This window comes from Pristis pectinata, chromosome X (assembly GCF_009764475.1).
Source record: "Pristis pectinata isolate sPriPec2 chromosome X, sPriPec2.1.pri, whole genome shotgun sequence".
NCBI lineage: Eukaryota > Metazoa > Chordata > Chondrichthyes > Rhinopristiformes > Pristidae > Pristis > Pristis pectinata.
Genome location: NC_067450.1, coordinates 2644304 through 2859821, shown reverse-complemented (window position 1 = coordinate 2859821; position 215518 = coordinate 2644304). Strand labels below are relative to the sequence as shown.

The 215518-nt window shown below is 42.9% G+C and overlaps 3 protein-coding genes across 7 annotated transcripts in view; 1 reads left to right on the top strand and 2 right to left on the bottom strand.

The window, feature by feature from the left end:
- Positions 1-43281, bottom strand: part of LOC127566965 (cysteine/serine-rich nuclear protein 2-like) — a 46169-nt gene extending 2888 nt beyond the window's left edge. The window contains exons 1-4 of one of the 2 annotated variants that reach the window (XM_052009528.1): positions 43072-43281; positions 17209-17376; positions 10820-11079; positions 2842-3138 (exon numbers count right to left, since the gene is read on the bottom strand). In XM_052009528.1, the coding sequence (XP_051865488.1) occupies positions 2842-3138; positions 10820-11079; positions 17209-17368 (717 nt within the window). In that variant the 5' untranslated portion in view covers positions 17369-17376; positions 43072-43281. The remainder of the gene's footprint in view (positions 1-2841; positions 3139-10819; positions 11080-17208; positions 17377-43071) is intronic. The other variant, XM_052009529.1, reaches the window with a different exon arrangement.
- Positions 43282-67289: 24008 nt separating this feature from the next.
- Positions 67290-158710, top strand: lima1a (LIM domain and actin binding 1a). 4 transcript variants are annotated; one of them, XM_052009533.1, is made up of 13 exons: positions 67290-67430; positions 67677-67710; positions 111541-111674; positions 114053-114098; positions 121278-121775; positions 129950-130091; positions 141674-141825; positions 145446-145538; positions 148217-148330; positions 150938-151007; positions 151921-152012; positions 154575-154708; positions 155792-158710. In XM_052009533.1, the coding sequence occupies exons 3-13, from the start codon at positions 111556-111558 to the stop codon at positions 156795-156797; spliced, it is 2466 nt and encodes an 821-aa protein (XP_051865493.1). In that variant the 5' UTR covers positions 67290-67430; positions 67677-67710; positions 111541-111555; the 3' UTR covers positions 156798-158710. The 4 variants fall into 4 exon arrangements, with proteins under 4 accessions (XP_051865493.1, XP_051865494.1, XP_051865492.1 ...); XM_052009534.1 differs by having other exon boundaries at positions 129947-130091; positions 154578-154708; XM_052009532.1 differs by having other exon boundaries at positions 129947-130091.
- Positions 158711-166978: 8268 nt separating this feature from the next.
- Positions 166979-212929, bottom strand: LOC127566904 (STE20/SPS1-related proline-alanine-rich protein kinase-like). Its single transcript, XM_052009424.1, has 16 exons — positions 212857-212929; positions 194044-194156; positions 192916-193024; positions 188647-188788; positions 187145-187200; positions 184931-185040; positions 181067-181168; positions 180351-180484; positions 179354-179402; positions 178344-178409; positions 176103-176300; positions 173600-173667; positions 173112-173164; positions 172643-172711; positions 169719-169783; positions 166979-167111 (listed from the first exon to the last, which is right to left on the bottom strand). The coding sequence occupies exons 1-16, from the start codon at positions 212927-212929 to the stop codon at positions 167040-167042; spliced, it is 1479 nt and encodes a 492-aa protein (XP_051865384.1). The 3' UTR covers positions 166979-167039.
- Between the last annotated feature and the right edge of the window lie 2589 nt (positions 212930-215518).

Sequence of the window (215518 nt, the reverse complement as noted above, 5' to 3'; positions counted from 1 at the left end):
TTCCAGATACTTAATCCAGGATGATCTCCTCCAAGCAGGAAGCCTCTCCCATTGGCACAGGAAGCTTGGATGTTACTTGGAGTCCTCTCAAATCTATAATGGCCAGGCAGTCATTTCAATCGGTGCCACAGATGGAAAGTCAGGGCTAATTCTAGGTGCCCATGGATAGGTTACTGCTGGCACTGCTCCAGCTGCCAGCACGACCCATTGTTTGTGGACAGTCTCTTCAGCCAATTGGAATGGTTTGCCCTTCAAAAATGCATTGCAGGGCTATTATGAAGAGCCAGATAGGTTTGTGCCCAAGGACCTGGTTTGAAAGTGAGTCTTGTATGAACATTAAGTTAGAGCAAGCACTTCCTCCCACCTCACACACACTTTCAGCCACAATCAAAGAAGCGATGCTCCCCAGATTTACAGCACCTACACGGTCGCTATAACTGGTTCTAACATTTAATCAGCAAACAAAATCTGTTCACAGGCTTATTATAACATGGTGAATTGAATGAATCAACCCAACCTCTAACCCCCTAGCAAGCTACAAGCTCATTTGCCTGGTGTCTGCACAGAACTAAAAATGCCCTTTTAAAAGCTTTGACAGAACCATGCTTGCTGCAAAAGGCAAAACAAGAGTAGCCAACAGCAGCACCATGATAGGCCAAATGGCCACTTTCTGTGTGATTCAGACCAAATCTCAACAGCATTCAAAGCCGACTGAAGGACCAGAGTTGGCAATTAAAATTCATCATCACCTGCAGTCTGCCACTAGCCACACCTGGTCAAGGCCTGTCTCAATGACAGCAACAACATTTATATATTGCCTTCAACATAGTAGCACATCCTGTGTGGCATCAGAGGAGTATCAGCAAAATTTGACACTGAGCCAAAAAGGAGACATTTGGAGGATCAAAAACTTGGTTGAAGGGAGGTTTAAAAGAATGCCTGAGAGGAGAGGAGCAGAGGGAACTCCAGGCTCAAGCCACCAAAGGCAGAGCAACAGGAATTGGGGGATGATCAAAAGGTCAGAAATGGAGGAGCTCAGAGATTTGAGACAAGGGCTGGAGGAGATTACCAAGATATTGAGGGGCAAAACCATGGTGGGATCTGAAAATAAGAGTGAGAATTGTAAATGAAAAATAAAAATTGCAGATGCTGGAAATTGGAAATAAAAACAAAGTGCTGGAAACACCCAGTAGGTCAGGCAGCATCTGTGGAAAGAGAAACAGTTAAAATTTCAGGTCAAAGTCCCTTCAGAATAATGGAGAATAGCTGGTGATGCTTTATTAAACAAAATAACCTAGAGTGACAAGCAGCATTCTATGTGGGTTCTCTTTTGTGGAGAAAACTAGATTGAGAGGTGACCTAATGGTGTTTTTTTTTAAAACAATGGAAGGTTTTAAGGGTGGATACAAAGAGAACACATCTACTTGTGGAAACTAAAGAGTAGTGAGAATGTAGCACTTGCACCCACAGAGTGATTGAAGTGAATTTAACAAGCATGTGAGTGAGAAGGAATAGAGGGTCACACTGATGGATTTGAATGGTAAATAACCTCAGAGACAGAATGCCAAAGATCTTCAAACTGTGTAAAGAAGTTTCTCCACATCTCAATCCTAAGCAGCCACTCCCTTATCTTTAGACTCTGTCTCCTGGTTTAAGACTCTCCAATGAGATTACCTCTCATTTTTCTGAACTCCAATGAGCTTGCGCCAATCTTACTCACTTTCTCCTCATGGGCAATTCCCCTATCCTAGGAACCAATCCAGTGAATTAATGCTGCTCCAACTCCAAGGCAATTATGTCCGTCCTTTAGATACAGAGACTGCACATACTACTCCACTGTGGTCTCAGCAAAGTCTTGTGCAACCTTGGCAAACTTCCTTGCTCTTCTGGACCCATCCCCTCTTGCAATAAAGGTGAATGCACCATTTGCCTCCTAATCTCTCTCTGCACCTCCATTTACTTCCGACATCTCGTGAACCACCTTAGCCATCAGCTCACTTGGCATGCCGATAAAGCCTAATAATGTTCACTCTTTCTGGGCTCACTGAGGATTAACAAGCCAATGACCTGGACCATGTTAGGGTCAGTGAGGGCCAAAATGGTCACCAGCAGCGAATGTCAAGGGCAGTCGACATCCAGGTTCCCACTGGATGCAATGGCAACTTCGGGCCTCTTTGGATCTCCTGAAGAGGAGAGAATTCAAAATTTGAATCGCTGCAAAGGAGCCCAGAATATGTGACGTTGTTTCCCGCTGGCCAGAATGTCTGGAACCAGTGGCTACAATACGAGGGATAAGGGCCTGGCCATTTAGCTTTGAGAAGAGAAATCCCTTTCAGAAATCTTTGGAATTCTCTCCCCCAGTGGATAATTAGCCACCAAGCACATGCAAGGCAGGATTGAGTGGACACTCAGAATTGAGGGATCCAGCAGGAAAGTGGACAACATTGAGGATCAGCCTGATCTCATCAAGTAATGAATCAGTCTTGAGAGCCTTGCCCTGCTCCGATTTTATATTCTTAATTCTGGAGAAGCCCAGTAATTCCATGGCAGAAATGTAACGCAAGGAAAGACTACAAGTGTTAGTACAACCAAATGGATTTTTATCCTGCTGGTGTTTAGGTGAACATGGGTGTTAAACAACATGCATCGACCAACTCCATCCCACCTACTCAGTTAGGGTTTTACTTTAAATCTGCACTATATTCTTAAGTATTTATAATTTACTCCCACAGCATCAGGCATGTTAAAAGTCACACAAAAGGTTTGCACAAAAGAAAAGCCGATTTGCTCTCCTGGAGTTGCATAAAAGTCATTCCTTTTGGCCAGAAACTTTGACCTTACCTGGCATTTGATTCCTGCTTTGCTACAGGGGCACACCTCGGGATCACAGTAAAACCTACAGTCACACCCGCATTCCTCCCTGGATGAGCGAATGGCCCGTAGCTCGTGCTTTTCCTCCGTATCAATCCTGTTGACGCCCGATGCACGTAACAAAGCTCTTCGCCTTTTTGTGGGTAGTGGTTGTAAAAAGAAATAGTCATCTACCTCAATACTGTCCACATCAATGTCATCATCGGAAACGTCATCAATGGTGAGTACATTGGCCTCCTCCGACTCAACCGTACCGTTCTTGGTCAACTGTTAGGGAAAAGATTAGAGTGGTTTAAGTCCAGACGTCTGTGGTGCAAGTACCAAGACCTACGCAAGAATATAAGTAGCAGGAGGCGGCCAGATAGCCCCTTGATGCTGCTGTGCTATTTACTGAGATCATGGGTGACCTTGTACTTCGCTGCCACCCGATTTCCCCCAATTCCGTCCAAAGGATATGGCAGTTTCGGCCTCGAATGTACTTGACGATTGAGCCCCCACAGCCCTCTTCGGGTGGGAGTGAATCCCAGAGGTTCACAACCTCCTGTGTGAAGGAATTTCCCCTCAATGTAGCTCTAACTGGGCAGTTCCTCAATCCCAACCCCTAGGTCTGGACTCTTCAGAGTGGCACCAACCCTGCTATTTGGCATTATTACACCTTGGTGCAATACCTGCACCATCCCTTTTCTGCCAACTCTGGCTGGTGGCATCCCTGGAGGCTTTGTAACATGGCTCTTTCCTGCAATTGCCCTGCCCTCGCACTCTGATTGGTTGCTTAACACGCCCATTCTCACAGTCATGCCTTCCCAATTGAAAAGTTAGACTCATTAGCCAACATGAAGAGCATTACTGACTGATTTTTTGATGAACATTAAGATTTATTAAAAAAAATATGGCTTAGTTTTTCCCTGGATTGGCCTGGAGACGAATCTTTAATTCTGGACAGTCCAGAATAATCCTTGAGGGTTGCCCCTCTTGTGGACTGCCCAGTGAATTCATAGTGCATGTTATGGTGCCCATTATCAACTAACTGCAGGTGCCCATAAGAACCATGGTGCTTCAAACTGGGTTCTCAGCCACAGGACCCTGGCACGAAAGCTCCTCCCAATAACAGAACTATTTTCAAGGAGAGGGTTTTGACAGCTTTTGGTCTAGTCTGCCGGACAGAACTTGTATCTTTGGTAGAAGGATAACAAAATGGTGGCAGCTGAGTAATCTCCTCGAGCAATGCCGTCCCTCCACAATTTTTGTATCATCACTTGATGTGGGGAAGGGGAAGGCAGGAGGAACATTAATCAACATCACCTAGTGCTCCAGGGATGCCCACATTGCACCGGGAGGGATCTGTGCAAATCAAAGTCTGAGATTATCTCCTCCTCACGCCACAGCCCTAACATTTCCTTTGTTTAGGATAGAAAGCAGGAATGCAAGGCGAGGTTATAATGTTTATTACAAAATGCTTATAAAACAAAACTTTCTCCGAGGAAAAAAAGTACATGAAGGTAGTAAAAGAGGTTTATTCAATGTCTCCATAAAATGTTGAATAACCATTTCAGTGATATCCAGTGAAAAGTGCGCATGAACTTTCAGTCAGGTTGGTAAAGTAGTCACTGTTTTGCCATCGTCAGCCTAATCACTAAACGGGGCCACGGTCTGCAGGAAGAAAACCAATAGAAAAAGACAATTACTCAAACGACGATGCAATGCTGTAACCTTTGACTAAAGACTGTTTTAGTGGACCCCCCAGTTTGTACAAGCAATTCATAATGTAGCGACTAAAGAGCTCAGTCACCCGAGATAGGCTTCTCAAGAGCAGTTAAAATATTGCAATGCCAGGAGCGTGGACTAACACTGTTCACAGTCTTGCTTGTAGGGTCGAGGGGAATATGTGACACGAATTGTGCCAGTAAGCAGCCAAAAAAGAGCATCCATTTTGAAGCAACATCACAAGGTAACAAAGGGCAGTCCATGCCCAGCTGCACTGAACTTACAAACACACCTGCTCAATAGTGAATTGGCAGCGTGCAGTGGGTTAAGTGCAAGTAGCAAGAGCTTGTGTTAAATAATAGAAACAGCTTTTACTGTTTATTCAGTTTGCTTGGGTCTTCATCATGGAGAGACTGTAGTGAGAATGCAAGCTATTTTTCACGGCCCATCAGTTACCATGATGTGTCAATCCATAATTATCCCTTACATCACTCAGATTGTGAACTGAGCATTTATTGAGGCTTTTTAAAAAAAAATAAACACGGGGTTAAACCCACGCAATCTCAACTGAATGGGTCAGTTCCCCATTTCCACTGCTGGGGCAGGGGAGGGATGTGGAGTAGATCCTTTTGACCTGTGGTTTCATTTGAGAATAAAGGATTTGGGAGCTTGAGTCTGCTCAGCCCACACTCCCAGTTTACATTATATAACCCCAATTCCAGCTGCTTTATCTGAGGCCCATTTCTAAGACCAGTATCATGAGCCATTGTCCCTTCCTCGAAAGTATCACCTCCTCTGTTCACTACCAACTATTGAGGTTTACTTCTTCAATGTTCTGGACATCTCCTTGGGTTTTCATTCATTGTCCAGGATCTGGGTGTCACTGGCAAGGCCAGCATTTATTGCCCATCCCCAATTGCCCTTGAGAAGGTAGTGGTGAACCACCTTCTTGAACCACTGCAGTCCTTCTGGTGAAGGTGCTCCCACAGCACTGTTGGGGAGGAAGTTCCAGGACTCAGACCCCGTGACAATGAAGGACCAGCAATACATTTCCCAGTCTGGATGGTATGCAACTTGGAGGGAGAAACCTTCAGATGGTGGTACATCATCTGCTGCCCTCAACCTAGGGATAGTCAGCACGGCCTGTCCCACAAATTTGAGTTTTTTGAGGAACTGACAAAGATGAATGATGAGGGTAGAGCAGTGGATGTCATCTAGAGGGACTTCACTAAAGCATTTGTCAAGGTCTCCCATGGTAGGCTGGTCCAGAAGATTAAGGCACATGGGAAACATGATGAGTTAGTAAATCGGATCCAAAATTGGCTTGGTCATCGAAGTGGTGGTGGGGGGGAGGGGTGTTTTTCTGATTGGACATCTGTGACCAGTGGTGTTCTGCAACGATCAGTGCTAGGACCTCTGTTTATGAATATACATTAATGATTTGGATGAAAAAGTATGTGGTCTGATTAGTAAGTTTGCAGATGACACAAAAATTGGTGGAGTTATGGATAGTGAGGAAGGTTGTCAAAGGATATAGCAGGATATAGATCAGGTGGAAATTTGGGTGGAGAAATGACAGATGGAGTTTAATCTGGACAAGTGGGAGGTGTTGCATTTTGGCAGGTTCAATGTAAGAGGAAAGTATACAGTAAATGGCAGGACCCTTGGGAGCATTGATGTACAGAGGGATCTTGGGTGCAAGTCCATAGCTCCCTGAAACTGGCAAGACAGGTGGATCTGGTGGTAAAGGAGGCATATGCATGCTTGCCTTCACTGGTCAAGGCACTGAGTATAAAAGTTGCAAGTCATGTTGCAGCTGTATAACACTTCGGTTAGGCCACATTTGGAGTATTGTGCACTGTTCTGGTCACCACACTATAAGAAGGATGTGGAAGCTTTGGAGAGGGCACTGAAAGGGTTCACCAGGATGTTGCCTGGATTGAAGTGCATCAGCCATGAGGGTGGACAAACTTGGACTGTTTTTTCTGGAGCATCGGAAGCTGAGGGGCAAACCTGATAGAAGTTTATAAAGTTACGAGAGGCATAGATAGGGTAGTCAGTCTTTTTCCAAGGGTATGAATGTCAAATACGAGAGGATATAGGTTTTAAGGTGAGGGGGGGAAGTTTAAAAGGAGATTTAAGAAACAAGTTTTGATTTTATACAGAGTGGTGGGTGCCTGGAATGCACTGCCAGGAAGGTGGTGGAAGCAGATACAACAGCAATGTTTAAGAAGCATTTAGATAGACACATGAATGGGCAGGGAATGGAGGGATACAGACCACGTGCAGGCAGATGGGATTAGTTTAGATTGGTATCATGGTTGGCACCGACATGGGCTGAAGGGTCTGTTCCTGTGCTGTACCGTTGTACGTTCACATATTTCCATGCACTCAAGGGTAGAGATCATGGCTTGGGAGGTGCTGTCCGAGTAGCCTAGGCCACTTATTGCAATGGATTTTGCAGACAGTACACACTGTAGCCACTGTATAGTGGAGGGAATGAACATTTAGGATGGTGGAAGGGGTACCAGTCAAGTGAGCTGCTTTGTCCTGGCTCAGTCCCAATGCTCTGCTTGGAACTTGCTTAAAGCCAGCACGTCCTGAATTACATACATTCCAAATGTGGCTTCATCAGTGACCCATTCCACCCTGAACTTACTTTAGCAACCAATCAAGTGTCCTTGGGATTTACCCCAGGACTGCACTTGATATCAGATTGCACTTTTAAAAACACAAAGTGGAGCCTGGTCAGGACACATCATGTTTTGACAGGTCTCACTGCTTACAAAATTTATCAGAAACATTAATAACTAAAGCCACAGCAACAAGAGCTGACCCGCCTCTCAGCATGCTGGCAATCCAAGACAGCCTTGAGCATCCTCCCCGAGAGACAATAACAAGGTGTTACAGTGACTTGGCCATGAAACTCCAGATTTGGATGACATTCTTTTATCAGTTCCATCAGAGAGAAAAATAAAGTTGATGACATAGTGATGGGGGAAATACAAATACCAAAGGCATAACATTTGTCTACAAGAACACTCTGTGGAAGATACTGGTTTCTGATGCAATTCGGTTTATTCTGCTCTAGTTTCTAAAACACACATGGCCACTGAGTTTTAATGTGCATTTGTGGAATCTTATTGAAAGCTACTTGCTTGTTATCATTTTATAACCAGAATTGTTTTTCTCCATATGCGTAACTGAAAATCTATATTTTCAGTTATAGATTTCCTTGCATTTCACCCATGCAAGGAAATCTACAAATAAAAATATGCAAGAGTTGTGTTTTTTTAAATTATAAAATCACACAATTATGCTCTGCAGATCTGAGCTCCACAGGTCAAGGCTGTAATAGTGGACTGAGAATGTGCACAAAATGTCCAAATGCTATCCACTCTCCACACCCAAGTGTAAGCACGTAACTGAGGGAGGTTGAATTTATGACATTAAAAGCAACTTTGAGTTCCTTTCACACCCTTTTTTAAACAATACATTTTTTTCTTTTCAAGAACACTGGAAGAACAGAGTGGCACTTCACATCGAACCACAATTATCCCCATAAACCATCCACAGGAGGGGGTGCACTTGCTCCAATTCAACTGCCACTCTTGTTCCTCCTTCAGGTTTGTCGATGTTTTCTGGGGTGAAGGGGTTGTCTTATGAGGAGCAATTGAGCAGATAAGACCTGTGCTCATTGGAATTTAAGAGAATGAAGTGATCTCATTCAAATGTTTCTGCAAGGGTGGATACTGAGAGGATGTTTCCCCTCGCAGAGGAACTCAGAACTAGGGAGGCATAATAAGGGGTCATCCATTTAAGACAGAGACAAGGAGGAACTCTTTGCACAGAGGGTTGTGAATCTTTGGAATTCTCTCCTCTGGATATATTCACTGAATATATTCAAGGGCCAAGAGAGGCAGATTTTTGGACCTTCAGGCAGTCAAGGAAGTGGAGCTGAGGCAGAGATCATTTCAGCCATGATCTTATTTAATGGTGGGGTTGGCTCAAAGGGCTAAGTGGCCTATTCCTGCTCCTATTTCTTAGGTTATTTCTCAGTTAAAGCTGGCTCTCGTCCTCTTAGTTCATCCCAGTGCGTTGCTCCCAGTTTCACCTTGGTGCTCCACTGGACCTTCCTCATCCCTTTTCCACGAGGTGTTAAACAAAGGAGCCTATCCTCCTGTCCCTCGGGTTTACACAAAAGATTCCCATGGCTATTATTCTGAAGAGGATCTGGAAGTTACTTCCCTTGGCTTTCTCCTGTGGGAATGGAGGGAAATTACTACAATTGGAGTCACTCACAGGTCAGGTGGTGAACCAGGACTGAACAGAGTAAAACATCACTAACTCTGCTTGAAAAGCTGTGCAGACATTCAACAACTCCAAGTAATCCTGCAAGACCAAGTTTGCGACGCCTCACAAGGAGCTTCTCATTTGAGCAGCCATTTTTAAAAAAAAGGCACACTGAGCACACACCAAGAAGCAGTGTGAGACTAAGCCATTGCAATGTAACAATGTGTTAATACACCCAGCTCCTCCAATTATTACACAAAGCAATCAACCCAGATGATCATCACCATGTTCCATCTGCTGCATGCAATTGTAACACTCTGTTCAGTACACGAAGCAATACTACTGAATAGAACAGACAGGTCTTCAAACAATTATGGGCAGACAAAGGTGGGGCAGCGGGTGGCCCAGTTCTCAATGAAAAATGTCCAAATAGCCTCCTGTTTAATACTCATTCTGAGCTTGCAGCCTGATTATAATCACAGTACTCAGTGTCCTAAAATCATTTATACTTTACTGGTGAAAATCAACTATGGAATCAGAAGAGGGAGCAAGGTAACAGGGGTCCAGCAACATCTATTCACACCTTCCTCCACCGACTAGGATTGAATACAGCTCCCATCACTTCAAAACTGTACACCGGTCAAATAGTCCTAGAGAAGATGCTGGCAGCATGCAGCAGGCGTCATCAGAAGGCAGGGTTGAGGGCTGTGGTGCCCTTTTTGGGAGCATGTGCAACTCACCCTAGGCTGAATCTCTGAAGTTCATTCCTAGCAAAGGACTGCAGATGAATGTACTCAGCAGACTAACCTGCAATAAGCGATTGAGGGGTCAGTTCATTCATAGCAACACACCTTCCACAAGTAGAATTCTACACACATTTATCCAGCACACTACCATTTGTCCTGTGGATCAGTGGGCAACACTCTCACATCAGAGTCAGGAGATCCTGGGATTCAAGTCCTGTTCCAGAAACTTGAATACAAAAAATAAGGCCGACGCTGCAATGCAGTGCCAAGGGAGTGTCGCCCTGCTGGAAGCACAGTGCTAAGGGAACGCCACTGTTGGGTATTGCACTCTTTTTTGATGAGGTAAAACCATAGCCCAGTGTCTTCATCACCACCTCTCAATGTGGGTATAAAATTTCCTTTGGAACTATTTTGCAGATGACAGAGTCCTGGAGACAATTTTTATCCTTCAATCAGCATTGCTAAAGCAGTTATCAGGCTAGTATTACAAAACTGTGTGGGGGCTTGCTGTACACTGTTTCCTGCATCTTAACTGTGACTGCACTACAAAAATACTTCACTAACAGAAGCTCTGCACATTCCAGTATGGTGGAAAATCCTTTAAAGAAAGCAATTTTTTTCCACCTAACTGATCTGATCACAAAGACCAATTTCAGCCCTACTTCAACCACCAAGCCCGTCATATGTTCCAGTGCCTCATTCTCCAACCAGTAGCATTTTTCATCCTTCAATGCATCAACACATCTAGTGTTTTTCTGATGCAAGCAAAACAGCCGAGGTTTTGCAAAGTAGAGCTGCCAGAACAATGGCACTCTTCATCCGAGGCCATTTCCTTGGCACAGTGCGAGCTGGGACCGTTAATCCCAACTGAGCCCAGCTCTCTCCAAATAGGAAGGCTTGGGCTGGTGGAAATTTAAAGCACTTGCATTCAATTTAAAACCAGTTTGAGCATCAAATATTCACAATGGATGGTGCAGAGGTTTCATGCTACTTGGACATTAATGAGCATCTGCCAAAGGAACCTTCTGAGTCATTTAAGCAAGTCAGAACTGATCCTTATAATGAATCTTTATGTCACTTCAAAAGCAGTAACATGTTACTCCAGCAGAATTTATATTGGAGAAAATGTAGGGAGACAGAGAGAACCTCTCCACAACCCCGACAGCTAAACATTTGGACAAGCCATAAACAGGATAGACCTTTACCTTCATTTTGCGCACATTGAGTTTCTCCTCCTTCAGGTGGTCACGGAGCATTTGCCGGTGAAGATGTTCCTGCTCCTGAGCAAACTCGCACAGCGTGTACCTGCGGATGCAGTTGTGGCGCCTGGCCATACCCAGTGAACTGCCACCCTGGCTGGGCACACTGGTGAAGCCCTGGCGGCGGGTGAAGTAGTAGACTGTGACCTGGTCGAAGCGAACATTCTTGGCCCTCAGCCGCTTCTGCTTCTTCAGGATCGAGGTTGCTGAAACAGAGGGCAGAGAGGTCATCAGTCACTACACTGGGGACACAGTGAGGGAGCAGATGCAGACGTTGTTACAGGAGTGACACTCAAAGGTTATGCGCTGAGATTCACCGGGAGGGCACTTGCTGCAGTTCAATCTGTCCATTTCCGAAGATCCCTTGTTTCCTCCATAACAACAGTGACTATTCAAAAGAAAAAGTACCTCATTGGCCACAAAGCACCTGCAGCCTCAAATTGCACATCTAAGTGGGAAACCTGGGCTAATGGAAATTAAGAGTACTAACACCAACACTTACTGAGCACTATGGCACAGCTGGTAGAGCTACTGCCTCTCAGTGCTGGAAATCCAAGTTTGATACTGACCACCGGGTGCTGTCTGTGTGAAGTTTGCATGTTCTCCCCTGTGACCGCTAGGGTCTCCCCGGGTGCTCTGGTTTCTCCCACATTCCAAAGGCGTACAGGTTAGTAGGTTAATTTAACCACTGTAAATTGTCCCTAGGGTGTGGGTGAGGGGTAGAATTTGGGCAGGGGGGTAGAAAGGAGGAGCTGATAACGTGGAGAGGTAAAAACTGGAATTAATGTAGCATTACTGCAAATATGTGGTTGATGGTCAGCATGGATTCAGTGGGCCAAAGGGCCCATTTCCATACTGCATCAATGTGACTTTCACAGCATCTTACTGCATAGAAGACCATTCAACCCCTTGTGCATTTTCTAGCTTTAAGGATCTATCCAATTGGACACATCCCCTGCTCTTTCTCCATAGCCCTGCAATTTTCCCCTACAATACTAAGTGGGAAAGCCCTCAGCTGCAGAGTCAGAGAGCCAGGTGAGCTTTCAAAGCTTTGCCATGATATCACTCCTGAAGGTTACAGGTGGATTTGACTGCAAGGAGAACCCAGGTGAGTTGTCATTCAGAGCCCAGCACCCTTACAATTCACCTTGGTGGAACAGGAGAAAGGCTTTTTAGTCCAATCATGAACTCAAAGGTCAGTGTCTGAACAGCTATTTCTTCAGGGTCCATCAATCATCTGAAGCATTGGTGGAAGGATTACATCAAAATAAAGCAGCTTGTCCCTTTGTGAGAAACAGACGGCGTCTGGGTGAAAGGAAATCAGCTGTGAAATGTGGTTGAAGTTGAACAGAACCTTTCACTGAGACAGGAAGAACGGGTTTTTGGGAGCAGTTTCCAATTTTCAGGAAACAAACATCACCTCAGCAGTTTTGTAAAGCCCGTTAATTTGATCTCTGCAGATGAATGTTGCTCACGAAGCCCATTGTGAAGACCACTTTGTTCCAGCCCAGCTGGTGAAAAGAATGCAAGCTCTTTGCAAGAGAAGATTTGTCCCCCTGCGCCTTCAATTCAAACATTTCTGTTGCCCCTTCCCGACCCCGAGTCACTCATCTGTGCTGCAAGGTCGCTGCAAATTCTTTGCCACCAGCTTCTGTTTGAGTCAAGTAACGTACAGAGCCTAATGAGAAAGCCCACTGACCTCACAAACACAACACCATGCACTGGCCCTGGATGGAAACTGCCAAGTCTTAAATTTTAAAATAAAAGCTCGATACACACTTAATTTTTGGGGTTAATGCTAAGTAGGCAATATCGCATTGGATGCCTATTATGTGACAGGCTTGATTTTCAGCTTGACAGTGAATGGAATGCAGCTTTGGCAGGAACGTAACAAGCTACAGCCACAAAACTAACAAGATACACCTCAGTGCCATAGCCCCTCTTCCCAACATCCCTATTCCAAAAGCATCTCCTTTTCTGTGCTTAGCGAGGAAAACTCAACCTGGTGAGCAGAAAACCATTATTTCAGGAATGTGACAGTCAAAATTAGTTTATGCCAAAACAGCAAGACCAGTTCCTAGCAAATCAGCAGCACCACAACTCCCCCTCCAACAATTTTCTTTCCTAGATAAACATCAGTGGTCAATTTACTGAGAGACTATTTGAGAGAATGAGGGAAGTGGGGAAGCTGGCAGGAGAAATTTCTTGACACTGAAGACTTGGAGCTTGGAAACAATTGTCACATGGAAAGTCAAGGCAGCAACTGTTGATAGAAAGTTAGATAATTTGAAATAGATGAGGTAAAGGGCAATGGGAAGAAAGCTTAAAATGGTGTAAGCTTATGGTCAGCACAGCTCATAATGGGCTGAAAGGCCTCCTTTGCCATGATAAATGAAGGCTGCCCCAGTTTGGTCAGCTGCTGCCATTGATAAAACACTCAAAAGAAAAACAATATTCACAGGATTGACTAAAAACTAGGCCACAGCATGAACTTCCTGCATTTAATTTTGTAACAGCCAAGCAGCATGTCCCAGTACTTGGAAAATAGTAAACATTCACTTCACTAATTTTCTTATAGCCCTGTATTCCACCCCCCCCCCCCCCATTTCATCTTAAGAAGGCTTAAAAGACAAAATACAGGCAAGAATAAACACAGCCAATGATATTTTGAGACCCCGTTATTTGGCTTCTGTTAATTATTTAACAGAGAGAATAGTTAATCCCAAGGAACGGGCAATTAGCTCCTTGCATATCAGTCCTCACAGGAGAGTCAAACACAGGGGAAGAGCAAGCACTCGCAAGCTTTAAAACCAACATACATCTGTGAAAGGGCCAACAGCCCCTGCTGACTTTTAACATCCTCCTGCAGTGAACAGGGTTGGTATCACACATCCCAATCAGATAGGTTTACAGCAGCCCTACCTGTCAGTTGCCAAGTCGTGCTCACTCCCTCTCTCTGTATGGAAAGAAAGACTTCCACCACGGAGTGATGTGCTTCTATTTTTCCTTATTTGACAATTTTCTTCTTTTTGAAAACTAAGGCAAACATTCCAGCGAGGTCATCAAATAGGCTCAACATTGCAAAAGAACAACCGTTTTTGTTGAAAAACGTTTTTTTGGGAAAAATTGAATAAGTAGAAATTCACAGTCACTAGGGTTTGACTTTATTTTCTATTCCCACAAGCACACACGTGTACACACTCTTGGAAATGCAAAGTGTGGCATCAACATTTAATGCACATTTCCCACCCCCCTCTGAGAGTCCTGCCTCCAGCTTTGGTGCCTCACAGTTACTCAGCCAAGAAACCAGATGGGTTATGAGTGCAAGCAAGCAGGGGGAGGTAACTCAATACCATCCTCACCAGATGCCCATTGCAGTAGGATATCCAACAGCAGTAGGATGCCCTGTTGTAGCATCCAGGGGTCCAGAGTCCATTTAAGACACTGCAGGAATACCAACATTAAAAACGTAAGAAATAGAAGCAGAGCTCTACTCCACTATTTGACTAGATCATGGCTGATCGTCCAGTTCAGGACCTGTTCCCATCTTCTCCCCATACCCCTTGATCCCTTTAGTATCAAGAAATAAATCTACTTGCTTCTTGAACATATTTACTGACTTGCTCCACTGCCTTCTGTGGTAGAGAATTCCACAGGTTCACCAGCCTCTGGGTGGAGAAACTTCTTCTAATCTCAGTTTTAAATGGCATAATTCATATCTTGAAATTGTGACCTTGGCATTGAGAACATCTTCTCCGTATCTAGTCTGGATCATCCTGCTTGAAGGCTTTGCTCTTCTGATATCCTCTCTCATTTTTCTAAACTCCAGTTAATATATGCCGAACTAACCCAATCTCTCTCACGTCAGTCCCGCCATCCCAGAAATCAGTCTGGTGAACCTTCGCTGAACACCCTCCAATATCAAGAACACCCTTCCTCAGCTAAGGAGACAAAAAAAATGCACACACAACTCTAGATGTGGTCTCACTAAGGCCCTGTACTGCTGCATCAAGGCATCCTTGCAAGATGATGAGAGTCCAGGAGCAATCAAGGCCAACATACTATTTGCCTTCCTCACTGTTTGTTACAGCTAAACATTTGATTTCAGCCACCACTGTACAAGGAATCCCAGGTCTCAGTGCACCTTCCCTTTTCTCAATCTATCACCATTCAGATAATAATGTCTTTCTGCTTTTAAGAGCAGAATAGATAACCTCACATTTGTCCACGTAAAGCTGCATCTACCATGCATTTGCCCACTCAGCCAACTTGTCTAAATCACATTGGAGCTTCTTTGCATCGTCCTTATGGCTTGCACTCCACCCCCTCCAGTTGTGTCATCTGCCAACTTAAGCTTTGTTACACTTAGTTCCCTCATCCAAATCATTGATATATTGTGAATACCTGGGACCCATGCACCAATCCCTGTAGCAAAACCATTAACCACTGCCTGTCATCTGTAAAAAGACTCAATCATTCCTACCCGACATTCCCTGTCTTGTCAACCAATTCTCAATCCATGCCAGTATATTACCCACAACCACACCTGCTTTAATTTTGCAATACACTGTGGAACCTTATCAAAAGCCTTCTTTAAGGCCAAATCCATCATATCCACTGGTCTTCCCTTACCTATTGTATTCAAAACATCCTCAAAAAAATCTCTAGTAGATACGTTAAGAATGATTTCCCTTTCATCAACTCATGCTGACTTTGCCCAATACCATCCACGTGTTCTGTTATTGTCTCTTTTATAAGATTGCAGCATTTTCCCCACTACTGATATTAAGCTTAGTGGTCTGCAATTCCCTGTTTTTCCCCTTCCTTTTTTTTTATTATATAGTGGTGTTACATTTGCCACCCTCCCAACCTGTAGGAACAGTTTCGGGGTTCAATGAATGCCAATGCATCCACTCTTTCCAGGGCCGCCTCTTCTAGTATTCTAGGATGTAAATCATCAGGCCCTGGGGATTAGTCAGCCTTTAGCCCCATTCATTTCTCTTGCACTATTTCTTTACTGATTGTGATTTCCCTCGGTTCCTCCCTCTCTAGACCCTTGGCTCTCTAACATATCTGGGAGGATGTTTGTATTCTCCTCTGTGAAGACAGAACCAAAAATGTGTTTAATTGTTCTTCCAGTTCTTTGTTCCCAGTTATAATTTCTGACAGTAGGGGATCTACATTTGTTTTCACTAACCTTCTTTTCTTCCCATATTAGTGAATGACCCGAATGAAGGATGCCATTCCTTGGCCAGGTTGCAGTGAGCAGAGCTTCAAAGTGTTCTGTCCAACAAACTAGGCACTGCTCTGAGAGCTGCATGGCCTTTGAACCCAACCCAATACTGCAAGTGCTGACTCTGGCCTTAGCTTTCAATCATTTGAACATGACAATACATATTCATTAATGTGGGCTGGCACCGTCAAGAAGTACTTCAAGAGCACTTGGGTTTGGGGTAATACATCTGCATGAATAGGGGAGCGGCTAAATAACAGAAAAGACAATCAGGATAAATGGGTCATTTTCAGATTGACAGTCAGTGGAGTGCCACAGGGATTTGTGCTGGGACCTTGACAATTTACCGTCTATATTAATGACTTTGTTAAAGTAGCTAAATTTGCTGACAAAGATAGGTGAGTTAACAAAAAGACAGAGCATGCAAATGGATATAGATAGGTTCAGTGAGTAGGCAGGAAGTTGGTAGATGGAATACAATGTGGGAAAATGTGATCTATCCACTATGGAAGGAAGAATGAAAAACATTATCTAAAGGGAGTAAGATGACAAAATATTGCAGTAGAAAGAGATCTGGGGTCCCTTGTCTATGAAACACAAGTTAGCATGCAGGTACAGTAATTAATTGGGAAGGCTAGTGGAAATATTTGTTATTGCAAGAAATATGGAATATTAAAGTGAGGGGGGTGGAGGGAAAGAGTGGGGCATGGTTGATGCAACTTTACAGGATGCTGGTGACATTGTACCTGGAGCGCTCCACACTGTTTTTGTTTCCATATTTAATGAAGGATGCGCTTGCTTAGAGGCAGTGCAGAGAAGGTTCACTGGATTGATGCTGGGGATAAAGTTCACAAATGAAGAAAGGTTACACAGGTTGGGCCTATACTCACTGTTATATAGAAGAATGAGAGGTGATTTTATTGAAATATGTACAATTCTGTGGGGGACTAACAGGGTGGATGCTGATAGGATGCTTTCTCTGGTGAGGGTATTTAGAACCAGGGAGTTGCCCCTTCCCCCCCACCCCGCCGATACACACTAAGGCTGCAATGCCAAAGTGAGGGGCTTCCCCTTGCCCCTTTCAAGTGCTTTAGACACCTACGGCTCAGCTCCCTAGAGCTGGGAGAGTTGAGGCTGTCACAGCTGTCTGCACTGTCGCTGCTGGAAACATCATCATCCGATTCCTTGGGTGAAGAACACAAGGACGAACCGTCCACCTCTTCAAATTTGCGCTTCAGGCTCCCACTCACTGCCACCTCCATTTCTCACCCTGTTAAAGAAAAGGAGAATGTCACAGCACAGAGCTATTACCACGACAAGGGGATCTATCACCTCCCCTCACTGTATAAGCAACTAAAAGCCATTAGCATGTGGATTACCATCTTCATCACCAGAATTACACAAAATAAAGCTGTGTCTTTATGTCGCAAAAGTGCAGCCAGAGTTTTAATTTAGACAGGCAATTTGCATACAGCAAGTCTCCACAAACTGAAATGTGAAAGCGAACAGATAAACTGTTCACCAATTACCAATAGCCTGTCCTAGTCCAACCACGGAGACACCACGGCCTAGAAAGCTCACCAGCACATCTACTTCCTCAGAAGGCTAAGGAAATTCGGCATGTCCCCTTTGACACCCACCGATTTGTATCGATGCACCATAGAAAGCATCCTATCTGGATGCATCATGGCTTGGTACGGCAACTGCTCTGCCTGTGACCTCAAGAAGCTGCAGAGAGTTGTGGACACAGCTCAACACATCACAGAAACCAGCCTCCCCTCCACGGACTCAGGCTGTACTGCCCACTGCCTCAATAAAGCAGCCAACATAATCAAAGACCCCACCCACCCCAGTCAGTCTCTCTTCTCCCCCCTCCCATCAGCCAGAAGATAAAAAAGGCTGAAAGCACATACCACCAGGCTTAAGGACAACTTCTATCCCACTGTTATAAGACTATACATATAAGACTAATGGTCCCCTAGTACAATAAGACAGACTCTTGACCTCACAATCTACCTCATCGTGGCCCTTGCACCTTATAGTGCAGTGAAGACAGACAATCTCTGCAGCTGTTACACTTTATTCTGCATTGTTATTGTTTTACTTCTATTCACTGTATAATGAATTGATCTGTATGAATGGTATGCAAGACAAGTTTTTCCACTATACCTCAGTATATGTGACAATAATAAACCAATTTACCAATTTTTTATGATTGATGGTCGATGAATAAATTTTGGGCCCCAGATACCAGGGAGAACTCCCTAGCTCTTCCTCAAATTGGTGCTAGGAGGTTCTTTTACATCCACCTGGGGCCAATGGGATTTACAGTCTTGTTTGAACTCTTGGTGCCACCCTTCCCACAGGCCAGTGCTTCCTCAGCAACAGCTTGTCACTTTTGTAATAAATGACACAAAAGAATCACTCCATTTCATTGAAACTCCAATGCCTTCCATCCATTTGCACAAAATTATGAGATATAGATAGGGTAGATGGCCAGTGTCTGTTTCCCATGCTAAGGAGTCTAAAACTAGAGGGCACTGGTTTAATGTGAGAAAGTTTAAAGGAGAGCTGAGAGGTAAATTTTTCACACAGTAGTTGGTGTCTGGAATGAGCTGCCAGAGGGGGTGGTGGAGGCAGGAACAATAACACCATTTAAGAGGCATCTGGACAGGTACTTGAATGAGCAGGGCATGGAGGGATATGGAATTAATGCAGACGAGTGGGATTAGTAGAGGTAGGCATGATGGTCAGCATAGACACAGTGGGCTCAAGGGCCTGTTTATATACTGTAGAACTCTATAACATACTCTGGAGCACTAATCGACTCCAATGAACTCGTGCATCCACAACCCCACTCAATGACTTCCCGCAGAAGGCTGCTCAATGTGAAATCTGAGAATTTACAAATCACTTGCTAATCCTTTGCTCCTGCCAAAACAAATTGGGTAGCATTTTAAAGAGAAAATTCACCAGATGAGTCTTTTACCAGCCCACCCCCCCCCCCCCCCTTCCCATTGTCATGCCTGCTTGGAACACTGACTGTAAATGAGCCCTTAGTACTTCACCTTAGGGCGAAGTCAGACATTTTCTCTCTGCTTCAGCCTTCCAACCACAGCAAAGTAACCCTCACTGGTTCTAGTGAATCTGTTAGAAGGTGTGCTCTCTTCCCCCTGCCCCTCTCCACCCCTCCCAGGTAGAAGGTCATGGGTTCAGAACCCTCAACCACATAATCCAGGGTATATTTGTGTTTAGAATGAGGGAGTGCTGCACACTTAGCTGGGCATAAAGTGTCCCAGGATGCTGCCTGGATTAGAGGGCATGAGCTAGGAGAGGTTGGACAAACTTGGGTTGTTGTCTCTGGAGTGGCAGAGGCTGAAGGGAGATCTAATAGAGGTTTATAAAATTATGTGAGGCATAAACAGAGTAGACAGCCGGTATCTTTTTCCCAGGGTTGAAACATCTCATACCAGAGGGCATGCATTTAAGATGAGAGGGGGTCAGAGTGCGGTGGGTGCCTGGAATGCACTGCTTGGGGTGGTGAAGAAGACAAATACGATAAGGGCATTCAAGTGGCTCCTAGATAGGCACATGAATGTGCAGGAAATGTAAGGATATGGACATTGTGTAGGCAGAAGGGATTAGTTTAGTTGGGCATTTGATTGCTTGTTTAGTTAGTTCGGCATAACATTGTGGGCCGAAGAGCCTGTTCCTGTGCTGTACTGTTCTATGCCCCAAGGGACTATTTCAATGAGAACATACCTCTCCCCAAGTGTCTCAGAAGCCGGTAATTATCCCTTGCTTGGCACCAATGAGCTGGCCATTGCTTCTTGTTGGAACTTGCTGTGCATAAATTGGCTGCTGTTTTCCCTGAATTCATGCATGCCCAGAAGTTATTCCTCACTCAGCCAAACACCCAACAATATTGATGAACCAGTCCCCTATCTCAGTACTATTTGTGCAATTATGTTGTGCAGAAGATAGCTACCAGAACTGTGACAGAAAGTGTAGACAAGCTGGTTTAAAGGAGGCAACACCATGGCCTTCGGCCAATTACAAACACTGGCTTCTTCCAGCAGGAATTCCTGGATAGGAAGCAGCAGCTCCCCAAACCACTCATCACCAGGACCTATCCTCCCAGGTACAACTCTAACCCCAAGGATCTTGGTAGCCATTTTACAGTTCTGGCCTGCCACCCACAACTCAGAGCAGGGAACATCGCTCGGACGTTGCACTGCAGCCCAATTGAGGCATGGATTAAGTTTGTCTACTGCCAATTTAAGAATATGCCAAGGCAGCTGGGCCCCAGTTTTGATTGGCAAAGCCTGGAGGCATTGAAAGACAAAAAAAACAGAACGGAGCTTTTATGACCCTCAGCCACATCTCTCTCTGGAGGAATTTGCTGCGCTGAACAAGAGTATACAATTGCTTTAATATGTTACCTTTTACTTCAACTCCAGGCAGCCAAGTTTTACTTCCTCGATAAGTAAAATGGGAGCAAACTATAAGGCAATCACCTACAGCGGGGATCCCAGTGAACTGGGACAACGCAACACTACTGAAGTTTGGGAGAGAATAAGATTGTTCCTTTGCCTGGAGCAAAGTTCAGCTTGGTCTACACCAATGAAGTCACCAGGACTGGGGCCAATTCCATCACTGGAAAAGCAACCTACATTCCTGTTCACTGATATTTCCCAGTCAGAACATTCCACCCCTTGATTCTGACTGAACCTTAACATGGCTGCAATTTCCCTCCCCAATATTAAACTTCAAGCAGACTACTACCCAGGGACTGGTCCCTGACCTCAGGCCATTACAGCTCAAATTGAATTTATTTCCTCTATTTGCAGGTGTAATAGCTGCAGACTCAGTCATTTGTTTAGTTGTTCTGCCTCGGAGCCACACATAATGATGTTGTTTCCCCGCACAGTTGGAGAAATGTGGGGCATCTTGGATGACGTTGTCCTGGGGATGTCTGTTGTTGGGCTTGCCGGGGCAAATCAGCCTTGCTGTCAAACCGCCATCCTGGGAGGCCTTCAAGATAATGAAAATACTTAGCTACATTCTGGGAGGATGTTCTTCCCCCACCCCCACTGGAGCACCAAGGGACAACATAAAATTTCTTGGAAGACCCTAGCTGGGAAATTTTAGTGCATCCATTAGAATGCAAGGTGCCAACAACCAAAGTTTCAGGTTCAACAGAGCAGGCATTGTTCACCTTAACTGCCCATAATGTGCCGTTTGGTTTTTATTTAGGAAGGATTTGGTCTGGGGATCAGGGGCTCTCGAGAATGGTATTTCCAGTGCTGGTGGGGGTGGGGGAAGAACATCCTCCCAGAATGTAGCTAAGTATTTTCATTATCTTGAAGGCCTCCCAGGATGGCGGTTTGACAGCAAGGCTGATTTGCCCCGGCAAGCCCAACAACAGACGTCCCCAGGACAACGTCATCCAAGATGCCCCACATTGCTCCAACTGTGTGGGGAAACAACATCATTATGTGTGGCTCTGAGGCAGAAAATAGACTGGGGGATCCAAGGGTGACTTGTGGAACCAGGAAGCGTCTGGTCCAAAATTTTCCCCAGAGTAACGCAAGATGACCCAGAAATGGTCGCTGCTGTGTTTCACTCTGGGAGTGGGGAGGCTGGGAGGTGATAAGAGTAGGAATTGCATAACACTTAAAAACAACAGCATTACACAAACAAATATACCAACCTGTTCCTCTGTGCTTCCTGTATTCTTCACCAGTAAATGTTTGCCTATCAGCCAAATGCCAATCTGCCTCCTCTCCTTACTCAAGGCAGCCCTGCACATCTGCTCCAAGCAGATGTTATTCACTTTGTGATGTTGGGAATGAGTGCACCTAGCAACCAGATCACATGCTTCTCCACACCAGGCAGTCGTGATATGCTCTGTGCTTGAAGGCCACTTCAGAGCAGTCACTGCTGAATGCAGCTTTAATGAATGCATTCACAGGTCTGAGGCTGAAAATCGATGAGCATTGTGAAGGAGTGTTGCGTTCCTGGCATGCCAGCTAATTTAAGCAACAGCTAACAACAGAAGGACAAAGACAAGGCAAAAGACAAAAGGCAATGAGGCTGGGCTTTCAGAGCGATGATGGTCTGGAATACGCTGCCGATAGGGGTGGTGGAAGCACAGCCAATCAGGGCACTCAAGAGGGAACAGATAGGCACTTGATGGAAAATAATTGTCCAGGGAAGGAGTGAGGGAAGGGGAATGGGTAACAGTTCAGGATCAATGAGCTGAATGGCCTTCTCCTGTGCCTTTGCAATTCTATGATGCAGTCTACCTGCCAATCTACAATTCCAACCGACTGGAAAAAGGACCTTCTGCAAATCCACTCTAAACCTTCAAGGAGATTTTATTCATGAAACAGATTTTTATGGGGTGTCCTTGTGTCAAGCTGCAAAACCAAAACTCATCCTGGGATCTTATTCAATTCACTTGAACGTACAGGTCCAGTTTGTGCAGTTAACCAGCACAACCACTCCACTATTGTTGGATAAAACCAAGTGCTCTACAAACCGCCACACTTCCAATCGGCAGTTCAGCCACACTACTGAGGAACATGGGCAAACCGCTAGAGCAAGTGCCTCTCTGGTGCCAAATTAAAGCTGCTAAGCAACTGAAGAGTTTAAACAGGCACAAATCCAGTCATTCTGTGTCCTTGCACATCTTGACCTGTCAGTCATTGGTTCATTGCATGTTAAGCTTTATCAAAAAAAATAGCCTGTCACTAGTCAGCCCTCCAACCCAGGCTGACGAGAGCTTCCAGAACCTACCCAGCCCATCTCCAGTGCTGTCTAGGCAAGCAATCCACAAACCACCACCACCCCTCCCCCACAGATTATGGGATCAATCTCCAGTGGAAGGGTTTGTGGACCTATAAATTAGAAGCAATTCCTTGTCCCTAGAGAGGGCCCATGATCTGACCTCCAGCCCAAGGCTTGGCCCACGCTAGGTGGCACTTGCACCAGCCAAACAGGCAGCAGCTACCTGTTGCACAAATGGTAGGTCAAAGCCACACCACCCTCCCCAAACTTCAAACCACGTTATACATTGAAAGACCGCTCAAGATGGCATCACCCACTGCCAGCAGAAGTATCCCAGAGCTCGATCAACATCACCGACTTGTCATTCTGGAAGTGGCACCAATCCAGGATGCAACCCTGTGATCAGATGCCATCTCTTGGACCCATTTTCACCCTAATGGGTCTTTTCCCTCCTAACCAGGATACAGTGGTGACACAGCAGTTAACTGGACTATGGAGGGTTGGTTTAACAATCCAGACACCTGAATTCCAACTCCCCCACGGCACCTGTGCACTTTATATTTTTGTGAATAAATTTACAAAACCAACAAAATGACTTAATTGTTGTAAAGTCCCATCATTAATTCAGTGCCTTTATCCAATCTGACCTATTTACAACTCCAGTCCTACCCACCCCATGTGGCTGATTCTTAAATGCTCTCTGAAAGGGCCTTGGCCTAGCAAGACACCGTTCAATTAGGAATGGGCAACATATAATGGCATTGCCGAGTTCCCAAGCTGAGAGGCCACACCCAATTCTGCATAAAAATATGAATGTAAAGAAAAAGAAATGGCCTCCTCTGCAGAACTTTTTGCCACCCATTTGCACAGTTAGCTCATAACACCATTCCCAAAAACATCCAATGCCATTTTTTCCTAGGATGCAGGAGCTGAGGGCTCTTGTGCAGAAATGTACAAACCACATGGAAAGCACTGAATTTCAACTGCAGCTTGCGCACTTGAAAAGATGGAAAAGCGCAGAGATTTGGAATCACCAGTTCTATTTCAACAGCCAAGTCTGGACATAGATGGATATTCAGCTGAGGTCTCTGATCAAAAAGCAAAGTGGGCTGTGTTTTTATGCATTCATTCAGAGAATCAGTAATTTTTCAAGCTCTCGTACAGAGGGGCAGAGACAAACAAGGAAGAGCCTTTCAATAATACACAAGTGCTCATTTATAATAGCACAATCTAATTGAAATTACTGACTAGAAATGGGTACAGCCATAGTGACCCGCTGTGCTAATTTTAAGAGAAAAATATCTTGGATTCACCCACACAAGATGTCGCTACTTCCCAAAAAAGCATCTCCTTTGGTTCACTCAGCATGGAAGGAAAACACTCACACACTCTTGCTTCTTATCGTTTTACTAACTTACAAAAAAGTTAACATTCAATGTGTGCACACTACACAAACTAGAATGCCGAGATCAGGGGTTCATTTGCAGAAGAGTCAAATGACCGGTCAAGTAATCCAGAGGGCTAGACTATTGAGCTACTCTGGAATATTGGATGTGGTTCAGTGGGCAGCATTCTCATCTCCAAATCAGAAGGCTGTGGGTTTAAGTCTCACTCTGGAGAAAGGAACACAAAAAATATAGGCCAACTCTAGTGTAGCTTCAAGGGAGTACCCTGCCACAGGAGGGCAAGTACCAAGGGAGCATCCCACCATGCCAGCTTTTAGAGAAGAAACAAACTGCTGGAGGAATTCAGCGGGTCAGGCAGCATCTGTGGAGGGAAATGGACAGTCGACATTTCGGGTTGAGACCCTTCATTTGGTCCCAAGATTCATCAGTCCAGATGAAGGGTCTCGACCCTAAATGTTGACTGTCCATTTCCCTCCACAGATGCTGCCTGACCTGCTGAGTTCCTTCAGCACTTTGTTTTCTTTGCTCCAGATTCCAGCATCTGCAGTCTCGTCTCTCCAGCTCTCAGATAAATTGTGTAACTGTGTCCCCATTTCTTCTCTTAAGTGGATATAAAAGAGCAGGGGAGTTCTTCCTAATGTCCTTGCACCAATACTTAGCCCTCAGTCAATATCATTTGAACAGAATATCTGGTCTTTGTCACATTGCTGCTTATGGGATGTTTAAAATGGCTGCCATGTTTCCAGCCATTATCAATCCCTTGAGAGTAGTAAGTTGATAAAGATTTGACCAAAGAGCCCGTCACTCACTTGCTACGTTCCACTGTATATCCCAAGTCCCACTCCCAGTGTGACAGAAGAGCACACATGGATTGACCGACCAAGGGGTATCCAGTCCAGTTCGAGTAGCTTGAGGTTGCTCGCTATAGTTGTAGCCAATGATCAAGCAAAATTCCACCAAGAGCATCTTATGCAGTGAAAATCCACCTGTCTGCACTGAAGGATGGATTTTCCCATTCTCCAAACCAACCCTGCTGACGTGCTGATGGTGCTGGGTCACCTTGAAGCATTCCAGTTCCATTTATTTTTTTCTTTTGACACAAACGTGGCTTGTCAGAGGGCAGCAAAGAGACAGCCACTGGAACAAGACCTTGCTCCGTCGAGTCCGTGGCGGCTGGTGTACAACACCCACCCCACGTTAAAAGAATTCAACACAGGTATCTTCCACTCCTCAGCACTGGAATGGAAGCAAGTCATCCTCAACCATGGATGACTGCCCAAGAAGACATAACTTTGGTGCAGGACTATAGTCATGTCAGGGATAGGCTGAGAAGCATTTTTCCTGAAGGGGATTAAAGAACCAATTGTAATTCCTTAACTGAGCACAGTAATTAAATGGTCCCTTTTGACCCAATTGTACAACAGCTAACCAGAGATATGTTTCTTGATTGTTAATCAAAAAAAACACAGAATGCTGCCAATCCAAAATAAAAGCACAAAAAGGTGGAGACACTCAGAAGGTGAAGCAGTATCTATAGAAAGAGAAATAGTCTTGACAGGGTCAAAGGGCCTTCATCAGAAGTGGAAACGTGAAATGTTAACTGTTTCTCTTTCCACAGATGTGGCCTGATCTTCTGAGTGTCTCTAGTATTCTGTTTTTTTTTTACTTTTTTTCCCTGACATTGCCTTTTTGATGCATGCAGGGCTGTGGAGCATGGTCGGACTGTGGATATGCCTTTCTGGGCGATGCTGGTGATTAGGTGCCTGCTTGTGCATCTGTGTGCGCACACATGTTCCAGCATGTCTTTGCATAAATATTGTTTTTCTGTGGTAAATGCTGATGAGCTGTGGTGATTGCTGGTCTCGATCCAACAGTTAGTGTATGCAAACTACATATTCATAACTATTTTGATAGCTGAGCAACTTTCAGTAAAAAGGTTTTGCTCACTGCCTTTAGTAAAGAAGTGCAACACTGTATTGGGGCACTGATGAAGGGTAGCCCAAATATTCTTCTATTGCACCTTGATAATTCCCCACAATCAACCATGTTGACATTATACAAAATTCACACCCTTTTCTTGTCACTTCTCTGAGGATACAACATCAGTTTCTTGAAGACGTGTAAGTGATAGTCAATTGAAAAGAGCAGAAAGAACAGCTTAGATTCTGCACAAAAGACCAAGCATAGTCTTCAGCTGATGTACAGGTCATACACGAGGAGTTATTGAACCAGGAGATCCAAACTTAAAACAACCCCATTATGAAGTGACCACACAGTTTCTAATCCATGAGATCTGGATGCCACTGGCAAGGCCAGCAATTATTGCCCATCCCTTATTGCCCTTGAGCTGATGGTGGAGAGTGCCTTCTTGACCACTGCAGTCCTTCTGTGAAGGTACTCTTACAATGGCTTTGCAGAGGGAGTTCCAGGATTTCAACTCAGCAACAATGAAAGACTGGATGTATATTTCTAAGTCAGACTTGGAAGGGAACTTGCAGGTGGTGGAGTCCTTGTCCTTCTTGGTGGAAGAAGTCACAAGTTTGGGAGATGCTGTTGGAGTAGTCTAGGCAAGTAACTGCAGTGCATTTTGTAGATGGTACACACTGCAGCCACTGTGCGCTGGTGAAGAGAATGAATATTTAGGGTGGTGAATGGGTTACCAATTAAGCTTGCTGCTATGTCGTGGAGGATGTCAGTCTCCTTAATATAAAATTGTACCCATTCACAATTCAACTCTGAATGCAAAACATCTTCCAATGCTCTCGCCATCCCCAATTGACTTCTATTTTTATTTTACACACTGAAAACAGAGATAAGGTAGAACGCAAATAAGTGAAATCCACAACTGAAATAAAATTACATTTCATGCTGGTTTACTCAAATCCCACTTGGGTTTCACTTAAGTGTGGAATGAAGCCTTTGGCAAGAACAATCAGAACATGCACACAACCCTTTAAGGACTTCAGTGCAGAAACAATTCACTAAAGTGTTTCCAGATTTGCAAAGGAGGAGAGATTGAGTAGGCTGGGACTGTATTCTCTCATGTTTAGAAAGAGAGGAGATCTCAGTGAAACTTAAGATTCTTACAGGGCTCAACAGTCTGAATGCAAGCAGGATGTTTCTCCTGGCTGAGGAGTCTAGGACCAAAGGTCATAAGGAGTAGCCATTTAGACTGAATTGAGGAGAAATTTCTTCATTCAGAGGCTGGTGAACCTTTGGAATTCTACACCCCGGAGAGCTGTGGAGGCTCAGAGTTCATTCAAAACAGATATGGACAAATTTCTGAAAATTCAGGAAATCGAGGGATATGTGGAGAGTCCAGGAAAATGGCACTGAGGTAGAAGATCAGCCATGATCTTCATTAATGGTGGAGCAGGCTCAAAGGGTCAAATGGCCTATTCCAGTTTCTATTAGAAAATTATCTACAACCTGAATGATGAGATACTGGATTAAAAAGAGAGTGAGGCATTGAAGAAAACTTTTTAAAACAAGGCTGCCATTGCCAAAAGCAAACAACAGTAAAGTGCAAGAGCTCCCAGACCACTGACATCCAATTACACACAACTTTATCAAAATACCAATTCCAATGTGCACAATCCTTCAATGTTTTTTCCTTCAATGACATTTGCAATTGGCTTAGATTTGCCTTCAGTGCAACTTCCTCTCGCTTTACCCAGGTGCAATCCCAACCTTCAGTGCTGTCTGTGTGAAGTTTGCATGCTCTCCATGTGACCACGTGGGCTTCCCCCAGGTGCTCTGGTTTCCTCCCACATCCCAAAGACATGCTTGTAGGTTAATTGGCCCTGTAAATTACCCCTTAGTGTCGGCTAATAGCAAAAAGAATCAAAGGGGATTTGATGGGCTGAGAGAGAGTCAAGTTTCAGGATACAGGGAAATAAGGAGAGTAGGAATGCAACTCATGAGATAGTACCCTTTGGAGTTTGCAAGGACCCAATGGGCTGAATGGCCACCTCCAATGTCGTTATAACCAAAAAATATTGAGAGAGATCTCTTTATGAATGGAATGCTTGTCCCGCGAAACAGAACCGCTCCTAGCCATCAACCAGGTACAGCAGATCAGACACTAAACTAGGATACCCATTCACCTGTTCAAGTGGACATTAATGACCCTGTGGTGCTCTTCAACAAAGAGCTCAGAGGTTCCCTTGTGCCCCAAGCTAACTTTCCTCCCTCTCACTACACCTTCAAAAACAGATCACCTGATTTCTTGTCTCCTTCATGGCATATTTAAGCTTTTCATGCAAGTCACCACACATCAAGACAATGCATCAAGTCCTGATTAAATGCCACACAATTCTCATTTCTTAAGGAGATCAATCAACACCAAGGGAACAATTCAGAAAAATACAGTCAAGAGTCATCAAGGAAAATAAGTCAACTCAGCCACAGGTTTAAGTCATAATTATCCTGCACGTGCAAAGAATCAAGGGGCCAAATGTATACAATAAACCAGTTGCTTGCTCGATAGGATTTCATAACTAGAACAGAAAAAACCATGGCCTGCCTTGTTGCAAGCTCTTCCAAATACGCTCAGCAAACAAATGAACATTACCATGGAAACACTTTGCCACAAACCATTTAAAAACACGTCACATGCCTTCCATTCTTGCCGCACTCCAGGTCAGGTCACTGTGTACAATTTACAGACCTTTGGAGGTCCAACAACAATTGCGTTAATCGATTTGGTTGGTGTTTAAATTTTCAGACACTCCCTGACAATTTGGAACATTTATAAATTACACCAATGCCCTTTTGAGAGACTCATTTGCTTTCAGAATGTGACATAAACTGTGGGGAAGGGGAATGTACAGCAATTCTCTCAGAATCTGCCTCGGTTTCTGATTGTCATCCAATGTGGACAGCTTGGACTGGTCAGTGATCTTCACACACGTGCACCCCAGAGGCCTCCGCCCTTCCCAAAGAAATAACTCAGTCAATCCTCTCCAAGGAGGCAGATTATCCTCACGGTGTTCAAAGATTCTCAATGGCACTGTTGATCTGACCACTTGCCCTGTCACTGTCATGGCAACCAACTGGAAATCCAACCATTCATAGCCAAGTGAACCCTTTAGTACAATAATGGACACCAAAAGTCCTTTCAAAGGTAGAACTTAATATCGACTGCAACTGATTTTAGGTCATTTTGTTGCAGGATGAAGGAAGGAAAAACAAAGAGCATATTACAAAAATATTCCCTCCAACTAAAAATCATCCCAGAACCATTATAAAACACATATAGCACTATTTATTTCACCAAATTATGGCAATTATTTTTGGAGCATTTTGTTCAATGCAGCTAGTTTGCTGTCTTGGGACAGCCAGTCTACATCCACCAGGTCCTGTTCACCCATCACCACTCTGCTTGCTGACCCACATTGGCTCCAGGTTAAACACCATCTTGATTTTAAAATTCTCATGTTCATTTTCAGATCTCACCATGGCCTTGCTCCCAACCATCTTTAATCTCCACCAGCCCAACATCCATCCCAAATCTCTGCACTCTTCCAATTCCAACCCCTTGATCATCTTTGTTTTAATTGCTTCTCTACTGGTGGCTGTGCCTTCAGCTGTCTGGGTCCCAAGCTCTAGAAATCCCACCCTAAACTTCTCCGTCCCTCTCTCCTCCTTTACCACACTCTGTAAAACGCTGTAAAATGGTTAGGTCTCCTTTAACAACTGGCCCTCACTTTCACACTTAAAATCACAGCGTGGCAGCTGCAGAATTTAAATTTAGATAATTAAATAATTTGGTATTGCTTGGGGGGGAAAATAAAGTCTCAGCAGCAAAGATCTTGAAACTACCAAGCTGTTGTAAAAAATCCATCTGGCTCACTTGTGTTCTTCAGGAAGGAAATTTGCCATACTTGCCCAGTCTGGACTATATGCAACTCCAGAACCACCAATATGGTTGACTCTTAAATGCACTCTGAAATGGCCCAGCAAGTCACTCAAAACCAAATGCAGCTCACATCTTCTCAAGGGGCAATTAGGGTTAGGAACAGAAAGCAAATTTTAAAAAGACAGTGTATAGAGCTTGCTGTTCACAAGTACATCGACACTTTTCAATGATAAACTTCCTGCTGACCACAATGAAGTATCCTGGATTGAAAGATTTCAGTGCATGTTCTTGTATTCCCTTCTCCTTCTCCCGCCTACAATCATTCTGCTCCTCACAAGACAGTTGCAGGTAATTCAATTACCTGGTGTATACAGCAAATTGGTGAAGGCAAAGAGTTTTCAACCCTGCCATTGTCATTTTGCAGGGATACAAACTGACCAGTGATTAACAGATTATTTTCATCAATTGATCAGATAAGCCAGTACCAGTCATGATTTCCATCCATTTTTCCCTGACAACTTAACCACAGCTAGGTTTCCAAAGTCAATGGGAAAATTCATTAGTTTTGAAAGAAATAAGCAACGTAGAATAATTAGGGTGCACTTGCTAAACCAAATGGAAGTCATTTAGCCCATCAAGTCCATGCCAGCTCATACCAGAGCAATCACATCAGTCCCATTCCCCACTCTTCTCCCATATCCCTGCAAACTATTCCCCAAGTGCTTATTCAGTTCCCATCACCCTTACAGGCAACAAGTTCCAGATCATCAACACTGTCTGTCTGAACAGATTTTCATCTCATCCTTCTTGTATCATCTGTCCTTTGGTCCTTCAACCATCTGTTGCTGGGAACAGCCTCTATTTACCTATCAGTCATGCAATAATGATTTGTATATATATTCCAACCTTAGAGCGCAAAAGCACTGCAAGGACAGTTATCAAACGAAAAAAAATTATTGACACGAAGGCCAATAAAAAGATGATCCTAAGCTTCGAGATTAAGGTTCTAATGTGGAGGGAGACAGAATGGGAGGAGCACAAATGCAGACACTTTGAAAGCTGGAGGAGGCCCAGAAATACAAAGGAGCAAGGCCACAGACAGAGTAGAACACAAGGACAGAAGTTTTAAATAGTCCTTATGTCAGTGGAACAAGACCAAATAGAAGCCTGCACCGAGCCAGCCCACAAAGCTGATAGGTGGCAGACTCTGTGCATCTTAAGACATGGGCAACAGAGCTTTTGGACGAGTTCAAATTCACATTGGGTGGAAGATTTCAAACAGTTAAACCTGGAGATTCCAAAAGCAGGGATGGAGGCTTCAGCAGATAACGTTGTAAGTATGAGGATGAAGGCAATTGGCTCAACATACGAGGCAGTGAGGGATTGGTGAATAGCAGCAGTCAGCTCACTTCCAATGCTAAGGAACAAATGGAATCCCTGGAAGTGGACAGTGCAAGAGAACCTCCATTGATCTTTGTCTTTTACTAGCTGGAAGTGAAGGAGGAGGAAGTAAAAGAAGTGGTAAAGAGTCAGCAGAAAATTACTCTCGGAGAGTCTGCAGCTAAATGTCTCAGCAAACATTGGCAATATTGTGGACAGCGAAGTGCACAGGCCCCTTGGTAAGAGAAGCCAAAGATTACAGAGAGAGAGTCTCTGAAGCTTCAATAATGCTGAGCACATTTAGATAGAAAGTTCACAAGGAAGTAAAAATAAATGAAAATATACTCTGTATCCAGCCGTCTAAGCTGGAGGGGGCAGCACTCAGTTCTCAGGAAAGCCCCAAGTCCCGAAAATGAGCTGCCCACATCAGCATCAGGTGTTTATGGGGTACTGTGTATTTTACCAAGTGTTCAAAATGATTAGGAACCAGACATAGGAGACTAGTAGCCATCCACTTTCAGCTACAGGTACCAAGCTTGGCAGGTGAAGCAAGGCTTTAAATAATGTATGGGCTCAGTAGTGCAATTTGCTTTTACACCTGAAGTCCACATCACTGATCCCTCTCCATTCCAACAAACCTTCGGAGAATGAGACACTGATTCCAGCCAAGCAGAGTGCCACCCCGATCCCTCCAGGTCCCGTAGACAGACAATCGGCACTGGCAGCAGCCCAACAAATTCAGCTCGATGGCAACTCTCATTGACACATCTGGTTCCCTCCCTTGGAAATACACACACAGAAAAAGAGGACTGCCATCCAGACAACGAGCATGTCTGAAAGCAGGTCCAGCAACATAAATTTAAATATCAAGCCTAAGCTCTCCCTCAGTCAAGTGCTGCTCCCTTCACCGTACTCCCTGTAAGCCTGTTGCTGTCACTGTAAACCTCCCTCTCCGCCATAAATAGAAAGTATCCCTTTTCAGTTGTGGTGGCTCATTTAAAACCATAGATCTCTGGGCAGATTGTTGACTGGAGTCTAGTCCACAACAGAGACACAATTACGCTGCATTTAAGGCAGGACCACACTAAGATTCATGACTCAGACTTGCAACAGAAGCTGATGAGGCAGTCATTTGAGGAAACCAAATATCAACCACCAGGAGGCAAGGCAGCATGTTAGTTCAAGGTCAAGGATGTCAAGATCCTAAGAAATCTCTGGAGCAGGGCCAGGAGTGGTTTGGTAGGAAGGAAGAAATTCCCACTATACTGTAAAAGTGAAACATTCAGCCCACTATGCCAATGTCTGGAAGAGCAGTCTATTCTGTCCCACTTCACTGCTCTGCAAAATATTGCCTTTCAGGCTTTAATCTAATTTCGTTCACAGTGCTCACTTTGATCCACAAGCACAGGCTAAACTTAACAGTTCACATGTTAAATTCCAACTGTAACCATCTGCAATCACCTACAACCCAACATGATACCTGGGGTCAGCCCTTCAAAAAAAAAGACCCCCATTCTTCCATTCCCCCACCCCTCTGAAAATAACCAGTTTAAAAGAAAGCACTGCTTACCTGGTTAGTTTACCAGCTTATAAAAGAGAATTTACATGTTGCTATTAATACAAAACAAACTAAATCATTCCACATTTAGCTTGACTTATGCCAGTGTGGATACTGATTTGTGTGTCATGAAGTCAGTTTCCCTTGGAGCCACAGAGCACTGGGGTAACATTTCTCACATTTTATTGCCCATGTATCAACTCTATTCTTCCTGCTGCTTACTAGAAAATAATCCTGCTTTTATCACAAGACTCTGCTGCATTTTGGACCTTGAATTCAGTTTGCTACATTTCATAGAGACTCGGTAAAATAGACTGATTTGCTCTTGGTTATGCCACAAGACCTGCTAAATCCCATACTGTTGAACCCACTGACTGTGGTTCAGATACTCACTGCTATTTAAATATATGCAAGGCATTCCAGAACAGATTTGAGAATATTCCAACTCTTAACACCACTATCAAGAACGCTAAGAGAACCACCTTTGATAATTGGCTGCCTTTATTGCCACCATCTCCTTGGAGGCAGTTTGCATCATCAGTTACAGAACCTGCCATAGAATTCTGTTATGTACAATGCCCTGTAATGGAGTAAGGGCACTTCCTATAAATAGTCCAACTCATTACAGGAAATTTATGGGGATCATAAATAAAATGTAAAATGCATACAATTACAATTTGGTGGTGACAGATATAATAATAAATTAGGTACATAATTTGACTAATTGCTCAGCAATGAATAAACTTTCTACTGGTCATCAAGATGCTGAATTAAATGGTCAATTATGGCACATGCAACAGATTGAGGGAGGGGCTGCACATCTGTATCTTAGTTTTGACATAGCATCAATCAATCCACAGTGTGTAACGGATTACTTTGGTTTCCCTTAACTCTGCTGTACAAGGCAATTATCTCCTTAAATTTTACTTCATTTAAGAGAGTCTTACCAGCGTTGCATCAAGAATCAGCCCATCATTAGCAGGGAGAAGGCAGCTGTAATGCAATTACAGCACTGTAAAAATCATCGCTAAATTATAAGCATCACTGAGTGTGAACATCAAGACCAGATGAGATGCCCCCAAAACACTCTACGCAAAAGATGCATTTCACTGTGTGTTTCGATGTACATGTGACTAATAAAGATATCTTATGAGATGGTTGTCACAATGCAATAAAAGTGCAAATCACATTAATTGCCCAGTGCTGGAGCCCCAACAACATGACAAGATGATAGAAATTCAGATATCATTGAGTTGGTTACTAGGCAATTTTCACACCTAGATTTAAAAAAAACACTTGTAAAAAGAGCTTAGCATTGATTGGCAACAAGAGCTTAACATAGTGAGGCAGTAATAGAGGCTTAAATGAGATAGCTATCATTGGGGAAAAATAGAAAAGGGAATTGTGTACAGGTTTCATTCTCTGAATCATTTTATACTTTTAGCAACTATTCACTAAGTGTAACAATGACATCATTTAACTGGAGAGTCATCTGTTCCTGCCTACATCTATAGCCAGTGCCAGTGACATCAGGCACTGGGGAGAACCATCATTAAGTTGCAGGCATCAGCCACCGCTGGTTTTAACTCAAACAACTAGCTAATCTGAAACCCAAAGTCACTGAGGTGGTCCTCAGGAGTTCCCACTTCAGAAGCATATGTAAGAGGTTTTTAAATTTAAAAAAAATCAAGGTCTCTTGAGCACAACAGATCAGGAACCAATAACTCACCAACCCTACCTTTGACGTCATGAGCCACCAGCATGCAAATATGTGCGTCAAGCTCAAGGGAAGGAGCTAAGAACGAACGAAGATAGTTCATTTGTAACAAAGCTCTCCAGCAACAGAACATTCTAGATCCACTTACATATTATGCATCCTTGTATGAAGAGCCACTTATTCTGTTGACAATCAGACACCCCCACACTTCAGCAAACCTTATGCAGAACAATAATCCTGACAGAGTAGCAATCTGAAATTTATGCAAAAGAATAAGGTTGTGGCTTATATATGGCTATTCAAGACTAGTCAAATGTACTGAAACAGCTGGCATCATCCCAGAACTTTCACTAGCACAGCTAAGATGGCAGAATGGTCTCCTTGTTTGATAGTTCTCTACATGGCTCTAGACATTTTTCTGACTCCAGACTCAGGAGAACTGCATGTCTGCATCCTCTCAGGACAGGAGGAGGCCATTCAGCCCCTTCAGGTTACTCTACCATTCCATTAGAACGTGGTCAATTTGACACTTAGTTCCATCTACCGATCTTGGTTACATCACCTTCAGTGGTCTTATCCAGCACAAAGTCATATCAATGTTTCTGGAAACTTTCAATCAACCTCCAGCTTGAACAACTTCTGCTGGTGGACAGGGAAGAGAAACCAGTTCCAGATATCATCATTACCCTTTCAGTGGACAAGTGCATCCTGTCTCCATTCCTGAATAGCCTAGCTCCAAATTTAACAGTACGGCTACCTTGTTCTGGATTCCCAATCTGAAAACACCTTAAAGGGAAGCAGTGAACAACTTCTTGGAAGGGAAGCTGAGGTAGATTTGTGCCTTCACCTGAATTCAGTGCTCTGTTGTTCACCACTGTTTTTTTTTTAAATCATCACACTTTCATCCAGGGATTGAATGCAATATCTTTTAGAAACCTTATCGAAAAATGATGGTATTTAACAGTTTCAACTGGAGCAATACACAGGACTAAAAACCAGACTATATTTACTGGTGACCACTAATGGCACAACTGCACCAAATCCAAGTAACACCCAAAGTGAATGCAGGAAGCACTTGCTGCAAAATAAGCCTCTTGCAAATTGTTCACCATTCAACTGGACCAGCCTCATAAATACCATACAAGAACAGATCAGGGGATGGGTATCTTGTGGTGAGTGACTCACCTCCTGACGCCCAAAGACTTTCCCACAAGGTACAAGTCAGGTGTGATAGAATACTTGCTTGGATGAGTGCAGCTCCAACAGTTAAGCTTGACACCAGCCTGAACAAAGCAACCTGCTTAATTGGCACTCCTTCCACCAACAGTGCACTGTGGCTGCAGTGGGCACTATCTACAAAATGCACTGTTAGTATTCACCAAGGCTACTTTGACAGCACCTCTCAAATCCATGAGGGACAAAGGCAGCAGGCACACAGGGACTCCGCCATCTGCAGGCTCCCCTCCAAATCACACACCATCCTGACTTGGAAATGTATCATTCCTTCATCGTCACTGGATCCAAATCCTGGAACCCTCCCCAACAGCACTTTGGGAATACCTTCGCCAGAAGGGCTGCAACTGTTCAAGGAGACGGCTCACCACCACCACTTTCCCAAGGGCAAATAAGGGTGGGCAATAAATGCTGGCCTTGCTGGTGACATAATCATCGTGAAAAAAAAAAGAATTTCTGTCAGCAACAAGCACTTTCATACTATACAGACACTGCATTCAACCCCTTCAACACCAGCTCTTTGTTCTGTCCTCATGTTAGCTGCAGGCCAGGGGGTCATGCTCTTGTCTCAGAATCAGAGGCTTCAGGTCCCACTCCAGAGATTCCAGTACCCAAGTACTGCACTGTGTAAGGCGCTGCTTTTCAGAGAAGACGTTAAACCAAGGCCCTGATTTCTCAGGTGGACGTAAATCACATTGTAAATAGAAAATACTGAAAATGTGAAATGAAAATGGAAAATACCACAAATGATTAAATGGCAAATGGGATGACAGCACAAGGGAAAGGGAGGTGGGAATAAAAAACAAAAAATGAATTGTGAGGAGGTGCAAGTGAGAATGGTAAAATCAGTACCTAAGATTGCTGAACTCTGTGTCAAGTCCAGAAGGCTGCAGTCAGATGCGATGCTGTTCCTCAAGCTCACCTTGACTTCATTGGAACAGCAGAGGAGGTCAAGGACTGAGAGGTCGAAGTGAAAATGGGACAAAAAATTAAACCAACAGGCAACTGAAAGCTTGGAGTCACCCTCACAAACCAATTTGAAGAACTTTGCAAAGAGGTCACCCAATCTGCATTTGGTTTGCACAATGTAAAGATGACCACATCATTAGTAGTGAACACAGCACTAAATTGCAAGCTCTGCTTCACCAGGAAAGTGGAAACCTGGACTGGAAGAGGGAGAAGGTAAAAGGGCAGGAGCACCTCTAGCAGTTGTTCAAGAAAGTGCCACGATGAGTTGACATTAGTGGAGATTCAGAACCAGGATATCACAGACAGAGAAAGGGAAGAGCATGACATGTTTGATGGTGGCATTGTGTTGGAGGTGGCAGAAATCACATAGAATGACCCATTAAACACAGAGGCTAGTGATATCAAAGCTGAGTTAAAGGGGAACCTCACTCTTTTTCTAGAAGGGCAGGGAAAGGCTGAGAACAGAAGTGAGGAAAGCAAGAGACTGTTGAAGTTCTGTCAACTATGATGGAGGGCAAATCACCGATGAGGGAAAAGGGAAGATCTATTTGAAGCATCGCTACAGACAGTAACATTGTCAGAACAGATGTGACAGCGATTGATAAACTAGAAGAATGGAATGGAGGAAGCATAGCCAAGGTCGCTGTGGGAGTCAGTAGGTTTACAATCAATATTGCTCAGTAGCCTGTCCCCGGAAATGAGACAGAGGAATTAAGGAAGGAGCATGTGAAGGTGAGGGAGTGGTGGAAGTTGGAAGGAAAGTAGTCAAAATTTGCCACTTTGGGTAAGATCAGGAAATGGCAGCAACATGCTCATCAATGTATTGGGAAAGGTAGTGAGGGAAAGGAACTGAGCAGGAAAAGAGAGCCAGAATCTGTAGGGTTTCCATAGCAACACCTTTAAATGGAAGAAGTGAGTGCAGAAAGAGAAGATGCTCAATATGAGAAGTAGTGAAGTAGGATGGTGGTAGATGGGGACCAGAACTGGTTCAGGAAGAAGCAGCGACAGTCCTAGGGGATATGCAGAGAGGTTGGACATCGATGTAAAAAAAGATTAGAGCGGCATAGAGCAGTGCATGCCTCGGAGGTAGGTGGGAAGAGTCTGGGCAAGAGGAGAGACAGTAAAGATGGGAAAAATGAGTCCTTGGGTTGCGGATGCTGGAGAACAAGCTGAAACAGTGGATCTATCATGGCAATCTGGTGCATGGACCTTTGGGAGGAGGCAGAAGTGGCCTGTACTGGGTCTGCGGTCCAAGAAACCAGAGACCATGGAAAGGAACTGCCATCACCAAATGTCCATCCAGGCTGATAAATTTCTCTCAACACTTTTGCTTCCTCAACTATGGGGAAGCAAGTTCAAATGGCAGGTGCTTGTTGCAGAGCCAACATACTGTGGGAACAGGGAACTCTCATCTCCAAGGGTTTGCAGCCATAGAGCAAGCGGAGAAGAAACAAAAAGGCTGACACGTATCAACTTCATGGTGTTTATTCTGAGCCCTTTGGTTTTAAAGCCAGAAGCTGAAGTCACATTCTCAAGGCTCCATTTGAATGCTTTGCTCGGTTGAGATTGAGAGAACGAGGTCACTTAAGCAACTGACTACAAACTACTTTCCCTGGAATTTCAGGCTAGATTAACTGATTAGGATTGCAAGAAGAGCCCAAGATGGTTGATAATGCAAGGTGGCAAAATCTGAGCTTCACACTCTTGATCCAATTTAGTGCAACCCATCTCTTAAGATAAATTACATTGTGCCAATTTACCCTTATTGATGTAGCATTTCAAGAACCACAAGGGGTCAATGTGACCTTCCTGGACTGGCTTGGAGAGAACATTTCCCCCTGCACCCACCCCTAGAATATTTCACTCTGTTCTTGCTGTTTTCAGACAACCAAATTGACTGGGTGAGAAAAGGGAAGGAGCTCAGATCCATTGGAGCAGCTATGCAATTTTTTTTTCTATACACAAGACCAACAACACAGCCAATGAGTGAAAGGGATCAAGTAGCATCAGGAAATGGATGACTCAAGTTTTAAATCAAAGACACTGAGGGCAGATTTTCTTTAGGCGGGTGAATATCCAAAGGTTACAACTTTCATGAGAAATGGTAACAATCAACTCTTGGATATTGTCATCAGTTTTTATTGTTAAAGAGAAAAAGAGAGAGATGCACTGTTGAATAAATAGTGACAGCACAGGGGCATTTGGGTCAGTCCTGACCCTGGGCAAGAACAACACAGCCAGTCCTTTGCCCAACCTCTCCCCATAGTCCTGCAATTCTTACTCCCTCAAGCACCATTTCAATTCCCTCCAGGAAGCCCCATTCAAATCTGCCTCCACCACCCCATCAAACATCACATTCCAGGCAATTTGGAGAAGCGTTTCCTCAGACTGTCTTTGTTGCTTTCACCAATTACCTTAAATTTGCTTCTCCAACTTTTGAGTTTGAGTGCTCTGAACTCTTGCCTAATTATAAACTCCAATTATCAAACAACATCCCCAACCAGGTGCTGGTTGGTAATGTAGTGGGTTGTCATCATCTGTTGTGTTGGCTGAATTTGTTAAATTAATCAGTCTTTTAAAGTAACAAGTGGGGTTGAGAAATGAAAAAACAGAGCTTCAAGGGACAAGAAGACAACACCCAACACAAGAAAGTTCTGAGTTTTAATCTGGTGCTTTGCTCAAAGAAAATCAGTACAAGCAGGCTGTTATATTGGCACACATTGTCTTCATTCAGTAAATCTTCTTAACTTAGTAGGTCAAGGGTCTCAGATAATTTTTTTTAAAAAGAACACTTCATGGACTTATTTGCCACAGCACTTATGAGAAATATTGACCTGTTGCATTGGATAAGGGTGATTTTTCGTTGTAAATTATTGGAATAAATGGTCCAAAGCTTGTGTGTGAATTTGGCAGGGGTTGGGTTGACACAGTGTGCAGGGAGGCAAGAGAGAGGGTAATCCCTGGCACACTCACTCATGCTTATTGAAGCTTGCACATCTTGCACCACAATCCGTGGACTTCAGCAAAATGGATGCAACCACTGATGACAGTCAGCAGGCTGAACAGTCAGTTAAAGTCTTGCATGCACAATAAACCGAGTCACTGAGAGGAGAGAACAGACAAGAGGTTTTCCTCATCTGTGTGAAAAGGGAAAACAAAACACGCACTTTATTTTTGGTTTGAATACAGTACACTCTAGATGATAAGACAAACCAGACGTTCTGTATGCAAAACCAAGTGGCTGCAGTAAGTGAAATTATTTTTCTCCTGCCTCTCAATGACATTCAATAGTCAAAATAGGCAAAAATGTAGACAAAGTTGTTGAGAATACATTGACCCTTTAAGTTAGCAAGCTACAAAAACTGTTCAACAACCAGACACAGATTTTTGCTTTGCATGCAATCTGGTGAATACAGTACCATCTGCCTTGGTTCCCAGTGTTAGCAAGGTTCTATCTTATTATTTTGGTTTGTTACAGCAAAGCTTCCTTTTCCCTACATTGCTTGTGTTCACCTTTAGGAGGAACACCAATTGTATCAAAGGGTGCCTGATCCATCCTTCTGGGAAGAGGCTGTGTCTCTGCACTCTCTCCATTTCAGTGTGGTCCAGGGAAAAATGTCAGGCCAAAACTGTTGGTATCCACTAGCTGCATGCTACCCTACCAGAGTAGCAACATACTGCTGTTGCCTCACCTCAACACCATCACATCCATTGTTCAAGTGGCAAAAGATTTTTCTCTGTCCATTGCATTCATAAGCAGTTGGAGGGTGCAACCGTGAACAGTTTTTTGCCAGCTGCCAGCACTACCAAGGATATGCAATTCAAAGGGGACTGTTTTCCCTTCATCATCTTCATGGATGAGGTGCCTTTTGTCAATACACTTCTTGAAAACTCCTTTTTTTTGACGAGGTCTTAATTTTTTGTGGCCAGTGACAATTTTTTTTACTTGATAATATGCATGAAGCACCTCAGGACATTTTACTATATACAAAAGGCACCATCTAAATCCAAGTTGTTGTTTCTTTGCAGGCTTCCCATCCACATAAGAACCCTTGATAATGGGCCCCCAAAGAAAACTGGTAATTTCAGCAATAGACAATTTTAAACCCAACCATTTCGTGCATTGCCACCACCCCCCCCCCCCCAGCTTCATTTAGCCCATTTTTGGGGCCATGTCTAATGGCATATGTGCCCCAAACTCTGAAATTCCTTGCCTTGCACTACCACTCTCCTCTCTTCCAAGCTCTTTGACAAAGCTATTGGTCATCTTTCCTAACACATGGTTCAGGATCTTAAGTTTTTTTTGATTACACTCAAGTGAAGCACATTGGGCTGTTTTCCTAAATTAAAGGCACAATTACTATTGATTTGCAACCACTCAACCAACTATAGCTCATTATCCTTCTGATAACAATCACTAATAGAGACTTTAATCAGTAACAAATCCACTCGATACAATTCCACTTGTGCAACGTGTTTGCCAATTATTACAAACAACTGAAGCAAATGATTTGTGGCACTGTTTTGAGAAATGGACAAACATCGAGAAAAGTACAGTAGCATTCCTGACTCTGCCAAAGCCAGTGTGCATCAAGCAAGCAAGGTGCAAACTAGCTTTACTCAGGGAATAAGGACAACGCTGGCAGGCGGAGATTTATTGCCTCCTCTCTAGTTACCCAAAAGGTGATGGTACGCCTCTGCATTGACAAAGTATTTGCAGCGAGGGCACTGCAATCTACAAGCCTGTAGAGAAACTGTCTCTCAGTTTTCAAATTGTCTCCTGACAATCTCACTAAAAAAGGTTATTCATGACCTTGACCTGCAAGGCTACTGATTTTCAATGTTCTGAGGAAATTGCAAGGAATTACATCACAAGGATCAAGAGATTCCAACTTCCATATAACAGAGTGTGCCGTGATCCTGATCGCACAGAATAGCAACTACTTGGCTGAAAAATTTACCACTTTAATGGAAAATTGAAAGCAACAACCACCACCCACCCTCCAACCCAAGTAGCTCCAGTTCTATGCTTTGTAATTAAGAGGCACAAATGCCTAATCTCTCAAAATGGGGTACGGAGCCCTTGCTAAATGGTCCTTCACTTTAGAGATTAAGAAACAACAGTGTTGGAGATGGATCTCTGTTTAATATTGTATCCATTTTATCACTGATAACAGTGTTACAACTGCATGCTGCCCTTGGGCATGAAACCATCATAAACAAGCTTAGAGTTCTTGCACAAAATCTCAAATATTACACTTAGACAATGAAAACTTGTGGACGTTTTAACAATAGCCTTAGTAGGATAATAGATAAAAACTAAGTATTGCCAAATAGGTCTGAGTGGCATTAGAACAGAAGTTATAAAACAAAACCCTAAATGACAATTTTAAAGCAATGTATGGTATACGCCCCATTACATTCCTCCAACTCTTTAAATACATTTTTATCCATAAAACAAGCAGGACCATCTAATTCATGTAGAGACCAATAATCCATTTACAGTACCACGGTTCCTTGATGTTTACATTCCACCAAATTAACTATCGGTGAGTTTATATTAAAGAATGGGATGAGTATCAATTTCAATCAGGGCAGAATAAGAAGGGATTCCTAATATACCGAGAAATATTTAACATACGGAGATATGTAGAGGTTAGAAAAGAACAGCAGATAGTAACCGTATGTTGTATGTTTCACGGTATAGTTTACTAGGTATTAACAGAAGAATGCACGCAGTACGTTACAGTTTAAAAAAAGTCAACTGCAACTATGAACGAATTAGGTTTAAAGACTTGCACAACTAGTGGGTGAAGGGACGATGCCGCTCCAAGAAGGTAAATAAGGTGGTGGCATTAAACACAACATGATTCATCAACTGATCACTGGCTCTGACGAAAATTTACCGGCGACTATCCCGGAAACCGCATCATAAGCGGTGTCAAGGCTTGTTTATAGCCAGCCCGACCATTAAACAGCAAAAATAGCGTTCTGCCATCCTTGTTATGACGGGTTAATAACCATGCACAAACAAAAATGAATTTCCCTACCTTAAGTGTAGATTATAATCGTCAGTTTCTCTCCTATTTAAGTGCTGTACAGGGATTTAAATGGCGCTTGACTGGGCGAGTCCTTTTTTTTCCAGAGCGGTCTTTAGAGAATATATATTCAACCCCTTTTCCAAACAGATCCGTGTTAATGAAACTGTTCTTTTTTTTTGCCGGTGGAGGTGTTTGCGTTTGTTCTGATCAGAGAGAGGTAGGCAGGCGATGGCTTGGAGGTAAGGGTGGGGGGGGGGGGGTGGTATCAGGGGCTTGGTGAAATCTGCTGGTGAAACTGACTTGCCGCAACCCCTCCTCAGAACCGCTACTATGTAGCACCCTGTCTAACAATGGGCACAGCGTTCCTCAGCGCCGCTATTTATTGACGTGACGTCACCCGGATAACCAGAGGGCCTGCGTGAAAGTGCCCAATGTAGTCTGGGAGTTGTGGTCCGCTCTCTTGTCTAGGTCCTAGTTTTTTGTTGGGCACTTTTTCAGGAGCGGAGAAAAAAACATTCGAATAGAAACCGAAAGCTGCAAATGTTGAAAATCCGAAGTAAAAACCGAAAACTCTGCAGATGCTCAGCAGGTCAGGTAACACAAGTGGAGAGAGGAACAGAGTTAACGTTTGAGTCAATGACTTTTCATCAGAACTGGCCATGTCAGCTTCAGCTCGCGTCAGCAGTGAAACCACACTGACGAACATCACGTCAATTTCTGGCCAACCCTGCCGTCAGCACAGGTAAACAATCATTCATTCATGACACGTGGCTGAAGGTATGAAAAGATTGGCGTGGGAATTTGCACACCCTCACGTTCACTGTGAAGCGAAAGTCAATGAGTGTACCTGCATTTTCTGCAACTGTAGGACGATTTCTTGTCATCTGTTAGCTGCCTCAAAATTAAGTCCATGGACAGTAGTGAGGAGACAAGCGATACTCTTCTGACGTCCAGGGAAAATGTTTGCGAGCTTTCCACAACAGTCAAAAGAGTTATCGAAAAAATCGAGGCTGCGCAACTGGCTAGAGCAAAACAGGTAAAAGAATTATCGATGGGAAATGTGATCAGTTTTGAAGGCAGAATAAAAGCAACCGTGTTTTTTCACAACAGTCACCCCAAAGTTAAAAAGATGACATCTGGCTAGGCGTTCTGTACTTTCGTAATGACATTTATTTTTGATGAAACCCCCAGCACTGAAGAGAGGAGCGGAATATCACCCCGCGGTGTTTTTCAGCACATTTGTGCCAGTGTAACATTGTATCCTAAAGCAGAATTCCTTAACAGGGAATAAACATATGACGATAATAGTACCCTAGTACCCCCCACCCCCACCCCGCGGAGCATCTAGACAAAATTTATACCTCACGGGTTAATAATCCAGCAAAGAGCCAACAGCGAAGTAGCACTCGTTACCGTGTCAAAACCACAAAGTGCGAGAATGTGGGTCGATCCACCGTTTTATGCAGTCTCCAACTGCCCAGCGGCTCTTGGACCCCAGTGAGTTAATTCACTGAAGACATCCCGCCTGGGCAATCGCTCTCGAGCCCTCCTAGTTAGCTGCCTGTCTCATAATACATGGGCAGGGATCAGAAAGGCTAACCTTTATCAATCCCCCTCATTTGGCGTTTCTCTGAATTATTCCTGCCTTCACCCTCGCCTCCATCAATGTCCCTGTGTTGGTCCGAAAGCAAGATACAGCAATACTGGAAATCTGAACTTCAAACAGAAAATGCTGGAAATACGACAGCAGATGTGAAGGAACAGAGTTAACATTTCAGGTCAATGATCTTTTATCAGAACTATACACTGTTTCTCTCTTCACAGAGGCTGCCCGACCTGCTAAGTATTTCTAGCATCTATTTTTATTCCCTCTGGCGTCTCCATTACTCACCCCATTTCAACCTAAAAGATAAAATAAAAGCATACCTTCCTGACAAAGGCTTCAGTTCAAACTCACTGAGGAAATTATGAAAAGAACATTTTAAAACTAAATCCCCCTTACTGCAATGCTGTATTAAGCACTATGGAGATATTAACATCGATTCACTTTACTGCAAAGTTTGAGGGAAGGAATTATTGTACTTCAGAGTAGGGGAATTAACTGCAATGACGAGTTTAAGTTAGTCCAGCATGAACGTTGTTTGGCAGCATGATGGATGGACAGAACTTTTCCCACTCTGAACTTGCATAATATAGCACAGAAACAGGCCATTCAGCCCAACTACCCCATGCCAGTGTTTATGCCCCAGCCTCTTCCCGTCTTTCCTCATTTATCAGCACAAGCCTCTGTTCATTAACATTATCATTAAGGACCTTCACCATCTGAGACACACCCTCTTCTCATTACTGCCATCAGGGAGAAGGTACAGGAGCCTGAAGACCCACACTCAACCATTCAGGAATAGCTTCTTCCTCCGCCATCAGATTTCTGAACGATCCATGAACACTACTTCATTATTCATTTCTTTTTGCACGATTTATTTATTTTTGTAATTTATAGAATTTATGTCTTTGCACTGTACTGCTACTGCAGAACAACAAATTTCACATCATACGTCAGTGATAATAAATCTGATTCTCTCTCATATGTTTTTCCAGCCTCCCCATAAGCACATCTCTATGTTTACAACCACTTCCTGTGGTTTGCAAGTTCCACCTTATATCCAGTCATTTCCTTACAACATGGAAGGAGGCTACTTGGCCCGTGAAATCTATGCTGGCTCTGAGCACATTCCCATCAGTCCCATTTCTCCACTTATTTCCCTGTGATCTATTCTCTCTCCCAAGAATAAGCGAGAGTTTATTTTCCAAATTCCCGTTTGGATGTCCTGGTGACTATCTTATAATGATTACCTCTAGTTATACTCTTACCCATAAGTGGAAATATTCTTTCTACATCCACTCCACCAAAACCCTTCATCGTTTTAAAGACTTGTATTAGATCACCTCTCAGCTTTCTTTTCTCAAGAGAAAATAGATCCAATCTGTTCATCCTTGGATGCATGCTCACATTTTTGGGATGATCCTTGTAAATCTTCTCCGAGTCCTTTCCAGTGCCCTTTATCCTTTTTATAAATATGGTGACCAGAAATGTAAGCAATACTGTGGTCTATGATTCAATACAGGTTTAGCATAACTTACTTAGTTTTCAATGCTATACTGATAAAAATAAACCCTAGCACTTGGTTTTAGGATTAGTGGCAGTTTTACAGATTTATCAGTTTTTTTCAATTTCATTTTGATTTATTTTGATTTGTGCACACAATGCAATGATGTTTTAATGAAAATCAGAAGGGAGATTTGAACTTTTACACTGGTATTTACCTTTTAAATTGCTCAGGCTGGAGCTTTGCTTTTCCAGAAACAACAAAGTTCCGGAGAACTGGTAACTTATGAGACTGAGATATGTTGATTCTCCATCTCCTCGAGCAGTCCCTTGGGACCAAGGATGACTCTCTTCCACTTCATTTCCATGGGTTCAGAGGTGGCTGAGAAGGCCACTGTGAAACTTGCAGACAATGCCACAGACAGAGCAAGTGGATGGGTAGTTTGGGAGGTTCTGAGCTTCCTCTGTCATTTTCATTTGTCCTCCATGTGCTCTCCTCTCAATACCATTCCGGATGCTCCTTCTCCATTTTGAGTGGTCATGGTCAGTGGTACCCACAAGTCAGTGGGGAAACATAAGATGCTGGAAGAACTCAGCGGGTCAGGCAGCATCCATGGAGGGAAATGGACAGTCGATATTTTGGGTCAAGACACTTTATCTGGTTGGTGGGGAGGTTGCACTCTTTCAAAGGGGCTTTGAGGACATCCTTGAATCTTTTCCTCTGAAAACTGAGGAATATCTTACTGTAAACAAGCTTGGAATAGAGTGTCTGTCCCTGGAGTCTGGTGTTGGGCACGCAAATGATGTGGGCTGCCCACTTGCATGTAATTAGGATTGTGATGCCAGCCTGAGAGAAGACAGTGACTTTGGTTTGCTTATTCTGTTAATGGATTAAGAGAAAGTTAGTCTCCATTCTATGAATCATGGTGGCACGCAAACCATGATTCTGACCAACAGGTCCACCACAAATCCAAGCTCAGTGCAGATTGGAGTCAAAAAAGATGGTGTCATTGCACCAACCCTCGTCTCAATCTTCATTATCTCAATATTGTGCCTCACGTCCAGCAAGCCTCTCACCGTAGTAAAGCTAGTCAACAGAACAAAAAGGAAACTATTCAACCTACTTTTCCTCTACTCCAGAGTGAGTGAATGGGCATTACACGTAACATCAGTACGACAAGGGTCCTTTACCAAACGTTGCTGTTTCAAGTTCCTGCGCCCCCCCCCCCCCCCCGCCCACCCAACCATAAAATTCAGGTCCACAAGACTCTGGAAAACGTGGACTACTTTCTGTATCTCAAAAATCACCTCTTGGCAAAGGCAGATGTCGATGGGGAAATTCACCATTGTCCTCAGTCCACCAGTGTAGCCTTTGATCATCTGAGGAAGAGTGGTCAAAGATTAAGACCTCAAACTTGGCATAAAGCCCACGGTCTACCGGGCAGCAGTGATCCCCACCCTCCTGTTTGCTTCAGAGACAATGAATTACCTACAACAGGCATCTCGAAACACTAAGAGGTACCACCAAGACTATTGATACTGTATCCAGGACAAAAGCTTAAATTCAGATTCAGATTCCTCTCACTGTCAGTACACATGGAGATTGGGCATCATTGTGTTGGACTGGATTGAAACAATGTGAGGCTTTGCTGTCAAGGCTGCTGTTTATTGCCCACTCCTTATGACACAGGAAAGATGGTGGTGAGTCATCTTCTGAACCTTGATTGATGTCTTCTTGTATCTGTGTGTCTAATTTGCAAATGTGACTACTAAATAAGGCCTACCATATTACTTGTCTGAGGAAATGCGAGTGCAAAAGTACTCAAAGAATTTTGTTTTATTTCGGCAGGGACAAATGATTTGTAAAGTCCTGTGGTAAGTCACTGAGTGGGGAGGATGTATGAGAACATTGGAGCCCAAAATAGCCTAGCCTGCAAATTGATGAATATGTGATGAAATAAAAAGATTAGTTTCTATTGTCACTGAGTACATCTGCAATGAGCTATGACTTTGAACAGGAGGTCCTGGTAGTGGGATTGAGTTGGGATGACGGTGATTGAATGAGATTACCCCCACACAATGTCCTTGGCACTATTGATCCCTCAAACAACAAACAATGTGGTTATTTATTTCATTGCTCTGCAGAACTTCACTGTGTGCAAATTGGTTGCAGCATTTTTCCCCCAATAGTAGGTATGCACAGTACTCATTGAAAAGTCCTGTAGCAGGAAAGAATCTATAGAAATGCAAGTCATTCTTCAATGAAATACAATTAATTTATTTTCCACTTCAAACAGCAGAGACACAGGTAAGAGGAGGGAAGCCTTTACACCCAACAGAGGTTTCCAAATAAAAAGTCCAAGATTCATGAAGCTATTTGCTTGAATATTTACCTCCTTTTGATCTCTCCTTTTAATGTTTACTGACAGGAAGTTGCGGACCGCTTAAAGGACATTCTGGACAAAGTTAATTTTGCACTGAACAGCGCAAGATGTGACCACCACCAAATGCGAAATGTCACTTTTACCTCCGAGAAAAAGGAAAGGGAGTGGTTGATGGACACAATCACTGAGTTTGCAACGGGCACCAGCACCAAAGAGGACATCCTAAAGTTTATTCTACAGTGGCTGTCAGACAGCAGTATGTGATTAATATAAACTCGTCAGTCTCCAGTGGCTTTACACACTGAGGAAACAACTTTAACCTAATCCACTCATTAGGCAACTGACTGGATTGTGTACAATGCTGGTTTTACACTTTGTCCAATTTTCCTCTCTGCTCTACCTGCCTTTGGAGCATTTGTTGGGACATTGTGGAGAGCTTAACTCTATCTAACCCAGTTTTTCTTTTCTTTTTTTACGACAGAGGGAGTTTGATTCCTTATTTAACTTGTTTTTTTTCCCCCCTTTTAATCTGTTTATTTGGCCTTTACATCCAGGACTCCATATTTTGTGTGTTTTGTTTTTTTTTGTTCTAAAAAGAACTTTATTGAAAGTAATAACAAAAAACATCCTCTGTGTCCAAGCTGCACTCCTGCACCTCTGGCATAACCTTGAGGGGCAGGATTTCAGCACAGATGGAACCTCCAGCAGCCTGCTGCCTGGATCTGTGAATGGCCATCTTGGCCAGGACCAGAAGCAGACTGAAGAGGTTCCCTGACTAACTTGCAGCATTCCCTCCCCCCCCCCCCCCCCCCCCCACCACCTCAGACCACAGTTCAGGTGCTTGAGGCCGAAGTGCAACCAGAACTCAAGGAGCAACCCCTCCCGATACTCAAACAGGAATTGCAATCTCAGACATTCCATGTATACTGTATATGGAACACTGACTCCAGCAGGCGACAGAAATTATAAGTGGCCTTGGTATCTATGAACAAGAATAAAAACCAGTTGCATGGCACTACTTTATGCAACACTCTCTACCCCAGGTCCCCAATGTAGAGGAGGAGGAATCACACATAGAGAAACGTGTTTGGATAGCAGACGAGGGTGAGGAAGTGGACAGTTACAACAAAGCCCATTCAGGAAACCCTTTTTGTGTGGTGTGGAATGGCAAGGAGTTCATTTCTGAGAGATAGCTCAAACTGTGTGAGACTGCCTCCCGAGGATCTGGGTCTGATGGGCAATTAAGACGGAGCAGGAGTCAGCTTGGTCAGGATCACCCCACACCCTTTAGATCACTTGACATCCACAGTGACTGGGTCCTTGATGCTTTGACTAAACGTACAGTCACTCCTCCACTGTCCAGTCCATCCCTATATTCCAACCATCCAGAAAGCCAGAGTGCACTCCTTCGCCTATGAGGGAGCATTCTGAATGGATAAAACTACATCCCAGACCCTGACAGGGTCCTGGTAAAAGACAAGCAACTTCTTAGAAGCATGGTTAATGCTTGCCAATGGGAGGTGCATATTGTCCTGAATTCAGTGCCCCTGGATGCTGTCATCAATGCACACCATCTAGGACGATGCTCTGTTTACAGGTGTCCTTACAGCATCTGATGGCAGTGAATCACAACCTGGGTATGGACATTCCCTCCTCCATCAGGAGACTCAGGATCATGACAGAGATCCAGTGTTTCCTCTTTCCCCAGAAGAAATCAATAGCTTCTTCTGAATTTTGGCAGCAAAAGCAGGGGACAAGACCAAAGTGACAAACCAGTACCACAGCACAGAGGTCACCAGTTGGTTTATGACCAGCACTCAAGACCCTGTAGGAGAGCACTTGGAGCAGTCCTGTCCAGTGCCCTAGCCAAGTGGTGACTTTTGCCTCCAGCTCCTGCCAGTTTGTCAGCCGCGTTTCCTTGGCAGGGCCCAGATGGTGCCGCATGCAAATGGTTTCATCTCCTCTGGCAGGGAGTCCACCCTCCAGTGAATACGAGGAATCAGGAATATTTCTCCCAATTGATATGTGGAGGACATGGCTGAAAAGACCCGTTAGTACTCACCCATCTCCTGCAAGTCAACAGGTTTTGTGACCATAAGGAGCTTGTCACTGGCGTAAGCTTAGAGGATGACCTTCAAGCCGAGCCTGCTTAAAGCCAAATTCAACAACCTCTTCCAAAGACGGCACAGAAATGATTCCACGCAGACGAATTAGCCAGATCTGAGGCATCCCTCCCAAAGTGAATGTGCTGTCAAGGACCCGTTAATTATAACTGGACACTCTGCGGTAGCATACAGAAGTCAAACCTGGGTCACAAAATGCAGCCCAAATCTGAACACATACAGAATCCCAAAAAGGTTTTCGTGATCTACCTTGTCAAGGGAAACAAAGGTGACTGACAGAGCAGCCCTCAGGGAAAGGTAGACCAGGTCCTGGACAAAATGGACGTTGTCCTAAATGAACCAGCCCAGGATCAGATAGGACTAATTGGGATAGATCATGTGGTTCAGCATGGACCATAGCTGGGCAGATATGGCCCTGGCATAGTTCTTGTAATTTGTGCTGAGGAAGGGAGACCGGGCACCAGTTTCTTAAAAGGCAGAGGATGCCCCTCTTAGGCACCAGAATGACAACAGCTCTGTGCCACAAGAGGGGCATCATCCAGGCTTTCCCCCCATTCAGTAGGGTTCACGTCCAAGCCTTCCCCATCTTTTTGAAAATGGCACTGACAGACTTCAGGAGCAGCATCAGTTTAAACCACCAGTCAATAGCCAGCTGGACTTTATTGTGTCTAACCCTGGTTTTTCAAGGAAACCCCCAGTGGGGCTGAGGGGTGACTAGTTAGGGGGCATGAGGGTGTCCACCACCTCACTGGTGATGGATTCCAAATTATCTCAGTGCAACACATTGTACCCATCTTTTTCCAGGTGGTCACAACCGGTGGCTGACACACCCATCCCACACCACGTGGTGAGCATCTCATCTGTGCCAACTGGCCCCTACCTCCATCATGGAAATCAAAAAAAAACTGCAGATGCTGGAAATTTGTTAAAAAAAACTAAACAGAAAATGCTGGAAATACTCAGCAGGTAAGGCAGAATCTGTGGAAAGAGAAAGAGAGTTAATCTTTCAGGTCGAAGATGGATCTTTGACCTGAAATCTTAGCTCTGTTTCTCTTCCCACAGATGCAGCCTGACTTCTGAGTATTTCCAGCATTTTCTGTTTGTATTTAACACCTCCATCATGATCCCACTCCCAGAACCGATGGCAGAGCAGTCCTCCTGGGACTCCCCTGGGCTGGAAATCCAGCCAGACCATGTCCTGACAGAGAGAGGGAGTGAGCAAGTGAGATTTCTCTCCTTCCCTGCTACTGTCTGCAGGTATAAAAGAGGCTTAACTATTTACACTATCAATATTTGCAATAGTTCCTGCTGGGTTAAGCAGCTCCTGGGCAGTTTCGAGCCGAGATTGTGATCAGTGCTTCTGACACAGGGCAGAGGGGAGGGCTGTCGACGTGGAAATGAAAACATGGAGGCTAGAACAGCTCTTCTGAATGTGCCCTACCTCTTTGTAGGCGTGACACTGTGCCCCATCCAAGGTCCAAAAGACGTGGTGGCTGTAGTTCTCAGAAACTGGACACTGAATTCCCTCTCTGTTCCTGCTCTGTAATAAAGAGCTGGCAGTAGAAGGAGAAGGCATACCAGAAGCTGCTCTCCTGAAGATCAAGCAGAATTGGAGTGATCTCTGACCTCACTTCCCCCAGATGTTGCAGATGGGGAAAGAGAAGGTTAGGGACAGTGAGATAAATAGAGGTAGGTGGGGAGAGGAATGCCCAAGGTAGATGGCTTCTGCTCTTACAACAATACTTAAAGCTCTTGAGTGGTGAATCTATAGCTGGGGAAGCCATCTTCACCCAGATCAGCAGAAAACTGCCTAGATCTTTCCAGGGTTCAATGATTCAAGGTAAACTTTCTTCAGCCAGGCAGCTCCAGCCAACCTGGGCCAAGCGATTGGGATGGAGAGGGAGTTTACCACAGTTAAAATGGGGAGGGGGGGGGGGGGGAAACAGTGGAAGTCTCCTCATGGAATCCTGCAGCCCCACTCCTGTGATCTGACAGCCGCTTCTACCTCCTCGAACAGTCTTCCTGCATACAGTCACCAACCTTATATAAAAAGACGCTTCCCACACCACCACAAGATTGAAGTCCCTTTACTACCAACAAAAGTAGATGAAAAACAACCTCTCTCTTCCTCCATCTTCTCCCAGATCCGGTCTTCAGTCAACTACACTGCAGCTACTCCACATTGATTGTGAAGCAATGCTGTCCCTGACCCTACCCTGAGGGTGTATGACAGGATAGTACTTGAAGGAGTTTTATTCTGCATCTTATATCTTTTTAATCCATGTAGACACTGCCCTGCACATGTGTGTGATGGGATAGTGTAGAGGGAGCTTTACTCTCTATCTAACTAAGCTCTACCTGTCATGGAAGTTTTGGTCTGTAACCGACCTGTTTTGTTTTCATATTTCATTTTGACTTTCTTTAACTCAAAGATTCCTGACTTTGTGAAAGACTTTACAGAAATGCAAGTCCTTCCTTCAGTATTCAGTTCAGTGTTCTGCCCTGGGTGTGTATGACAGGCAGCATAAAGGGAGCTTTGCTCTGTATCTAACCTGTGCTATCCCTGCCTTCAGAATATATGATATGACAGTGTAGAGGGAGCTTTATTCTGTGTCTCACCCATGCGCCAGGAGTCTGTGACAGGACAGGGTAGAGGGAGCTTTTACTCTGTGTCTAACCTATGCTGTCCCTGCCCTGGGAATATTTAATGGTGGTAAAGGGACTCTTCCTCACCCTCTATGCTATGACCCTCTGATCTATGAGTGCTTGCCAATGATGTTACTCAGTTTTCAAAACATTAAGTGCTTCACTTGCACTGGAACCTTCATCTTGATGGGCTCAAAAGTGAATATTTTGTCCTAAACATGTAGCTATATGCAAAATCCAAATGATTTATTTGAAAAAAATTAAATTAATGTTATTCATGTGATGAGCAGATCAAATTTTAATCGATGAAGAGGAGATGGAGGAGGATGAAGAAGCTGAGAAGATGTCAATAGAATGGATTGAGGAAGTTAACTTGAAAGTGCAAACAAGCCTGGCTTCTTCCCAAACTTGCATAGATCATCTATATACATTATCCAAAGCCCTATTTGGCCTTCAACGTGAGCATTTAAAATCTAAATCAACAGGTAAATTTAGAGAGGTGTTTGGTTTTGTCTTGTATCCCAGTGTCCAAATCTAGTTTTGAGATCTGGGGAAACATTGATTTAGTGTTGGATGTAACAAAATGATCAATGATTTCAATAGTCTTGTAAAATGGAGAGGGTGTTGAAGAGGATCCAGGACAGCAAATTGTCAGCTTTGAGCTTTTTTTAAATTTTAACCTAATGTCTCTTAGAATTCCTGTTTGAAATTACCCTGAGCATGCTAAAAGATTGTCGTTGACAATCTCAGCAAACCAATTCAACCTCCAGACAACAAAACCCAACAATCATCCAAGGTTACGAACTCCCACAAAGTGACTCCAGTGCCTTTTGGTCACGGCTACAATGTTGGAAATTGCCAAGGAGCTGTACGCAAACATGAACAAGCTTCAGCTCATCATAAGATAATGGACCAGGTAGCATTCTTATGCAGCCTGGCATATATTTATATTTTTATGTCTTGCACTGTACTGCTGCCACAAAATAACAAATTTCTCGACATATGTCGGTGATAATAAACCTGATTCTGATTCAGATTCAGAGAACCTTAATTCAGGTGAAGAGCATTTTCATTAGGGCTGCTCCAAGGAGGCTAAATATTTGACTCGTACCAAAAGAGAGCAAGTGACTGAAGAAAAATGGGAAATTGGAATCTTTGGAGACTATGACAGGCATTGTGAATATAGCAAAACCAATAATCTCTCAGTTCATTTTCAAGCCTTTGTTAATTTTGCTGAAAATGATAAAGAGACTAAACACAGATAAAGCAGGACCAACTGTAGGTAGGATTATGCTGAATGACATGATGTTTCAGAAGCTGACTGATTGCCGTCAAGCATGAGGAAAATGCCTTAATGTTCCTTCCTGAGATGTTACAGGAGTAGTAAGGTGCGATGATGAGCATAGAGTGGGCACTGGACAGTCAACACTGATGATAAAATAATAGGAATATTATAATTTTGTTATGAACAACTGTTAGACATCACTTCCTTCACCTTTGTCCTCTGTTTTACTCATTGTTTCGAAGAGAGCTCACATGAAAGTTTTCGGTTGACTAATTGTTTTGAAGAGGGCGAGGAGAGTTCTTGTGAAAGGTTTTGGTTGACTGTTTTTGCAAGAGAACTGTTACCAGGTGCCCAATGTGACTGTTTAAATACAGAAGTGAAATTGGATGTTCCCTTATTTATCCCTAGACAAGCCAAGTGTTATGGTACATTGTTATGTATGATGTAACATTGTCAGATTAATAGTTCCGATTTAAAATTAACAAAACAAAGAATATTATTGGACTTAATGTCAAACTTTGTTATGAATGCATATTCTGATGATCTTAGTTTGATTTATTTTTCTGGAGATTTCCCTGGCAATCAACCTATCTCCTACAACAATTCCAAAATAGTATGGCCTTGGGTGTTACGTTAAGTCGTATGTAGCCTGCACCATTGACTTGATATAAAAGCAGGAAATGCTAGAAGTACACAGCAGGTTTGGAAACACTTGTGGAGGGAGAAACAGATTAACGTTTCAAGTAGAAGACCTTTTACTTAACGTGATGCATGCTGAAAGGCAAGCATGAGAAAATCTGCATCTTTAATAGGTACCTTAACAAGCCCTTAAAAAGAGTAATGTGGTCATAAATGGGGTTCAACTCCATGCAGGCTAATGTGTCAAATTAATATATATTAATGGATAGAGCCACAAAATTAGCTGAGCTCATATTAAAGAAAGGACTTCAAAAACAATTAATACTCAGCATGTGGAGATCATAATTAAGGTAGCATTTAGTGCTCTACCTGGGTGCCTGAAGTTGTAGTGAGCCTTCTTGAACTGTTATACACGCCAATTTGATACAACTGAAAGGCTTGGGAGGTCTGGGACTGTCAGGTTCCTTCCCTCAAACAATATTTTTTCTAAACCAAAACAAAACACTGGTTTTGTGGATTTATTATTTCCAGATATTTTCAAAAGCTGAATTTGAACTCCTTACTTGTCTCGAGAGGATTTGTGTTCATGTTCTACTGGCTCCTTGGTGCATACCTGTAGATCACTTTTAAACCGATAACCAAAAATGAAATGATGCAGAAAGTCTGACATAAAAACAAATAATTCTGGGTGTGTTCTGTAGGCCAAGCAGTATCTGCGCGGGGGAAACATTACCACAATACTACTGTACCTGACTACATTATTATTAAAACCCTACAGAAAACTTTAAAAATGTGCGGCTATTGTGAACAAGCCAGACAAAATTACCTAAAAGTAATATTGATTGTTTTTTTTATTAATAGCAGTCATTGGGGGAAAAAACAGTCGGTATATTCGCTTTGGGGATGAGTTAAATTACACAAACACCTCTTATAACATGTTATACCTGTTATAATGATGTCGCCTTGTGGCTCCTGTTGAGAACCGGCTGCTGTCCTTTTTAAGCGAGGACTGTGGTGGGACGGATGGAGTGGCGAGTTTGTTCCCGATGCGGCCTCGACACTCGGCCCGATCCAGCCCGCTGACTCCCCGAAGCCTCAGTGAACAATCCAACCATTTTTCCCGCTCTTCCAGGCACGCGCCGATCCCGCCGCGCGCGCCCCGTCACACCTGCCTCTCCAGACCGAGCATCCGGAGTCAGAGCGTTGAGAGGTGAAGAGGGCAGCATTGATGGCCCGGGTCAGAAATTTGTCTAATATTGCAGAATTTCCACAAACAAGTCAAGTTAGGGTAGGACCTTATTCATTATTAGCGTCTCCCATGTTCGCAAACTGTACCGTGCGGCCAATTGGTTATTTCTGAAGTACCATTACTGTCTTGTCGTCCAGTGTGGGAGCCACTTTGCACACAAAACAGCAATAAGATTAAGGGCAGTCAAATCCAGTAATGTTTGCAATTGCTTTGGTCGGCGGGATAAATGTTAACTTGGGTACTTTGATTTTTTTTCCCTTGCTTTGACTTTGTATTGTGTCCGGGAATCTTTTTGATGCATCTGAATGGAAAGGTGAGGGTTCCGTTGAATGGTTCACACTCTCCACAGTACTGCAGTCCCTCAGTACTGAGTTGCTCCATCAGCTTATGGTAATCAGTGATAGCACGCAGACTAAAGACTGGGTGCTATCACTGACCAAGCTGACAATGTTAAAAACAGTGCACCCATTGCCATGAGATCACTGACATACAATTTAGATCGAAAGAAAGACTTGTGTTGATATAGCACCTTGGTTAAAAAAGTCATCAGAACGTTTCGGAGCATAATGATGTGCAGAGTGATTGGTTATACACTCTGATTCTTTGCAGAACCCGGCAGCAAAGACACCGCTGGCAAACGGTGGAGGGAGAAAAAGATGGAACCCAAATCACTCATGTATCTCCAGGACATGCAACCAATGAGCACTGCCAAAATGGTGGAACCACACATTGGGAGACAGTTGGAAGCAGCAGTGGAAGAGATTGATGTGATACTAACAGACATCACAAGGTATCTTCCTTGCAAGAAAGTCCAGACAATTGCCTTCAGGTACATCGGAAAATTCATAGGGAATCTTCACAAGGCATTTCTCATTCGGTCACAGGAATATTTTGAGGTGGAAAATGAACTAAGAAAGACCGAGTCATTTGGATCCCAGAGTGCTGAATGTAATCTAGTTACTGAGCTGAAACGTCTTCAAGAACACAGCAGTGCCCTCAAAACTCGTGCAGAATTAGCAGAATATCATTACAAGGAGGTGTCCAGCAAGAACCAGGACCTGGAAAAAAATATCAAATGCTTAAGGTCCAAAATTGAGCAGCTACAAAATGGTGAGGAAGTCACTTGTGAAGAACCTGCTGATTTGCTGGTAAAAACAAAGCAGGTGAACAAAATAAGCAGAAGTATAGCACTGGCGAAAAAGTCGAAGCAAAAGATCATTCCTGCAGAAAGTTTCAGAGTGAAATGTCCCTCCATTGAGGAGTCCAAAAATATCCTTGTCGATGGGCATGATGGAACTGCAGAGCAAAGGGTCGCTTCAGGGGAAAATATTTGCTTTGGAGAACCAGAGGAACAAAAGTTTGCCCTGGAAGTACGCAAGAAGGAAAACGTTCCCTTTGAAGAACCTACAGGGGAGTGTATTCCCATGGAACTATCCATTGGAAGGATAACTCCTACAAGATCGCCCAAATTGGAAACAGTCTTTACTGAAGCAGTGAAGGGGAAGATGTTTAAATACAGCCTGAATGCAGGAAAGAAACAGAGGGCATGGGTTCTGAAAGAAGAAGCATTAAAGACCAAAGCCCAGCAGATGGTTGTGGACTTGCTGACAGATTTTCAAACTGCTGTTCTGTACTCACTGGACCATGGGTTGCGCAGTGGTAAAAATCTTGCACCAGATGATATCCGTAAGGTGCAAGCTCTTCTCAAGTCTGAGGAGTTAAAGAATCTTTATGGAGTGATTGAGAAAACGATAAAAGAAATCTCTATGCAGAAGCTTAAACAAGAACCTAGCGAGCAACCTGTCCAAGATATACAGCCATTGGAGGAAAACCTGGCAGAGAAACCAAAAGAAAGGCAACCTGATTTAATCATTTTTGCTGAACTTCTTGAGGAAGTTTCCCGATTTGGAATTATTCAAGAGATTGCCCTTGATGAATTGAGTGCCCAAGTTCAATATTTCATTGAGGAAGCCAAACAGGACCAAAGCTTGTCACAGGAAGAAACACACTTCCATGAAAAGACCCTGCAAGCCTTGGACACAATTATAACACTGCAGAAAATGTCCTCTCGGGCTGAAATGGATCAGTTAATTAGGATTCGCAAGGTAATCAGTAATCTATACTCCAGCAACAGTGCCCTTGAGCTACATAGAAAGGAAGTAAAACTACAGACTGAATACTGTAAGGGGGAAGGGATTTCTCTCCCTGAAACTCCATCAGCAGCAACAGGAAGAACAATTCAACCCAGGGGAGAAGTCCTCCAGGTTGCTGAAGGCGAGAAAGTAGTGGACACGTCACATATTGTGAACGTGACATACCTCAGGGCAACCTGTAAAACTTTGGACAAAGCAGTGTACGATGGCATCATTTCCAGACAACTGCATGCCATTGCTACACACCTAATACACAAAACACTAACAACTATTCAGCTTCGACTGGCCTATCTGTTCAGAAAGTACATCGCTTTCCGTCGTATCCAAATCTTTAGGTAGACAAATAGTTTTTATTATTTTTGACAATTTATCAGCAGATTAAGAGGGGGCAGGATCAATAAATATCTGCACATATACTGATTTTTGAATGTTTGAAACAGAACAGAAATTAACAAGGTTAATCAGGATTTTGTGAGCTCAATGCCCACTCCAGGTCTTGAGCACATAATCTAGGCCAACAATCCTAGAGCAGTTCTCAGGAAACTGCACTGTCAGAGGTGCCATCCATCAGATAAATTATTGAAACAAGATTAAGATTGGCAGTATTTGATGAAATAAGTCACATTTTTCCTGGCCAACATTCCTCCCTCAACCAACATCACAAAAAAAAGATTAACTGATTGTTCATCTCACAGTTGTTTGTGAGAGTTTGCTGTAAAATATTCTTGTCACTGGGCATGATAGAACCGCAGAACAAAGGACTGTCCGAGGGGAAAATATTCCCTTTGGAAAACCAGAGGGACAAAAGACTGTCCCAGAAGTATCCAAGGTGGACAACATTCCCTTTGGAGAACCTACAAGGGAAAGTATTCCCACAGAACTGTCCGTTAGAAGGCTTCTGTGTTGAACCACATAACAGCAATGAAGTGTTTTTGGGATTTGCCTGGCATACACAATAAGGTGTGCTATGTAGATACATAGTGGTTAAGTTACTGTGGTAGTATTCAAAAACCTGGGCTAATGATCTGAAGCTGTGAGCTTGAGTCCCACCACGTCAACTGGGAATTTAAGTTCAGTTAATTAAATAAATCTACAGTAATGGTGATTATGAAACCAGAGGATTGTTGTAAAGCCCCATCCATCTGATTCACTGATGTCCAATAGCAAAGGAAATCTGCCGTCCTTTCTTTGTCTGGCCAATATGTGACTCCGGACCCAAGTAATGTGGTTAACTCTGAACTGTCCTCTAAAATGGTTCAATAAGCCAATCAGTCCGAGAAGAATTAGGGATGGGCAGTAAATGCTGGCCTTGCAAGCAACACTCGTATCCCAGGAAAAAAAATGTTAATTCTCTTCTGAGAAGTGAGGTCCCGCTAATTTTCTCCCTCTCCCGAAGAAAATGACTTGCACTCAGATGTGGCTTCACTGACACCGGATCTACATCCTTTGCTGTCCCAAAGTCGAACCTAGACCATGATAGCTGGATCTTCCATTGGATATGACAGTAGTTGAAAGGTTTCTTCAGGCACTAAACTAGCACTGACCGGCTAAAGTGTCCATTGGCTATTTGACAATGAATCACGGTCAAAGAAAATTCAATTCTTGCCCACATATCATTGTTTAAGATCAGGAGCAAGAACCTAGTCTGTGTTTTATTCCCTTCTTTGGTTACAGAAGCCATTTGTTTTAACCCTACCAATGCCTAAAATTGAAGGATTAGTCATAAGGCTATATTGGTCTGTATGGTTCTGAAACATGAGTACTGGTAATAAGTCTCTTCTATAAGGAGAAATTAAGTAAGATAGGCTTGTACTCACTGGAGTTTCGAAGAATGAGAGGTGATCTCATTGAGACAAACAAAATTTGAAGAGGCATTGACAGGACAGATGCTGAGAGGATGATTCCTCAGGCTGGAGTATCCAGACCAGGAGGCACAGTCTCAGGAAAAAGGGGTTGGCCATTTACGACTGGTGAGGAGAAATTGAGTAGCTTTGAAGGGCCAGATGCCCATGTCCTACTCCTATGCAGATCAGCAAATGATCAATGGTTCCCAATGTGTGCAGATCTCAGCCAGAGCAGGTCCAGCAGACTGCAACATCAGAAGAGGAACCGAAGCAGGGTATCTGGTTCCCATTGGCACCCGGTGACCCTTGCTCGGGGTTTATGAGTGCATTGTGATAGGATTGCTTTCAGTTCTCACACCTTCCACGGTTGTATCAAAGGCAGTGAGAGTAGAATATAATCTGAATTATTGGCTTCAGGAGGAGATATAAGCCTGGGAAAGGATTTCTGGACTAATGTTGGTGGCATCTCCTGCCAAAAAGTTGTTTTGCATTCATTTTTCAGGATTTGGGTATTGCTGCAAGGCCAGCATTTATTGTCCATCCCTCACAGAACTTGAGTAAGTGGTAGTGAGCCACTTTCCTGAAGACAGGTGACATATTTCCAAGTCTGGATGGTCTGTGACTTGGAGAGGAACCTGTAGATGGTGGTGTTTCCCTGTGTCCACTGCCCTCTGATAGAGGTTTGAGAGGTGTTATTAGGTAGCGCAGCGGTTAGCATAACGCTATTACAGCGCCAACAACTTGGGTTCAATTCTGGCCACTGACTGTAAGGAGTTTGTACGTTCTCCCCATGACTGCGTGGGTTTCCTCCGGGTGCTCCGGTTTCCTCCCACATTCCAAAGATGTACGGGTTAGGAAGTTGTGGGTATGCTATGTTGGCGCTGAAAGTGTGGTAACGCTTACAGGCTGCCCCCAACACATTCTATGCAAAGATGCATTTCACTGTGTGTTTCGATGTACATGTGACTAATAAAGATATCTTATCGTAGAGTATGCTGGGCAAGTGATGGCACTGCTTTTCTTTAGCCAGTTATTCCAGAACAGTCAGTCTTCCATGGAAAAGCTGGGATAGCCAGTCAGGCCCTGTGATTTAAGCCATGAAGGTAGCTGGGAACAGATCAATCAGAACATAGTGGCAGAGAAACACCTAAAGCAAGGGGGGAGGGGGGAAGGGGGGGAGTTCATTTATTCACCTCTTTTATGTAATTATTTCTCTCCTAAGAAAATACTTGAACAGCAGGATATTGGATCTCAACAATAAAGATGAAGAGGTTCCTGAGGATCTGTACAGATTTGCCAGCAGACTCAAAGTACGTCTAATATCCACCATGCAGCACTGGGACACAAGACAGCAACTGATTAACCAGAGTCGCCAAAGGCACTTAAATCAAATGATCAACTTGTTCAATCAGGTAGGTGCAGATCTCTGGATGTACATTTAGAATAAAGACAGGATACTGAAAATACTCAGGTCAGGCTGCATCTGTGGACTGTGGGACAGTGTTTCAGGTCAATAACCTTTCATCACAACTGAGAAAAGTGTAAGATAAACAAGCTTTAAGATACAGAGAAATTCTGATGCAAGGTCATCAACCTGAAACATTTAGCTATCCCGGGGCCTGAGATGGAATAATAATTTGAAAGATATGTATACGTACACGTTTATCCCAAAGCATTAAGGACATGCATATCTGCTTCCCTGCGCATGCCCCTGGTCTCGCCACAGATGCCATCTCACTTGTTGAGTATTTCAAACGTGTTTTGCTCAGATGAGAAAATGTAACCCAGCATATTTGAAAGAACACGATCAAAAAAAATCCATTACCATTGTGCTTGTGTCCTTTTGAAAGCTTAAACACCGCACGGGCCTATTCTTGCTCAGTCCATTTCTGGCCACCAGACCACCAGACACAAAGACGCGGAAGCATTTTGGGCCCCCTGTCCAGCCAACGCTAGTGGTGGCATCCAAGAGATCATGTTGTCCCCATGGTCAAGGCAATGGTACGCCATCCGCTTTGCATAGAATGAGGTAGGAGCTCAGCATTCAAATTTCAGAGAATTTCGGCTGATTAAGCCCAGTATTCCTTGTAGACAAAGGTGAGTCCATTAGGGCACTTTGAGATATCTCTTGGCAATTGTAAATAAAGTGGATCATATGATTATGATATGCTAATTTGATCTGCATACACGATTCGGAAAGGAAGCTGTGATCGCCAGTGGCCGTTCACTCAACACCAACTAGTTTGTTGTCAACGTATAATGAGGTGGTCCAGTGATAAAGGCTACACATAGTGGCCCCAATCTTTTATGCACCCAAACTCAGAATGGCTCATTTCCCTTGTTTTGATTTCCCCATCAACAGTGGCAAAGTACCTTTGTCTGATGTATATAACGATTGCGAGGCAAAAACATTGGAAAGGATAATAGCTTAGAGGGAAATCTAGATCCTGGTGTGGCCCAGTATCACGTGTGATGTGGGAAAAGGTTGGAAGAGTGAAATTAAGGTAGAATATCAGCCACAATGCTGTTAGATGGAGGAGTGGGGTCAAGGGGCCAAATCCTGCCCATTTTACATTCTTTTATCTCTGATCTGGAGTCTAGGTCCCTGATCTGAGCCCAACAAAACCTGATTATATGTATCAGGTAAGCTTTGAAAAAGGTGATAAAATATTTGGTTTTGGGTCAGGGTTTGTATCAGCCATAGTCAGGTTGCATATGATTGGCTATGGGTGGGTTAGGTTTAGATTAGCTAAAGTTGGGTCATGTTTGGATTAGCCGTGGTTGGGTTGGGTTCAGGTCAGGGTTTAATTTTATCCCTAAGTGGTACTTACTCCATTAATAACACCTCCTATGCTTTGTCAGGAACTCCCATCTATGGTCAACAAATATTGTGGATGGAAGTTTTCCAATTGCCAAGAAGGACCCTGCTACCCCGGTTTTGTTTTCAGTGACTCCTAAGTTAGTGACAACGGATGGGTAAGAGTTCCAGTTTGCTGTCTGTTATCTTCTATATTCTGTTCACTGTCTCATACTTTTAAGAGCAAGTCTCAGCGAAGATGCTCAGGTGTAGAGTTAGGGTTGGAGGCACAGTGAACTGTGAGGAGGATAGTAATAAACTTCAAGGAGATATGGAGAGGTTTATGGAATGGATAGATTGGTGGCAATCAACTTTAATACTGAGTAATGCAAAGTGTTACATTTTTGATCAGGAGAATGAGAAGAGGCAACATGACTACAGGATACAATTCTAAAATGGATACAAGAGCAAGAAGGTTTGGGGGTAAACGTGCATATTTTGTTGAAAGTGGCAGGGCAGATTAAGAAAGTGGAAAGCATACAGAATCCTGGGCTTATAAAGAGAGGGAAAGAGTACAAGAGCAAGGAAGCAATGATGAACCTTTGTAAAACACTGGCTCTGCCACAACTCAGCCACAAAGTTTACAAAAGAAACCCGGTTTCTCAGTCCTAAGGCTTGGTGTCTGTTCTGTTAAATGGATTCCAGTTCTGTTAACATCAGGCAATAGACCCATCAGTCACTATGCAGGGAATTCAGCATTTGTTGGGTTGAAAAATACCCAACCCAATAGTGAGTTGGTCCCCAAAGTTGGCCTGTATTACACCTGTTTCACACCAGTTAAGTGGGCACAAATTCCAATTGATCCTCCTGGGTTTCAGCAGGTTAACTGACATTGGGGAATTTAAGTATTAATCTTGGCGTCCCCTCAACCATCGAGTGTCAGCTCAGTCTCGGATGCAGTGGGGCAATTAAACTCACTAAGTTATCATTGATTCTTCCTTAAATCTGGAACCATTTCTTGCTCTTTTTTGATTTGCAAGTATTTTCTATTTGTTTATGGGATGTGGGGGTCACCAGCAATGCCAGCATTTATTGTCCATCCCTAATTGCCCCTGAACCAAGCAGGCTATTAAGAGTCAACCACGTTGGTGGATCTGGAGTCACATACAGACCAGACCAGGTAAGGATGGCAGATTTCCTCCCCAAGACCCAGATGGATTTTTATGACAATCTGATCGTTTTATGGTTACCATCAATAAGACTTATTCCAGATTTTTTAAATTAGTTGAATTTAGCTTCCCCAACTGCCATGGTGGGATTTGAACTTGCGTCTCTAGATCAATGGCCCAGAACTCTGGATGCTAATCCAATAACCTAACCAGTGCGCTACTATACCCAATTTTTAAAACTCCTCCTGCAATTTTGCTTATACGTATTTTCATCAATATTTTCTTCAACAGAAAGAATTCTTTTCGGCAGATGTCGACGAATACCAAAATAAGTATTGTGGGAGAGAGTCTTCACACACCAACAAAGGGCCTTTCTATTCCACTGGAATCATATGTCCCATTGTTCTTGGACAAAAATATGGCCTTTGCCATTGACACACCATCAAACAAGTTTAATTTCCTTCAGCAGAGGTAAAGTTTTTGCTGCAATGACAGTTGGGCTTCCTCATAAGTGTTATGCCTCTGGTTCTATTTTTGTTCTCTGTAATGTTTTCCTTGTTTCAGTAAAATCTAAATAACATCAACAGATCTCAGTTTCTTATTTCAGTTCTTTCACAACCATAACTGGTAACAATTGTAATGTTAGAGTGGTACCTTAGTGTCTTTTCTGTCAATTGCAATCCAGCTTTGTTTACACCAGGCAATGGGTCCCTCATGCACATAAGGAGGGAGCTCATTATCTGTTCCTGGTAATTTTCAGTGTGCTTGAAGAAATATCTCAACCAAGTAATGGGTTGTTCTGCAAATGGTCTCCGTTCCATCATTTCATGTTGGTTAAATAGGCACAAAATCCTACACTAATCCCATTTTATTCTCCCCACATTCTCATCAACTTCCCTCAGATTCTACCACTCATCCACACACTAGAGGCAATTTACAGTGGCCAATTAATCTACCAACCGCATGAGTTTGGGATGTGGGAGAAACCAGAGCACCCAAAGAAAACCTATGTGGTCACAGGGAGAACATGCAAATCCCAAACAGACAGCACACTGGATTGAACCCAGGTTGCCAGAGCTGTGAGGCAGCAGCTCTACTCACTGTGCCACCTCTTCTCAGCTTTACACCTTCAAGAAGGTTTGCAGTCATCAGTGATATCTGCTTCCCTCAGTAGATTACATTGGTAAGCAGCACCACCTTCAGCAGGAAGCTCTCAAATTTGATCCCTGGTCTGCAAGGAGTGAGATGATCTCAGCTGGAGCAATGAGGAGCTCTACAATGATCAAGCACAATGCTGCAGACATGACTCTTGGGAGCTAATCTTTTGTAACTTGCTTCTGAGATGTGGACAATTGCCACTTTGGCACGAGGATATTGAGACTCAACCAATGTACTGTATGTAGAAAAACACGATGATGTTGGAGGAACTCAGCAGGCCAGGCAGCATCTGTGGAGAAAAGCAAGTGGTCAATGTTTCCAGTCAGGACCCTTCTTCAGGACAGGTCCTGACCCAAATTGTTGACCGCCTGCTTTTCTCCACAGATGCTGCCTGGCCTGCTGAGTTCCTCCACCATCATCATGTTTTTCATCTAGATTCCAGCATCTGCCATCCTTTGTTTCTCAATGTATGTTGAATTTGGAGATAGCGACTGATCAGAATTCTGGGATTTAACCAGTCAATATTGTTTCACAGAGTCATACAACATGGAAACAGGCCCTTCAACCCACTGAGTCTGCGCCAACCATCAAGCACCCATTTACTTTTATCGTACACTATTCCCATTTTATTTCAAATTTTGATTCTGCAAAGTAATTAACTCTGGAACAATACAGCCACTTAAAGATTCTCATTGTGGTAGATTGATTTGGTATATTTATTTTGGTTGCAGTTAATATTAATTGCAACCAAAAATCCTGACATTTATTAAAATGATTGATTTTGAGCCTGGAATTGCTGCTTATCTCATTCAGTAGTCAATTGAGCATCTTTTGGTTACATTTAAATATGTTTTTTTCATTTCAAAACTTTTTTTCTGTGTGAATCTTTTCTGAATGCTACCAATGAAGAGTGGTTCCTGGTTTAGTGAGGGGTCTCTGTCATTCAATGTGATTCTCCTGTAGACCAGAAATAGTTAAAGGAATAAATTAGAAGCTTTAGACGAGAGTTGAGGAAAAATATTTTCACCTAGATACTCGCGGTGTTCTGGAACTCGGCTGTTTGATAGTGAGATAAAAATCCCTAATCGAATTTAAAATGTACCTGGATGAACACTTGGTATTGTACTGTGCTGCTGTTGCAAAAAGCTAATTTTCATGGCATTTCTATCCAGGGTATGTATGCCTGCGACAATAATAAACTTGAACTTGAACACTTACTGTGCTGTGACCTAGACTGAGATCTGGGTAATGGGATGAAGCTGGATAACTCTTTCGCGGCCGGCGTTGACCTTATGGGTCGGATGGCCTCCTTCAGTGACCCTCAATTTCCACTATTCGATGTGATTTTGCAAGAAAGTGTAGCAATGCGACAACAGCCCAGCAAGCGGCGTATCTACGCTAAACATTGAAATATCCCAGTCCTCTAGGGGGTACTGTTGTCAGGGGTTGACCTCAGGGATCAAACGACAGCGAGCTCGCTGCTACTCCAGCGCCCCCTGCAGGCTCGGAGGACCGGTGGGAGGACTCAAAAACTGACTTCATCCTTTTGACAACTTGAGGTCATTCGCAGAAACTCAAGCGCCCGCTGCAGGCTGGAGGACTCGCAAGGACGACGGATCTTCAACTCAGACGCGCTGAGGTCATTTGTTGGTGCGTGGCTTCAAAACTCGAGGCAGCGCCGTCAGTCTGGGAAATTGGAACAGGGCAGTGGCGGCAGGTGTGTTGGTTGGGTTGTGCGTGAGAGCGATCGTTTGCCGGAACAACTCATTTTTGCTTGACATTTGGAAAACAGTCAGAGGAACAACATCTGAACAGGTGAGGAGGGAAAAAATCTGACAAAAGTGTGTTTTTAGGGAAATATTGGTGTCAAAAACTTGTTGGCCGGACCGAGGCAGTGAAAAGGGTCAAGCCGTTCTCCCTGGGTTTACGGTTAGAAGAGATTTATGCTGTTCTTGTGTGCTTCTCAAGGACTTTACTGATGAATGACTTTTTAAAAATATGAAATTGCGTTTCAGTGTTTCTAAATTTAAGTAACTGATGTTATCTAATTTTTCTCTGCAGTGCTATATTTGCGTGTACGAATCCACTTGTTGAGGTGAGTTCCTCCGTCCCACCACATTGGACTATTCAATCCTTGTAGTCTCAATTAGTACTTCCAGGGTAAGAGTATTTTTTTCTTGAAATGTTACCTTAGGAACAACTTTGGAAGGACTCGATGGGTAATTTCCTAATTAAAAGTAAGATCCAAAACTAATGCTATTGCTTAAGGGCTTGCTGATGTTTATTTTGACTCTATTTTCTACAAATTTTAAACTTTAAAATTGCTCTTCTATAGCTTCATAGAATCGCTGATTATTTGTGATTTATTTTCCCATTTCTCTTGTGTGATCTCTTTTTATCTTGATAGTGCAAAGAGTTGGTAATAACCATTGAGATAAGTTGTCTCCGTGTAGTTGTCTGAATTGTAGTCTATTATTGAAATGTGTTTTAAGAAATTGTTTGAATGTGTTGCATTTTTTTCTTTAATGAAGTGTCCAGCTAAAATCTAGTTAAGAAGTTGGCTGTAGCCTTTTATACTTGTTACTGAGGAAAATGTACACCGAGTTAAATCAGAACTTCAAATGTGTCTTTTTAATTTTAATATTTTTCCCCAGTGGAACACCTATGCATGTCCTGTTTCTACTTTTTGGTAACTAGATGGGGCATCTTGGTGAGTGTTGCTTGGTGTCACTGTTCACTGATCAGGAACTCTTGTACATGTAATTGAGTTTCTACCTTGTGTGCCATTGTGCCTTTCTGTGGGACTGTTCTGTGAGAATGTTCTGGAATGAAATTTTTGCTCCAATTAATAATTCTAGAAGAACCAGTAGAAAGCAGTTGTAGAATTTGTTAAGTAACTTGAAGAAATTAACTTTAAAGAATGTGAATTTTTAATAAAATGGCTTGCTAAATTGAGGAAATAGGATGAAACAGCTTTGCTTATTGATACACTATAGGTTTGATTGGTCTGGGGGGAAAAAACTATTTTAAAGAATGCTGATTAATAAAGATTTAAAAAGGATAGCAAGTTAATGTTCCCATCTGAGGAAATGGCTTGGAAGTCACTGAGTCATATGGTGTAATGGATTGACACCAGATTAGTTGTTCTAAATTAGGTGTCAGAACATCTTATCGAGCTCTGTAACTCCAAACTGGTATTCCCCATACAATGCCATTACCATTTTGTATATAAAAAACACATTGTGTCCTTTTGATTTAATATTGATGAGGGGAAAATCTGGTTGATTTGAATTGAAATATTTACTGTTGACTGCAAATCCCTTCCACTGTTTCCTGGTGAGTCAGTATTATGAATTGTGTACTTAAGGATGTATTGTGCCAGATGTTTGAGTGTGATGCCAAACTGCAATTAAATTTTTTTTATTAAGGTGGGCTTATCCATGAGACTGTATTTAAATGACCTTAGCCAAAGGGTTCAAGTCTCACTTCATGTTGGTTCTAAAATGCTTGACTGAGGGGATGCTTTATAGTTGGGAATTTCCATCTGTTTAACATTTAAACATGGGTGCCTGTCTATCTATTCAGATTGGGTTGGCACGGGGAGGAAAGACCCCACAATCTCTGGTTAATGACCAATGGAGTCCTGGAGTCCCCTTTTCCAGTACTTCCACATAAATTGGTCTGCCTTGCTACTGTGGTTTTGCAAACAACTACTTTAGCTTTCAGAACAATGAGTGCATTTTAAGCACCTTGGATGTAAGGAGCAATTAAAATGAAAGCTGGTCACTCCTTTAGATTGGACAAGGGAATGAATACTGTGCCACCCGGTGTTTCACCCACTGTAAAGTTGTCAGCTGAGGGCAGAATTGGATTTAACTAAGATTTTTCTATCTCCCCTCGTCAAAAAGCCAGCAGGCACTTTATTGTCTAGACAATGTGATGAGAAACTGCAGTATGAATCACCATCTATTGGGAGAAGAGAGTGGTAGTTATGATTATATGCAAAAGAAACATAATGGTCTAAGTAATGGTTAGTGTGACAGCGCAGCAAACTATGCTCCAAAATAGTTATGTTACTGCACATTTAAGGTTTGATTTGTTGATCTGCCAAAGATTGTTTCATAGTATTGAAAAGTTGTGTTTTTTTCTGTTATTCAACAGCTGCTGTTCTCATTTTCCAGTTGTGCAACAAAGCTGTAAAAAAAACACCAGCTTGCCTTTCTTGTTTTTGAAAGACTGAAGTTCTTAATCTAAGGGACTTTCCCCTTCAACCTGTCATGCAATTGTGCATTTTTCCACATTTATGTCTCTGACTTGGCAATTATTTGGGAAGTGAGAGGAATAATTTTCTTAGATTGTCCATGGTAGACAATGAAGCATGTGAAGCGTTTTTTGGCACAGAAGCTGTAATGAGATGTAATTTAGAAACCAGATTGGGGTGGGTGGAAACCACAGAAATTAAATCACTGGGTTCTCACCACCTTCCTGTATTCCCAGAATGTTTTATTGCATTAACTCACCTACAATTATCTCCCTTATTTGATTTCAATTCCTTTGAAATGACTCCAGCTCGATATCGCAGTCATCTAGGGAGCGCTGCCCCCTTCACTGGTGTTGACACTCTTGTTTCTTGATGGTTGCAGTCTCATGCTCCACTCTTGAGACTGGAGCACAAGAACCAGACTGGGGTTTTTTCAGTCCACCACCATTGTTGTGTTGCTGCAGATGCCTTTTTTTTTGAATGAAGCATTATAACTTGGGGTCCCTGTGGCTGCAATCTTGGGTGGATGTTCAAAATCTCATTGTGCTATTGGAAGAATTGCGGAGGAGTTCTTTCCCCAGTATCCTGGACATCGGGTAACCTATTGTAGTAATACATAAACACTTGCTGTTTTGTTTTTGAATATTGCTGTGTTTGCTTGCAGAGATGATTACACTTCAAAAGTGGTTGTAGAGTGCTTTGGAACATCCTGAGAGTGTGCAAGGTGTTTTTTGTCTATCAGATGGCAATGGTGGGCCAATATCGTTTTCCTGAGGGGAAAAGTGCCAAGTGTCAGATGTTCATAACTCTATATCTGGCAGAGCAATGCCACAAGAGATTAGCTGATATGCGTCATTCATAACGCATGCACCTTCGGCCTTCCTCCATCCACCCACCACCTCCGCTTTTCTCATTAGTCTTTTGAGGTATGCAAAGTGACCTGACTTGAGGACATTTCCCTCCCTCCTGCCCCAGCCTCTAGCAAGAGCCATGTGTTGGAGTTCCTGATGTGGGGCATTTAGTACTTATCCTCCTTTGCCTCACCTAGAGGTGACTTTACCCAGTGTGAAACGACATGTCAGTCTCGTGTGCCTTAATGCTTGTCCCAACTTCAACTGGCTGTATTTGGAAAGCACCTGAGGGTCTGGTAATGTGGAAACTACAGCAAATCAAACAGCAGGAAAACCAAGATGTAATTTTGTGCTTTTCGTTGTCACTATTTTCCCTTCTTTGCTGGGAGCTGTGTATTTTGTTGCTCTTTACAGAAATGAATGAGCTGCCCACCTTGGGGGTTGTGGGGCAGAAACCATGGCTACCTGTGTAAGCCAGCTCCTTGAAAGGGTGTTAGAGTCCTCTTGAGGCATAAGAAGGACCTTGTTACAGTATTGCTGCAGTTGGTGGCAGTGCAATAAAAGAAAATATCATCAGAATTGCCAGCTCATAAAACTGTGCAGAGGCTCAGAGTTCCTGGAATTCCCCCTGTTTGGTTATCAGTTCCTGAGTGTACTGCATTTATTCAGGTTTCAAGTTCTCAATACCAGGAATGTCTTGATGGGTGGGACCCACAATAGCTGCAACTGTGTTCTTGTAAATTCTTTGACTTTAATTCAAAAGGTGATAAGATTTTAAGAAATGCGAAATGTGGGAGTGGTACTAATACAGATTTGAAAGATTAGTATTGTGTAATGTTTGCTTCCTCACTTGCTCATTCCTATCTTGGTTGAACATTTACTTGCGAGATTACCCTGGTGAGTCACTCATGGGAGTGATTAAGTGTACCTTTTCAACCGAGGATTTGGGAAGAGGTTGGTGAGTTTTTGATTCCTGAATAATTAAGTTTGTACTCCTAACTGCAAGTGCATAAATTGATTTTGTAGCTGTTGCATACCATAAATATTGATGTGCCTTGGAAACAGCTTACTTGAGATACATTTTTCTACTGAAGTTGATAGGTACCTAAAGTGTTGATTTTTTTTTCACAATCTTGGTATGGTACTTGCGTTTTAAAGAGAATCTTTTTGATTGATTGCTTTCACTTTGGGGCATTGATTAAATCCTCCCAAGTTTGATGGGATAGTCCAGTTCTTGCCTCAGGCCATGGTGCCTGTGTTGGCACGTTGAAAGAGCTCTCCAATTCGTCCCACTGTCACCACTCTGCTAATATCATGTGTATGTCTGCTCTTCTTTAACACAAGGACATGAGGAAAATAGGAGTATGCCCCTCAAGCCTGCCCTGCCATTCAGTATGATCATGGCTGAAATAAACTGGCCTCAACTCTTTTGTGCCAGTTCCCCATAGCCCTCAATTCTCCGATCTTTCAAAAATGTACAGTGGCATGTAAAAGTCTGGGCAACCCTGGTCAAAATTTCTGTTACTGTGAATAGTTAAGTGAGTAGAAGATGAACTGATCTCCAAAAGTCATAAAGTTAAAGATGAAACATTCCTTTCAACATTTAGGCAAGATTAGTGTATTATTTTTGTTTTGTACAATTTTAGAGTGAGAAAAGGAAAGGAGCACCATGCAAAAGTTTGGGCACCCCAAGAGATTTGAGCTCTCAGATAACTTTTACCAAGATCTCAGACCTTCATTAGCTTGTTAGGGCTATGGCTTGTTCACAGTCATCGTTAGGAAAGGCCAGGTGATGCAAATTTCAAAGCTTTATAAATACCCTGACTCCTCAAACTTTGTCTCAACAATCAGCAGCCATGGGCTCCTCTAAGCAGCTGCCTAGCACTCTGAAAATTAAAATAAATGATGCCCACAAAGCAGGAGAAGGCTATAAGTAGATAGCAAAGTGTTTTCAGGCAGCCGTTTCCTCAGTTCGTAATGTAATTAAGAAATGGTAGTTACCAGGAACGGTGGAGGTCAAGTTGAGGTCTGGAAGACCAAGAAAACTTTCTGAGAGAACTGCTCGTAGGATTGCTAGAAAGGCAAATCAAAACCCCCGTTTGACTGCAAAAGACCTTCAGGGAGATTTGGCAGACTCGAGTGGTGGTGCACTGTTCCACTGTGCAGTGACACCTGCACAAATATGACTTTCATGGAAGAGTCATCAGAAGAAAACCTTTCCTGTGTCCTCACCGCAAAATTCAGCGTCAGAAGTTTACAAAGGAACATCTAAACACACCTGATGCATTTTGGAAACAAGTCCTGTGGACTGATGAAGTTAAAATAGAACTTTTTGGCTGCAATGAGCAAAGGGTATGTTTGGAGAAAAAAGGGTGTGGAATTTCATGAAAAGAACACCTCTCCAACTGTTAAGCACGGGGGTGGATCGATCATGCTTTGGGCTTATGTTGCAGCCAGTGGCACGGGGAACATTTCACGGGTAGAGGGAAGAATGAATTCAATTAAATACCAGCAAATTCTGGAAGCAAACATCACACCGTCTGTTTTTAAAAAAAAAGCCAAAGATGCGAAGAGGATTGCTTTCACAACAGGATAACGATCCTAAGCACACCTCAAAATCCACAATGGACTACCTCAAGAGGCACAAGCTGAAGGTTTTGCCATGGCCCTCACAGTCCCCTGACCTAAACATCATTGAAAATCTGTGGATAGACCTTAAAAGAGCAGTGCATGCAAGATGGCCCAAGAATCTCATAGAACTAGAAGCCTTTTGCAAGGAAGAATGGGTGAAAATCCCCCAAACAAGAATTGAAAGACCCTTAGCTGGCTACAGAAAGCGTTTACAAGCTGTGATTCTTGCCAAAGGGGGTGTTACTAAGTAGCGACCATGCAGGGTGCCCAAACATTTGCTTCGGGCCCTTTTCCTTGTTTGTTATTTTGAAATTGTAAAAGATGGAAACAAAAAAAGTAATCTTGCTTAAAATATGAAAGAAATGTTTCATCTTTAACTTTATGCCTTTTGGAAATCAGGTCATCTTTTGCTCGCTTAGCTATTCACAGTAACAGAAATTTTGACCAGGGGTGCCCAAACTTTTGAATGCCACTGTATCTACCTCCATCTCAGATACGCAAGGCAGTTTATTACACGTGATAACTTGCAGTCTTTTTGTTATTTCAGTGTAATTATTGGCTAACATTGTTGGCAATGGGTTTGTTCATTGACACTGAATAAACAGTCATACAGCAGACAGTTAAAGAACAGAGTAAACTATTTACAACATCTTCTCTACAAAAGCAGAGTTTTTTTCCCCAAAATATGGAGGAAATTTGCATACATGTGCATAAAATCAATTTTAGTCACTGAAACCAAGTTGATTGACAAGGGGATTGTCCATTTATCTCAACTCTGGCCAGAGTATGCAACCTCTTATTTTTAAAAAGAGCAAATCTCACTTCCTTCTCCCCATCCTTCCCTGATTTTTGCCAGTGGTCTTAGAATTTGACCTCTGGTTGTTAACCATCCTCCTATTGGAGTGAACATCACCAATAGCCTGTCCTGGTCCACCACATAGACACCACAACCAAGAAAGCTCACCAGTGCCTCTGCTTCCTCAGGAGGCTAAAGAAATTTGACATGTCCCCTTTAATACTCTCTAACTTTTATCAACGCACCATAGAAACCATCCTATCTGGATGCATCATGGCTTGGTACAGCAACTGCTCTGCCCTTGATTGCAAGAAACTGCAGAGAGTTGTGGACACAGCTCAGCACATCACGGAAACCAGCCTCCCCTCCATGGACTCTGACTCTGTCTATACTTCTCGCTGCCTCGGTAAAGCAGCCCACGTAATTGAAAACCCCACCCACCCTGGACATTCTCTCTCTTCCTCACCCCCCCCCCCCCCCCCCCCCCAAAATCGGGCAGAAGATACAAAAGCCTGAAAGCGCGTACCACCAGGCTCAAGGATAGCTTCTTTCCCGCTGTTATAAAACTATTGAATGATCCCCTAATAGAATAAGATGGACTCTTGACCTCAATCTACTTTATGACCTTGCACCTTATGGTCTACTTGTATTGCACTTTCTCTGTAGCTGTGACACTTCACTCTGCATTCTGTATTGTTTTACCTTGTACTATATCAATGCACTGTGTAATGAATTGATCTGTACGAATGGTATGCAAGACAAGTTTTTTTTTACTGTACTTTGGTACAAGTGACAATAATAAACCAATTCCAATTTTCTATTTTCATCAGAATCACTTGCTGTTTGTGTGGGGAAAAATATGACAGCAGCTTACAAACACATGTATTGATATTGTGTAGGGACTTGGGATCTCTATATCCTTTAATGTGTTGTGCTTTGGAAATCCTGGCCTTGCCACCGATATCCACATCATAAGAATGACTAATAAAATCAAGTTGTAAACGTTCCTTCTACAAAACTCATTCAAATCGCCAAAGGCTACTCTACCTTTAACCACACCATATGCTCTTAGCAGTGTTTGAAGGGGGCCTGTTGGTTTAAATTACTGTGCTGTTCTGCTACTTCTGGGAGATTGATCAACTCTGACAGATGCCCACTAGAATCCTGTTCTGCTTTCACCCTCTGTCCCCAGTGTGAAGCCAGAGAGCATTGGGCCATAAGTCTAGAGGTGCTTGAGCATTTTATAGAAGGAGATAAGTCTGCCTTGTGTCACCTTTCAACCAAGTTCTTGGGTAGTGTCCTCTGTCAATGCAGCCTACCTCCACCCCTACCGAATTAGCATCTTATATTTCCCAAACTAGTTGTCCTTTTGCCACCTTCTGAATGGAACTTTTGCTGTCAATGTTTACAACATTCCAGCAATCAAATGCAAAAAGGGGGGGGGGGGGGGTGGAGAAGACCTGACTGTTCTGGAAATCTGAAATAAATGCTTAGCAGGTCACTTTTTTTAATGTTCCTTTCAGACCAATTCTGTCACAGTCCTTGAAATTCAAGGCTAGCATAAATGACCTGTAAAGCTTCTCCAGAAGGTTGAATCCACCATGTAACAAGATGCTCTTTACTCAAATGCTTCACAAAACGTGTGAATAATTCGGATTACATTGCATATTCAAGTCTTGTAGTACATGAAATATTCAGCAGTGAAACACAAGCATGATGAAATAATTAAATTGGGCATGCTGGAAAGTTTAGGACTTTTATTTATTAATTGTTCAATTTAGTCACATCTCCTCCAGGTAAGTAGTATTCCGATCTACTCTTTTGGCTCAAGAAGCTTATTGTAAATGCCCAATTCATAAGCTGTCTCTGGTGTAAGTGAATATTATCAACACTGATTAAAGGTGGTGTTTGGGCATGCCCAGAGGTGTAATGCTGTTTGGTCTTTAGAGTACACCGATAAAATCTGGTAGTGAGGGTATAATCAATGCAATATGCCACCTAGTCATTATCTAGAAGCTTGGTAAATATCCTGAGCTACCAGAAAATACATGATATCTAAATTTTGTTCCATGCAATATTAAAACTGATATTTGAATATTTCTTTCCTCACCTGCCCCGCGTGCACGCTCTTGCTCTCTCGCTCACACACACACACACACACACACACACACACACTTGAAATAGTCTTCCCTTGACCATAATGTGCTTAAAGAGGAGCAAGTATAATCTCAAAAGTGTGGGTTGTATTTAAAATTACAATTTCCTCTTAGTCAGGATCATGAAGAGCCTACCAAGACAAAACCAAAAGGAACTTTCAGTCCTAATGTCTCCAGACCAAATAGAAAACCGATGTCTACCTATGGGTTTAAGAAAATGATAATCCAACCAGATGGAAATTTGAATTAGCTGCTGCTCCAGAATTGGTCCTTGTAAAGAAATGACCATATCTGTGATGTGCTAATACAAAGAAATGGTGAGTTTCTCTTTGCAAAACCTATTGCAACTGAAGTGAAGGAGGAGTTACTGCAGATTGCACTGTCTCAAAATTTAAGCATCCATTTTAAGTGTTGTGTTTCGGTGAAACCATTGATACAAGTCATTGTACTTGGAGAGCTCTACCCTCCTGTTGAATGGAATTACTATACAAATTTATTGCTCTTGCAGGTGTTAAATGTTAATCTTTTATTTATTCAACATAGACGTGGTCAGTGGAAGTTTCTAATGGGACTGTGTCAAACACTGCATAGCGTGTTGATGCATTGAAAAGTGAGGTGATGGAGAACCAAGTTAATTTCCTTGTGTGAAGAATAATCATATACAATAGTTAGTTGCAAGGGATCCAAACTTGCTGAGAGTGCATGTTGCGTAAGAGTTGACATTCTCTGCATAGCTAGTTGGTTTCTGTTAATGCAAAGGTCAGAGCCAGCACTTGTCACCATGGTCGTTTGTAGTAAATAATTTTCTTTTTTAAAACACAAACTTCAATTGATGTGTGAATGTTTCAAGTTCAATAATGGTTTTAAATTTATACGGGTCCATTTAAATAAGGGATAGATTATTGCTGAAGTGCAGGTAGCACTAAAATTCCCTGTATTTATGTTATAGATGAAATGTGAATATTGCATGGAGTCATGGTCGTGCAGCACAGAAACGGGTCCTTCAGCCCACTGTGTCCAGGCTGACCATCGTATTTATCTATACTAGTCCCACTTACCTGCATTTGGTTCATGCACTTCAACTGCATGGAATATTTTACTCATTATTAGCAATAGCTCTCATTCTGGACCTAGGGGGACAAATTCAAAACTTGAATTGCAGATTGATGCCCATCTTCCCTTTCCCTACCTTCCTGCCCCATCCTGCCACTAACTACATATTTGGTAAGCATGATGTTGCAGCCCTTGTGTCAGCAGTCTTAATAATTTAAGATGGTACATGTGAGACTTGAGCATCAGGTGAAGGAGGAAGAAAGTGGATGGGAGTATTGAGCAGGATGCCTACTTGGTGAAGTCACTTCAGAGATAGCAGGCTTTTCTGTTTGATCTGGTCACTAACAGCATTGAGTACTTCTATATCTAATTTGTGTAGCTTAACTTTCTATAACAGACTTTATTCTTTGGAGAGGAAGGAGGGGTGAACAGGCAACTCCGTCTCCTTGGCTGATCGATTCTGCCTTCTCACTTTGTTCATGCTTTTCTGTAGAGAAATAGGATCATCTCAAATGTTCTTTTACTGTTTGAGTAGCCTTGCTACCCGAGCAATTACATTTGTTTTTTTTAAATGTATAGGGCACAAGCTGGCATAAAACACCACAGAGTTCTTGACTATTGCCTGGTGCTTGTTCCATTTCAATACTGTAGCCTTGGAAACCACCTGCATTCTACTTGATGACAATAAATGAGATTTTTATATTTTTTGTTCTAGTTCTGCTAAATGGATGTTTGCCTGAAAATTTAACTCAGTTTTTCTTCCCCCAGGTACATCCTGACCTACGGTGTATTTCTAGCATTTTTGTTTTTGTCAGATTTCCAGCAGCTGCAGATTTTCATTTGCTTTTTGAGGCTTTTAATCAAAGCATACAATGAGACTGTCTTTTGCCTACCCCCTATTTTTACATGTATGAACCCTGAAGAATTCATCCCAGTCTCTCACTCTTAATGCTTTGTTCATACAAAGACTCAAAATTGATAAAGGTGTGCCTGAAAGGGGGAAAGTCTTGAATGGAAATTTGTAAATAGCATGGATAGCAAAATTTGCGCAGCTACTCAAACATAAATTTTGTTACCTGAAAGCAAATTGCATTTTTAGCCTACACCTTGAAGTTTCCTAATTTGTTCCATGCTCCCTATAACTTGGCATGAAAACTCTGAACTTGCATAGTTTCTCTTTCATAATGTCGGCTAAGTTGCTGAAATCGTCCTCCACACTTTTTTTGTTATCTCCATGAGTGCAGTCCTGGTCAGCTTTCTGTAAGTTTGAGGTCATCTAAAATTGCTTGCCACCCTGTATCTTGCACAAAATCCCACCTGCTCTTCATCCTCATGCTTGCTGACCTACACTGGCTCTTGGTTAAGCGATTAAAAATTCTCAGCCTTGCTTTCAAATCACACCATAGTTCTTTTTCCTTGTCCTCCCCTATCCCTGTCTTTGTGGATACCTACCTTAGATCTTTGTGTTCCTCCAATTCTACCCTCTTGATAAACTAGTTCTAATCATTCTATCATCAGAGGCCATGCATTTAACTGTTTGGACCCTAACCTCTGAAATTCCTTCTGTGAACCTTGTGCACATTCTGCTTTTTCATGTGTGCACTTCTCCCCTAATGTGCTTTTTATAATCTACCTCTCTAACCAAACCTTTGGTTACCTGTCCTCAAATCACAGAAAGATACAGCACAGAAGTAGGTCATTTATCCCACTGATTCTGGACTGATTGTCAACCACCCATTTACGCTTATCCTACATTAACCCCTTTTTTTGTATTCTCCCCACATTGTCATCAACTTCCCCCAGATTCCACCACTTGACTACATGCTAGGGGCAATTTAATGGCCAATTAACCTACCAACCATGTCTTTGGAATGTGGGAAGAAACCCACACAGTCACAGAAAGACTGTGTAAACTCCACACAAACAGCACCTGAGATCAACATTGAACCCTGGTCTCTGGTGCTGTGAGGCAGTGGCTTTACTAGCTGTGCCACTGTCTAGTATCCTTTTTACTGGTCCAGTGAAGTTCCTTGAGATTCTTTTGTTTTAAAGGTCTGATCTCAATCCTTTTGGGATTGTATCTCCTAGTTCTGCCCTCCTCTCAAGTCTGAATCAATTTTTGTCTAGGCTTAAATGTAAAGCTCAGTGCTTGGGTTTACAAAGGTTCCTTTGCTGTGGAACGGTACTCCAGCAGTTGAACAACATGTTGAAAAGGAAAGAAGATTATCCAAAACATTTAATTGCAGATTCTTGGCTGTTTTATTTAAAATTGTTTGTATAGTTGCACTGTTTGGTGTTCACAGTCCAAGGAAAGCAACATGAATCTCTTTTAAAGTTTAGAGGTAGAGGCTTACCTTATGTAACATGCTGTTGCTGTTTTTGTTCTTGCCTATTAATATAGAGGGAAGGTTTTAATCTGGGTTTGTAGCTGGGTGTGGATTGCAACAAATGAAAATGGTGCCAGCTGCAGAGTTGTGGCTTTTTTTATAAAATGAACTGTTGGCAAAGAATGATGGAAACAAGGAAAATGATGTTGAAAATGACCCAGATTTTGTCTGAGTTACTCCTTCAGAGGGCCAGTTATGCTGTCCTCCAACATAATTGTCCTTGGAGATGTAACTGGGCACAAATTAACATTTCCATAATTCAACCCAATTACCAGATGGAAACCTTTTGGATCTGAGGTTTTTAATGAGTGAGATCTTGTCATGAAGCTTGAATAGCTTTGTTTCTAATTAAAGAAGCATGGAGAGTTCTTTTGAAATGAAAACCATAGCACAATCTGATCGAAGATCAAAGAAATTATTTTCATAGAAGGATTGCTTAATACCTTGGGGGCTTGTGTAATTGTGGTTTGCACCTCCACAGACATGTATACAGTTATTATTGGATGCTGTGAATTTTTTGTTGCTTTCATCTGCATTTGTGTATGTAGTGCTTGGCATTGTGTTTGTGAACATAAATTCCAAGTTTTGCAGAAAACCTGACCCTAAATACAAGGGTTAAAAGCAGTTCCCAAAATGTGACGGTATCTTTCAGAGCCCTGGAATCTGGTTAGATATGATATTCTAAGCACAAAACAAATGAATAAATTGGAATATAAAAATATACAAGGTCTTTCAATTATACTGGAAATAAATAGTATTTGAGGACGAAAATAGGTGTAATTTTTATCAGAAGGTAGAACATCTCCAGCAAGTTTAGTTCTAGTATGTATTCTACAAAGCAAAATATTTTGAATTACAAGCAGTTGCCCACCACAGCAGTTGGCACTACACTCCCTGATGGTCTCTCCCATCTTAAATCCCTGACATTCCACTTGTTTCACTACCAGATAGGCTGCTTCCTTCAAGAAGCACTTCAGGATATTTTTGCTCTTTTCTTTTGTTGGACATTGTCAGAAGAATATTAAAATAGTGACTGACATGTTGATGGAGTGAATCTCACAGGAAGCCATTTTGGTGATGGAATTGGTGTGTGCACACTAATGCAAATCAGAAGTTTGTAGAGTGGGTGGATTGTAACATCAATGAGTAATTCTGATTTGAAGAAGCACTGTCATTTTGAAGCTCAATGCTATAGTTAGTGTCCTTTCTTTACAGAACAGTACATTCAGCTGTAGGGAAGATTTTTTAAATTCTTGCACTGTTGCTGGTGTCTGCAGAAATGTTCAAATGAATGGGAGTGCTAAATGGGTTTGCTGCTTATATTGCAGGTTGGTGTGGGTCAATTGCATATTGTTGTCTTAATACACACGAAATGCTGGAGGAACTCAGCAGGTCGGGCATCATCTATGGAGGGAAATAAACAGTCGATGTTTTGGGTGGAGACCCTTCATTAAGATAGGAAAGGAAGAGGGCAAAAGCCAGAATAAAAAGTGGGGGGAGGGGTTCAAGCTGGCAGGTGAAGGGGGGGAAAGTAGGTGGATGGGGGATGAAAGGGAATGATGCAAGAAGTTGGGAGGTGATGGGTGGAAGAGGCAAAGGACTGGAGAAGAAGGAATCTGATAGGAGAGGACAGTAGACTATGGAATAAAGGGAAGAAGGTGGGGAACCAGAGGGAGGTGATGGGTAGGTCATGAGGGTAGGCAAATAGAAAGAGAAGGGGTGAGGGGGCCACAGGAATGAGGGAAAACAAAGGGGGGGGAAAACAGAGGGGAGTTACCAAAAGTTAGAGAAATCAATGTTGATGCCATCAGGTTGGAGACTATCAAGGCAGAATATGAAGTGTTGCTCCTCCAGCCTGCATCTGGCTCCAAAGTGACAGTAGACATGTCAGTATGGGAGTGGGAAGTGGAATTGAAGTGGATGGTCACCGGGAGATCCTGGCTGTTGTGGCGGACAGAGCGAAGGCGCTTAACCAAGCGGTCACCCAGTCTGCGTTAGGTCTTGCTGATGTAGAGGAGGCTGCACCGGATGCAATAAATGACACCCTCAGATTCACAGGTGAAATGTTGCCTCACCTGGAAGGACTGCCTGGGACGCTGAATGGTGGTGAGGGAGGTGGTGTAGGGGCAGGTGTAGCACTTTGCATGTTGCAGGGATAAGTGCCTGGAGGGTGATTGGTAGGGAGGGACAAGTGGATAAGGGAGTCGCAGAGAGAGCAATCCCTGTGGAAAGAGGAGGGGATGATGTGCCTGGTGGTGGGATCCCATTGAAGGTGGCGGAAGTTGCAGACAATGATGTGTTGGATACGGAGGCTCATGGGGTGGTAGGTGAGCACGAGGGGAACCCTGTCTCTGTTATGTCGAGAGGGAGAGGAGATGGGGTGAGGGCAGATGTGTGGGAAATTGAGGAGATGAAGGTGAGGGTGATCTTAATATCTGTTTTGAGGGTTGTCAATTTTTCTTGATCAAAATGACGGATAGCTTTAAGTATCAGGAGTGATGGTGTTCTTTGTATTAAATTGGAAGATGACTGGCTAGGTTTTGAGTTTTGTTCTACATATTTTTAGCTCCCTCCAGCTAATGGGCATCAAAATTGTGGGCCATATTCAGCACAGGGCAGTTGGCTGAAGGGAAGGCTTAGACATTCTATTGTGCACATTTAGGTATGATAGAATTTCCTCCCATTGCAGAGATTGTAAAAGGGAAAAGTTGAGAGGATTACAGAAGGGAGAGTTCTAATGCGAGTTGTCATGGAGACTGGCAGATGATTCTGGTTTGGGGGGAGTAGATGGAAGCTTAGGTACTTTTTTAGGACATTGCTCCAACCCAATGTCACACAAGCATTTGTACACTGATCCCCACTTGTGCCCCGTGGATTAGTGTGCTCGAGACAGGAGAGACTGCAGATGCTAGAATCTGGAGCAAAAAAAACACTGCTGGAGTACCTCGGTGGGTCAGGTAGCAGCTGTGAAAAACAGTTGACATTACAGGTTGAGACCCTGCATCGACTATCCCTCTGCCTCCACAGATGCTGCCTGACCTGTTGATGAGATCCTCCAGCAGTTTGGTTTTTGTTCCTTTGGACTAGTGTGCCATAATGCATGGAGGTGTAGGTGACAAGTAGTTTTAACCTGTGTTCTTCTGCCCTGACCTGAAAATGGTCCTCCAAAGCCATTTATTTGATTAGCTCTGTTCCAACTGTGAGACTTGCATAAATGGATTTGGGCAATTAAGGATTCCTTCAGCAATGCAAACTTGGTATTTATTTGGATGTATTTATTGTATGTTACCAGTGAGCCTTAAATTATTGTTATAGACCATCCCAGGGTTAAGAATACCCAATTTGTAGACAACCCTTGGATATGAACAAGCTCCCATAATATTATCAAATTCAAAAGTCCGATTGTACATACATGAGTTCGTTTCTACGATGGCTGAACCAGTTTCCCCTCTCTCTCTCCACTTTTAGTAATGGTTCTTTCTTGTCAGTTTTGTGCTTTTGATGCCATTCATTGCATACTGTGGAGGTATTACTATATTGAGTGATTTTTTTTTTTGTGTAAAGATGGACCCTGTTCATTACCCGGAGATGGCCTGTACTGACTTTGTTTTCATAGTGGGAGACGTTTTAAGATTTGAGTACTTCACCAAACTACCCCAGCCTTTTCTGTTGTGTTTGTCTCGAGACCAGTCTCACTCAACTGAGATTGGATTGTCTTTCCTCCACACCACCACTCCCCAACCTCCATTGAAGGCATTGCCTATTTTTCAAAATCTTAGTCACCGAAGGTCTGTCTGAGTGCTGTTATGTCAATATGATACTGCCTCTTAAAAGTTACAGCTTAAGTGAATTTGACATTTGAGACTTAACCACTGTGGAAATATTGCCCCGAAGTCCTGCCTTTCACATTCTTTTACTATCTGAAGTCCCATAACCTGAATAACCAGACGGTGGAGCTTTGTTCTTCAGCATCAAATACTTGAAGGTTTTAAATAATTCTCGATCTCTGTCTGGAAATCTGGGGGAATTCATGCACACGCCCTGCTTTTCTCTGCCCAGCAAACTGAACTTGAAACCAACTCAGGTGAGGTTGGGGTTGACAATTCTTTTTCTCTTTGGTTGCAACTTTACAGTTTGTGCTGGAAACAGTTCTGTGGTCCTGTGGGTCTAATCTAGCTTCATTAGTTGCTAATTAACATTTGCACATACTGCAGTGCTGCCCATCAAGCAGCACCAATTGTATTCAGACCTCCATGCACACCACTCATTTCCAGGAAGCTATCTCTTCACTGGTCATTACTCAGGGAGATATTTGACCAGACTTCAGGAAAATGAGGTCACTAAACATTTTCATATGGCCACAATTGAATTTTGACAACCAAAACTTTGTTACAGATTGAGTAAGAACTGATATCGGTCATTGCTCAGTGGTTAATGCCCTCCTCTGAATAGGAAGGTTTTGGTTTCAAATCCCGCTCCAGAAACTTGAAAACCCAAATCTAATCTGACACCCTAATACAGCACTGAGAGAACAGGGCAATTTTTTGTTTTACTTGCTGCGTAGCCAACCTTTCATCGTGGCTAAAATTTTCCAGTCCTGGCAACATCCTCGTAAATCTCCTCTGCACCCTCTCCAGTAAAGCTGAAAGCAGTTGTATTCAAATCTGGGAGGAGGGAAATTTTTAATGAATGTGTCATTCCCAGCCAGCTCATTTTTTGTACACAGTAATATTGCCTGGAAAAATAGCAACCAAAAATATTGATATTTGTTGCTTTACTGAGGCTTTTTAAAATTCTGGTGCTCTTATAGCTGATGTGAAATTTGTGTTGTCTAAAATGTTAGTGGGCCATTGAGTGTAAATACCAACCTGTGTTTCAAGTGTCAATAAATGATCCCAATTCAGAATTGAGAATTTTCTCCCCATGAATTAGAACGTAGAACAGTACAGTGCAGGAACATGCTCTTTGGCCCATGATGTTGTGCCAAACTAATTAAACGCCAAACTAAACTAATCCTGTCTGTACACAATGTCCATATCCCTCCATTTTCTGAGCCTCTTAAATGCTTCACTGCCACCCCTGGCAGGGCATTCTAGGCACCCTCCACTCTCTGTCTATATATAAATTTTAAAAAAACTTGCCTGTGTGTTTTGATGTACATGTGACTAATAAAGATGTCTTACATCTTGCATCTTAAATGCATGCCCTCTAGTATTGGACATTTTGACTCTGACGGGGGGAAAAAAGATACTAGCTGTCCACTCTATCTCATAATCTTTTAAACTTCTTTCAGATCTCCCCTCAGTTTCCATTGCTCCAGAGAAAACAGCCCAAATTACTTTTGAAGTGCAGTTAAATGTGGCAGCCAGTTTGTAGACACCAAGGTTTCTGGCATTTAAGTATTGTTGGGTGGGTTCTTGGGGTTGAGGTTAATTTGCTTTCATTTTGGTTCTGAGGTGACTGAAGCTTCTCATAAGAGATTTGCAGGCTCTGCCATAGGATTACATTGATGGGCAGGGTGTGTGTGGGTAGTGAGGGATGTGGATGCACTGTCTCTGCATACTTCTGTCATGGACACCTGTGTGGCTCGATGCCTTCCCAGTCGCTGCTCCTCCATCTTGAGCAGTCACAGACCAGAGATTTCTGTGACCATGTGAGGAAGATGTTACAATTTTTCAGGATATCTAAGTGTCCTTGAAGTGTTTCCTCTGTCCTCCTAGAAGTTTCTTGATGTGACAGAATAAGAAATTACAGCTCTGAATGGAGTGTTTGTTTCAGGCCACTGACATCAGGCTGGCACTAGATGCCCAAAACGAGCACTCTACTTCGGGCTCCATGTGTGGCTCACCTTTAAGAATGGTGGAGTGTGATTAGCACCTCTGCTGATGAAGCTGGTCTGGGGGAGGTGACTGTCATTGGTTTGCTTATCTTGCCAAGGGACTTGCAGGATTTTATGTAGACTGCATAAGTGATCTTGATCCTGTGCTTTGAGGTATCAACTGTAGGTTGTCCATGTCTCTGAAGCAGACAGGAGGCTGCGAATTGCTGCTGCTTGGTAGACCACGAGTGTGGTGATGGGTTTGGTATCTTGGTTGTCAGATGATTTTTTTTTTCATCCTCAGTTGGCTGAAAATTCTGTTGGTATAGTGATTAACTTCATCATTGATGTCTGCCTCCACCTGAGAGGTGGCTCTCAAGATGTGCAAAGTGGTATATATCTTCTAGGGTTTCAAAATGGACCTTTATTATTGGAGGATAGTGTTGTGTGCTACAGGCAGCTTGATAGAGGATCTATATCTTGCTTAATGAAAGCCTTGTCCTTTGGTACACTTCAGTGAAGGATCAGCAATGACTTGGAGCTTGGCTTTCAAGTGTGCATGTATAAAATTCAACAATGGAGGTTACAGTGATCTTGGTTCTGAAGTGGGCCAACAACCAAATCCTGTTCAACCTGTTGATTTGTTCCATTCCAGCTAGGAGCTGCTGAAGGCAAGGTATAATATTGCAGTGAGAAAGTTTGAGAAGATGGTTGGTGTGATAACACAGCCTTGCTTGGCTCAATCTGTACTGGGTGTGGCTCTGGTGGGATTGTGGCTTCTATGGTTACATATACAGGACATCCCCCAGAAATGGACGGGTTCCGTTTTTACAGGCATCCATATGTCGATTTTTATCTAAGTCGGAAAATACACAAGAATCACAGTGGTAACCACACCTCAATGGTATTGTAATGAATGGCATTGAAAAGCACAAGACTGATAAGAATGAACAATTACTAAAAGTGGGGAGAGAGGAAACTAATTCTGCTGTTTGTAGGAATGAATGAATGTTCATACATCAGATTTAAATATTATGGGAGCTTGTTCGTATGTAGGGGTGTCCGTAAGTCGGGTGTCCGTAACCCAGGGATGGCCTGTAATGATAACACTGGCCAAGCAGAGTGCAAGTGATTGGGGTACTTTGCTGTGAGACTTGGTAACTGCTCTACTGCAAGTGAGAGTTTGATTTTTTTTTCTGGGTGTAAATGTAACCGTACTTCACTCCAATTTTTTTTTGAAGAAATTATAGCAACTTTTCCCAATGATGGGGTAATTTCTGTTTGCTCTTCTACTTTGAGTAAAATGATTTTGCTGTACATTTAAACAGTTGTATGCTCCACCTCCCCTCCAGCTTATTGACTCATGTTGTGCTTTCAGTGAATTCTCTCATGAATTTCACCATAGATGTTCTGTGCCCTTTGTGAATTGAATGGGTGGCGAATTAATTTTAGTTTGGTGATTGAGGGAGGCATTTTAGCTGGGACCAGAGATTTGTTCTGGTATAAAATTAAAACCTGACCTAAATCCAGTCTAACCATAGACAATTTGATCTGGACTGAGCTTGAATATGTAGTGTTTTTTTTCTTGAAACTTACCTGACTGTAACCATATTTCCATACTTGCTTACACATAAAAGAAAAAGAAGCCATTTTGTCCTATTAAGTCTATGCCAGCTCACAGAGCAATCCCATCCCCTGCTAATTTCCCTGTAACCTGTTCTCCCCACATTCCCATCAACTCCCCCAGATTCTGCCACCCACCTACATACTAAGAATCCAATTAACCTACCTACCTGCACATCTTTAGGCTGTAGCAGGAAACCACAACTCCCAAAGGAAACCCACATGTGCAAATGCCACACAGACGGTGCTGGAGGTCAGGATCGGACCTGGGCCACTGGAACTGAGAGCAGCATTACAAGCTGCAGCACTGCCTCTCAGATATTGTAATGTTACAATCTCAAATGTGTTATCGACCTTTTTGAGGGTGCAACACAAATATTGAATTAGAACATAAGATGTGGTAATACGAAATGGATCATTATGACCTGCATGAAGTACTGAGCAGGGCCAGCTCAGCTCAGTACTTCCTGACCTGAACCAGACCATTTTATCAGAACATATCCGAAGAGTTGGGTTCTGTTGGGCTGTAGTTGGGACATTTGTTTCTGGTTGGATGGTGCTGCAGAATCTTTGACATCCATCCAAAGGATGGCTCAATTAAACTCTTGCCTAAAGGATGGCACATCTGACTGTACACCAGTCCCTTAGCCTGAATTAAGTACTCCAGTGGACAATGCAATGTGTTCTAGCAACTTTTTGGTCCAAAGCTGAGAGATCCATTAGCTGAGCTAAATTGCACAATAATTATGGCTGAATTGTTGAACTCCTAACTCCCAACAACTTTTTATTATATGATGCATGCAATATAAATGTAATGTCTCAAAGTGCTTCACAGGGCCATTACCAAACACAACTGGTAACACAGTTGAAGATATTTGCAGGGAAGGAGCAAAAGCCAAATCAAAGGAATAGGTTTTAAAGAGCTGCTCAAAGTAGAAAGGAGTTGGGGGGATGTAAGGAATTCCAGCTGTTGGGGCCAAGGCAGCTGCTAGTGGTAGAGTGAAGGACATCAGGTAGGTACAAGAGGTCAGAGTGGAAAGAGCATGAAGATGTGGAAAGCTTGTGGAGCTGGAGCTGGTTCTGCATGGAATGGCCCTGCGATTGACTCTGCAATGGATTCCTTCCCAATGCTTCTTAACTTTAAAATTCTCATTCTAGTTTTCAAATCCTGTTTTGCATTCCTAATGAATGAAAGGATCTTGGTGCAAGTTAGGATATGGCAAACCAAGATTTGGATGGACTTGGGGATGGGGTTTGTCAGTGGTGGAAAAGAAGCCAGGAGGGCATTGGCAAGTCGAGGGCAGTCAAAGATACGGCTGAGTATCTTTGGAGGCAAATGAGTGGAGGCAGGGTGGATTTGATCAATATTACAGAGTTGGTGGTCATGGAAAGGATGTGGTCAGAGTGTGTATTTTTTGTGGTGGTAGTTATGTTGTAATTGTTTAATCTTGTATAAGTGAAAATGTCCATAACCATTCTATAACAGCAAAACTTTTCTATTCTTGCTTTCATAATTCCACTTCCTTCAGGTATGGGCAATGCTATCTCTGTTTGTTTTAAAGTTTATCCTTCCTTTCAAATTCAAATTTCCAACTGCAAAGCTGTGATATTTTGGGTTTGGGAGGGGCACAATGTGAGATTGATTACTAAATGTGCAATAGTTGTTTTATTCCAATGGTGATTGGAATGAGTCTGTTAAAGCAAACCTGTATGAAATTCATTTAATTCATTCTTTTGTAAATGTTTAATCCGTTGTTTCAACAGCTTGAATGTTCTGTATCTCTAATTTGTGTGTGAAGCGAATGAGCCAACGCATGCTTATCCAGTCTATCACCCATGCTCGATTCTTGCAGCTGCAGATGTTTTTGACAGGCCTGCAGGTCCAATTGCATCCTGGATGCCACATCTCCAGGTGGAGCAGTCTGTCAGCTGTGACTGTGCCTTAATGTTGGATCCCGAAGCACTGTACCTTGGACCACCCTGATAATCTTCTGACACTTTACAAAAGCCCTTTGAACTGCTTATAAATGTTTCTGTTCAGGGATGTTTTAAAAACAGTAAAATGATTTAAATAATTAACTTTTAATTGCTAGAAGTGAATTAAGACTAGTAAGATTAAAAGGGGGGGGGGGTGGAACTGAAACCGCTTACCTGTTATTGCCTTTATAAATTAACAGGACAAGCTACCTACATCAGCAAAGTGCATCTGGCTCCTCTGCTCAGGACACTGAAGCACGTGATCCATTATGGGGTAGTCAGCCAACTAAATATACACTTCAATCAAAGCAGTTAATGGGGTCTACTACCCATCATGGGTTTTCTTTCTAAAAGAGATGTAATCCAATCATTAGCCTTGATTTTGCTGCACTCTGTTCTGCTTGATCTGCAGTCTGACTTTAGTGGGATGCCATTTCTCTTACTTGACATGTTTTTATCACGATATTGCATCCAGGGCTAGGTTGGGTCAGTTAATAGAACAATCACTTATCTAGTTGATGATTTTAGTCTGTTGTTTAACTGAAATATTGTGTCCCATATCTTGGGTGTGGGATGAATGCAAAAAGTTTAGAGTTTTTATGAATAACTGAATAATCAGCAAAATGCTTTGGATGCTGGGCATCAGAAATAAGAACAGAAAATGCAGGAAATATTTGGCAAGTGGGGGTTTTATTTTATTTTTGGCCTGATTTGAAGTGCAGAGAATATCCAACCTTTTCTGATTTTATCATAAGCACTTAACATTGGTCTCTGGTTCAGAATAAGCCATCTAACAGCCTTGATTTTGACTTCAGCTGTCAAGGTATTCTGATTTTGAATGAGTGCCTGCGTACTGAATAAACAAGTACACAATATATCCTTGAGTTGCCAATGTTGTTTCTATAGACTATTGCTCACACTTAATATACCCTCTCATTTAAGTATGAGTTGATCTGCAAAGTGGTTTAAAATGTTGTGTTTGGGCATTGTAGATGTTTGATGTATCTGAACTTCAATCTGAGAGTTGTATATTTTTTCAAAAGCCTTCAGAGCTTTGGGGTGAGTATTTAGTTTTGTTTTGGACTGAAGTTCTGTGAGATCTATTTGACAAATTCTGAATGCTTCTAAGTTCTGTATTTAAAGCACTTCTGGCAGACTATAAATGCCAAAACAATGATTCCTTTAAAATAAGCTTTCCTGCAACAAGTTAGTATAACTTATCGAACCAAGCAGGCACATTATCTGTTGGTAACATAGCCAGATTATTTGGTTATAAATAGCTGCAAAGTAACTCTATAGCTCACAAACAAGGCTCTGTGTCCTGCTATGGGGAAAAAAAATTCAATGCTTTTTTGATGAAAAACATGATGATGCTGGAAGAACTCAGCAGGCTAGGCAACATCTATGGAGAAAAGCAGGCCGTCAACACTTTGGATCAGGAACCACCTTCAGGACTGAAGGTAGGAAAAGGAGAAGCCCAATATATAGGTGGGAAAAGCAGAGCAGTGATAGGTGGACAAGAGGGGAGGTGGGATGGGCACAGGGTGGTGATGGGTAGATGCAGGTAAGAGATAGTGATAGGCAGGTGCTGGGGAAGAGGGGAGAGCAATTCCACCAGGGGATGGGTTAAAGGTAAGAAGAAAGGGGGAGGGAAGGTAGGAAAAAAAAATGGGCTAGGAAATGGAAGAAGCATGGGGGAGGTGTTGTGGGGAAGTTGGGTGGGGATTCTCTAAAGTGGGAGAATTCAATATTCATGCCATTTGGCTGCAAGGTTCCAAGACGGAAAATGAGGTGCTGTTCCTCCAGTTTGTGCTTGGAATTCTCCTGGCAGTGGAGGAGGCCGAGGACTGTCCTATCAGTGATAGTGTGGGAGGAGGAGTTGAAATGACTGGCAACGGGGAGATACAGAGTGCGGGTGTTCTGCAATTGGCCTTCCCAATGTAGAGGAGGCCACACTTGGACAATGAATACAGTAGATGATATTAAGGGAGGTGCAGGTGAATTTCTGTCTTGCCTGAAAGAACTTTGGGTTCCTGGATGAACTTGGGAGTTGCAGAGAGCAGTCCCTGCGAAAGGCAGAAAGGGGTGGGGAGGGGAAGATGTGCTTGGTGGTGGGGTCCTGTTGGAGGTGGCGGAGAATGATGTATTACCCCGAATGTGTTACTCATGAATTTCCTGTTTAGTTGGGAGCCTGTAGAATGGTCTCTATACTATAATAACATATTGTTTCTTAATTCTAAACAGATTCTATCATTGTTCCAGGGCATTCTCTCCCCCTCCAACATTGTAGTTTTCTCCTTTGATCAATGCTGACACTGCCTTGCTTTTCTTCCCTTCACTATCTTTCCTGAACATTTTGTATTCAGGAATGTTTGGAGTCACTTGTCTTTTTAAAGCCATGCCTCCAATTGCTCCGATGTGGTTAACTGTACCTACAACTCAACAATCTTATGTAACTTGTTTCCTAGATTTACATTGCATATATGTAAACACTTTTTAGACCTTCCTTCAGTCTTTTAGTCTGGTCCTGTCTGATAACTTTGTTTTGTGCTATTTATCTCTCTCAGTCCTTTGCAACTGTCTGTCTGTTTGTGTTAATACCAATCTTCAAAAGTTGGGGGTGGGAATACTGTTCACAATGAATCTTTAAAATGCTAATACATGCAAGTACATTTTTTCAGTGGACCCTCTTAGTTGATATCATTGGACTGAGAGCAAGTGAGTTGCTTGTATCTTCTTAATTTTTGAATATTGTACAAATGTGCTTTTTTTAAAAAAGTGCTGGAATGTGATCTTTAATGTATATTAGGGTGGGTGTCTGTTGAATATTTTTAACTTTTTAATCAGGGTTGTTATGATTTGTAGTGCAAGCCATTTCCTTGTTGGAAGTACTTTGTAGTTGGAGAACTCTTTAGCCATAAGACATTGGAAAGATTGCACTTAAAAAGCTCCTTTTTGTTTGCTTTTTTAAAAAATAAACATGGCTTTTACCTTCCCTGTTTGATGCCTTTTTTACCAGTATAACATGAGACAATGTGTTTGATTCTCTTGCTGACTTTCTCACAGACACTTTAAAAGTAAAAGAAATTGTACAGTGGTTTTATTGAGATTATTTTCATTAACTGTTATTTTTAAATGCCCTTATGACTTTTAGTAAATGCTGCAGAGATATTTCTTATTATGCATTTCATATCAAAATGATTGTAAAGTCCATTGGAAATTGGGTTATACTACTGCAGCCTTGAGGCAAATATTTGTAATTTATTTTTTTTAAAGTGAATACACCGATGAAGACTGAACACTGCAGTAAAATTGGTAAATTGTAGCCAATATCACTGCTTGGTTGAGGTATTTCAACCTTATGGGAGTTGTGCACACGAGTTGCAGCATAGCTGTGATGGGCTGAATAGCCCCTTTCTGTGAAGTAAGATTGAGCTCTCAGCTAAGCAAAACCTGAAGAAGTTAAAGAGAAACTAAGAACAACAATAATAAATGAAGCTTTATTGAGAGTATAAAACTTTTTATTTATTATGTGGAATAGATATTACTTTGTATCTGAAGCAAACAAAGTATTCTGATAAGCAGCACATCATTGAGCTCTGCTTCCTGCTAACAAGGTTATATTGCATGAGCTTCTTCCTGTAATTCTGGCATCCATTTAGCCATCTGTTTTGACACAGAATATTTGAAATGAGTTTATAGACTGGAAGTTTTTTTTTCTACTGCTCTTTCCATTTCTCCTGCCCTACTTTAGTTGCACACATTTTAAAGGCTGTCTTCAATAGCATGCAATCCTAATACCTTTTTAATCCCATCCTAAAGTGCCTTGTATGTTTTTTTCAGATGCATGGCAGGGGCTGTGGACCTTCCATGTGTAAACCCATGTTGATTTGTGGACAGCTTTTGGATGTACCTGGCTGCATTTTCAAAATTTTGTTTTGGGTCCATAGATTTGGCAACCTGTTCTTGATTCTTATTATTTAATCTCTAACATGCCTTTACATGGCATCTGCTATGATTGGGGCACTGAATTTTCCATTTAATGTTTTACTTGCAAGATGCAGTTGAGTTCTCCCATAGTTTTTTTTTCCTCCCCCTCTGAGTCCTATGAGGGAAAACTGGAGGTACGTTCATGTATCCATTTGGTGAAAATGAATGTTGGTAAATGGGCCCTTTCTTGAATACAGCCTGGTCTCCCCTCTTGCTCTGGATTATTGTAGTACACGTAATGTAGCACATTCAACAAGTGCTCCCCCACTCAACACTGGTATCTCTTCCACCAGGCATCAGAGTGGGCTACTGCTCTGCTTTTTTGTTTTGGACCCATTCCCCTATTACTGCACAATCTCATGCTCAAAATATTCTCATTTCCTGAACACTCAAGGTGTTGTCAAATGTATGAATTATGTAACTATTGTTGACGATCGCAATGCTTTCCAGTGTCTGTTCTCCACCTTGCTACTTGCATGAGAGCTCTCTTCTGTGTGTGTTGGTGGGGAGTTTCTGTAGAGAGGTTTTAAATGTAGAATTGCTCGCTAAGTTAACAGGGTGAGGTGGGTTATGGAGAAATTCAATGTGTCAGTTTGTGTGCAGTTGCCAGCCAGTAAGCTGCTTTTGATTTAGTTTTTGTGTGCATATTGATTTAATTTGCAAAGTTGCAGTTCTTAGCAAAAAAAAGTTTAAATAATTGATCTACTTGTTTCGATTTATGCATTGGGTTTGGTGCACACTTTTTTTTACACCTCTGGTACCAGATGTATCTTCCCAATTAATGAAATATTTGCAGCTGCAGGGTGAGAAGACTTGGGTGGTCTCAGTTTAATCTGGGCATGAAATATTGCTCTGTAGGCCCTCAAGTATAGCTGGATTTGGAAAGTTTCAGAACAGCACAATAGGTGTTTCTTTTTTTTCCCTCCACCCCAATGTCCTGACTCAGAGATGTGGTATTGTGATTGCCAGCAGCCCTGTGGTGGCTTGGCTTTATCATGTGTGAACTTTGCTTGTCTACGATTGAATCGGCTGTCAGACATTCTGCCTTCTCATGCATCTTTCAGCAGGGGTTGGTGAGTGGCTTGAGCGCAGAGCTTCTCATTCCCCAATACAGAGACACTCGGACATTTTGCATTGCTCCACCATTGGTCTGGCTTAAGTTGGGTAACTCGAGACTGGGAATCAAATCGAGGATTTGGTGCAATATTGATGTATGTATTAAGTCCCTGGGCCATTTCTATCCCAATATGGATAATGGGTCTTTGTCTTTTATTTTCATTTGCATATTGTGTGGATGGTGGCCACACATGGAAAATAAATCTGTTCTTTCAACTTTGTATCACATTTTGAATTTCTGTATAATGGTTTCTTTTATTAATGCACTTTATATAATTGCCCTTGAAGTGGTGATGGTGAACTCCTAAATAACTGCAGACCTTCAGTTACTATTCAACCTCTTCCACCCTTCCAACTTTTTTTGGTTGGTTTTCCCTCCTCTGGTTTCGTTTTCCCTCTATCTCCCAAATGTTGGGTTGGGTTACCGTGCTACCATCCAGAAGGGGAGCATTGGTTGAATGTGGCTCATTATCTGAATTGCTTGACTGAATTTCTTTTGTTTGTGCAGTGTACTGTTTCCCATCTGCTAACCCATGTGAGCATTGACCTATTGTGAGAGTATCCACTCTCCCACCTGTTGCATTTTCTTTGGAGTGATCTGGTGCACACAGGCCATTACAAACATAATGAAAAGGTCTGTGTGGTGAATCTTTCATTTCCACGGCTTCTTGATTCAACAGTTTCATACACCAAGCCTCGGGCTGAATAGTCTTTTTTGAGTATCAGCAAGTTACATGTGCCTTTACACTAAGTCCTACTTAAGTCTATTAATAATATGGTAAATCTGGTGTACACCTCCTTGTTGCATTTTATTCATTATGGAACGTATTCTCTTTGCTAGAATCTTCAGGTGTTTTTTTTTCCCCCTCTTATTTGCGTCTTTACTGTTCACCACTGTATTTTCACACAAAGTATTTTCAACTCTTGTATGATTTTAATATTCTCATGTATTTCATGTAAGTTCTTCAGTTGCCAGTTTTATTGGCCATCCTCCCAGCATTTTCCAAGAGCCTCCCAGCATCAAAAATGACTCCATGAGCAACTTGGTAGAGGATGGACAAGTGGATCTCCAGCCACGAGACCTCCTAATGACCAACAATTTGTGAACAAGTTTTAACCTACCCAACAAGAAGAACCAACTTCTCCCTGAAAACTAGATATCTGATAAGAGGACTAGGGTGGTTTAGAACAAGTTGGCATCAGCAGCAAGTTTTTATTTTAATTTGTGGCTTTTTCTCTTACTGTGAATAAGGGATTTTTCACAGTCGCTTTATAGGACTTTGCAGGTTGAGAATGTCTGGCATTCTTATCTTCTGTCCCACCTGGAGATTGTGTTAATGTTTGTATGTACTGCTTGTTTAGCAATGAGCCTATATATGGGTATAATGCAGGCTGCTGAGCTCATCAGTTTTTGCTGAGTACAAATGAAGGCATTGGTGTTCAAAGGGCAGTTCTGTGCATGTGGAGCTGCTTGTTCCATTGATTTTGGTGTTTCTCTTGAACAACTCAAGTATATTCAGATTGAAGCCACTTCTGCATTCTCCTGTGTGTGAATCAGCACATGTTCAGACAGGTTTGCGAGCCATGTTAACAGCCCAGAGGTGCAGGCCCAAGAGCAGTCAAGTAGAGCTGAGACACTGCTCCAATGAACAGGATGGGCTGGGCAGTGATAGACTGGCTGTTCTGTACAATAGAACTTAAACTATGGCAAAAGCTCGCCAAGAAAATGTTGAGCCTTTGTTGACAACTCCAAAATAGTTGCACATTTTGCTCACTTGAATTGAACCTAAATTCCACCTGTCATTTGGTCTTTAACCTTCTTGCACACACCCAGCCAGATTGGATGGTACAGTGGTGTAGTTCCAGTGACCCAAGTTTGATCCTGACTTCCAGTGCTGTCTGTGTGGAGTTTGTACGTTCTCCCTGAGACCACATGAGCTTCCCCCAGTATGCTCTGCTTTTCTCCCACATGACTTTGACCTGCTATGGATTTTTTTTGTATCCATTTGAGGAAACAGGACCTTGGCTGGATCGCTCATCTGCATATTGATACTGGGCTTAGACTTACAAGTGTGACCGAACCCACAACCTTCTGACTTGAGTGAGCACATTACCATTGAGGCATGATTAATACCGAAAGGCAGGTTGTCTCATTTTACAGCACCTCGCACATTGAATACCACCTTTTTAAATGTGCTATAGTAAAGTATGCAAAGGAGATTCACAGGAGCATCATCAACAAAATTTGATTCTTAGCCACATTAGGAGTCACCGGGATAGGTGATCATCAGCTTGGATAAAGATGGTTTTAACAAGTATTCTTAAAAAGAGGCAAGAGGCCAAAAAGTTTTTAGAAAGGGAATTTGAGCCTTCTCTTTATCCTTGTTAGTTTTGGACCCATTAAAGGTGTTTATGCCAATTTTAAATTGTACAATTGCAGAAAATTATAGACTAAGGTGGGACAAAATTATTTCTTAGTAATCTGTGCAAAAGATCTGCACACGTCCATCCTATCTGGAATGATGATAGGTTTGTGGTGCCTGCAGTGGTCTTTCCCTTCTGCTGTTTGTGGAAGGCTGTCACTTTCTATTTAAAATCTCCCTGATGATGGAAAGCTGTCACTTTCTGTTTAAAATCTTCCAATCTTGCTGCCACATTAATATATTTGGAATTTGTACAGGCTGACTTTTATCTTAGCCTGTAGTGCAGTTAATTGGCATGTAGTATTTTGCTGCTTGGGACTTGGACTATTCTGGGCTGTTTTTTGTTTTTTTTTGTTTGGATCGGGATAAGTGATTGCGCCAAATAAATATATTTTTAATTGTGGTATTACTTTGATTTGTTTTCAAATTAATAATGCCCAGAAGGAAAACTAACCTGTTTGAACTCCTGACTCGCCAGCCTCCCAGCATGTGTGTCTGTATGTCCTGCCCATTGCAAATTCTACTACTGATCAATTGCCTTCTGACATGTGTTTTCATGAAACAGCCATTCCTGTCCCTTTTGATTAAACTACTGACACCTGACTTTGCTGCAAGCAGTGATGCATATTAGTTAATTTCTCCCAAGGGCACAGCCTTTTAAGAGTGGCACAGGTATACATGTATCCACTGGAAAATGTTTCCATCCTTGAAAAGGAAATTTCAGGTTTACACCTAGAGACCAATAAATAAAACCAATGCTGCAATCAAGTGGGAATTTTTGGAGCTCTATCTGGTCTGACAAGAAATATCATGAATACATATAATCAGTCATTTAATTCTCACGTGTGGATTTGCTTTCACATTGGCCACCACCCCATGCAGAAGCATCAAATAAGCCATGCAGGAAACTTCTGGATAGAGTTAATACATAAAATTTACATATGTTTAAAATTGACTTTCACAGAGCTAGTTTGCATTTGTGGGGCAGGAATAACTGAGCTTTCCTTTACCCAAATAATTGCTCTATTGTCGACAGCATATCTTTACTAAATAGCCAGAAAACTCATCTCTAGCATTTTCACAAGCACAAACTATTCTCTACCAAAATCTCCCACACTCACTCACCTTTTATAGAATGACTGCCAGTGGAGTCAATTGAAACATTATACCAGGGAAGTTAAAATTATCCATCTACTGTAAAGAGACCAAGGAGAGTTCCTTGTGGGTCAACAAAAATCAATTTGAGCCTTAAAAAGCAATGAACATGTCCTTGTTCTGTGCTTTGTTGTTTACTGCCTTGCAACCCAAAAAGCTAAGTTAGCATTTTTCCTTCCTTGTACTTCCAAAAATATCTTGCACGTTGCCTGTGCAAGTTCTTCTACCCTCTTTGTCCTAGAAAACTGACATCCAAAAATATTTTTGAGAATATTAGCTCTTAAGATAAGATGAGTTATTTATTTATTAGTCACATTTACTTTGTAACACAGTGAAATGCGTATTTTTGTGTTGCTGAGAATGTGTTGGGGGCAGCCCGCAAGTGTCGCCACTCCGCTGTCGCCAGCACAGCATGCCCACAGCTCCTAACCTGTACGTTTTGGAATGTGGGAGGAAACCGGAGCACCCGCAGGAAAACCACGCAAACACTGGGAGAATGTACAAACTCCTTACAGACAGCGGCAGAATTGAACCCGGGTTGTTGGCGCTGTAATAGTGTTACACTAACCGCTACACTAATGCAAAAAAAACTTTTTCCTTGCAAAATTGAATATGGGAAGTTATACAATGTCTTGAGACCTCTTGGGTACCCACCTCCTGTCCTGTACATAAGATTGTCCTTAAAATACTGACCTGAGGGGTCAAGTTTTTGAATCTTGGGGGTGGGATGACGACTGCAAAATTTAAACAGAAGAGAGTACCTAAGGAAAAGGAGCTATTTATGGGACAACTATTGGGTTCAAATTCTGTGCAAGAATGCAGGTTTATATAGCACTGTGCTTTGTGAAGGTCATGGTAAGATGTTGGCAATGCTACAAGGATGTCTTTGCTAATGGGCTAATAATTCATGGAGACAGGAGACTACAGATGCTGGAATCTGAAGCAAAAAACAAACTGCTGGAGGAAGTCAGCAGGTCAGGCAGCCTCTGTGGAGGCGAAGGGATGGTCCATGTTTCTGGTTGAGACTCTGGCAGTTTACACTGACGCAGGATCTCGACCTGAAATGTCAACTGTCCTTTTTGCTTCCACAGATGCTGCTTGACTCGCTTCCTCCAGCAGTTTGTGCTTTTGCTAATAATTGACAGACTTAAACATCCAGTATACAACCAATTAAACTAGCAAGCCCAATTTACCAGTGGTTGAGTTGTGTGTGGGGGGGGGGGGGGGTGGTGGCAGCAAATGAAGTCTATAGTGCTGGTTTCAATTAAAATCATGGTTCTAAATTGATTGTGTGGACTGTCTTTCTCTAATAATGGATACTTGGCCAAAATGTTGTTCAGAGCCTGGTGCTCAAAGAACTGTGCCCCACACAAGTTAGTGTTTTGGGACCATGGGAGGAAATGGTAGAATTTTGTTGACACTGAAGCAACTGGGAAAGTTTTTGCCTGAGATGGCTTTGTCAGACAATCCAACAAAATCTTGTATAATACCTTGTCGTGTCAAGATTTCCTCAAGTGCTTCACTGTCAATGAACTACAATGACTCCTGTGCTTGGGGAGGAGAGGAACTTGATGTTATACGGATCAGAGAGCACTTAACTGATACTTGTTTCCATTTTGTTACACCAACCTTCTGGTGCATTTGGTTTCTAGAAAATCTAGATGCTTTTTCTCTTTTCCATTTTAAAAAAAACTCTTCTGTCCACGAAACTAAAAGTTGTTTATTCTTGGTATACCTGTACCTGTCATTATTTTTGCTGTCAGTAAAAGCTGCTAAAATGGGCAGTGTGCCTCCAGTGAGAGTCCTGCTGATGGGGGTTTGGATACAGATTGGATAGTAAAGTTCTAAATAGAATTTGATAAATACTTTCAAGGAGAGAAAATTGCAGAGATCTGTATAAGGGTGGGGAAGATGGGATTTGAGTGATTTGCTTTTCAAAAGAGCTGGTGCAGCCTTCACTGGCTGAATGGCCTGTGCTGGAAGCGCACAATATGTGGTGGACATATGCAAAGCACATTGAATAATATTGAAAGTTGCCAAGGGCTTCCTATTACCAAACTGAACACTTTTCCTGCTTCAGGCTTGATGTAAACAGCAGGTTATTAATGAGTCAGTTGCTTTCTGTGCAAATTCATCTGGAAACTTCCAGAAACTGCTGACAAAAGAGAAAATCAACAGCTTTACCTCTTTTTAAAACATTTTACTTAAAACCCAAAGCATTACATACAGACAGATGAGGTAACACCTGTAACTAGCAGAGACCAGTTTTGGGTGTAATCCTTTGGCAAAGATCACATTTCAGTAGGAATTCAGAGGGATGAGAGGCAGTGGTTTGGAAAGAGGATGGGTAAACCAATACATAGTCAAATCTGATACTTGTGGTTATTGACGTGCTGTATTAATGCTCAAACTATCAGTGTTTGTGTTGTTGCTGTCTGACTTTGGAATTTTTTTGTGCACATGTCTTGGAGCCAAAATCCCCAAATTGCTTTTGGTAGTTCTGGGTGTCTTGGGCTGTGAACTTTGCATCCCCTACCCAATCATGCTTGTTACTTGAACTGACGTGAATTTTGGGAGTTCAATTTGTTGCTGTGAAATATCCTGGAAAAGCTTGTTTTGAATAATGTGTGGAAGTGAGTTTATATTGGTGTGCTGCCGTAATTACTGCTTGGTAATCTAGCCCTTAAGAGTAACATTCATAAAATTATAAGGGACTTGCCAGTTAAGGTTTTATTTTGGTTTCTTATCTCAGCTATATGCCCATTATCTGATTATACAAAATGCTATATAAAGGTGGCAAAGTATAAGGTTAATTAGTTTCCTGACAATTCTTTAGTGTGATTACATTAGCTGTGCAGCTAATGACATCGCTGTTGGATGCCAGAGATCCCATTGAACTGACACCTGGCAGCAGCAGGAGGGATCAGAAGAAGGGGAAGTTCTTGACATGGATGGCTAGATCCTAGTGGAAAGTCTTCTTTTCCCAGAGCAGTGGTGAGTGCTATTGCTTCATTGAAGAGTGCAAGTTCTGGACTAATTGCTAGCTGCCTAATTGCTGGATAGAAAACGGAGAAATCATCTTGAGGCAGGGTACAAATTTTAAATGAGTAAAAAGTTGTGCGAATAACCAAGAAGTTTGCAATAAATGAAGGCAAGGAACAAAACCAGCACTCACAAGAAAAGACTTGGTCAGAAAACAAAAGGAAGCTGCAAGTCTGACCCAAGACTAATCATCTCGTGTCCTGATGGGTAGTACACTGTGCCGGCTGTGAAAACCTGTACTTTTTCTCTGCAGTTGAGAGTTGGAATAAAGCTAAATATACCTTTTTAACTAGTTATCTGTGGTGTGACTTGGGCACAATCAAAAGTATTCATTGAGTACACACCAGGAATGAAATTTAAAAACAAATGCAAACCTTGCTTTTTAATCACTTGTACAGCATCTTTGGCAAGATCAGACACCTCAAAATACTTCCAGTACCAGTTGAGCAGGTTCCCATTGATCCTGTAGATCGACCCAACCTTGGTAGTGGAGCTGAAGTACACAGATGACTTGTTGGTGCATGTTCAAAGGCCACTGTCAACTTGTTCACTGTGGCATACAAGTGGATGGGCTTTGTACTCAATATCCACAAGACAAAGGTCCTCTACCAACCTGTTCCTTCATTAAAAAGTGCAAATTCTGGACCAACTGCTAATGGCCTAATGGTGAGAGAAATCATCTTGAGGCAGGGTGCAAAGATGGAATGAATAAAAAGTTCTGTGAAAAAAGCTAAATATAAACCACGCCCCCCCATCCAAAAAAAAACAACCCGGTCCTCTATCAATAAAGGTTCATAACGAGACTCTGGAAAACATGGACCACTTGTATTTTGAGAGCCATCTCTCAGTGAAGGTAAGCTTTGATGATGAAATTCACCACTGCCTTCGATGCACCAACACAGCTAATTTGAAGAAAAGTGCTTGAAAATCAAGATCTTGGGAACCTGGAACAAAAAAAAGGCAGAACTGAGTAGTAAGTAGAATATGTTTTCTTTTAAAATGACAAGGCATACAAATTACCTTGTATAAAATATGCCTGGGACTGTGAATGTCTATGCACAAAAAAGTGCCTGACAAGTTGGGCTATGGGTGAGTGAACTTGGGTATCTGGAGAGATCTGTCCCACATGAAGGAGGGAAGAGGAAACTTTTTACTGGCTCGTGTTGGAAAGGTAATTAGTCAGAAATGAGTTAGATGGCGTTGACAGAATGAGGAGAGGGTTGCGGGTGGCAATGACATTAAGTTCCAAGAAGTTGCAGTGAGGCTCCCACCCTTCTTGGTATCCAGAGCCCCAAAGGGCTCTGGGTTGCCCTGGGTGAAGAAACTATTTACATGTACCTCCTTTCAATTTAGTACAAAGATACAGCATATGGTATTCACAATGTGCTTTCCACTACACGGGAAAGCCAGATATACATTCGATGAGAGCAGGAAGCAGCAACACGAATTGTCAGTGTAACAACAGGAGGTGCTTGGATGAGGGCCTGAGTAGAATTGGAACCGTGTATTCCCCACATCCTACAATAAGATGGAATCTATATGGCTTGCCAGTGCAACATCTTTTTATCGGAAGAAAGTGAATGGAATTGAGAATTTGTCAAAGGCAAACATGGTCAGAGGCTGCAGTTGCTAACTTGGCCTGGGAGGCTGAACAAGGAAGTAGAAAGAACAAGACAACTGTCCCTTTTATAGAGGAAGAGGAGGGGGATGGGGGATAGTAGGAAGGAAAAGGGCAACTTGGGTACAGAAACCTGAAACTCAAGTGACAAGGCAACGGAAGATTTGGATGTAAATTTGGTGGGATGTGATTGGTGCCATAAGTGATGGACGGTAGCTTTGAGGAAGTGTGCTTGAAGCAAGATAAAATTTAATGGGACAAGGGCACGTTGAAGCATTGTCTTCTGGGGCAGTCCTTTGTCGTGGAGAGGGTGAAAAAGGCCTTGCATTTTTTTTAATGCAAGACTTTGTGGATCTCTTCTGGAATGTCTAAAAGCATTTCACGCTCAGTGTTGTCACTGTGATCAAGCAATACAGCATGGATACAGGCCCTTCAGCCCAACCAGTCTGTGCTGACCACGGTGCCCATCCAGTTAGTCCCAATTTCCTGTGGTTGGCCATATCCCTCTAAGCCCTGCCCCTGCATGTACCTATCCAAGTGCTGCTTCAATTACACTATTGTACCTGCCTCACCCACTTCCTCTGGCAGCTCATTCCATATACTCACCACCTCTGTCTTTACCTCGTATTGTCTCGGTGTAGCAGCCAGCATAATCAAAGGCCCCACCCACCCGGGACATTCTCTCTTCTCTCCTCTTCCATTGGGTAGAAGATACAGGAGCCTGAGGGCACATACCACCAGACTTAAGGACAGTTTCTACCCCACAGTGATAAGACTATTGAATGGTTCCCTCATACAGTGAGATGGACTATGACCTCATGATCTATCTTGTTGTGACCTTGCACCTTATTGCACTTTCTCTGTAGCTGTGACACTTTACTCTGTACTGTTATTGTTTTCACCTGTACTACATCAATGCCCTCTGCACTAACTCAATGTAACTGCACTGTGTAATGAATTGACCTGTATGATTGGTTTGTAAGACAAGCTTTTCACTGGACCTCAGTACAAGTGACAATAATAAACCAATACTAATACCCTCTCTGGAAAAAGTAGTCCCTTTTGAATCTGGGGGAGACGACAGACAATTTGCATGCACAGTAAGTTCCAACAAACAGCAATGTGGTGAATGGCCAGATAACCTCTTAGAAATGTTGGTTGATGCAATGATATCTAGGATGCCAGGGATCATTCCCCTGCTCTTCAGTTGGTGCTCTGGAATCTTTCACATCTTCCTCCATCCGCAGGCCTTAATTTTAATCTTTCTTCTGAAAGATGGACCTTCTAGCATTACAGCACTCCCTCTATTTTGTGCTCAAGTTTGCAGATTGCAGTTGAACACACAACCTCCTGACACCAGGAGGGTGCTCCCCAGTGATGTCAGAAGAATGTCCGTCTATGCAGTGTTGGGGTTGGGTGTATGTGCAGCAGAAGGGCAACTATTTTGATGTTTATTATGAAGGGAATCTGGCAGAGAACGGCATTTTGGGTTTTCTGCATGAATATTGTATATGCCTGTCTGTTGATGCACTGGAAATGAAAGACAGCTCACAGGTGGGACAGGCATCTGATTTGGAATTTGTTCAAGAATCAGCTCTGATAGTAAGGAGAATGTTTTATTGACTGAGTAAGTGACCAAAAGAGTAAGCAAATAATTTTTGTTGCATGATGCATTGGATATTGCTGCAGGTGCCTCAGGAATAACTGCTGCTACCGCGGTCAATGGCAGGGCTGTGAGTTTGTGGCAGGGAATGGTAGCTGATTCGGTGCAAGCTCGGCCCAATCACACATGCAACGTACTGGAGAATTGTTCGACTTTTTTTTTCTTTGCGGCACCTGTTTCGATATTTTCAGAAGTTTACCCATCTGACAGTTTTACATTGGAATACTGCTGCTTCTGATTAATTTGTTTAAATGCATATTTTAAGTTTTAGAGCATGCTGAGAATGATGCTTGTTACCTGTTGCATCAATGGACTTGCTCCCCCAAAAAAGGATCCTATTTAAATAGTGCAGGCTATAACATGAAGCTCTTTTTTTGTGTTGATTAAAAGTTCACTTGTATTATTCACTTTATTTTTTTTCCATGGCAGTGACCTGAGCAAGAGTACCAATACATCAGCTTACAGTAGTGTGTGCTGCTCTATTGGAGGCCAGTGAATCTGAACTCCATTATGCAGTTATTTGAGGCAAGATTTAGCTTGCCAGTATTTGTCATTTTTTTTAACTTTGAATCGATTGCTAATTGTGTAAGTTGCTACTAAACAGGGCAGCTTTTTGTTTAGCACTCCTTAAAGGGAGGGAGAGACTTTGTACCTTGGAACTATATTACCAGTAAATAATGCAGCAGGGTGTGAGCAGTGAAACCAAATACTGTGCTATCTCTTTCTGTTGCCATCAATGTGCATTTAATTATTGTATGATCCTGTTTCATTTACTCTGGACTGAAATGGTTGGGATTCCACAAGGTGGCAGTAGCACTGTGGGGCAGCCTTTCTTCAACATGCAAGCTGAGACTTGTTCGAAAAAAAAGTCAGGAGTTGATGCTATTGAATAAAGCCTGAACCTGATGAGAATTTGCATTTGGGCAACCTTGTTTAATTTCTTTAGTTATTCCTGCAATTGTCTGTCTCCTTTTAGTTGGCTGGAAATGATACCGAATGAACTCTCTCAACATCTTTCTTGCAGACAGATGCTCAGAATAACAACTTGGGCCTATCCAAGAAGGGGAGGGAAGCCTGCAGGAATCAATCGCAGACGCCGTGACCATTTTATTTAGTGCATCCTTCTATGGTACTGTGTATGACCCCATCACAGATCTTGTTTCTCTTTGTGGATATGGTGTAAGGAAGAGTAATGTTTGCAATAGGGAAAGTGATATCTGGCCAGGATTTAGTTCTAGGTTCGGGCCGTGGCCTTGATCTGTGATGGTACAAAGCCATTTGAAAATGAAGCAGTTCTGCTGATTTAATTTTGAAGCTTACCTGTGGCAATGCCTATACTGTTTGCAGCTGTGACTGCAATTTGATGGGAAATCTTTCCCAGCTGCTGGGATTAGTTTGTGCAAGTATCTGATGTGGCAGCAACATTCCTTCTGATGTAACCATGGAAATTGGTGCTCAATAAAGAAGCTATTCAGCTCCTCACATCTGTGCTAGCTCATCAGAGAAAGGTGGTCTAGCTTTTAAAAATCACTTAAAGGCCACCTGACCATACTCTGCAATCACCAAAGTACTTTTTAAAATTGTAATCGCTGTTCTAAGGGACGCAACTATCAATTTACACCCAGCAAGCTCACAAGCAGTGTCTGCTTGTTGGTTGAGGGATAAATATTGGCCAGGGTACCTGGGATAATGATTCTTGGGTGTCATGGGATTTTTTTCCTTCCACCCAAGTGAGCTAAATGGGTTGCTCACTGTAAGTTGGGGTGATTTTTACAACCTCTTGGTGGAACTGCAAATCCCTACAATTGACTTGTACAACTGATGCTAAAATGCTGTCTGTGCTAGTGGTGAATGCAGAGTCATCACAAGCAGCCCAAATCTCCCTTCCTCTTGTGCTCTATTTCCAAGGGTTTATAAAGCTTTGTGGTATGGTCACTTCAACCATGAAGTGCACAGCAACACAGTTCTAGTTTGTCCTTCCTGGAAAAGTTCTCCTTGAATAAGGTTTGACTAGTGCAAAATTAATCAAAAAGTGATGGCTTCGAGCTCTACAAAACTGAAGCATTGACAGCTGCACAGAGGGGTGGGCAAGTCAGGATTGTGTTTGCTATATTGCCCCTCCCTTCTCTGTTGCTGCAACCTGCATCACTCTTGCCAGGTCTGTCCTCCTTGTGTATCTTTTACTGATCACTCCATCTTTGCAGTCTTCAGTTGCTTATGGCCAAGGCACTAAATTTCGTCCTTGAACCTTGCCACTGGCCTCTCAAAAAAAAAAAACAACTTAAAACCCACCTATCCAATAGGGTAGCATGATTGAGCCTTTCCCCTTTAACTTGCTGGAATGTGGTTATCCCCGAAAGACAGACTGATCTGCAGATTACTTAATATTGGGTTTGGTGAAGGATCCAGGGCCTTCAAGGCTCCCAACACACTTGTCTTTTTGCATTGGTAGAAACCAGAGTAGACTTGCCAGATTTGTTCAGGCCAACACTGCAAAGAATTTTGGTTAAAAATAATTCGGCATCAAAGCAGTATAAAACTCGTCACTCTCCCTCTCCTCTTTATGCTGGCTATCTCCCCTCTCCACTCTTAATCCTGATGGAGGGTTTCAACCCAAAATATCAACAATTCCTCCTCTTCCCTACCCCCCTTCACGATGCTGCTTGACCCACCGAGTTCCTCCAGCAGATCTGCAGTCTCTCACGTCTCCAGCATAAAACTAACTTTATCTTAACTCTGATGAAAGGTCATTGGCCTGAAACATTATCTGCTTCTTTCTCCACAGATGCTGCCTTGCCTGAGTATTTCCAGCACTTTGTTTTTTTTATTTCAGATTTCCAGTATCTGCAGCGTTTTAGCCTTCTGAAGGACAAGTATCTTAGCCCAGTAATTATCCTGATTTTAAAATAGAATGTACTTGGATGTCTGCATTTAGCTGATCAACTGGCAGTTATTGTAATGACGAATTTGGCAGAATGTTAGGGCAGATAAAATGATCAACCCATACCATGTTTTATTGTTGCTGGGGTAATGAATGTTATTGCAATTTATTCTGACTGTCCTGGACCCTTGACAGGCACTTCTGTTGACTTGCCAATCTGAAGCAATAGCCAAGAATTCTTCAAGACAGGAAAACTTAAGTGTAGTTTTTCAGCAACAATTTTCTTTAATCTATCAAAAGCCCTTAAACTCAAAAACAAGCGCTTGTGTGGTCTTGAGCAGATTATTTAAGTGCCAGTTCATGTGTGGGCCTAGAAAGTGACTCTTGGTCACCAATTTAATTGCAGCCAAGCCAGATCCTGTTACAAAAATTGTAGGAGGTCTTTCAGTTCATCATGTCTATGCTGCCTCCTTAGTAGGATCTAATTAATCCCACTCCCTGGTTCAATTCCCAGAGCCCTGTTTTCCCATTTCAAATAAAATGGAGCCATTACATGTTTGTTAAAGACAAATTGCATTTGACTAACATGGTGACTTCATTAGAAAATTCAAAGAAGGTATTTTGAAAAGGCATTTGGCAAAGTACCAGATTTGGTTAGAAAATTTGAGATTTGTGGAATTAGAGTCATTAGCAGGATAGGAAGGAAATTTGGCTTAAAGGCAGAGAGTGGGGAGCTGTGATTGATAAACTTGTTTTTCAGACGAGAGAGTGGGAGACTGTGTTCCTCAGGGGTCATTGCTAAACCACTGCTTTTGATGTTCATGACTTTGCTGAGGGTAAAACTCAATGTGCTGATGATTCAAAACTTGGAAGTATAGTTACTAGTGGCAAATAGTAATAGGCTGATAGAATGGACAGATGTGGCAGGTGAAATTTAATAGAGCATTGTGAAATCCTTGTGCTTTGGCTGAAGGAACAAAGTGAGAGAATGCAGACTAAATGGCACAGTTCTAATGGATGTGCAGGAACAAAGAGTTTACATGTACATAAATCCTTGAAAATACAGGATGTATTAAGAGGGTAGTTAATAAAGGCAATTGGATCCTGGGCTTCATGACTTGAGGAAGAGAGTACAAAAACTAGGAAACATTTGCAATCAAATTTAAGTCACAACTGCAAGCAGATAGGTTACGTTGAACCTTTACACAACGCTATTCAGGTTGCAATTGGAGTTTGGTGCCCAGCTCCGGTCACTGTGTTTTAGGAAGGACAAGGTCCCGGAGAAGGTGCAGAAAAGATTTACTGTTTTGTTTTGGAGATGAGGGATTTCCACACCAAGGTCAAGCTGGAGAAACTGGGATTATTCTCATTGGAGCAAAGAAGGTTGAGAGGACATTTAATTGCGGGGACAAGATAATGATGGGTTTCAGTAGGTAAATGGAAGCTTTTACCATTGACCTATGGTTCAAAGACCAAGGGGGATAGATTCAAAGTAGACAAAAAGATGCAGGGCAGATGTGAGGAAAAACCTTTGTTTGTATGGAGGTTATGATATATAAGGCTGGTGCAACAGTTGCTACAGGCTTTCAAAAGAATTTTGGATAGGCACTTGAGAGAAAATTATTTGTAGGAGAGAGTGAGGGAATGGGCCTAACTAGATTGCTTGAGAGAACCGCCATGGACTAGATTGACTTGAATGGCTATCCACTCATCCTTTCCCCAATACCTCTGTTCCACTTCAAAATGTCACCAATGAGTTTGCAAGATTGTGGGATCAATAGAGATATCAGTCCCTGTTAACTTTGCAGTCCCTACATTGATAATGGCATTTCATTGATGTTTAAGTTGTATGAAGTTTATGATTTGCATATTTGGCATTGGTTTGAGGACATTCTTTAAAGAGCCCTTTCCTTTATACCACCTATGTCCAAAACCCCTTTCTTCCTATAAATGAGTGGACTGGAGAAACAACTGAGTGTAGTGTTGAACTAGGAATCCTGGCATTCTCGCCTAAATCAAATGTGATGTCATGGCTTCCAAGCAGACTTGGTGAGTGATTTGGATGGCAATGAAACAAATGTGTGCGAAAGGCAGTTTGTGTACCCACTTTCCTGTTCAAATAACATAGTGCATGTTGTCCCAGAGCTGATGCTTTTTAACACAAGTATATTTTCAAAGTACTTCCTTAGCAGTATGGTAATTTAAGATGTTCTTTAGATTGAAGTGAGAGGTTGGGGATGCAGCATGAGCCTTCCTGGCACGTAACTTCTGGATCTGAATGTAGTCTGTTACCAGTAACTTCCCAATTGGTTTGGCAGAATTTTAATCCAGTAGTTGGATAAACTATTCAACCCATGAAGCTTCTGATTTATTCTTTACTAGTCTCTTCAATTGGGATGGCAACTTAAAATGTGGATGTCTTCAAGTTAACTGCCCAAAGGTATTTTCACCCCTTTTGTACGTGGCCTGAAATACTATTCTATTAAAGGACTGTGTGGACCTTCAGTATAGGAAATAACAAATATAAATTTCATGAGCCTTGAACCCAATGGGTCAAATAATGGGTGGGACCTCATAACTATGTGAACATTGCATAACTTCAGGTAGTACATGTCTGAACTTGGTACATTTTTTAAACAAGATTATAGTTGTGAAGCCCTTGCAGTGAAACCATGTTTAGTTTTGCACTTAGTAAGCTGACCAAACTGGGTGAGTTTGGTTGAAGTATTTATTAGCCTTCTATCTTTTATGAAGCCTTCTATCTGGCTACAAAGAAATAAAATCTGATATGTTTTGCACAGTAGTTTGTAAGCATTAGTTGCATTCGCAGTTGAATCCTTTGTTGCGTTAACCAAATGAGAGAGCAATTTGCTTCGTGTGGTTAACTGCCAGAGTGTCAACATATTAAAATTTGCAGATATGATCCCATTGGTGAATGGGTGTACTCAACACCTGAAGAATGTTTCCTATTCCTGTAATAGAATTTAGTTAACTCTTGCTGTGCTGAAGATGCAGGTTGATCTAATTGTTTGAATACTTTCTGTATTTAATTGCAAGATTTTGTAGCGGTTAACCTAATTTCCTATAATTTTCCTGTCTCGCCCCCCCCCCCCCCCCCCCCCCCCCACTGTCCCCCAAGCTACTTAGTGCTGATTATTGCTTGCAGAATACAGCATTAGGATGGGGGCATGTTGCTGACCAGTATAAGCTATGCATTATTTTTACATGCCGCAGGATTAACAGGTACTATCATGATATACTTAAAAGGAAATTCAACCGATTTTCAGCAGCGTGGCAGCTCATGATCTGAACTTCTGTCAGTAAGTCTTTACTATACTACTCCCTGTTTAGCTTGGAGATGTCTGACTGTGTGCACTATATCCTGCTGTTGACGGTGTATGTGACTTCCTAATCCTGGCCATCGATATGCACCTGTGCAAAATCAGAACAAGCAAGCCTGCTGCCATATACAAGAGAGCTGGACTTGTTCAGTTTAAGTTCCAGGAGTAGTTGGTTTGCCAATGCTGTTTGACTACGATCTGCCTGAACAAGTAGCACTTTGAAAAATTCAATGAATGCGTGATATTGGCTGTTCATTCATGGAGACTTCTAGCTGAGGCCTGAAACGTTAACTGTTCTTTCCACAGATGCTGCCTGACCTGCTGAGTGTTTCCAGTGTTTTCTGTTTTATTTCAGATTTCCAGCATGTGGAGTTTTTTGATTTTCTTTGGCTGCTATTTTGCACCTCCCTGGGTGACTTAAATCAGCAGGGACTTGGAGATATCAGCTGATTATTGGCTTGGCTGGTACAGAAACTGTGGCACGGGGATACATATGGAAGTGAAGGGGGGTAAAGGCATGTGCCTTTTCATATATTTATATTTTTTTTTAAAAAGTCAAACTTGATATGTATGTTATTAAAGTCATGTAATTTTCCTGGATTGAAATCAGTATGACATTATTGCAGAAATTAATTTGGCTCTGTCCTTTCACTGGCAAAGTAGTCAATGTCAGACCTCCCTTCATCAGTTAGAATAGCAGCAGCAATGGTTCACAGAACAGGAAGCAAGGGGTCAAGGCAATAAGACCAGTTTCTGTTGAATACAAGAATATTCGTTAAGATTTTAGAACAGCATCAAAATAATATTGTGGGAATCTTCAGTTTAGTAATTGAAGCAATGGTCTCCTGTTTTTTTTAAAAATACCAATTTCCATTTGAACCAGTGGAAGGAGTTTCATTGAGTACCATCAATGAGTCATTTGTTCATTAGGTAATAGTTGGAGTTGTACAGAGGTATTTGAATTGTCAACAAGGATTCAATCGACCCTCTTAACACTTCTTTTACATATAGCATCTTTAGCTGCATAAACTGTTACCATTGCATGCTGTTGGGGTCACCAGTTTGCAAGTTTCAACTTTTCCTCTACAGTCTTGTTTGTATGGCAAAATTGTACATCTATACATTTCCCCCCCTCTTATACAGGCAAACGAAGAGAACATGGAGCGATCACCATTCAGCAGAGGGCAATGGGCTTCTCAGTCACTGCGGGTTACTGCCAAAGAGTTGTCCATAGTTAATAAGAGGGGATCACCTGCACTCAGGGAGCGTTTTTCTAAGTAAGTAATCCTACAGTCTCTTAATGAAATAAGGTGGCTTTTTCAGTGGATGAAAAATTGGCTGTATCTGTTCTCACTGTGTTTCTTGTCACCTTGGAACAGTGGTTGGTAAAATGGTTTGGGACAAATATGAGCATAGATTTAAACTGATGAGTGCAATTGTTCCAAGTTGAATTGGGTGCAACAGGCCAAACCCAGATCCCAGTGGAGATGGGACTATACCTAGAATTTGAAGCAACGCACAAGATGTTGGAGGAACTCAGCGGGTCAAGCAGCATCTATGGAGGGAAATGAACAGCCGACGTTTTGGGTCAAGACCCTTCATCAGGACTGGGAAGAGAGAGGGGAGGTAGCCAGCTCTACCTTTTCTTTTCCCCACCACCACCTTTTTATACTGGCTACCTCCCCCTCTCTTCCCAGTGGTGATGAAGGGTCTTGACCCCAAAATGGCGACTGTCCATTTCCCTCCATAGGTGCTGCTTAACCCACTGAGTTCCTCCGACATCTTGTGTGTTGCTCCAGATTTCTAGCATCTGCAGAATTTCTTGTCTCCACCTAGAATTTTGGTACAAGGTTGTTACCCATGTGCATGATTAAAGGTGCTGTGAAAGTAGGCTGTTCTCTTGTATGTGTAATGGGGCGGGGAGAGCTCTTCCCTTCAGGCTGATGGAAGACACAGAGGGTGTCATTTTGTAATGATAGCATTCCTCCTGATGAGCACAATGTTGCACATGATCACCAAAACAGTTATCTACTTTTTTCAAACCCATGGTATTTATTTTTGATATTAACAGGATGTGTATGCAACATGTAGCATGTTGAAACCTTGAAAGATATTTTTGTAACTTTTTTCCCAACAAATTTCCTATTGTAAATCTCTCTCTTCAAAGAAAACAAACTGTGTTGCTCTCTGAAGCAGCAGACTTTGATTTGAGTCCATTGCTGTACTTAGTTTCTAAAACAGTTGGTGGTCTCCAACTGTCCTCTTTATCCTTTGTATCCAATTTATTTTTCCCTCTTTCTCTTCACTCCTGGAGGTGTTAGTTCCCTTGCAACAGCTGACCAATAAAACATGCCTGAGTGCTGCCTGTTCATGTTTGAGTTGTGATGCTGTACATTGGCTGGCAATTGGACTGTGACAAATACTATTACCTAATGTCTAAGTATGAGTAATTTCCAGCATGCATCACCTCAGGAGATCGAGGCCCAATTGGTAACCTGTTTCTCCCTGCTACACCTTTTCCCATTCTCCCTACTCTTCTTGAACCACTCTGAATTCTGCAACAGACTGGCACAGACTAAGGGATGATCCTCTCACTTTCCTGGTCAAGCACGGGACTTGGCTTCCTAAAACATTAGCTAGACCAGCAAACTTCAGTTACTAATCGGTCTGGGAATAGTCTCCTCCTTGATCCAGCATCGCCATTGTCACGTAGATGTCAAGAGAGCACACAACTGGGCCTAATATGAAACTTCAGAGTGTTTTTTTAAAAAAATCAACAAAAATTTATCCAATGGAATTGTGCGAAAACTTAATGGTGCAATGAATAAATTTTAACCTTCTAGAGGCTATTTGCTTGTTAAGAGAAACTGTAATTCATATAATATTGATGGAGATATGGTCGATGCCATCAGTGATTTGATATTTTTGTGTGGAGTAGAGTTAATTTGTATTTCTTCACATTTTATTCTTTCAGTTTTATTGTTGGGATCACCATGGTTTTAAACAAAAAAGCCTGGTGGTAAAACTAACGTGAGTGGGGTGAGTTACAGAAAATTGCTATGGCAAAAGGCATTAAACACATGACTGGAATTATGCATAAACGCATGCCAACATTCAGCAAGGAGGGATTTTTGGGGGACACAGCCAAATTCTTCTGACATGGGTGAACGTGGACAGCTCATTCTGAGGGGCACTACAACTGTTCTTGGCTTATCTCCTACTAGTTACCCACGTGGATGCAATTTTAAACTGAAGGAATTGGAAGGAACCTGAATTAAATTTCTTCTTTTCCTGCTCCAAGGTCCAGGGATTTTGACTCAGTCCCCTGCTGGAAACCAAGACTGCCAAGGCAAAGACTCCTTGAATCAACCACTCTTAAATATTACTTTCTTTCCATCTTTGTCTCCTCCTTTTTCTGTGTTCCAGAACACGATATGTAAAAAGATGCATTTCAGTGTGTTTCCATGTACATGTGACTAATAAAGATTCCGCCCCCCCGGGACTTAACGGACAATAGGGCAAAGAAGAGTCTCAGTGGTACAGTGGAGTAACATTTGCACAAGTAACATCCAAGGCACAAAGCATACAACATTGTTGATGTTCTTCCTTGACTTGCCCCATAGTAATCCCAGTCCCCCTCTCTCTCTCACATCAGGTATCAGAAGGCAGCAGAGGAAGCAAGCAGTGACCGAAAAAAAGGGGTAGGTATATCTTCAGATTGCTCTTTTGGGTGTGTTCTGTTCCTCTTCGTGTGTGCCTAGGGTGCACAGTGAAGGAACTGTTCTCCATTTTGCTCATGGAAAAACAAACTGGTCTGGAGCAGATAAATTTTCCCTGATAAGTTTTCAGTGTAGAAGCATGTAATATAAATACAAGATAGAATGAGTGTCCTATTCTGTTGGTTTATTGTCCTTTAAGCACCAAATGTCACTGTTAAAACCCTGCAGGGCAGCTCTGTTTATGTTACCACAGCATGATATTTTGGTGATGGAATTATCTTACTGTAATCAAATTATAGTATACCCAATCATACCGTTAATGTGGTTGTTCTTGAAAGCAGTAGCTTTAGTAGTTCTGTTCTTGTAACCTCTTTGTGTTCTGCCAGGAAATCTTGGGTGTACTTGTGGGTTGGCCCCTTGTCTCCCAGAACATTTGCTGACTGCTTAGTGCAACAACCTCATGGCTTGACTCGCAAGTCATTCAACATATTTAACTGAGTTGGCTATTGCAGAGCAATGATGAGCAATGGGGATAAAACAAACTTGATGTTTTTTCTGAGGATAGGAGAATAAATAACAGACAGGAAACTATGGGGAAAGAGCCAATTTAATTTCCAGTTGTAGGAAGGTGAGTTTCATTTATTTCTATGCATTATCAACAGAACTATCTATCTCTTTTAACTGTTCACTGCAACTTGCAAGCTGCTGCCAGGTAATGCAGTTATTGCATTTTGTCTCCTTCCTTTTCTTGCGCCAGCCCAAATTCTCCTTCCAAAATAGTCCAAGCCATTGAAAATCCAGCAACTTTTAATCAAGGTGAAACAAACAGGTTTCAACTCCAAATAGTTGAAATAAAACTCAAATGTGCCAACAAGGAGAGAACCAGTTTTGTCATAAGCAACCAATACAGAGAAACTAAATTGTATAAACTTATTCCTAGTATTTTTTTTAAAGTAATTTGAAAAACGATCCTTTGCAATACTCTTCCTGAGGTGACTTTTGTATTAATCAGTACTATTAGGACTGTCAAAATACTGTTTAAAATACTAACTCGATTGCAAATTGCACAGTTAATTTAAAAAAAGCTGGTGATCAGTTTATTTTAAATTAGGTATAAAAGTAAGCTTTTTTCTTTCTGGGTACATCTGGTTTTGGTGAGAAAAGCAACCTGCACTTAAAGGGCAAGAGGTTGAAGGGCAAGTTTCTGACCACCAAGTTGGACTCCATGGTCGGTCAAAAGGCTGGGACCTGTACATGGTGTCCTGGGCAGGATGGAGTTAGTTTTCTACAAATATTGAAGGTTGTCCTGTGGATTGAGAGATCTGCAATGTTTGTTCTGGGTCCCTCCATCTGTCTGCTGGGTTACACATGGAGGACCCCAGATGTGCAGTGCATATATGGAAACCACTTAAGGAACTTTGATTCCCATTGGAGTGGCTTGTGCCATCCACAGGCCATTCCTGCAAGCTATCACAGCACAGGTTGAAGCCTACTCCAAGGTAGCTTTCAAAGGATTTCCTTCCCTGGCTGACACTAGGGACATGACTCAAGTGGATGTGCTCCTAACTTGTTCACCTGGTAGTTCTTCCTTCTGTCCATCCCGTTCTTTCCTTTCTCCTCACCCAACATCACCATATCCCCTCCCAAAAGCAAACTGCCAATCATAGATAATTCCATGAAGTCTTGGACTTTGCCTTGTCCAGGGCCAGTTCAGTAGCTCCCAAAGCCTTGGGTCTTGAATGCTATTGAATTTCCAGCTGGTATCAACAAAATTCTAGGCCCTAGATACTAATTATTAAATTAGCAAGAGATTGCACAAGTTATGCTTATATTCTGTAGGATTTAGAAGGTTAAGGGCTGGTTTAATTCAAGTTTTCAAGGCAATGGAGAAATGAGAGAGATGCCAACTATTTTAACTGGTTGGAGAAAAATTTGAAGGTCAAGACCTCAGACCTGGCACAAAGCCTGTGGGCATGGGGATCAAGTTCAAAAATTAGAATCAAGCCTTTTAAGAGTAAAATTAAGAAATGCTTCTTTATGCAGAGGTAAGAGAAATTTGGACATGTCTCCAACAAATGTTGTTCAATGCCAGGTCAGTTAGTTTTAAATCTAAGATTGACAGCTTTGTGTTAACCAAAGATGTTGAGGGAAAGGAGGGTAATGAACTTATCTCAGATCTACCATGATGTCATTCAATGATAACAGGCTCAAGGTCTGCTGACCTATGCAAGATGGGATCAAGTTCGGTTATGATGTCTGTTGACATTCACCTCTCGGTCTACAAGAAGCCACATGGACAGGGTGTTGATGTACGTGGGGAACTGTAGACAAGGCAAGAGTCAAAGGCTCTGAGAAGGGAAAAGGTAGGGGGAAAATTGGCAGAATGGAGGAACAATTGATAGTTGTTAAATTTATGGATTTTAAGATTAGAAAATCTTTGCATCATAAAAGAACAGTGTTAAGAAGAAAACTTTGATTTTTGGGGATCTGCACAATTCAGTAAATTCAGTTTTTAAGCATTAAAAAAAAAACTAACTACTGATAAGTGGTTGGAAATTGAAAAATAAAGACTCAATTTGAGGTTAGTCACGTTCCATTTAGCAGGTGCTTCCCCATCTGTTACTGAGGCTTGCAAAATTAATCCAAGTAATATTTAGTTCTTGTTAAGAGCAGATATTTTCTGTTGCGTTTGATACCTTGCCTGTTACCATTCTCATGGTTAAATGCCTATTTGGATTTGAAGAGTTAAATTTATGAGGTGGGCCTCAATCCCAGTTTATCCAATAATCCCTTTTAATTCCTGCAGGCTTTACCTAGCTATTTTTCTCTTTCAAATAGTCTGTGCAGTAGGATAAGACGAGGAGTGTTAAGCACTTGGTGGTGTTAATGAATTGCAAGCAGGTACAGTTCTTGTAGAGGTTCATTTTGAAGGTTGTCTATCTTATTTGAAGATTATGTATCCAATTTTGTTAGCAATAGCAGCATTTGCTGAGATTTTCACTGTTTTATAGATGTGACAAGCACAATTTTATACACTTTTTTAAAAATAAAAGATTTTTAGGTTGAACTGTTGATGCAGATTAATTTTATATCCTTTGGAAACTTAATTTATTTAAGACATTAGTATTGGGAATAACAAGCAAAATCAAGCTGTAATATGCAAGTTAATTATCGTGGTAAGGACATTGAGGTTTGCTATTTACTTTAATTCAATCATTGTTTTGCCTAGTTTGTTGAAGTCTGGATACCTTGGAACCTAAGTGGGTAGCTGGAGTGCAGATGCAGATCAGCAGCGATCTAATTCAATAGTGAAAGGGACTTGAAGGGGGCCAAAGGTGGCCTCCCTGTTACCATGGCTCAGTAGTTGCCAGGTATATTCTACCATCTTTTGAGTACTGAATCACCTTTTGCCTATTCATCTCAAGCTCTCAATGTAAATTCTAATTGTGGCTGAATCAACGTTGCTGTGATATTTCAGTGTTTTTGGGCAAGGAAATGCAGTAAAGGTTCACAACTAGACCCTGGAAAACGTGGACCTCTTCTCGTATCTCCAGAGGCACCCCTCAGTGATGGTGAAATTCACTATTGCCTTGAATGCATCAGCCTTTGTTCGATTGAGGAAAAAGGATCTTGAAGGTCAAGACCTCAGACCTGGCACAAAGCCTGTCGATTACTGGGCAGCAGTGGTCCCTGCACTTCCACATGCTTATCAGACTTGGACAAACCCACAGCACTGGGGAAAAATACCAATAACGCTGTCTCTACAAAAGCCTCCCAATTCACTGGGAGGTTAAGCAAACCAACACTGGTGTCCTTTTCCCAGGCTTGCATCCCCAGCACTGAGGCCCAAATCACTCAGTCAGCTGCTGGACAACCCATGCTGTCTGCATACCAGACACCAAACAGACGCTCTATTCTGAACTCTCATGGGAAGAAATTATCAGGCAAACAAAGGAAAAGATTCAGAGGTGCTCAGAGCCTCAAAGATGAAACATTCTCGCTGGCCGCTGGGAATCTCTGGCCCGTGACTGGTTGAAGTGGAGGAGTATTTGGTATGGTATTGAGAACCTAGGGGCCATACATCAGAGCACACAGAAGCCCTATGTAAATGTGGAAGGTCTCAAACTCCCCACCCACTCCATTGGGCACCTTCTGTCCCATCTGGGGAAGAGTCTGCAGTACCCATATTGTCCTCATCAGGACTGAAACTGATGTGGAAGCAAGTCATCCTCCATCCCAGGGGTCTAAGAGGATAATTGGTTGTTATATTTCAATAGTTTTCAGAGATCTGCTGTGTAGGCTTCTGCCAAAGCAATAACCATTTGGGTGATTTGTATGGAGTGGGACTGTACCTTTTGAGTCTTGCTGCCTTGGAAGGGACAAAAGATGTCTCTCTATCTTAAACTCAAGGTTAAAATCACATTGTATCCCACCCCCACCACACAAAAGGCCCGGCATACCAATGATGTCATTGCTATGTTGTGTCAATGGCCTTGATTGTTTCACTTAACCAGCTCTGTTCAATCAGCAAGCTCTTTGGTTGAAGCCTACTGTGGTTACTGTATGTCTATTATGTGAAAGATGTAATAATAGGAAATGAGTCATTAATGACAGAACATAGCTGTAACTGAGAAATTTTGCATCTTGATCTGTGTTCTATCCAGTTTTGAGTTTATTTGTAATTGGAGATTTTTCCAGTTATGTTACTGTGGTTTATTTGCAACTGCAGATAGGAGAGGAAATTGTTTGCAAGCAAATCTAAAGGAAAGTATTGTAAAAGATGGGTAAAATCCTTTGAGAAGTAAACGAGGGATTCTAGGAAGAGGCTTGCTGTTGAGATTGAAAAACAATGTGTGACATTGTTGGAGCAAGAGGCACAAGGGGTATGTGATAGCAGCCCATTTTACAGTGAGGGTTAGAATGTTACAAAGAGTCTGTGGGCCAGCTGAAGTGAAAGCAGCTGCTGAAGCCTGGCCAGGATATTCTGTACTTAGCAGGTTTTGTTCTCCACACAGTGTAGTATAAATGGGAACAGAAAATACTGGAAACACTGTGCAGGTCAGGCAGCAGCTATGGAGAGAGAGAAATGGTTACTGTTTCAGGTCGATGATCTCTCATCAAAACTGTAGAAGTTGGAGATGACTAGATTATAGGATGGAAGGTAGGAGAGATGAAATGACAAAAGGGGTGCCGGTTCAAGGCATGAGTGAATGGGACTGGGACTAAAGGCGAGGGTGACAATCCATTTGTTTGGATTTAAGGAAATGGGTCAGTCAGCACGGGCAAAGAGTTCAATGCGTGAGTACAGGTGCACCCTGATTTGTCTGTAGACCTTGGCCTGGACTAGAACAGAACATAGAACAGTACAGCACAGGAACAGGCCCTTCGGCCCACAATATTGTGCCAAACTAATTAAAAATTAATTAGGATTCTGAGAGCTCTCCATGATGATTATATCAGGCTTTACCCAGACTCTCCTGAGTGACTGGTGTGGGGAGGGATCTTCCAGTTCTCAGTGCTGAATTTCTTGAGCATTTAAGAATGAACATTTCTTGAGATCAGCATTTATACCCTGTGTATGTATGCCTGTGACAATGAGCTTGAACTGTGTCATTATCAGAGCTTTGTCCCTCCTTTGATGTTTAGATGGTTCTTGAGTTGGCCAGCAGATGATCTTGAGGTATGCACTCCAAAGAAGTGCATGCCTCCAGATCAGAAAAGAAACAACCAGTCTGGGACCAGTGTAGCAGATTAATTATCTAAAATTTTTTGATCTGAGTCGAGTAAACAGCAAGTCTGTTTCCCTGGCTGGCATTGGACTTCATCGGAACAGATAATATTAAGGGTGGCAACATTTTCCCACTCTTGATAAATGGAAACCTCATCTCGGGTTGGTTGCAGTAAAAATCCAAAATGTTTATTTAATGTCTGAATCAGGTTGGGAGTTCAGTTGCCATTCACGGCACTCCCAGCACAGAACAAAAGGAGTAGTAAGCTATTGGATGTGCCATCTTTCGGATGAGACATTAAACAGAGGCCCCATCTGCTCTTCTGGGTGGATGTCAAAGATCCCACTGTGCTATTCTGAAGAAGAGGCGGCGAGATCTGCCCTATGTCCCAATTGATATTTATGTGGACCACGGTATTGCTGTTTGTGGGAGCTTCTTGTGTACAAATGGACTGTCGTGGTCCCTGCATTGTAACAGTGTCTCACTTCATTAGCTGGAGAATGCAAGCTGAACCTATGAAAGGTTCAATAAAAATGAAAGTCCTTTTGTTCAGGGGAGAGAGTCTAATACTCTGTCCAGACTAACATTAGACTTGGTGTTCAACAGTGGCTTGACGCTGAAGATTTTTTTAAAAAAGTATCCTACCACTGCATTCTCAAGACAGCTAGGGATGAGCAATATATGGTTCCTTGCCAGTGTCTCTTACTTCTGGGGAGGAATTTATTATTCTTAAGTAAACCCCTCTACCAACTGGGAAATGAATGTCATCTGAAATTCCAGATGATAAAGGAAAGCTGCCTGTTCGGGCTGTTTCCCACTGCTGACTGGACTGGAAAATCTAAAATCAGCAACTTGTCCAGCCACAGCACAACTTTGTGCATATATCAGTCTGGTGAAGTGCTGCTGGATGCACTGACTCTGCTCTTTTGCTTGAATATAAAGAATATATTCAAGTGAGAATATAAAGCAGGAGATGAGCACAAGGAGAGCTATGCAGACAGAGTGCAACGTTAAAAGTACCATTCACTGGAAACTTGAAACCTGATCATTCCAAAGCTATCAAGTCAACTTAAAATACAACTTATTTAATTTTTTTTTAAAAAAGTAAAGCCTTGTTTTATGTTCCAGTGTTATAAGTGAAATCCTTAACAATTCCCTTCATTGTTCTTCCTTTTTCCTTATAAGGAGACCCTGCTGTTTTATCATTTCCTGCTCCAGTTTCCTGCCTTTCTGTTAAACCCCCAGGGCAGAAATGCCTGTACAAGTTGTAGCACTAAATGGTTGCAGCTGCCCATGAAACTCAAAGCACTGGTGACACGTATGTGCATGTGTGTACACTATTTCCTGCCTGCAAAACTGCACAAAAACTTGCTTCAACCCTTGCTGTGGGCATTCCTTTCCTGTAACTGCTTTTTAAATTGTCTTCTTGCAGAACACTGAAAATCTTGCCCCTAACCTGAGGAAGGGAACCCTGAGCATCTTGAAGAAGAAGTGGGAGGTTCCAGAATCTTCTGCAGCACAACCTTTGCCTCAAAAATCGCCTGTCAGAGTTAACCGACCTCAGGTCACTGCTGTCAGCCCAAAACCAGACGCTAGCTTGGGGCTTCTAAGTGAGTCAGATCAGAATTCCAAGAGCCCCACTACCACAAGGATCAAGTCTCCCAGGAGCCCAGGAGCCTCGAGCAGATTTTCTTACCCTGGTGCAGAGAGCGAAGGGCAGGCTAAGATAAAGTCACAGTCTGAGAGCTGGAAGATGGAGAGAGCTCTTTCAAAAGAGGGGATTGAAGTGGAGAATGGAACGACACAAGATCTGGCCATCTTCCCTAAAATTGAAAAGTTTAACGTCCCACTGAACAGTTTGAAGATGATGTTTGAGAAGGGGGATGTGAATGCTCAGTCCAAGAGCAGACAGCATGAACTCCCAGTCAAGGTAAGTGTTTGCATCGAGTGATGCTGTTTGAGTTAAGGCAACGTATCCTTCTCTCTCGGTTCATTTTAAACATTCTAAGATTCTTGCTCTGATCTCCTGAAATGTTTGCTGCCTTCATGTGGAACCCTCTTGTAGCTTAGAATTTTAAAAACTTGGTGTGCTAGTTCAATATCTGTCATTTTAAATGTGTTTTGAATTTTAAAGTTTTTTGATCAAGTTAGTTAAGGAAACTAGTGATCAGCTCCCATGACATTTTAATGCAATTTTCTTTATTTCTTGAAAAGAATAGAGGTGCTCCTTCTACAGCCAGCCTGGGTTTGTTTTTAAGATTTAAATTAAATCTAACGTAATATTACATGAAAGTTCCACTTTGAATTCTAGCTTCAGTTTGCATTTGTTAGTTCAACTAAAAATTGGAAAGAGAGGAGAAATTTTCTTGCAGTTTCCAGCCTCAAAAAAATAAAACTCAAGGAATAGACAGCTGAAGTCTCAGGCTCAATCCTCCCATCTGTTCTACATTAGGCATTCTCGTTTACACTCGACGGTCTGAGCCAAGAGTGTGAAGGTGATCCTGGCTTCTGTCTTGGCGGCTCTCTGGCGATGCTGCCGAGGAAGTTTTCTCATGTAGATGCCAATCGAGGCTAAGATTGGATTTACTGAACTGTTAAATAGTTCGCGCATGTACTTGCTGAGGCTCAAACATGCCCTCTTGTGTAATGTATGGCAGGGCTGCCAGAATAACTTGCTTTAAGAGAAGGAAAAAAAACTCTTTGGATTAACCAAACAGATGAGAATTATTCTCTACTCCCACCCCAACTCCATCTCTGCATCGTTCTCTTCCTTTTGCTCTATACAGTTCAAATAACCCAACAAAGGATAGCCATTGCACACCTTGGCTACGTGTTCTGAACTTGCCAAGCTAAAGGAAAAGATTGAATGTGCTCTCCTTTGAACAAGCCTATTGGTAGACCATTTTGGAGCCTGGTAAAGTGAATGGAGCAGAGAGAATTGGTTGCAGGTTTGATTGTGCTGCCTACCTGATCTAGGCCAGAGTCAGTAGTTGAGTTGCCTTTCCCATTCTCACCTGCACTATTGGGGAAGGAAAGGTTGGCCAGTGTTCTTACTGGCTACTTGGTGAACTGCATTTAGTGGCATGGTTGTGGAGGATAGAATGTGGTTCATTGTAGAGCCCCTCGCTCGATAGTCAACTGTCACTCCCTTGGCTTGTTTTTATTAAATGAGAACCACTTCTTCCAACTGTCATAAAGCCCAACTGAATTACAGGAGGTGGCCATTTTAGCCCTTGGAGCCTATTCTGGTATTTTAGTGTGCCTGATTTAACTTGATCTAGGTATTTGATAAGTTGTCTGTTCATACATTTCGGCTCTAATAGCAAAATTGTCTGTAGGAGCGTTAGGCAGGTGAGTAAGTCTTTTAACATGCAAGTTTGTTGCAGATTCTGTCAATCTCTCGTGTCAGATAGGATCCTAGAGGATTTTATTCATTTTGCAAAATGTCCCAACACTTTGCATGTGTTATCAGATAAGAAAATATCCAAATGACCAAAAGTTTAGTTAGAGGTTGGTTTGAAAGACCATCTGAAAGGATTTGATGGGCGCGGAGGGAATTTTGGAGCTTCTGAAGTTGATAAGAGATTAAATTTGGAGTTGCTGGAGGCCAAAGATGGAGGAGCACATTTTTTTTAGGGTTGTAGAAGGTGGTTGGTTTTTCGTTGATTATCTCTTCTGTATACAAAGTTTGAAAGCCCTGAGCAGGGAATGTGGTCGTGGAGGGGATGTTTCTGACTGTCCCTAAGCTGTCTGATATTGGTTGCAGAAAGCTAGTTCGTACAATCTTTCTGATGCAAATTGGTGCCTTACAATGACTCTATTTCTCTCTTCACAGATGCTGCCTCACCTGCTGAGTAATTCCAGCATCTCCAGTTACTATTTTAGAATTAGTTTGAGCTCTGAAATTTAGTTTCCAGTTTCAGAGCCTTACCTTTTTGGTTAGGAAGTTTTGCCAAAACAACCAGCTTCTCTTGATAACAGCACCCCTCATCAGTGAAATTGTTTTGATGTACCTGTGCATGTGGTGTTGGGCACAGCTAATACCTGACTAGAAACTTGCACTGTGAGCTGCTCACAGCTTGGAGATGTGACTACATCAGGCAACTTTATGGGGGGAGAAGCACGAACTGGCTGAGTCTCCTACATACGTGACTACACTTCAAGAAGTGCTTTACTGCCAGTGAAGCACCAAATGGCATCTTGAAGTCACAGAAGGTACTAGGGAAATGCAAATCTTGCCAAAGTCACTGGTGGTTTGCATAGTGTGTGTGTGAGAGAGAGAAGGAGAGAGTAATGTTGAAAAATGTTATGTGAATGTTGAAGAAGTGCCTTTTAAAAGCAAAGTGTTTGCTGGTTGAGTATTAATCCTTCTGCTCACAGACTTGAGCTGGTCTGTATGTCAGCCTATAGGGAAAATGTATGATGTATGGAAATAATGTTTGCTTGGAGACCAGAGTGAGCTCCTACAGGGCAAGGGAAAGTTCATGACTCACTGGTGTTTGCATGGAAGAATTCTGCATGATAAAATGTCAAATGATTTGCATGATCTATGCAGTCACACAATGAAACACTGGGCTCTTTTTTTTGGTCCACTTATCTCGAGCACATGATTTGGTTTTGCACAGTTAGTCCGTTCTACTTTCCCATCTTTTTATAACTTTGTTTTGACTTTGGTGGGGTGGGAGAAACTGCCTGGCGAAGAGGCGTCATTGCCTTTCATCTTTTGACATTTGCTGCTTGAAATGATGTTCTTCCATTCCAGGTGTTCCATGCCTTTTCAAGGGCCTGCTGGGTGTCGGAGGAAATGTGATGCCCTGGTGGTTCATGTCCTTTTTAAATTGAGTCTGTTTAGCTGGCAAACCTTCATCTCTGTATGCTGAATCCTTAAACTGGAACACTTCACAAGAAATACTAGTGTCACTGCAATTTCAAATAAATGCTTAGACCCATAGAATCCCATTTCGGCAGCCTCAAACCAACCATCCTGTTGTTCTGCACCCCAAACTATTTTAAGTAATCGAAGCCAAAGTGACTCCCTCAATAACTTGGCTGGCAAGCATGTACCACAAGGTTCTGCTTCAGTTCTTGGCATTTCATTACATTGGGTAATCTCTGCAGGGCACTACAATAGCAAAGAAAGGGATTAAGTTGTTGGATCAACTGAGTGAGCCAAAGGCAGTATGTGTAGTGTGAGAAGTAAGATTTTGAACAAAATGCAAGTGTTGCACTTGATTTATTCCTGAGTGTTGATGCTCTGCATGCACTGCACTGAATCCTGATATGATGGAGTTTGTTTTGGGAGAAAGCCCTCACCTTGGTGAACGGGCATGTCTTGAACTGGAAGTGGATCTGCTTCTGTCACTTTGTGTATTCTGCTGTTCATTTGCTGAAACAGATGACCAAAAATTTACTGAACCTGTCAATAATACCTGTGCACAAATATTGAAATGTAGCTGTAATTCAAAATGCTTGCCCCTCAAATGGTGATTACATACTCGGAGCACAGTTCTCACTGTCTGAGCTAACATACATGGGTGATCCCTTTTTTTGCTGCTTTCTCCTGTTATTGTTTGCATTTGCTTCTATTTATCACTTCTATTTCTTAGCCTTTCCATCTGTTTTTTTTTCCCCAGCCTGAGTCCCACCCAAACCTGTTCGGCATCAAATCCTTCCTCGATTATGAACACTAGGGCATGTCACAGCCAAGCCCAATTCTGCCCTTGCATGTGCGCTGAACAGGAGCTTGTGACTGAACTTGGCTGGTTGATTGGTCAGTCTGTGTGTTGTTCCACCTGCCCTCTCTGCCCTTCAAATTGAGACCAATTGCTCCCATTCTGTGCCTTTCGGAGAACTGCAGACAAGGAACTAAATCTGGGTCTTTCTGGATCTGGGGAAAATAGCTTTCCATTTTATTTTATCAGGACATCTGTACAATTTGCAATCAAAAATTGCAATCGTGACTCAACCATGATGTTTAGGAACAGCATTCCCGGTAGTGTACTGATTCTTTTAATTTTCCCTGTATTAATTTTAAGGGGCTTTCCTTCCAAAAACTTGTGTCGTGGTGGGTGGAGGCAGTAAAGGAGAGCCACTCTGGACCCTCGGGCTGTCCACTCAGTTACAGCTTTGCCTTGTGCCAACAGGTCTGGGTTGGTCTGTGCGTGGCACACCCTCACTGGACTTCCACTGACATCAGCAGCTTTGCCAAAGGAGTTTGAGCAAAATACAAAAAGTTATCTGTTGATCTGGATTTGAACTCCAAATGAGCCCCTCTTCAAAGAGGTGCAAATGGTCTGGGGTGGGGAGTTCAATGACAAAATTGCTTATGTGACTGCCTGAAACCATCTAGTGGCAGCAGCGCCACTTGCAGGCGATACAAGATCTTGGTGTCGTCTGCCAACCCTTTGTGCCTTGTGAGGTGCAGGACTCTGCTGCCCATTACTCACCACATGACTTCTCTGCCACTGCTGCTCAACGTTTATCACTGGCCTCCTCTGCTATACCTTTGAGCTCGCTGCAGGCTCAAAGAACAGCACAGTCCCCTTCTAGTGGGGCTTGTAGCCTTGTCTTGATAACAACTGCAATCATTTCAGAACATTAGTAGTTCCCATTTTCTTTTCAGGTGGATGTGGCAGGGAAGGTGTGGTTGAGGCATTTGAGGAATTTTTTTCTTTAACTTGGCCACTACCCAACCCTCCTCACCCTCACTTAGTTTACAGACCATTCTGTTTATTTTTTTTCTTCTTCCTTTTCCTTTAAATGCTGGTTATTGTATCTCCACAGATATTCCCAGCATTTTGTTTTCTTTTCCCAATTCCAGCATCTGCATTTTGTTTTTGTTCTCCCTGAAGTGTTCTTGCTAGGATTCCACTTTGGTGTAATAATGGTGCAAAAATGTTTGATTTATACCCTCTTGAACTTCGCTGAACAATCCAATTATGGATTTGTCTTTCCAATCTGAACTGCACTGAGAATATTTTCAACCCTTAACACTAGATGGTTGGTTTTCAGTGACAGAGGCTTAGTCTCTTGGCTGAGATGTTAGGCTGAGACTGTTCTTTGCCTGTTCACATGGACCTCAGTTTCCTTGGCATTTTGCCAAGAAGAGTTGAAGATCCTGGCTAGAATTCACTGTCTGACTAATGTCACCAAATTATCTGGTCATTAGTTTATTTGCCATTCACATGACCTTGTTGTCTTTGCACTTGAATGCTTTAGTTGTAAGATGTTTTGGGGTGGCCTGGGTATTTTTCTTCGATGCTGCCCAAATGAAGTTCATTAATTCTTACAAGTGTTGGCTGAATTCCAATTTACCAAATGAGCACAATCACATGGTGGGAGCAGAAAATGCCAAAAGCAGTCAGCAAGTGGAAAGAAAGTGAGTTAACATTTCAGGATGATCAGAAGCCCAGTAATTTCATAAACATAAGGTCTTTATTTTTAAAATCAAATGTAAAGCTTTCAACCAGTGGATAGCGCACACCCCTCCAAGTTAACAAGATGTGGGATTCAAGTTTGACTCAACTAGGCTAAAGCTCCAGTGCATTTGTTGAGGGTGTGCTGCACTGTGGTAAGTACCATATTTTGGACGAGAGAAACTGAAACCCAGTCTACTCTCCCAGAGTCCAGACTAATACTTGTATTCAAGGAAAATTTTTTAAAAACTGTTCATTATGTTGCTGTTTGTGTGCATTGAATGCAACACATCCTGTAACAGTGGTGGATCCACATTGAGACCCTGGAAAATGTGGATCACTTTCCTAATGTTGGGAATCGCCACTCAGCAACGACAGACGTTCACTGTGGTCTCCAGTGTACTAATATGGCCTTTGGCCAACTGAGGGACAATCCCAGTCTACTGTGCAGCAGTCATCTCTGCCCTTCAGTACGTCTCTGAGACATTGACTGCCCATAGTTGGCACCTCCGGAACTCTAAAGCTGCAAAATTCCCCAATTCAACTAGCAGGATAAATGAACCAACATCATTGTCCTCTCTCAGGCCAATATCCCCAATATTGATGCTCTGATCATGTTCATCCATTTCTGATGGGTGGGCCAGGTTATCCGCAAGCCTCACTCCACAATAGCTCTGCTCTGCTCTGCTCTTTCATAGCAATTGATTTCCAGGGGGATGGAGAAAACTCTTTTAAAGGCGTTCTCAAAGTCTCCTTGAGGAAATGTAACACCCTCACCAACTTGTGGGGATCCCTAGCCTGGGGTACTGAAAATGGAGGACTGCCATCTGGGAAAGCATGGAGTACCTCGAGCCTCTGACGGAAACGCATGATGGCCAAATGTAAAGGAACACGCATCTCAAACGACCTATCAGCACAGCCTGTCGATCACTACTTGCCCTCCCATGGCAAAGTCTGCAAATCCCATGTAACTCTTTGCAATCACCTCGACCCACAGAACGTGGGTGGAAGTAAATTGTTCTTGACCCCGAGGGACTGCCTGAGGAGGAGGAAATCAATGGTGACTAGACTTTAAAAGTACTATTTTGGCCATGAAATACATTGGGAACATCCTAAAATTATGAAAGATGCTAAAAAAGTTGCACATTTATTTTCAAACCGATTCAGAATAGTATTTCAATTTGACCAAAGGTTTGTCCTGGACTAGTCTATTCTGTCGCTGTTAATGCAGACAACAATCAACAGAATAGACTAGTTTTCCTGTATGCTTCGGAGGTGCAAACAACACATTTGACATCTCTGCAGGCTCCAGATGGCTCAGTAAGGTAAATGCAAGCCCATGCTTCAGTGACGTTTGAGAGAACAAAATCCTTTGACCCTTCAGCAAAGTGCATGTGTGCGGATGGAGTTTGGGCTTGGTTGTAATGCTTATTGTTGAATATCCTGCCCATATCTGCTGTGGAGAATGACTCTTGAATTTATTTAAACAAATGCATGAATTCGTAGCAGGCCACTCGGCTCCTTAAGTCTGCTCCGTCGTTTAATAAAATCACGTGTGACCCGATGACAACCTCGACTTTGCATTCCCATCTACCTGCCGTAACCTTTCACTCCTTATTGACAATCTATCTATTGCTGGTTTAAAAATATTCAAAGATCTTCCTTCCACTGCTCTCCTGAGACTTGCCATCCTCTGAAAGAAAAAAAACTTGTGTGGGGGATTAATTGGATTGCTCAGCCAAAGACCTGGCACAGGTACGTAGACCCTCATTATCTCTCTGCTGTGGTTCTACTTGCTGGGATTTTGCCACAACTGTCGCCTATGCTTTCAGAACAGGCTTGGTGAAAGTTGATGGGGGAGGAAGGAATTATTTTGGTGTGTGTGTATATGCGAACCAAATGAGTACAGATGTACCATTTTGATGTGCAGAATGCTTTTTTAATCTGAGCAGCTGAAGTAATTCCCACCTCAGTCTGTAGTGAAGTTGCTAAAGATGTTACTTGTAAAGGTATAACACAAGTAGGTATATTGTTTTTTCAGAGTTTAGTTTGTTGATCAAACATAACCACTAGGAAGAGTTTTTAATGCTCCAGGCAAAATTTAGGTAATTCAATTACCAGCGGCATATGGAGTTGCAAATGATTATAGGTACCTGAGAATTTTTTTTTCACCATCTGGAAATGGGATTAAAGGGGCCCCTGTGATCACTGCAGATGGGGTCAGTCTTGTCCATAAGCGCTGCAAGGCTTTTGAACTCTTGTTAATCCAGATGGCAGTGCACTGCTCTCATTAACAGCATGTAAGTTTATTAAGACTTGTATGATGCAATCATATGGGTCTGAACCTGGGCAGATGGGCCTCCTGAGCATTCACTTCTTCATTGTCTGAGTTTCTTTATGCTAGGTGCTAATTGCATCTGCTGGTTCTTTTCAGTCAGGCAACATGCTAATTGCAACTGTTTCAGATGGCAGACAAAGATGATTTGATTAAATAAGTGATTTGTGCTTCCTTCAACAATAGATAATGTGATGAGCAAGTTGATTGCTTTCAGCTGCAATTGATAGCCAAATCATGTGCTCTATGCTTCAATTAATGAGATATGAAGACTGAATGAGAATCATCCTGAAGTGCTTCCTCCCAGATAAATGTTCAGGATCAAATGTGCTGAGTGTTTTTGTTCTCAAGCAGGCTGCCCGAGATCGGCACCTCAAGTCTGACGTTTCCAAGAAGTGGTTAGACAAGACTGCAGAAGGCAGCTGTCTGATTGAAGGCGTGGTGGAGAACAAAGCAAGGGACGGGAGCACAAGTGGCTTTAAATCAGATGACTTTGGTAAGGATTTTTTAAAAATTTAGGCTGGATAAACAAGGGGTTATAGTTGGGTCGTATCCTTGTCTTTGTTGTGTTCACTAAATCGTTCTAGTGTTTGTGGAAGGTGCAGTTATATTGAGTTTTGAGAAGTACCTTGCCACTGGAGGAGGTATTAGCAGTACAAGGCTCTTTAAATTGTGAATGAAAGCAGTGCCAGCAGTAAAATGTGTCATCAGCCTTGGATATTGTAAGTTTAGCAAGTGTATATTTTATAACATACTGATCTGCTTGCACTCTGAAAACTGCCATTTAATGTTGTATTTATAGTGTGGAGACTGGGCTTGAAACGATTCTGTGATAACGGCACGTTCCTGCTTTAGAAAGTGGCCTGATGCCATTGCAGAATTGTTTCCTCAGCAGCCTGAAGCACTTTAGCCTCTTGGCCTCATGACCAGCTGTTTCAAGTTTTGTACTGCTGTTGGACTGAAACCAGCTCTTTTTGTTTCGCGATGCCTGCTGTCTTGGTGGCAGGCGTACCACCTCGTTTACATTGCCAATTAACGACTGATTTTTTTTTGAGTGGTCAGTGCAAAGTATGCATAATTCTCCTGTGTCCCCTTAAAAACTGGCCTCATTGCCAAAAGTGACTTGCTGCATGAAAATGGGCATTTGGAGAAATAAACCAGAGTGTCCTCTGAGCAACGTGTTAAATATTCAATTGTTGTTATTGTTAAATATTCTTACTAACCATTATATTAGCATTTCAATGCTGTGTGTGCTTTAGCACTGGGTCATCCATTGCTTAGATCACAGCAGAACATAGTATTGAGTTACATCATTTAGTGAAGCCATCTAACAAAGGGATGCTTTTTGGAGGGGTAATAGGGAGCTCTTGACTAACTGCTGACATCTTACAGCAGAATGCAGTGCTTACTCATTTTCTATTTGATAAATGCAAAATCCAGGATTGCCAAATTTTCTTTTCAAGTATTAATCTGATTAGTAATTGCTTGCTAATCACAAAACTGCATCCGATTGATTTCTGGTTCACTGATTCTATTGCCTGATGTTGTGTTTTTTGGGGTGGGGGGTGGAAATGTCCTGGACTGTCCATGGCAATTTGTTAAACAGACATCGATCAGTCATTGGACTTGGACACTGAGAAATCCTTGCAAAATAATCAGTGATTTTTTTTTTGTAATATCTTAAATGAACATACCTGCACATATTATATTGTTGCTGTTGACATGGCTACTACTTGTATCTGATGTGACCCTACTGCCAGTTTCAGTGGGTTAATCCATTTTGGTGCAAGCACTACCACTTCTCAAGTAGTAACTTCTAAACTAGTCTCAGAACAATGCTGGTGGCCACTGTTAAGTATAACTGAAGCAGCGCTGCTAATTCTTCGCTTCCTGGGGTACAGCACTGGCTCAGTATTGTTCATGAGGTTTGGTTTTCAAATATATTCAAATATTCCACCAGTCTTCCTCTCCTCTTGCAAAAAAAAGTAATCCATTAGTGGTGTACTTCAGTCTTGTTGGGGTAGTTCACCTCAGTGTAACCCAGTAACAACAACTCACCAAGATGTAGCTTTTTTTTAAGCATTTACAAGCTTGCATTTAAAGAACTGCTTTTAAAGTGTTTTGCAATGTTCCTGTTCAATGGGAATGTGGAGTTGTACATTCCAGCTACCTTTTTTTTTCCTGAGTGTTTTAATGCTTGCAGATCATGTTGTATCTGGTCACTTCTCTTCCACACCGCGCCCCCCCCCCCCCCCCCAAACTTATTGTAAATTGGAATACCTTGTAAATTTTTAATACTACTGTGTAGCAATCTGAGTACTTCCCAGCTGAAGTGCTACTTGTTCTTTTGAAGTCTGACACTTGCCTTGCAGTTGTGTTATATCCTTTATTTGTGGCTAAACCACATCTTGGGAGCTTTAAGGTTACAGTGGACATATTGAGCCAACATTGTTTGGGTTGAGGAGTGGGTATCATGGGCCTTTGTGTGTTCATCCCTCATCACCAGGCTTGTTTGATCTTCATATACCAGCCATCCTTTCATCATTGTCACCTTCTGAGAAGCAATAAAAGATATGGACATATTCGGAGGCTATCTATCCATAAATATCCTTCTAATTCCTGATGAATAATTGGGCAAGGAATAGATGGATACAGCCCTAATGCTGGCAAATTGGATTAGTGTATATGGATAAAAAGGTTGGCATGGACACGATGGGCCGAAGGACCTGTTTCTGTGCTGTACAACTCTATGAACCCCAAAGTCACTAGTTTTTCATGTGACTTCTGTTCCATATTCCATCAGCTTCCAAGAAAAGTGCAAACACCTGCCTGTCCACCTGAGCTCTGTGGATAGCTCTAAAGTTGTCTACTTTTATGCCTCTTAATGATCCTGTTAAATATCTGGATGTGATCAAAAGACCAAGCCAGGGTATTTTTTTTTAAAAGTACAATGGGGCACATCTTCACTGGCCTGGGCTGGGTGGGTAGTAAAGGAGGGGTGGTAAATAGGGGAATGGTCATAAAACACAGTAGATCTGGTCATTGCCCAAGAAGGGCAAAACTGGTTAATATTTCATTATGGATCTCTTCGGGCCTGGAAGATGGAGGCCCTAACCGGAGGTGACCATAAAAACTGGAGGCAGAAGGAACAGTAAGGTAGCAGTCCAGACTAACACATGCCAACTCCTGTCAATAGAGCAGTGAGCAAACAGTTTCTTGTGCAAACAGCTCAGTCTCATTCAGTGTTTCTGCCCATAAGCTACAATCCTTTTCACTCCCTGCCTCCTTGCCACTTTCCCTCTGGGCTGCCTATGTTCATTCATCCATCACTGTGACTCCCAGTTGCACTTTGCTTGGCATCTTCCCAAAACAGATGGAACATCTGTTCCTCCAGCTGTTCACACACATTGTCAGGGACTCCCCACTAACATTCTGTGAGAGGCCATTTATATGTGTGCTCTAGTTTCATGTGGTGTTTTTAATTGGAGTAAGAGGGTCCTTGTGTTACAGACAAAAAAAGTGAAGAAAAGCCTTGGACAAATGTGTGTGCCATCTCCAGTAATACCAGTTCCTTGGAGAGACAAGCTTGGTGCATATCTCACATTCTGTGAAAGTAAACCTGAATCTAAGCCACTCTGACTAGTTCCAGAATTTCCAATGATATGTCACTGGAGTTGCTTAAAGAAAGGTCCAGCTCTCCCCTCCTCCAATACAAGTGCATAGGATTGTCCTTCAGTATTCTGCTCATCTGAAAATTAATTCATTGCCTTTTAAAATTAAATGCATCCACTTTCTCCTTAGCAAGCTGTTCTTGTATCCAGCACTGTGCGAAGTAGGATCTTTTGAATCCACGAGCCCTTCCTGTAGCTACCTATTCCTTTTGAGGATCTTGAATGTCAACATTTATCTTGCCCCTCAGTCTCTTGTCAAAACATAACCAGCATCTGCAGCTTGGGTGCCCAATCCCTTTCATCGAATCTTTTGCACTTTGTACCCCTCTCCAAGGCAGAGGATGTTTTCCTTCGGCTTCCTGGGAGGTGTACCCAGAGGTGGGCATGCCTGTGCTTTGGTTGAATGCATTCCTGTTCTGGGATCTGTCCTCTTCAAGTTGTGCTGATGGTTTTCAAACACTCCAGCTACCCTGTCTGTGTCATTTCCTGTTCACTATTCCCTTTGTTTTTGTACAGACAACTTTTTTCCCTTTCTCCTGTTTCATGATTTAGCATTTCTCCAAGTGAAGTCATTTCCTGTATGTGAGTCAAAGGCTGTCTTCGAGTCTTATGGATGTAATATATTTTCTGCATTTAAAGGGGTCATGCATGATCTACCTGTAAAATGTAAACTCTTTTCTCCTTCCATTTGGTCTGCAATTAAAAGACTTATTTACCCATCAATGGCTAATCGCAGGTCTCAAATTAGCCTTCTATCCCCTTCTTAATAAATTGGGACCACATTTGCCTCTTGGTTATTGGTCACCTGGTGATCCCCTTCAATGTGTTGAGGTATTTTTTTGCTACCTGTTGCTCATTGAAGGAGTAGTGTTTGCGATGGTATTGAAAATCTCAGCTACGTGCATTGGGAGCACAGAAAAGCCCACCTTAAATGACTGGAGTGCACCACTTCCTCATCTGCCCGCCCACCCAGCCATCAAGCACCTCCTGCCCCACCTGTAACAGTGTCTGCAGGTCCCACAGTAGACCTGCCAGTAATCTCATAACCCACAGGACTAGAAGCAAGTTGTCCTTGATCCCAGTGGACTAGCTAGGAAGTGAAGATCCCGATTTGAGAATAATTCTGCCTTGGATCATTTGTTAAGCAAGATCCCAGAAGTCCTAGGGTTGCATCTCTTTGCCTGTATGCCCCTAATGTTTATGGTGTGGGAATGGAGGGAAAGTATTGGTGTGGAGGAGGAGAAATGGCATGTAAATTGGTCAGCTGCTTAGTTTTGGTATCCTGTGTTGCTTAAAGGTAAGGACACGTACTTTTTGACTGAGCAGCGAAATCCCCATGACTCTGTATCCCTTTTATTTTCCTGTTCTTCCCCAGACCAGACTACAACTCGACTCTGGATTTTTTTTTTCTCCTTTAAACCAGCAGTGCTTGCATTTCTTAATCTGCAATTTTAAAATTTTGACAAAAACTGCATAGTATTGGGTAAAACAAGAACTTCAACTGCCATTTGTCAATTCGCCAACATGCTTTTGAGCTTTGTGTTTCTTTGCAACTGGATAGCAGAGTTCAGGGCTGGCTGGGAGCTGTGACGGTTCAATTTTAATTCGGCTAAACTTTCAATTTGTGGCATTTAAAGCAGACCACGTAAACGTGAGTTTTTTTTTGAGTTTACGTGGGACTGAACATGACCATTTTACTTTTTTCCCCTTAAATACCCAATGCTTTTTAGGAATTGGCTGGGGCAAGCATCAGCAGAGATGAGGGGAAACCTCCTGTTGTGCAGTGCAGGAAATGGAACCTGGTGCAAGCTGTTCTCTTGTCCCCACAGGCAGGAAGTATTTCACTTGCATGCTGCATTATTTCAAGGGCACTGTGCCCAATTTCATCAGGATCCTGAGAGGAGCTGATGTGAGCAGTTGGCAGAATTTGTCATTGAGGAGCAGAGGCCATTTTCTATTGATGCATTCCTAACATTAGGCCACGTTGGTAGTCAGACTTAATCTGACTGTAATTAGAGAGCACATCGGGGAGGAGCCACATTGTATAGCAGATGCTGGGCATCTTTTGGCCTTTGTGACAAAGCAATTTGTAAGCTTTCTTCTTGTAATCATCTTTGTTAGGATAATGTTTTGAAGGAGTTCCACTGTTACGTCATGACAAGGGTGGGACACGGGTCCCATTCAATATTCACATCAAATCTGAGCTCTGGATTACTCCAAGATGAGCTGGCAGAGTTGATGGGCCAAATGGCAGTGGCCTGTGCTGTGACAATTCTGTTGCTGCGCAGTGAAATCTCTTTTTAAGAAACAAAGAAAATGGGAGCCATCAGCCCTGTCCCACTGTCATCATTTAAAAAAGATCCAATTTGAAGGGAAAAGCAGACCCATGGGAACCCAATGAAATGGCATACAGTCCCAAATTGGACAGCAGGGGGTTACAGTTAAACTAAAAGACTGTGAAAGATAATATGTTGGTGCACAGATAAATAACTCTAGCAGAATAAACAATATGGCTCTGGCAATGGAAAACTGGACTGCCTCCTTTGGCATTGGATGCTGTCTGGCACAAAGACCTCCGATTTTCAAGTTATCCAGTGCTGCAAGATTTTCAGGATTGTTGGTACTTGTATCTCCCTCAATGACAAGACCAGCTTGAAGCTCAAATACTCGGTAACCTGCTGTCAGTTGGTGCTTGCATTAGCACTTTTCAACACCTACAGAGTGGGCATTGCCTTGCACTACTTCTCAGTAGTCCATCTATGGGATGACGTTACACTGCTGATGCCAGCACCAACTCTAGAGGATGCCGCAAGTGATTTGTACCTGCTGGAGTGCTATTTCCAGACTTAACGCCTCCAGATAAGGCAACGGTGTTCACATTCCACCTCATTGGGAAAGGCTTGATCTTTCCTTAAGATGAGCCTAAATACCTGGGTGCTGTCCTCACTAGGACTTTTGCATAGCAACCTCATCTAGCTAGAACTGGCCAAAATGTTTATCATGTGTACCTAGTCTAGAAACCTGCTGATGTATCCTGGGAGAGCACAGCCAGAACACTGCCCCTATAAGGTGATGGCTTTGTTCCTTGTGGTAAGTTCATTATGTACTGTAGCTATTTTATATCTACACAGTGTTGGCATTCTGCTGTTAGCCTAATGGGGAAGATGCTAAATCTCTCCAGATCTATTTATAGTGATCTGTACACTTAAAAGATAGGAGGCTACATGTGATGGAGAAGGGGTGGAGCAGGGTAAAATATTTTGTCCTTGTGAAATCTGTCTTTGCCAAAGTTGAGGCATGCAGGTGGTGGGGTGGATGGCTAGGGAATGATGGCAGAATGAGTGCCAGCATGAATGCTGGCAAGTGGCTGTGAATGGGGAGGGTTGAGGAGAGTCATTCTGCTCAGCACTTCAGAGGTGTGTTGCACCACAGCTGGAAACAAGTGGGCTGCAGAACCTGGCCACTGGTTAATGTGGCACACTTGTAGAATCTGGTATGATAGGATGGCCTGAGAGTTTTGTCTGCTCAGCTGTCCACAGATTGTCTGTCTAGTTAGTTTTGTGTTTACTGCTTTTGGGGCACTATTTCAGGGCACAGAGTCTGATCTCTCTTGTATCACCTAACACCATAACTTGTGATGTGGAGTCTGTTACTGATACTCTGCTGGATTGCAGCCTGTCACTGTGCAGCACCTTCTTCAGCCTCTCGCACATCAGGGCCACCCTCCTTCTTGCTTCCAGAATCTCCTCAAGCCCTACGGCTTTGAGAGCCATGTGATAATTTAATGCATTATGCTCTTTGCCTTGCCATTTTTTTGTCTGTATTTTAATTAACTTTTAGGATGGGTGCATTGCCATTCATCCCTGTTTTCCCTGAGAAGATGGTGGTAATAGTTTAATCCAACCAAGTGGCTTGCAAGGCCACATCAGAGGGTAGTTAAGAGCAAATCATATCAGTGTTGGATTTTCTGGTCTCCTTTCATTCTTTGGATTTTGCATGTTTTCTATGCCTCCTTCAATCACCTTTCCACTTGAGTCTTTGTTGGTCTCCTCTTGGCACCTGGTTCCTTCCATGTGTATCTGCAGGTTAATGATCATAGGAGGGTGCTGGGAGAACCCATGTAATATTTGCATTTGTGTCCAGGGATACAACCTGTAAAGGAGGAGGGGTGTGGTGATTCTATCCTGCTGCACGCTATAAGCAATGTCTGTAACTGGTAACATATTGGTTAAGTTACTGGACTGGTATCTACAGGCCTGGACCAACCAGTTAAAACCGCCAGAGCTGGGGAACATGAATTCGGTTCAGATTACAAGACTACCAGCTTGTAGTTTTTAAAAATCCATCTGCTTCACTGAATCTCATTTAAGGGAAGCAAATCCAGCATCCTTGCTCATTGCACGATTATTCTCAACACTGGTGCCCCACAAGGCTGCGTCCTCAGCCCTCTACTCCGTATACACTCTCAACTGTGTGGCCAGATTCTGCTCTAACTCCATCTACAAGTTTGCAGATGATACCACCGTTGTAGGCCGCATCTCAAACAGTAATGAGTCAGAGTAGAGGAAGGAGATAGGGAGCTTAGTGGAATGGTGTCATGACAACAACCTTTCCCTCAATGTCAACAAAACAAAAGAGCTGGTCATTCCCTTCAGGAAAGGGAGCGGTGTACATGCACCTGTCTACATCAACGGTGCTGAGGTTGAGAGGATTGACAGCTTCAAGTTCCTGAGAGTGAACATCACCAACAGCCTGTTCTGGTCAAATCACGTAGATGCCACGGCTGAGAAAGCTCACCGGCGCCTCTACTTCCTCAGGAGGCTAAAGAAATTTGGTTTGTCCCCTTTGACTTTTACCAATGCACCATGGAAAGCATCCTATCTGGATGTATCACGGCTTGGTACGGCAACTGCTCTGCCCAAGACCGCAAGAAGCTGCAGAGAGTTGTGGACACAGCCCAGCTCATCACGGACACCAGCCTCCCCTCCTTGAACTCTGTCTTTACCTCTCGTTGTCTTGGTGTAGCAGCCAGCATAATCAAAGACCCCACCCACCTGGGACATTCTCTCTTCTCTCCTCTTCCATCGGGTAGAAGATACAGGAGCCTGAGGGCACGTACCACCAGACTTAAGGACAGCTTCTACCCCACTGTGATAAGACTATTGAACAGTTCCCTTATACAATGAGATGAACTATGACCTCACGATCTACCTTGTCGTGACCTTGCACCTTATTGCACTGCACTTTCTCTGTAGCTGTGACATTTTACTCTGTACTGTTATTGTTTTTACCTGTACTACCTCAATGCACTCTGTACTAACTCAATGTAACTGCACTGTGTAATGAATTGACCTGTATGATCGGTTTGTAAGACGAGCTTTTCACTGTACCTCGGTACAAGTGACAATAATATACCAATACCATTGTGGACTCGTGTCTCCCAACACAAAGTAAAGGTGGCTGACTCTTAATTTTGAAATGGTCCAGCAAGATGCTCAGTTCAAGTGGCAATTAAGGATGGGTGATAAATGCTGGCCTTGACGAGCACCTATATCCCAGGAATGAATTGAAAATGTACAGTATGGTTTTGAACAAGTGACTTACAATAGCAACTCCTGAATGGGGGCAGTCTGTCTGCAAGGGCTGTTCATATATATGTATTGTCATGGTTAATCCATTCTCTCCTGTGTTAAGTGGTTCTTGGAGGTATGCAAATCTTTGTGCATTGATAACGGTATCTCCCCTATTCTCCAGGCATGTCAATGCATTAGTGACAGGTCAGTATCTGGGGGAACCCTAAAGCAGTGATCAAATACGTTTTGCCATTTCCGCAATTGACTTGATGAGCAACGTCGCTGTGCTGTGGCAAGATGGACCCTGTGAATCAAAGCATACCCTTCAAAATGCTACAAAGGCTGGTGCAAGGCAAGGGTGTCCAATCTTTTGCACCACATGGATTTGACCCCTGCTTCAACTAATCACGGTGAGGGCCTTGCATTGCTTAAAAACCTTGCTTTCCTCCACCACCTGTAATCTGCCACCACTGCTGCTTTACTCTGACTGTTGCGGGCTGCTGGACTTTCCTAGTGCTCACAAGCAAAAGGTCTCGGCCTCCAAATTTCCTGGGCCCGAAAGCTGCTTCCTGATTGGTTGCACTGAGTCCACTTCAAGGGCTTGCTTTTTTCACCACTTACACAGTCCAGGTTCGGGAAGTTGGTGAGCCCAAAATGATTTGAGATTTTATTTGAACTCCAAAACAATTTATTGCTGAAGGTCAAGTACTGTATTGCTAATTCTATCCAATAATTTGTGTGTTTCTTTTGCACAATAAATGTATAACTTGCCCTGAAATATGGTTTGTTGTTTTTTCAAATTTGCTGTATCCCATGGTCAAAAGTACATTGTGGTTTTGCTCCATCATACTCCATCTAACCCAGAAGGAAGTCGGTAGAATCTCAGTGCAGAGATGCAATGTATGTGCACAATTAAATTTACACTTGTGCTAAATAGCTCACTCCATGAGGCATGGGTGAAGTGTTAGGAGACGGCTTAAATTGTACCAAGGGTTTAAAAGGAGAGCACAGAAGTGGCTGAAACCATGGACTTCATTTCCATTCTAGTAGATATCAGTGCCAATGAGAAAAGGTGGAAAAATTAGGTAATTGAATATTAAAATAAAGTGGAGTTGAAATTTTAAGTGTAGAGAAACCTGAGAGAGATGACTGGACAACGGGAAGACTTGGCACTAAGATGGGGAAACTTTTATTTCCTTATTCCTGTGCCATCTCTATCTCCTCCTTGCCAGCTCCACTTCACCATTTTGGCTGTGTGAAACCACCCAGTCCTGTTTGGTTGCAGGATTGAGCCTCCTACCTTGTATCCAGCCTTCCCCAACAATTGCTGTCACCACACTGTCTGCCTACAGTCCTTACTTCCACTGAAACTGTAGACATCCTGGCATCTTGAATCCACCCTCCAACTTGTCCATTCTGTTCCTTGCATTCTGTACGGTGTTAAGCTCCTGTGCACCAATTGCTGATATTACCCTTTTTCCCCTTCCTTCAAGTGTTACCCTGCTCCTGGCTTACAGATCCACCAAAGATAATTACATTTGGATAGTTGTCGTCATTGCCACCCTAGCCTTCTGCCCCATTGACTCTTAACCTTTCCATGTGCCCTCTAACTGCTCAGCCACTAGTGACCAACTCTTCAGCTCGTTCTATCCTGCCTGTCTGCCCCCTTCCTCATTCCCCTCTTTAAATAAAACAGATTATTTAAAACTCTGCTGAGCTGATAAATATGTCCCTCTCCCACTTGGAATTCCTTTTTCATTCTTCTGAAGCACTTTACTGTTGGGACTTTTCTATCAATAAAGATGCTACATAAAGTCAAATTCTTAGGTTCCTTGCATAAACATCTCCACAGCAAACATGCCTTCTGGAAAAAAGGAATTGTAAATGGTTGGAGTGCAGAGTATTAACCATGGAGATCTGATCTCAAATTTTCTATTTGCGGTGATGTCCCAAAGTAGGGATTGGCAGTCCACCAAGCTTTAACACTCCATCCCTACCAACGAAGGTACGTCTGGTCTGTCTGGCCCTTTCTCTAGCTCGTGGTTTTCCTGTAAGCTTGCAGACTTGGGAAAAAGCTTTGCTTAGTAATGTTGCCTTGTTGGCAAGTAAACCCTGAATGCTTCCTACAACAAGATAAGATCTTTATTAGTCACATGTACATCGAAACACACAGTGAAATACATCTTTTGCGTAGTGATTTTGGGGGGCAGCCCGCAAGTGTCACCATGCTTCCAGTGCCAACATGAGACAAGGCTTGGGCACTCCATTTTTTTGGGGGGTGGGGGTTGAGGGGGGTGGTGGTTTCTAACCATGTGAGTAGATCTTGCAGTAAGTGAGTGAGATAGCAGTACTTTCAAATGCGCTCTGTTTTTCAGCTCCTTTCCATGTTGACTGCTCTACAGATTTTAAGTGTCTAAGATATGTATATTGCTCTTTCAGGATTAGTACACAATGGGTCTCGTTCACAAGAGCATGCATATTAACATTTTGATGGCGGCATGGAGATTTGGGTGCTAATGCTGGTTCCATACCTTTCCTGCTGGAAGTAATAAAAATCTGGCCAACTGAAAGGAAAGAATGAAAAGGACCATGCAAAAAGTGTATCCTAATTAGTTGACAGTTATAAAGTCAGACATGATCTGTAATCATTGCCAGATGTGTAGGCCACTTCTCCCTTCATCCTGGTTGATGGTGTGGTGGTAACTTGGGGTGTGTGGGGAGAGATGCCATCTTGAATGGCAGTCTAATTGTGTTTTATTGTAGAGTGTTGCTTGCTTTTGATCTAGAGATGCATTCATTAATGTTGAATTTGGCTCTGTTTGCACTTCATGCAGACCATACCTCACCTGGAACGAGCCCTGATAAAACTGAATCTAAGGTTGGTACGGAGTTGGCAGACATGCAGGAGCAGACGTCAGTGAAAGACAGAATGGCATTGTACCAAGCTGCTGCATCACAGAAGGAGACCAGCCTCCAATCTCCTACAGTAAACACCTTTTTGAATCCATTTCCATCTGCAGCGCAGTTGATTGTAATGCACCATTGAGAAATGTTATTGAGGACTACTACTGTAATCTTGCTCTCGCTGTAAAGTTGGGACATGCACAAAGATGTTCCAACTGAGCCCATTATGCCTTGGCTGAAAACCGTACCTGCACTTTGATCAAAAACGAAGCCTGCTAACCAGGCAGACTTAAGTTCTTTTTTTGCATGCATCACTTTTCCCTCTCCTCACACCCCACCCCTTCACCTTCGGCTTGAATGACCTGCACACTTGGCACCTGTACTGTAACCTTGAAGGTGAGAACTTTGGCTCTATAAATGGGAGCTACAGCAGCTTTGTATCTCTGCCTCATGCGTTTTGCTTGTTGAGTCTGCAACAGACTTGTCAATGTGCCACCAAATTGCCACCATACATTTGCCTGAGGTGGCACGAAAATACACTGGCGGCTTTTATCTCCCCGTTATCCAAGTACTTTGCGGCCAATCAAAGCACAATCATTATTTTGCAGGCAAACGCAGCAGTCAATTTGCGCACAGCGAGTTCCCACAAAGTTGGAGATAAATTGCCAGTTAATCTGTTGGATGAACGTTGGCTAAGGCAAGCAACTATTTGCTGTTTCAAGTAGTGGCAGTAGGATCTTTCACAGGGAAATGGGGCTTTGTTTTAAAGTCTCCAACTGCACTTCCAACAGTGTCTCGTTCCCTGTGCTTACCAAAGGTATCACCAAATGTGCAGCTTGAGCCCGTTACCTTAGAACTCTGCAGTGAGAGTTGTGCCAGCGAGACTAACCAGCTGCAGCAGCTCAATATGGTCACTCTCTGTAACTAACTGGGACAAAATATAGGTACTGTCAGGCGTTTTTCCTGAAAAGCAAACTGGCGCAAATCTTTCTTGCTGTGCTACAGCATTGGACTCTGTGAACTTGAGGCCAGTGACATCTGGACACGCTGGATAAGTATCTAGAGAGTTGCGCAATTTGCACCTATGCTGTTGTCCTGCAGCAGAAATCTCTCCCCACTTCCCTCACTCCCCTTCACTTTCGGGCTAGCATTTGTTTGCCTTGTGTTCCAACTTTAATGTGCTGAAGACTCCTTGTTTGGTGTCCGCGTTGCTGGATTGTCTCTCTTTAGATCCAGGATCCGCAGCCTTTCACCTGCAAACATTTGTCTGTGTTGTTTTGCTATGGTAGTGTAGTGGTTAAGGCACTGGACTATTATCCAGAGGCTATTACTGATTCAGTGACGCAAGTTCAAATCCCACCGCAACAGTTGGGTGAATTTAAATTCAATAATGTAATCTGAAATAAGATGTTAGTATCAGGAAAGGGACTCTGCTTTGTGGAGATTCCAGACCCGTGGTAATGTAGTTGACTCCTGATTACTCTATCAAACACCCTAGCAAGTTTATGGGACAACTGACAAGAACAATAAATGTTGGCCTTGGCAGTCACGTGCATTTCTTGATCAAGCAGACACTGTCCTTTTCACAGAAACCCAAATCCCAGGAGAGTTTGAGCCAATCTGTGCACAACTGGTGCATGTATTCCCGATTTTTTTGACCATTGTTTCCAGTTGCCCTGTATTCCTAATGCACGTTTTTATGTGCAATTACCCTTTTTTGCCCCCCCCCCCCTTAGTGCACTATGAATACTGTGTGTGGAAAGAGAAAGACGGAAAACACTGGAACCACTCAGCAGGTTGGGCAGCACCTGTTAAAAGAAACGGTTTAACGTTTCGGGTTGATGACCCACTTCTGGTGAAAGATTCTTACCTTTTGCTGTCTCAGGTCATTGACTGCTTTCTCGTCCTCTTCCCTTTCCATGTGGCTCTCAGCGTTTAACTTTATACTGATTTATGTACCTTTTTTCACCACTTTGACATCCTGTCCCCTGCCCTGTTCTGCACCACTACCCTTTCCAACCCCTTGCTCTGTACACAGACCTTTTCAAGGTGAATCCTCCTTTTGATTTTCTGCTGCTCACATTGGTTGTTGTTTATAAGTTACATTCATTTGAATTAGTTTTTAAAAATGTTCTTAAAAATCCAGCAACTTGGTGCTAAATAGGGTCATCTTGGGCACCTCTCGGGATTGAGGGTGACTTCCCCTCTGGTTTTGTCCTCTCAGGTCGATTTGGGAACCGCACGTTCTCCCACAGAAGGGATGGGAGGTGGTTGCTGGGGTGGGTAGGTAGTTTGGGAGGAGGTGTGCTGCTGTGCTCTCCTGATAGGGTCTAAGGTTTCACTGTGTTTCTGCCACCAATGTGATTTGTATGAATGATTCATACAATTGACCTGAGTCACCAAGCCTGAAGCAAGCACTGTAGGTGTCTGCCCCTTGCGTGACTGTTAACCCTTCAGGATGCCTGTGATCCAGGAGCGGCAGTTTCTCTTTTAGGTCCCTCTGCCATTTTCATCTCCCTGCACTTGAACTGGACTTGTATTCCACATTGAACTAGTCTCATTTGGACAAATAAAGTACATATTCTTTGCATTGACAACAGTAAACACTGTATTGTTTTTCCCCTTGAGCTACCCACTTCAGTCCTTGTTTTTAATTCAGTTCAACGCTGATTCCCACACCTTCGTGCTTCAGTCTTTCTTTCAGTCACAGACTTGGATAATTCATTATCTTTAAGCTGTATAAAATGCATATTAATAGCTTAAGGCTTTCAGTCATGTTTCAGGTTAACTGCCCTAAAGGTGGGTGCTGCGCACCATCATAGCAATATTTTCCTGGCTTGGTTAGTACTATTTTAGAGGGGGTGGGAGTATCCCTTAAAAAGTGAGACTCGCTGGAAACTGCAGACTTGTTTATATTTTTTTTACATCTTTATGGAGCTTCACAACCAAAGAAATTGTATGAAAGTGTCATTACAGTGTAGCCAAACACAGCAGTCAGTCTGTGCATGGCATAATCCCACAAATAACAAATGACTAGATAACCTTGTTGTGGGATGACTGGCCAGGACCCCAGGAAGGCTCTCTGTTCTTAACATAGTGGGCAGCTGGTGTCAGAAGATGGATTGTGTTTTAACTCTGCACACTTGCACAGGAAGCCATTCTGTCTCTTTTGTTTTGCTCGGACAATACCGAGGGATTTGTTGCTGGTCTTTAAGCCCATGTCCATCAAAGTGATGGGATGATGGCCATCATTTGGTGGGTAGTGTTCTTGCTGCTCGGATGGAGGTTGTGGATTCAAAACGTGTCACGGAGACTTGAGCAGATGATGCATTAGTGAGGGAGTGCTGTGTTGTCAAGAGGTGATCCCTACCTGTTCAGGTGAATGTAAAAGAGCCCACAGTGCAAGAAGAGCTCCCTGGTGTCCTGGCCAACATCGATCCTTTAATAAGCCTCATTAACATTCACCTCATTGTTGTTTGTGGGAGCTGGCTGTGCGCAAATGGCTGCTACATTTCCTTCATTTGGAGCAATGACTACCAAGTTCCTCTTTGGCTGCGAAATGCTGTGGAAACACCCTCCCCCAAGGCTGTGAAAGGGCACTATAGAAATGAAGTTTGTTCCTAAATTGCTCGATCCAATTAGTGTTTATTGAACAGAGCAGGACTACTTCTGAAACTAATTGTTGTCTTGGAAAATGCCTAGACTTTGGAAGAGCATGTGGCACCTGGAGAAGTCGTTGACACCAAGGAGCTGTGGGACACCAGAGAATCATCCAATCCAAAGAGACTGTCACAGGTAAAAGGGGCCTTTGTTTACTTACTGACTACCTCTTTTCTGGACGTGTGGGACAGATTACCCGGTCCAAGGTCGTATTATAGACATACTGATCCCACTTCTTTGCAATATTTTGTCTGCAGGAGCTCAATGGGGGGGGGGGGGGGGGGGGGGAGGAATGGGTGGCTTCTTCCTGTGTTATTACTACTCTGATTTGAAAAGCAAAGAAATCTGCACATCTTAAATAAATCTAGAAAACTCAGCAGTCCACGCAGCATGTGTGGAGAGAGAAACGGTTAATGCTCCAGGACCCTTCACCTGAACTAAGAAAAGGGAGAAGATGTGGGTGTTCTTTCACTTTTCCATTTCTGAGGGAAGGTCATCGACCTGAAATCTGAACTCTGTTTCTTGCTCCATAATTGGAAAGTCAAACCAGTGTAGGACTTGTACTATGAATGGTAGGGCACTAGGGAGTATAATGGAATAGAGGGACCTAGGAGTACACGTGCATAGCTCGTTGAAAGCAGCATCACAGGTAGACAGGGTGGTGAAAAAGGCATTTAGCACGCTGGCCTTCAGTCAGGGCATTGAGTACAGGGGTTGGGACATTATGTTTCAGTTGTATAAGTCGTGTACTGTTTACAGTTTTGGTCATCCTATTATAGGAAAGTCGTGGTTAAACTGGAAAGAGTGCAGAAAAGATTTCCAAGGATGTTGCCAGGACTAGAGGGCCTGAGTTACGGGGAGAGGTTGGCCAGGCTAGGTTTTTATTCCTTGGAATTTAGGAGAATAAGGGGCGACCTTCATAGAAGTGTTTAAAATTCTGAGAGGCACAGATAAGGTGGATGGTAAGTCTTTTCCCCAGGGTAGCGGAGTCCAAAACTAGGGGCATAGATTTGGGGTGAGAGGAGAAAAATATAAAAAGGACCTGAGGGGCAACTTTTTCATGCAGAGAGTGGTGAGTATATGGAGCGAGCTGCCAGAGGAAGTGGGTGAGGCAGGTACAATAGTATCATTTAAGGAGCACTTGGATGGGTAAATGGAGGGGCGGGGCTTGGAGGGATATGGGCCGAATGCAGGAAATTGAGACTAGCTGGGTGGGCACTGTGGTCGGCATGGACTCGTTGGGCCGAAGGGCCTGTATCCGTGCTGTATTGCTCTACTGCTCTATATAATTCTGTAGCAGCACTTGTCACGGCCCTTCCTCGGGGCTTGGTGGTCAATCTGTACAGCAATCAGACAGCTTTACTTGAATATGGTCTCATCACAGGTGACGGTACCTCAGCTGAACCCTGAGAGTTGGTGATGAAGAGCAGGAATGACTGAGCCCCCCCTCCCCTGAGCAGATACACTAGCACCAAATTTCCAACACTTAAGTTTTCCTGCCTCCTTTCTCCAAGTTTCACACTGGTATATTCATCTTTTTGAGCTCTCAATGTTTGCCAGCTTATTAAACAATCCTGTGAATTTGTGTTTCCCAATGTGAAGTATTGGGAGAGATGTTTCCAACTGCTCTGCTGCTACTGATATAACTTTGTTTAAGAGTCAGTGAGAAAGCAGAATTGGGGTTTTAATACAGTTCACAGGTGCACAAAAGGGATTGCCCACTGGTCTGAGTCTAAATATTTATTGAGGTGAGGATATTGTATTCATAGAATAGTGAGGCACAGGAGAAGGGTGTGTGTGTGTGTGTGTGTGTGTGTGTGTGTGTGTGTGTGACCTCCGGTTCTCCACCTCCACACAGCCAGCTTCCCTTCAGCAACGCCGGCTCCAGCAATCAGTCTGCTGGTTTCTCTGCCTGCTCATAGCTGGTGATGTCTAACCAGGCTCCCGACTATCACCAGCAATGTGTAAATGGAACTTGGGCTGTGAGCCATCAGCAGGTGGGCAGAGGGTCTGCCCTACCCTCAGCTGCCCACACTCCACAAGGTTGAGACTGTCCCGAGAGATTTGTTGAATCACAGCTGTCACTCTGCCACAAAATGTGCCTTTGGCTATAGAGAGCTTTGAGAGAAATGCCACAAAAATGCAAATCCTTTTTTATGCATTGTAGGACATGATGAATAACAATGTATGTAAAATGCATAGCAACACCACATCTATTATTTTCACCATCTTCCCTATAGATTAACTTTCTTCCCTGTCCACCCCTCCCCTTCATCTTCCACTTGACAGCAACAAAAACACAGCTGAATCAAAATAGCAGAGCAAAGGCACCCAAGGGACCAGGAAGTAAGACTGAAGATTGCAACTTGATGTTATCGAGTCACGGAGTCGTACAGCACAGAAACAGGCCCTTCAGCCCACCGCATCCGTGCTGAAGTCTTGCCCGTCTACACTAATCCCATTTACCAGCAAATGTCTTTGTGACTCAATTTGCTAGTTCCTGATCTGAGTTTTGATTTGTAGCAGAGTGCAGCTGTCTATTATGTGCCAGTTCCATCTCCCTTTGTACATCCCTTTTGGTACCCAATGTTGACAATGCACTCAAGTGTATTGTTGGGTTTTCACCTGCCTTCATTACCTCCATGCAAGTATTCAGAGCCCTGAGTAATTACTTGGTTTATTTTGATTCTAATTTTAATTTAAACCACCCAGTAATTCAGCCGACCTGCAAGTAAAGGTAGCTGCTGTTTTGCAAGACTATTGTAATGTTCTTTTGATTCTCTGATTGTTTGTGCTGGCTTTATCTGTTGTAGTCTGACATATGCACCAGTGACCTTGAAATACATGCAAGCAATGGCAATGAACAAAAAGAGAATGTGCCACCAGAACCTTTGACCAGTACCTCCCCCCATGCGGAGCTGCAGAAGGTATGTGAGCAGACTTTAGCAGCAATGGTTGTACAGTATTGATTACAGTAGGGCTGACAAAGCCATGGCTAGGTCGTTTCCACTTGAACTGTCGCTGCCTCGTTCCAAGAATCCACCAGCTTGGCTTTAGCTCAGTGCCTGGACTCTCAATGGCTGAAGATTTGCCTTCCTTCTATATTTTGGGGAACACAGTCCCCCTTTACTTTTCTAAAATTACCCTCGACCCCTTTTTCTGATGTGATTGGATTCAGCATTTGCCAGTGTGAGGGATGAACTAAACTTGTGACCCATCGCTGTTATCCACTGCTTGTATGTTCACAAGGTGCCTGCTCTTGTCTCAGCTGCCTACAGGCTGTCTCCAGGTAAAAAACGGGTTCCATTTTTACAGATGTCCATAAGTTGGAAAATGAATTTTTAAAAATCACTCTATATGGTAACCGTACTTCTACAGTATTGTAGTGAACGGCATCAAAAGCACATGAGGCTGATAAGAAAGAACAATTACTGAAAGTGGAGAAAGGAAACTAGTTCTGTCATTTATAGAAATGAACGTGTAGGTACGTCAGACTTTTGAATTTAATATTATGGGAGCTTGTTTGTATGGCCTGAATATTGGGATGTATTACAGTATTCAGTCGATCCATCCCCATGTTTTCTCAGCTGCCTTTGTAGTTGTGAATTAGTGTCCTCTCCTGGTCAGCTCACATTCTGCAATCTTCATGGTTATCAGTTTCTAACCATTGCCATTTTTTTACTGTGCTGCTAATAATGTTTTGGCTTGGTCAGCAGGACCTAAAATTTGCAGTTTATTTGGTCTTTATTACGCTGCTGTTTGTGGCCCTTGGTGCACAAATTGTCTCCTGTGAATTCCCACATTACTGCACTCATTGCCTGCTTAATTTAATGACTTTTAAGACCCTGGGGAACTTAAAAAAATAGTTTAGTGGCATCAGTGAGTTTACTGCGGGGTCTGTGTTGCCTGCTGACTTTTTAGTGAAACTATTCTGGAGTTGGACACTGTAGCTTGAAGCTCCCTGCACTTGAGGAAAGGGTCACTGTGACCCACCAGTTTCACATCTCTGACCAGTCTCTGCAATGCCTGGCCATTCTGGTTTCATTCACAACTTAATTTAAAAATAGAACCTGTTAATGAATCTCAGTTTGCAAAATAACCGTGGTGTGCCGATATTTAACTAACTTTCCAGTCTTGTCAATTTTCAGCACCAATCTCTTGCTCTTCAATCTTTTAAAAATGTTTACATTGCGTAATGATCAGAGGATGAATGGTGGGGAAGGGTAGGTGGTTGAATCAAGGTGTCTATTGATCCAACAAGTGTGAGTCCATCTATCAGGTTGAACAGCATCAGGATTTGAGTACCAGAGCTGAGACGTCTTGCTCTAATTATGTGGAGCTCTGGTGAGATGACATATTGTGTACAGGTCTGGTCTCACTTCCCAAGGATGGATGTGTTGATTGGAGTGCAACAAGGATTCACCAGATTGATTTCTGGGGTGGCAGGTTTATTGTAGGAGAAAAGATGAAGCAGATTCTGCCTGTATCTAGAGTAGAAGGAGGAAGGGTAATCTCATTGATTAGTACAAAATCCTTGCAGGGCTTGACGGGGTAGACGCAGAATTTGTGTTTCCCTTGGCTGGGGAGCCTGGAACCGGGTCGTAGTCTCAGAAAAAGGGGTCGGTTGTTTGGGACAGAGATGGGAGACGATTCTTCACCCAGAGGGTGATGAATCTTTGGAACTCCCTTCCCCCAAGAGGCTCAGTGACAGAGGGTATTCAAGATTGAGACGAATAGGTGTTTACACAGTGGGGAATCGAGGGATATGGGGTTAGTGCAGGAAAATGAGGTAGTAGATCAGCTGTGAGTGGGGGACCAGGCACAAGAGGCGAATGCCCTTCTGAACTTGTGTTCTACACAAGATTTGTGAGCTATGTTTCGTTATTCATTAATGGATCAGAGCATCACGGGCCAGGCCAGCATTTATTGCCCATCCCTACTTGCCCACAAAGGTAGCATTGAGCTGCCACCTTGATTGGCTGCAGCCTCTGTTTGACGGCACTGCTGGGGTGGTGTGTGATATGGAGGGGAGCTTGGCGCTTTCCCAAGCACCTACTGGTCACCTAGGCGGTGTGACACAGTGGGTTTGGGAGATGTCCTACGAGCCTTGGTAAGTGACTGCAGTGCATTTTGTAGGTGACACACACTACAGCCACTGTGCCGGTGGTGCAGGGAACTAATGTTCTGGGTAGTGGATGGGGTTCCAGTCCCATGGGCTGCTTTGTCCTGGGTGGACAAGCTTCTCGAGATTCATAAACGCAGGTGTGATTATTTCCCTCCCACCTGCACTATCTTTGCAGCAATTAAGGGCAGAAGTTAGCATGCCAGAACATAATGAAAATCAGGAGTAGGCCATTCAGCCCATAAGGCTGCTTCTCAAATCGTGCCCAGAGCTCAAAGCTCAATAGGCAAAGCGATAAAACAATTATTTTGAAAGTTTGCATGAGGAGATCTTCCTATTACTGCTTAATGTTGTTTGTCCATTACATTGTTGAAAAATGCAGCTTTGTAACTTTCCTCGTGTTCTGTCCCAGGGGTCTGTGATTGAGAACACTCCCAGTTCTTGGAAAAGTTCTATTTCCGAAAGACAGGTAGATGCCCAAGGTGAGCCACGCTGTGTTTGTACTCTGTGTGTTGCCTCCCTGTACCAGAGCCACCCTTGCACTCGTTGTTCAGACATGGAAAGGCAGCCTTTCTGACTCTGGATTTTTGCCAAACTCTTCCCTGGGGGAATAAAATACTTGTTCTCCAAATATTGGAGATCAGTGAGCCAAATGGAGCTTGGCTGAGGTCAGGGAGCTAATCAGTGTTTGGCCATTAGCAGTTTGGCTCTTGGGACATGCTGAGTGGCATCTGTCACTCTACTGAGTCATTGGGCTCGAACGGTAATTTATTTTCCTCTTGTATTACTGTAATGTTATTAATTATTTCTCAGTGTTTTAATGTTTTAAGTATTTTTACTTTGCAGCAGTCTTAGTAGTTTTGAGCAACGATCAATCTGCTGGAAGAACTTGGGTTGATCAGCATCAGAACTGATGCAGGGTCTCGTTGACAATCCCTGTCCCCCCACAGATGCTGCCTGACTGAGTTTCTCCAGTAAATTGTTTGTTGCTCCAGGTTCCAGCATCTGCAGTCTCTTGTGTCTCCTTAATAGCTTTGAATTGGGGATTTTTTAAAAATTTTTTAGGAAGAAGTTTATTTTGACACAAGGCTCCAGCTCCAACCTTGCCTCCTTGTCAAAGGCTGTTTGGGGTATTTGGGTGATTAGTCTTGGCTGGATGCTTCCTGGGTGGGGAGGGGGGGAATCAGCTTGATTTGGCCTGGTGTTTTTTGTGGAGCGGTGCATCTGTACAACCATTTCCAGCCAGTAGGTGGCCCAGTAGAGGCTTTGATGCCATCTTTGCAGTTCAAGTAGAAAATAAACATTGCTCCTCTGTGTTTGCGCTGACAACTGACAACCTCTGGTTTTAATTCATGCTCTTAATCCTTTTTTAAAAAAAATTGATCGTTAATGCAGAAAATGAAGGGATGTCAAAGCTTTCAGCTGACGGTGTAAAGCAACAAAGACCAACCATGGAAATACAAAACATTCCAGCCAAACCTGTTAAGGTAGGCATCCCATTAGGCATCATCTTATTAAATAATTCGCATTCAACTTTACAAAGCTGGCAGTGGGCACAAAAAATATTTTTTCCTCATTAGTTGTCTTGGTTATTTCCCTACTGACAGTCCCTCTCCACACTTCTAGTGTTGCTCCCACATCTCCACAGGTGACCCTTGTTCTGTGTGAGTCCAGTTGACAAGTGACAACCGTGGGTGGTGAGGGTGGGGGAATGAAGGGGGAAAGAAACCATTGAAATACCCTCTTTCAAGATGGATATGACCTAGAATGGGAAGTCTGCTGCCTCCAGAATACTCTCTTCCATCTCTCCTCTCCACCCAAGGCAGCTAAAACCACTTGCAGCACCCAGGATCAGCTAGTTTGGAAGAGAAGCAAGCTCAAACCTGGTATCTTCCTAGCCTTGATCAGCTTTTATGTCGCTCCTGTTTATCTATAGTCAAGGAGCCTGATGTCTGAGAGTTTCCTGTGTTTACACTAGCAAATCCCTTATCTTGGTGCCAGACCTTCTGAGTCTCCAGGTTTGTCACCGGGATAAAAAGACGAGCTTCGAGCAATCCAAATAGCCCAACTCCTAGATATGGCTCCCTCACCATCGAGAGAGTCCCGGCATGAAGCAGCTTTTATCGAACTTGTCAGCCACCTGCTGTGTGCAGCCTTTCTCAGGCACTGGGTGCTATGGTTACAAGATATGATGAGCTTAGCACCACATCTGTCGCCTTGCTAATCTGAATGGAAGTGGAATTAACTGTTCCCTAGAGAAGGTCCAAACAGAGATCGGGTATCTGTTAGTGGCCAAGTTATTCAATCCTCTAAAGTAGGCTAATTTCTTAAAGGGAAATTTCAGCATCAGAATATTACCTGGGATTCCGAGCTCTCCTGATGATATTGAAAATATTCAGTATATTTCTAGCTTTTCATACATGGAATGTTTAGGATCAAAATTTTTTTGGAGAGATTACATTTGAAAGTTTGGCTTTAAACAGTTAAGATGAGGGCAAAGCATGAAGAATTGTTTAGTCTCTTTTCAATACTTAATCAGTGCAATTATAAACACTTTGATATAACCTATTGATGTCCTTTTGCTGTTGATTATATTGCTGCTTAATCCTATATCTTTGCCTATTTTTCAGCTTCTACCTGTTCCTGAAGTATCCCTTTTCTCTCTCTTCATTCTTCTCTCTCCGATGTGAGGTTCTGTTTGCTCTTTATAAAGAGGCTTGACTTGTTTTACTTTTAACAAAAATGCTTGATCTAAATTGATATCTGAGCAAGATGCTGCCCTTGTCCTGTTTCGGTTAATCACATATTTTAACCAAAACTCTGCTTGAGCTGCATGGGTGTATTGCTATTGGGAAGGGAGAGGAGGATTATACAGTCTTGGTTTGCATTTGTGTCAAAGTTAAAAATGCATGGGGTGTGAAACATTTGTGGGCATTATTATTTATGGCATGTGGGCAACTTGGTGCCAAGAGTATGCCAATGCTGCCATCCAAGGGTTGGGGGTCTTGGGCACAAGGTTGGTAGAAAAGTTTTCTCTACCACCCCCCTTCCCTCCAAAACCTGGGACTCATTGTGTAAATTGTGATGTGAACTTGATAGTTTTGGAAGCGGAACTTAAAGCAACATTTGGTCTGAGTGAGCTAGGGTTTTTCTTTTGTTTAAGCCCAACGTGATTTTGAAATCATGTCACTATCTCACCAGGTTGACCCCTGGGCTGGTGGTGGTGGTACTGATGGTTGTATTCCTCCACATCTCTCTCATGTGGAGAGGTTAAGCGGACTGGACTTCTCTCCTCTAGAGCCTAGAACAATGAGAGGTGATCTCATCAAACCACATAAAACTCTTCCAGGGTTTGACAGGGTAGTTGTGAGAATGACATTTTCCCCTGGCTGGGGAGTCTAGAACCAAGGCATAGTCTCAAAATAAGGGGTTGGCCATTCAGGACAGAGATGGGAAGAAATGTCTTCACCCAGAGGGTGGTGAATCTTTGGAACTCCCTCCCTAGGAGGGCTGTGGTGGCCAAGTCACTGAGTATATTGGAGAGTGATAGATTTTTCATATCAAGGGAATCAAAGGATATGGGGTCAATGTTGGAAAGTGTTGCTGAGGTAAAATATCGGCCGTGATCTTACTGAATGGCAGAACAGGTATGAGGGGCCGAAAGGCCTGTTCCTATTTCCTCCTTATTCTCACTTGCTGCCAAGGCCCTTTGTTTTGAAAATGTCACCTTGTTCCTCCTCTTCCTGCGCCCATTCTGCTAATCTGTGCTTGACAAATAATTGGGGAAACTGTTCGGAGAAAACGTTAAAACTGAAGTCTAAACTGAATCTGCAAAATCCAAAAGTGACCTCGTCATTCACTCGAGTATTTGCTGCCAACTTTCTCCAGGCCAGTTTCTCCTCCAATTTATTTGTGATCAAAATGACTTTTTGAATATGTGAAGCACTGCCAGTTAATCCTAATGTTTTGTCACATTTCAAATTTGTCTTGGTGTTGTAAAATTTTCATCTAACAACTAGTGCCGTGCTTTTGTTCCTTTTTGCTCCCAGAAGTTCCAACTCCCAGCCAGGGAGCTGTGTGTCACCTGCCAAAAGACGGTCTATCCCATGGAGCGCCTGGTCGCGAACCAACAGGTCTTTCACAACGCCTGCTTCCGTTGTAGCCACTGTAACATGAAACTTAGGTGAGGGCTCTGATTCTGGTTTCATCCTCTGTCTTGATCCAAAATGTGTTCTTTTTAACTTCCTCCTCCCCCCCCCCCCCCCCCCACTGAGTATAAGTAAGTATAAACATTGCACAAAGGATTTCCTTGAGCCTCCCACTCCCACCACCACAGGCCGATGGCTTGTATAGACCAGGAGCTCCCAGACAAACAGCAGCGACTATATCAGGCACCCCAACATCTCTGCTTTTGATTTCTCAATTGGGGCTCAGTGGGAAGTGTGCCTGTAAGTCAATATGCTTACTACCTCCTGCTACACCACCTCACCAACCTCTGTCCCCACAATTAAACACCAAACTCTCCAATAATCTGGCACTTTGGTGGTGCTGGACTGGCAGGTTTTCCAAACTATGGATGTTACTCCAGGCACTTTTTATTTCACTTTACACATTAAATGGTGGTATAATAACATTTCCCAGTGAACCTGGTTGAGTTTAAAGGGAGCAGGAAATATGCAAGCACTCTGGGATGCAGGCTCACATTCCAGACTAACGAGTGAGCCAAATGTTGGGCCATCAGGATTTCCAAACAATCTGGTGCCGGATTATTGGAGTTTTGCTGTACTCTCCTGACAGTTGTTGCCCAGACTTGGCACAAAAGGTCATTTTGGAAGGAGACCATAAGTTAGCACAGTGAAAAATAAACACTATTCCACTCCTTGAGGAACATTTGCGGCCAAAAGAAAATGCAAGACAAGCAAGGCTGTAAATTTTGTGGCTGGCGTGCTGAGTCCTTTAAGCTGTTGGAGGTCACTTTGTGTTGCCACTTCAAAAAGAACTTTAAAGAAAACCCATTAAACACAATGTAATTTTTTGGGGGGCTGGCTGGAGAGGAGAATAAAGGGGTAATCTTATCTCTGGGACACAGTTAGGATTCTGAAAGTCTGGCTTGAGACCCACTGGTTAACCAACCTCATTGAGGCTGCAGTCCTGTTACACTGCTGTGTTGCTTTCTGTGTTTCTCTGTGTATTTAAAAATTATAGATGTTTGGCTGAGGCCATGTTTGCAAGCCACTTTAAACGTTTCTCAATTTCTTTTGCCCAGCCTTGGGAATTTTGCCTCCCTCCATGGGAACATCTACTGCAAGCCACACTTCAGTCAGCTCTTCAAGTCCAAAGGTAATTACGATGAGGGATTTGGCCACAAGCCCCACAAAGAGCTGTGGATGACCAAGAACGAGAGTGACCCCATGGAGAGCAAGAGTGAAGACTCCTCGGAGGCCAAGGCTGATGGCTCTGGAGTGGATGAGCTTTCTATAGCCAAGGTAGGGGTTCTGGCTGCCAGCATGGAGGCTCTGGTTTCCAGTCCGTCACCTGAAAAGGCGGAGAAACCCGTGGAAACGAGGAAGTTAAAAATAGCTTGGCCACCGCCCACTGAAGCAGGAAGTAAAGGAACCAGCTCCACTGAAGAGGGTATCAGAGTTAACAAACCAAAGTGGCCTCCAGAGGATGACCAGCAGCCCATCAAGAGAAACTCTGATTTTGTTGGCAGCTCCAGACTGAGGAGAAGTGCCTCCCTGAAGGAACGGTGGAGACCGTTTAGTGTGGCTGAGCCCCTGAAACCTGTGGCTGTTAATGAGCCAGTGAAGAATGTGCAGCCTGCCAAGAGCACAGCGCAGGACGCAGTCGTTGGCAAAGAAAAGGAAGGTGAGGGGGAGACTGAACCAAAGAATGAGAGGAAGAAAAGCCTGAAAGATGAAGTGGAGCTACCAGTACCTGCCAAGCTTGAGGGTGAGAGCGATTCAGTGGCCGGAGAGGTGGTAGAGGTCCAGAGCGAAGACTGCCATCTGCCTATAGAGAAAGTTCAGCTCAAAGAGGCAGCCGGGGAAAATGACCTTGCAGAGGATGGGGAGCAGGAATCCAGGCACGAATCAGGCTCGCTGCAAACCCCAGGGGACTCTCTTGCCTCCAATGAGCAAATTCCAGAGAATGAGAAAAAACTGGAGGACGTTGGTTTTTGGGAGGAGGATGAAAACGAAGTGGAAGGAACCAAGGAACTGTCAGTTGAAGAACAAATCAAGAGAAATAGATATTATGAAGATGAGGATTAGATGCTGTGGATATGGTGATTTACATGTTTTAATTGGTGACTGGCCTTGTGGGTTCTAGATGTATCAGCTCAGACCTTCCTGCTGTAAAGTGGTTTATTCAAGTGCCTATGTTGATAGGGACATTACTTTGGGGGAAAAAAAATCTTCGTAAGTTGATTTCTATTTGGAATAAGAGGCAAGAACTGCTACATTGGCATAGTTTTATTAATGTCCACTCTGAAAATGACTTTGTGCTTGAGCACACTATGAATCCTATTTCCTCTCCACTGGTTATTGTTGCCAGCCCCAAAAGGTACATGTTGTAAAGGTCCAAGGAAAAGAATGGGTCACAGTTTAAATTGCAGTGAGATTCCAGTGTGCAGGCCTGGGCTCTGGGGCAGCACCACTCACTAGGCAGGAGCTAATCGAGTTTCAAAACACTAAATAAATAATTTTCTGGCAAAGTGGGAAGCTGCAATTCCTTTTCCACATTATATTTGGTCCACTCTTTTAGCACTCCTTCCAAATGGTCTCCCAGCATCTGTTGTAGGAAGGATGTATTGGGCTTATCAAGAAATAAGGTAACCATTCAAGAACTGAAGACACCTTGACTATAAATGATAAAGGAGCAAAAACTAACCAAGGTTGAAGCTAGCTGTCTCTTGTTGCCCAGCCCCTGCTGATAGAACTACCTTGAAGTGAGAGGGTATCAGAGGCACTCTTTTTTTGGACATCCTGCTTGATGGAGTGCATTTGGCTACAGAGATCCATCACTCAAAATTGAGTGACAGAAGGGCTGGACTCCAAACATTGTGTGACCAGGCAGCCTTTCCAATGTTGGTGTTTCAAACCTGGGTAACCACGACATTTTAAGGGTTTCGCCTCGTGTCAAAGTTGTACACAAGATTCCAGTGATATGAAAATGGAGGCATAGGAATAACACCACTTGAGCAGCAGTGTTGTGGGTTGCAAACCTGACATTAGTCTTCAGTCAATCTGCCTTTGTTCCCCCATCTCTATCATTTCATACCTTGGTTTTTACATATGGACAGCATGTGTGTGAGGACAGGATGCTGCTGAAAATATTAAGTGATTTTGATTTTAGATGGGAAGTGAAGAATTTGATGATGTGTGATTATAGTTTGCAGTTTTAATGTTCTGACATTCTGGTATACACTAACGCTGCACAATGTTTAACTGTACTTTCTGGGTATGTTAGATGTACCACCACAGCCTCCTGGCACTTGATTAGTTTAAGGTGATTTTTTTCTAGTGGCAGGTAAAGTCAGTCTTTTTATTACATTGTACTTGATGTTTCTCATTTTACTGCAGGTAAACAGTTACTATCGATTATTGCATTCTTAATTCCAATTAAAATGTATAGGTTGCTGGTGCTTCTCCCCCCCCCCATGGTAGGGATGTTGGTGGTAAGAGTGGGGAATACTTTCTTCTGAGTGTCCATGTTGAGACAACCAGATGGTAAGTTGATCTCCACTGACTCCACCATGTTAACCCCAGATGTCACCACTTACTAAGTTTCTCCAAATCTTGATACCAGCTATCCTCAAGGCTGTCTTTGGGTTTGGTGTTAAATTGGAACTTGTTGTGTGTTGTGACTCCAGACCTCCATCTCTGGTAACTGAGTCCAGCCAAACTTGTTCTCTGGGAGACTTCAGATGAGGGATGACTTTTGTTCCATTCATTCATGCCGGAACGCCCCCCACGCTATCCCAAAATCCTGAGGCAGCTAGCCTTGTTTTTGTCCATTCAAACTGGAAGTAACTTAAGAAATATTCAAATTGAACTTTGGAGTAAAAGGACTGACAACCAATACTATTGACTTTCTTTTAAAATTGTTTTACAGTTGTGTATTGTCTGTGTCATGATTTCTTTGTTTAGCATGTAATAAATAATAAACTCTTTAGTATAAAGTTTATTGCATTTCTATCTTTTCATTCTGGATGCATTGCTGACACTGAGCATGGTACATTACACATCTCCAACACCACCTGGCAATGAGCTTGGAGCCCCAGACAGCATCACACACCAGCATATCGGCCCACAGGAATCCAGCACAATGTTCCAGTTAGGAGGATGCTTCTGATTTGTGTTACAGCTTTGAAATTACTGCTTTTATAAAGATATTTGACATGAAGCTCCGAATGTAATCATTAAGCAGTACCCTTCCCAGAGTTTAAAGGAAATGGGTAAGAACATTGGAAGATTATTGTTTAAGCATCAGCAAAGTATTCTTAACCATTCCTTCAAGATTTGAAAAATACTGCATTTCACTTTGCTACTTAAGAATTTGGGACTTTCCTATTTGGAGTGAAAAATCCTTTACTTTCCACCCAAATTAAATGACTTCAATTATTCCCACTCGAATGGGATTTAGACCCAAGGCATGGTTAAACAGTTTGTGACCCTAATGCCGCTTCTCTCCAAATTCTGGTGACTGTAGAAATTGTAGTGTGTGCAAATATTTGAAACCATCTGATGTGTTGTGCCCGCTACTATATAGGGTACACATATACAATATATGCGTCAACACCTGCTACACAATGCTCCAAAGAGGACAAACCAATGTTCATGTAGTTCCACACATTAAATAATTACCAGCTGTAATGGAAACTCAAGTGGTATCTCTCCATTACAAAGAATGCAAACGTGACATTCTCGTACAGAAGTGCACAATATCACTATCCATTGCATGACCAATCATTTACTAGTCCCAAGGTTAACTTTCTCTACTTTTTGGAAAAACTTGCATTCCAGAAAGTTTACAGTGCAGTTGATACAACGTGGCTGTACTTCTGGTTGTTACAGAGAAAACTCTCGTGTTAATGTGCTACAGTGCCGCTCTATAAACTGAAATCATTGACACACTCTGGTGCCTGACCCTGTGTCTCCTATAGTGGAGTAACAAAGAATATTGTGAACCAAACTCCCTGAATGGTGCCTGTGTACAGGATGGATTTGGAGACATTTCTTTCCCTTTCCTACTGTAGGGTTGGAATGTATGGGAAATTCTCAAACCATCCCATTGGTGCTGTTCAAAAGGTATTATTTTCCCCATTTTCTCTTTGTTCTTAGTTTATATTAAAAGTTCACAAGATGCCAAACTTTGCATGTCTTTATACTGTTGCCTCTACCCAGTGTGAATAAGTTACACAAGCCAAATTGCTGGATGGAGTAATTGTACTTGTCAGCCATCACAGAGGACATCAGAAAGGTGCACTAACTAATATTACTTTATTTAATATTTATAACATGACTAATCATCACAAGCTTAAGCAATGAGAATTACATTAATTGCTTTACCCTATATTTAAGTCCAGCTGTGATCATTGTTTCCCAGTGTTTAACAAAGCTCAGTCTTAGCTAGGTTTTCTTACAGAGCTGCTTTCATGGCCCATGTGTACAGTATGGATTTGCAAAGTTATGATTACAGTCCATATTCGTTGTCAATTGTTTTCAGCACTTTATATTCCTAGTTGAGGAATATAATCTTAAATCCTTTTGTCATCTGGCTGCTTGCGCTGGGATATTCTGCTTCTCCTCTGGAAATACTTTTGGTAAGTCACTGCTTCTGATAGGTTGTCAATTTTTCTTTGGTTGTCATAGTCTTTTCCTAACTTAACTAACCTTGCACGTGTTCTCTCTCATTCTATGCTGTTTGCTCTCTCGGGGTTCAAAGAAGTTGTTAACTAAATTTTGATGTACTTTATAGGTTTTAAATTAAACTATTAAGGTTTTGATTTTTTAAATTCCTTCATTATTTTCAGACTTTAACTTTTTTTAGTCTCTTACCTCTTTTCCTGTCATTTGGAACCTTCTAAATCTTCTTACAAACTCTCCTCCGCTGTGGGGAGGGAGGAGAAGCATGGTTTTCCATCTTCGTTTTTAGGACTGACACAAAAGTAACCAAATGAGGAGTAATTCGACCACCTCATCCTTTTTGTAATACACTTGGTTCTTGGTGCACAGTTGGTGACTGGGACAGAGTCTTTGACCCTAGTGCTCAAAGGCTTTTCCTTCTGTCTCTGTTGCAAGACTTCTTTTCTCATGCTCAGTTGCTTCACCCACTTCCCTGAGGGTCCATCTCCGATCTTCTGGTAACACTTGAATTTATAGATCTTAAACTGGTTTTGAAGAACTTGGCGATTTAATTGTTTTCTTGAATATCTGTCATATTTTACAGCAAGGTGGGAGCACTGCTCGCTTGGTATCCTCTTCTGGATAAACCCAAACTGTCCTGTCTCTGAGTCTCCATGTAATAGCCCACAAGCCCTGGAATTCAATTAACACAGGCCAGGCAAATCTCTTTGCGCTTGTTATTTCTAATTTGCTGGTTTGATTAGGGCTATTTGCATTGTTGACGGTAGCTAAATTCTTGATAATCTTATAATTGCAGCAACCGTGCTTTTCTGAATTGATGAAAGATGGCAAGCAGAGAGAATGAACAAGCTTGAAATTTAGCGCCTTTTGCGTCCTCAATGTCCCAAAGTGCTTTTCAACCAATGAATTGCTATTTTTTTTAAAAATAAGTTTCACCATTATGTAGACATGCAGCAGCCAAATTTGCGCGCAGTAAGGGTTTACAAACAGTAAGTGAATGAGGAGCCAGATGATGCATTACTACTGGTGTTGGTTAGGAGAGGATTAATGACCCAAGCACAGGGCTGTGCGTATGTGTTGTGGGAATAAACCTCTTTGCTCTTCAGATAGAGATTTACATCCACTTGAGCAGCTAGCTGAGTCCTCAATGCATCATATTATCCGGAAGATGGCATCTCCAACAACGCAGCACTGCCTCAGTGCTGCTCTGTAAAGTTGACTGGACTGGAATGGGCTCAAGTTTGCAACAGGGCATGAGTCTGACTGACTGAGCCAAGCTGATGTTTGCAACACAAATGGTGCACAATGTAACCAGCAAAGTGAGTTTCTGAATACTTGTACTGTGTGAGGATGGGCCAGAAATGTGCAGCTTGGACTATCTGTAGTAATTGCAAAGTCATGGTGCTCCAGTGAAGCAGTGACCATGTGCGATGCTGATACGGTACTTGACCACAAACTCTTTTCACCAAGTGAGAATGTAATTAAGTAGTGCAGAGACGAGGAACAATTTGGATTGTGGTTGCTTTACTTGTGACATATTCAGAATGTAGGAGAGGGAGCAAACAAATCATAAACTGCTTCTCAACTCCCACCAATTCACAAAAGCTCTTCCTATGGTACAAAGTGCCCATTACTGTACAGTTGTTTTTTCCAGCACAGATCCAAGAGATTATTTGGTATGGTTTTTAAGATGCATCACTTTTTCAGTTTATTTCTTACCCTATTTCCTCACAACTCCTGAGGGGAAATAAAACCTGAAAGGAAAAATCTTTATTCTGAAAGCCAGCTATCTGCTTGTTTTGGAGATGCTTCCTTGTGTCCTGCTCATGGGTCCAGTAAATTAGATTAAGGACTTTAAGTGCAAACCTTACTGCAGTAAAGCACCATTCATGTAACATAATGTAAGTTTTTACTTTTGGGTTTCATGATCTCTTCCTATCACTGACTCAGCACTCGAGTGTGACATAGCATCAACTTTCATAAAGAACCCTTCCACCCCCCACAATTCCCACCAGAGCAGGCCCACTACTGTCTCCACTTCCCGTCAAAATGTTAGCTCCCTCATTTACACACTAGAAGCTTCATGCTTTTTAAACCAAATTTCAGCCCCAGATCATGCCTTTGGCACCCATTTTTCTCCTGGACCACAAGAGTTTAAAAGGCAGGAAGTGACCTTTACATATGTTCACCCTTTTGGGATCTCACAGGCCAAAGCCCCAGTTAAACCACCTGGCTTTAACACTGTCTGCTGGTCAATTTTTGGATTGAAGAAATAGTAAAAGTGTATTTCCTTTTTTAATTGATGAGGCAGCTCTTGTCTAGCTGATGTTCCTAGCTTAGGGGCGTCATCTATTCAAACTGTCTGCCTTTTATAATGCACTTCTGCATTTGTAGAATTGTTAATTTTAACCTTGCCATCCTCTGGGCCTCTGAGCATTAGAGGAGAACAGATTGGTCCAGCACTACATAAACCTTTGTCCTGTAAATGTGATACAGGCACATAGCAGTACATGTGTGTGGAATGGATGACTAAATGCTTATTTGAAAAAGACACAACTGCACCTGTCACAGCCATAGGGAGAGCTTTCTCAGTAGTGCAACAAGTTGGTTACTGGCACATTCTACAATGTTGAACAAAAAAATCATTTTCAAAATGGTGGAATCCTTTCACAATTCCCCACATTCACATCAACATTTAAATAAAATATTAGTCACCATTTCTGCAGTCTTCCATGAAGAGGATACAATATATCCAGTAACCATGGGATGTAAACAGCAGCAGCATTAATACACTGAAACCCGTATACTAATAAATCCTTACAATGCTTCACACTCATCTTGAACCAGGTAAATCCTTCACACAAAGCAGTGATACAAGGCACTTTCCTCAGTCATGTGCACTTACTGGGTACTGAACAAAAATTTTGTTTGGTCCCACAATCATTACCTCGGGTTGCTGTATTTTGTCAAATCCAAACACTCCTGGCTCTGTGTGGGACTGCAGCTTGTTTGAGGTTTAGGGAATATCACCTTCCTTTTCTGAGAGGTCATCGACGTGAAACATCAACTCGGTTACTCTCTTCACACCTGCTGTATTTCCAGCACACACTCATTTTTAATGTCTTTTAATTATTCATACCAACTTTAGCAGGATATATTAATCTTTTCATTTCTCTTGCACCCCTTTTTAACATCAACACCACTGCAATAAGTTAGTGGTGGTGTTTAAAAAGTCTGGACTTGCTGGTATTGTATTTGTCTGGACACCTGGCTCAGAACTAAATAGATGGCAACCCCGTAGTGAATCATTTCTCTGGGTATGAAAGAACTGTCCTAGTACCAGAATATTGGCTATTGCACATCTGTGATTAGAATAAAGAGTGGTGCACATGCTCTATGCCCACTTTAAACTGAACATCAACATGACTGGCCTACCCTGCCAAGAGATGGTGTCCCACTGCATGAATTTGCAAGTACTTTAATGCTCATGGAATAGCAATTGTGACCCTATATAATTCAACCTAATTTCTACCTCTTTTTATTTAAAAAAAAATCTTCTCCCCTACCAACCTGCAAACAATATTCCTCTCCCTGCTCTTGTTCATTTGCAATTTAAGGAGAAGGTTTCTCGTCCTTGTATCTGCAGTGGGTCAAGTTGCCACTTTCTTTCCCTGCTCCTGCTAGGCACGTGTTGGAAAGCCAGAATCAGGCAAAACTGGTTGGGGATAGAACCCAGGAGAGGAGGACCATGTGTGTCTGTATTTCAGTAACCCCCTCTCACTGCAGTATGACACCGTAGGCTTTAGTGGCAACGGACAACATTTCAGATTTATTCTGAATTATCTCTCTCCAGAATCATGGTGACTGTTTGAGGACATGGGTGGTGGTCACAGCAAGAAGTGTTTATCTTTGCCCGAATGCATTGGTAGCCTCTTTAATCTTCCCACCTTGGCTGAAGATGGTGAACTGGACTCCTCAGCTTTCACTAACTTCAGGCTCTCCTCCAGTGAGTTGTCAGGAAGCAATCTGACAATGGAGGCCTGCTGACCAGGCCTGCTCATGATTTTGTGCAAAGCCCAAATGAGAAAATTGTCTGCTGGGGTCAATGGGTGGTGACCTGGGCTGGGAACCCTGACTGATTTTATTCCCCTCCCTCTAAAGGAGGGTTAGTGAGGAAGATTTCCCACCCCCTCTAATACTTGAACTAACTCTGAACTGAGCTGGCATCGACCCTGGGAGCACAGCACGGCCCTGTTATGGTTGTTCTCAAGGGGATTGATCCCTCCGAAAAGCCGTCTTTCAGTGATTACTTCCTAAAGGACATACACTTACACTCAAGTTAACACTAATATAAAATTCCTGCCTGATTTGTTATCACATTTATTTGGTTCATTAGAATGTTTTCAAATGTTGACCCTGGGTTGGTTTAGTTCTCACTTGACTCTGAACCCTGGAGCGTAGATTGGAACAGGGAGAGTTCTAGGCCCTTATTTACCTACATCTTCACAGTTTCTAAAGCTTCATTTCACAAAAATAACTCCTGCTCAGTCTACGTTTGGTTTCCTGGGTTTACAGCTCCCACTGCCTGAAACTTCCAGGTCAAGAGGCCACCTTATTCTTTGGTTTCTGGGAAGGTGGTGCCTCCTCCTCTTCCCTCTTCCCTCTACCCCCCCCCCCTACCCCCTTCCCCTCCTGTGTGAGAAGTGGCCACTGTCTACCCCTGGAATTTGAAGCTGAGCTGGAGTCAAACCCACAAGCCTTCAGCTTCAAGTGTCTTTGAGGGTCGTGCTCCAGGAGCAGAGAAGGGAGTGGACTGGGTCTGTCTGCATGGATCAGGCACTTCAGCATCACACCAGAGGACAGGCATTCCAGTGGGCAGGAACACTGCATACAATTTGTATTCGACTTGTTCTGCTTCCACCCAACAACAACAACCCACAGTTCCCCACCCCACCTTTTGCCCGATATGAAATGGCCATTGCCAAGCACAGACCAAGTACTCAAACATGTGCTGCCCAAGTTCAAGTCTAAGCCAGAGAGGCACTACATGCCTGGTATTCCCACAGTTCTATACTTTGGTGAATCTCTCAGTAACTAACATACAAATTGTGGTTGGACTGGAGTCAACACACAAAACAATTCAAGGAAATGGGTGGCAGAAATCTGTGTGTGCTTTACTCTGGGAATGCCCCAGTCCTTGAATAGAAGAGTTCCAGAATGGGTCAATCATTTACCTACTGTCCAGGTTTTAAGGCTGTACTTCCCTCCCCCTTCCCACTGCCCCAGTGATCTTTTTGAAGAAGTTTACATCGTATCTGCATCTTCTTATTTCTGCTTTAACCAGCAGAGGAAGATCAGCCCCTGGGCTCTGCTCCCCCCTGCACCACCCCTCCATGGCTGGCTTGCACTTGATTACTGTGGAAAAGAGTTCTTTCATTCACCCAGCCACAGGTGCAGCCTGCAAGCTCTCACACAGATGAGTCAAATTAGCTTCCAAGCCAAGCAGCGGGCAAAGCGGTGTGTTTCTAGATTTTAAAAATATTCTGTTTCCATGGTTGAGCCAGTTAACATTATCGGGGAGAGCTCAAGGGGCAAGTATCCTTAAATCCAGTCAGATCCCACTGAGCTAACAGGCTGCTCAATACTGAAGGGCCGTGGTTCAGAGTTCAAACCCACAACTCTTCTAACAGCAAGACTGATCTTCATCATCAGGCTCATACTGTGCAACAAATACTTGTGATACAAGGTCAGGTTTTGCAGCTAAACATCTGGTTCACGGTTAACAAATGTCTAAATTAATCTGGCGATGGATCTCATTCAAGCAGCCTGTTTGCTCTGACGAGTCATAGCTGGGGGAAATCCAAGTATATAGTGTATTCTGGTAACTACCTCACTGATAACAATCCTTTCCTTCCGAACACACTGCTGTAGGCACTAAACTGTTCACTGTTCATCTCTGTGCAAGAGACTGGCCATTTATAAACAGTAGTTCTTTAATCTTCCTATGCCACTGACTCAATTTTTTTCCTATTTTTAATTGGTGACTGAGTTCCTAGGGTATGAGGCTGGTTAAGCCACATGAAGTTATCTCACTTTTGAAAAGGTATTAAAGTAATAATACCAATTGGTACCACGGCATATGTATATCTACCCTAAGGAGAATTCAACCTAGTAAACAATTTTCATATGCCAATTCTGAACAGGACAAAAGGGTATGACTGCTCTAATCCTGGAAAGGGAGATGGTTAATAATCAAGATGAAATGGCCTGAGTACAGTCCTTTTCTGAGACCTTTTCTTACCTTAATACTGAACCTAGGCTGTACGAGGGAGGGAGATAAACCTGCCTCTATTTTATAATTCCGCAATTGAATTAAGACACTTGACTCTATTCAAGGAGGCATAAGCCCATTGTATATGGCTAAGAACTTGGAGCAGATTCTAGTGCTAAGTCATTTCAAAGACTTTGAAATTCCTTTTTGGAATATTGAGCTATTACTACATTGATAGTATGCAAGGACTAGTTGAAGCATGAGAATTAAACAGAATCATATAAAGTGCTCTTGGGGAAGGGCAGGGGAGGTTCAGGTCGTGTTGATAGAGAGGCGTCCCAGAATTCTTTGGTACCGGTTTCTGAGGAGGATTGTCATCTCATGCTGAGCTGTGCAAATCCAATGAGTTTGGTTTCGTCTGGGCTGTAGCCCTCACAGCCAGAGACCTGCGAGGAGAATGAGGGGCGAAGAGTGAGCTTCTGGCTAGCATTCCTTTCCATCCTTTACTGACCATTCAATGTGTAAAACCAGATGCCAACTGGAGGGGGAGAGTGGGGAGTGTTTGGTTATAATGGCCCAGATTGTAGACTTAGGATGATGGTGAATCCAACAGTGTTTGCCATCAATACAGTGTGAAACTGACAGCAACCTTGGGATTCCCACAGGTATACAGTTTATTGCAGAGGTCTCAAGGTGCCCGTCACTGATTTGGCCCCGCACTCCACAGGCTTCACAGTTCTGGAGCCTTGTCCACCAGAGTCAACAGAAAATCAGTTTAATTTCTGTATTTGCAAACTAGTCTTGCTGTTAAATACTCTGAAAAGGTTGTGCTTTGTTGCTGAGATCTAAGTGAGTTTTCAAGCCATACTAAACCATAATTACTGGCTAGCATATTCTGCCCTAACATTTTGGCTGTTGGTTGAAATTTCCTCAGTTAACCATTTCAAAATATAATAGATTTATAATCTTAAATTCTTTGATATTACATAAATATTTTTAATCCAGGGTGTATGTACCAATCTTTGCGCTTTGGTTTGCTGCTGGTGATTATTCTTTCACCTGATAATTTGCCCAACCAGCTTGACAATACCACAGCCGTCGAGTGCCCAGGAATCCCCTTGAGCGGATGCCTGGCGGCAGCAGGGGCTAGGCATGAAGAAGTCCGTGCCGCAGAGATTGCTAGGGCGGTGTGCTTTGAACTCTGCAGTGAGGTGATGGTGCTGGCTGCTGATCACAAAATCAGGGATGGTGTGTTTTTATAAAGAACTATTCCAGAATTCTGTGGGAGTGGATGTGGATCGGTCAGTGTGAAGAACTGAATTCAGTTTCCATGCCATTCACTCCAGGTGCTTCCCAGCTTGGTCACTCCTCTGGCTTTGCAGGTGTGATCACCAATGACCACGCACTGGGTGTTATCCTGAGAGAAAAGCCATTTAAACCACCTCAGTTCAGAACCATTTTTAATTTTGTCTTAGGGAATAGTTAGATTTTACCAACCTCAGAGACTTTAAATGGAGCACATTTTGCCTTCTGAGGCTACTTATGATTCTTGGTAGAATTCTGACATATGCTGAGAATTTGGGGTTAAAATTGCCAAGAAGTAAACAAGTCAGTAAAACATGGAGGGAGAAAGGTCAATAAGAAGGCTTGGCATGTATCACAATTCAACTATGTACTTGAGCCTCTGTTGTATCAAGATCCTATTTCCCTCGCCACTTCACACCTCCCCACCAATGCCAACTACCCCATGACCTCAGAGATTGTGCTACCTTGAACTTTAAATGACTGGTGACTGGATTGAGGCTACTCAGTCATGTCAATTTTGAGTCTTACAAGCGGTCAGGAGCTTCTTATCCCTCAAGTCTGGGCTGGACACAAAGCCTGAACCGATTCCTTAATAATACAAAGCACCTGGTGCTCAAGCTATGTATTGATCACTCCACCCCAGTACCAAAGTTTCAGTGAGACTCTCTGATGTACAGTACCACTGGGCTTTCTATCAACGCAGAGAGCAGGAAGTGCGGTTACAGTTATTGAAGACAATATCACAGCCAAGCAATATCCTGAATTTATACAGTCAAAGCACTAACCACCACAAAATGGAGCTGGAAGAATTCAAGTGACCAATTTAAGGAGAGTTCTTGAAGGTAGCAAGAGGGGAAGGATTGGGGAGTGAGTTCTCGAGGGAAGAGATGAAATACAACTAAGAGAGGGGTTGGGGAGGGGGCAGGAAGGTGGACTGGTATTGGCATAAAGCCCGAGTTGGAAAAACATGGAGCTGAATGAGGTTGTGGAGGGACAAGACTGAGTAGGTTGTGGACTAGGCTTCTGAAGAGAATGCTGAAGTGCACAGAGAGCAGTGAAGGTTGAGCGCTGGAGTAATGGGGGAACCACAGCCTTGGAATCAGCAGGGAGATGCAACTTTGGATCTCAGACAGGCAATAAGAGCAACCCGGAGTAAGAGACTGGGAGGAGGTGAGCTTTTCAGAGACACTGGGGCCGAAGAGGAAGAGGCAGGCAATATGGCCAAGGTGGGAATAGGTGGGTTTAGCATTGGTAAGGATGCGAGGTCTGAAACTCAGATGGTCCTGATTTTTGAGATGGAAACATCAAGGTGTTGCTCCTAGATATGTTGGAGATGACAAGAGGGAAGGGTGGAGAAGCTCTGTCACTGAAAAGAAAAGCCTCAAGTTGTCCATACCTCCCTTGCTAATCCTGGAATAGCAAAAAAAAAAATCAGCATAAGGAATTGCTTTAGATAACTGACCACGGTCAGTGGACAATTAGGAAGGATTCCCCAGAATATGCAGTTCAAGACATTGCTCTGTGAAAGGATCAAGTAGACTCTTTTGGGAATTTTAAGGTGGGCCAGGTCTGGGCCCTTTTACTCGGCCAGTCACAATCCTGCAGGGCAATTAATTCTCCAATTTTAAAACACCTGCCTGGCAAGAGTTAAGCAAAGCAAGCAGTTGTTGGCACAAAACTGGTTGGGGCAGCATTTTAAACCTTTGTGCATTTAAGAACTTCCTAGAAAGAGGGTTTTGTCTCCTTACCAGTCTAAATGTGAGTGTCCTGTTTGAATGAGGATCATCGATTAGTCTCTGCAGGTTGTTAGCCACTAAAGAAACAGAAAACAAGGTTAGCAGGGAACAGGACCTTGTATCCTCCAGCTGTCCTCTAGCTAATGAATGGGGTGGAGTGGGCCAAAGCTCTCAGTGCAACACCTTCAAAAGGAGCAGGGAGGGAAACTCCATATGTTCCTTAAGGGAGCTGAGAACACTCAGCCTCCAATGATGCCTGCAGTTCTCTGTAAGTCAGAGTAGATCATCAGCAAGTTACCTGCCTATGTGGACATCAATATTTAGACCCACAATTGGGCAGCACGGTAGTGTAGCGATTAGCGTAATGCTATTACAGCACCAGCGACCTGGGTTCATTTCCACCACTGTCTGTAATGAGTTTGTACGTTCTCCCTGTGTCTGCGTGGGTTTCCTTCGGGTACTCTGGTTTCCTCCCACATTCCAAAGATGTACAGGTTAGGAAATTGTGGGCATGCTATGTTGGTGCCAGAAGCGTGGCGACACTTGCGGGCTGCCCCCAGCACATTCTCAGTAATGCACAAAGACTCATTTCACTGTGTGTTTCGATGTACGTGACTAATAAATAAATATCATCTTGGCAGTGAGTTATAGAGTTATACAGCACGGAAACAGGCCCTTTGGCCCAACTTGTTCAAGCCGACCAAGATGTCTATCTAAGCTCATCCCATTTGCCTGCATTTGCCCCATATCATAGAACCATAGAACAGTACAGCACAATATAGGCCCTTCAGCCCACAATGTTGTGTCGACCTTCAAGCTTTGCCTAGGACTATCTAACCCCTTCCCCCCACATATCCCTCTATTTTAAATTCCTCCATATGCTTATCTAGCAATCTCTTGAATTTGACCAACGTACCTGCCTCCACCACCACCCCAGGCAGCGCATTCCACGCCCCAACCACCCTCTGGGTAAAAAACCTTCCTCTGATATCTCCCTTGAACTTCCCACCCATTACTTTAAAGCCATGCCCTCTTGTATTGAGCACTGGTGCCCTGGGAAAGAGGCGCTGGCTGTCCACTCTATCTATTCCTCTTAATATTTTGTATACCTCTATCATGTCTCCTCTCATCCTCCTTCTCTCCAAAGAGTAAAGCCCCAGCTCCCTTAGTCTCTCCTCATAATCCATACTCTCTAATCCAGGCAGCATCCTGGTAAATCTCCTCTGCACCCTCTCCAACGCTTCCACATCCTTCCTATAATGAGGCGACCAGAACTGGACACAGTACTCTAAGTGTGGTCTAACCAGAGTTTTGTAGAGCTGCATCATTACCTCGCGGCTCTTAAACTCGATCCCACGACTTATGAAAGCTAACACCCCATAAGCTTTCTTCTATCCCTCTAAACCTTTTCTATCCACATACCTGTCCAACTGTCTTTTAAATATTATAACTGTTAAGTCGAGTCAAGTTTATTGTCATGTGCACAAGTACAGTGAGGTACAGGTACAATGAAAAACCTGCTTGCAGCAGCATCACAGGCATGTAGGTACAGACAACACACAGAATATGATTGCACCTGCCTCCACAGCTTCCTCTGGCAGCTCGTTCTCTGTGTGAAAAAGTTGCCCCTCTGGTCCCTTTTTCAATGTTTCCCCTCTCACCTTAAACCTCTGGTTTTAGACTCCACTACCCAGTGAAAAAGACCGTGAAATTCACCTTATCTACTCCCCTCGTGATTTTATAAACATCCAAAAGGTCACCCCTCAACTTCCTACACTCCAAGGATAAAAGCCCCAGCTTACACAGCCTCCCCCTATAACTCAAGCCCTCCAGTCCCAATAACATCCTTGTGAATCTTTTCTGCGCCCTCTCTGGCTTCAGGATATCCTTCCTACAGCTGGGCGACCAGAACTGCACACAATATTCCAAGTGTGGTCTCACCAGTGTCTTGTACGGTTGCCCCAACTCCTGTACTCACTGCCCTGACTGATGAAGGCCAGCGTACCAAACGCCTTCTTCACCACCCTCTCTACCTGTGATGCCACTTTCAGGGAACTATGTACCTGTACCCCTAGGTCTCTCTGTTCTACAAGATTCTCCAGGGCCCCACTATGTTCTGTGCAAGTCCTTCCCTGGTTTAACTGACCAAAATTCAATACTTCGCACTTGTCTGAGCTGAATTCTGTCTGCCATTCCTTGGCCCACTTTCCCAATTCACATAGATCTTGTTGTGATCTTAGATAACCTTCTTCACTGTCCACTACACCACCAATTTTGGTGTCATCTGCAAACTTACTAACCATTTTAACAACATTGTCATCCAAATCATTAATATAGATGACAAACAATAGTGGACCCAGTACCGATACCCTCGGCAGAGAGGTGGAAATGACATTGGAGAGTGGTTCTGAGCAGACGTGTACCTCATTTTCTGACCCACTCCACCTGGATTCCCTCAGGCCAATCTTTTGTTTTATTCATTCAGTCACAGGATGTGGGTGTTGTTGACAAGGTCTGTGTTTACTCCCCATCCCTAGTTAATTGGATTGCCATGTCATTTCAATTGAGAGTCAATCACTGTGGATCTGGAGCCACATTCTGGTCAAATTAGTAAAGATGGCAAGTTTCCCTCCCTACAGGGCTTTTGTAGAAACCCTCAGATTATCTGAAGTTTAGTAGCCTCATCGTCACCGTTACCGAATGCTAGTTTTCTTCTCCCAGATTATTTAAATAACAATTTACATCTCCCACCTGCTGTGGTGGGATCTGAGCTCATTGTCTCTGAATTATCAATCCTCTGGATTATCCATTCAGTTCAACTAGTCCAAGTGAGAATCCAACGCCTAATATAGAGGTGCTGACACCAACATTATCCCGACTGCTGTGCTGGCCTTTACATTCAGCTGGAAGTTGATTATGCTGGAGTTGGGACTTACCAACCATCATGTCAAACTCGTCCACTAAACCTGCAGAAACGAGCTCCTGAGAAACACCAGACGCAGAGTCTACAGGGACAGATGTTTGAAATCAGTTCTAGCATGAAACAATCCTGTGTGAAATAGCTTCTGGCCGGTAACACAAATCAAGACAGCAGCAGTCTGAAGCCAAAACTTAACAATCATTGGATGTTCTCTCTTGGTGCATTAGACATTAAGGTCAAGGATACCTTTGGTCCTTCTGCATTTACTGTGAGCGTTTCTCAAAGCTGTCCTCTGTTCCTCTCCATTAGTTTGCTACTTTCCCAGTCCCAGCCATGCCCCATCGCTAACCAGGAAAACGCACAGTAGACTTGGTCCTAGCACGAGCACAGAATTGTTCTACAATTGGCTGCTAACCAGCACGGAATTATAGTCCAATTTTCCAGCAGCTAATTGCTAATTTAGTAAATAAGATAGTGGGACTTACCCCTCCCTGGAGTGAACTCAAATCTGATGTCATTCAATTCCCTTCGTAAATTCCTGTGCAAACAGTTAATACAGAACCTGTGACATGGTGCCTGGAGTAACCAATTCAGCAAGTTTGTTGGCGAGGTCTTCCCTTCAGATATACTTTTGAAAATCCACCCCTTCTCCCGGTTCCCCTATTGGTATCTCTCACACATGGATGAACATTAACCCACTCAAAGAGGACTGGGTGGCTCTGCCTTTCACAGGCACCAGTGTCCCTCAATGAGACTGACTCTCACTGTGGATGACCAGCAGCAGCCACCTTGTTAACCTGCTTCAATGGCAGAGATGTTCTCATTGCAACACACAGGCCTCTTGTATGCTGCTGCAGGCATGGGGGCACCAAATAACAGTTCCTCCATTGCAACAGCATGTTTTAAAGATGGCCAGGGTCAGTGTGTGCAGGGAACTTCCCAAAGTATTGACCAAAGGCAGAACATTCCTTACCTCAGTCGCAGGACCAGATGGACTGAACCATCCTGGTTAGTTAGATGTGATGGACTTCCTGACTGTTCCTGGCAAAAACAAAATGGTGAACGTTAATTCAAACCTTTTGCCCTAACTTTATTCTTGGAGATTGTCAAAGTCACTGTGAGTTAGAAAAGATGCATTTATAAAAGAAAGCTGGATGCGTCTGCCACTGCGACCACTTTCCATTTGATCCCCTCCAACAGAAACGATCTAGTCCAGAATCTCTTGCTATCAATTTTTAATACCACGTGAACCTGAACAATCCAGAGCAAATCTCCTACTCTCACCAATACTTCTCGGTCTTTAAGCTACAGCACGAGAGGTTCTTGCCACACCACAGTAACCTGTAGATGACCTCCATAAACTGATCTACGCTGAAATTTTATCTCTTCCTCTTTAAACTGCCTAGTCCCTAAAATATTAATTATAGTTATTATACATTGAAATAGAAATGGCTATTTTTAGCAAAGTATCTAAAACATGCAGGTGTCTTGTCCCGAGTTACAGCAAAATCCAAAGGCAGTGTGGAGGAGACGACTTCAACAGGGCATTTGGGCATACAGTAAATTCACTGACCTTGGCCTTTGAACTGAAACAATTACCCGTACCACGTACAAAAACAGGAGTTTGTCCTTTTCGGAAAATCTAAATAGATTTTAAAATAAATACATCTTACACACACAGGTAGCACTGCATTAAATGCATGATGATATTTCAACATGCCCTGGGGAGAGCATTCAGTTTTGTGAAGTTACCAATCCTTGAGTACATTGCCAATTGTAATTAAAGCTCCATTAAGCGCACCAATTTGAATGATGAACTACAAATGCAAGCTGGTTCCCATCAGTTTCCTGATAACACGGGAACTTTAGCGTGAAATCAAACCAAGTGAACATGGGACGACTTGGTTTTGAATTCTGCAAGTGAGAAAAGCTTGGGGTTTCCAGAGATGCTGATCTATGACTGGTGTAGTGCAATTAGGCTGTGTTTAAACTATAACACTCAGCCTGGGGCTGTGGTACATAGCTGGGAGTGAAGTTTGTAGCTGTCCAGAGGGAAGTATAATCCATTGACCCCTAATATTAACAAGGAAACGTTTAAATGTAAATGTGGCTGTGTGTTAGAAAGAAAACTTTAGGATTGCATGGTAGGAAAAAATGTCACTGCAGTTATATTTTGTCCTTCCCATCTCCTTTCTGTCACACGTTGACATGCACACAGTTTCGATCCATTGCAAAGCTCTAAATATAATGCAGTTTGACACAATAATGTCCCTGTTTTGTGTAAGACTTTATATTCAAAGTTTAAACCTTAATCAATATACACACTTTGCAAAATTTTGTTCCTGAGAGGGAATAAACATCAAAAGGATGGTTTCAACAGTTGGATACTAAGTTTTCAATGTGTGCAGGTGAAAGGAATCTCATGAGCTCTGACGTGATCGCGTTTAATGATAATATAACTCATTTTAATTAAGGGCTGATTAGTTATAAAGTGGACACTTCTGGCATTGAGAAGTGACTGGTTGGAAGAAAGGAGAAATTGTGATCGAGCTTTGAGTTTAGACTTTCACTTCACACTCAGGATAACAGAAATGCTCCAGTACTCTGAATTTTGGTAGTTTTTCCAAAGACCAAACAATAAGTTTTACATTTACAAGAAACATCACTTTTACAGTCATCAGCGTTAGGCTGCAGCTGTGGCACTGCGCCTCGACGTGGAGCTGACACTTTTGGTGGAACACCAAGCCAGAGAAGGTGCGGAGGAGGCTGACCAGAACTGTCACAGGGAGACTGGAGAAGCTGGGTTATTCATCGTGGAGCAGAGAAGGTTAAAGCAGGGTTGGTGCTCAAAATTGAGGGATTTTGATAGAACAGATTGGGAAAAACTATTTCCGCTGACCGAATTAAGAAAGCTGGCACAGACGAGAGAATTTTTATTTTAGGCAGCGAGCTCTTGTAATCTGGAGCACACTGCCTGAAGGGCTGTGGAAATATATTTAATTGGGAATTTCAAATGGGAATTAGATAAAAAGTTGAAGAGGAAACAAGGTTCCGAGCTATGCAGACAGAACAGGGAGAGAGGCAACTAACTGGATATCTTTTTTTAAAGAACTGGCACAGTCACGATGGGCCTAATGGCCTTCTCCTGTGCCCTATCATTCTATAGTCTCAGACTGATCTCTCCTCCCTTGCTGTTTTTGTTGGGAAAGCAAGCACCTGTGGACATCAATTTTAGTCTCAGTTGTGATGCTTCTGCAGGCAAACAGCTTGACTTCACCCAAAAAAAAGGCCACATGGTGAAGTAGTTGGGAGTCCCTGTCACTACTGAAGCACTCAGGCCAATGGCTGCCAACCAGGAACCTCAGCCAATCACAGCATCCCGTGGGGCTAACTTCAATGAACTCAGCATGGACCTACTCAGTTTGTAGAGCTCAGATCTGATTGAATTTAAAAAAAACTGAGCTGTCAAGAAAGACCTTTGTCTGATTTTGTTTCACTTGAAAAGGGAGACTGTTTATTGCCAGCTGCAAGAAAGAGCCAAATGCACTCACAGTTTTCTGATAGGCCGCAGGTTTTGATTCATCGTACGCATCACCCGATTCATCATCACTCCACTCCCAGCCTCCGTCCTCTGTTTTGTACAAGTGCCCACTCGACCCCTGGACGCGTCTCGTCTACAGTCAATCACAATACAAGTTCAAGGTTAATTAGCAGCATTTTGATTTTCTGGTAAGATGAGTTTTCTCACTGGCAGTTTTCTCCTGTCTTCATTTGAAAGCACTGACTCTTGCTTGGGTCCAGTTCAATGGCCTTGATTGGCTGACCCAAGCGACCATCCTTTGTGAGCCCAGACGGTGCCTATTGTTCACAGCAGCAGGAGCTCAACCCTGTCCAACTGCTTGTCCACACGTCCCTTACTAAATAGTTCAGTTATCTACTGTTGATCCACAAGCTACCAGTAAGCTATATTAGTGTGTGTACCTTTTTTTAAACTCATCTATCCCTCACGCAGAGCAGCAAACAATAAACACGCTCTTAGCAGTCAGCTGTTGGACAGACCCGCAGGAAGTGCACAGAAAAAGTAGCAATACTAAAGGGCAAGTCACTGAGGTGGCAACTGGAGCTTGGAATATGGGTCATTTGAGCTCTGTCCTCTTGCTAGGATTTCCACCCCTCATCTTACATCTGCTGTCCTAGTGTAAGTAACTAGTTAACATCAACAATGATTCAGCAACTTGCTATCTTTACCTCCACTATGATTAGGTTAATGGGTTGGTTTACAACGATAATCCCATCCTGATGAAGGTGGGACAGCTGGATTAGAAATGAAATACAGCTGGAAAGATCTCAAGCTTGTTTCTAATCGACACTAAAGAGTGGTCCTGTGACAAACATGCAGTACGTCCAATAGGAATGAAGGAAGTGCAATTCTATGCTGCCGTTACATGTCATTGACAAACACACATTCCTTTTAAACTCCACTCACTGTTGTTACGTAGGCAATTGCAGCCAGAAATTTGCGCACAGCAAGATCTACAAACAGCAATGCAATGAGTGGTCAGTTAATCTGTGTTGGTGGTGTGGGAGGAATAAATTTTCATCAGAAGAACCTCTCTATTTTTGTTATTGAAGAGTGCGGGCTAAGATGTTTTTTCAACACCCACCTGAACAAGGTGATGGGGAATGGATTAACCTCTCATTTGAATGATGGCACCTCTGACAGTGCAGCACTCCATCATCGCTACTTTGCAATGTTAGTTCAGGAGATGTGTTCAAGTTCTGCACCCACAATCTTTTGACTTGGAGCAGAGTGTGTTAAGTGGCACTGCATTGTGCTTTGGGTCGAGGCAAATTGTTTTTAAAATTTGCATTGCCCTTGCTGGATAATATTCTCTAACACTTTCGGAAAATACAGACCTTTTTGTTAGAATCGGACTCGTTCGCAGACTTTGGCATCGTGCCAGTAGCTTGCACTGTGTTGTCAGCCTGCAAGAAGATAGAAGAATTCTATTTGCGCCAGTGTATAGAGTTGAAAAGCTACGGAACAATGCGTCCCTCTGAGCAGCCCACGATGCATCTCTGCGAGTGCAACACCTAGATCCCTCCTCCTCCTCTTTATACGCCAAGTCTGTTTGCAACTTGGCCCAAACATGGTGGATTTTTAGGTCTGATTTAAAGTCTCAAAACACTGCCTTTTCTTACTTCAACTCTGGGAAACACAAGCTTGAAATGAGACCTGCTGTCTAAATGAAACTGAAAGGTAAACTGTTAGCCTGCCATTGCCTGTTGTAGACATTTTCCTCTGCCGCAGGTGACTAGGAACATAGTAAGCCTTGAAGCACAACTGATTACACAATTTGATTACACCAATAGCGCTGCTGCAACTTAGTTTGTCTCCATTAGACTCCACTGGAACAGTTCTTTTATAAAGCATCAAGCAGTTCTTTACTCTTCCACTCCAACCTATAGCAGTTTGCTTTGGTTCTATGACACCACACACAGCCTTTGCAAGCATCTGCCTTCTAAGTTTCCATCACCTCTTTAGCACTTTGTATACCACTTTACTCCTCAGTGTGTTGTGTAAACTATCGCTGCCCCCTGACGTTGCTCAGTTGAGGCAGGTTAACCAAACTTGAAGGCACAGATTTTCAGAGAACAGAGTGCAATTTAAATCTTTTTCCTTGAACCCCCCAGAATTACTGACCAGCAGCCCTTACCTTTGTGTCCCTTTGCCCTCCACTTAGTGATTGGCCTAACAACTTCTCCATCAGATAATCTTTACTCTGAAACAAGAGAATGAGTTTTGTATAAATCCACAGCTATAGGGTTGGTTTCATAAAAAAAAAGCAGCAAATTGGACATGAATCCAGTGGGAGCAGGAAGAGGAAAGCGATTCTTTACCAGGCGTGGACATTTGAATTGGGCAGTCTCTGAGTCTGTAGGCCTACTTAAGAAAAGCAGAAGGATGGTCTGGCTATGAAAATCATATGACCTAGCGCTGAGCTGCTCATGCGAGATCCCAGCTTTGATTCCGTCTCTGCTCGTCTCATCCTGGTGTATCCTCAGTCCCCTAGCAGAAGTGGTGCATCCCTGGCTGAAGAATAATGAACTCTGCCACCCCACTGCCATTTTCCACACTGCTCCCATATTTCTACTGGAACATCAGCTCCAAAGGATTAGTTAAAGCCCACTATGGTTTGGGATTGGGACAAACACATTTATCGCAGCAAGGGCTTAATGCTTGGAACGTGACGCTTGAAAAGGAAGTTGAGGCAAGTTTAAACGGGGCTTCCCACAGGGAATTGGATCAGTACTTGGGCGACAAAAATTACAGGACTATAGGGAAAGGTCAGGGGAATTGGACTGGCTGCGTTGCTCTTGTAGAGAGCGAGGACCAACTCCAAGGGCCAAATAGCCACCTCCTGCACCATTACCATTTTATGATTGAGGACTTGAATCGCCTAGGCATGGAAGGGTATGGGCCAAATGCTGGAAGATGAGATTAATATGGATGGGTGCCCACTGGCCAAATGGCCTGTTTGCATGCTGCATGACTCTACGATTCTATGACTCTACGAGTAAAGACTATGTTGCAGAGAGGTGCATGAAAGCAGTGGTCAGGAATTCCATCTCGCGTGCAAGTAACTGGCATGGGCTTCACCGTTAAAACAGACTCTCGCCAAGGCCCATGCCACTAGTGGGTTATTTATTTTCCTCTCTCATTTACCTTTGATTTCTGAAAGAATTTGTGCTTCAGCAGCTCTGCTGCAGTGGGCCTGAAAAATAGAGTTTACAGAGTGAGTTGGGCAAGTTGAAAGCGGGGGAGAGGGGTTGAGGCATCACTTGCCATGTTGAGATGCACCAGCCTGGCCCGAGTAATGAGACAAAAACAGGCAACTTTCAGAGATCAGCATCACATGTCAGAAGAGAAGCTCTTCACACATTCTACCCATTATGGCCAGCTTGACGGTCGCCTCTTTTCTTTACCACCTCTTGAGCCTTTGTCTTGGTTTTTCCTGGTGGAGGGAGTTGGCTGCCAGCCCTTTGTGCTCTGTAGCCACACATGGATGTGTGGGAGCAATGAGTTACATTGAAATGAAAGCTGGACACCTATTGTCCATGTGGCGGAAGCCCAAATAGTGGCAACAGTTAAACATTGGCAGGACATTTCTGTTCATGTGTAGGATGTGCTCTGTCTAATCAGTAAATGGTTCCCTCCCCAACTCCCACCCATCCTCAGCTACAATGTTGGGACCTGGCACGTTTCCATTTTGTTATCCATACTTCATTGGCACAGCACTTCGTGCACCAGGCTGTTTTGCCACAGATGGTTATTGCAGGTCTGTGGCCACTGTTCCCACCTCACCACGTGTTCCCAAAGTTCCTTAGGACTTGCAACTCCCAGCTATAACTGGAAGGCTCATTATGATTCATTCCGAAGGGAGAGTAAGAACGTGCACACGTTCTGTCCTTCGCAATGTTAAAGCCTTTGACAACTTCACTTGTAATCAACAGGAAACGTGCTGCTCTCTGGAGCTGGAATTTGACCCTCGCCTTGAAGGTGACACTAATATTTCTTGGCCTGAGCAGCAACCTTGTCCAATGAGATCAGCAAGTGCCCAGATCAGTCAGAATCAGGTTCCACCTAACCAGAGCCCAGGGCTGTGTCATCCTGACCCACTTTCCTATTGCATACTGTCTATGAATGACCTTAGTGCACACACCTCTTTGCAGGGTCTTTCTGAAGACACAGGGCTATCAGTTTACGGAAGGACTTGCCATACTTCTTAACCATCTCCTTGTCCTCTACACCTGTCTCGAGAGTAGGCGGCTCATTTTGTAGAGTCACCATCAGAACCTAGAGATGGGTTAAAGGAGGCATGAGTTGTAATGTGCAGTGGGAGTGTCCTCCTACTGTAACCAAAACATTACCGTACTCAAAATATTCAAGAGGCCCACCAACTGCTGTTCTATTATTAAACTTGGCTTTCATTTCTTGCAACCATTATCCTTTAATCCAGTTTTAGCAAATCAAAAAAGTCAGCTCCAATTTGACACTGAAATATGCACAGTTCAAGTGCCAATGCAAATCAGTCACAGGCTTGGAATATGAAGTCAAATTGTAATTATTTGTATTAATCTGAAATTTGAAACAGATTACTGGCTAATTGAACATTTTGTTTTTCGTTCCAAAAAGGCAACTTAACATATTTTGTTTCCAGCTATCCAATAATTAAATATTTAATTAAAAGGGTGCTAGAAGGTTTTGATGTTGATTTACATTTCCCAGAAAACCCTTGATCCTAGATTTGATTTATTTTGTAAGGAAAAATGCATCTCATCCAACTGTGTCACTCACTCCCAGGTATCTATGTTTCTCCTCAGATAACATACTCTCAGACATCCATCAATTTGCAAGCTGTTAAAAGTTTACTCCCACCTTCATCGGTGGGTACTTGTGATACGGTGCTGTTCCAGTTGCCAGTTCAATTGCTGTTATTCCAAAACTCCAGATGTCTGCTTTGAAGTCATAACCTCGTACCTGGAAAGAAAGTGAAATTCAGGAGTCGGTCTATAGCTGCTGGAGACTTGTGCAAGAGTAGTGTGCTCACTGCGATAGTGACATCTACTGGAAACAATCAGCTAATATTTTACTGCAAGATAATTGCAATTGATCTCTGCAGGTTATTTATTAAAAGCAAACATTGAATACCCTGAAAGACTGAAATAAAATCAAAATGCCGGCAACAAGGTAGGTCAGGCAGCATCTATGGAGTGTTTCGGCTAAATGTTCCATTGTCGGAAGCATTCAAATAAAACCCATTGCAGGACCTTTAAATGATTTTAGGGATTCAGTTTGGCATTTCACATTGAAATTACATACAAATGTAGCTTATTTTCTAATCCATGCTTAACTGACACGAAGCGAATAATATCTGCACCACCACTTATTCTTTGAAGAGATATTTGTCCAAGAATAAAATAAAATGTAACACTTTTTGGCCTTTCACGAAATCCAGCACTGATGGCTTCCAACTATACAAGAGTAAGGTGCAGCCCACCCTGCGTGCAATTCTACACATCCATTCCATGTTTTAATGATGCACCCATTCCATTATGTAACAATCCTTCCTCATGATTTGGACACATCCATCTCATCCTTTTCACAGGATCCACCACATAAACGTTGACCTTGCAGGAATTAGAGTAAAGGGTTGAGAGCTACCAAAATATCAGTTATGCAGTTGGTACAAGGCACCGGACAGTAAGGCTAAGCATAAAACAGGAAAGTGTACATTTGAGCAGTTTTGGACATTAGTATATTGTATGTACATTTTGCACTTAATGGTACTACCAAGGCTCAGTCTCTATTCCCAGGATATAGTCGTGACTTGCGAGAGAAGAATTCATTGCATTTAAGAATCGTCATTCCCACCTCCTGTTGGTTTGGAGCACACAGCAGGCTTCCTTCCCCTGAAGTAAACCAGTTCAGTTTTAATGATGTTCCAACACTGTAGTGGTCACTTTTATTGAAGCCGACAATTTCATGTTTCCAGATTTTAAGGACTGAAATTTCAAACTGTTATTGTGGATCTGAAGTTGATTTCCGGATCACTAGTCGAGCCCTTTGGATTACTGATCCACTAATGTAACCATAGCACAACCCTGTTATAAGGCACGTGTTGATGTCCCTCTCCAGGCCAACAGCACTAGAATTGAGGGAATGCTGCACTGTTGGAGATGCTATTTATCAGGTGGGACACAGTGATGTGAAATGCTGGCACACAGCTCCAGCAACCCAGGTTAGATCCTGACCTCTGTGTGGAGTTAGTATGTTCTGCCTGTCACCATGTGGGTTTCCCCCAAGTGCTCCAGTTTCCTCCCATATCCCAAATTGCCTCTAATGTGGGTGGGTGGTAGGAGAATTGGGGGGTGGGGGGGGTGGGGGGAAGGGAGGGGTAGGGGGAGTTTATGGGAGAAAATACTTTACAGGGAAACAAGAGTGGGTGGTATGGGACTGAGAGCCTGTATAGACTTGATAGGCTGAATGGCCTCCTCTATCATAAGAAAAATATGAGAAATAAACTGAGGACCTGCCTGCTCTTCCAGGTGGATATTAGATCCTTTGGCACTAATTCTGAATAAGAACAGGAGATTCTCTCCAGCTGATATTTATCCCTCAAGCAACATCACTAAGTCAATTGTCTGGTCATTAGCCACCTGACCATTTGTGGGAACTTGCTATGTGCAAATTGACAGCTACATTTTCCACATGATGACACTACACTTTAAAAAAAAATCTATTTAATTGATTTTTTTTGGCACATCACATGGTCATAAGAGTTATGGTAAAAAATAAAACTGCTTGCTTTCTTTTGTACAATCTGTTTTTCAGTGCTCATGAACGAGAGTAGCAGGTTCCCCATTTGGGCATTATACCCTCAGCATCAAGTACTTTCAAATGTCATGTATACACTCCCAGATGCAGCATAAAGTACCCTTCACTCTCTCCCAAAATTAAACCTTGATCTAGATACAGAAAAGCAGTACTAGTGTATTTGGGCATTTCTTGGAGCGATGTTCTAGTGGCCTATATGACTAAGGTTTGCAACTACCCCAACTTATTTCACACATATAAGATTGTTCAGCTTTCAGCAGACTTTGATTGCATGAGTTTTGTAGGTGAAATGAGTGCCAAACTCACCAATACCCATCAGCCCCCAGAAAATCTGTGACCCAATTTTAACCAAGTTGCCCAAGTAGGAACAAGAGAGATTTGAGTCAGGTCCCTATCCAGACACCTGAGACATAATCTTCCTGAGACTTCAGTGCACAACAGAGAGAGTTGGACTTGGAATCAGTGAATGGTTACAGCACAGATAACTCATCATATCAGTGCTGGTTCTACCAGAGTATTTCTCTTGTTCAATCACAACCCCTTTCCCTGTATGCTTGCAAATTTTTCTGTGACCATTCATTTACCCATTTCCTTCTTGAAGCCTGCCTCCAAAGTATCAGCAGGAAGTGCATTCCAGATTCTAACCACTTGCTGTGTTATGAAGATTTCCCTCATATCATTCTTAATTCGTTTCGCCTTTGTTTTATACTCTTGACATCTAAACTTTGACCCATGTACCAATTGGAACAGACTCCCATTATCAACTCTGTTCAAACCCCTCATCATCTTGTACACTTCTATCAAATTTCCCCTAAACCTTCTCTAAAGAAAACAGTTCTGACCCCTCTAATCTATCATAACTGTAGACCTAAATAGGACCTCTACTTTTTGTGATATTTATTAATGACTTGGATGAGGGGGTAGAAGGGTGGGTTAGCAAGTTTGCAGATGACAAAGGTCGGTTGTGGGTAGTGTGGAGGGCTGTCGGAGCTTACAGAGGGATATTGATAGGATGCAGAGCTGGGCTGAGAAGTGGCAGATGGAGTTCAATCCGGAGAAGTGTGAGGTGGTACACTTTGGAAGGACAAACTCCAATGTGGAGTACAAGGTTAATGGCAGGATTCTGGGTAGTGTGGAGGAGCAGAGGGATCTGGGGTCCATATCCACAGATCACTGAAAGTTGCCTCACAGGTGGATAGGGTCGTTAAGAAAGCTTATGGGATGTTAACATTCATAAGTCGTGGGATCGAGTTTAAGAGGTACAAAACTCTGGTTAGACCACACTTAGAGTACTGTGTCCAGTTCTGGTTGCCTCATTATAGGAAGGATGTGGAAGCATTGGAAAGAGTGCAGAGGAGATTTAACAGGATGCTGCCTGGATTGGAGAGTATGGATTATGAGGAGAGACTAAGGGAGCTAGGGGTTTACTCTTTGGAGAGAAGGAGGAAGAGGGGAGACATGATAGAGGTATACAAAATATTAAGAGGAATAGATAAAGTAGACAGCCAACGCCTCTTTCTCAGGGCACCAATGCTCAATACAAAAGGGCATGGCTTTAAAGTAATGGCTGGGAAGTTCAAGGGAGATATCAGAGGGAGGTTTTTTACCCAGAGAGTGGTTGGTGCATGAAATGCGCTGCCTGGGGTGGTGGTGGAGGCTGATATGTTGGTCAAGTTCAAGAGATTGTTAGATAAGCATATGGAGAAATTTAAAATAGGAGGATATGTGAGAGGAAGGGGTTAGATAGTCTTAGGCATGGTTTAAAGGTCGGCACAACATGGTGGGCCGAAGGGCCTGTATTGTGCTGTATTGTTCTATGTTTTTATGGTGGGCTTGGATTTTCTGAAAGTGTGAAAGATGCAAACCCGGCCCTACTTTAACACAAGATTGACTTGAAAACTTTACCTGCTCCATCACTTCTGGGGCCATCCAACACGGAGTTCCAACAAAGGTTTTGCGGACTTTATTTCTGGTCATATCCCCACCAGCAGCCAGAAAGGCACTCACACCAAAATCTAGCAAAGGAAGAAGTCAACTGTTACACCGTTTTATTAAAAAGTCTTTCATCAGTAATTATTGCCATGGGGCACCGGAGCTCGATGTAAGATATCGGCTGTAAGTGTAGCCTCGGACAATGCATGGTACAGGTGAGCAAGCTGAAGAAGGCATATAGATTAACAGCCTCTCAATTCCTCCTCCATATTCCATATCTGGTCTACCTGTGAGGAAAGGCTTGATATTAAAGTTTGCATATATTGCAGTAACAATAAGAAGTTTTATTTAATTATCTCAGGAGACACAAAAATGTATATTGAACTTTTTGGAGTACAAACTTCATTCAGAGCTCTGCTTCCTGTATCCCAATCCACAAGTCTCATTCACCCATCACTCCTGTGTTTACCTATACTGGCTGCCGGTTCAGCTCAAGTTTAAATATCACAGCCTTCTGTTCAAATCCCATGATGGCTTCTTCCCATCCTATGTCCATAACCTCTTTCAGTCCTACTACTTTCTGAGTCGTCCACACCTGACCCCCTTGTTAATCCCATACCATACTACTTTGCCTGCAGCTCACTGGCTCCTAAACTCTGGAATTTCTTCCTTAAATCTCACTACCTTTTTTTCCCACCTCAAGCTGCTCAGTAAAACCTATGTCTTTGACTGATATTTTGGTCTTCTGTGTCAATTTTTGTCTGATAATGTTCCTTTGAAATGCCTAAGGGTTTTTTTTTACTATGTTAAAGGTGCTACAGAAATGCAAGTGTTGCTTCACAAAGCCCAGTCTCCAAGGGATCATTTTAGTGGTAACTTTCTCTGCCCTCCTTTCCCCGAAAGAACCAACTCTTGCTGGAATAGAATTCAGTGGAGAATGGGCACACAGGGGTGACATTGAAAGTCAGCAGTGAGCCCTCAGTGCTCCAATCCTCATCCAAGTTGGATTTACCTTCCAGTAGGACTCACTGAATAGTGATCAGAAGGCAGATTTATCTTAAACTATGTCCCCTCTTGAACAAGGGGGCATTGTTTCAAGATAAGGGGCCGATCATTTAAAACCAAGGTATGTAGAAATTTCTTCTCACAGAGCATGGTGAATCTCTGGAATTCTCTGCCCCAGAACGTTGTGGAGGCCGGATCATTAGAAATATTTAAAGTGGAGGTAGATACATTTTTGAAAGACTGGGTAATTAAGGGCTAAAGGGATATGTCACAAAAGAGGAGATAAGGCCTGGGACAGATCAGCTATGATCACAATGAATAGTGGGGCGGGCTTGAGGGGCTGAGTGGTCTACTCCTGCTCCTGTCTTCTTGTGTTCTTATCTGACTGACCCCCTCCCAATCACAGGGACATTAGCCAATTATTGTGCTCCTGGCATCCACCAGCTAACACAGCTCAAAGCAGGGATAAAATCAGAGCTGCTGCTGGTTCTGATGGCTCAGTTATTCATTGGAGGAACACACTGACCAAAGTGGGTGTGGGGATAGTTACTTCTGGTTTCTTGCCTCATTCAGTGTGCACAATGGCACATGGATTGTGGACACAAGTGGTCTTCTTCATTCACACCTCATGATTTTACTGTCGGCCTTACTCCAGCAGTAAGCATGACTTTGTACAGTGGTGTAAATGGGCAACAGCAAGTTGGCAGCTCACTTGTATTTCATTTGTTTCTATGGAAATAAAAATGAGCAGAGATATAAAATGGCTTTTTACATGTTTTACACTATTGTGCACTCAAAACGCTCCCCAATGGTCTGAAAGTATATGCACTGACTACTTTAATGCAAGACATGTTGTTCACTGTACCTCGGTTCAAGTGACAATAATAAACCAATACCAAGATTAGATTTTTGAGTGACTGTGATTTCACCAAAAGAATAGAGCCAGCATAGAATCAATCATCGCAGCACCGAGACCAACATGACCTTTCGGTTCTGTGTCACTGTTATTCATTTTGCCTACAGGTCGAAATTGGAGATGCTCTAATGTTAAAAATAATCAAGTTTGTTCACTGTTCTAATAATTCTATACTGGCCAATGTAATTTAATTTGCAAGCAAAGTATATTAAGGAAATTATTTTGAGTTACTTTACAATGGTAAGATTAGCATCCGCTAAACCTACCTGCAATTTGTATAGATCCATCATCTCCAAGTAGAATATTACCAGCTTTAACGTCCCTGAAACAGTACAGACATTAAAAGGTTGGTAGGATTGCTGTTGAATCCTCAGAACTTGTATCCCTTTGCTTTGTGTACTGACTCAGATCACCCTTCCCTTGCTTGTTGTTGCTGTTGTTCTCTGAGCAGGGCACAACCAAAGAACTGATCCATTTACGGTTAAATTGGAAACACTGTTGTCCCTGGATCAGTGGGTGCTTGAGATTCTTAAGCACAAAAATCTAGCCCGACACTCAGTCTAGCATCCAGGAGATGCTGCAGTGTCTTCAGACGGGATGTTAAACCGAGGCCCCATCTGCTCTCCCAAGTAAAATTGTTAAATTATGCCTGGGTTCCTGACCAAGATGATAGCGAATCTGTGATGTGTAAGAAGGTATTGACTAATGACCAGGGTCAGTGTTTTCACATACTTCTCACAACAGGAGGCTATTCAGCCCATCGAGTCTATGCAGGCTCTCAAACCAATCTCCCATTTATTTCCCTGTACCTTATTTTCTCTCACATGCCTATTAGCTACCCCCTGGCCCTCCACACCACGCCCCCTCCCCACCAAATACACGGAGTAAATTTACAGGAGGCAATGTACCTATCGCCTTTGGGATGTGGAAGGAAACTGGAGCACCCAAAGGAAAACCATCTTGGTCACCGGGAGAATGTGCAAACTCCACACAGACAGTGCCAGAGGTTGGGAATGAATCCCAGTGCCTGAAGCTGTGGGACTAACTATTGCACCACCATGTTGTCTCCTCTGCAGGAGGAACCAGATGGTACTTAAAGAAGAGGATTATACAAACACACAAATTGGTAGGCCTTTCACCCGATAAGCCTGCTCTGCCATTTAATAAAATCACAGCTGACCTGACTGTAACCTCAATTCCATACTCCCGTCTACCCCCGGTAACTTTTCACCTCCTTGCTTATCAAGAGTCTACCTACCTATTCCTTAAAGACTCCATTTCCACCACCTTTGAGGAAGAGAGTCCCAATTTACCTCAACTGCGTCATAAATGGGTTCTATTTAAACAGTGACCTTTAATTCTAGATTCTCCCACAAGAGGAAACATCCTCTCTACAAGCATCCCGTCAAGACTTTCAGGATCCTATTAAATTCACCATCCGGGACATGCCCTCTTCGTGTTACTACCATCAGGGAGCCTGAAGACCCACATTCAATGTTTTAGGAACAGCTTCTTCCCCTCCACCATCAGATTTCTGAACGGTCCATGAACACTACCTCATTCCTCTTTTGCACTACTTATTTATTTTTGTAACTTATGGTAATCTTTATGTCTTGCACTGTACTGCTGCCACAAAACAACAAATTTCACTTCATATGTCAGTGAGAGTAAACCTGATTCTGAAGAAGACTTTGATAAACAGTTCCTTAGTTAAATCCTTCTGGATTGGTACTCAATATGAGTTAGGAGCAAAGATTTGAAGGTTCACCTGTGTATCTGTCCATTCCTATGCAGATAATCCAAGCCCTCCAGCACCTCTTTGAGAACTGTTGCTATCACTGGTTCGTCCAGCACACCATTCTTGTGTTCATTCTTGCTGACCGTCCTTCTGATTATATCCAGCATAGAGCCTGAAAGAGAAGCAAAGGCCTGTTCACTTTGCATTCAAGCAGAAGTCTCACACTCTCTCTTTACAACCTCTCCCATCACCTCAGTGGTCTTTCTTTCACCTCCTTTGTTACTGCTCACACATTCTCTTCCCCAGCGCTGATGGCACAAAGATTGGTGGAGCTGTTGATGGTGTGGAGAGTAGTCTTTGGCTACAGGATGGTATTGATGTATTGGTGAAATAGGCTGAGAAATGGCAGATGGAGTTTAATCCAGACAAATGTGAGGTTATGCATTTTGGGAGTACTAATGAAACTAGGACACATACCATGAATGGTAGGGTCCCAGGGAGTATTGAGGAACAGAGGAACCTTGGTGTACAACTCCAAATATCCTTGAAGCTGGCAGTGCTGGTAGATAATGTGGTTAAGAAGGCATAGGAGATACTGGCCATCATTAATCAAGGCATTGAATTTAAGAGTAGGGAGGTTATGTTCCAACTTTATAAAACAATGATCAACCCTTGGCTGGAGTACTGCATGTAGTTCTGGTCACCAGACTATAGGAAAGGTGTTGGCGCTAGAGAGGGTGCAAAGGAGATTCAACAGGATGTTGCCTGGGATGGAGCGTTTCAGTCATGAGAAGAGGCTGGATCTGTTCTCCCTGGAGCGGAGGTGGTTAAGCGGGGACATGATTGAGGTGTATAAGATTTACAGCGCCAGCGACCCGGGTTCAATTCCCGCCGCTGTCTGTAAGGAGTTTGTACGTTGTCCCCGTGTCTGCGTGGGTTTCCTCCGGGTGCTCCGGTTTCCTCCCACATTCCAAAAAAGGCGCACAGGTTAGGAAGTTGTGGGCGTGCTATGTTGGCGCCGGAAGTGTGGCGACACTTGCGGGCTGCCCCCAGAACACTCTACGCAAAAGATGCATCTCACTGTGTGTTTCGACGTACATGTGACTAAAAAAGACATCTTATCATGAGGGCTGTAGATAGGGTACACTGCAGGAAACTTCTCCCCATATCAGAGGTAGATAAAACTAGAAGACATAGATTTAGGATAAGGAGTAAGAGATAAGAGATTCAGGGGATCTGAAGGGGATCTTTTTCACCCGGAAAATGGTGAGCACCTGGTACACACTGCCTGAGAGAGTGGTGGAAGCAGAGTCATTTCCAGCGTTTAAGAAGTGTCTGGACAAGCACTTGAATTGCCTAGGCATAGAAGGCTATGGGGCAAGTGCTGGAAGATGGGATTAATATGGGTAAGTCCCCACTGGTCGGCAGGGACATGGTGGGCCGAATGGCCTGTTTCCATGCTGTGTGACTATGACTGCAATCATTCCACCGCCGCACCACTCCCCCCCCCGCACACAGACACACACCTCATCGCATTTCACTCTCTTGCTCTCTTCTCAACCCACCTAGATTACCACCTCATTCTGCTGTTCTCCCCCCACTGAATCATTGCCTGCACTTTAAAAACTGAGGAATTAGCACTGGCCAATATTTCATTCTCAAACCAAGAACGCTTTTTATAATCAAATAGGCTCCTTTTGCGAAGCAGGAAACTGATATGAGCTCCTGGCAGAACTGCTTTTGGCTAATTTGCTGGGGTTATGTCTCAACATGCAGCAGATGCTCAGTGGAACCCTGCCCAAATGTCAAGCCCTTTAAATGTAAACTGAGGAGAGAGTCAAAGGGCTTTTTTTCCCCCCCTTAATTGTTCATTTTTCAGGATCTGGGCATTGCTGGAAAGACCAGCATTTATTGCCCATCACTAATTACCCACGAGAAAGTGGTGGTGGCGAGCCAGCTCCTTGAACCACTGCAGTCCTTTCGGTGAAATGATGCTGGGGACAGAGTTCCAGGATTTAGACCCGAAAATGAAGGAGGGGCAATATAGTTCCAAATCAGGATGGTGTGTAACTGGGCAGGAATCTACAGGTGGTGGGGTTTCCATGTACCTTCTTGGGAGTAGAGGTCACAGGTTTGGAAGGTGCTGCTGGAGTAGCCTGGGCGAGTAACTGTAGTGCATTTTGTGCACACTGCAGCCACTGTGTAACAGTGGTGGGGGGAATGGATGTTTAGGGTCATGGATGGAGTACCAGTCAAGTGGGCTGCTTTATCCTGGATCGCGTCAAGCTTCTTGAGAGTTGTTCGAGCTGCACTTGTCCAGGCAAGTAGAGAGTATTCCATCATGCTCCCGATTTGTGCCTTGTAGATAGTGGAAAGACCTTGGAGTGCTAGGAACTGAATCATTCACCACAGGATACCCAGCCTCTGACTGGCTCTTGAAGCCATGATATTTACATGGCAGGTCCAGTTGAGCTTTTGGTCAATGGTGACCCCTAGTATATTGATGGCAGGATCTACATGATGGCAATGCCACTGAATGCCAAGGATGAGTATTAGACTCTCTCTCATTATGGATTATCATTGCCTGGCATTTCAGTGGCATGAGTGATATTTATCATTTATCAGCGCATGCCTGAATATCGTTTAGATCTTGCTGCATGCAGGCATGGGCCGCTTCATAAGAGGAGGAGTTGCAAATGGAATTGAACATTGTGTAATCATCAGTGAACATCCCCACTTCTGACCTCATGATGGAAGGAAGGCCATTGATGAAACAACTAAAGATAGTTGGGCTGAGGACACTGCTCTGAGGTGATGTTCTGGGGCTGGGATGATTGACCTCCAATAACCACACCCATCTTCCTTTGTGCAAGGTATGACTCCAACTATTGGAGTGTTTTCCCTTTGATGCTGATTGACTTCAATTTTACCAGAACACTCTAATATCCAATTCGATGAACTTCACATCTAGAATTCAGCCCTTTGGTGCATATTTGGACCAAGGCTGTGTTGCAGTCTGGAGTTGGGTGGCCTAGGTGAGGAAGTTACTGGTGAGTAAGCACCACTTAATAGCACTGTTGATGACACTTTCCATCATGTTGCTAATCGCACTCAATGTCAGCAAAACCAAGGAATTGATTGTGGACTTTAGGAAGGGGAAGTCGGGAGAACACACACCAGTCCCATGGAGGGGTCAGCAGTGGGAGGGGTCAGTAGCGGGAGGGGTCAACAGCTTCAAGTTCCTGGGTGTCAACATGGCAGAGGATACTCTAGCTTGTTATTCCTTTTGTTTTGCACTATTTATTTTTGTAATTTATAGTAATTTTATACCTTCGCACTGTACTGATGCCGCAAAACAACAAATTTCACGTCACATAAGCCAGTGATAATAAATCTGATTCTGATTGAGAGTAGACTGATTCTGGTTAATTACTGTCCGTTGTACACCTTGCATTATTGGATAGATGCCAATAATCACATTATTGGATAGATGCCAGTGTTGTAACTGCACTGGACAGCTTGGTTAGAGGCACAACTAGTTCAGGAGTACAGGTCTTCGGTGATGCAGCTGGGATGTTGCCTGGACCTTTAGCCTTTGCTATATCCAGTGTAATGAGGATACCAATTTGGCCCTCACCCACCATCCACATGAGCATGCACCCTCTAGCAGGAGTCACTGGACACCAGTGGGGGGCAGGAGCCCTTGCTGAGGCTGTGCATTCTGTGCCAGCAGACCCCAGCTTGTTCTGCATGGGTATCAGACAAACCTGGGACATCCCTGTCCTGCAAGTCCCAGGAAAACACTGGGACACAGAGGGAAACAAGTCAATCTCATTAATGTTTTGCTCCAAGTTAATACCATTTCAAATTTTCCTGAAACATGAACCATCTTTGTTTCTTGCCCACATTTTACCAAACTCTCTGTTGCAATGCAGCTGCTAAGTGTCAGGTTATTGACCCTCCCGCAGGTGCTGCAGTTACAGGGAGAAGAACAACAGACGTTGTTAAAGAGAGTGAAAGCCTCTCATTGAAAACAGTACAACAGCAATGACCAGTTTCAGAGCTCTGGGAAATGGTTGTATATTACATCCTATCAGACAAATTCACCTTGGGAGGTCAAACAACAAATTTACTTCAATGGATAAGGAAACTGTGTAGAATATAAACTGGCCACAGAGTCACCACTGGCTGTCTTCCATTTGCCCTAATTTCAATCCTGTCCCTTCAGCTTGAACACAAAGCAATAATTATTAAAGGAAGATGAATGTTGTCTTTGTATTCTGTGTGACGTTGTCTTACCTCCACTCAGCAGCTTCATGACCAGCCAGAGTTCATCCTTCACCACAAATGAGGTGAAATAGGTCACGACATTGGGATGATTGCACTGACTCATGGCTTGAATCTCTTTCTGTTTAGACAGAAATGGAGTGATCAGCATTTTACAGCCATGCTAATAAGAGATTTATAGAATGCTACTTAAAACCAGAACAGTCCAAATAAAAAATGGCACCAGAGGGGTTGTCATCAATGCAAATCTAATAATAATTTGTTAATCACAAATGCTGCCTTCTTTCTACCTGGGTTTGGAGATGGGAGAACATCAATTAGGATTATTAAACTGAAGGAGAATAAGGTGAACCTGACTGTGAAACCCTTGGCCTAGTTCGCCAACACTCAGTGCCTGGATTCGCTCAACAAACAGCAATCACTCGATCGTGGTTACAGAAGGCAGCTGGTGGCTGTAGTACTCTTCCAGTCAAGGCACAAGGTCTATTGCTGTGACACTGAGCTCCAATTTAAAAAGATTTACAGGCCCAGCTCAAATTGAGAATCAGCTTAATTGTGGAGGTGTATTGTTCTGTTTTGTTCTCAGAAGGGGGTGAATTTCCAAATTTGTGGGCCTGGTCCCCAGTCAGTAAATATCAAAAGATTCCTTTAGACTTTTCTTACCATTAATTTAAATGATTGGAAAATGATGACATCTAAATTTCTGGTATGTGCTCTTAGCAGTTGATTGATCATAGAGAAGACCTATGAAGCCCATCAGAAGATTTTGTTATGTCCACACCAGCTACCCAGGCTCTCAGCAGTAGCTCTCAATCTCTCCTCTGTCTAGAAATGTATCTCATTGCCTGTTGGACTCATCTAATGATCATTTTTATCCACTACTCTATTCCCATTTGTATAATGTTCAACCTCACACGTCACAATGGATTTCTAAGCATGTGGCTAACAAGCTCCAATTATAAAGTTTAAATCTGTCGCTCACAGTGGCTTGTGGGCAGTGGTAAACAAATCCAGATCAGGCAACTGCAGTGTGGGGACACTCAGGTCTGCTGGTCGCTGTTTGCAAAATGGTGGAACACTAACTGCGAAGAGGGCAACTGGTAAAAATAGCCCCCAGATAGTACCGGTGCTTCAACTCACCAGAAGCTCATCCATGCTCGTATTGCATTTCTCCAGATTTATTCTCTTTATTGCAACCCGCTCCTTCTTAGGTTTGCAGAAGGCTGCCTGTACCACGGCAGTGGCCCCGCTGCCTGTAGCAAGAGAAGAGAAACTCACAAATAGCAATCACAAGAGGAAAAGCACAAAACAGCAAACCACTCTCGCCTTTTTCAGTGAAATGGCTGCAAAACTCCTTCCAAGTCAATTGCAGAGACCTTTCCAACTCAAGTGTCAAGTCCGAGCCAGTTATTTACTGTTAGGGCTGACGCATGCTCAGCAGTCTCACCCCAGAGGTGGGCTTCAAGACAGGTTTCTGAGTATTTGAAGTTCCAACATTCCAACAGTTGCAAGGTAATCAGCACAGCAATTTAAGTCACACAAATTAAAAATATAAAGTGGAGATACCACTCTTGCTCTCTTTCTCTCCCACACACACTCACATGTTTTTTGAACAGTTATTATGTAGCAAAACCCAGGTTCAACTGTTCAGGTGTATTCAGCTCCCAAGCAGGGAAAGCAGGAGAATGGAGAAATGACCACTTTCTACTGCTCCCTCGAGCAGCTGGTTCTATAGTTATTGCTGATAGATTAAGTGGTTATTCTGCCTTCAGTCCATGCTGGGCAGTGAGGAAGCTGGGACCAATTCCCTCATTATCCAGCATCCAAATGGTTCTTCAAGTACACAAATAAAGTCAAGGTAATGAAACCCATGCCCAGAACTCCTATGGCATTAGCTGTTTTTATAGCATCACACTACACCCAATTCTCCAGGAGAGATTCCTTTATTTCCATTTGGCTAATTTACCCCAGAACCCCTCCCTAACCCTTAATTTAAATTGATAACAATTATAACAGCACTCACCACCCCCTCTAAAACAACTCAATTCTAACATCAGTATTATCGTTGCCTGGTCATTTTCAGCGAGTTTCATTGTCTCTGCATCTACTTCTGTCAAATTTGTTGCCTGTGGCTCAGTGGGAAGCACACTCACTTCCAAGCAGAAGGTGTGGATTTAAATCCCACTCTGGAGCCTTGCTGAGGGAGTGCTGTGCTGTCAGAGGTCCATCTTTGGATCATGTAAAAGATCCCATGCCACTATTTGAATATGAGCAAAGGGCATTCTCCCTGGTGACCTGGCCAATGTTCATTCCTCAATTAACATCACTAAAACAGATGATCTGGCCATTGTTACAGGGAAAATGACTACACTTTAAAAATGTAAAGCATGTTTTGAGACTGTAAAATATATATTTTTTTAAAACAAGGATTGTCTACCATTTTGGAATACTGAATTGTCTGGAAATTATTTGCCCATCCCTGGGCTACAGTTTTACAGACAATGGCCTCTCCTTGGTACCTCACCTAACTGGCTGTCCTTTACAAGGCTGGACAGTGATGTCCACAAGCTATTCCACTATGGTTGGTATCACACCTAATCCATGGACAGTATTATTCCTGATCCTGCCCTCATTACATCCATGTGTTTCCCAGTGGAATGGTGAGCAAGAGCAAGAACCCAAGCTAATCTTTTCCACCTTGTAAGCCCAGGTGGGGCACAGATAAATTGACTACTTTCAGAGCAACCCTAGCTATACCAGTCCAGCTCAGCACAGATCAGCAATCCACCCTGGGACCTTCATGACTGAGCTGCACATTAGATGATTTCTTGCTGGGGGATGGGGGGGAGGGAGAGAAGCCATCAAGTAAGATTTCAAAAATTAAAAACTGCCAAACATAAAAGAATAACACACACACAATAGGCACCAAAGCAATGCTGAGTTATAACTTCCATCTTTATGGTAGCAGAGACAAGAAGTCATTAGTATGATCTGACTCTGGTTAAGTAATGGTTTAATGTTCAGCACTAACAGACCAATTAGTAAATGGAAGACATTAATGAACATGGTGGCTGGGGCCTGCCAAGCCCTGATTAACACCACTGCCTGAACAAAGATAAGCTGATCTCCCTCAGCGTCGCCCTGAGGCACAAAAGTGATATTTGTCTTGTTAAAGTGGAGCAATAGTCAACTAGGCTGCTGCTCCAGCATTTCCACCACTCCCTCCCCCAATCTGGAAAAAAAACACATCCCAAGGCTAATTGTTGTGGGTAGGTCTAAATTCTGACACCTGTTAATTAATTGGCACCTTATCCCCTTGGGATGAGGAAAGGTTAGCAGTCAGGAAAAAAGGCAAATAGAAGTGTTTTTCTTCCTCTTTTTTACTTAAAGATTGTTTTACATCTTCTGGAGTGTGTACAATCAGCATTGTGTACTAGCCAAGGGTAATCTCCCAACTTTACGCTCTGCATGAAGAGCATATGTCTAATATGCCGTTAACTTAAGTGACCAGAAGATCATTCTTCACTGGTGAATTTGTGTTATTACCTCTCATTGGTAGCATACTGTCAGAAAAACATGACTCTTTTCATATATATCTTGATTATTGTAGACTAAAACATGCAACTCAGCTTTGCATTCCTCCTTCACTCTTAAACTCTAGACTGACATATTTAGTACAAAGTGACAATGCGCAACTATCAAAAGGTTTTCTTTTGTGAGGAAAACTCCCTCAGACATCCTGGGACTCCGAAGGGCCACTCACCATAACCCCATCTTTCAGTAATCACCACTCATTTATGGTATTCTTCTATGACATTGTACACAAATATAATAAATTCTACATTTATTTCATTTTTGATTCATTGCTAACACAGTTTTTACAACTTAAAGGTTAGTTAGCTCCCTGGCAACCAACCCTTTTTTATTCAAACATATACTTAAACAGGGCATGGACAAATCAGTACAGTTGCCATCTCTTTGAGTGCCTGTGACATGAACACATCTGGCACACCACTGAAGTGCTCACCTATTAATAGATGACATCGCCAAATCACACCATCAGCTTTTCAACCAACTCCCATCCTCGACAGCCCTCACCACCTTCACCTCTAAAGATCCACCTCCTTCAATGCCCTTTCCGTCCTGATCACTGACACCACTAACAGCCTCTCTTATTATCCTCATCATTATTCCCTCTGTATGGGTGCCATTCTCTTTCCTTTAACATTGCTGTCCTTGCCCATTCAGTAAGAAGCTTACCCCGCCCCCCTCCCCCCCCACCAATCCCTCTGACTACTGCCCCATGTCTACTCTCCCCTTCCTCCGAGGTCTTTGAAGACAGCGTTACCACCCATTTTCCACATATCCACTTTTTGCCTTTCACATAGCAATATACCTTCCTTGGTCGACATCACCAAGATCCCATATGTGTGACTAGGATCTTTCATTCTTCGTTATATTTTTGACCTCACCACAAAGTTTAACACAGTTGATCACTCCATCCTTCGCCCTTGCCTTTCCTTTATAGCTGATCTCCATGACACCCTCACTCCTCTCCCAATATGTCCAACACATTCCCAGCAGTGGCTTCTCCTGCCGTTCTCATTTCCAAACGCACCTCAAAGTGTCCTCATTTAGATGTGTGTGCTGATGCTACCTTTCTTCTGTAACTCTCAACTCCATGATCATCTCCGTGCAAGATTGCTTCTAAGAACTTCATCCAAATAAGCATTATGAAGACTGAAAATGTCTGATTTAGCTCCAGCCAAAAGATCTATACCATAGTCTCAATTCCATTCCCCTTCCAGCTGCTTGTTCAGACCAAATTAATTTCAACTCTGGTGCCTTGTTTTGACCATGAGCAAAGTTTCAAACTCCACATCCTATCCATCACCAAGACTGCTTCTACACTGTGCAACATTCCATGTGTTATGTTTATGACCTTTCTCTGACTGCATAATATAATCAGGTTTGTTTACCTTGCAAATGGGTTGTCAACAAGATCCAAGAGATAGTCTCTATATCTGATACTCTGAGTTTGTGCTCCAAACACATTGCATAATGCCTAGAACACAGGTATAATGTTCACTATTCACATTCATCATCATACAGTTTTGTCAAAAACAACTAATACCAATGCGGCAGATAATTTAAAAAAATATCCTCAGTAAATGCCCATTCTAATGTCACATCTTGACAGAGCTCTATCTTTAGAAATGGAGTGTTGAGTTGTATAGATAGTTAGTAGCATGTCTTATGAGTGAATTGACAAGATGCAATGAAGTAACTGAGAAAGAACTGGATAGAAGGCTAATGCTTATAGTGGTCATGCATCATAGAATCAGAATGAACTGCTGGTTAGTTTTGAACCGAAGAGAAAACACTGAGGCTCCTTTACAAAGTGTGAAATGTTTAGTTACACATCACTGCAGGCAGTTCTTCCATAGCTAACTCTCCATCAGCACTTTTGCCTCAGAGCACCCCTGTCATATAAGAGGAAGGGGGAAGTCAATAAGGAGAACCTTCACCCAACGGCAAAATCACAGCCAAGAGAGTGCATCACACCTTTTCAAGGATCCTCCACAGGGCCACCTCAGGAAACAGCTAAGTCATTGGTTTGTCCATCTGAAACACATAAAGGGACACTTTAGCCACAATGCACAGTAGACGGCCCTCAAAAGCCTTTTTCAACACCTTGACCACACAAGATGCAGACTTGGGGCAATGGCAATATTCTACCATGTGCATGGAAACGTGAATGCCTTGCATCACATAGTGCATGTAAGTAAGCTTAAACAAGTTGACTTGGACAGTTTGCTCACCCTTGGTAATAAACAGCCAGTGATCCTCCTCTACACAGCTCATTGGAGTACTGTCTGAAGCCCAGTCTGGTGGCATTTTTGAGGGCAGCCATGAATGCCAGTGGGCTTCACATGCTACTTCCTTCTTGTGCAAAATTGTTCTGCAGTGATGCAACCTGGTCAAACTCTTCAGATAATTCATCAACTTTTTATCCTCATTTTATATGTAAATAGTGTCAATAACAATGGATTTACTGCCATCATTACATATGAGAAATATTATTTATTTACCTTTGTAAACTTCAACGATTTAACGAAGCGTTATTTTTCTCACATCCAAGTCCACTGGCTTTGTTCCCCTTCAGTCCAGCAAGTCCATTATCACTCTTAAAAGCGATCGAACCATGGTGCGAAGTGGCCCTTATTCAGCCCACTGCAGCAGGGGCCTCCCTCAGAGACACCACGGCAAAGGCAGCACAGTTCTTCTGACCATGTCTCAGATGCATCCTTTCTCAGCCTGTTTGCTTTCAATCAACATCCATCTGTGGGCTCTGCTTGCCTGCTGCCTGAAGCCTCTTCATTGTTTCAAGTATCATTGTGAGGTGACAAATGAGTCAAGTGGAAAACAGTACCTGCTGCTGCTGTTGGATCTTGACCCGTCTTTAAAAAGGGAGGGAAGGGCACAGAATCCCTCCATTTACCCATCATAGGAAGGGAGATCTGTAAGTCATCAACCTTGGTGTTTACCTGTGAAGGGGAGCTCCAAGCAACGTTCCAAGGCAGACCACCAGATTTCAGTGGTCCCTTGTTGTTGCCGCATTAGTGCCGAAATAATCAGTTGACTGAAATATGGCACTTACTCCTTGGCAATACAGACCACCAGAATAACCAGGGCAATTCCCCACCAGCCACACAAGATCTCCACAATCAAGTAGATTCTAGTTCCTGATTTGTATGTAACCATAAACTTCAAAATACATTTAGTTGAGAATTCAGAGTCTCACATCACCCCTCCTCCACCCTCCCTGCATCTTAGCGAGCTTCTTCCCTCCTTCCCATTCTAAAGAAAGGTCTTGACCTGAAACGTTAACTCTTTTTCCTTTTCCCACAGATACCACCTAACCTATTGAATATTTCCAAAATTTTCTGTTTTTTTTTGATTTTCAGGCTCTGAATTTGTTGACCACCAGAGAGTATTTGGTCTCTGATTACTATATTCAAACCTTTAATCATAGACTCTTTTAGTCAGAGTCATGGAATAATACAGCCCGTCCTGGACCAACCACGTAGACGCCATGGCCAAGAAAGCTCACCAGCGCCCCTGCTTCCTCAGGAGGCTAAAGAAGTTTGGCAGGTTCCCCCTTGACATTCACCAACTTTTATCAATGCACCATAGAAAGCATCCTATCTGGATGCATCATGCCTTGGTATGGCAACTGCTCTGCCAGGACTGCAAGAAATTGCAGAGTTGTGGACACAGCTCAGCATATCACAGAAACCAGCCTCCCCTCCATGGACTCTGTCTATACTTCTCGCTGCCTCAGTAAAGCAGCCAGCAGAATCAAAGACCCCACCCCCCCAGCCCGGACATTCTCTCTTCTCCCCCCTCCCATCGGACAGAAGATACAGAAGCCTGAAAGCACGTACCACCAGGCTCAAGGACAGCTTCTATCCCATTGTTATAAGACTATTGAACGGTTCCCTAGTACGATAAGATGGACTCTTGACCTCAATCTACCTCGTTATGACCTTGCACCTTATTGTCGACCTACATTGCACTTTCTCTGTAGCTGTGACACTTCACTCTACATTCCGTATTGTTTTACCTTGTACTATCTCAATGCACTGTGTAATGAATTGACCTGTACAATCGGTATGCAAGACAAGTTTTTCACTGCACCTTGGTACAAGTGACAATAATAAACCAATTCCAATACAGGCCCTTCAGCCCAACTTGTCCATGCCAACCAAGATGCCCTTCTAAGCTAGTCCCATTTGCCCGCATTTGGCCCATATCCCTCTAAATCTTTTCTATCCATGTACTTTTCCAAGTGTTTTTAAATGTTATTATTGTACCTGCCTCAACCACTTCCTCTGGCGGCTCGTTCCATATACACACCACCTTCTGCATGAAGAGGTTGCCCCTCAGGTCCCTTTTAAATCCTTCCTCTCTCACCTTAAAACCTATGTCCTCTATTTCTTGATTTCCTTTCCCTGGGAAAAAGACGGTGTGCATTAACCCTATCTATGCCGCTCATGATTTTATACACCTCTATAAGATTACCCCTTCACTCCGTGGAAAAAAGTCCTACCCTGCCCAACCTCTCTATATAACTCAGGCCCTAAAGTCCTGGCAACATTCTTATAAATCTTCTTTGCACTCTCATGTACATGTCACGTACAGTTAGTTCATGGAGAACAAAGCTCAGCTCATTGTGTGCACACATGCTCACATATTGATCACCACTCCAGACAAGCTTTTTTTTTAACCTTTTTGCAGCTACTTCCAACTCCCTTAATCATTAGCTATTTTCTCTCTGCACTCCTGAACACCAGTACCTCTTTTTCCACCCCTTTTCATGACCTTCCTCTATCAGTACTTTAATCTTTGTTACTCACACATCATCTTTTCGCCCATACCTCAAACGTGTCCACCTCCAGGACTTTATCCAATGTGCCTATCCAAGTATTATCCACCATAGCCATCATGATACTTGCCTGCTGGGTTCTTCACATTCACTCTTTGGGAAAGGAGCACAAATCTGCATTGAAAGGTGGCCATTCAGCCCTTCAAGCCCACCCACTCCACAATTCCAGCACAGCCACTTCTATCACAGATTCTTCCTCTCCACAAATCTCTCTTCCTAACCAACCCACCTCCTTGCCGACCCATCTTGTGAATCAAATAGATGAACTAACATCTCCACAACTCTCAAACCTATTCCCAAAGGACACTGATTCAGTATTTTTTTTAAGAAAGGTGAATTAATGTAGAATTTACTTTTATGTTCCACTCACTCTGCCTCTAAAGGAACAGGGAATTCAGAAGAGAGTGAGCAGAAAGGAGCCTGACCTTTGGGGACTACGTTATGAAGACAGACCAAGGCAACTGAACAAATGTTCTCTAGAGGAGCAAATCATCTTTAGAATAACAAAGGTACAAATTGAGGTAAAATTAAGGAGGGTTGTTTGCCTGCACGGTATAGACACAGCTGCAGAAAAAAAATGCTCCTGATATCTGTTCGCGAACTTTCATTTCTAGCCACTAGTGCTTTTTTGGCAGTTTTGAGTCCACTCTATCATTTAACATTTTATATGCATTCATGATGGCACCTACACCAGCAAACTGCCTTGTCTCCAGTCTGGTGAGACGGTGTTACCCTTCCTGTTTTTCACTTGGGATCAGTCTTGCTACTCTTCTCTGCATTTTTTCCATTGAAGGTTTTTAAAGCTTGCCAACTAAACAAACTCAATGACCTGGAATTACATGGAAACTATGTGCAGGTAGAATCATAGAATTGTTTCAGCACAGAAGCAGTCCATTTGACCAATCTTTGTAGAGCAATCTAATCCTATTTCCACTTTCTCCTTTCTTTAAATGAAATATGTGAGATAGTCTTTCCACCTCACCACAAAACCCTAGATTCGGCTCCTGCCTCAGTACTAACTTTATCTGAGCATTGATATCAGATGTACATTACTGGTAGGACCACAGCTTGAGTACTGCATATGGTTGTAGTCACCATGTTGCAGGAAAGATGTAACCACACTGGAGAGGGCACAGAGATTTCTAAAAATGTCACCAGAACTGGAAAGTTGTAGCTATAAGATTGGATAGGTCAGGGTTGTTTTCTTTGGAACAGAGGTGGCTGAGAGGAGACTTAATGGAGATGTATGAACTTATAAGATCGCTAGATAAATGGGAAGCACCTATTTTGCTTTGCAGCAACATCAAAAACCAGGGGCACAGATTTAATGTAATTGGTAGGATTAGTGAGACATGAAAAATTCTTTTTCATCCGGAAGATGGAGGGGAACACACTGCCTGAAAAGATGGTAGAGGTAGAAACCAGCATTGTATTTATGAAATACTTGGATGTGTACTGAAGTGCTGCAACCTACAGGGCAATTAACCTACAGCTGGAAGGTGGGATTAAGCCGGGTAGTTTTTTTCCCCAACCAGCATGGTTTTCAATGGACCAAATGCCTCCTTCTGTGTCATAAATTTCCTACCTTATTAGCAGCAGTTATAAGGAAAACTATTTGATGTTCTATTTGTCTCTAATGTTGCAAAGGACGGGTCTGGCTTTGTTGCTGCAGAACATTCCATTCAGTTAGATTGTGTTGTACCACCTATCCCTCATGGAAGATTTTGTGCAGAACTCCTTTAACCATGTGTCCATCAGGCAGTAGTCTGCAATAAAGCACCCTCATGGCCCTGCAGGAGGAATCAGTGGATCCTGTGGGATGGTTCCACGAGCAGACTGTCAAAGTCATTTGGCAGAATGCCTCTCCACAGAACTCTCAAACAAGCACGGACCTAGCTTGGTTGATGGCGAGAAGTGCCCTCCTCATCAGATCCTTCATACACAGCCAGAGTTTTAATCCCAATGCACACTACCCTCAAGGTGGCTGCGGTGGGAATGAGATGGTCAACTAGCTTCTCATGGGCTCTGTATTTGCTAAGAAAGTCCAGAAAGGGATGCAGTGGCCTTTGCCAAGGTTCATCCTAAGCAGCTTCGTAACATAGGACTCTATCTCTACAGGCTGCTCCCAGGGACACATACTGAGACAAACATTTGATGACCTTCAAGCAACAGTCACTCGGTTGCACTTTGGTCTGCCTGAAACCCATTGGCCTTCCAGTGCCATGAGCTGTTGGCATATGAATCCTGTTGACTGGCACATTCCAAGGTCCTGAACTGTGTGTCAAGGTTGGGTGTGGCCATCACAAAGACTATGTGGGGAAGGACCACAATATAGGGTCCTCTGACCACTGCACACTAACGGGCTGGGCCCTTTGTGTTTGGAATTGCAAAAGTTATGACACATTTAGATAATGTAAACATTATAAGCAAATGTAATGATATGCTTGGTACAGTGAATGAAGACAAAGCAATGCCCCATGTTTTATAACACTATATTTAATGAGGAAAAGTATTTTTTTGGGGAAAAAAAGATTGGGATTCTTGGAATGCAACTAGTCCTGGGCCTATGCTCAGGAGATCTTTGTTCCTTGCATCCCATTGCCATTTCTTTCTTCCTTGCACCATTAGTTCTTTTGTCATTTGATCTCCCCAGCCTTCCAACCTTTCCTCACCTCCCTTCTTTTAACTAAAAATCTTGTCTTTCTCTCTAACTAATCAGGTCTGGATGGAAGATCATTAATTTGAAACTCTTGTTTTCCTCCCAATAGATGCTATCTGAGCTGAGTATTCCCACCACTTTGTGTTTTTTTCAGGTTTCCAGCATCAGCAGCAATTTGGCTTTGTACTACCAAACCTTGTAGATCCCTATGCTATCGTCCACAGTGATAAAACCCCTGTGCGTTCCACAGGCAAACAACTTGATAGCATTCACTGCCTTGGCTCATTTGTGAGAAAGCAATAAGATTGTGAAGAGATGCCAGCACCCAGTGTACTGAAAGCTCCAGCATGAGTCAGCACCTTGAGAGAGGAACAAAAGTGTTGAAAAACCTCTCTTAATGTTGTATAAACATTGTTGTAATAGGAGGATAATTATAGGTCCTAGGCAGACTCTTGTAATTGTGCTTCCTCCTGGTAAGGACCAGGCCACAGATTCTCTGTTATCTGTTTTGTTTAGTCACTGTTCGTGATGGCCCAGTGCTCAGCTGTGAACAAAGATGCTTCCTATCGTTTTCACTTCATGTGGTCCTGTTTAGAATCTTGGCAGCACATCCGAAGAGCTGCATAGTTACAACCAGCCACTGCTCAGAGTTGCTATGCTGCTCCTCACAGTTGTACATAATAAAGGGCTCTTGGAATCTTCTTCCTCTCTTAAAAAATTTGAAAACATGAACTGTTCTGATGAAAGGTCATCAATGCAAAACATTAACAGTTTTTCTCTCCCTACAGATACTTCCCAACCTACAAAGCATTTCACTTCTGTATTATTTTGATACATGCTGTGCAAACTAATAACCTGAACCATCAAGTCTCCACAAATGCTGCCTGACCTGCCAAGTCCTTCCAGCATTTTCCTTTCTCCATTTCATTTTGCAAAGGCCATTCAGCCCATCAAGTCTATGCCAGTTCTCAGAGCAATTTCCATTTTCCTCACTTATTTCCATATTTCCTAATGACATAGAAGAAAGCCACTTCAACCCATCGTCTATGCTGGTTCTCATAGGGAGAACGTGCAGACTCCACACACGCAGAGCACCTAAGATCACGATCCAACCCGGATCTCTGAAGCTGTGAGGCAGTTAATGAGGATCATTTTTTTTAATATATTTCGCTGAGGCTGCACCTGCATTTAATGGGGTTGGTTCTCGACCCTTTACCGTGACTGAGCTCGATGGCAGATCTCAGGGACCGAGGCTGAGAAAAGGCCGGCTTTTCAGGCCTGAGGAAGCGCCCAGACCTCTGCTCAGCTCCTTCAGTTTGGTGAAGGGAGGCAACTCCCTTAGCAATATTGGGTGGAAAAATACCAATACAAACGCAACCAGCGTAAGACAATATTCGCGTGAGCTGTATCCACCTCCGACCAGAGCGAGTAGCTCCCTCAACCACGAAGGCGCCCACCGGACCACGTGGCCGCAATCCCGCCTCTCCGAGCGAAGGACGCATGCTCCATGACAGCGTCGCCGCAGCTAGCTTCAACCCCCATTCCCCGCAAAACTAAGATAAAGTCCCGCATCTTTTGCACAATATTCACTAAAGATGGACGGATATTTATGCAAATCAATTATGAGTGGAAATAAATAAATAGGAAAGACAAGTGCTGGTTACTTCTGACTCCATTGTTAAGCAGTTACGCACTACTTCCCCCCACTAAATAGTTCCCAGATATGAGGTTAGAGAGGGAGACTGCAAATCTAGCAATTCGTGGGATGCATGCAGAAAGTACTTCAAATGCACAGTGGGTCACTTTGCACCTGAAGCGCATGAAGACAGTGGTGAATTTCATTATTGATGTCTGCCTTCGTGGAGAGGAAATGGGAATGTTTGCCAGGTTTTGTTATGAACCTTTATTGTTGGAGGGCAGTGCAGGGGCAGGTTAGCAGAGGACCTTTGTTTTGAGAACATTACGTGTAAAGTCTATTGTCCCATAAGCTTCAGCAAATGAGTTGATGATGACTTGAATGACCTGCAGCAGGCATCCCAAGCAAGGCACTGGAGCGATACCACCAACATTGTCTCTGCTAAATCCTCTAGAAGGTTCAGTGCATCAGTGTCAGCATCCTCTCTGAAGACCACATCCCCAACATGGAGGCCCTAATTCTTCTCACTTGGTTCCCTTGGGCACGCCATGTTTGCATGCCTGACACCTGAATCCTGCAGCAGACTCCATTCCAAACTGTTATGGGTGGAGATTACCAGGTAGAAAGAGGAAATGATTCAGGGATGTGCTCAAAGCCTCCTTGAAAAAGTGGAACTTTCTAACTGACTCCTGGGAATCCCTAACCCATGAGTGCCCAAAGTGTAGAAGGAGCATTCGGGATGGTATCAAGAACCTTGAAGCCTTGTATCGGGAAGTCCAGTGTAAGCGGTGCACCACCTCACAGACAGTCTGCAGATCACACATTGACCTCAGCAGTCATCTCAGAACTGGAGTGGAAGCAATTCAACCTCAATCATGAGGGGCCACCTTCCATGAAGATGATGTGATTGATGGTTAAATTAATCAAATGGCCCAAGATCAGCGATTTCATTAGCAAGAGCTAAGGGGTAATCAGAATCATATTTATTATCACTGACTTAAATGCCATAGTTTATTGTTTTGCAGCAGCAGTACAGTGCAAAGACATAAAATTACTATAAATTACAAAATAAATAAATAGTGCAAAAAAAAGGAACAACAAGGCAGTGTTCATGGGTTCAGAAATCTGATGGCAGAGGGGAAGAAGCCATTCCTAAATCGTTGAGTAAAAGTAAAACATCTGGTGTACACGCAAGGGTGGGAAGACTGGTTGCAAATGTCTTTTAAAATAAGCGCTGTGTAGGCTTGTACATCACAGTAGCTGTGAACTTTGATGTCTAAGTACGTGCCTCAGTGACAGAAGAAAAGGCTGTAATTTTACAATAGACATGTTTGAGTTCAGTACAGTGAAGGTACATTGCTCCTGTTTTCCTGCAAAGACTTCTTTTAAAATCAACTCCTATTTCTTGAATTTGTCAGCTGTTTATTTTACAGTACTTTTCTGTAAGACTACATATGGAGAAAACAAAATACAGAAGCAATGAAAGTGTTTCTTGATTTTATTTCTCTGCATTGTCACTCGAGGGCAGGCAAGGTTTTACCATACATAGGGACAGGAGCCCCTCAAGCCTGTTCAGCCATTCATTTAGATGATGGCTTATCTGTGACCTAACTCCATATGCACACTCTTTACACCATGTCCCTTAGTATTTTTGATTAACAGATATCTATCAGTCTCAGGTTTAAGATTAACAATTGACTTGGCATCAGCCGCCATTTGCAGGAAGGAGTTACAAATTTATCCCACCTTCTGTGTGACAAAATGTTTCCAAACTTTACTCCCAAAACTCTATCCCCTAGTCCCAGACTTCCCAACCAACAGAAATAGTCTCTCTCTCTGGTTTTGCTTAATATCTTGAAAACTTCATTTAAGTGACCCTTATCAACCCTTTTTTGTGTAATCTTTCCTCGTAATTTAACCCTAAGAATCCAGGTATCACTCTGGTAAATCTATCCTTCCCAATAAGTAGTACTATTCACAATACTCCAGTTGTGCTATAACCAGGGCTATGTATAGATATTGAAAAATGACCACTGTGGTTGCCTATGTAACACTTACTACCTTCCTTCTATATAAAGTAATTCTGAGATGTTTCTCAGTCTTGACCAGGTGCTATTATAAATGCAAATCTCTTTTCTGTGTTTTTACTAAATGAACTAATTCCTCTTGCAGACACTATTTTCTCTAAGTACTTTTCCTTGCTGTGCGTGTTTTTTTTTAATGTGTCTTCCTCTCCCATGTTCCTCTGCTGTTTTATTTGGTTCCCCTTTTGGCTGTACTACTGGCAGACACTTCAAACTCCCTCTCGTTCCCTCCCCAGCACCAGTCCTCTGGCTCCTTTCAGCAGATGAGAAAGTGAGGAAGGAACGATTTTAAAATAGTCAAAAATGGACATTTTTAAAAAAAAGGGACAGCAACTGCACACCAGAACACTGAGACCAATAAAAAATCTCATCAAAAAATCACAATGGACAAATGTGTAATAGCAGGGGCTCAGTCATTTCCATCCTTGCAAACTTGGGGGGGGGGGGGTGGTGGGAAGAGAGGCACTAGGTTATATCCAATCCACCAATGTTTTCAGTCACACATCTGATCTGCTTTTACCCTAAGAGGAAAGATTCTCTGTTCAAATCTTGAAAGTTAATAACATCAAATAAAATCAGTCCTTTCTAGTGCATTTTGAGAAATCACTATGTTCACTCTTTTCTTCATAGTGACATTACTTCCAACAAAATTTTGATTACTAATAAATTATTAATAGATGTTGTTTATCTGCCAAAACTGAGTGGCAGTTTATTGCTCCCATGGAGCAGTCATATTGATATATAGTACAAGGGAAATAGTGATGCAGCTAGCATTGAAAACCTGCAAGTTTCTCCACTGGTTAACTGTGTAACACAGATATAATACACGAGTCAGTGAGCTTGTGAGCAAGTCCTCAAGAGTCATCTGCCACTTGTTCAAAGTGATCAGGGGATTTCTTTTAGATGAACCATTTTCACTTGTAGTTTCCTACAAGCCTTTTTATGGACTGCAGTGCACACACACGAACACAGACACACATTGACATACTTTTAAACAGACGTCCATTCAGAGCACCTGCACACACCCATAAAAAAATACTCCCAGAAAAAGAGGCTATTCAACCAACCAGCAATTATCATATTCACTAAATACCAAGTTACCATATTTCTTTGCTCCTCTTTCCACCAACCATGCTAAGGAGCTATAATAATATAAAGCATAATAGTGAAGCTTGACTGAAGTATAATCATCAACTGAATGGCTGCCTTCTTGAGCTAGAAGGATTCCCACACCTAACTGCTATCTCAACAACCCTTACTGTTAAGTGCATTTGAGTGGACATTGATTGAATAATCTGCTGGCACTCACTGCCAAGGCACATGTACGGTGTCCACTTGTCTGAGCTACTGAAAGGTTGCCAGTGTTCCTTTGGCGTGAAACAAATGCTTGCAGGAAGAGGGCTCAAAAGTGGAAGATAAGACAAACAACCATACACAACTTCTCTTCATGGGTTACTGATTAATACTGTACAGAGCTCTACAAAATGTATGGTACTTATGTACCAAAATTCTCCACACACTGTCATATTGAGCCAAATCCCTTTCTTACTAATTTGGGGTAGAGGAGATTTATAATAACATACAATGCAAATAAAAAAAAGTATTTTCCTTCCTTATTTTTAAATTCATTGTTTTTTCAAATATACATTTATGGGTCATAAATTGCAGATTATGGTGAAACCAACAAGCCTTTGTGTTCTGTCTGCTCCCCCTCGCCCACTCACACCAATTTACAAGATAAGAATGTAATCCATTTTATGTTCTTCCTGAAAGAGACTTGCACTCTTGCACTCAGCACTTTGGCAATTCCACTTTTGTACCAGTGGCTAGCAGGAGCTGTGGATAAAGGGCCTCCCTTGCACGTTTGAACTGATAGTAATCATCAAAAGAATTAAAAGGGAGACTGTGATATTTTCTTCACAAAAAAAAAAGGCCTTTAGAAAGTGGAATTCTTCGTCATAAACTATTGTTGAAACGGAGTACATTTTTTTTCCATATATTGAGAATTGCTTTATAAAGAATATTAATGGAAAGAGGGAGTGAGCAGGAGAGTGGGATTAGATTAAGAGGCTTATGTGGGGAAGCATGAAACCAGCTTTAATAGGCCGAATAGCCACAGACTTCTGCTGCAGAGACTCTGAGCGTGCATTGCTGTCTCTCTCCAAAGCATAATGATATCAAATGGATTGGTACATGTATTTCAACATGGCAGATTGTAGATCTCTACGTGGGCTAGACCTTCTTCTGTTAAATAATATCGCACAGAAGTATGCCATGCACAAACAGCAGAAGGAGCACACAACTTCCCTAACTTTGTCCATCTTTTACCAATCGCTACATAAAACACAACACAAAGCCCACGTATTAGAGGAAAAGAGGAAATGGTGTCACTTCCAAATATATTTTTGCTCAGCATGCATATAGTAAATGGTAGCCATTGTAAGTGCACGCACAGTCTCTTTCCTAGTACTTCAGTGTTTACAAGCACAACACAGTGTGGTATTGAATTGCATAGAATAGAAAGGTCCTGATATCAGCCTACGTTGAGTTAACTGATCTCATTCGGAACAATGGTAATGGTCAACCCAACAATTAATACCAATGTCTCTAAGCTAAGGAAAGCTAGGCCTCCATTCCTCATCATGGTTGGATCGGATTGGAAAGCTCATTTTGTGGATGGCACTCAGGACAGTACTGGGCCTGGCTGTGATGCCCTTAACTGTAAAATAGCTATCTGTAGCCTGCTTTCCAATTAACCAATGAGGAAAGACAGTTTCCAACAGTTACCTTGTCTGTGTAAATTGGAAGTACCAGGACTAATACCTGCCTTGTGCCAAGTAAACTGATCTCAGCCTGGGCAGCAAATGGGCTCCCCAATTGGTATTGGCCCCCATGGACTATTGAGAGGGAAATTGCCCCCCACTCCCACTGCTGACTGACAGTCAGTGAGTCCTGCAGAATGGGAGGAGGACAAATGGAGGTTTGGCTGGAACCTGGCTGTGATTTTCCCTCTCCACAGCCTTCTTAGGCACCATAAATGACAGGCTATTAAAGAGTGTCTCAGTCCAAAAGGAACCAACCCTCATCATGGGTCAGCATCCTTCAGAGAGAAGTGGTGAAAGGAACAGAAAACTGAATGTATTGATCTTGATCCTTGGCCCACTAAGGATATACGAGGCATTATCCAGCATTGTGCAAAATCATGCTGACACACCATAGATTGAAGACAATGTTGGTGAATAATCTCTGGCAGATTTACTTTCTATTGGAGTCTGGAGAAACCTGCTCCGAAACACTAACTTGCCAGCCATGAGAATCATTTCACACAGATGATGGATCTGTGCAACAGTCCAAACTTTCAAAATATACTTTTTACAAAATAGCTTTTTTCCCCCCCACAGACAGGTTTACAAATGTGCCAAGACAGACATAATCACCCATCCAATGAAGTTACCAACCAAATCATTGCATATTCTTACAGTTTTAAACTTGATGCATCAACTCAGATGGTACTTCATCCGATTTTTTTTTTGTACAGCTTTCTCCCCTTTCTCTCTGCTCTTTTGAACAAGCTGAGAGATTTCTTTTGCGGGGATCCAGTTGCCCTCTGATGGCTGATATTTAACACAAGCCTGGACCGCAAGTATCCGGTGGGTATTCAGTTATAGGGAACATCATTTCCAAACGTAATACTGTCATCATCCAAAGGGGTCACAACACAGTGCTCACAAGTCAATTGTAGCTTTGCAACTACTCCACATGATAGCACCCAATACAATACAAAACAGGTTCTGAAACTGTAATCTTTTGGTCTGCAGAGTTGGCAATGAAATCAACCTTACCTCTGAAAGAAAGGTTTATAGTTCTGTTAATCCTACACATTTAATGTCAACAATTACGCAGAAAATGACAAACACAATAAAACAAGGTCTGAATACTGAGTAAGTGTTTTGGTACTGAGTTAAGTGAACCCTTTTCTGAGAGGGAGAAGCAGACAAAAGGTGAGGTTATTTGTTCTTCCGTGTTAACAATGTAAATCCTGGTCACATTTTGTATCATGCACTCTTGAGCTGAAGTTATGGAATCAGTGAACTTATAGCACAGAATGAGGCCATTCAATCCATCAAATCTGTAGTGGCACTGGCCCCTCTATTGGAACTGTCCATTCCAATCCTCTTTTGCCTCATAGCCTTTATATATTTTTAATCAAATACTTTCAATACCTTTTCAAACATCTCTGCCACAGTATCCGCTTGTGGCAAAGTGTTCCATGTTTTGACAACTCTGTGTGTAAAGAAATTGTCGCCTAAAGAATGAAGAGGAAGGTTAGACAACACCGAGGCCCTTGCCGCTTCTTTACCGATTCACAAACGAACACAAACAATCTTTTCCTATTTAGTTTCCCAGAAGCTTTTAACGTCGTTCTGCCATATGCAAATTAGCCGTGGGACCACCTGACCCCAGCCCCATAACCCCAATGTATTAGTTTGTGATTTATACAAATACTTTAATTACACTTGATATGGTGCCAGGCATCAGATAGCATATTTTATATATATACACACATACATACATACACACACACATATTAGTCAAGTGTAAAAGATTATTGCAGGGAATCCCATTTGACATGAAGTACCGGTGTCGCAGCTCTGCAAACATGTCAAGAGGGGGCTGACAGACAGATTGTCAGCAGAACCACTTTCAATATGTTTAACTTTCATTCATTACTGCTGAACCCGGATCAACCAGTCAGAGAGGAAAAAAACAGCACTACGAAACATACTCTGCTGAACATTCCCGACCCAAAACATGCATTTATAAATCAGAACATTTGCAGATTGCAAATTAGAAAGAAAGGCCGATTTCCTTTTTTTTTGATACGTAATGAAAAACTACGCCAGTTTTTTTAAAAAAAAGACGCAGTCCATCTGCACCTAGCAAACAGAGCAGACGGGGCACATGCAAAGATTGAAATCGCTCAGAATTAATAACGCCGCACAAACAAGCCTGAAATTGAACTAAATAAAAATAATCAAGGGAAGGGTTATTTCCTATGCCATTGCGACCGTTACATTTATTTAGATCCGACACCTTTAGTTAAAATGATTAGGAAGAGACTGACCGATGATTTCCTGAAGCTCATAGGCATCTCTTGAATTTGGCCACTGGGACCCGGCTAGCAGTTCCTCCGCCATGATGCTGTGAGTCACAATGCGGCGAGAGGCAGCTGTGGACAGAGCGCTCAGCAACTTTATACACACACACACACGCATACACACAGCTCATAATATGAGAAGAACAGGGACCGTCTCGCTAACTGCTCGTCACTGTTTCACGCACACATAATAAACAAGTGTTTCATTGTTACTCAGTTGTGCAATTGACAAGTTTGCCATTGTTATCTATCTCTGAAACTAACAATGATTCGTGTAATGCCCGCCCGTGAGGTGGCACAGGACTATGGGTCCCGTTGGCGCAAATGTCCACATCGCGCCTAAGAGGTCTCTAAAACTACAAAAATGTCATTAGGCCTCATTTTCCTCCGCAATCACACTAACTCTCGCTCTGGCTATTCGGCAGGGGAGAAAAACCAAGCCAGACTCCCGGTTCCCTGGGCTCCGCCCCTCTTGGCGCTTTTTATTGCCTTTTTTTGTGCGTGACTGACCGCCCCACGTTGTGAGCTGCGGTGCTGAGGCGGGATAAGAGTGATGGGGTACATTATCACCCCCACATTTTATTCCCTGTTGTTTGCATCAAAGCAGCAGCGGCTGAGGGAAGCATTTTTTTGTTGTGTGGCGTCTCGTGGTTTCTAGGGTGACGGAAGGGGATTCAAACGTCAAACATCTGCCTTCGTCCCTGGACAAGCAGTTGCTCCTGGGAAGGCAGGTGGTTGGCATTTCCTAAGGGAAAAGTCTTTCTGTTTGCCTCTGGGGTCAGTGCCAGCCTCCTCCTCCCCTTTGCCCCAACCCTTCTAAAGGACAGGCACATTGACAGGAACTCATCACAGCTCTGAATATTCCATGGCTTAGGCACAGGGCCTGAGGTAGATGCAAGTGTCCCCCGTCCAAACTTGCACTTATCTGGAGGAAATGTTGAAGAATCATTAATGTTGAAGAATCACCGATTGCTCAAGTACAAGATAGACCTGCATTTCTATAGCACCTGTTACCAGAGAATACCTAAAAGCACTTTACAGCCAATTTTTGAAGTGTAGTTAGTGCTGTAACGTGGGGATATGACTCACAGACAAGTGAGTGACTGGAAGCCTCCACAAAACCAAACAACTAATCATTCAAATTCCCCAAATTTTTTTCCTATTGCTTTTCATTATTCATGAAGACTTCCCAGTCTCTTGCTAAATGTTAAGCTTAATTATAACACCATAAACATATGAAAGTTATCTCTGAACAGCCATAACCTGAGAAATCCCATAAGTAACTCTGTTTGGCCGGTCTTACAGCCTTTCTACTGATATTTCCCAATCTCTGAAAAAGCTTTGAATGTATGGAACCTCTTACAGACTACCTCACTCTCTGCTACTTAAAGATAGAAAGTTAGTTGAATTTTGCAACCCAATTGGATATTTTGCAAATAAAGTGGAAATGCACAATTTGCCAATTTTAGACATACAGTACAGGAAGAGGCCATATGATCCATTGCACCTGTCTTGACTCTGGAAGCTATACAAGTTGGTTCATTCCCCTGCTCTTTCCCTGAAGCCCTGCAAACCTTTCCTTTTCAACCATATATCCAATTCCCTTTTAAATATTACTACTGGATCTACATCAATCATCCTTTTGGACAACCTATTATAGCAACTCACTGCAAATATATTTCTTTTATCTTCCCCACTGGTTCTTTTTCCAATTACCATAAACCTGTGTCTTCTGATTACTGCCTCTCCTGACACTGGGAAAAGTTTTCCCCTCTCCCATTTCTTTGCAATTCTGACCATCTCTATGAAATCTCCTTTTAACCTTCTCCTCTCCAAGGTGAAGAATGCCAGCGTCTCCAGTCCGTCATTAGTGGGAGCGTCCCAGCTGTGCGGTGGCACAATGCTGCAGTTAGTACAGCTGTTGCCACACAACTCCAGTGACCCAGGTTTGATCCTGACCTCCAGTGCTGCCCACGTGGACTTTGCGTGTTCTACCTACCTGTGACTGTGTGGGTTTCCTCTGGGTGCTCCGGTTTCCTCCCACATCCCAAATACGTCCAGGTTATTCGTTTAATTGGCCACAAGAGGACACAGGTTTAAGGTGCTGAAGAGTAGGTACAGAGGAGATGTCAGGGGTAAGTTTTTTACTCAGAGAGTGGTGAGTGCGTGGAATGGGCTGCTGGCAACGGTGATGGAGGCGGATACGATAGGGTCTTTTAAGAGACTGTTGGATAGGTACATGGAGCTGAGAAAAATAGAGGGCTATGGGTAAGCCTAGTAATTTCTAAGGTCGGGACATATTTGGCACAACTTTGTGGGCCGAAGGGCCTGTATTGTGCTGTAGGTTTTCTATGTTCCTATGGTAAATCACTTTGATCACTTTGCACTAAAATGGACTTTTTTTTTGTTCTGTGTTCTTTCTTGTAAAAATTGAGTATAATTTATGTTTTTCTCGTGAATGCTGCTTATATGATGCTGTGTGTCTGTGCTGCTGCTGCAAGTCAGTTTTTCATTGCACCTGTGCACACATGGACTTGTGCACATGACAATAAACTAGAATTTGACTTTTTACCCCTAGTGAGTGGGTGAATGGTGGAATCTGGGGGAGTTGATGGAATAGTGGAGAGAA

Bases quoted from the DNA above. Each gene is read 5' to 3' on its own strand.
- lima1a (XM_052009532.1), top strand. From the start codon at position 111,556: ATGGAGCGATCACCATTCAGCAGAGGGCAATGGGCTTCTCAGTCACTG. The intron at 130,092-141,673 runs GTAAGGATTTTT...CACTTCATGCAG, and splicing joins CTTTAAATCAGATGACTTTG to ACCATACCTCACCTGGAACG. The intron at 145,539-148,216 runs GTAAAAGGGGCC...TATCTGTTGTAG, and splicing joins ATCCAAAGAGACTGTCACAG to TCTGACATATGCACCAGTGA.
- LOC127566904 (XM_052009424.1), bottom strand. From the start codon at position 212,929: ATGGCGGAGGAACTGCTAGCCGGGTCCCAGTGGCCAAATTCAAGAGAT. The intron at 180,485-181,066 runs GTGGGAGTAAAC...ACCCATCTCTAG, and splicing joins ACAAGTACCCACCGATGAAG to GTTCTGATGGTGACTCTACA. The intron at 178,410-179,353 runs GTAAATGAGAGA...CTCTTGTTTCAG, and splicing joins AATTCTTTCAGAAATCAAAG to AGTAAAGATTATCTGATGGA.